This window comes from Haemorhous mexicanus, chromosome 1 (assembly GCF_027477595.1).
Source record: "Haemorhous mexicanus isolate bHaeMex1 chromosome 1, bHaeMex1.pri, whole genome shotgun sequence".
In the NCBI taxonomy this organism is placed as follows: Eukaryota; Metazoa; Chordata; class Aves; order Passeriformes; family Fringillidae; genus Haemorhous; species Haemorhous mexicanus.
Window position 1 is genome coordinate 41,392,918 of NC_082341.1, and position 250,778 is coordinate 41,643,695.

The 250,778-nt window shown below is 38.8% G+C and overlaps 3 protein-coding genes across 4 annotated transcripts; 2 read left to right on the forward strand and 1 right to left on the reverse strand.

Moving 5' to 3' along the window:
* Nucleotides 1-21,175: 21,175 nt before the first annotated feature.
* STT3B (STT3 oligosaccharyltransferase complex catalytic subunit B) lies at nt 21,176-72,063 on the forward strand. The gene is made up of 16 exons (XM_059846810.1): nt 21,176-21,493; nt 43,373-43,481; nt 45,186-45,473; nt 47,152-47,217; nt 50,749-50,848; nt 55,340-55,438; nt 57,043-57,189; nt 59,087-59,135; nt 60,730-60,884; nt 62,497-62,708; nt 62,799-62,986; nt 63,495-63,666; nt 65,988-66,161; nt 67,130-67,243; nt 68,230-68,442; nt 70,407-72,063. Exons 1-16 carry the CDS (start codon nt 21,261-21,263, stop codon nt 70,485-70,487), a joined length of 2,400 nt encoding a protein of 799 aa, XP_059702793.1. The 5' UTR covers nt 21,176-21,260; the 3' UTR covers nt 70,488-72,063.
* A 2,115-nt stretch (nt 72,064-74,178) lies between these two features.
* Nucleotides 74,179-186,637, reverse strand: OSBPL10 (oxysterol binding protein like 10). Of its 2 annotated transcripts, XM_059846822.1 has the most exons (13): nt 186,257-186,637; nt 155,477-155,658; nt 153,697-153,776; nt 143,254-143,445; nt 132,119-132,229; nt 123,742-123,952; nt 115,103-115,263; nt 96,933-97,079; nt 89,913-90,396; nt 81,215-81,401; nt 79,613-79,795; nt 77,661-77,814; nt 74,179-76,938 (listed from the first exon to the last, which is right to left on the reverse strand). In XM_059846822.1, exons 1-13 carry the CDS (start codon nt 186,547-186,549, stop codon nt 76,894-76,896), a joined length of 2,430 nt encoding a protein of 809 aa, XP_059702805.1. In that variant the 5' UTR covers nt 186,550-186,637; the 3' UTR covers nt 74,179-76,893. The 2 variants fall into 2 exon arrangements, with proteins under 2 accessions (XP_059702805.1, XP_059702813.1); XM_059846830.1 differs by lacking the exon at nt 132,119-132,229 and having other exon boundaries at nt 186,257-186,621.
* Nucleotides 186,638-210,337: 23,700 nt separating this feature from the next.
* Nucleotides 210,338-235,537, forward strand: GPD1L (glycerol-3-phosphate dehydrogenase 1 like). Its single transcript, XM_059846842.1, has 8 exons — nt 210,338-210,479; nt 215,123-215,300; nt 216,045-216,185; nt 219,852-219,990; nt 221,172-221,284; nt 228,953-229,186; nt 229,592-229,698; nt 232,578-235,537. The coding sequence occupies exons 1-8, from the start codon at nt 210,427-210,429 to the stop codon at nt 232,672-232,674; spliced, it is 1,062 nt and encodes a 353-aa protein (XP_059702825.1). The 5' UTR covers nt 210,338-210,426; the 3' UTR covers nt 232,675-235,537.
* The last annotated feature ends 15,241 nt before the right edge of the window (nt 235,538-250,778 follow it).

Below are 250,778 nucleotides of genomic sequence, written 5' to 3' on the forward strand. Positions count from 1 at the left end.
AGCAGTGCCATCACTGTCCATATTTTTACCATCTCTGTGTCTTACTTCAAAGGTCCACTGTAAAGTAAACAAAGGAAAAGCATAGCAGCTCAGATTTGGTTTAAAAACATAGCTCAAATGGTCTAATTTCCTACCAGCATTAAGTCCTTTTGGAGCAACATATAAAGCCATAATCTACGCAAAGCACCTTAAATTACCTAAATGCCTGAGCTGCCTGCTGAAAAGGTAGTGATCCTATACATTCTCTATGCAGCCCTTGCTGACTGACATCTATGAAATCCAGTATGGAATTTAAATTGCCCCCTACACAGACTTCTCCATCTCTGTTCAACAGTTGCACCTCGGCATTGCAGCAAGGTTCAAGCATCCTCTCAAGCATGACATTTAACTGAAAATGTTCACCCCTCAGGGAAAGTCTGGATGAAGATGCTAAAGATATCCCCTGCAGATCAGCTTAAAAGCTTTTTAGCTTGGCTAATAGATGGAAGTCTCATTGTATTAGTATCAGCTAATTGATTTTGGGGAACAAAACCCTCTTGCTGTAGGTGTAGCCTGCCTTACAACTGCCCTATAGTTTGCTGGTAAAGCTGAATAGTCAGAGAAGAGTCTTACCAGATGCAGCAGAGACTGGAAATTGGATGTTTTCCAACAGAGCAATTGGTATAGACACTATCTGGATTATGCAGTCCCTTATTAAGTAGTGTCAAGGATTAGCCAGAACTAAAAACACTTGTGGGATTAGGGATTTTTTTATATTAGGACAATCAGGAAAGTGAATTAACTAAAAATGTTACTTTAAAGAGAAGCTGTAAAACTACATTAATTCCTAATGTGGATGTTCTCCTTTAGAAACTGCATTTGAATGATCTAACTTCACTGATGAAGTAAATTAAATTAAATTAGGACCTCTTGAATTCTGGATAAGAAGGTCCTTAGGGGTTTTAATGACGTTTAACTGATCTATTTCTAAGTCACATCTTTAGTTGACTCACATTAATTTTCACAAATTGCTCCATGTAGATAAGTCTCAAGTTCTGAAATGAGGAAAGCCCATAAAAAGAAAAGTGACTGCTAATTTAATGGCAACAAAACATTCTTAAAAACAGTTGCAACACAGCTTGTTCATCTGCAAAAGCAATAGCAATCACAATGACTCAGGATCTGCATACCAAAGGACAAGATTTAGTAACAGGCTTTCAAATAAGTCTTCTTGTGACAATGCCCAACTGAGGCTTCTTCTATACTTCGCAGATTGAAAACTGCTTGCTCTGCAAGTCCTAAAACAAGACTTTAGATTTTAGGAAACTCTAAACATTTTGGAAGGCATTTAGGCCAAAGTTAAGATTTATAATTAAAGAGCTGAAAACTACTGGTGTGTCAAGGGAGTATCCTTTTTTAATTTTTCATTCCAAGTTCAACTGCTGGAGGCAAAATGAACGAAAAATTCCTCATAACTCCATTCTTTTTTTTTTTTTTTTCTGTTTCTGTAATCTATGCAATCCATGGTTGACAACTCATAACCAATCTATTTCTTATATTGTATCAGAAAGCCAATGGGACAAATTGTATTACTGACCTTTCTGCTTTTTGTTCAATATCCTATTTCCAGAGTAGAAGGAACTACGTAGCTCCATTACTGATATTTGAGTCAAATTGTGCAACAATTCTTTTGTTGTAAATTCAGCTAATTAATCATTGTCATCCTTCTATTGTGCATCTAGAATTCCTTCTGTGATTTTTCTGCCTATAGAACAATTGCTATTACAGATGCTCATATTCCGGGTGTACATAAAACTTCATTCCCTGATATAAGGTTTCTTTGTCCTCAAGAGGGCTGTTATAAGAATATGCACTTTAATTTTAATACCATGCATCATAAATAGTTTTTCCTTACACAGAGATAGTTTTTCAAATCCCTCTTGTGACATGTGCAGTAATGAGCACCTTAACACCTGTAGGTGGGTTGTAGTTATTGCAGTTCAGAGAGTATATCTATACTCAGAGGGAGAAAAAAAGGCTGGAACCAGGCTAATATATGCTGAACCATTGGTCCAATTTCTCTTCTCTTCACCACTGTTGGTTAGTAAAGATAAAAGCACCCATATTATGCCTCAAAAAAAAAAAAAAAATTCACTGATTTTCCTTGTGCAGAGGACAATCTGTGAAGGCCTAACCTTTGAGGCTGATAGCAAACACATGTTTAGATTAAAATGCAGGTCTTAAAATACCCTGCTCTTGAACACATGCACTTACAAGGATGTAATGTCTAATTTTGGCCTTTTGGAAGGGTATCTATTTTCAGAGCCCATTTTATTGAAGTCTTAGGATACTTGTAGAAATAAAGTACTACATGTTGATTCAGTAGAAACCAAGTTTCAAAAATCAAGATTCATCTGGTGCTTTCTCCTCACTTAAAAGAATAAAAGAAAAATAGAATTTGCACCAAAAGCCAAAGACATTATATTATTTTCATTAATTATGGTCTAAAAACATTCAGAGCTGTTCAAGGAGCAGAAAACCTAAAAAGCTTATTGAAGAGCTTAGTTTGCCACCTTTAATTTTTTCTCTTATGGAATGAAGACTTTAGAATTTTCATTACAAATTCCTGATGTTTTGCCCATTACACCATCATTTTCAATAGAAAGAAAACATGACCTGCTTATTTCAAAGCATTGAACAAACCAACAAAAGTGGAGAAAGGGGTTGCATTTACAAACAAGGTAAAGAATGGAATTTGTCTCTGAACTTTCTGGAAAACACAAGAGGGTAAAACCAGAGCAGTTAAGAGGAGGAAAGTTTGCCAGTTTTAAAACTGAAGAGGAAGCCAGTTTAACCTTGACTTAGTATGTGTGAAATCCTAGCATCCATGCAAACCTTTAAATGAAAAAAACAACCTTGTTTCTCAGTTACTCTGGGGTTATAGCAACTGCAGAAATTCTTTGGTTCTGGTATAAAATATCCTGATTTTATTTTCCATCAGAAAAGATAAATTGTTTCATTCTCGGGTTTTGAACTCGTAATGACTTAAGCACACAAGTAATCCTTCTGGTTTCTGAAACACTGTATGTTTTTCAGGACTGTGATTGTTTGTTTGTTATGTGTTTGTACTCACTTTTTCATGACAAATATAACAAGTAAAATTGCAAAAGCCTGCTTAGTTCAGCAAAAACACCCTGTTTTCTGCTTACTTAACGAGCTGAATCCACTCATGAGTGGTTGAACAAGTAATAGTGGCTGTAAAAAAAAAGTTGGACCTTGGGGCAGAAGTAAGGAAAAGTGAAAGAGGAAGCAGGGATAACAGAACCTGAAATCCTCCTTTCAGCAGTGTCAAACTATTGGATGTGCTCAGAGATCTCATCTCTCTGCTGGTTTAAAGACCTGAGTCTGACATACAAAAACAAGCAAGCCTCTCTGCCCTTTTCCCTTCCTAGGGGTACAGTTCTGCTAAAAAGAGCTGTTTGGTCGGGTAAGATTTAAGAAACATTTCTTTTTAATTTATGTTCAAGTGTCTCCACTGCATCGAACACAATCTAATAGGGAAAGACCTGCCTACTTATTAACTGTAATTCTTTCTCACTCTAGTCAAGAATATAGAGTCTCCTGACAAGAAATTTTTCAATGGTTTATCAAAAGCAAAGGGTTTTTGCTGTAAAAATTAGAACAAATTCTTTTCAGTTTCCATCCTCCCAAAAAACAGCTTGTGCAGTTAAACTTGAGTCCTTTCCAAGTACCTTTTTTGCCTACATGTCACACTTCAAAATTTGAAAGAGAAAAGTTTTCCTTTATGAAAGTCAGCATTAAATGCTCTTAATAAAAAATTGGTTTACAACTTTAACCATAAAATTGTTACTGGAAGACTATATTCTCAAGATGGAAAATATTTTGAGGGAGAGAAACAGAAACTTATTTGTAAATAATCATCAAGATGTACTGGCAGACTTTGCTGGCATGCACAAAATGCAGTAAAGGAAAAAATGTTGCCCTTTTCTATCTATATTTAAATTAGACCTTTGTTCAAAAGCCCATTTCAGATCGGAATTTTTTTGCTTAAACCAACACTGGAAGAGGTGAACTATTTGAAAAAAGAAATCCCCCCAAATGAAAAAAGAGGATTATCCAATTTTATTTTCTGTCCAGTTTTGATGAAACCTCAGTGATAAAAAACCCTCATATGCTATCCTACATAATACATTGACACATAAGCAGCATGTGCAAAAATCCTAAAAATACAATAAACTTTTAATGCATATTATATATAACATATCAAAGCCAACAGCCTTACACTGTAAAATAATACAAGTACAGAGCCCAAAAAGTCCCCATGAAAGGACAGCCTTTCATGCTGTCTTCTGCTCTTTTCCTGGACTAGAAATACTCTCATGGCAGGTCCTTTTACAAAATTTACCGAGGACAGATAAAATACATGATATTTTCATTCTGAATGATCCATCTACAGACCTCAAATATACCAATAGTTTTATTTAAGCAGCTAAATTTTACTATTGATTGGAGAATGGAAAACAGATGTTTATGTGCGTGTGTGTGCACATATAGGAAATGTAAGTGTAGGAGGGAAGGAAAGCAGAACCAAATGTGAACTCCTGCATACAAAAGATGGTGGTAGCAAGTGTGGGGTGTAACATATGTTGGAACACTGTTCTTAATTTTAACATTCCTTTGGATGGGTAAATCCATGGCAATTATACCACTAAGACTCTTGAGCCACTTGCAAGCAAGCATAGGAATGTAAGAACAGAATGGTAGGAAGGGACTACAATTAGAGGGAAGTCATGGATAAATCAGCAGATAATATGCAGGAGTACTGAGATGACTGATGGACAGAGAGTGAGAAGGAAATATAGTGTAACTAGAGACTCTCTAGAGTCTCCAGAGCCTGAGGTTTGCCTGCTGAGCTCTGCAGCAGTGGATCTGTGGCTACAAGAGGGGTGGAGCATACGCTGGGTATGGTATGGAACCCATGGAGACTGAAGGAAAGAGTGCACATAAGAGGAAACAGCATCTTATTCAATTTCTGACACACTGTCAATTATCCTCCTGGGTTCCTCTCCCTAGAGTAATAGTTTATTCCCCTGTTGAAGGTAACAGAAGAGGCCAGGCACCTCTGGAAACTAGAGTTATACCTACAAGAACTCAGTGAGAGACAATTAGGAATACTTTTCAAAGGTTGTTTAAGACCTCCTGTCTCAGATTATTTCTAAAATGGAGACACAATATCTAACTAGTCTACACAAGATACCAAGTTGATGGCAGCAAAGGTCTTTTCGATACATGAGATACTAGAAGTGTTAAGTATTATCATTACTACTAAGAAGAAGAAAAGAGTAAAATATGGTATTGAACAAAGGGCAACACACTGCAATATTGCTACATCCTGTTTTAAAATAAATATATTTCTATCACTGGTAATAAAAATATACTATAAAATGGAAACTTGCAAAAATAAATCTCAGACAAGTAATCGAAGGAGGGGGGGAGTGATACAAGAAATTGGTACTGGTTTGCTTGATAGCTTTTATGCTAAATGACATGGGGATTGGGCTGAATACTCTAGACTGTAATATTTTCTGTTAAGGCTGATTTGTTCAAATCCATTCCTCTTGTCAGAGTTTGGTCTTTTATACACCTACTGGGGAGAGAAATCAAATATTATAAACACTCAAGGCAATGATGTAACTCCTGCATTGTATTTTTTTCACTTTGAAGCTACTGCAGGCCACTTAGATGTTGCAAATCCCTTTATTCCCTCCACAGGAGTTTGAACACACTGACCTTTCTTTACCCTACACAACTTCCAGTGGAATGAAGAATATGCTGGTATGACACTAGGCAGGGTAGCTTGGATGTACATATCCAAGCTGACTTATCTAACCAATTTAGTGACTGACAAAAGTCCATCCCGAGGCAGGATGAGTCTCAGTACAGACTGTTAAAGCCTAAATCAAACAGCCTAAATGAAACTCCAAGCCCCTGTCTGACTACACTGTGCTGGGTACCCACAAGAGCACTTTTAAAGCCAGCTCAGGTGTATCCTGAGGAGCTATAGCTACACGGTTAGACTGGAGTGTAGATGTATGATATGAGAGATGACTGCAGATATTCATCAGCTTTGAAAATTAAAAACTGCTCAGGATAAGAGCAGAAAGAGATAAAGACAAATTTGTAAAGGAAATAAGATTTCACTTTCTGGAAATTGCATCTGGACATAAAGTCTGATTAATGAAAATTTAGTAATTTTTTAGCATTTAATCACATTTACTCATGGTGGTTAGAGGTCTCACCACTACTGGTTATCCAGTAAATTCCTAATCAATTAAAGACATTATGTTTCCTCAGTTCCATCTGAAACTTTGGTGGGAAGATTTGTCACAAGAAACTGATCCAAAACACTTCTCACAGGAATGCACAAATTCTGAAGATTTCTATCTTTAATTTTCTGGGCAGCAAGCTTGCTCATTTGCATACTTTGCTCAGCAATTTTGACAACCAAAGGTAGCAAATGACAACTCAGATGGGAGCACACTACTTCCTTATGGATTCATTTCTACCTCATTTTTGGTTTTATTTTGAGCAAAATATCTCTATAGATATTCTATGGATAAAGCTAAAATCCTTGGAAAAGAAAGTATACAAAAGTCAGAAACAACTTATTTAAAATTCATTAAGTACTTCAAACATTTTGGCATTTGGGACGTAAGTCCCAATAATATTTTTGGGAAGGGAGGGCAGCAGATCAGTTTTTGAAGAACTTTATCATTTCTGAGGGGAAACACCAGAAGTTTGTGGTATGAAATTAAGGGATAAAGGCAATAGCAGTTTCAAATCCTGTTTTTGGTCATGAACTGATCTACAGCTATATAGTCAATCACGTGATTTCATTAAAATACCATTTATTAAGGAACTTAAGCCTGCCAAATTTTAACCATGAATGATTCTATTACCAAGAATAAAATTATTGGAAGACCTTTATCTTTTCAGATTCTAGCTATTCAGGCAATCAATAAAAATATTATTTTAAAACTTTAAATATTAAAGATTGTATATAAATTTTAAAATAGAGGATGCTATCTTTATTTTGATATGAACTGTTTTAGCAGGCTATATTTTTAGGCTTATTTTCTTAAACTAACCTGTTTTCTGTTCTGAAATTCCTTTTAATCACTCCCTCGTTGTACAGTCTTACACACTAAGTCATTGTTATCACATAAGTTGTCCCAAAGAGGTGACAAATCATTACATTTCTGGACAAATAGATGTGCTACAAAAACACTTCTAGCAGGAGCAGTTACAGTTTGATTAAAGGTGAAACAAAATGAAATTGAATGCTAGATTTTTGTGCCTCTATAATGTTTTTCTTTACTTGATCTTTAATCTTTTAGAGAGATTAAAAGAAGACCAGTGCAATTTGTTTCAACAATAACAGTGTTAGTTCAGAAGGAATGCCTACAAAGATCTGCAGTGCCTGAGAGCAAAAATTACTAAGGACAGTAGCAAAGATGTAGTCATTAATTTAAAATACAGAGATATAATTTACAAATCTCATTTTACTTACCTGTCATTGCAATTAGCAGTATGCAAAATAGCTGTGATAAGTTGTCATGGTAATAGGAGACCCTTTTTTTTTCAGTCAGGATTTATTTGAAAGAATTTTTTTCAATAGTATATCCTCTCTCATTCTTCATGGGATCCTTACTGCAACAAAATAGATATGAAAACATAATTGCAAAACCTCAACATTTGCTGAGGCATTGGGTATCTACAGCATTGGACTGGAAAGAACTTTTTTTTTCTCTCTATCTAACCCAGAAATCTCAGATAACAAATTTCTGTCTTTTAAAAGATATCTCTATCCATCTAGCTATCTATATATGTATACTAAATATAAAGTAAAACATAATCAAATCGCTTGGGGAAAAAAAAAAAAAGGTGTTCAATAACTTACCTAGAGAAGCAGTGAAAATGCTGTTTATTTGCAGAGATATTTAAAACTAAATTGCCAAAAGTACTGGAAAAGTTTATGGCAGAAAACCATTTTGCTGGGGAAGGCAATGGACTACATAAAGTAATAAATATTTCCCATCTCTAGATCCCATGATTCATATAGTAAATGAAGATGACCGATAATTTTTATTAACCAATAAAAACAGCATCTTTTGAAAACTCTGTCCTTCCTTATTCCAGGAGACACTAAGGTTGAAAAGTCTGATGAGTCCACTAATGATTCTAAAATTGCAACAAAATAAAACTAATTATTTATAATTAAGCACCATTTCACAAGTACTGTATCATAATTATGCTTCTAAAACATGACTCTGACACATTCACATTTGATCGTGGTCCAGCACAGCTTGCTGTGAATGCCCAGAGCAAAGACACACAGGTAAACAAAGGGTGCACAACAGGTATTTAAGCCAAATTGGAGCTGTAAATCTACTGGTCAATTTACAGCAATCACTTCAGTGATTGATCACATCAGTGAGAATTCCTGAAATGACACAATGGCCTGGAGTCTTTCCAGGCTCACTTGGAATATTGACCAAAATACCTAAATTTAACATTGTCACCTGGAGCTCCACCTACAACCATTCACAAGAGAGCTGCTCTGCCATGCAGTTCTGGCTACTTACAACCCTAAGGAAAACAGTCCGAACAGGGAGTCTCAGTTATTGATCCCTGTCTCAAAAGGACTCCTGGGATCCCAGTTTCAAATCCTCCCATGGAAATATTTGCAGAAACTGCTCTGCATGACCCCAGCTACTCGACTCTTACAGCAGAGAGCTGTGATATGCAGACCCAGCTCTGGCTTTCTCCTCTCCACAGGGAATAAAAGGGTCATATCCTGGAACCATACAGAGCTTCCTACTGGACAGAAAGAGTGATAACTGGGCTGTGCGCTGCCTATGCCTATCAGCTACTCTTTATTACAACTTGGTGAGCCTTGAGCAACATCAGATTCCTCATAAACTCCTCCCTCAGGATATTACCTCCCTCAGGATATATCCCATGCACTTTCTTGAGAGCTTAAACACCCCAGAGACCAGAACTAAAAATTTGAGGTCCACTCCTGTGGGCTGATTCTTCCTAAACGAATTATGAATAACTCTTACAGACAAGGGTGGTTTAATCCTGTTTCCAGAGTGATAATAGAGTTTTTTGGGCATAATGATCAATATTATATTGGATTGGAGTAGGAGAGTAAGTGGTCTTGCACTTTCTCTGTGTTTATGAAACAATGCAATAAAGTATGCTATTACTGTCCAAAATTTTATAAATTCTTCATAAAATAGTAACATCAGTATATAGCATGATACACTTGCCAAATGCAACTCTGGGGGAGGGAGAGAAGGGCAAGATATTTATGGCAATGTTTCTTGCATCTGGATTGCTGAACAGCAAAATTATATTCAAACTGCATTCAAGAGAAACTTATTATAAGAAGTACATATAGAAAGTAGAAATATTTCTACCAAATCTGGGAACAATGCTCATATATTTAGATGTTTTTCTTTGCGTGTATCAAATTTTCTCGGGACACAATTCAGCAAAAATACTTCAGCATAAGATTACCTCTGCGCACTTTATTGGGGTTATTCCCGTGCTCAAAGAGAAATACAAGCGTAAGTGCTGAACTTAAGAATGACACATTTTAATTACTCTAAAATTACTGTCTTCAAATAAAACATAAAAAAATGATTTTTATAAAATAGATCTCATAAAAGTATTCCCAACTCATCAGTGACTTCTCCCTGTCACCCAAAATCTGCAGGTATTCTCACCCCCTCCATTTCTAGAGAGAAACTGCATCCTGATAAATAACCAAAACACAAATGTCCAAGACATCCTGATCTCTAGAGAAAGCACAGCAGTTTTTTTTCAGAGCTCGTCTATTAACTATCTTAGATATACCTAGAAAACTGCCAAGAACACTGCCAAGAAAGATGGTTTTTTGATCCAGTAACTAAGCCCGAGTGCTTCTGCAGGAGGCTATCACTCTGATCCTGACTAACAGTCAGTAGCAGTAGCATCTTCCTGGCTTCTAGGAAGGACATGACATAAAAAACACAAGTCCAACAGATGCATCACCATAAGTGTGCTCTGGCAACAATTCACAGCACCTAGACAGAAATCCTTGTAGGAAAATCTACCAGTTTTTCCCATCTCATAGTCCCAGTTCTTTTGTCACGGATTCAGTCTGATCAGAATCCAAGCAACAATATCTTCAAAAGAATTTGAAAACTCACTGCAAGAAACATTTAACTCTGTTACAGTAGGCAAGTTCTTAGATTAACTAAGTAGCTAAGCACCAAGAATACTCTTGCTGATAATTTCATATGTGCTCCTTAAGGCTCAGGCATTTTCTTTTCACCCCACCACAAGCATAGGACAAAAGTTTTGGTTTAAAAGCATCTCTTACATTTCTCTAAAACTGAAGTAAAATCTTCAACAACTACCATCATAGTTTTTTTTCCTTTCTATCTCAAATATCACAATCAATTCTCTTGCAACATAGCTCAAGTGCAGGAAATTTAGGTCTATTTAGTATTAATGGTTTAAGAATAGAATTTCAGTTCCCATTAGATCGAAACATCTGCCAATCTGCACTACTGTTCTTTAGAGCCCTACAAAACACAGATGTTATTAGGTTTCAGGACAGACATTTAAAACAGAGTCTAAAAGGCAAAATACACTACCACATCTTTACAGTTCTTTTACTCTATGTGTAAATTCTGTCCATCAGCAGACATGACTTGGGCAGCTCCTTGCTCACAGTAGGATACCCTGCACTAGACCAAGAGCATAATCATTGCAACAAAATAACAGTCTTCAGCTCTTTTCACTTTTCATTTTCCAATGAAGAGCAGTTCCTCCAGTCAATCAAAGGTCTTTGGGAGGGGGTGTTTGGCAAACTCATAGGCAGCCGTTATGAGGGTCCACTGACCAGTCTAAAAATTGCTAACAGAATTGTTACCAAAAGAATTGGCCTCTATTCCTGCAGTGGGAAAAGGCTCTGCCACAGGTAAGTTAGGCCTCAGAAACTGTATCTTCCGAAAATTCAAAGTTGACTAGAAACGTGGGTAGAAACACAGCGTTTGTTTGCTCATGACACACATACACTGATGAGCTTGTTTTGAACACATAGCATCCCAACTCTTCTACCAGTGTATTATTCATAACTCCAGAGCATTTCCCAATCCTTGCAGATGCCTGAAAATAAGGACAACATAAGCATAGGCAACGAGGCAATGCCAGTAACTATGTACTAAGGGGCTCAGAAGAGCCATAATACCATTCTGGCCAATTTAAATATCCATCCTTTCCTTGTTAACATAAAGCCTCTCCATGTTCAGTTTCTCAGTTAAACAGAAGGTGAAGTGGTTTACACAGCAGTGCTTTAGTGAGATGGAATCTGATTACACTTAATCTCCCAATACACAAAAGTGTGGCTTCCCAAGAGTTAATAAGAAGTGATGGTTAGAAATTACAAGAGTACTACTTCCAAAATGAATCTAAGATCAAGCACACGAATGTCTAATTACCAAATTAAAAACCTGCATTGAGAGGTATTAATTTCTTAAGCGTGGATGGATGGAACAAGTCATGATTATATCTCTCATCCTTTAGCATAGGCATTTCTTACAGACCTACCTCACACTAGTGCTTAGGAAGCTGATTGCTTCTGCTTCCTTTTCAAGAAACTAGCTACCATAATATTGGGTGTATGAGTAAAAGGATAATAACACCATATGGAGGCAGAGGAACTAAAATATTGATATTTCATTTTTTCATCCTACTGGAGAGCTGTCATTCTTTATATTGTTCTAATATGTAACAGAGAGAAAAAACTTTTTATGATCACAAATTTATGTGAGTGAGGTTTGTACACCTAAAAGCACTCAGGGTTTGGCCTTGCATTTCTGGATTTTTAGGATCCTCTATAGGACACCAAAACAAAAATGTATTATATATGTATACTGTATTATAATTGTATTATATATAAGCTGACAGACAGGGCTTATAATACCCTGGAGGACCTGGCTGATCTTCAGAGGCATATCTCATTCTCAGCTAAAATAGAGAATTAAGTAAAAGATGGTCAATCTTTGTATTGAATATTCACAGTTTTTCCAGAGTCTAGCTGCGAGAAGCTGTGCTGCCTGTATTAATAACAATGTTCTCCTATCACATTAGAAGAAACCATATACAACTTATACTTGACTGTCCAGGTTAGGACAGTGTACATTAAGCTACAGGTCACATTAGGCTGGTGTGACCCTAGTGAAATGACACTGCATTTTTTTCTAAGCCCGGCAGAATTACTCTACTGCTTTTGAAAGAGCATCTGAACAGTCTTCTCTTTGTTGTTACCCACCACAACAAGATAATGAAGAAAACAAGAAAGTCACAAGTCACATTTCTCTCCAGAAGAGTAACTGTTGTAGAAAAAAACAAAATATTAGCATAATTCTATACTAATAATTCAAATGCTAGTAATTAACAGTCCAATAAAAATTGTCTAGGATCACCACACAAATCTTACCATCTGCCTGCAATAAAAATCATGAAGTGTATCTCTGCTTCAGGAAGTCGCACGAAGGAGATTTAGAACTAATTCAGCAAATTAAAGAACCTTGTAAGATAACGGGGGTATTTTCTCTAAAAAAGAGGCCCATTACCTTAGAAACTCCTGAATTTATTCTCAATATTAAGAAATAGGATCTTCTCAAAAGTTGTATGACTCCATAAATACATACAGTCTCCAAACACAATATTCAATATATGGCATTGTATAAACAGATCATGTGTAACAAAAGTACATTTGGGTAAAGTAAAAAAATCCTGGTAACCAGCAAAAAGATATCATGATGCAGATGGCTTGGTCACATTCCCTATCCAGCTTGCCTGTATGGACGTGGAAACCTGTGGGAAGAGGTCAGGGACTGTCCTGTGCCAGACATTATGGTTCCAGAAAGCTTTACAGTGGATCCATGAAAGATCAAGGCTGAGCCCAACAGCCAAGTCAAAACACATCCAAGAAATACAACAAGGCATCAGCTAGAGAGAGGAGGAGAAAGAGTTAGAAAAGAGTTAGAAACAACAGAAAGAACACCAAGTTCCAAGGAGAAGGAGAAGAAAGGGGAAGAAGTGCTCCACGACAGACATCCCTGCAGCAGTTTATGGGACTGGAAAGGATCTCACGTTGAATCTTGAATACTGTACATAAAGGTCCACACTTGAGGCATATGTACAGGGAACAGTTGGAAGATTTTTCCAATCTCTCACCCTTATAATTTTGAAGGTCAATAATTTGGCACAAAATCCATGGCATAAAGAAGCCAAAGCAATACTGAGTACAGTTCTTCGTACAAAACCAAAGTGCATTTGCTCTAGCTCAGAAAGGAGAAATATTGAAATTAGGGTTATTACACCTGTCTTGGTAATTTTGGATGATCTCAAGCAACACCGGTTCCATGTAAAAATAAATGGCACAGTATAAAACAAGATGGGAGAAGGAAGAGAGACTGCATGCATGTGTCAGGGCAGCAGAGTTACTAAATCAGCATTTGTAAGGCAATTTTGTATCTTTGTGTTTAAGACAACTTCATGCAACCCCTCCTCCCCACCAAGTGTCTCTAAATGCAGAAGTACAGAGAGCACACCAGCAAAAACTAGCAAAAAATTTAGAGGACAGAATTCATAGCAGAAGACAGCAAAGAGGCTTTTAAAAGGTATGACATGGCTTGTTACATTAATGCTGTATTACTTGCTGATTGCCATGTCAAAGAAGGAGAATAAAAGGGTTATACCTGCCCGGTGCACCCTGCCTTGAACAGTGGCTTGGCTGCTCTGGCAGAAGAGTCTGTCCTCTGGTCCTGTTTTTGCACCAGTACTTCTGCTACAGTCAAATAAGAAAAAGATCTTTGTTTTTGCATCAAATGTATGTGGCTGCTTTCCTATAGTGACTAGAAATCCCTTTTAAAGAAATTAATTGGAAATACTAGGATTTTTTTATGTCTGGGAGCAAGTCTCAGTAATAAACTGGGAGGATGAATAAGGAAATGGCATAGAGTATCAATAGGGATTACAGTGTTCTAAGATGTATAAAATGGAACAAATATTTAAGAAAGGAAGGCATAAGAAGAGAGTTTAGCAGTAAGGATTAGATTAATTACTGTGGGGTCAGTTTCCCCAGGATAGGATTTTAAACATTAAGATTCATTGTTTCAGAACACATATGATAAGGGGGGAAAAAAACAACAAAAAACCAGAAATTCAACTGGATAACAATAAATCTAGGATTCGGGCACTAGAGTCATTTGCAAAAAGAGATTGCTGGGGACCTGAAGACCTGAACTGAAGCCTGCAGATTATATATCACAGAATGTGGTGTCTCAGTTCATATGCGGACAGAAGGCAGTAAAAACCTCATAGTAACTTCACCTCAATACATCAGTTTTTAACTTCTGAATCCTCTAATCATTTGATGCCACTGCAGAAGCCAAAGAAATTCAAGTAATATAAAGTCAAAGTGGTCATTGCTGAGTTCTCTTCTTGACAAGGATGGAGTCCTCACTTCTGATCTAGATGCAAGGATGGCTTGAAGTTACACTATCCCAAAGCACCCATAAACTCCTATTTTGTATTGCATAGTGTGTTTTAGCACATTTTACTCCACAACAATGTGACTTAAATTCTTTTACAATTTTAATGCAGTTATTAATGCAGCTGTTGACCAGAAAAATACCTACAAGTGGTCTAGAAAACAGCAAGAAGACAATTAGTCTGAATTCCTACCAAGAAAAAAGCGCTAGAAACAATCTTTTGTAAAATTCTCTTTCCTCAAGGCTCTGCACATTTAGACTATAAACCCAATTATGGAAAAATACTGCACAATACTTACAGTGAAACTTCCAGCCATGGGGAATTCTTTGCTGAAATTTTACTATACGATTTTCTTTTTTACCACCTACTGCAGTATTCTTTGATACTGCAGAAGAATTTCCCAATTTAAACAACTTGCTCAAATTTATCAGCTAAACTAAAATCAGAAGATCTAAGCTTTAATGAATTATGGCAACAGTTTACAGACAATGTGCAAAAAAATCTTTTTCGCCTTCCCCTACATTCAATTTCTACCAGAAACTATGTGGAATGTTCTGGTGAGGGAGGCAATGAAGAAAAATTCAACTCAAGGATGATCAAAATGCTACCAAGAAAAATCTCCAACTGATTTCAAGAGGCTTTAAATGACTTTAAAATATTTTTTTTCCTCCTGCCCCTCTGTTCTTTGCTGTTTCCACACATCTTACCTTGATGCTGTAACAGCAGCTGGTGTTACAGCAAACAGCTGAATGCCTTTCCTGTACTCTGTTCTCCCCTCTCACTTCAACAAAACTCACCTTAATTGTGACTAAGCAGTGAGAGATCTCATATGCTTAAACTGAATATAACTTTTACTCCACTTCCCAGAGGTTGGCTTTACCCTCCAGCTGGTTCCCTGAGCAGCTTTGCTGTTCCAACAAAACATTTGAATAAGACCCACTATCTACAACACCTAGGTACCTAGAATTTACATGTTAAACATCACTCTTCAGATGAGCCATTTAGTGATGTCCCTGAAGAAAACAGTCTTTTTAAAAACTCTTTTTTGATCATCCCCAAGGCTGTACTTTCCTTCTTACCAGAAGGAATAAAATGAAAGTTTTGCAAAAACACTCGAGTGCAGCATTTGCCAAGAACAACCAAATTCTGGTTAAGGTGCTTGCAAACACTGCAGATGACAAAACATGTTTCAAGATAGGTACTTCAGAGGTTTTGAATGTTGCACAGCATTAGTGTATGTGGGTTAGAAAATACACATGTAGAACGTTGAGTATGGCATTTTTTATTTATTTAAAGAAAGGCCCAGTGTGTGTCTCTCCCTCAGTTTTTTAACAAGGGATGAAGATTCAGCAGGGCTGGCATCAGCCCAAAAGATGGAAAAGCCCCAATTTTTTCACGAGAAGTAAAGGCATGTTGATGCAAAAGGTTATGGTGGCAGATGATAATGTCAGGGCTTGGCTAGGGAGAGCAAAAAGCAGATCTGTGCATGCAAACTGGAGTGATTTTTTTACCACTGTACAGGTCATGGGAAAGGCAAATTAAGCAGGATAATTAAGAGAGAAGAAGCAGAGAAGCAACATCAACACATTTAAACTATTGGAAAAGAAGAGAAGGAATCAGCAATAAAACACTGTAAGGTTTGAGATTCTCCTGTTATTGAATTACATGCCAGATGAAGGCCTTGTCTAAACACACCAGTTGTGCAATTTCTACTCAAATCAATTACAAACCTCATTATAGTCACACAGGTGCAAAACTCTTTACAGACCATCTTGTATCACTGCTTAAGTGATTTACACATACCCCCAAAGGGTCGCAGCTGCTGAATTAAACCCATTTTACAATTAAACTCATGTCATTTTTGTCTATATGGAGACTAATAAATGGTGATTTTTTAAAGTGTATTAAAATTCAGGTTCCCAAAGACAATTTCAGGCAATAGGATTATGTTTTCTCTCATTTGAACATTTTTAAACAATGACCATCTGAGCACATAGCTGAAATCAAGTATCCTCCACCACATCAAATTATGCTTAACTGTACTATTTTAATATTTTTCATTTCAGGAGGTATTGTGTCATTAATTTCTAAAGCCATCCTCCAAATATCTCAGTATCAAGTTTAAAAACTTGATACAGTGTCAGGAGCACAAAGCTGAAAAGACTGTTTAAGAGCCTTGTTTACTCACTTCAAACCCAAACTCCTCTTCAAATGGCTTCCTAAACTAAGGTGTCTACTCCTGTTACCAAACACTGCTGAATGGTTGCTAATGAAGTTTGGTGAGAAATGTGAACCATGAGTCTGTACTTCTGATTAATAACTGATTTCCTGGATGTGTCCATGTGCAGTTTTTCCTGCAGGAATTTTGCTGCCATTCTTCCAGCAGTACTGACGCATGGTAGCTCTTGTTGAGGAATGAAAAGCTCTCATTTGACATTTTCCTATATGCAGATCCACAGCTTTCAAGATTTTCTAGTTTGTACAACCATAATATGAATTCTGCATTTGGCATTATCCCTGAATAATTCCACTATTAAGGAAGCTTGGAAATTAAAGACTTTTTTCTTTCCTTAAGGCATTTGGCCATTATTTTACCCGCTCAGAACAGGAAACTGATTTTCTATACACAAAATGGTTCATAATCACTATGCAAAGTCAACTTCTCAGTCACTAATGTGGACATTTTTGCAAGGTTTTGTGTTCACAGAATGCACCACCACACACAGTGGAACAAATCAAACCAAATTACGTTGAAACAAGTCAAAGAACACAAGAGGATGGGGGGGTGGGGGGAGATGGAGGAAGTAAAAATAAAATAAGATAAGATAAAATAAAAAGAGAGAAACAGAAAATGTCCTTGCCTATCCAGCTATTAGTGTGGGTTGAATGCAGTTTCCAGTAGGCACCTTTTGCATCTCCTCTACAGAAATGTACTTTCCATTGCTGTCATGGCAGTGTAGTACCAAACCCACTGAATCCTTCTACCTATAGAAGTCTCTTAATTTCCATCTGTCTGCATTTGTTTGATTGATTTTATCATAAGACTATTAAGCCTTATTTCATTTCAAACAACAAATTTACAAAAACATTAATAAAAGCTTTTACTAGAACTGTGCTTTTGCTGCCACTAAATTTCATTGCCCGAGCTCTGAGATATTCAAGAGTACAGCCTTTTGAACAGTTTGAAAATAAATAGGCAACAATATAATTTGTTACCAATGACAAAGAAACACTTTACCATTAGTCAGCATTCAAATAAATCACACTGTCTGGGCTTGTCTATGCTCAAAAAATTGTCTGATCTAACTCTGACAGTACACTCAGAATGATATAACCTCTCTGTTGCAAGTAAAAGTTATAGCACTGAAATTTAAAGTAAACATCACATAACCTTATCCACACCATGATCTGCAATAATTTTTAAATAAATCAGATTCCAAATCAAGGAAAGTTAACATTGGTAGTAAATTATACATAAAAAAAAGCTCTGATATACACATTTTTTTCCCAGCTAATATGAATCATTGGTCCTTTTTGGCTCCTTAACATCTAGGAAAACGGTCAGGAAGGAAAGAAAACACAAAGGTATTCTCTCAGCATCCAACACTGCCATTTGAAACAGCTCCTCTGCTGCATCGTTAAGCCTGAACTGCTGTTACCAAAAACAGGATGCCAACTGACAGAATAGAAATTCAGAAAAGTAGATCAGGACTGAGCCTGTTGTAAAATCAGCCAGTACGTTTTAGAAAACACTTGATAGTTGCAAATTTCTGCTCCCGTTTGCTCTGCCTTCATGAGCCAATTAAAAAAAAAAATCCTTCACTTGAAATGCCAGTTGGTCAGCTCATTAAAAAAGCCTCACTGACAACACTAGAAAAGGGACAAATGTCTATTTTAACATTTTATTGGCCTATTTAAGCAAGAAAGAATACGGTGTGTAAAAAAGCAATGACAAACAAACCACAACCAACACAAATAAAAAAATCCCTACCTAACAAAAAGTTAGCCTTTTAAAATCCAGATTCAGCAAAACTGAACCTCAAAATCTTCCAGAAGTTTTCCTAAGCCTCATTCTGTGGCTGTGTGAAATGGAGCCCTTTAGGAGCAACAGCATATCAAAGTTCCCAGATCAAAACACACACACACACACACACCTGACAATACAGTTCTTCTGCTTTCAAACAGTGACCAAGTCACACCCTTTGGCTAATGCAGGCATTGAGGAAAAATAGCCACATTCTCTAAGGAATGTTGAACAGAGCTTTCCACTAAAGGAACAACTTCAGTGGAGGGCTGCACCCAGCTCTGGGGTCTCCAGCACAGCAGTGCCATGGACCTGCTGGAATGAGTCCAGAGGAGGCCCACGGAAATAATCAGAGGGCTGGAACACTTCTCCTATGGAGACAGGCTGAGAGAGTTGGGGCCTTTCAGCCTGGAGGAGAGGAGTCTCCAGGGAGACCTCAGAGCATCTTCCTGTACCTAAAGGGGCCCTAGAAGAGAGCTGGAGAGGGACTTTTTTACAAGGGCAGGTAGTGAGAGGACAAGTGGGAAGTGCTTTAAACTGAGAGGAAGTAGCTCTAGATTGGATGTTAGAAAGAAATTCTTCACTGTGAGGTTGGTGAGCCACTGGAACAGATTGCCTAGAGAAGCTGAAGGATGCTCCATCCCTGGGAGTGTTCAAGGCCAGGATGGATGAGGCTTCAGGTAACTTGATCTAGTAGAAGATGCTTGTATTCATAGAAGGGAGATTGGAAGAAGACAATCTTTAAGGCCCCTTCCAACCCAAACCATTCTAGGATTCTGTAATAGAAAGGTTTCCACTGTGCACAGAAAGAAGCAGACTGTTTTCTTCCTCTGCCAAACAAAACGAAGCTAGAGACAACAGCAAGGACTAATTAGAATTACATTAGTCAACTAAGACCCAGGATGGTCCCCATCCATACTGGTGAAATTGAACTGCAAGTCTTCAGGACCTTTGAAAAGCCACATTTGTGACTCAAAGAGAATGCACAGACCTCAGACAATAAACACCAAGCTATTTAACTTCAAAACTGAAGCCCTGCATAAAAGCCACAAAACGTATGTTGTTCATGTGATCAGTGCAAAGAGCCATGTAGTTTTTTATTCCGCCTGTGTTTAATATCATACTTTTTCCAGAAGCAGGCTATCCCCTGCCATCTCAGGGTAGAAAAAAGGTCAGGAAGGCCACCATTGACTGTGCAACTCTGGAAGCCTTTTCTTCACCTTCTCCTCATAGCCACAGGTTTTGCAAAATATTTGAGGAAGTTACAAAGGCTCCCAAATAGAACTTCAATGGGAAAAATCCTAAAAGACAATTTAAAAAACCCAAACAATCCCACCCTCCCAAAAAAGCCAAGATGTCCATTTGCTGGTCACAGCGCCTGACCGAGGTGGTAGAGTTATCATCCGTGGAATGAAAAGTGCTTAAGGAAAGACTGGATCTGGCTCTCAGTGCCATGGTCGAGTTGACATGGTGGTGTTCGGCCATAGGCTGGACTCGATGACCTCCATGGTCTCTTCCAACCTAATGCAATGATGGACTCCATAAAAATGCTCCCAGCTGAGGCAAGGGGCACACGCAGGGCTCTCCCTGACCTTGCCCTAAGCTACTCCTCTCAACTGCATGAGGGAGAAGCTCTCCGACATCCGTCAGCACCAGCCATCGCAGTTTCCACCGGGACAAATTAACATTCCTAACAAACGGAGTTACCTGGGCTCGCCGCGCCCCCGCACGCCGGACTACAACTCCCGGCATGCTCCGCGCCACGTCGCGCCGCTCTAGAGCACGCCGGGAGCCGCACCACCCGCCGGCCCACATGCACCGCAGCGCCCTGGCACGTCGCCGGGGGGCGCCCACGTGACTCGCACGCCGCACTCCGATTGGGCCGAGCGACTGCCAGTCAATTACTCCAACGGCTGGCTCCTGGCGCGACGTCCCCCAGCGCGCGGGGCCGTGCCACTCTGATTGGCTACTCGGGGATGACCCGCCCCTTTTAAATACCTGTCGCTCCGTGACAGGCCGTCACCGGAGTTCCTGTTAGGAGGGCGCTACCCGAGGGGATCAGTCCCGCCCCCTCGCCTTCTCCTGGGAGCCCCGCCCTCTCCCGGTAGCTCCTCCTTCTCCGGAGGGGCGGCAATGTCAAACGGCCCGCTCGGGAGGGAGGGAGGACGGGAGCCGCGATCCGCCCCTTTCCCTCCCGCCTGGATCCTGTCCGCAGCCCCCTGCCGGCAGAGCCCCCTCCCCACCCCGGCGCTGCCCCTCGGAGCCGCGCGCGAGCCCCGGGCCGTCTCCAGCCCCGCCCCTCCTGCTCCTTGACCCCGCCCCCGTCCTGTCGATGGCGCCGCCCCCCGGGCTCGCGCGCGCCGCGCCGTGCCCCTCCCCGCGCCGGGGGACGGTGACGGCGGCGGCGGGAGGAGGAGGCAGCGGCAGAGCCCGGGTGCGCCAGGAGGCGGCGGGGAGTCAGCGAGGAGAGCCGAGCAAGAGCGGGCGGGCTCCGCCCCGCCCCTTGCCGAGCCCCCCGCCCCCTGCCCTTCCTCCCTCCTCTCCTCTCCTCCTCCGCCTCCTCCTCCCCGCACGCGCCGGGCGGAGGGAGAGGCTGCGAGGGAGCCCCGGGTACAACATGGCGGAGCACTCGGCCCCCGACCACAAGCACAGACCCGCCGCCAACTCCGCGGCGCCGCTCCACAGCCGCGCCGGGGCGGGCGGCGGCCTGTCGGGGGGCCTGTCGCAGCCGGCGGGCTGGCAGTCCCTGCTCTCCTTCACCATCCTCTTCCTGGCCTGGCTGGCTGGATTCAGCTCCCGGCTCTTCGCCGTCATCCGCTTCGAGAGCATCATCCACGAGTTCGACCCCTGGTCAGTCGCCGCCGCCGCCGGGCGGGACGGGGAGGCGGGAAAGCACCGCGCCATGAGCCGCGGCGGGGGAGACCCGCGGGTTCCCTCCGCCGTGGCCGCGGGAACGGCGGGAGGGCCCCGCCGCCTGCTCCGCCACTCCGCGAAGTTGCGCCCCTGGCTGTTCCCCGGAGGGAGCGGGCAGCCGCGGCCGCCCCGGGAGCCGAGGAGGGAGGCGAGGAGAGAGAGAGGGAGGCAGTGCGGACGGGACACGCTGTGGCAGGTCGGAGGGAGCGTGAGGGGTCGCCACCACGGCGCGGGAGAAGGGAAGCGCCGGGAGCGAGCGGCGGTGCCGGCGCTGGGGTGTCCCCTGCGGCGGAGACCTCGGCAACGGGGCGGCGGCAGTTCCCCCGCATCCTTTGGAGTTGCGGCAGGACTCTCCGAGGGGCACGGGGAAAGAAAGTTGTGGCGCTGGCTGGGAATCGGGAGTGGGGCCGAAGTCGGGGGCTGGTAGCGTAACAGTTGTGCCAGGGGTGACCCGCGCCCCGGTCCCGCTGTCGCGGCGCTGGTCCCGTGTGTGCGGTGCGGCTTCCCGGAGTGGTCTTTACTGAAGTCCTCGTCGGCCGGGGAGGGAGCAGGGTGAGGAATGCACTGCAGGAAGTAATCTTCATAAAAGTGACTTGAGGGATTACAGCGAAATGGGTGACATTGATTTACTGCCAGGTGTTTCGAAGCTGCGTTTCTCAGCCCAAGGACTTTTGCTGTTTCCCACACATCTTGATTTTTCCAAAGATTGCTTTCCCTCCTGTAGAAGCCGTCTGTTCTCTTTTCCCTCTTGGAGGGGACCGAAACCATTTTATGGATGAGATGAAGAAATGCTGCACTCGTTTCTTGCAGCGAAGTGAAAGATGACAAGACTTGTGGGGCAGGGTTGCTGTAATGCAAAAACGTGACAATGAATTTTTATATTACTGGTTACTTCATCCTGGGAATCCGTGGGGTTTTTAGAACTTTAAGTAGGGTAAGTGGCAGATGACTTTAGAATAGTGGATTGTCAGATTTTAATATAAAATTTTATGTTTTGGGTCTCACTGTTAATTGCACGAAGGAAGGAGATGCTTCATTTTGAAATGCATGCTAGGTATTCTGTGTTAAATTTCACCTAAAGTCGTTGCTGAAATTGTACTTCTCTGCAAGCATGCACTCCACTTTGATACTTTCAAAAGCACAACTTCCTCTTTTCTAGTTGGCTTTTCCCCCCTCACTTCTCTTCTCCCCCACCCGCAAATGTAATCCATTCACAAATCGTGGCTCAGAATAGTGGATAGAGAACAAGGAATGGCTTTGTTTTTAAATGCTATGTGAAGTAATAAACCTTTGTGATGTGAAAGCCAAGTATCTCAAAATATCTTCAAAATGTCAAGTAATTGCCCATGATTTAAGTGTTTTTCTGCAAACACAAATGAATGGAAGAAGTGCAGACTTCCAATTAATAAAGTTAGGAATGAGGGGGGCATAGTCTAAACATTTAATCTACAATGAGACTATGAACCTGTGTTTGTATCCTGTGAAGTAGTTACTTTCTAATCTAAATTTAAGCATAAAGGCTCTCTGTTCTATTATGGAGGAAACTTTTAAGCATGCAACCTACATTTTTGTGCCAGTTTTTTCTGATCTTTATAATCAAGACTCATCCTTGTTGGATAAACGAAAATTTTACAGTGCTGAGTTGCGTAACTTCTAACTAAGCCCTGAAGGACACTAAAATGGTGCTATGGGAGTTAGGTTCATAGTAATGAACTAGCTGTAAAGATAAACTCCTGTTTAAAGCAATGTGTAAATTGATGCAAAGTCATCTTCCTGAGTACACAAACAGAAGGCATTGCTGCCTGTGCTGCTGGATGTACCCTTGTTAATTAGGGAATAGATGAAGTTGACAAAACTCATTGATTTTAATGCAGGTCTGTGAGAAGCAGTTGAAATGTCAAGAATCACGCCAGTGTCGTGTTGCTGCATGCCAGAAATGGTAGAGGCAAATGCACTTAAGTTAATTAGTAGGAAAGAGAACCTAAAATGGTAGAAACTGAGTGAAAACAAAGGTCTTTCTCTATTGCAGCAGCAAAATTGTTGGAAAGAGTAAAAAATTATGTTGCTCTCTTAAACAGTGTGGAGTAACTAGGTGGAAATGGTTTTTCATGTTGCAAGGGTCTTAAAAGTCTGAATGTAATATGGGAAAGGAGCTTATGAAAAGACTAGTAGCAGTGCTTTGTTTCTAATTTTTTTCAACCACTTCTTTAGGAGCTTCTCCAGGTAAACTGGATTTTTTTTTCAGGACAGTGGTTGTAGACTTTACTGTGAAAGAGTTTGATATTTTCTCAATTATTTTGGCTTTTCCTGTCAAGCTTGCATAGGATATCTTGCAGTGTGTTGTTAAGTCAGTCACCTATTCTCTAATATTTGTTTTGTGCTCCAGAGAGGAAACTGAGGTATATCTGAAAAAATGAGGAGCATTAGGCAAATTGTTTATTCTTTAGAATTGAAAAATATCATTGCCTCTAAGGTGTAGAAAGCTTTCCTATTTACTTAGGAATCCATTTTCCTGGTATAGATATATGGAACCATCAAGGGCAGGAAGAAAGGCAGAATTGCCTTGGGTTTTCTACATATTAATTGAATCAAATACCACTTTTTTTTCCCTAACATCCCTTTCAACCTGCCTTCCTGACAGTAAAATTAGGTTTTGATTTGACATAGAAAGGAGATTTGCTGCTTTTGTAAAGTCAGCCACTGAGACTCACTTGTGTTGGCATTTCTTCCAGAAATGACCCAAATGTAGTACGATAGGCCAAGGCAGTAGAGGGAGGACGGTGTTTGATTTTTGATCTCCATTGAAATACAATGCCAGTGCAAGGTAAAACCAAACTGGTATTTTGAGGTCACCATGCTGTCACTTAAGAACTTGTGACCTGTACATTATGACTAGGTTTACTGGGCTTTTTTTTTTTTTTTTTTTAACTGACTACCTATTTTGTGCAGTATTTTCACTTTTTGATTTATTTCTCATGTCATGTTTACTTTCCATACTTGAGCTGGTCCAGAGACTTTGAGAAGTGTGTGTACTTCTTGGCAGCTTCTAGGTCAGGTGAGCTGATACGTGAAGTCAGGCAGCACATTAAGACGTGCCATTAACAGGCTTCCAGCATTTAATTCCAGGATTTCATTCTAAGGCCAAGAACTTGAAACATGGATAGTGATGGTACATTAGAATGGACAGATTTCATGTCTGAAATCTGGTTCATCTATTGGCTGGTTTGGCAGCTGGGTGGACCAAGAGCTTAATTTTGGTCCTGTGTACACACAAGTGCAGAGTGAAAGCTGCACATGAAAGTACAACAGCAGATTTAACTCAGTTGTCAAGTGAGGGCATTCTTGCTGTCAGATTTTGCCTTAAACGTCAACCTGGCTGCAGAACCAAGGCAATCAAAATCATGGAGCCCTTGAACAGAGACTACTGGTTTTCTAAAGTACAGCTCTAGCATGTCCATATGCTATTTCTTTTGGCTACTTGCATCATATATATATATGTGTGTGTGTGTGTTTGTGTGTACGTATAAAAAATAAGCTGTATGTGTGCATATGTATACATATAAGATAGATAGATATAGCAAGACTGTTGCATTCTGATACTGCTACCAAGTAAAATGATAACAACTTTTGGTACATCAGTAGTCTTCAGGGAGTACTGTCAAAATAGTACATTCATTCTGTTTGTACAGTTCTTACCATTAAGTCGCACGTGTGAGAACTGTATCTGAATCATTAATCATATTCCATGACATGAGATCAAACTTCTCTTTCCCCTGAGAATTTTAACATCATGCAAAAAGCCAGATTAATACCAGTTACCTTAGTGAAAGCTTTCTTAGGCTGGAATACCAAAGCTCATGCGTGTGAGCATGAGACCCTCTCCCTACCCATCTGCACGTGCAGGATGATGCACCAGTGCAGGCTTTGTCAGTTCCATTTGCCTACCTTCTCCTACTGGGAATGTTGTCTTCTACATCCCTGCTAGCTCTCAGTAATGAAGAGCACTACCACAATCTCATACACATTTTTGGGCTCTTCCAGACCAGCAGCATTGATTTCTCCAACTACCATCTTTTTACCTGCCATTAGGGGTGACCCTTGTTTATTGTACCTCACTCTGAGGTAACATAATTTTCCCGGTAGCAAATATGGCTTATAGATGTAATAGCAGTCCACTTTCTCATCACTGATACCATAATCTAGTGTTAGTGGGGCTTGGTGAATGGGGATTAACTGGTGAAAATAAACCTAAGGTCAGTGTCATTGCTTGGGTTTCAGAGACAGGCAGGTTAAAGGAAGTTGAGAGTTTTACCTCAGGCACAGTTAAATATACAGGTTTTGCTACATTCAAATCAATCATGTTTGCCAGATGGATCCTTGAGCTGTTGTAAACTTGTTTCATTAATGAAAACATAATTTAGCATCTATAAATATGACATGAAACCTTCCTTAAAATTCAAAGTGTGACTGAAGTGAACATAAGAAGTGGTGTATGGAATTGATCAGTCATTGGTGGTCGTGGGTTTGTGTTGTAGTTTCTTGATCTGAGTTGACTTCTGGAGTAGTTCTTCTCTGTTGCCCACTGTGCAGTCTGTTTTTTTTCTTCTTGCTTACTATAAAGCAGTCATAGTAAATTCAGTAAGGTAAATTGTTGAAATACTAAGACATTTTAGTTTTCCACCAGTTTTTATATTACAGTTTAATCTCTTATTTTTGAGGAAGAATATGAACATTGGGAGGGAATGTAAATAGTGACTGATGTTAGGGGATAAACTGGGATTGAGTGACAGAGGGAAGGTGTATACAAATAAAACCAGAGCAGATTGAGACACTGGAGCAACAGGTGATGAAATAAGAGGTGAATAAATGCATGTTAAGTTGGTGTTCCTAAGGAGAGGGGAAAAAATTGCGTAGAGAGGATGGTGTCGATAATACCCATTGCCACTGTCCACCCAGGTAATTCATCTGGCCACTGCTTCCTTGCTAGTGCCTCTTGCTGGGAAAATAGCAGATTGTGTACTAAAGGAATTCTTGAGAGTTGACAGCCACTTTCGTCTCCAAACCGAATCTGTCTTTCTGGAACCTTTCAACCCGTCACACAGTCCTGTTCAAGTGAAGTACATAAATGTGTATCTGTTTAGGAAACATTTCTCACAGACTTTTAGGTTTTTCCCCAAAACAATTCCTTTGGTTTATAATCTTAGACAACTTCCAGACCTCAGGAAAGAATTTGATGCCAATTCAGTTTAAATATAATCACTTTGAATTAATTTTGAGATGTTGCAAATTTCATGAGATCCATATTAAAAACTTACTACATGTTCTTCGTTCACAAGTGTTTTGATTCTGTGAAGTGAGAAGTACTCTGTTTCTATTTTATTGAAAAATTGATTTTAATATTATATTTACTGTTAACATTTGAATGTGTTTTTATACTCTAGTAATACTAATAATTTTAACAGAATTTCAGGTTACTCAAACTTGTTTCTACCATTTTATTATAGTAGGAAAAATATTCTAGCATAGAGTCCAGATCTGATTCGATGCGGACTGTGTGCTCATGAAGGGAAAGGTTAGAGATTTTTGTGGTAATGGTCTTCCAGGCTTTACCACTGCTCCACCACGTACCCTTTAATGAGGAGGATCCAAATCAGGCATCTTTTTGATCACTTCTATTGCAGTATGACATGGGCTGAGAAACTGTTAGCACAGGTTAGCCTGGCTTTTGGGGTTTGTCCATTATAAGGTATTGTTGACCTACTTGGACGGAGCTGTTTTGAAAAGTAAATTTTTCTGTAAGGTTGATATGGTGGTAAAGTCAAGATGATGTGCACTTGACTGTACTGGACTTCTCTACTGCTTGTGAAATTGCAAAAATAGGTAAATATTAGAAGTGTAATGGAAGGAGAATAATTTGGTAAAAGAACATTGGACAAAGTTGAAGGCATAGCAGAAACTGCTTTGTGAGTGGGGAGACCTCAGGCTAGATTTGTTCAGTTGGAGTGATGCAGCTGAAGAGCAATTCACTGTGTGGCCTCATAAAATAGCAGTCATGCAAGAATCAAATCCCTGCTCTGTATCTACTATTGTCTACTACCATCTTTTCTTAGCATGTAGTGCTTCTCTCCTCACTTGCACTACTTGTAATTGGGGTGAACACCTCATCAGATTTCATGTGGGTGCAGTAATGGGCTTATGCATGATAGGTAGGAGGGGCAGCGTTCATAAAACATGTGCAGAGACTCCCTACAGACTTCTTGTGGAAGACATATGAGGTGAGATAGAATGCTTGCAAAGTGTTGACCCATTTATTGATTTATGGATAGCAGAATGAAACATGAAAAAGAAAACATATCCAAATGTTTTATGTAGGCTGGGTCAACTGAACCATCAAGTTTAGCTTTTAACGCCATGATTTTTTTTTTTTAATGGTCTTCAGCAAACACTCACAAACACTTGACTAACTAGAGCAAATGCTACAATTAAAATCCTTGAATGGACTTTTTTTGGCAGATATCCCATTATTTGAACAGTTTAATATGTTCAGCTTTTAAAACAGAAATTTGATTTGATTACGTAGGGTTAGAGTGGTTTATAAAGGTTAGCTTTTCTTCCTGTCATAACTCTCTCTAATAGTCTCTAGTTCTGGCAGCCTGTAATCCTAATGCTCATGTTTTTGAACCTGTCTCATGTTGAACTGGTGGGGGAAGGGGAGAATAAAAATTTTGGCTAGTATAGTTTGCAAGAAAATTCAAAATCCTGTAGGAACTAATAGGTTTTAAGTGGATTGCGGGGACATTAAGTTTAGAGAGGTGTCTTTGCTGCTCCACAAGATTCTCCTCTAATTTAGTCAGGTTATTTTCCATTTAATGTCTAACTGTGTATGTGTTGCAGTTTGCTCCTGAAGTTTTGAAAATTCCATTCTTGAAAGCCCTTTGAGGTACATTTGTACTGACGTTTAGGGCTATTCCTGTGGGCTTCTTTCTACTTAAGAAAGCTATTAAAGCTACTACTTTTGGGGCCTGTGAAGCCTGCACCCTGTAGCAGGATGTGTGACAATGTTATTATTATTAACTCATTTAGCAAAACTTCTTGGAGCCATCAGTCTTACTACTTGCTTGGAGAGCAAAGTGAACTTAGGACATGTATTGCTCTAGCCTTTTTATAGTATGTCCAGCACATAGACTGCATTTCTGGCCCCATAGCTGAGCAGAGTTTGTGGTCTTCATCTGAGCTGTGTTTGGGAATCAAACTGAGATGTTTATAATGTGGGTAGCTGCTAGATCTGGGCTGGAGGGGTACCGTGAAATTGACCCTAATGCTGCACTGCACCTTACATAAGTTGAAGCAGCCTGGGGAATGAATTTAAGGATATAGATACAAATAAAATAGATCAGCTTCTGTATTTCCCAACTTACTGCTACTTTCCCAGCGTAAAAGCTCCTTTGGCATTTTAGGGAATTAAATATTTGCTATACTTCAAAAGTGCTGGCTATTATGTGAGGCAATAGTCCTGCGCTTTAGAAAAAGAAATAGTCTGTTTTAAACAAGGAATAACTGAGTATTTGTACATGAGTGCTTTAAGAGCAGGAAATGGTATTTAAAATGTCTGCCTGCTGTGGGTGACCCGAATCCAGTATCAAATGTTACTTTTTCAGAGCCCATCTAACATAAATAACTGTAAATGATAATATTTCCAGGTGTTACAGTGCTTATCATATAATTTTCTGTGGCAGTCAAATTATGGGTTGTGTTAGTTTGTTAGGTAAAAGAGCATGTTCAAGTTCTCTTTAGCTGATAATCCATGAGGAATTGCAAAACACCTTTTCAAAACTTCCCTCACTTCAACAAACAAATTCCTTGGGAAGCTACATTGCAATGGAGGATGTGAGTTTGGCTTGATTATTATTTTTGATGGTTTTCTTAGTGGGATACCTATTTTCCTCCAGAGTATTTTACAAAGTATTATTTACATTTATTTAAAATAGTGGCTCACTGTATGGATGGGCACTCTATATCCTGTTGGTTTAATATGGATTTTGCAGAAGGGAGGAATAACATGTAATTGTGTAATTTTAAACTGTTCTAGCCCATGTGACTGCATTTTTTCAGTTCTTTATTTTTTCAGTCTCTGTATTCTCTTTTTTTGCAATTACTATGCTATAAATTATAGCCAACTTCTTTAAATTCAAGAAATGTGATTTTATTTATTTTTATTCCTGTTTTCACAATAGATTGGTATGATAGATTAAGAAAATCTAGGCATGGAAAGTTCCTCTTAGAGGATGCAGCTGATTGAGAGGAAGACATTTAGTAGAATATGTGTGTGCTATAGCTAGAGGATTCAAAAAAAGTGATACAGAAGCAAAACTTAACAAAACAAGCTTTCCTGTCCTGAGTACTTACCCAACTTTACATATATCTATATCTATATACATATACATATATATATATATATATATATATATATATAAAATGCAGTCTATTGCACACGTTGAATGTGCTAACTCCTTGTCCTAAACTTAGCCCTAACAGCATTTGGAAGTTCAGTTAAATAACTTAGAATTTCATAAATATTTTTGAAATATTTATCTTGGAAAAAGATGCTTTCCTCTTCATGGTTGAAATATTTGATTATTTGGGTATTAAAGGTCTTTAAAACGTCTTTAATTTTTTTCTCTGGTAGATAAAAATAGATAAAATAGATAAAGTGCCCTAAAAATAGATAAAATTCTCTAAAGTTGCAATTCTTCTAATTTAGAAAGTCAGCAAAACAAAATTGGAGCTTTGGCATTGTATCAATGGTAACAATGACAGTAAATGGATGTCTCTCCAACTCTCTGTTGTAGAATGAAAGTCATGAAAGCCAGTGCAGTGTTTGAGATTTCCAAGAAGCTGTGTAATGCTACTGTGTTTTGACTTTTATCTTACTCAGGTGACTAGAATGATTCATCTATTGTCAGATGTCTGAAGTAACAGTTGAAAAGCTATTGCATGTGTCTCACAATTAATTTTACTCTGTAACAGTTTTAATCTTTCATTCGCCAGACAGAAAATGGATCTTGACACTGGAGACACTAACTTAAACATTAGCAACAGTATCTTAATTTGTGATGTCTCAGGTCAGCTAGTAATGACAACTGTAATTATTCTCCTATGGCTAAATGGGAGCCAAGGAATTTTTAGTGTTTTAATTTTGTATTCCACCTTTACTTCACCAACATTAGCCCCTCTCTCCCAAAATGAAGCCCAGTTTTTACTAGGCACAAGCTTGGATGGTGTGTTTTGTGTGAAATGTGTCGTGCTTGTAATTGTTCCATCACTGAATTTTATTTTCTGCCTTTTGCTTTTGTAAGTCAGCTTCAGGGTTTTTTTTTCTTTATGCTTCCATTGCACTCTGGTTTCAACAAAACATTCTTAGCTATGCACATCATGGTTTTGCTTTGTGTGAGTGTGTTCCACACGGTGCCATCTGCTGTCTTCTTTCAGGGCTACCTTCAAGAAGAAAAAGCCACAGAACAGCGCATTTGTGGAGAGAGAGTTGAGAGGGCATATGGTCTGGTGGGGATTGCAGCATGAAAGGTCCTGGAACAGACCAGCTTAATTCATGTTTGGAGAGCAAGAAGAGAGAAGATTTAGGATTATGTGACCTTAGAACTGTCCCTTGAGAACTTATACCGGGTCCTTCCCAACAACTCTTACATACCCCTACAGTACACAGCTTTTCAACCCCACCTGAATTAAAACTGAACCTCTTGCTTTAGTCTTCTCCTTTCCCCATTTTCATGGGCAGCCACAAATGCATTTTATGTCATGGTGGGGCAGCAGTGAAAGGATGCGCTTTGATTTAATAAAATGGCTTTAGAAATGAGACTCATCCTTTTAATGTTCTAAGACAGAGGGGCTGTAGCTACCAAACTGTGTATACCAATGTAGCTGGCTGGTCAAAGAGGTGGTTTGCTTTTGAAAGGGCATGTTCCTGGACTTAGGATAGAAGAGGCAATGGTGGGTGTAGTCTCTGAATGTTTCTGTACTAACATTTGTGACAGCTTCAAAGCATATGTGTGTAATAGCAAGCCTAGCTCATGGTTAAAGTGTTCCCCCTACCTTCACATTTTAAGGTCATTTCTAAGCATTCATGGGATTTTACTGAAATGACAGAGGAGCACAGTGAAATAGCTCAATGTCTACAGTAGAGCAAGACTGAGCAATACTAGAAGTTTTATCACGTAATGAGAAAATGAACATGTAACTTCAATTTCACATTGTACATGGCAGGAATTTAATATTAATTATAAATACTGTCTTAAATGCTGAGCACTACAGTCATCACAGTACACTTAATCTTTGGTATTTCTGTGAGAATACCTAAAAAGCAAATAACATTTTGTTATTACACTTTTGTTTCCTGTACATAGTCTTTAAAGAAACACTGGTAGCTATAAAGTACAATTCTTAACAGGTTACATTAAATTCAGCGAACACTTTGGGTTTCTTTGTAGTTTAGACTTACTTGGACCAGTATGAAAGATATAAAGTAGAAGTAGTTCATAACTCATTTTAAATTCTGCTTGCCATACTTATTTGAGACAAAATCAGGCACTGAAAGTATCTGAATGCAAAATACGGTTAGAAAGATAAACTCCACTCTGTGTACTATGAGGAAGGATGAAGGCCACTTTCAGTTTTCAGCTACTTTCCTGATCTTTGTTTATTTTATTGGTGACATCCTATTCCCACACTAATTTGCTCCAGTGTGAGAATATACAGTCGCTTTGCAAGCATCTGGAGCTCTTTTTGCCCTTAGCTAGGGGCCATGATCCCTTCTGTTTGACTGTATTAATAGATGTGGATACTTTTAATCTGCTTCAGAATAAATTCAGTTAAAATAGTTGAGATCATAGAATCATTTAGGTTGAAAAAGACCTCTTTGAGCAATGGGTCCAACCATTAACCCAGCACTAGCATGTCCCGCCTCTTTTAAACATTTCAAGGGTTGGTGAGTCAACCCCTTCCTGGGCAGCCTGTTCCAATGCTAAACAACCCTTTCAGTGAAGAAATTTTTCCAAATACCTAATCTAAATCTCTTCTGGTGCAACTTGATGTTTCTTCTTGTCATCTTACTTGTTACCTGGGAGAATAGGCTGACCTCCACCTGGCCACAACCTCTTTTCAGTGGTTGCAGAGAGTGATAAGATTCCCCATAAGCCTCTTTTTATCCAGGCTGAACAAGCCCAGCTCTTTCAGCTGATCATCATAGGACTTGTGCTCCAGGCCCTTCACCAGCTTCACTGCCCTTCTCTGGACTCACTTCAGCGCATCAATGTTCTTTTTTGTCCAAAAACTGAATGCAGGAACTGAAGTGTAGCCTCACCAGTGCTGAGCACAGGAGTACAATCACTGCCCTGGTCCTGCTGGCCACACTACTGCTGATACAGGCCAGGATGCCATTGGCCTTCTTGGCTACCTGGGCACAGACTGGCTCATGTTGAACCTGCCATTGAACCAGGTCCTTTTTCGCCGTTCAGCTTTCCAGCCACTCTTTTCCAAGCCTGCAGTGTTCAGTGGGGTTGTTGTGATCCAAGTTCAGGACCCAGCACGTCACCTTGTTGAACCTCATATAAGTGGCCTTGGCCCATCATTCCAGCCCATCCAGATCCCTCTGCAGAGCCTTCCTGCAATGCAGCAGATCAACACTCCCACCCACCATCTGCAAACTGACTGAGGGTACACTTGATCCCTCATCCAGATAATAGATAAAGAAATTAAACTGGCCTGGCCCCAACACTGATCCCTGGGGAACACCGTTTTTGACCAGCTGCCAACTGGATGCAACTCCATTCACCACCACTCTTTGGGCTTGGCCATCCAGCAAAGAGTGTACCTGTCCAAGCCATGAGCAGCCACTTTCTCCAGAATGCTATGGGAGTGCTGTCAAAGGCTGCAGTAAGGTCTAGATAAACAACATCCCTAATCTTTCCCTCATCCACTGTCACCTTGTCATAGGAGGAGATCAGGTTGGTCAAGAGGTATCTGCCCCTCATAAACTCATCTTGAATGGGCCTGGTACTGGTTGTCCTGTATGTGCTGCATGATTGTGCTCAAGACGACTGGCTCCATAACCTTCCCTGGCACCAAGGTGAGGTTGCCAGGCCCGGAGTTTCCTGGATCCTCCTTCACACCCTTCTTGTAGGGTGACATTTGCTGACTTTGGTCTGCCGGGATCTCTAGTTGGTCAGGACTGCTGTGAAATTATTGAAAATAGCTTAGTGAACTCTTCTGCCGGCTCCCTCAGTATCTTTGTGTGGACCCCATGCAGCTTTCTGTGTGTTTGAGTGGTGCAGTAGATTGCTGACCATTTCCCCTTAGAGTATAGGGGCTTCATTCTGCTGCTCATCCCAGTCTTCAGTTCAGGGAGCTGGTTTTACCCTAAAAGGCAGAGGCAAAGAAGTATTAGGTATTTCATCTTTTGTCACTGTTTTCTTCCATATCCAGCAAAGCCTGGAGGTTCTCCTTAGCCTTTCCTTTGTTGCTGATGTATTTATAGAACTATTTTTTGTTGTCTTTTATGGCGTCTTTAGAGTGTTAGAGTGCTTTTTAGCTGTGATTCAAGCTAATTTGTCCGATTTGCGGACAGAAGCGGATTAGGAGTGCTTCTGCACTGCAAAGGTTAGTTGAAGGATAACTGCCACAGCTAAATTTGCATGTATAATTTAGTACAAGGCATCTTAGAGTTGGGAATACTTTTTATTTTCCCTTATGCCTTTCCACTTTGGGCTTTATTCACGCGTTTTTCTTTTCAGCTTAATTTGTTTAGGGCGTAATTAGATCTGTCTCTAGGTTCCTGTAAACCCTGTGTGTATTGTTTGGTTTGTTCTGCAGGTAGTTCTATCTATATACACACATACCCAGAGGTGAAATTTGTCTGACTGGTTCTGCAGTCCTTGGGAATGCAATGTTTGTGTCTATTTATGCCTGGTTGTTGAAGGGTTAAGCAGAATTTGAGAAGACATACTCAAGTTAGATAAAATTAGATCTTTTAACCTGCTGCTAATCACAGGACAGAAATTCTTCAAGTTAGACTGTGTCTGTTCTGCTCTGATGATGCTTTGTATTACCCACTCTGAAAGAATTTTTATTTTCTCATCAGTTATTGTATTAAAAAGTCAGTAAGTCAATACAGCAACAGGTGGAGTTCAACAGGTGCAGTATGAGAGATCCAGATTCTTGCAGTAAACATGATCTACCTGCCAAGAGACCAATGGAAAGAAAGTACAGTCAGAGAATTCAGGCAGGGAAACTGACCTTAGATGCAGGAGGAAGAATAGCAGATGCATTAAGAAATGTACTAAAGAGCAAATATGTAAGGATTTTTGGATTAAAAGCTACCTTATTTTAACTTGCTAAACTGACTTACATGTGCAGCCACAACACTGTAGATACTTTTAATTCCTGTGAGCTAAAGAACCTTATGTTGATGTAATTTGTACAGAGTGATTTGATGTCTAATGTCTGAGTTTGGTTGGATTTACCCTTTGCCATGTTACAAAGTTCAAGTAAGTAACAGACTCTTGACAATTGAGGGTTGTACAAAATAATTTCTGCTAAAACTCTTCTATGGTGCTATAACTGTTTAAATGTTCTGCCAGAAATAAGATTGTCACTGCTTAAATATCATCTGTGATGTGAGGGATCTGGAGCCTTTCTAAGGGTCCTTTTTACTTTTTACCATGTCTTGTATTTTACAGGGTAGAAGCAGTCTGCCAGGCCATCTTGCATCCAGACTGATTTCTTAAATTTCACTTAATGGGAAGTGAACTTAGTTCAAATGCATTTTGGGTGTAGCTGGTACTTTCTCAATTGCCACAGCATTGTAGCATATAGGTGACTTTATTATGTAATAGAGATGAAGGCTGTGCCACATACTTCCAAGAAGTTAAAATGTAATTAAAGTACCTGCAATGAACAGTAAATTTCCTTTTTTGTACTCTGTATTTCAGACTATTACAAAGGTTATTATTTGCTTCTGCACACATACTAGATCTTGCTGCAAGATAGCAGGTATTTTTGGGATCAGTTTAATAGGAGTCCAGTGTAGTTATTTAGGTGTTACAGGTTGCTTTTCTATACTAGGAGATGGTGAAAAAAGTGGATTGGAGCTAGCTGCCTCTGTTCCCTGTTACTTCTCATGAAGCAGTCATGTTCACCTCGCTGATTTTTAGTACCAGGTTTTTCACAGAAAGGATATTTTGCTCTTAAAATACATTGTTCAGCTAATAGCCTTTTAATTCCTTCCTGCCGAGCAGATCCTCATGTATCAGCCTTTAACGTAGAAGAACTTGGAGTTAAGCTGTTTCCATCATTTTTAAAACAAGTGCAGCACAAATTTGATCTGGAAAAACACCCTCTTGAACATATTCTTGAATTTGGTGCAAAGCTTTCACAGTTGCAGCATACAAGGCTTATTGTGCCACAGAGTAGCCCAAGACCATTTAGAGAGAAACAAACAAAGCACTATAGGGTTTTTTGAGTTTATGGTAGTTAATACTGTATTGAGGAGAGAATTGATGCCTCTCAAGAAGCCAATGCTGTCAAAAGGTACAGAACCAACTGGATGCCAGTTGTTGTGTGGTATCTGGGGTAAAGTGTATGTCCATCCATAAAAAAGAAAACAAGCATTCCATTTTTGCCTGTAAAAATTTCAAATTATTCTGTTTCCATCTTGTCTTTGAAACCTCTTGGGAATTTTGACTGTCCCAAGAAAAATGTCATCATCACTTTCTTCTTAGCTCTAAAATGTTGTTACATGTTATGAATGGCAGAATTCACTGGCAAACTATGCCTTTTAATATTGATAAAACCAAAGCTTTTCATAATAATTTGCCTTGAGATATATGGAATAGTTCAAAAGCAAGACACAGAAAAAGTAATAAAAAACCTAATAGGCATCAGGGGAAGTGTCTGAAGTTGTAGACAGACATACGCCCACTACAGTGGTGATGGGAAGCATATCGTGGTTTCAGATGGTGGTATATTGTGTGAAAAAATACAAATTGTGATCATGGAGTGCTCTCAAAAGCTCACAGTTTGTTAGCAAAAATACTGGAGGTGCCCTGGGTTCTCTGAAGAAGCTGAGTGACTGTATGCTCCTTGTAGAATTTTTTATCATTAAGCTACTGGCAGCATGCAGTTCCTGATTTTAGCACTTGCTAAGCGTAACATCCTATTGCAGGCAGGGAAAATACCATGCCAAGTAGTGGCAGTAGGAAGGCTGTAATCCTTCTTAAACACATTGGGGACATTCTGATATTCTTAATGGTAATTCTTAATGGTTATTCTATAAACATTCTGGTAGTCTTTGGGATTTCCATTGAGCTTAGTTGAATGTTGGGCCTGAAAAAATGTTTGCCATGCTGATTGTGTCATCCACCTTTTTTTCTGACTTGGCTTTCTCCTGGTTTACCTTCAAGGATTATTCTAAAGATACTGCAAAGAGAAGGAGTTTTGTTTTTCAGCTGGATCCCAGGACAGAAATTTCTTCCTCCTTTGACTCAAAATTCCCATCGTTTTTGAAGTTAGGTGGCCACATCACTTCAAAACTTCCTGCCATTTTGTTACATCATCATTCTTACTAAGCTTAGTATATGACAAGGGAGCCTTTGGCACATTTTTTCGAGGGGGTGAAATCTGAAATCAGAAGGAGGTCCATGGCTAACTTTGAACCTGAGGAAACTCAGAATGGCAGCACAACTGCCAATTTTCTTTTCTAAGGTTTGTGATTGACAGTCAGCTTGAAGGACATGTATTTATCTTTTCAAATGGCCTTACTTGCATCAAAACCCCTACAGATCATTTGAGCCTCTAAGTGTAGGGCAGTCTCAGTAGCCATCACAAATATTTGATATTATCTCAGAATGCTAAGAGTAATTACATATCCAGATATTTTGATGTAAAAATGTAGAGACTAAACAATCAAAAATTGCATATTTAACCCCGTAAGACAATCAGAATTAGGATGATATTAAACTCTGCATTAGTCCAAGCTTTTATTTTTTTCTTTCTGATGGACTTGTCTTAACAATCATCTTTCAATCAAGTTTAGCAAGAACTGTGCAAACCTGTTCTGTGTCCCTTGTGAAAGATGGGGTAGAGTTGATGTGCTCATGACTCCCTGGGTGGTTGTTGTCTGGTGAGGTACAGAAGCTTGGGTGTGCAAAGTGATAACAGTTTCCCCATAAAACCATGGTAGATATCTATCCAGAGAAATTTCAGGAAAAAAAATTGGTGGTCACATAAGGACTTAAAAAATATATATGTATGTGTGTATATATATATGTATGTATGTATGTATGTAAAATGTGCTAATTAAGGATTAATTATATAGCGTATGTGTTAGACTTAGGACTTAATAAAACCATTCCACTGACATAAATGTAAGTTAAAAATAAAGGAATGTGAGATTTTTTTGAAATAAAATTGCCTGGTGGTTCTTCCATTTTGCAGAGTTGTCAGTTTTGGCTCGGGTAAACAGAAGACCACCCTCTATCTTATGGGTTCTTACACATGAGAGAGGTAGAGGATGGTGTATGTTTTCTTCAGTCGTATTGTGAGGTCTGACACCTTAGGTTTGGGTTGTGGGCACTAGGAAAGGCTCTTTATGTGTCATAAGTACTTTTTCCTGTAGGTATTGCTGCTCCAAAGTTCTAATCTTGATTATTGGAAAATGGCTTAAATGTCCACACATAATTACCAAGGTTATAAACACAACACAAATAAGAATTTTCCTGATGAGAAAGACTTCCTTAGTGCTTGAATTCATTATGTGATTGATTGGTTCTACACTTCCATTTTAAAAACCTTATGCAGAACTCAGTGTGTTAATTGTTCATTTGCAGATACAGAGCTCAGAATGAGACTTGAAGGATCTTGTGTTTGTAGTATAGTCTGTGGGCAAGCAGGTGTTTTAAAATTTAATTTGGAATACTGTATATATGTTTCTTTGTTTCAATGGAAGTTACTGAAGTTTCTCATTAGATTTTCCATAAAGTGCTGCTGAATGTATTCTTCCTTTGGATGCAAAGAATATGTCGGATATGGAGTCAATCTGCAACTATCTTTTTCAAGAATCTACACTTGCCATCTCTAATTAGATTCTGTATAACCAAATTGATTCTGTAATCTACATTTGCATTAAAAACTGACTCCTAGAATTACTCCTATAGCTTGTAATGTTCACAGTTTGTATCTTGTCATTTTTCTGAGTTTGCAGATGTGAAAATTTTGTGCATCTGCAGCTGAAGACTTTTAAAGCACAGAAGCCTTTATAATTGAAGGCTTAGAAAATTTTCAACAGATTCTGCTTGTAAGGAGATTACATATTCTCAGATGGCTGTAAAATGCTGGATAAAAAGTCTAGATGATGGGGCAATAATAGCATGAAATTGATTGGGGTTTAGACAGTCACCATTCCCACAAGAAGCAGCACACTGATCTTGCACTTTCTTGGAATCGAGGGGTCAAATAAATTTCATTGCTGTCAGTGTAATTTGCCTTAAGTGTTGTTAAGATGTGGATGAAGTAACTTCACTGCCATATATGTGCTATTCTTTTCTATATGTTCTTATTTCTCAGTAGGCTGAATACTCACCTTAAATAGTACTTTGTCAAGGAAATACTAAACCTGGGAACGTCAAAGATGTCTCTTTATAAATATAGCAGTAATTGTTGCTGTAAAGTGCTGGAGAATTCTGTAGCTCCTGGATAGAGAGTGATTGCTGTGACTAGCATTAAGTAATTATCCTACAGTATTGCCTTGTGTCATCAAAAAGGCAGTTCATAGCAAGGAATAAAAATCAAACCTAAGCATGAACAGATAGTGAAGATTATGTATTAACAGTGCATAATATATAAGTGAAAACTTCACAGGCTTTGCTTTGCAAGTTGCCTAGTTAAGCTTTCTAAATTAATGTTGCTACTAAAAAAAAGATTATGTCTCTGTTTCAGTTATTTTGCAGTTGCTGCTTATACTCTGTTCTATGTTAAAATATAAAAAATGAGAACTGTATTTTTATTAACTTACCTCCAGTTGTCTACTGAACCAGCTGTAATGTAGGTATCTCCAACAGCGCCACAAAATTAATGGTACCATACACAGAGAACTTAGGTGATCATTAAAGCATCCCCCTCAAGGTTCAGACTACAATACTACCCTGGTTTGGTGGTTGAGACTTTAAATTCTGAAATGTACAAAGACTTAAGATTGTTTATTCCTTTAAAGCTTATCTTGGAGGAGGAAATAATTCAAACTACAGACATGACAGAAAGAGGCAGGGAGAACAGCAGAACATCACTTTTCCCCCTAGAACATTAACTGAAATAAGTCAGTGCTTCCTGGTGTCAGGCCCTTAGCTGTATCTTAGCAGGTGTGTATCTTCTTTAGAGCATCGACTGAGAACTTGAATATTTCACTCAGGTTTTCTAGCTAAGTATTTAATTAAAATGTGCTTCACATAATTTTTTACTTTATTCTTCTCAGGTCTGTTTCAAATTTACTTGCCTCGAGGGGGTGAGGGAGGATGAGAGGGAGTCTTGGGAAATGGGTAATCTCTTTCCATACCTCAAAATCAGATGGATTTGAGGGTTGAGGGTGGCAGAGAAGGGATCCTGTCCTTTGCTCTGGTTCTGTCACATCATGGTGCATACTGTTTAGTCAATGCAATCAGCAGTGTACTTCAGTTCCAGTGTCTCCTTGGATAAGATGGAATAGGTCAGAAGGAGGGCTGATTAAAACCCTAAATACCACCCCTTCTTGCTGCTGCTGCAACTGGAAGAACTGGGGCAGGCAGTGACTCCCAAACCTGACGGACAACCTCCACCCAGCAGTGGCTGATCTTGCCTCCATTCTGATTCCTTCCTCAGCTGCAGCCCCTGAATCTCCCAGATGCAGGTGTAGGCAAAGATGGCAGTTTTTCTAATATTTTCCAGGGCTGTTTTACACCCCTGTGAGACCTATAGACAGTTGCAGGTACTGTGATAGCATTGCAGTAGAAATACAATACCACTGTGCTGCATTTTAAGCACAGTTTGAAAAGTACCAAGATAGTAAGGAGGTGTGACTGGTTGTGATGTTTGCCGTTTGTTAGCAGTGCTCTCTGTCCTAGCTTAAAGGAGAATAATTTCACAAGGTTTAGGCTTCCTGATGTGTACATAGGTTTATGTCAACATTTTAACTTATTTTTGTTTGCAGGTAACCTAGTGCGAGGTGAAGTGGGCACTTTTTTTTTTAAGTCAGAGTGAGATGTTAAATTAAGCTTCTAAATATTTTTAGTTTTAGTTTTTGTGTCTGGAAGGTTGTTTCTTGTTCTCACAGGTCTTCTCACAATATGCTATAGTATTGCCTGTAATTTCTGCTGCAAAGACATGTGCAGCTGTCACTGCATGCTTTCACTTGTGGCAAAAGAATACCTTTTTGAAAGAAGGGCTAATAGATTTGTGTCTGTCTAAAAGTATATTAGGAGGGAAGATTAAATTCTTACCTCTGAAGTGGTAGAAGTAAAATGCTGTTACATTGTGTTTCAATTTTGAGTGGTAATTCATTCTTATTAAAGACTTAATGGGATGCTGCCAAAGCTCAAGACAGTTGTTCGCATCCTTCTGAAGTCAGTTACGAAGCTCTGCTAATTGGAAACATGAGGAGAATGTCAATATGTATTCTTCCTGCCTATTTCGTTTGTTTAACTAATCTTTTGATGCTGTAAAAGTAAACATTAGTCATACTTTTGTAGCCTCTGTGAGTTTGGGTCATGACTGAAAAATTCAAAAGTAATTCGTGTTAGTAAATATCGTACTTGTTCCCTTTTTGAAGTTCTAGGATAGCAATATTTGGTGGGTTTTCAGCATTTTCAGTCCTGCCTGTAGCTGGATGGATTCTGTGTGTCCTGTGCAATATGAAACTCCTGATTTGTTACATACCATACTGCAGGCACTTGGCACTAAACAAATTAACAATAGACCTTGCTGTCCTAAGATAAGAGGCCAATTTTACAGGTACAGCATTTCAGAAATCACATTAGAGTTGACAGTTCAGAACTGGAGAATTAATTAATATTTAGAAATCTAGTCAAACGGGAATAGTTGTAGGCTTATTAGAAACCAATGTCACATTGCTGTTTGAATCAAAGATTTCTAGGTCAGAATGACTGATGTTCGTGTGAATTTTCTTATATAAACATGACTAATGACTTCTGAAAGCCCACAGTTTTATCAGTTAATGTATCCTATATAAATGCTTATTTAACAGATGTGAGAGAGTGTTCCTGAAAGTACTTCACTCTGTTATTTACTTATTTTTAATATAATTTGACTGATGCTGTGATAGTTCAGACACTTGAAACATGCAAATTTGCTGACATCTGAACCTGAGTTTCAGTCTTTTGTTCTTCTACTGAGTAGATGAAGAATCTGCTCATGACCTCAATGTGGTTGTATTTCAGATACTACTTGTACTGATTAAACAATTAGGAACTTGATGGGGTTTGCAGTCTTAAATGACCTTAGCTTTATTCTGTGGAAATGAATTGGTTCAAAGTAAACCTGTGATATTTTGGGAATCCTAGATATGCAAAAGAATTTGAATTAGTTTTAAAATTTTTGTCAGAAGGGATGCATATTTCTGATACAAGGGGATTCTTCCATAAAATAGATAAAAAGAAAAACACACACTGTCTTTTCTAGGCTTGAATTCTAGTAGTGTCCTAGGAAGTATTTCGTGGTGGTTTGCCCATCTAACCTTTTGTCTGTTGTAGTATTCCATTTAGTCACCTGAACTTCTACTTAACTAATGAATAAAATCTTTAATACTTCTTTAACTTATGAATTTCACATGGTTAACTGAAATTCAATTAGAATATCTGTTAGAGGGGTTGGCTTTATGAGTGTTGCTTGTTTTAGAAGCTGTGTTCACCCAGGCTTTTCTCTATCTAAACTTTCTCTACAAAGCTTCGCATTCTCAATATCTGTAGCCTTTTTAGTTTAGCCTTTGAATGAGTCATCATGAAAGAGTTGGTGTTTTAGGATGACATACACTGTAGTGCTTCTTGCAGCCTGATACTTAATTTCAAGAACTAATGGACATTTTAATGGCTCAAAAGTTTTGTTATCAAATGTTTGAGATCTTTTGTGCCAGGAAGCTGGAAAATGAATGCCTTAATAGCAATGTCTTGGTGTTTTTTAATGGTTTTTATACAGTGTGGAAGGCTGAACTGAAGGTGTGCACGAGAGACCATTTGTTGTACAAGAAATTCTCTGCAGCAGAGAATGTACAAATTTAGAAGACAAACCTTCATTTACAGAGCTTCTACATTGTTTAAATTCTTACTGATTGAAAAAAGGCCATTGGTTTGATTGTGTGAACAAACAGACTGATCTCTGTTGCCTGTTATTGAATGAGTCACCTGTCAGTTTTACATGAAAGTTCATAGGGCAGTCGCATGTGTAGCTAGCCTGTCTCAGAATGGGAGTCTTGCTTTGACTGCATGTGATAGACTGTGGTTGAAAGTGAGTAGTTTTAGAAAGGAATAGCAAAAATAACCAGAGTTTTGTATCAGAGTGAAAGAAACATTTTCATGTTTACGCACAAAAATGAACTCACCAAAAACTGTAAACTGTCATCTGTAGTATAAGTTCTGGCTGTAGAAGTGAAGAAAATATAGTACTTAGTAATTTACTTTAAAACGTAGAGAGAGGACCATTGTACTTACATAATGAATGAGATGCTAAAGCTCTTGATTTTTATCTTATCCTTCTGTTTCTTTCTAGGTTTAACTATAGATCAACACATCATCTTGCATCTCATGGCTTTTATGAATTTTTAAATTGGTTTGATGAAAGAGCATGGTATCCACTAGGAAGAATAGTAGGTGGAACTGTAAGTATTGTAATAATACATTTATTAAAATAAAATCAATTAAATGAGTAAAAAGTAATTAAAGGTGACTTCTCCGGAAGTTTTTGAACTTCCAATACAAATGTGATGTTGATAAAAGGAGAATCTTAATAAAAAAGGCTTTTAATTGTCAGATTGCTGCTGCTGAAGCTAAGTAAGTCAACATGCCTTAGTAGCACATGGTGACCAAGAAATACAGAACTTCCTTACATATGAAATTCTAATAAGTAATAATAAGGGTATTATGGCTCCTGCAATTCTGGTATATGAAATCAAAACAGGAAAAACATTAAAAAAAATTGTTACCTAAATCTCTTAAGGTACAAGTTTTAATCCAATTATGTATGCTGAGCAGACTTCGTGTATGTATGGGAAAAATTTAGGATTTCACTGGGAGAAGCCCTTGTGAAATTAGATCAGTGTGGCACCTGTACAAAGCATCAGGACTAATTAAGATTGGTATCAATGCAAGTCACAAGACAGGAAAGGTGTACAAAACAATGTTATCAAATCAGAATGCAAATATCATCCATTGGAATAGCTTTAGTAACACTAAGCAATGCAGCTGTGTGTTTCTTAATGTGTGAAAGTTCATTAAAGCTTTTTAATACTAGTATATACTACTTAAAGGCATTTACAAGTTTTTTGTAGCAGTTTTTGTAGCCTGTAGGAGTTAGAACAAATGTACCATTTGTTGTAGTATCTTAGAGATACTGGACACTCTTTATGCAACATGTAAGTGCAGGTTTTCCATACCTGTCTTATACAAAATAAAACCTCTTAAGAAAAAGAATTGAAATATACACAGGAGAATGTTCAGTCATCTGTTAATTTAATTTAATACCATGTCCTTCTTAGTTTTTGAAAGAAACTAAAGCAGGTGAAGTACATATTAACTTGGCTGGGATGTATTGATTTTTCTAATATTGATAAATGTGGGAGGGTAGAATTCCTATCAAGAATATTCTAAAGTTCTCTAATATTCTATGGTGGATTCAATACGTTTGTATAAGTATATGCTATCTTTCCTGGAGCACATCTTAATTCAATTTTTACAGGACTTTGTTTAATCCTTCGTATCCAAAGATGTCAACAGATACCTTGCAAAAATGTAATATTCAATTGACTGACCATCAACTTTTCATCTTTAAAAAATTAAATATTATTGAAGCACATTTTCTCTCCCTGTTGGTACCAAGAAGTGAAAGAATAGCTTGGTATATTTTAAAGGAATATGGATGTGACTGGGAAATTTTGGGTTTCTTTTTGATGTCTTAGGCTTTTGGGGCTTATTTTTTCATTTCCTTAAAACTGGTAGCTGGCTTGAAATTCTGTTGCGGATTTTGGTTTCTGCTTCCATACCTTAATGACAAATTGTTTTCATTATATGATAAATGTCAAGCGAGATGGGATATTATCTGTATGCTTCTCATTCATTTATGAAGTAGATTATATGTTATTGTTAGCATTTGGATAAAATTAAAAGAGCCTAGGGTATTCAGTGGTGTTGTCAAAACATGATTAAAGTAGTACTAAAATAATTCTGTTAGCTTATGCTAATACTCACTGCTTATATCAGCTTAAAAATTACTGTTTAATTGCAAATTCTATGTAAACATGCATACCATGACAGTTTTCTGTAATAACCTAGTGTTCTGGTTTGTTTTGGTTTTTATCTCCATGTAGGTATACCCAGGACTGATGGTGACAGCAGGCCTTATACATTGGATTTTAAATATGCTTAATGTTACAGTCCATATAAGAGATGTATGTGTGTTTCTTGCACCAGTTTTTAGCGGCCTTACAGCTATTTCTACTTTCCTGCTCACCAGAGAACTGTGGAACCAGGGAGCAGGGCTTTTAGCTGCCTGTTTTATCGCCATAGTTCCAGGTTACATATCCCGATCAGTAGCAGGATCTTTTGACAATGAAGGCATAGCTATTTTTGCACTGCAGTTCACATACTATTTATGGGTAAGTAATTGCTGAGTCTTTTGCTTTGGAAAGGTTTTTTGGTTCCTCCTCCAACCAAATGACTGATTTTTTCTTAGAATCCATTGAATTCTTATTTTCCTCCCTCTCATCCCTCTTCCCCTTGGCTCTTGATTAGGCAAGTACTGAGAAGTCACATGATCTGAACCACTCCATAATCATGCTCTTCAGTTTGCTGTGTAAAAGCACAGTTCTACTGAAGTATGTGTGTCCTGTAGTAGTAATAAAAATGATGATGAGTCTAGAAATTTAAAGCAAACAGAGGGGTTGTTTGTTTTTCGGTTTGGAGGTGTTAGTGTTGTGTGCATCAAATGTTAGCCTCCTTATAAAGCTGGTGAAAAGCAGAAGACTCTGAATATGAAATGTTTTGAATTGTGTTCTGGAAAGACTTTTGACTGTATGGAGTGTCTGGGTTCTGAGTTCTGTATCCAAATTAAATGGTCAAAGCTGTCTAGAGTCAGATATTAGCGTTTCTTGTGTGCTTAAAAAGAACAGTCTTATGTCTTTCAATCTGCCTGCTTGCTAAAGCAGCATGTCTGCCTCTCCTTAATCTGTGTAGAATTTCATCTGTAAGGTAGTTTTGCAGGAAGGAGTTAAGGGAAGCTGGAGTATTTCTGGACTGTTGAACCTACTTTTGAAATAACAAAACCAGCATAACTATATTGTTAATTCAGCACAGACACTGTAGGATACTGTCTCTTGTGTATTCTGGAATGCCTGCACTTTTCATTTAGAGGGCTCCGTGTAAGTACATGGTCACTACAACTTTCTCCATAATTTTGTCAAGAGTTCTGATTTCATAAGTAGATGCATATTCACAAATGTTTTAGCTTTAGAATATTTCAAACTTGGGATATAGTTGGTAGGAATATAATGGAAGAGAATTGAATTTTTCATGACTGAGTGACTGGTGTTGCTTAAATGGAGTTTTTTTTAATCTGGTTTTAGAATAAGCTGCAGCTGGAAAGGTGTGCTGTGTTTGATAACAATAATAGAATCAACCTATGTTGTTACTTTAGAGTAACTGAGATATGATAGCACTTATCTGTTCTCATGGAATTCATATTTAACTAAACTGCAGAGTGCAATAATGTTTGCATGAACTCTTGTAGAATCAAATACATTTTATAGACAACTTTGTAGCATTTTTTAATGTCTGTTCTTCATTCCTGTTCTCCCTCACCACAGTCATCCCCATCAGTTTCAGACAAATTCATATTCCTGGGGGAGTTTCTGGATCCTGCTAAACCTTTAGTAGTATCTGGATGCTCTTGTTAACCTTAAGTGAATTTTTTGGAATAGCTCTTCTGTCTGAAATGGGAGAGTTGGGTTGGATGCCAGACAAATTAAGGCATGGATGGTCTTCACTTAGAATTATAAAGTGCTCTAACATCTCAGAGAAAGTAGCACAGAGCCATTGCAACTACCTTTCTGCATCAGATCATAAGGCAGAGAGTTGAATTGTGTGCTTTTGCTAGAGAAAGACACCTAACCTCCTTTTGTGTGTGAAAGAATTGCTTTTGTCTTATGGACGTCAGTTCAAAAGCATCAAATATAATTTGATGCGGGCTAAAGAAGTTCTCTCAACAATTGTTTTGGGATGAAACTTTAGAGTATTGTCCAGGATTTGTTATTCATAAAGACTTGGTTATTTTTCCAGGTGAAGTCTGTGAAAACTGGGTCAGTCTTTTGGACAATCTGCTGCTGTCTATCCTACTTTTACATGGTAAGGCTTTTATATATATATAATAGCTAAACTGTTTGAGTAACTTACATAATCCATATATTGACAAAGAAGAGAAAAAGGATATTTTCATCTTTGTTCAAGCCATAATATAAAATTCTTGCTTTGTATTGTTAATAAACCTTAAATATATGACTAAACAATATAGTATGTAAAGGTGAAGTATTTAAATCAACATGATTAAAGCATTTTCTTTGGGAAAAAAAATAGAAATATAATAACTTTACTTAAAATTTTTCCCAAGCTGTGAATATGTGCTCTGATTCAGTTGGATTTTTATTTGGGTACAGGTAAACTAAGGTATAATTTTAATATTAATGTGTCTGTGTGTCATTACTATAATGCAATAATAATCAGAATATTTAGAATGTGAGGACAAAGTTACATTTTTATAATTTTGAAAGCTATTTCTATGGGTATAATTATAGCATAAAGTAAAGCTTACCACCAGAACTGATGAATGACTTAAATGTCATAATAAATGATCATAAGTGCCCTTTTCATTCTTAATATATGAAAATGAAGACTATTGCAAAGATTTTCCTAAGGGCTGACAAAGGGGGAAAACAGTAGTAAACATGAGGAGATAAAATAATAGAAAAATGGAGGGAACTGTTTTTCCCCCTCCTCCATCTGCTGAAACATTGCACTAAGAATTGTCTTGTTTGAGTCAAACATGGGGGTTTTTCCCCCTAACTGATAAACTTTTTGTGGCTGTATGAAAAATAAATTATCCTCAAACTAGCCAGTGCTTGGACAGCCAGGCTACTTGCTTGGTGACAATTAAGATTGAGGTTACTTTTCTACCATCAGGTAACTAAGTTTGCAAAAACAAGGAGGTTCTGGATTGGTTTGTGTACCTTTAAGGCAAGGTTAATTCAAAGGTTGTCTGGATGCTGTCTAGTTTTCCTCTGGCTTTAATGTCCATTTGGTTTCCTGGGAGACTTTTGCAGTTAATACAGGAGATAATAGCCTTGTGTTTGTGACCAAAGAAGCTAAGATAGCTATTTCTTGTTAAGAGTACATTTAATCATTCCATTTCTCCTCCTTTTTGCCACATTGCTTAATAGAGAGCCGCTTCTTTGTAGACAGCATTGCTGTTGATATAGCTTTGTAGTGAAAAGGTCCTGTAGCTTTGGTACATGTTTAAGTCCAGTACAAAAGCTGCAAGTAAGTTTTTGAATTTTTGTATTTATATAGCACAGGTTTTTTTTCTATTGTGCCAGTTTATTGGTAAGATTCTCTAAAGGTGCCTTCATAAACATACATATAATAAATATAATACTTTCACAATTTTATTGCTAAAAATCACACAATAACAGGCTCTTGGTGTGGGGGATTGTATGTGAGAGTGATTGATTGTGAGAGTATGTGATCGTGTGTGTACATGGTATCAGAACTTAAGAATCAATGTCATCATGACAGTCAATCCTTGAATGTAAATGGGGGGGTGTTGTTACTTTCCTTTCCAGTTCTATCAGCTCATGAAAGGTTCAGATTCGTCTGTAGCTTAGCTCCACTTCTCAGTGATTAGATAGAGTTTTATTGCTTGTATCTACTTCATCCCACATAGGTGATGTCCTACATTGTATTTCCCTTTTGGAAAGAATTTTGTGGAGTTGCCCTTCTAGATATTTTGCTTGAGTAAATTTTAAGGCAAAGCATAATTATACTGTTTGTTACATTTAATAATTTGTCTTTCTCTGATGGAATTAGTCATTTTCAGTCTAAGTTGGAAGTTAAATCACAATTTTGAGGTCCCAAGAGTCAGTCCTTGAATGGGAAGTTTGGATAACAGCTTGAAAGAAGAATGGATATTGCATGAACTGACAAATCTTTAACTCACTGTAGCAATTTGACTCATAGCCTTGCATTGAATTCAATATAGAGAAGGGTGTTTTCTCCTTGGATTTATATTTTTAGCCTTTGTTTTACTTCATCAGCTTCTGCTTCATATGACTTTTCATGTCAAGGAGGTAAAATAAAAGAAAGCTTTACATTGAAGCAATCCTGTAGGAGTAACAGCAAGTCTCCACTCTTTTTGCTAATCTGTGAGGATGCCTCAGTTTTGTTTGAAAAGTTCCAAAGTGCATCTTCAGTATAATTTTCAGTGCTTAGATTTGGGTTCATATTTTGATAATTAGGAATGCAGGTCTCTGGTCTGTGCAAACTGTGACCTCCTTCATCCAAACCTTTCCCTAAATTTGACAGTGTTCTGTGTGCATGTTTGAACTCTCTTCTATCTTACCTGTCTCCAGGTCAGTGTTTTCTCCCATTAAATGAACTTACCTGTGTAAAACATGATACTTCATACAAGTAATTAGGCAATAGGATTTTGATAATCTGAAATTGGTCACTAGAGAATTTAGATTATTTTATTCTACTTGTTTCACATTGTCTGAATTGCTTACCATAAATTTTGAAATGCTGGGGTTTGTAGTATTAGTGTCAAAAGACAGTAATCTTGGCCTCATGGTTTTTTTAGAATTTGTTCTATAGAACATAGTCATTTGGGTTTCTTTTTGGATTCTAGGGCTTTAAAAATAGCTACAGGAATCTAAACCCTAAAGTACAATTAAAGTGAAAACCACATTAGCTACTGCATGCTAAAAATGAAGATCTAGGTTAGGCGTGCTGCACATGGGAGAAGTCTAGACTGTAATATGACAAGAGGACATGTTAAAATACAGATTGTCTAGTCAATATGAGCCTTTCTAAATATATTAGAAACTTAGATAGCACATTGTAATGATAGCTCATTAAATCCTCACCTAAACCAGCAATCTGTTAATAACACTGTGGTGTTTCAGTTCTGAGTACAGCAGTCCTTCTCAACAGCTCTTGTTGCCACAGGTTTGCAATGTCTGTAATATTGTTGTATATCATTCCACAGTGCTCAGTCCTTCCTGCTTTCATGTATTCGTACTCTTCCTTTTGTTCGTTTCCCTACACTGCAACCTGCGCTGGCTGCTCTGGTCCCAGAGATTTGCACCTTGCTCCCCTTCCCCTCTCTAGCTGGAGATAATGTTCCCTGTCCTTGGCAGAAAGGGCATGGTGCTAAATTCGTCCAAAATTTTGGATCCTACATGAGATCATAGAATATCCGGAGTTGGAAGGGACCCCCAAAGATCATCAAAAGCCCACGTCATGGCCCTACAGATCCTTCCACTACCTTGTGTTGCAGCCTTCTCCACTGGGAAAAGCCTCCAGCATAACATTCTAGTTTGCCATTGTGGCCAGATTAGCTTGGAAGGGGGAGATCCAGGAATGGTAGCCAAGGAAATCCATCAGCCCATTTCAAACACCTCCAATATGTGGGCTTTGATGTGGTTTGTTTTTCTTTTATAATATTTATTGAGAAGGATTCTGGTGGTATTAGTAGTAGTTCTGACTGCTTGTGTAGATGGGCTATGTGTTTTCTTGTTAGTCCATCAAGATGTATAAATCCACCATGGGCTGCCCTAAGAATTTGCAGATATTTTCAGATCTAATTTCCTGTTCCATTTGTCTTAGGTCTCTGCATGGGGTGGTTATGTTTTCATCATCAACCTTATTCCACTGCATGTGTTTGTTCTGTTGCTGATGCAGAGATACAGCAGGAGAGTCTACATTGGTAAGTTCTGTTCATTGCAAAGTCGTTCTCAAATACTTAAAACATGAGATACAAAATTACTGTACTGGTGTGTTTTGTATCAAGTGGGTGTTAAGCAATTGCATATCAGATTCAGTTGTTTTAATTTGATTACTGATTATAGGCAGTTATTTTCTACAACATGCAAATAAGGAGTTGAAACATACTCACACTTCCAAAATTTCATATATATTGCTGCTAATGAATTTTTTCCTTTCTAGTGCATGGGAAAGAAAAATGGTTGGTTTGATGTAAAAGAACCCTATTAATGTCTTGTAAATATGCATTAGATGTGTGCCTTTAATAATGTTTTATATTTTTTTATTTTCCAAGTATATAAAACAATTGGTATTTTTAAAAGTTATACAGCAGAAATTATGCAAACATCTAGATAAAGACATAAGAAATTTTGAGCAGTCATGTAAGTTTTAGATCACTGACGAAAGGCATGCACAGTAAGGGTCTGTCCACTCCATGAGAATCCTTAAAGTTTTATTGGATTAATTGGTCAGCCTTCCTTCCAGTTTCAGGAATGTGTGAATAGGGATCCTGGGAGCCTAACTTTTTTATTGATTTGCCTGACATTTAAATACTGTGTAAACTGTTTTTACTGACAGTTTACCAATAAAATCAGTTGGCTATGATGTAGGTGTGTGAATGGAATAATTAGTAAGCAATTCAGATATTCAGAGATTTAGAAGTTAGCTGTAATACTTTTAGTGTGAAGCCTTTACCATAGGTAGGTGGAGAACATAATGTGAGCTGAAGCATAATCACAAAGCGTTTCATATTTGTAAATATATTTTTATTCCTCATTTTAAAACTGTTTTATCTTTGTATTTTCAATTATTTATAATGCTTCTTTTAGTCCCTGCTAGAGAAATTACTCATTGTACATATGTGTGACCCATTATATATCACAATTGCTTAATTTACTCAAGTTCAGTTTTGAATTTTGTTATCAAAACTATAAATATTGCTTCCATATTTCTTTGCTATTCTATGCAATTAAGAATTGGAAATTCATTAAAATTTTAAAAAGAGAGAAAGAGGAAGTTCTAACCCATCTTAGAAATGTTAGTATTAGTTAACTTCTTCATTAACTACTACTTCCTAACTTAAGGGGAAAGTAATTTATCTTGTTTTCTGTTTAAAATTGGTTTATTGAATATTTTCATTTTCTGATTTCTGTGAATTATGCAAGAGAAAATTAGATCAACTAATTATAAGATCCTGAAGCAATATGGTGGCTGGAAACAATAAAGAATAAGTGCTCTTGCTTTTTCAGCTTTAAATTAACTAGTCTTTGAACTCATGTGGGAAAAATAGTACTGCAAGTTCATAGGAATTACAGGGTTTGGCAGATGTTTGTTTTGCAAATAGCTGCAGTGTTTTGAGATGTTATTGCCCTTCAGCAGTGAGGGATATGTACTGCCATGGAGTTGTCAGAATGAAAATGTGATCAGTGCTCTGCTGTTTCATTGCAACTGCTGTCTTAATTTAAGCTTTCATGGGAAGCCCTGGTGAAGTCTGTACATCTTACATTACCCTGTCATTTCTAGGTTTGTTTAACAGGATGTTTTTGTAAAACAGGTAAGAATGTTCAAGCACTTCTGAGAGGAAATTTGAGTGTGCTTCGCCTCCAAAGTATTCAGATAGGGAGAAGAGTTTACAAAAGCTTCTTGAAGCAGGGAGAATAAAGATATTTGGGGAATTTCTGTTGCAATTGCTACTGTGCCTGCAACAGTCTTATAATTCTTTAAAAACTTACCATGTTCAGCTAAAACATTTGAAAAATATTGTCAGCTGAGAATAGCTAGTAAAAGCTACATATTTTTACTATTATGAAGAATTTTGGGGGTTTTAATCTCTAGATCAGTTGTTTAAATTTATTTCAAGCTAGCATGAGCCATTTTATAAAGGTTGTGTTAAGTTTAATCCAACATAAGATAAATGAAGAGAACAGTATTTGTCAGAATCAAATTTTTAAAAATTCCTGGTATATATGAGTGTTCATACATATTCCTGTATGAACACTCATATGAGTGTTCATACACCAAGGAAAAGGTTAGTGGGACTTGATTGATACCTCTGTGAATGTAACTCAGAATCATGTAATGAGTAAAAATTCCCAGAATGTGAAGGGTTTGCCAATTTTAAAATATTTTAGAGCTGGAAGGCAGATGACTTTATTAGGCAGATAGCTTCTGACCCATTTGGCATCAATAGTGATGATGCTACTTCCATTTGAAAGCTCAAGCTGTGCTTTTATTTTTTCATCTTGACAGTGGCCAGTGCCTTTCATTCAGATCCTCTAGTTTAATCCTCTAGTTTAAAGTGCTTACAATTCCAGTGTATTAACAGAGAGGTGAATAACCTCTTTATTCAGATACAGCAACCATTGATACTATTTTCTATTATTGTAGTCTCTCTTTAGTTTCTCATATGTTTAAAAAATAAATGGTTTTACACTTGGAAGGGTATAGATTTATGTTATGTTTGCACACTTCAATTTTATAGTTTTTCATACAATTTTTTTTTTTGGTTCTATATAATTATCAGAATATTTAATAAGACACATGAGGATCTTCCAGAATTTAAAACTTCATTTCAATAATTCCTTGTTATATATCTTGTATTTTATCATTAAAACAGTGACCAGGAATATATTTATATCAACTACTTCAGTGTTCTAAAATTTCAGATTGAGTGTTTTTTTCTGGTGATTGTAATCCATTAATTGAAAGTATGTGGCCAGTATATGATTATACTCTCCTGAGAGGCTTTTCAGTAGGTCTTTCCTGTGTTTGTGTAGTGTTCTGCAAATTAAATTCTTTGCAAATGACTTTATCCACAGTAGGTCAGAATGGTTTTATTCTGGAGTTGGTCAAAGTTATAACCATAAGAACAGCATGCAGGAATCAAAATTAACTTCTTGTTTTTGCAAAGACTGTGCAAACTGTAGAATATAAAGGAACATTAAAAGTTTGTGATGATATATTGTCCTGATGTTTCCAAGTTCCTAGAAAAATTGTCATGTTGTGTCAATTACCTTTTTTTAAGATTTTTTCAGTATCAGGAACTCTGTAACTTTTTGAAAGAAGTGGGAGTAAGGGATTGGGATGGGGATGGGCAGTGCACATAGCAAGTATAGCAGTTGCAGGACTGGGCTTAAAAATTATGATTTACATTGGTCTAACAAATGTGAAATGTAGTGATTTATGCCAACCATTGAACTTCCACAGGATGGCAGTGTTGTAACAGTTGCATGGTACAGTAAATGATTTATGTTGTAGCAAATTCTTCAAAAATTGAACTTCCTACAGAAAAATGCATTTCAGTGACTTAAGAGGGCATAGGTGAGTAGCTAGGCCAATCTGTGCAATACAGGTGCTTGAAAGAATAAACCATCTCTTCTGACTGGTTTGGAACTCTGTGCCCTGGGTGCACAATCCCTCAGCAAGGCCACATAGGTGCTACGGAAGTGACACCACTGCTCACTGATGCACTCCTCAGAACTGACCTCGTGGAGGTTAGTAAAGGGCTCCATGAGAACAGGGATCTCCTCATAAGATCCAGGTTATCTATAGCCAGATAGTGGTTTAGAATTTGTAGGATTATAAAAATATGACAGGTGGATTATTACTGTTTTCCACTGAAGGAACAGAACTTCATTTGGACTTTAGGTTGGCTGGTTACTTCAAATGTAATCAGCCTCATGGCTTTTCAGATTTGATATTTTTATCTTCCCCTTCCATCTCTTCTTCACCCTGTAATATTGAGGATCAAAGACCCTTTCAAAATAAAGTATATGAATGTTAATGCATAAACAATAAGGATTCATATTAATAATAGTAATTAATGATGCTCTTGGCCTCTGTTTTCTGGGGGTTATAAATCCCGAGGGTTGATACAGGTCTATCAGTTCATATGCTTAATATTAATTTTTAATTCTGTTGTTGTTCAATTTCTCGCCTTCCCTCTGCTCTTGTGTTACATAAAGAACAATGGTGCCTGTTTGCATTTTCTAAAGAAGTAGTGGACTCTTAAATGTTTTCCTTTTTTGAGGTTTGGTCCCTTCAATTTCTCCTCATATTGAAAGCTTCCTATGTCACTTGTTATTTGAGAGCTCTTTCTATATCCATGACTCTCAAAACCAAGATGGGAAGAGAAAACTTTTTACAAGCTGAAGAATCTTAGGTAAATGGTTTCTTTTCCTAGGAGGAGATAAAACAGTGCAATTTGAAAGAACAGCATGCTGCTACATCCACTAAAATGGGTTGCAATGGACAGCTTTATTCTAGTCAGTGAAGAAAAAAGTAATTAGGATGGCTGAAATATTTAGCATACTACAGTTGTGTTTTGCTGTCAGTGGAGTTAGGGGACAAGGTGAAGAAGGAGCCAATGCTTTTTCAAATGTGTATTAATTCTGTTCCCATCTTTCTCTTCCCCTCTCACATTTTTCTCTCCTAGCATATAGCACTTTCTACATTGTGGGGTTAATATTATCGATGCAGATACCTTTTGTGGGATTTCAGCCAATTAGAACAAGTGAACACATGGCAGCTGCAGGTAAGAAAATGAAGCTTCTGCATCCAACAGCCTCCTTAGCACAGGAAAACCTCAAACACTTGCAGCTTTGTTTCCTTGTACTAGAAAAAACACCGGCTAACAAAGCAAATTGTTAAAGAAAGAGGTACAATTTATTGTCTTTTGGGAAGTTTTCTTTCCAATTGACACAATATCCTCTTTTTGTGTGAGCTGATGGAGGTGAAATGCTTCCATAAGACTGGATCAGTTAGCATTCTGACAAGCACTTACTTTACACATTGATAATCTCTGCTGGTTTGCAATACAATGTTGTCTTCACACACTGAACAATTGAAACATTCCAATGTGCAATTGAAACATTGGTGACACAGTTTTTACTGAGCCATTTGGTTTTAGAGTTGACAATCTTCTGTAATTTTTCAACAATTTTTTTTCTGTAATTTTTCAACAATTCTTCTGTAATTCTTCTGTAATTTTTCAACTTTTTTTTTTTTTTGCAGGCTACATACAAATTACTTAAATTACTAATCAGGAGGGTAATTTTAAAATAACAGTTTTCAATCTTGTTTGGAGTTTTTTTGATTTAAGTTGATTTTTCCATACTTGTTGACAGTCAGACATTTTGATTTCTTGACAGCAATAACCTGTGCTAACATGGAGCTTAACTGCATGCACTGCTTGTGTGATCGAGTTCAGTTTGTTAGATTCCCCAGGGTTTTTTTTACATTTAGTCACTTACCAGAATGTATTTGGGACAGTGATGGGACCATCATTAAAATTTAATACAAAAATACTTTCAAAATGGAGACTTGCAACAATCTGAATATAAAGGAAAAAGAAAAAATTACCTAGCCATATTTGGATTCTGAAGATTTTTTTATATTTATTTAGTGAATAGAATTTTTGTCTTTCTCTACGAATTCAGACCTAGTGAATTCCATTGTGTACCTTGAATTCTTTGTTTATTTGAAGAAAGACAATACACTTTTGTTTTATTTTATTCCTCTGCCAGCCAGCATTGAACTTTCACTTTTGAAAGGATTCATCAGTGGATTGATCTGACAATATACTGTGAAATGAATAATAACTGAAATACCATGTCCAAGTTCTGGGTTCAGTGTTAAACTCCAAACAGCCTTTTGGAATGTGTCGGGTGCTTCACCATTGAATTCTGGTGTTTCAACACTAACTTTTTATAATTCGGTTGACTTAATACTTACTTGGTTTGGTTTTTTCTTTCATTAATTCCTCCTGTTTTATTCAGTAGCTTAGTTTGCATATATTTCTGTATTAGCATTGTGTGTTGCCTGAAGTCTGTCTCTTAATTTTTCACCACATCTAGCTAGGTATGTTAACCTGTATTCTTTTCATAACCAAAGCAATCTGCTTTTCAGGGGATTCTCTCCTTTAGAATATTGTATCTCATTGGAAGTTTCTGGTTTTGCAAGTGTCCTGCCTGTTAAGTATTAAAGTTTATTTGTCAGAAAGTGATGTTATACTAGTTTCTAGATGTTACAGTGTACCCTATGTTTAATTTTCCAATTCAAATACAGACAAACATGCTTGTTGCTTTAACAGGTGTACTGCTTCTGAGCATTTAAACAAGAACTTTCCTCTTTCCATAGGTGTTTTTGCACTGCTGCAGGCTTATGCATTTTTGCAGTATCTGAGAGACAGATTAACAAAGCAAGAATTTCAGACATTGTTCTTCTTGGGCGTCTCACTAGCTGCTGGTACTGTATTCCTGAGTGTCATCTATTTGACATACACAGGTAAATAAATGTGAACCTCATTTACCTTCACAGCCTGTAAGCCAGATGATCAACATTTGGTTTAGCCTGACGTAGTTGTTTCAACATTTTGGACTATTTAGAAGCAGTTTTATTTTTGTTACTTATGATACCATAATTCCAAAAGAATTCTCAGCATCTCTGTTTGTTTCAAAGTCTTCTAGAACATGGTGGTTTGATTTGCTTTTCCATGCATAAGTTAGCAAAGTTTTCAGACTGGCATATCAAAACAAAAATTGGCTTCTAATCTCAGCATGCAGCCAAATATGTATTCAGTTGCAGTTCTTGGGAAGTGTTGATTTCATCTTCTGAAATTCACTGATCAGTATCCCTGCTTCATCAGCTGGAACAGGCCTTGTTCTCTCAGCTTCTGACAGGCTGTGTGATCTGGGCTCCTGACTACCTCACAGCGCTCTGACCTTTCTAGATTTTCTTAATACTCCTCTAGCAGAAGAGGGTGTCCACATCTGGACCATTTATCCCAGTATCTGGAAGAATGAGCTTCAGGTTTTGGACTGAAGTCCTGCCTGCCACAACACATGTCAGCAACCTTTTTCAATTTAGCACAGTTCCTTTTGGCTTCTGGGATATTTTTACTTTCTATGAGCCACCAGCTGGACTCCAACCCACTGTGTACTACCTTGAGCTTGTCAGGACAGCCAGTTTTCAACCAGTCAAATGGTCTGCTTGTCCTGTCAATTCCTCTTCAGCTGTTCCTGAGCAATGAAGAAAACACTTCTCGATGTATTTCAGGAGGCTGTGTTCCATGGTTTTTCAGCAGCTGAGGTTGCTGCCCTGTAGGTTTCCACATAGAGCTTCCTGTCTTGCCTAGAGGTGCAACAGTAGCCAGGCACCAGGCACCCTCATGACCCAGGTGAAGATGGTGGGTAGCTCTCATGCTGGCCAACTCTTCCAGCACCCTCAGGTGAAGGCTGTCTGCATCCAGAGAAGATCATAACCAGTATTTTCCTGTCTGCTGACAGCTCCTTCTTCATGTGCATGTAGTGGATTGGCAGCAATCTTTTCATCTGAAGACTGAAGGGAAAAATGTCTTGTATTAGAACATTAACCACGATATTTAAATGTCTAAATTAGATACTAAACTAACCCTTCAGTCAGATTATACTAATTTTGAATATAAGAAAGAGGGAAGACTTACTGAGTCATGCACAAAAACTTGGGTAATAATGAAAGGATTTAACCTTCTCTTATTTCTCCTTTTCTGTATCTGTCTTCAGGAGGAGCTGAAAGAATTGCAAAGAAAGTGGAAATAAAAAGCTTTTAATAATAATTTTTATCTTTCATCAAATAATTGTACTGTTTCTTTTCATCTTATCATATTCAACTTATCTAAAAGCCTTGTTTTATCAAATAATACGTAAAGCTTATCAGCATGTCTAATAGCAGCTTTTATATTCCATACTACAAGTAGATTCACCAGGAGAGAAATAAAAGGAAACCAGCATTTCATCTAGTGTTCCCAGTTTCCTGCTCTGACATTTCAGAAAAATGAAATACTTTCTTATCAATTATGTTTTCTTTTTCTCATACTCCTTCACAGAGTATAGTTTGCTATCTGTCATGTTATTTGAGAAATATTTAGTATTGCATTGCTTTGACTTTTGGAAGTGTGCGTGTCTTGATACTCAGATTGTACTTAACAAGTACAATGTGATCCTGTAAGTGTGTTCTAAAACCAGCTTGGTTCATGGTTGGAAGATTTTATAGCCTGCCTAATGCAGTAGGTATGGTTCACATATATTACAAGTTCAATGAAAATTTCCTTGGGTTTGTGCTATAATTTGAGGGAGTAGAAAAATTATTTAATTTAAAAACCCTAGGCAGCAAAAAGGTTTTTCTTTCTCCTTCTCTTTTTCAGGTTATATTGCTCCTTGGAGTGGCAGATTTTATTCATTGTGGGACACTGGGTAAGTAAGGATATAAGATTTAGATATCGGTAGCATTTTACTGAAAACTAATAATAGTTTCCTTTCCTCATCCCCAAATCCATTTAGTGTTTCAGTCAAGGAGAATCAGTTATCTAAAAAGAGTATTTGTAGTAGCTGTTTCATGGTCTTACAACCACTTCACTAATTTGTCTGTGAAAACTCTTGCTTCTTTGCAAATCTTTGAATATGTAATATGTTTTTTCTATATGAAACTGTAGCATGTATGTCAGCATGAAATAACTGAAAGCTATGCCAACACTTGAGTACACATTTTAAAATTACTAAGAGCCTTAGACTATTTTAATTGTGCAATATTGCACAAAATCACCAAAATGTTGCAGATATGATCTTGCATGTTGCCTCTATATTACATTCATACATCTGTTTTTATATGGGGATGTCCACTCTGAACAATTGTTTTATTAATGTGGGTTTTCACAGGTAAAAATCTTGTTAATCTTTTGTTTTAGTTAACCTGTGAAAATACTGTGTTGGATTCTTAAGTCAGCCCAGAAAAAAGGAATAAAATGGAAAGTATTTTTCTCAGATGAATATTTTAAAGTGAAATTCAGTTGCTAGATTTTTTTTAAGATTTAAAGCAAAGATAGAACAGCTTCAAACTTTGGGCAGTTCAGACTTTTTTTCAGGCTCCAAAATCCAGCTCATACAGGATTCTGTCCCAGTTCTATAATAAGTGTGGTAGAACAAATGTTAGTAAAGAAGCCTCAGATTTACTTGAGGAATATATAAATTTTGTTCTTTGCTTGTCTATATATATGTATAAATGTGTATACACATATATACATATATGCATATACAAAGCATTAAACTTTTGAGGGCTTGTCTACATTAGAAAAACATATTGTGTTAAAAAACACAATACAGTTTTGAATGAGAACTAGATCTCAGTGAAGAAAAGGACATATGTTTGATACCTCACCATTCAATCATGGTAGCACCCTAGATTAGGTCCATATGTATAGTTGTCTGTAATATAGAGCACAGTTTTGTCCTTGTCTGCACTGAGTGTTTGACATGTTGTTTAGATGACATGTGTTTCCAAGTGTAGACAAGGCCTGTTTCCTTCAGTATCCGAAAGAATGTGGGTGCATCAGTAACTGATCTGGTATTTAATACTCTAACTTTCTTTACTAAGAAAATGAAGATATTCTGTGTAGAGGTTTTGAAACACAATGTTGAAAATTTAGGAGATTTACCGGCATTGATGATATAAAAATGTAGTAAAGGTGCTTCCATAGCTGTGTGTTTCCATTTTGGTGAATTTGGCTTCAGATTTAGCCATAAACAAATGAAACATCTATAATTTTAATAGTCTTAATTAGTATGGAAATAATTGTTGTTTTCAATAACTATACATTAAATGCTTCCTAGATACAGTAAGGCCTGGGGATTTCTTTGGTATGAGAGTTTCATCAGATTTCTGCTGATTAGGGCACTTGCCATTTAAAATTGAAATGTTTCCTTTGAGATGAATTTCAGAATTCCTAATGTTTACAGGTTTTAATAATTTTATCTTTTCAAAATAATTTGAACTGAATTTTTTTTAAAAAAGGTATGCGAAAATTCACATCCCGATCATTGCCTCTGTGTCTGAGCATCAGCCTACAACATGGGTTTCCTTCTTTTTTGATCTGCATATTCTCGTGTGTACTTTCCCAGCAGGGCTGTGGTTCTGTATCAAAAACATCAATGATGAAAGAGTCTTTGGTAAGAGAAAATATTTTTAAACTATTTTGAAAAAGTTTGCCTTCATCTTCATTTTACTTTGGTTTTGTTTGCTCAAAGCTGATATGTGGCTTGTTCTAAAATATGGTTTAAAAGTGATGTGTTTAAAGGATTATTAAGAGTTGCCTGCACCCAGCAGTTCTTTAAAACAGTTTATAAAAGTGCAGAGGTTGCTGAAATGGTGATGGAGTGTAGTCCCAGGAGGTGGGATGCAGTCATTTGTTGTGTTCAGTTCTGCTGCTGCAGTTGCACGTTCTGGTTCCACAGTACAGGTTAGCCAGGACAACAGCTCTGTGCAAAGGCAGGGTCCCTACTTTGGATGTCTGGCACTCATCCCATCGCAAATTATTCAAAATGCCTTTGCTTTTCAGGTTATCTGCTATTTTAGTGAGCAGAATCTCTTGCTTTGGAGCAAGTGCTAGATAAGGCACAAACCAAAATGGAAGTGTGGGGTCTCCCTATGTCAGTGACAACTTTTTTTGGGGGGGGGGGGGGGGCAAAACAGTGTTGTGAAAGCCAGCTTCTGATTTTGAATGAGGCTTGTTAGCAGTTGTAACCCATATGGAGGAGTGAAGATCAGTCAGGTTTTGGACTTTTGCAGGGACAAGAGGCTCCAGGCTAATATAGCTGCCTCTTAGGCAACCTAAGATGTGTGGGCAGTATGAATGTTTACAATGAACGTTTGTCAGCTTGCTTTCAGCCTCCTACTGAAGGCTGCACCTTCCATTTAACAAAACATAAAGAGAGCTAGGAGTGAGGATGGAGAGCTATGCTGCCTCATCACAATGTAGAAAATATTTACATGACATAATCTGATAAATCAGTGTCCCTTGATCTCTGTGGCAAATCTTTCACAAGAGAATATTGTTAAACTGTAGCAGACAAGTCTACCACAAGGAAACCACTATTGGATATTCCCAATCAGTGTATACAGGATTGTTTGGGGTTTTTTTTTTCCTTTCTAATGAATGTGTTCTTAGTGTTTTGTAGTATTCTGAAAATCTTGGTTTATATTTTGGGAAAGACGAAGTGGAGGTAATACTGCTCAGGAATACTTACTTCAGAATAGGCTCACAATACCATGTTATTCATCTGTATAGAATTATAATGTAGACAAGCCCCCAATTTGTCCACAGATATCTCTAACTTAAATCAAAATTTAAATTTACATGAAAATTGTAACACTTGCTTTTGCTTTTTCAGTTTAATAACTTGTTTGGTCTAGAGCTGTTTGATTTTTTTAATCAAACGAAGTTACCTATTATTCCAGTAGTATTGTTGGTGTATAACATTAAATTTCACTAATAATGTATCTTCTGACACATTACTAATGAATATTGAAAATGGGGTTATGTTATTGTTAAGAGTTGTTGAGATGAATCTCAGGAAGGGTTTGAGGCTTCAAAGGGATAAACGTTAATTCAGCCATATGTCTGTACATTAAAAAGCAATGAAATGCAAGATGCACACTCAAGCCTTTATACACACAGATGCTCAACCCACTTCCAGAAGTAGTTTTATGGAGAGCATGTACATGTGCAGCCAGAGTGAGTGTTATTTTCCACGTGTCACCATTAGATGTGTTTCCTTGCAGTTGCGCTGTATGCAATCAGCGCTGTTTACTTTGCTGGAGTGATGGTCCGCCTGATGCTCACTTTGACTCCAGTGGTCTGTATGCTGTCAGCAATTGCTTTCTCCAATGTCTTTGAGCGTTATTTGGGTGATGACATGAAGAGGGAAAATCCACCAATAGAAGACAGCAGTGATGAGGATGACAAAAGGAACCCTGGCAACCTGTATGATAAGGTGAGGGGAGGAAGCAAGAGTTAGAAAATTTGGGTTCCAATGTAAAGGATGATAGAAGTTGCCATAACAGATACATTTGTGCTTGTTTAGGCAGGCAAAGTGAGGAAACATGTGTCTGAGCAGGAAAAAACAGAAGAAGGGCTGGGTCCCAATATCAAAAACATTGTGACTATGCTGATGCTGATGTTGTTGATGATGTTTGCTGTTCACTGTACCTGGGTAACCAGCAATGCATACTCCAGCCCCAGCGTGGTTCTCGCCTCCTATAACCATGATGGGTAAGTAAGTTCTACAGTCTGAAGTGATGAAAGCCTTTTTTACTGCCATTGCATTATTACAATTTGCTTTGCCTTCTTTAAATCACTCCTTATTATATAAAGGAATCACGACCAGAATAAAAAAATTATTCATACTCTAATTTTCAAAAAGATACAACATTTTCTGAAATATTTAATGAAATACATAAAAATAATCCTACCCAAAGCCAGTAAAAATCATGGTTAAAAAAAAAAGCCTTGGCGTGAACTCGGAAAACTTGTTTGAGACTATATATTTGACTGGAAATGCATTTAGTCATGTCTTCAAAAGCAGTCGTGTCTTCAAAACAATTCGGCTTCTGGACATTCAGCTGTCAGAGAGTTCAAACTTATGACTGCTGGTGACAAAATCCCTCAAAGGGAGCTGAACTCATAAGAAAACCCTTATTTGTGAACCCAGACTTGCCATGGTGCAGTTAATTTGTTGGTGGTATTTGTACAGATGCAAATAAAATTATCTGTTTTGCAGCACTCGGAATATCCTGGATGACTTCAGAGAAGCCTATTACTGGCTCAGACAGAACACGGACGAGCACGCCAGAGTGATGTCATGGTGGGACTATGGGTATCAGATAGCAGGAATGGCCAACAGGACAACCCTGGTGGATAACAACACTTGGAACAACAGCCACATCGCCTTGGTAAGGGTGGCAGTTTTCTATGGAGCAGAAACACCAAAATGTTTACACTGCTGTCCAGTATGAAATTGCAGATACCTCTTAGGGTGATTGATATTAAGGAGAAATTGCATGGAGTGAGAAACACAAATGTGGAAGGGACATACCTCTTTCATTTGGTAAAACTCAAGTATAGGGATCAATTTTGCTTCAGAGTTTTTGTTTTGTTTACTTGGAGCTTCCAAAACCTCACTTCCACTTCAGTTTCTCTTCTTTTCTTTGGGGGAGGATAGACAATACCCAAGGTAACTATTCCTCTTGGGATTGATGCTGTAACAGCTGGTACCACTGCATTACTGGCCTGTCAAAGTTAGAATCCTTGCATTTCAGCAGTGTCACTGCCATTTCTGAATGGCATGTGAAAACTGACCACAGGATTTGACAAATTTTCAGACATCTGGGACATCACAGGAAGTGATTATTTATGACTAGCTGTGGAAGTGTAGCAGACTTAATGCAGTTCTGTCTTCTCCAATTTACAGATAGACAAAATGACTGCACCTTCAATTTCTTTCATTTCTGAGGAGTAAGTTTAACCTTTGTACATGTGCTTAAGGAAGGCTGTTAGTGTTGTCTGTGGTTACAGGGCACCACCTTGGGCAACTTGTGCTGTGCAATGACTCCTCATCAATCACATTTCTTCCCAGAATGTTTTTGCTACAAGGGTAGAATGGGGGAAGGGCTCAAGAAATTAGGATAATTAGGATAGTTTCCTGTATTCTTCCTGTCTTGGGTCAGTAGTGAGTACAGCTGTAGACCAGATCTGCCAAAAAGCAGTGTACAAAGCCAACAAATTAATGAAGCAGTGTTTTGAGCGGAGTCCAAAAAAAATTTTTGTTGGGGTAAGAGAGATCACACATCCACACTTTTTACAGGGCAGGAAACTCACATTCAGCTAGAAGCAAGCTTGAGAAATCGTACTGATGGTGTTAATGTCAGTCTAATGTCAGTCAGCCTACATTGCCATGTACTCTGAGGCACTTCTGATTTGGTTCTTGACCTGACAGCATTGGTGTGTTTTAATGGACACTCAGTTCTGATCCTGTGTGCCTCCCTGTGCTACTAGAGGTAGAAATGCAGATACTGCATCCAGGCTCACAGTTTCTTGCAGGACAAGGTGCATCATGTGAATAGAGACTTGTGGAAGTCATCTGTGTTGCCTAAGCACAGTAACCACACACATTGCAGCAACTGGCAGTAATGGCTTTCAGTAAAGAATTCTCTCGAGTATGACTGCTGCATTTCAAGTTCCATTTTGGAATGAAGACTCCATAAAGGGGGACCCAAGCAATAAATGTGTATTGTGGCCAATACCTGCACTTGTGCTGTAAATGAGGCATGCCCTGGAGATGTGGCAAGATGATTTTCTCCTGCACAGAGATGGAAATCTGGCAAATAGCCTCACATTAATTAGGATAATGGCCAAGAAGCTGAGGTTCTTGGTCTTTTGACAGCTTGCTGCCTAAACTTAGTGCTCTCTAATTACATTCTTAGCTGAATGTTACCAAGTCAGATGCAATATTATGTATATTGTAGTTACTCCCTTAGACTACAGCAATACCTTACTATGCCTTAAGTACAAGACCTTCAAGAGCAAACAAAACTGCTGAACTGCATGCCAGTTACTGACCACAAGAGGTGCTGGATACAGTTGTAAAAAGTTCTATTCTGACATTTTCTCTGTGTAGATTTACCTTGAATTCAGTGCTGAGGGTGCCTGTGTGCTATTTAGTGCAATGCACAATGGGTGCTTCATTAATGAAGGACAGAGCTCAAAGAAAAAAAAAAAGTTTCCACATTTCCAATAATTTGTACACTTTGAGCCGTGTCTAAAGCTTTGAAAATAATTTGTAATTAGGTATTTTCTGCAACACTTAAGCTTTTGGTAATACAACTATGACTTCAAGAATATGTAGGTACCACAAAAGGAAAACCCTTGTTGCTACATTTCATACCCAAAACACTCCTTTCAACAGGCAGCACTCCTATTATAGAGGAGAAAGTATTTCAGTTGAGGTTGGGCTTTTGCGGTTCTAAATATTCACAGTGGGTTTTCTTTATCTAGAATGAAAATGTTGGCTTTGATTGACAAGTAGGCATTAGAGAATCACAGAACCACAGGCTGGAAGGGAACACAGTGGGCCACTGATCCAACCTCTGCTCAAGCAGGGCCATCCTAGAGCACATGGCACAGGATTTCTGGGCTTTGGTCTGGCTGTATTGATCTGTGGAGCTGTTCCATTGGCAGCTGTGCAGAAATTTAAGATATTTTTGCAATGATACAGGTGGGAAAGGCAATGTCATCAAATGAGTCTGCAGCATATGAGATCATGAGAAGCCTGGATGTGGATTATGTTTTGATTATTTTTGGTGGTGTGATTGGCTACTCTGGTGATGATATTAATAAGTTCTTGTGGATGGTGAGAATAGCAGAGGGGGAACATCCCAAAGATATACGGGTAAGTGGAATCTCTACTTTCTGTTTTTTTAAAAAACCCTTTTATGTTATCACTTGTCTGGGAGTGGTCACTACAGTGGAGGGAAATCTCTACTACTTAATTGCCATTTTATTTGAAACATGTGCTGGGGTTGTTTTTCTAGAATAGTAGAAGTGCAGTGGCCTGTAGCCCAGTTTCTTTCAGTGTTTTTGATTCTGAAAGGTCAGTAGCCTCAAAAGCTTTTCACATTTTTGCCTGATACTAAAAGTAGGATTTTTTTTCTGTAATTCTTGTCTCTATGTCTCTCTGTGCATCATCACATGCTTGAAAAAAGTAGGAGCATTTAGACTGTTTAAACAGCATTACAAATTTCTTCAAACTCTGTAATAGTAGGAGACAAGTGAAAGTGTTAATATTGACTTATGTAGAGTTTAAGCTGTTCAAACACCTCTGAGATTGCAGAAGTCTGTAGTAATATTTTCTTAAGCCTAACAAAAACTCCTAGATATTGAGCACAGGCTTAAGGGAGTAGCCCATGTGCGTACTTTCATCTTGTACTTGAGATGAAAATGGCAGAAATTGTTTGTTTAAACATGGAGAATATATGAAGTTTATAGTGACCCTGCAGATCTCGTATATTAACAACACAGGGTTTGTCGCCTTTCTGAAGAATCGATGCCCAACTAAATTTTACAGTTTGAGGTAACTTTTCCAGAACCACTTACAGTGACATGACAAAACTTATAACAGCACAAAGTACAGATTTAGGAAAACTGATCCATTTGGGATCTGGCTTACAAGCAGGTAGTTTGCAACTATTTCACCTTTAATGAGCACCATTTCTTTCATTTTAAGGTTTCCTTAAATCAGCTTTTAAACTGTAATAGCCAGTTGAGATTCTTCAGTGTCTTTCTGTGGGGAAAGGAATGAGAAATTCCCTTAAGATTTTTGTTTGCATTGACTCTTTGTATCTTCTTTTCTCTTAAAAGGAAAGTGATTACTTTACCCCTCAGGGAGAATTCCGGGTAGACAAGGCAGGCTCTCCTACTTTGCTGAACTGCCTCATGTACAAAATGTCCTATTACAGATTTGGAGAGATGCAGGTTAGTGCTACAACTTCTTCTGAATCTTAACTGAAATGTGAGAAAACAAATATTATTTTGATGTATTTTCTATCTTAAATTAAGCATTGCTTGTAGTAGCAGAATCTGCAGTAAGAGTGAGCTTTACAAATTAAAACACATGCAGTCATGGTCTGCTGTTTATAACTTTTAGCAAAAAGCATTTCTGCTGTTAACCCACCCTTGTACTTCATTTTTTGGTGTCCTTCACATTGCCCCAGATGAGTATCTTGATTGCACTGTGCTGTGTGCTCTCTAAAGCATCAACTGTGACATTTTGGAGAGCTTTAGATTTGTTTGTTGTAATAGCAACATGCAAGAGAACTATTGACTGTTTAAAGTGTGTCAGAAACTACATGATTTCCATCCAAGTCACATCAGTGTATAAAACAGCACTACACTGTGGAGTAAGGGCAGCATTGTCACTCCCCTTTGGGAGCACCAAACACATGGATGGAGCTAAACCTGTTTGTTTTTTTCCTTTGCTTTTCTTCCCTTGTTGCCCCCACCAGGGGCACTTCCTTCTCATGTATTGGCACATGTGAATTTACTTGTAACACAGTGGGGCCAAATTTAACTGATAATTGTGAACTACTTCTGGATTATGTGGAAGTGCAAATAATTGCAGTCTAGGCAAGAGCACAAAGGCAGCAGCTCTGCTGGAAAAACACCGCAGGCTGCTGCGCCTCAGACTGTTCTTTGAGTTGTTTCATCTCTGAATGCAGACAGGGTAGTTTTGCTGAGACATTAAGTACTGTCTCCTGTGACAGCTGTAGGAGTAAGGATGAATTTGTCCCTTAGGATCTCAAAGACTTTTCTGTGTAGTAGAGTAACCAATGCAAGAGAAGTGTTGCCCTTTGACTCGGGCATTGCTGAAAGCATTGCCTTATAGTATGAAGTTTCACAGTTTGCAGTGATTGGTGTTCTGGTTTTTGTCTCAAACTAACATGCAACTTTAATTTTTATAGCTGGATTTTCGGACACCCCCAGGATTCGACCGTACACGCAATGCGGAGATAGGCAACAAAGACATTAAATTTAAACATCTGGAGGAAGCCTTTACCTCAGAGCACTGGCTTGTTAGAATATACAAGGTCAAACAACTAGACAACAGAGAGACACTGGATCATAAACCTAGAGTAACCAACATTGTACCGAAACAGAAGTATTTGTCAAAGAAGGTGGGTTCCCAGTGAAGTAACTGAAAGGGGTCAGGAGTTTATTTTTAACAGTGAATCACACAGCTGGTGAATTATATATTTCCACTAGCCAGAATGTTATGGATACTGTTCATGTTAGTGTCCAATATCAGACCTGCCTGCTGGTAATAATTGTTAATTTACTGTCTGCTTAACTTAAAAGCATGTGAAGACACAAGGCTAGATTTTTTTTAGGCAGAATGCTGACTCGACATAGAGTGTGTCACTGGCTGTTACAACTCTTAAGTCTTCATGTAACTGGAAGTATAATCTCTAAAGTACATCAATTCATGTTTCAGTAACTATGGCTCACTAAGTAAATGTGAAAGTTGCTTTCTGACTTTGTTTGAAAGTAGTGATGCCTAGAAGTTTACAAATGGCAATTTTGTATGAAATAAATTAAATATGAAACTTTTGTTGATGGAACTTTAGTGTCTGTCTGCTTACTGCTTGAAGTCATCTTCACCGTTCTAAAGTGTGTGTTGTGCTGCCCTCCTTCAGCCTATTAAGAAAGGCCTGTTCCCAGGGGAGTTGGGGAGACTGTTAGCAGCCCTCTCCTTCACAACATGTGTGTTCTATATATTCAAATAGATGTTGCAAAAGGAGCTCCAGAACCCTGTCTAACAAACTAGTATAGGCAGTAGACTTAAACTGTGTCATGGAAATGCAAGTGAAGAACATTCTCTGCAAGTGGAGAATGTTAAATGTAAAGATGCTTATCTCTGTGATTTGATGGGAAGTACATAAAATAAGGCATTTGGGAGTTGCCACTGCAGCTAGACATATCTTGAAATGAATAGCTTTATTGTGCCTGTCATACACTTAACATTGTAACTTTTGATTTTAAATGACAAGCAAGGCTGTATTTATCTATGATAGAAGCACTGGCCCCACTTGAGCCTTGGATGTGTAAGTTTTCTGTCTAGAAGTTGATGCAGTTTCTGAAGGCTGCAGGACAACCAGGCTGTACTTCCCCTTAAGAAATCAGAGAACCAGGGAGAGCACGGGGGAGGTGTCCAAACTAGGATTTCTTAAATACAGTCCGAGGGCTCCTTAGTAGCCACAGTTTTTCAGCAGTTGCTTCCTTACTGGAAATTCAGTCCATCTCCTGTCATGTTAGCAATGACATTGCTGAACCTCAAAGATTCAGTATGTCCCTGAATATTACATATTAGTTTGTATCTATCTCACTTTATTATAATCATGTTGTTAGTGTCATGTTGATTAAATGCAGTTTTTCTGAAATAATAATAGACCCTGCTGGTAAGCACAGCAAAGGGCAGCAGGGGTGGGAGCTGCCTCCTGCCAGGTGTGTTGAATGTTCAGTTGCACCTGCCACAAACTACGTGCACAAATTTGAAGTTAATTTTACCTATGACCAACATTAATGGGTCCCCCCCCATTACTACCAAAAAAAAAAAAAATCTAAAACAGGCTGATAAAAGAATGTGCAGGAAGTGCCAACTAAGCAACCTACAGACCACCAGCAGAGTTTAGAAGACTAAAATGGGATTATTCAGGCTTTTATCTTTTGAAAAATGCTGCTTTGAGCAAATACTTCTACCTAACTTTTACGAAAATAAACTAGTGCAAGAGAGGCAAGAAGGTATTTCCAAACAAAACTAAGACTTATATCAGTTTTGCTCTTTGGGCATATTAGAGTTTTATCAAGTTGGTTAATTATTAATTCTGCCTCAGCACATGCTTTGAAAAGAATTCTACAGATCTAGTAGACAGGGTTACAAAACCGTATCTTGTGCAAAAGCAACTGTTAGGCAGGAATTAACTATCCCAACATTAAAAATAATAACGATAATGCCTAGTTGAGGGTTTAGCATTTAAGCTCTTTAAAATCAATCTAAAGCTCAGGCATTGAATGCACATCATTAAACCGCGGTCAAGACTAAATCATTAACTAATACCTGTTGTTCTGTTTTTCTTTTTAGACCTCCAAAAGGAAGCGTGGCTACATTAAGAATAAACTAATTTTAAAGAAAGGCAAGAGACCCAACAGGAAGACAGTTTAAACACACTGTTCTGATTGCTAATACGAAGCAGTTGTCCTTGAGATAACCAGTCTTTGCCTTTAGCTCAAATCATGTTTCACAGCAACATGAGGGTACAGAACCATCATTGGTCCAGATTATTGTACAAAATTTTCAGGCAATGTCTGATTAAAAATATTGGCTTATTGAGAACAGCTGTTTTAGATTTGTAATGTGAAGCAAGACAGAGCTGCTATCCAAGTCTAGCAGCATTTTTTTTATTGGTACATATTATCCTTCAAATCTGTTGAAAATTTGGACTGACTTTACCAAAGAACCCTGTAATTTGGTCCTTGGCACATGCATTACTTGTCAATCTTTTCTGGAGAACACTGTTCAGCTGAATAGCAGCAGTATGAAAACTGGAATGGTGACATCTGAAAATGACTCTTTTTCAACAAGAAAGAGATGGCAGAGCTCTCTCAAATTCAACTTTCAAAACAAGTTACTCCCATGATTATTTTTCAATGGTTTCTTTCAATGTCCTTTTACTCTTGCTGCAGGCTGGTTTTGAGCTGGAGTGTAAGAAGCAAAGCTGCAGTTTTCACAAGAGGTGACAGGACAGAGTAATTGGACAAGCTGCTTTTGTTCAACACGGGATTGCAGTATTGCTGCCTTACACTGTCATTTCACAAGGTAGACAAGGCAAATCTTGCACACTGTAGATACAAGGGCTAAATTTGTAACCTCCTGAAAGATCTGAAACGACAGTAATGAATGCTATAACGACATACAACTGAGCACCATGGAGCTGCTGGTGCTTCAGAACAGAAATTAAACTATTTTAGGTGAATGTTTACATTGGTAAAACAAGTATAGCCTGGTTACTGGGGAAAAGAAGGTTGACAGGTATACAAACCCCTTTTCTGTGGCTATCAGAGGTAGAAGATTTGCAAACCTCTTCAGCCCTCACTGCCTTTCTGGCGAGGGTGGAAGTTTTTCTGGAAATCTGTTTCTCTGCATTTTATTTGGAGTGCTTAAATCAACTGAAGAAATTCCTGCTCTAGTGCTATTTGCTTTGTCTGTCTTTTATACTGGTTCAGTTTGGTTTTTCTTTTTAAGTGGTGAAAACTGTCAGATTAAATGCACTAAAATATAAATGGAGACTGGACGTGTTCACTTTCCAGATATAAGGAAACTTTATACAGACTTGAAATTTTTCTTTAATTAAAATGAAAGGGTTTTTTTGCAGTTTGTTTTCCTGCCACAGGTTATAACTTTTTATAGAAACAAATCTTGCATCAATAACTTGATGTAAAATGCAGAATAGTATGTACCTTTCATGAAGAAAATGTAAATTTACAGTGTTCTGTGAGAATGTTACTGCTGACTTCTTTCCCAAGGTGTAGAATATTTTTTTGATTTATGAACTCATTTTTGACTTCAGTGGTTTATACAGACCAATACTACAGCTGCAACATTTTCACAAAGGTAATTAAATCTGGATTTCTGGCCCCTGTCGTTTGGAGATTTCATTTTATTTTGTTGCTTTGAAGCTCAATGCAGACCAGTCGTCAACTGTAGGGGAAAAATAAAGTTAATTCAAGTTTTGTGTTAAGGCTGTTGTGTCAGTTTTGTTGTGATTCATTTGGTAAAATGTTGCTTGTAGTCCTAGTCATAAATTAAGACACTGGAATTCCATATTGCAAATCTCCTGACTTCACCAAGCTGCTGTAGTGAAGCCACAGCATATTCTTAACTCCCTCCAGCTTAAACTAAGCCAAATCCAGGGCCTCTGCTGTGATGAAATGAAGGTGGCTGTCATATTTCCAGGGAAGAGCAGCCTGCCTTCCCAACCATACATTGCAGCAACTCCTTCCAGCATCTGGAGCTCCCCAGGCTGCTACAGCTGCTCACCCACCAGCAGAAGGGCTGATTGATGATGTGATGCACGATTCCTAGTGTCGTGCTGCTTCCAAGCCAATCTGCATCCTGACCATGGGTGAGAAATAAGGGATCTAACATTTGAAGATCACCTGAAAGGCAGCAGGACAGAGGCTGCCAGTCAGTCTGTGGCTTGGCAGTAACTCAGCCTTGTTTTAAAAAAGGAAATACAAGTTGCCCTCCCCTCTTCAGGTACCTTTACATTTGGACAGACTGTCTTCAGCCTTAGGTAGCAGTGTTCTCTTTAACAGCAGAAACAAGTGAATCTAAGGCATGTGAAATAAGCCAACTGCAGGGATCCCAGCCAACCTGGGCCTAAAGCTGCCTACTACTTACCTGAGCTTTATTTTTTTCCTAAATCTAACATGACTTCAAGGATTCTGCCAATATTCTGCAGTTGAAATGAAATAAAAAGCTGGGAGTCATTGAGGCATCCACTTAGGAAAAGCAACATTACAAAGAAGAACTGGCACCATCTCACCTTCCTTGGTTCCTCAGAAATCTGCACACCGGGTCTGTTTACAGCTGGATCCTGGAATCAAACAGCTAAACTAACTCCTGCCTCTTTGGGAGACCTGCACAGCACTTCTGCCAGCAAAGACTATCAGCATCTTCCCTCCTCATCACACACACTTCCCAGATTAGTTTATTTCCTTAGCCCTAGCCACCCTTTTTCCTTTTGTTGTTCTCCTATGTCAAATTTTGAAGCATAATTGCCACAAAACAGTAAAAAACCCCAAAACCACCAAAACAATAAAATCAAACACAGCAAAAGACACGTGAGCCAGGCTCAGGTCAGCAGTTGCTAAGGAACTAAAGCTGCAAGTGTCTAGAACTCAGTATTACTGCACAGGTTCTGTACCTCTTAATCATTACTGGTGGGAGCAGTGAGGCAGACAGTGCCGTTGGTAATCCCAGAAGAAATATTTTGACTGGCAGAAGTAATTTCATAACAAGGAGAAAAGTTGTTAATTAAATATCTTGATAGATTTACTCTTGAAAAAGCAGCTGAATGCTTTGACAGAGCCCCTGGTACATACCAGTCTCATCAGGAGTAAAAACTGAAAAAAAGTAGTATTTGGCTGTGATTAATAAAACACCCTCAGATCTTTAACCCAAGTGGATAAACTGCTCCAAGATGGGACCTTGAAGCAGTGCCACGGAAGGCAAGGAACAGGGCTGGGTAGTGTTTCCTGCCCTCTTTACAGGCAGTGTTGTTTTCCATTTTGCATAAAAACAAAGTGTTCCAACAGGATTGTTTCCAGCACTGTGGATGAATGTTTAAAGAAAGCCAGAGTGCATTATCTAACACTTGAAAAATGCTGACCACAATCTGTGTGATTTCTCTAAGAACATTTTTTTTCTCCTCACACAAGTGCCCAGTGCAGTAATAATGTAGAGTTGTGTTTTAAGAGGTTCTAATCAAGAATCCCTGTTGGTGATAAAGATTATAAATGAAATGGGATTTTCAGAAGCAAGGGTACAGCTTTACCTATTTTCTTTTTACTTGCCAAAATGAAGCAGATGTTCCCCAGCCTTTTCCTAAAGCTGTTGTTGCTGCCCAGCCCCATTTTCCCTGGGTAGAGCTATCCAATTTAAACAAAAAAACTTACCTTCAGAGTGTCTGGGAGAATAGGCAGGGTGGAAAAGCCTCACACCGAACCTGGATTAATCTAGCAAATCACTTCCATGGGAACCGTGCTCGGGTGTCATACACAGCTCCTGGACAGTCAGGGACTGACACCACTGAACTAAGGCTTCCATGGAAAGAGAAAGGGCATCCCACTACTAAATGAAACAAATCTTTTATTCATGAGCATTCTCATTTTAAATTCACAAATTATGAAAGGAAGGCAAATCAGAAGAGACTGCCAGAGCATCTTTTAAATGATAAAGGTATAAATTTTCTTTCTGAACATTTCTAATTTAAGAAAGAAAAAGGTTGCATAGGCTTTCTACAGGTGTGCACAAAAAAAAAAAAAATTGAAGTACATGGAAGTTTTTACATTACAATTCAGTGTACATCAGCTACTTGAAAAGGAAAGTATTTACTTGCAATTCCAAGACAGCTATTGGAACGACCTACGGAATAAGGCTTATGAATATTTACTTTTCAGTTCTGCAAAATATACTGAACACATACTATCAGAAAAATAAAATTACACTTGTGAATCTTGTTCTGGAATCTCTCACTGATGGGATCTTTTCTGAAAGGACTCTTTCTGTTCATGTCTCCCAAGTTAATTTGGGAAAGAAGCAGTGATAATGGCATCAGGGGATTCTTCATAGCATCAGAACGGAACAAAAACATTGGCCAGAGCACAAGTGGAATGTCCTCGACATGCAGAAACAACCAACCATGCAGACAGAAAATCTTCAATAAATTACAAGCAGAAAATTATTCAAATTTCTCCTCAAAAGAACAGCTACAGCATCTCTGTAGCCTTGACAGTCACACCATCCCAGCTGAAAGAGGTCTACTCCTTCAGGGGCCCAGGCCTGCATGCCTGAGACAGAGAGGTTTGCAATGGCTATTTAGTGAGTATGTGTCTTGTTCTTTGGTGTGTCAGGGAGTTCTGGGAGGATGTTCCATGTTTAACTCTGCTTTTTCCATTGTTTGTGATGATAGTACAAACTGTAGGAATACTTCTGGGTACTTATCAGACTAATCTCTAGAACAAGAGTGGATCCATTACAAAGTGAATTCTTGCAGGCGATAAAGTACAAGTGTTCCTGATGATACTCAGTAGCAGTTCAGTGATTACTGCAACAGTATCATTTTGGTTTTGTTACAGAAAACTGTTACATCAACTATTCCTAAAAAATAAGAATTTTTTTCTTCTTAAAAAAAAGTGTCAGTTACAAAACCAAGCTCATACAATCCACGTTTTTTAAAAAATAGGATTTAAATCATTTAGAACACAAATCTTTCTAATGTGCAAAAAAAAGAAAAAAAGAGACAGAGGACTAAATAGATTTAGGAGGAAAAGTAGCCACACCTTCATCAAATAGAGATCTGAAGTTCAAATCCAAAGGAACAACTAATGGAATGTTTCCTTGTGCACACACCTGCTTGTGCACACACCTTCTCTGCTCAGCCTTCTGAGCTGCTCAAGAGATTTCAACATCTACCGAACAAACAAAATGCAGGACACACAAGGACAGACGTGAGCAGTGCTTTGACCTAGATATCTCTGCAGTATAAGCATAAGTCAGTGTATGGACAGAGCAGACAAAAGGCACAAAATTACTCAGCTCTACAGATGGGCATCCATGCTACTGTGTGGTAGAAATACAGTGGTTTTGTTATGGGGCACTGTGGAAAGAAGCACTGAGCACATTTTACATGTGCCTTTTGCTGCCACCTCTCTCAAAAACACCTTCATTTCCAACAAATACAAACTAAAAAGCAACAAAGCCTTAACACGCTTCTAGAATCCACTTTGTCAGTGTCACAGTGGGTACCTTACAAAGCAAGATCAAGCGATAGGATTTTTTAATTTTTCTTTTTAACATTACAAAACAAATTGTATCCCATTTCATTTGCTTCATTCATAAAGTTTTTGTCTCAATGGAATAGTTTACTAATTTGTTAGTTTTACATCAGGGAATCATTTATCTGGGAAGGCCAGTTATATCACCTCTACTCATCCAGATCTTTTATCAGAAGCAATCCCTTTTAGTGGAACATGTAAGCCAGAAGTGTTGGCATGCCAGCAGCCAGAGAACATTACACAGCAAGATCAAAGTTACCAGAACAGCTGGCTCAGGGGTGGTGACCAGAGATCGGCTGAACAGCTGGAGCACAAATAGGCAAAGCAGCGAGGACACGACAGGTTAGTGTGAAGAACAACGTTCTGGAGAAGGTATTGCTACTTCTTAGAGGGTGGCAGGAAATTCACACTCATCAGTGACAGGAAACACGCCCTGACCTCAGCAGCCCAGAGCGAGCACGGCCAGTGGATCATTCTTACGTCAAAGTGAGTTACTCGCTGACTGCTCAGACAGATCGACTGCCATTAAGAGACACGTCACGTTTTAAGTGCAAAACATTTTTGGCAAAAGTGAAAAATAGAAAAACCTTAACCAGTACTAATAAAAAAGTATTTTCTTAAATACTAGCACAGGGCCTGATCCTGCAAGCACACAACTCAGGGAACCCCGGCCGAGTGCAGCCAGGGTTCTGTGCCCTAACACTCGGAGGAAAAGGTCTTTGAGTCGCTATTGGTGTTGGTACTGTTTACATGTAGTGTAAATAACACACACAACACATGCACACCGTGGGTACTTGGGGACGTGTGCCTGTGTGCCTGTGGATCTGCACACACAAAATGGCTCCTGAATCGACTCGAGCTCATGGTTATTGTGAGATGTATCATTCACAGTACATAGCTTCCCATGGGGATCTTCTGGGAACAGGACCTATCCAAGGACTTCCTGAAGTTACATACTGTATCAATTTAATGCCTTTCAGGTAAAGTTACGAGGCAACTGCTCTCTCCTGTCAATGGGTCTTCCAGAGAGGATTCACGTACAGCCAACCGTCACCCTGTAAGAAAATTAAGCAGAGTTTACAAACAAGATTTATAAATACCAGATCCATGTATGTCCACACAAAAGCTAAAATAAGACCAAACAAGAAGCCATTCCTGTCACCTGAAAATTCTGCGTTTAAAGAATTGACAAGTAATGTGGGTGGGAGGAAAAAAATTACAAGAGGGAAGAGATGCAATAAGAAGAGATGCAAGAGATGCTGATTTAAATAGCAGCTAATGGAACAATTCCCTCAGTCAGTCTCATTTCCCCTCCACCTTTCCTCCAGGAAAGGGGAAAGATGAACTTGTTAAAATTCATTTCCTTTCACACAGATGAAACCCAAGACTGTGTTTAGGATGTCAATGATTACTTACACTGGATAAATCTCCCTAGATTGTGTTCATTTTAGTATGCTAAGATTATGGGGGAAGTGAGTATGCAGAATTTGAAAAGTCAGGGCTGGATTTTACAGGAAAACACATCACCTTATTTGCCTAACATTAGGAACCAAAAATCCAGATCAAAATCAATCTAACTGAAGTAAAGTGAACAAGTCCACAACATAAAGATGGAAAAGCCCACTGCTCTCATTCAAGAGCCAGACTCTGTCAAAAAGAAAATTTAATCAATCAGTGGTACATAACAACACCAGCCCATGACAAAATCCACAGACATTCACTTGTTCCCTGTGCAGGAACTTGCTAAAGGGTCTCTAAACAAGAGACTCTTGAGTACCTCTTTGGCAAAGTATTTGGGTTTCCAGGGAGTGGCGAGCGCCGCCCGCTGCCTCTCCTCTGCTCGCTGTCTCTCTTCCAGGCGGTGCTTGTGCTCCGTGGCGGCATCGATGTTCCCCTCCTTCAGAGAGTTGGTGACGTGCTGCCACAGGCGCCTGCCCAGGGACAAGGAGCACAAGGGAGGGTGAGAACAGCTCTGCCACAGCCCCCTGCTGCTGGACACCACACTGGTGGGCACCAGGCTGAGGCCATGCTATCCATGCCGGTTTTCCAAGTCCCACAGCATGGGAACCATCACTCTCCTAGGATATTCATCCCATTTGTGGACCTGATTTTCAGATTCACTCAGCTCCCAGTATTTTGCAGTACAATTTTCTCAGCAAACTCTGTTTCTGTTCTCTTTTCTCAAAGCAGGTGGATTTACTTCTACCATTTCCAGTTCACATTCCTTACTGATGTTCCTCCACCCTCCAAATAACAGCAGTTTAATTCTGCATTTTTTTGCAGGTAAATTATTGAATTATAAGGAAGTGTCAGCCAAAACCAGAGTCCATTGAATTGGGACACTGACTGGTCCAACAAGGTCACTAGCAGAGGAACTGATTCTAGGGAGCCCCTCCAGGTCTGTGCTCTGTATTCCCAGTTACAATATTTACTAGCACAGAGCTACAAATTTCTCACATAGCTGACCATGCTCAGATACAGCACCTTACATCAGCCCAGCAGAAGGTTTGCCCAGAAAAGCACTGAGAAAAAACCTCACAGAATGGCTTGGGTTGGAAGAGACCTTAAAGATCCTCTAGTTCCACCCTCCCTGCCATGGGCAGGGACACCTCCTGCTAGACCACTCTGCTCAGAGCACCATCCAACCTGGCCTTGAACATTCCCAAGGAAGGGGCATCCACAGCTTCTCTAAGCAAACTGTTCCAGTGCCTCACCACGCTCACAGTAAAGAATTTCTTCCTAATATCTAATCCAAACTGCTCTCTGTCTGAAACCAACCATAGCTTTCACATTTGTCCAGGGCTGTTCAAATGAGATTGTGTTCACAATGTGATAAACTGCAGATCCTGCAGAGCCACTGGATGGATGCAATTTGCTGACTAGTATCTAAAAAAACACAATAAATACACTGAAAAGCTACTGGTTTTCTTATTTACTACAATCTTTATGTTCCACACTACAGGGGAAAAATGAGTTTGTGGATAAGCAAGTGGTCTAGAAAGAGACAAATTGTATCTGACCCCACACAATGACTCGAGACACCTTTGTAAAATAAAAAGACATTTACAGATAATAAAATGTAGTTTAACTCATATTTTCAAATCCTTCGATAAAATGTTCCTAAATTCAATTAAAGTATTGATTTTTCTGAAGATAAACATGAGCAATTATTGACAGTGAATACAGAACAGTTTTTTTTCTAATGTACCTAGTCTGAGTTAGGCACATGATGTAGGTGCCAACAGCCTCAAAACCACCTGCATGTGTGTCTTTACATCTCATACTGCCTCACATTTTATATATGTTTATACAAATACATATATATGTTTATACAAATACAATACATATTCTAAAATATATAAAACATGAAGCACCAGTTTCAATGATATGCAACATATAATATATATACCAGTTTGAATTGCTTGCAGCAAACTGACTGATTTGCCTACCATGTTGCAATCATTCCAAGAAGCAGGTGAAAACACTGCATTACCATTTTCCAGATGCTCATTAAAATGAATACAGGCCTTTCCCCATCTACAAAATTGATGTACTCGTCACTACAGTGTAATTTATGCTCCAAGGAACCAATACCCAGCTTCAGCTCTCTGTGCCCAGATTTCTGGCTCTAGGAAGCAAGGAATTTTTGAACCACAGCACTCAGAGCTGCAGTTGGCTTCCCTGCTCTGTTCCCACCCAAAGTTCAGGACAGCACTGCAAAGCCCTTACCTTGATTCCAGTGGCCCTTGGTTTGCTATGGGCCTGATCTTTTTCCTGATAACAGGCAGTTTGGTGGTGTCAATCACTTTGGTGTCCCCGTTGCTGTAAGTGAATTCCAGGGTGCCGTTCCACTCTCCCTGTGCCTTGCACACAATGGTGTTTGTCGGGTTGTGCTTCACTTCGGCCGTAACCCTGATTCAAGGGGGAAGGAAAACACACCTCAGACATAACTGGTACCATTTATTATCAGCACATGAAAGCACACCCTTGCTAAGGGTGCAAGCAGCTTTCTACCTCCACAAACCAATTATTCAAGCAAAGTAGTGATGCTGCCTCCAAAAAAGAAAGACTCATCCAAAGAAAGCTCTTCTAAGCAACAGCTTTGGGATGACATTCTAGCTAAATACAGTAGTAATCCAACTTAAAATTGTGATACTTGGCTCAAGCCCAGACCAAATGGTTACCTCAGCAGCCTGAAAAACAATCCCTGACATTCATGTAGCATTTTCAATACATGATACTTTCATGCCTGAACATAATGTTGTCAGAGACCCACGTCAAAAACTTTGGTATCTTTGTTTTCTTCCTTAGCTCTGCAAGTTCACTTCTCAGCTGCTGAGAGGAAATGATTAAAGCCACCTCACCAGTCAAAGAACTGAGAGTGAGCAAAATAGACAGGTAGGACTGGAGAACTGAAATGCAGGGAGAAGTTTTGTGAATGTGTCCATAAGCATGCACACACATGCTTTAGAAAGCCATGTAAAGTAATGTGTAAACTCAATTTTTTAATTACTAAAGCAATACAGCACAACTTCCCCAAATTTTTACTCAGCCCGATGGCACCAATTATTAATCTAAAACTTGTAAAGAAAAGCCCTGTTAAAACAGCCCCACATGGACATTTACCTGAACACAACATTGAAATGCTTGACACACATATGGAAGAACAGTTACACCATCTGAAATAAAACAGAGGTCACCATGCAAAGCACAGTCTCCTCTGGACACAGCAGAACATGAAAGGGATCTGATGTTAATGACTGGGACATCACCCCGAGCACAGAAGCAAGACAAGAGGCTGTCTTGCACAGCACCTCTTTTCACCCTTAGTAAAGGGGAACTAAAGAAGGCAAATAACATTTTCACCATCTGGAATTTCAGTGCAGAGGTGGGAGTCCCCAGCAGGGAAGTACCACTACGGGCAGTGACACTTTTGCTTCTCTCCTCTTCTCAGGAGCGCCACCTGGAACTCCAGTTCATCTACAAGACTCACTCACACAGAAGAAGCAGCTGGGGTAGCAGAAATATTGCCTTTTCCATGTACATTTTTCTGATCCTACACTTACAGCAACTTTTACAAGCAACAAAGCCTGGAGAGATACATTCACTTTATTTTAATGAGAGAAATACATCCAATTGAGTTAAACAACATCATATGTATTGCTGCAACAAACTGCCCTAGAGCTTTAAGTCATCTCCAGCACTAACAGGAAAAGAACTTCAGCTATCTGTCTATAAAATACTGCAACAGAAGAACTGAACAGATGCCCCAGAGCCTTTCCCCTGAAATCCAGCAGCAGGTAAACAAGAGTAAGGCAGTACTTGCTGTACCTGTGGACCTTCCCTCCATAGAAGGGCTTGGTGTGGAACGTGACCGTGGCAGAATAGCCCGTCCTGGCACAACTGATGTTGACTTTCCCTCCAAGCTCCACCCAGGGGATGGTAAGGATTGAGCGAGCGTAGGCACTGGGCAGGGTGAAGACATACTCCTCTTCATGTTCCAGCAAGTGAAGAACACCTGTGCAGGAAGAGGGGAAAGCAAGGTGATAAAAGGTTCTCTGATAAGACCTGATGGTCACTGACCATGAAAATGCACATCCACGGAGAGCACATGCAGCCCTCCTTGAAGGAGAGCACTGTCTGCTAAGAAACTCTGCTCTCTGGAACAAATTTCTTCCAACAAGCATTTTCCAAAGCATCCCATTTGACTGTGCACCCTGCTGTATTGACTGCTACCAAGTGACTTTTCAGAAAATATGACTGGATTCCTTATTTTGTATTCCTGTTAAAAGCTGGATAAACATAGAATGTCCACCTAAAAAGCCATACTGAAAATTCAGATGCTGTCTCAGTGTTGTATCATAATCTCCCTCCAGAAAAAATATGGGCATGGCCAAAGGACTGTTCACTTCTCCATTCAGTTAGAAACAGCCACGTCCTCCACCAATTTCCTCTGGATGCTGTGAAAGGCTCTAAGTCTCTGTGGGTACAACAAGAAAACATGGCATCTACAAATTTCCTATTAACTTTGCTCTTTAGTTTCCAAATGGCTGGTTTCTCACACAGGCTTTGAAAAAATCTTGCATAATCAAAGAGGTGCTCAGCAGGGCCACTGCCCTACTAGCACCAAGTCCAAAGTCCCTACCAGGCAGAGAAAATTACTGGTAATTCCATTCTTTCTGTAAAGGTTCCTCCACCCTCAGCACCATGAGGCTGTAACTAAAAGCAACACACAACAGCAGCAGTTTTTCAACATTACTTGGAAGTTGCACAAAGAAAGTTGCTTTCCTGATCAGACCTTTGCAGCTTCCCCTGAGGCTAAGGATATAACTCTATCCCCATAAAAACTGTAGTTTGGTCTTCAGGATAACAGGACATAAGTCCAGGAAAAGAGTACCATAAACCTTGCACGCAGAATTAGATCATGCCAAATGTCTGCAGTGTATTTTTTACTAGAGTTTTACAGTCTTTTGTGTCCCATTTACTAACTGCCTAAAGGCAAAAATGACAGCTTTGAAAATATTTTTTCACAACAGGGACTGAAAATAACCTGCGAAAGAACTCACAACCCAGAAATATTTGGAAAAAAAAAAAAAAAAGAAAGGAAAGGAAAGTTATTTTGACACAGTAATAGTATCTGTTTAGTAGCAAGATCAGCTTAAGCCCATTTGCCTTCACCCTGGGGCAGGCAGGGGAAGAACACACTGTTAGTGGTATTGATTCATCTATCTGTTTAAGGGAATACTGACACTACTTTTAAAAGTGATCTCACATTTAATGAAGAAAAAAGCATTAAATAGGAACACAACACTACTGCTGCCAATATGAAAATATGCCTTTAACACTGCATGGAAACACAAATTTAAATTAAAGCACACTCAAAATTAAAAGCACAGAGCTCTGAGAGAGCCCTGATCTTGAATATAGGCTCCAGCTAACAAAACTAAATACAGGCACAGGAAACTCTGCAATTTGTCACTTCTGCCTTCTGAACTATTTCACAGGAAAACATTTGCAAACCAGAACAGCTTCACGCAGTTGTTCTCAGAACCTCTGCAACCTCAGCCTCCCAGCAGCAACACAGCCAGCACTCCAGCAGCTCTGACACAAGGAGCTGGGAGTGCAAAAGCACACAGAAAAGCCATGTCTTAAAAGGACTTTGAATCATTTAGTCTTGGCAAGCTACAAGTTCCTCGTGTCACGAGCTCAGCCCTCACCAGCAGGGAAAGGCCAGGAGGACACAGCCAGAACACAGAGACACTTCTTGCCTCAAGCTTCCTCGGCTTCCCACCTGCACAGACATCCCAGCTGAACACACTGCAGGAAGGCTGAACTACCCAACTCACCCTGGACATGCACCCAGGAATAACTTATACTCAAAACACTACCCTGGCTATCGAACTCATGAAATGGATGCTCTAACAGCATTAAGTTAATAAAAAACAATTCTAGAGTCAGAGAATGGCTTGGGTTGGAAAGGACCTTTAAGATCATTGAGTTTCAACCCCCCTGCCATGGGCAGTGACTCCTTCCACCAGACCAGGCTGCTAAGAGCCCCACCCAACCTGGCCTTGAACACTTCCAGGGATGGGGCATCCACAATTTCTTTGGGCAGCCTGTTTCAGCACCTCAATACCAGCACAGTAAAGATTTTTTTTTTCTCATATCTAACCTAAACCTACTCTCCTTTTAAAGCCATTGCCCCTTTTCCTGTAGCTACATGCCCTTGCAAAAAGTCTCCCTCCCTCTCCCATCCTCCTCTGATGGCCACTGTATGCGATGTTCCTCACGTGAGAGGAAACTGGTATGATAAAAACAATTTCCTTATGGGTCAGTACAGGTTTGCTTCTGTCCCCCTGATGGGATCAAGAGCTTTTTCTCCCCAGTCAGGTGGGAGGGGCTCAGAGCTGCAGTGCTGCCAAGCACATTTAAAGTGGAGAGCAAACAGCAGCAGTGACCTTCAATGTAAATATTTAACCACCACAGCAGGTTAGATATTAAAAACTGAACCCAGCTCTCTTGGCAGTATTTTTAGCACCCGGTAGCATATTTTCTGGATTCCTTGAACACCTGAATAAATACATTTTTTAATGAAGCACTATCTCACTTGAAATGTGACTCCAGCTCCATAATTAGAGTCTAAAAGAGATTAAAGGGCAGATCTGAAATACCCATGACTTGATAATACTTTTAGTATTAACAGGACTGTTTTGCATTCCATTGTTCGCAGAGCCCACATGCAAAACCTCGTTTAAATGAAGCACCACAAACACTGTGGCTGCTCCGCCACATCTGAACAGAGACCTGTGCTACCTTAGGGGAGAGGAAGCCAAAAATTATACTGAGATTCAACATTTGCAACAGATACCAGAATTTGAAGTGACCCCCCCACCCTGCCAAGTGTCAATCTTGAGAAATTAAAAGCCAATTAACTGAAAGCCAACAGTTACTTTACAATGTGTCATTTTAACATCTGCTTAAAATCATTACACTGCAACTGATCTTTAAAAACAACTGCTGGAAAATACACAAGCTATTTTTCTTCCTTTGCTTCCCTGCTGTAAGGGATGATTCAAGTTCAGTTTGAAAATGGCTGTAAGTAAATACACATGAAAATCTGCAGAATATTCCCCCATTTTTAGTTTTTTCCTCTCATATCAAAGAGTTCTTTCAAAAATTTCCAACTCCTTAAAAAAAAAACCTAAAGTATATAGAGGCAACAATTACACAAGGAAGAATACACCAGACCAGTACTCTGGGAGGAAGAGTGGATTTAGTAATCTGGTTTGGTAGGGAAAAAACACTACAGAGAAGGGTGAACTGCAGGATATTGAAATTCCCCCTTGAAATGTCCTCAACACCATTTACTCCTCCTTTTGACTACAGCAATGTATTCAGAGTCACAGCCCTACCCATGACCCCTCAGCCTGCATTAAAGGAAGCGATGGGCCTGGCATATCACTCTCCCAGTTTGACTCTTCCATGTCCCTCACTGACGCTGCAGCTTTGTGAATCGATTTCCCAGTAACACATATTGACAAAAAACCCCAGAGGAGCTCTGGATCAATAAGCTGCAGAAGAGACATGTGGGATTTAATGCTTCCCACTGCCTGCATGGAGATCAATCTGAACAACAAATGGCACGTGGGACACCAGGGGCCTGGGGCAGTTTCCCCATTTGAGCAGCTCTTCACCCTGTCTGTGTTCCTCACAACACACAAAGAGGAGCAAGTTACGTGTAGGATGAGCCCCGCACGGGTGTTGTGCATCACCAGCTGCCCAGATGCCCACAGGAAAACAGGAAATGCCAGGACTGGGCTCTTATTGTCTCAAACCTTCCAGGAAGCTGCGCTGAGCACTGCTCATTTTTCAAAGACTGGAACCATTTGCTAAATTAAGTAATGAGTGCCATGCTATATGAAAATGGTTCTAAAAACACTGGGCTAAAAATATTAACACAAAAACGAGTACTTAGGGAAATACTTAGATAGCTCTAATTGCATGGAGCAATCAAGCTTTGGGACTGATAAATTTTAAGCCACTCATTTCTCAGTACTAGAAATTATAGACCTATATATCTATTAATACATACACATACATGTATTTGAACAGAAGAAAAAAAAAATAGAGGAAAAAACATTACTTGCTTTTTTTAAAATTTACCCTGGAAAGAGCACTGAACCTTTTACCTGCCTATCAGATCTTTTCAAGTTGACTTCAATTTAGAAAAAATAATTTTTGGAAGCCTACACCTCACTACTTTTTAAAACATTTAAAATAGCAGAAGTGAAAACATCAGATGTAACTAGCCTCTTGACAATACAGAGCAATCCATTTAAATATACTTTATGCTCTCTGCAAAATTAACCCATAAATCAAAGATGACAATTTTTGTTAGATTTTGCTGCTCTGAACCAAAATCCAAAAGGAGAAAAGGAATGGGCACAGCTGACACTGAGGTGTGCTCACCACAGCACGCTTCCCCTACAACCAGTATCCTTTTAAAGATCCTATGGACCACGTAAAAACCATTAAATATTTATATTGATTTTCTCATCCTTTGCTAATTTAAATCTTAATGTGACCCTGTTCATTACAGCCTCCTCTCCTCCCTCACTCTTTCATTAGTACATAATTAACATTAACCAGAATTAGGGACTGCACATGCAACCTAAGGTCTTTTATGCAAAATACCCTCTTTTCCATTCTGGGTGGCTGTCTCATGAGGAAACTCAGTGCTGACTACTCTGAAGAATGGGGGTTTTGTCATCCAGCAAAGAAAAGTTGCAAGATTTCATTAGCAAGCCAGATTTAGACCACTCATAACCAGATATGAAGAAAGGCTAGCATATAAAACAGCTTCCCACATGGATTTCCAGCAGTGCTCTCCCAATTGTTCTGCATCTCTGCAACTGATACTTACTTTGAATCAACAAACAAAAACCACAGACAGAAAAAAAAAAATCTTAGTCACTTTGAGGTATGACACACACAAAAAATCACACCACTGAGACACTGAGCTGTAGTCATTGTGTGCCAAGACCATACCATCCTTAAATCCCCTAATTCTTTAAATTCCTTTATAAACCTTCGTACTTCCATGACATTCTATGTCAGCTCCTAATAAAAGCAATGTGCTCTATACCTCTAAGGACCTGCTATAAAAATATGATTTAAAGCCTCCACAGACACCTTACCATTACCATATTCCTTACACACTAGAGGTCCAAAAATTCAGTACAACTTTATTTCTGCAAATAGCCAACTGCAGTAGAAAAAGCTTCACTGAACTGTTGGAGGGACACACTGTGTTCAAAACACACCACAGTTGCTTGTATTCAGCATTAGGCTACAATGAAGTTTCTGGTCATCGTCACAGAATCATAGAACGGCCTGTGTTGGAAGGGACCTTAAAAATCATCTTGTTCGAAACCCTCTGCTGTGGGCAGGGACACCTTCCACTAGACCAGGTTGCTCACAGCCCCATCCAACCTGGCCTTGGAAACCTGCAAGAACAGAGCATCCACAACTTCTCTGGGCAGCCTGGTCAAATAGAATTGTTGTGATACACACCTGACTAGAACAAGATGGTCACTCACTACCAGTAAATTATCCAAAGCATTAATTACAGTTCTCTAACACTCTGTCTGGAAGGATGTTTTTCCCCTCTGACATACCAGTTAGTACTGATTTAATCTGTAGTATAATGAACCTAATATTGAACCAACAGCAGAATTATTTAACCCAAGTCTCAAAACGGGCACAGGTATATTAGAGGCATCAAGGAAACTGTCTTTCAAGTAACGTGATGCCACATCTACAGTCCTTTCTGGTCTTACAAAAAGTGAAAGGCCCCCATACGTATGCAATTTAACTTCAGCAACTGGTAAAAAAAAAGGGCTGAATGCTCATAATGAGAGGAAATTCAAAAAGAAAGGAGAAAGAGACAAGACAAAATCCCAACAATAGCACATGATTAGTTTGGTCATTCGATGCACAGTAGCAAAAACACCCCACAACAATCAAAACCCAGAGATTTTGATGATCCATGAGATGTTAATTTGTCTTTCATCAAAAGCAGGATCAGTGATACTTCATTCCCCAGAAACTCACCTTATCTGCTTTTAAAATATTAAAATAAGATTCTACAACCTTACTAGCCAACCTTGGTGTGTGAAAGTTTCTCCAAGGAGCTAACTTTACTTTCTACCCACCCTGAGTAGCTTCATATGCATTCTATCAGCACCTTTCCACAGCCTAACTCACTAACTTTGCTAGACTAATTCACCTCATATGAAATGTTGCAACTCTAACATGTCCCTAAACACAAGGAAAAAATATTCAAATTATATTTCACCTTACAAAAATTAGGCCCTGCATTACTAGGCACGTAAATACAGGCTTAGGTTTTCCACACTTTAAGTCCAACAGCTCTTTTTTGTTGGTTCAGCAATCTATTCCCTGGGACTCACACTGACCTCAATCTACTACAGAATTTATACTTATGCAGCACATAAGAAAGAAGCATCTGCAGTTGATTCTAATTTTTGCACAGCTTGACAAATCCACACACCAACTTAATCAGGAAGACTTCCCTGGACCTAAAATAAATAAACAAAGAAATTAAAGAAAGTGCAGTTTCAAGTGAAGGAACTGCACTGCAAAGCTGGCATTTTAAACTGAGGCTGTCAGGCTTAGGCTTGCTGTTTTCAGACAACAGAAAATCCTCAGTGGTACAACTTCTTGCTGCCTATTGCTGCCCTCAACTTGCAACAGAAATGCTTGGGCTGTACTGAAATGTCCCCATCACTTCCCAGAAATGCTGCCACTGTGAATGTCCCTGCTCCTGCACTGCTTACAGGAACAAAAAGATGAATGGTAACTATAAACTGGTGAACCCAGACTTCCTCCCAGCATGCACATCACAGAGACAGCGGCAAACCTTGGAATAAAAGACTTTGCTATTGCAGATGTTCCCCAAAGCCCGCCTCCACTCCTGGGATGTCTCCAGGATCACGAAAAAAAAGAAAGAGCATAGGGAAACTTATTCTCACAGGCACACATTCAACAATCTTTGGGGTGAGTAAGCGGTTAATTCTTAGACCTTTTCTCTCTCAAAACTGGGACACATCAGGACTTTGAAGTCTTAAATAATCCCCACAGCAGACACCCCCAATCCCAGGGAACTGTGTGCGCTAGCAGCAAGAGAAAGAAATTTCCCTACTCCTACATAATCATAAGTGACTTTGTGTTTAATTTTATTTCCATTAAATAGTTTCCTTCACCGAGCAAAAGAGTACTAGAAGTGAACGTGTACCAGAAAAATGCAGAATGTTAAGCCAATGACTCAGGCTGGCAGTAGTAGAGGCAGGGGACACACAGACCAAGTTCCATTCTGACACTCCCTTCCCAACTTCCTTAACTCCATATTCAAAGCCAAACACCTAAGTCACAGGAAGAAGGAAACACTTGTGCTAACATAGACTTTATCACAAGGGTATCAAAACCAGTAGTAAGGAGGTTTCATGCCTCTTCTGTTAAAAAAGGGAATATATTGCCATCAGGGAAGGAGCTACTGTTGTCCTTTCCACTGGTCTTTAGTTTTAGATAGTGGAAATAGCAGAATATATCTATTTTTTCACCATAGTTATTTTGTTGCTATTAATAAGCCAAACCAAACCACTGCATTTCCCACTTCACTTTTTTACTGCCTTTAATACCATAGTATTTAGCATAACACTGACAAAAAGAAGCAAGTTCTCTTCATACTTCTGAGACTACACTCCAAAAGCTATTTAAGACAAAACACTAAAATCCATACATAGCATCTTACCCTCAAACAGCCAAAGGGATTAAATTGCTTAGAAACACACTTATCTCAATGCATTAACAGTCAGTGTCAACACTGTATGTGCATCATTTCAGATCACCCATTAAGGAATTGTTATGACTCTCTGTATTTCTGAACTCAAGTTGGGCAGTGATTTATCACAATGTAGACTGCATGTGTATGATATAAAAAATCACGATTCCCATCTCTACTATGTGACTTTCTAGAAAGCTTATGAAAATAACTTTGCAAACACTACAGAAATCATGATTCTTTGCAGAAACTATGAAAAACAAATGTTAGGTTTATGGAAAAACGTGTTTCTTCTCATTGCTTTGTTCTAATAGTGAACACCAAATCCCATATTACTTTAAAAGTGAGCAAAAATATTCTCACAGAATATGCCATAATTTGTCATTTGCTATTATAACTCAATTATTTCTGAAGTCTGGCCATATAAATTAACAGAGTCTCATCAATATAAGCACACATTTATATATGTAATGTGCATTTCACATTCTGTCTGGACAGCAAAAGGCTATATGAACCATACAGTTTTAATTCCAAACTTCACAAAAGCAAACAGTCATAAGGTTCAAATTAAAGGTCAGAGGGAGAGCAAGTAGGATAACATTTGGATTTCTGCTGACACCCAGAGATATTAGCTCAAAAAAAGCAGAATAAAAGCACATTTCTTACCTTCACCTACCATAGAAACACCTATTGACATGCCCATGAACTTGCTTTTGGTCCATACGTGAGCGTTCACACACATTTTCTTCTCTTTGCACTCACAGTAAAAGCAAGATACTGGTGGATGATGAGACACTTGTTCAGCTACAAACCTCAGCTTGTAGCACGTGGACTGGTCCTGGCCAAGCTCCTTGGCTGAGTCCTTAGAAACCGTGGAGGCACCATTAGTTCTGAATGCTTTCACTTTATCTCTAGGCACATCCCATGAGCAGTGAAAGGTTTCACCAATTATAGGGTTATAGGGCTTCTTGGCAACTGCTCCCTTTCGGCCTTCGTGAAAAGCTGTTAGATAATACTCCACAAAGCAGATAATTCTTTCCTCGGGAGTGGCTCCAGCTGCAATTGACAAAAACAGGTCTGGATGGGCCATGAAATTTGCATACATCTCCAGCAGGGATCTTTTCTCCAAAATAAATGTTGGAAGCACTACCTGTATGCAAAGCAGACAAAGGCATATATGATTTCCCTGTGATCACACTACTGAGGGGAAAGGGGGAGAGGGAACAGTTAGGACAGCTGTAATTCTGACCCTGCCAAATTTTGGGATAGCATATTTCCCTCCCATGCCACAACAATTTAATTTTCTTCCCAGTGTAAATAATGAGTGAAGGAAAAAGCAGTGGCCTTGATACGAATGCAGGCTGCTTCCTATTTCATTATGACTTTCAGGAGCAGCTCACACAACAGGGATGGGCTGTTCCACGCACATGGAAATCCACCTTTTCCTCTCCTCTCAGTAAACAAACCAGCCATTGTTTTCTTTGTTTACAGGACACAAAAACATACTTTGATATAAACTAATGTACACCAAACGTCAACAAATCAAATTAATGATAACCCTCCAAAATGGGAGGGGCACACCCTCCCAAACCACCAGAAGATGAATATTTTATATGAACGCACCCATCACCAACCTCTAAGTGGTGGAGAATGTAAGGGGTACATCCATCCCTTCTGTCAAACATCTCTGTTCCATATTCCACTCCTGGGCCACTGACCATCCACTCTACATGGATTAGGTCCCTTCCAGCTACTAAGAAACAAACCCATGGAGATCCAACCACAATCAAATCATAACCAAATCTCAAGTCTATTTCCTAGTATAAAACCATCCCAAGGAGCCTTCCCAAGAGGCTGTAGGCAAAAAAGCACTCCCCATTTGCCCTAGAGTGTCATCATATGTCATGCACCCCCACAATTCCCATGCCAAATCCCTTGCCATCCCTAAGATCTCCTATCTCCCTCAAGCCCATGGCACACCCCCTCTGTTTCAGATGGTACCATGTCACTGTGGTGGGCCCCTGCATGGCTTCACTTTATTTCAGACAAGTTGAAACAAAAACTGCACAAACCATTACATTCATATCATGGGAAAAGAGAGGCTCCCATGGGCCCAGAAAAAAACCTGGGGCTGAGCACTAAGCAGTCTGCCCTGGAGGGAGCCAGCCCCAAGTGGCTTGGATACAGTCTCAAGGGCCTTCTCCAGCAACACAGATGTTGCCAAGGCCGCTCACTTCACAATAACACTTTGCTGGAAGTTTCCAGCGAAACACCCTGGAGGGCACTTCAAGGCAAACAAGGGCTAAGGGATATAATTTATTTCTCTCCCTTCTTTCCCCTCATGCTCCCCACTTTGTGGGGGTCTGTCACAGGGGAGCTCAAGGGTTGCTCTCACATGACCAAAGGGAACTTCTGGCACATACAAATTTATCTTATGTGAATCCAAGTGGCTCAATGATGCCAGATGCAAACCAGCTGTCCTCTATTACAGCAATTCTTCTGCTTTCCTCTTTAAATTTTCACTGCATTTTCACTTTAAATTTTTACTTTTTCCCTTTCCCAAAAGCAAGGGTTATTTACAGGAGGTAAGGAGCCACTGTTTGTCACAAACACATTTGCTTTCCCCCTGCTGGTCCAGCTTGCTATTCTAAGCGGGACCAAAGCACAGATCAGCCCTTCTGGATCCCATGGATAATGAAATAGAAGCTTTCAAACTTTTATTAATCATTCAGCCCTTCTCAAAGAGAACTTGTAAACAGGAACAAGAATTCCAGTCACAGCGGCTCGAACAGAGTCTTTACAGCTACACAGCAAGTCACAGCACCTCCCTGCAAAGAGAGAACTGCTGTGTCTGGTATCTTATCTGCTTATTGGCTCTCTCCTTCTGCATTTTATATTTACACACATACAGTCCTTTATAGGCTAATAATTTTAGGCTAATAATTTAATTACAAGTTTAGATATAAATCAAGCAAAGTTCCATCCGTAATATTCCTCTGACTCTATTCTCTAAGCCTTGAGGACTCCACATGATTTCTGTTACCAACCTATTGAGGTCCTGAATGATGGAGGACCTTAATTTTACACTATGTGTGATAGACTGAGTGCTAAAGACAGCCTACAGTCCTGGTGGTGTGACAGTGGCAGGCTGAGGAGATTGGTTTTCAAAACCAAACTCCAAAACTTTGAAGGCAAAGTGGAAAGCCAGAGTTTTTTTATTTTTTAGCTCTTTAGACAATTCCATCATATTTGCAGCATTCTCACTCTGACCAGATATTCATTATCCATTATAATCTTTAAGAAAATGCAATTCAGCAGTTGAGATCCTCAATTCAGGATCTCATTTTAATATAAATTATACACTAAAAGATCAGGTTACCAGAGGGGAAAGTGACAGCAAAACATACCAAAAATTCTCCTGTAACTTCTGTCTAGAAATACCAGTAGTGCCTTTGTGAGTTCACTGCAGAGACTTGAAAGGGCAAACTCATTTGAATAAACAGCACTCTGCATCTCACTATGTCCACGAGCCTCTCTCTAAAGACAGTGACCTTTATTAGCACAAACAGAGGAGAAGAAAACCATAGACCATCCTTCAGATGATGCAGATTTTATGGTAAAACACTAAGACTGCTGTGGCTTCATCCCATTGTCGTGGTCATAGTCTTGGTACCTCCTCCCTTAAGTCCTAGATGGGTGCTTTGCTTAACACAGCTACACCAGCACTGCCACCAAACATGATGAATCACTGGACTCCCAACTACTGAGTTTCAAGAATCAATTTAAAATCTGAGTAAGGCCTGAACTCCAGCTCAAATGATCTCACTTTAAAAGCCCAACTAAGCTGGAACCAACATCCTTAATTGTGGCAAGAAAGGATGCACTAAATAACTGAATTGTTTCCACACAAGGAGGCAGAACTATGAAATAAAAATACTTGAGTTTTAAAGCTTACACAACTGCAGTATTACAAAATATGCCTACAAAACATTGCCTTTTATTAAATAATCTCATAGCGTCAAAGTTTTAATATGCAACACCACCACACATTAATATGGCAAAAAAAAAAAAAACCAAACAATTTTTTAATTGGCCCTATCTTGATTTCTGCAGAAATAAGAAAAATAAAAATAAACAAATTTGCAAATGCACAGCATTCTCCTTGCCAGCACTGGGCTGTTGTGCACTTGTGCTAGCACTCCAGCTTTTAAAGGAATGAGGTTTTCAACTATTCCGCAGCCAGACAGAATGAAGTGTCCAGAAAAATACACTTAGCACCTATATTCTTTATACTGGCTTTGGACAGGACCATGAATTTTTTATTTTTTTTAATTGCATAAGAAGTCTGACTACTTTTTCCTCTGAGAAAATGTCAGCATGACAACCATTTGGACAAAAGAAACACTCTAGAATAAATACCAAGTTGCTGAAGTCTGAAGCAAAAAAAAAAAATCACCTCACTGCATTCCAAAATGTTAGAACAATCTATTCTTACTCTCGCTCAGGTTTTAGATGAAAAAAAAAGCAGTTTAAGAGGCATTCTTCCATTTTCATTGAGGTTAAAAAGACAATACTGGTTGAAAACTTGATTATAACCTCCTAGGTTTGAATTCACTTAATTAGATCTGAATGCAACTGAGAAAAATGAGCACAACGTCTTAAGAATAGAGGTATTTATCCCCACTATTATTTACTGTGAGGAAAAACATGGGTGTCAGCATCATTCCCTAATTTTTTCAGAAATCCAGCCAAGGTACCTCATGCTGAGATATCCTTCTCTTAGAGGTGTAAAAGGTTTCTTTTCACTGTCCTCTGTGTCATTGTGGGAATAAAACAAGCTATTTTCATGCCACTTAAAATTCAAAATTGCAAGGTAAAAGAATACTGGCAAGCAAAGTAAAGCCTTATGACATCATGAACACACCACAATGTTATTTTACAACAGCCTGATATTCTGAAGAATTACTGGCAGCTCTTTTACAAAGAATGGCAACCCTTTATTTTTAGCACATATTAATTGTGTAAAGGAAGGTAAGGGAATGCAGGGGAGTGATCACCCATCTGTACAAGCTGCTAGCATTAACTGCAATCCATTAGATGCCATTTGCCAACAGAGACTGTCAGCGGGTTTTGGCACTATTTTTCATTTTTTAAAAGTCTGAAGAACAACTTAGAAACTTGTTTTTTTCCCCAGCAATTCTAGTTTTAGATGAGGCTGAAAGTCCCATCCCAGTCTGAAGCATCAGTTGTGTACCACATTCTGCTGCTGTGAACTGCTCCCCACCCAACTCTCTCCAGCAGCTGTTGAAGTCTATTTGGCCACCATGAAGTTTAGCTCGTTTTAGCAAATCCCCACACAGATTTGATACTTCACTGCATGTGTTCTCCTTCACAGCAGTTTTCACTCCTTAACTCCTCTCTAAAAGGCAAAGCAGTATGACACATTCCAGAAGTGAAGCACCTCCACATCATTAAATGTGGCTGTCTTCACTGTGGGAAATTGCTGTCAGCACAGGCAAGGCCATGGCTAACATTAGGGTAAGATGCTGTTTCCTGTGATATGGAATGTGAAGGTAACGCTCATGCATCCAGAACCCCAAACCACCAAGGGCTCAGAAAAGCTGTTTGTTCATGTGAGTATCATGCAGCAATCAACAGCTCTCAGAATGAACCAAAGACACAGCCCTAGGGAAGATAGCACAGGAAAATGGAAAACATGTAAAAACATCCTCTAATATTAGCAACTACTGTGTCACAACCACTTCCACCAGAAGGTGATGAGCACCACGGTGCTCTGAAATCTGACCTTCAGAAGAATAATGAAAAATGGGAAGAAGTGCAGCCAACAAACCCAGCTTTACTGTCACATGTCAGCGGCCCTAAGGACCTCATGACAGTAAGCAAAGTTGATAAAAAAAGCAGCCAGCTGTCCTGTATTTTTTTTTTTAATCCTCAAAATGGGCAGAAAAGTGATGTGCACATGTGGCATGTCTCATTAATACTTATCATATGTGTATTCATGCATCACACAGACTACAAACAGATCTAACCTTGCCATATGCCTGTTCCTCTTCTCATTTCAACATTTATCATTATCTTTAAAAACTGTGCTCTAAGAACACTACGTAAGAAACAGGTTATCATATATGTATTTACCTTCATATTTCTTTTATAAGTGTCTACTCGTCTCTTATTTACAGGAACTTCTCTTACTTAAATTAACTGTGTGTCTTTGGGTTTTGCCTAGTCTGCCATGACAAGAAGATGACAGTGAAAATCAGGAAAGAAAAATCTTGTCTTTTGCCAAAGACAAAATGTTTTGAAGACAGAAGAACCACAGATAAGAAATCTTAGCCTAGTTTGAACACTACAGACTCCAGACAGCCTTAGAAAAACAACACAGAAAAGAGGAAGAGCTAAGAAAAAGTGAGAATGTAAGAAAAACAAAACCAAAAATGAACTGTATATAATCCCAGACATACTAAAAAGTGAAAGATATAAATTATTCAAAATGAAATTATGAAACTTTCATTTTATTTAGAATAAAACATTCATTTCTGCGCAGCTACTCAGCAACAGAACACAGGATTGCTCAGTCTTAATATTGTAATTATTTTAAAACATTAACAATTGTTCCAGAGGGAGCAGGAAAAACTATATTGAGAAAGTTTTATTTTGTATAAAATTTATAGTTTTTGATTAAAATGTTAAAAGAGGATGAACTCTTCAGAATATCAAAATTCCCATGAAAATAACTTCCTGCAAAACTTCTTCATGTGCCAGAGAAATTCTCTGGTCCTTCCAAACTTTGTATTACTTGTGAGGAGTGTCAGAATGAACTCTTATTTATGAAAAGTAGACAACAGGAGTTTTATTCGGGTGATTTTTAAGTAGAAAACCTTTGTGCAAGGAAAGGATATTCCATATATTTACAAACATCTCCTTGATTATGTATTAAGCCCCATGAGAATGTTTCATTGGAATACCAAACTATTCAAAAAGAAGCACTCCTTGCTTCCTTAACATCTACCTTATTTCCCAAACTCCAAGGACTGAAGGGAAAATTTCTCAGCCACTGTAATTTCTTTGCTCGTATCAGTATGGATAAGCTTGTGACAATACTGGTTCTACGGCCAGAAGAATGTACAGAAGGTTGAACTGGTGAGCTGCTCAACACTGACAAGAACTGAAGACTGAAGACTGTAATTTCTTTACCACGATGGGGTTTTTTTGAAGCTGACTTGCAGTTAAATGAAATCCAATCCACAAAGCAGTTATGTGAACACGTATATCCTTCATCCATACAATTGCCACTTTTGTTCCTCAAACCCCCAGTGCACCCTGACATACTTGTGGGTTACATACACAACATATGGTTACTCTGAAAGTAACTCTCTGAAAGACTTGCAAAAAAATAAGCAAGAGTTCTGAAGGATTTTTCTGAAGGATTTTTCTTCTTCTCTTTTTCCTTCTTTCCCCCTCCACCTCTAAAATATCTGATGTGGTCACTTCATGTGAAAGCCTGCCTAGCAAGAGACAGCACTCCACAGCTCTCTAGGGCCACATTTTTATAAAGAGGAAAACTTCACTGTCCACAGGAACAAATAGCACACTCACATTAACACACAGAAGGATGAGAAGAAAAAACAACAGTGAACAAATATAAAAGAGATACAGTGTTCATACCCTGGTAAGGTCCATGCCAAGTTTGAGCTGAGAGATGAGATGGAGAATTACACTGCGTTGATCATCCATGACTCCTAAATCCTCCTCTTCATTATCTTCAGTATCTGTCATTTCATCTTCAACTAGGATCAACTCAGAAGCTGAATGCTGAAATGAAAAGAAACGTCACCATCTGGACAAAAAGACAGAGAATGGGTATTTTCCCCCCTCAATACATGTTTGAAAATGGAGCTGTCTTGATGGAACTGAAAACAGTCTCTGTTAAAGCCAAGAAAAGACACAAAGTCAAAATAAATAAAAAAATCCAGTCATGGGTTCATAAAGCATTTTGACCCTTTCCTCAGAATGAGAGTACTAAGCACAAGATGCTAATTTACACACTCTCTTCTCATATTTATACTGCCGTCATATCAGATAAAACTCATAGCATATTTAAGTAACAAGTCTTCTTTTCATTAAATGGAAATATGCAGTTGAAAATGAGTCTTCAAGTTTGTTTCATAAATCTTCCCAGAAAATATTCATGTCATACATAGATGCTGCATGACCCAATTTCATAGGTTTTTTCCTTTCTCTATCCAATTTCAAAGTTAGATATTTAAGAAAGTCAAGATATTAACTAAAGAGGATAAAAAGACAACTATAATTAAAGAACACACCTCTGAAAAAAATCCAAAGACATTTAGATTTTGGGAAGCAGAGCAGTACCATAACTCTTTATAACTATTGCAACAACTAATCACCTTACAGCACAACACCCGTGCTGCTGAGTTTCCAAAAATACAAGCTGAATATCAATACACAGGCACCATGGCAGTCCCTTCAAGAGTAACTTTACAGCAAAAGGGATAATGACTTGTGATATTTTATTTTTCCTCAGGGTTTACAATGTATAACTAACAATAATCCAAACAGGTGGTAGTTACTTTGTTCAAGCCATTGAAACCACTCTGCAAGCCTTCCAGATATGTATTCAAGTAAGCTTTTTGTACTTCAAGGGGAAAAAAAAACTGGGTTATGTAGATGAAAAATTACAGCCCAGCATGTCATTATAGCCCAAAGATTCCATGCTGTAAATGAGACAACACTCCCTGTAAAAGTTAGCATTCTTTCATGCTAAATTGCATTTCTGCAGGAACAGCTAGCTCATTACATAAAACAAGAATCTCAGTGTGGAAGCCTACGCAACTGAAAAGTTTCGCTAAAACCAGCTAATATCCAGAATTAGGTTTCAAAGGAATATTTCTGAATGATCACATTAGAGACCCCTCAGGTGAACTGCAGCTTGTGCAAGGAGAGTTTCTTTGAAATTAAGTTACTATGGAGGTTTCCAAGATTTGAATAAAGTACTTCCTCTATTTTTTTTTTAAATTACTTAAATGTTTAGATAGCTATTCCTAAAATAATAGCTCTATGGTGAAGCCCAATGACATCTGTAATATACTTTACAGTTGCTTTATTTAGAAAGTAGAATATGTAGATTACATAAAACAGAATCTGGTGAGCTGTAACCTCAACAGCTTGGAGCTTTTCAAAAGGACAAAACCACACTTTCTTCTTCCCACTCCCTTGGAAAATAAAAGGAGAGAAGATAAGCCCTTTTCTCCCAAAATGCACAGCATTATTACCCAACTGATGCCTCACTGACAAGTTCAATTAACATAAAACCTGACAACCTCACACACAATTATCAGTCGGGGAGGGATAAAGCACTGAAGTCTCCCAGAGTTATACAGGCTATGATTTATTTGGAGGTAGCAGGGAAAAAGCAGTATCAGAACTTACAGGAGATGCTTCCACAGGAGGCTTCCCTTTGATCCAGCTTGACCTCATTGAGAGCACTGAGCTACCGAATAGGATCTGCTGCTTCTGTTACTGCCATGAACCGAGCTTGCGGCAAACAAGCTCCAGCAGGAATTAACAGCGCTACAAAAAAAGCAAGGGAACCTCCCCTCCTCACTCCCACCCCCTCTTTTTTTTTCCCTTTTTTTTTTTTTTTTCCTTTTTTTTTTTGCTATCTGAGGGGTTGGAGAGTGTGCACCGGATGGCAATCTGCTCCTTGCGTTTCCAGTCACATGGCATTGAGATCAGTGAGCTTAAATGCACGCAGCTCCAACTGGGAAATGGTGCTGCTGTTCCCAGAGGATATCCTGATCGGCGCTTCTCCAGGAGGGAGGGGAAGGGGCACAAATTTGTGTGAGTGTGTGCAAGTGGGAGACAGAAAGAGGACAGAAGAAGAACATGCTAGCAGGTAACATCCTTTTACATGAACATGTAACAGCTGCATAGCCTTAAGTTGCTAACAGCATCAGAAAACAAACAAATGACCCATTACCAGTCTGCAGACTAAATGACATACTAAGAATTTTCTTTTTCTCCTAAAGATTGCACATTTACCCAGGACCAGGAAATCCTTCTTTCCTTCTTTCTTGGTGAAATAGGTGTTAGGCTTTCCTTGCCTCTTAAATGTTACTAACAAAACAGCAAGCAACTCAGAATATTCTGTGAAATTACCCCTCTCTGCTACCCTGCAAAACATCCACGATCAGAGCAAGCCACCCTATGGACACTTGGGGTGCTCACTAAAGTAGCATTTGCACAGTTGTAAATGAAAGCCCTTCTGATCATCAGGGAGGATGAGCACAATGTAACATTAGGATCAATCATGTTTAATTAGTACACTGTAAAGACTAAAATCTTAATTACCTTAACTATCCCTATTCTAAGGACTTGTGCAAGGTCACCAAAAAAACCACAACTCTGCTATTACAGTCATCAACACACCGGTGACCTTCAGTGAATGACATGCAGACAACTGCGCTTTTCTCACTTTCCAAAGAAAAGAATTTAAGGAAGCAGTTTACAATTTATGCTACTGGAACTGAAGAGCAGTCATCTTCAGAAAGCAATATCCTTTCTATATTTCCCTCTCTCCTCATTAGCTGTTCTACATAACTATTAAATAGGTTTTTAGGAGCACACAAACTAACTTTAACTAACACATATTTCTTTAACTAACACATTTTCTTAAACCAATAGGTAAGCACGTAACAACCACACTGTGTTGAGTGGACACATGCAGTCACAAAATACAAAGCTAATGTATCTTTGAAGTGTCATAAAAGTTCAGCCATTCTTTAATTATTTTTCTATCCATGAAAATAGCGTGCAGTTTAGTAGTATCCAGGGCGTAAGCATTCAGCAGAATGCAAAGGATTATGTGGACTGATTATCCTTTCATGGCAGCTTTTCTGAATTATCAGACACAGACTTTTCTTTTACCTCATCCTGCAAAATGTAACTGCACAACTGACCTAGGAAAGCAGCGATCTGCTCCACCCCTGTGTGGTCAGAGCATAATGTAAAAGCTATTGAGCTGTGCACTGCCCAGCTGGGGAATGAACAGCACAGCTTGGCTTAGGTGCTGACCCTGAGAAATCCAATACTGAACCAGTTACAAATAACCACAAAAAAAGGGGCTTATATTTAAAATCATTTAAATCAAAATCGGTTTCCAATACCTGCTGAAGCACCATCACTTTTCAGAAAAATCTGAGGAGAAAATATAAGATAATTTCTAAAACTCCCAGGAAGAGATGCACTTCAAAGTTTGAATGCCAAAGACATGAAAATACACACCGGAAGAGAGCTATTTTAAACAGGTCACCGCATCAGAACTGAGATCGATTAATTTAGAGAGGTCATCTGCGAGGACACAAAATGGATGTTCTAGTCAGCAGTCTCCATTAGAAAACATGCTGATTCTTTTTTAACAGATGAAATCTGTAAGGGTAAGAAATTGTTTCTGAAGGAAACATTCTGCATTTTAAAAAATGCTTTTAGGAAAAACACAATGCTTTTAGAAAAAAAACACTGACAAGCCTGGGATAGAATCACAGAGTCGAAAGCTATACTTCTGTGAAAGGGCAAATGTGCCTCTGTCCTTCTACAGCTTCTTCCACAAGTTAATTTTTCAAATTAACTGCTCAAAACTTTACTTTCCAACATACTTCACAAACCATACAATGCAACAACACATTCAAGAATGACCTGGATCTCATCTTGGTTAGTTTTTTGAGGGGAAGAAAGGAACACACAGAATCAGAGTCTCATTTAGGTTAGAACAGACTTCTTGGTATCTTCTTGTTCCTTACCCTGCTCAAGCAGATGCAGGTAGAACCAGCTGCCCAACTAAGTTCTGACTATCTCCAAGGATGGAGACTCTACAACTTCTCTAGGCAACCCATGCCAGTGTTCAATACTCTCCACAGCAGAAGTACATTTGCTGGTGTTCAGATTCACTTCCAAGTGCCCACTGCCTCTTGCTTTGTCACTTGGCACTATTGAGAAAAGTCTGTCTCCCTGTTCTTCACTCCCATGAGGTATTTATGTACATTGATAAGATACCCCTGAGCCTCCTCTTCTCCACGCTGGACAGTCCCAGCTCTCCCAGATCCTCCTCATGGGAAGGATGCTCCAGAACCTTCCTCATCTTTGGTGCCTGTGCTGGATTTACCCCAATAAGTCCATGCCCCTCTTGCACTGGGGAGCCCAGAACTGCACACAACACTGCAGCTGTGGCCTCACCTCTGCCAAGAAGAGGGGAAGGATCTCAACCTGATGGCAACACTCTTCCTAATGCAGCCCAAGAAGCTGCTGGGCACAAAAACATTTTTGTTAGTTCATGGTCAGCTTGCTGTCCTCCAAGATCTCTGCAGAACTGCTTTCCAATCAGATGGCCTCCAGCCTGTACTGGTGCAAGAGTTTATTCTCAAATACCCTCCAGATAACAGGAATTGGCACTTCTCTGAGCTTATCTTTAAGAGATTACTCTGTGTCCAGACTGCCAAGACCTCTCTTCTCTATGGCAGCACACAACCCCCTGGCTCATCAGCCACTTCTCCTAGGTTTTTCACCACCTACAAACTTCTCAGAGTGTACTCTGCATCATCATCCAGGTCATTAACGAAGATGTGGAACAGTGCTGGTCCCAGTATGGACCCCTGAGGTACACCACCAGTGACCAGCCTCCAACTGGACCCTGTACCACTGATTATAACCTCTGGGCTAGATTGTTCTGTGAGGATGTTAGGGAAGACAGGGTCAAAAACCTTACCAATATTAAAGCAAACAACATCCACTGCTCTCCCCATAAAGCACCAAGCTAGTCATGATGGTTAAGCATGATTTTCCCTTTGGAAGTCCATTAAGACTACTTCTAATTGCCTCGTTGTCCTTTATGTGTTTGGAGATACCTTCCAGGGTTAATTGTTTCACCACCTTCTCAAGGTCTGAGGAAAGGCTGACAAACCTGCAGGACACCAGATGTTACCAGAACACTGAGAGTTCCTTCTTGCCCTTTTTAAAAAAATGAATGGCATTCACTTCCCTCTAGTCTATGCAAACCTCTCCCAAATTCCATAACCTGTTAGAGACCCTGGAGCTCCATAGGTGCAGTTAAAGTGCTGTCTAACCTGTTCCCCCTCCACCAAGGGTCAATCTACCTCCAGACTTTCCCTCTGATCAGACCATGTATATCCTGAGATGTCAGGGACACATTGAGGACCTCATATTCTTCATATAATTACAAAAAAAGCACTCTAAGAATCTTCATTTAGGCATGAAAACATTTTTATGTACTATAAAAAGGACTGTAGTCAGGAGCAAGCGGATGACTCTTAGGAACTTAAAACACCCAGATAAAAAACCATAGCATTTTGTAATATTCCAAGGGAATTATTCTTTAAGTCCTTCTATGTTCAAGAACATGCAAAAGGTTGCAAAAAAACCCCTATTTACAAAACATGTCTGCATCAAGAGAAAGATGGAATAAGTTGGCAAGAGACAGATGGAGTAAGTTGGAAGAAATATTAAACAGAACTAGCATTCTCAAACTAGACAAGGATTGTCATATTTTCCACCTAGTCCTCTAATTATCTTTGGTCCCTATTAGTGCATATAAAAGTCAAAGGCCTCATTTTGATTTTCAGATTGCCTTCACTAACAGCATAGGTTTGCAAGCATCATTTACACTTGCATTTGTGTAACTCAAGAGCTTGCAAGCAGGTTTTCTGTGGGTGTAAGATTAAATATAACTCCGTAAGGTCAGGGAGCTTTAGCACATTTACACTAATTTGAGAAATGGGCCCCGTAAGATTTCTACCAGTTTCATCACTAAAGTTAGAATTCTTTTTGTAAAGCACATACAGTAAGAACACCCCAAAGTAGTAGCATATAATGAGCTGATAGCTTCTTGCAGAGCTTGTCACAGATCAGAAGTGACATAACTGCACTAACTTGCATGTGCCACTTGTCTTCTTCCACTGGGCACCACACATTTAACTGCACTTACTGTAGCATGCACTTGGCAGAAAAGCATGCAAGCTTACTGTACCCATCCCTCATTAGCAGTGATCAAATGTAGCTTGTGCAGTAGGCTGAACTTATAAAAGTATTTTATATACAGACCAGCATATTGTCATGCTACTGGTTGATGTGGGCTGTCCCTGGCTAGGAGCCAGGTGCACACCAAAAGCACTCTTTCACTCCTTTTCTCAGCTGTGCAGGAGAGAGAAAATACAATGGAAGGCTCATGGGTTGAGTTAAGGACAAGAAGAAATCACTCACCCATTACCTCATGCTAACACAGACTTGACTTGGGGAAATTAGTTCAATTTATTACCAATCAAGTAAGAGCAGGGTAATGAGAAAATAAAAACAAATCTTGAACACCATCCTCCCACCACTTCTTCCTAGGTTTAACTTTACTACTTCCTACCAACTTCCCCACAGGGGTGCAGGGGGACAGGGAACGGGAGCTGCAGTCAGTACTTCACACCTTGCCTGAGGGGAACTGTGATCCAGACTCTTCCCTTGCTCCAGCACAGACTCCCTCCCAAAGGGGACAGTCAGCCACAAACTCCTCCAATGTGAGTCCTTCCCATGGGCTGCAGCTCTTCACAAACTGCACGTCCATGGGTCCCTCCCGTAGCCTGCTCCAGCATGGGTCACCAACAGGGCCACAAATCCTACCAGAAAACCTGTTCTGGTAGGATTTGGCTTCTCTCTGCACAGACCCATAGATCCAGATCCTACAAGGAATCTACTCCAGCATAAGCTTCCACGGGGTCCCTGCCCCAGCCAGCACAGGGTCCCCCAGGGGCTGTGGGCAGGTATCTGCTTCACTGTGGTGCTCCATGGGCTGCAGAGGGAGAGCCTGACCCACCATGGGCTGCACCACAGGCTGCAGAACAATGTCTGCTCTGGCAACTGGACCATTTCATGTCCTTCCCCTCCTTCTTCACTTGTGGTGTCTGCAGCTGCTTCTCTCACATTCTCTCTCCTCTCTCTGCTGCTGCTCTGCAGGGTTCCCTTTTTCCTCCCTTCATAAGTCAGTTATCCCAGAGGCACTACAGCCATCACTGACGGGCTCAGCCTCAGCTAGCAGCAGGTCATTCCTGGAGCCAGCTGGCATTGACTCTGTCAAACACAGAGGAAGTTTCCAGCAGCTTCTCACAGAAACCACCCCTTTGGCCTCCCCACTATGACAATCTTGCCACACAAACCCACTATTGAAAGGAGGAATCATTTCCATATAGAAAACTGAATTTAATAGAAACTAAACCTAAATCTTGAAACAAAACAAAGGCTGAAACACATTTACTGCCCACTGTGAGGACTGATTCCTGGAATCATTCTCATCCACTCACTTTTTCTCTAACTTCCAAATGCATTGTCATTTACAGATTATCAAGCCTAATCTTAACTATAAGGCAGTAAAACTTTTTAATATCCAACAAATTCCTGATTTCTTTATATAAAATTTTTTACTCTTCAAGAGCAGTTAAAATAAAAAAAAAATTTGAAAATACTATTCTCAATGTTTACCACCACACAATATAAGCAGAGGAAGGTGAAAAATGGAGCTGTAAAAGTGGTGGTGAAGTCAAGTCATTGCTTGAGCCCTGGCTTCCCTCCATCTTACTGTAGTCTTATTTATGCTTTGCTTTTGGTGGCATCTGTGACTGATCACTGCAAAGAAGGAGCAGATCAAAGATAAAACCTCAAATACTGACATCCCATATGCCCACTGTAATGCTGGCACCTGGATACCAAAGTTACAATGACGTTCAAAGAGACTTAAGGCTGTCCGATGTTCAGGTTTGATGTTTTCAAAGCCACATAATGAGCCCAGAAGCAAAGCAGATTTTAAATGGTGTTAGCACCATTTGAGAGCAAAACTTATTACCTGTGTACACCTTCATTTCATCCTGAAAAAGGTTTCTTAAAGGTAACAAAATAGGCAGGTTCAGTTCAGCTGCATTTTTTAAAATTTACTCTGAGTATTCACAGAAACTGTTTCCTCTAATGCAGAAAAAGTCTACCACCCCAAAGGGGAACCCACCCCCTTCAAACCCCAAATCACACACCCACAGGCACACTTCTAGCATTCTGTCATTAGAGCTTATCTCTAATAATGATGAACCAAAATTAAGTTAACTTTTAAAATATGGAAGCAAGCAATAGAGGATGAGAATCAAATGAGAAGGATTTTACAATGAAAGAGTGAACACACTATAACTTACACACAACACCATGGCAAGCAAAAATACCACTCTCTTTTTGTCATCTACATAGAGAACCAACCAGCAAGACAGTTACTTTCTCCTTCAAGTAACAAAGGAAAAACGGCAAAATAGGCAGATTTTCTACTTACCTTAAGCTATGTATGCCAAGAAAAATAATGCAGGCATATCTATCTGAATAGGTAAGTAACTGCTGTATCTGAGTCTGTGTTCTGACAGCGTGGGGCCAAAGCATTTATGCAACTGTAGATACATCATTCAGCACTAATAGGTCAAACCAGGTTTTATTTGGTAGAAAAAGCTTACATCAGGAAAGAATGTCAACAGAGTGCCCAGAAATTAATTCCTTGCCAAATTTGTTATTTGTGTTTGGTATTTCAGGTCTCCAGAGAAAATAAAATTCTTCAAACTAGGACCATCAATAATTAAAACATCTCTTTTTTGTGTGTATGGATAATTTGTATACATTTTATGGTTTGTTGCTTGGGGTTGTTTTTCATTGAATATGTTAAACACACTTGATGTTCAGAAAATCTCTCAGGTTGGGACAAGTGCAAGGATCAAAGTGTGGCAATCTGTCTATCACACAAGATTAATTGGATACAACATGTAATAGCAGAGACATCTATTGAATCAAGAAAAACCTATCCTTCTTCAGGAGATATCCCCTCACTGCAAAGCAAGCCAGCAAAGCAGAAATGAATCTTGACATTAACACTGCACAGACAGGCTGACACACAGACAATGCAAGCAAAGAAAACTATCACAAAACCTCCACCTTAGGTGACAAATAGATCTGCAATCTTTTTTTTCTTCTCAACAAAAACAATCTGCAAGGCATCTGGAGACAAGCACATTATCCAGATCCTACCCACTTAGAGAACTCACTAATGTCTTTTTGCTAATGTTTTGCAGGATTATCTCTGGGAACAGAAGTCTTTCCATCATTAAAGAACAAGCTCAGAGAGCTTCCTTTTCCCACACTGCTGATGTGTTTTACTATGACCTCTGACTATATTTAGGGCTGAACATAATGTAGCAGCGATGAGGACCAGACAATAAGAGATTTCAGAAGAAAAAGGACTGGTTTCTTGCTTAAAGAATAGGAGCAAGTGCATGTAACATGAAACAAAGAACATCTATGTTTATGTTGCAGTATAGCCTGTGCAATCATTCAGAAAAAATACTCAAAGCTAAAACTCTGAAAGTGATTATGCTTAAAAATAAAGATTATGTTTAAAAATAAAGAATTTATCAGCTCCTCATTTGGGTTACCTACATCACTGTAATCCTGTTATGCACCAAATAATGTTTATTGGACAACTTTTCCCCCACATGTTAATATATTCTTCATAAGACAATTCCTCTTGCAAAAATCGATTTTCATAAACCTAAAGTAGTCAGTTCTGAAAACAGGCTGAAAAGCAGCTAATTCCCAAGCATAGACTCCACAGGGAAAGATTAAGTTTCAGTACCAGTCCACACATGCTTGTGACATTGATGAAATGAGGGCTACTGAAGTACAGAACTGTTTAACCTGAATCCTAAAATACAAGAGGACTTTGCAGTATTGCATAAATTCAGTAAGAACTGGGAATAAATATATTTCATCACTGGTATCATCAGAAAGAAGTAACATGAGACTATGAAACAAAATGCATGAAGAGAAAAGCCCCGTGAACTTGTCCTAAATTAAAGCAAAAAAACCTTGAAGATTGGCATAAATCAGAACCATAAGATAGACAGTATCACATCATAAACAATTTTATCTAATCTAATATCTATAATCTAATATCTAAGGCAATGCAGATACTAGTAAAGAATAATTTCCTCAAACATATGCTGTTTTATTTTGCAAATTAAATTTCTTAGAAGCAAATGGCAAAAAATCGAGTATCTGACACTATCCAAAGTAGGTGTACAAGTTTACAAACCACAGAGTGCAGCAGGACAGATTCCAGCCACTGCCAGGCAGTACTTCAGACACTGCAAGGGGTCTGAAAGTTGCATGGTTATAACTTTTGGGGAGCTGAAGACAAAAGACTGCACTGAGCTGCAGGTCGGTGCAGGAGAGTAGCACGGGGGGAAAGGCTGGCAGAAAGCTACACTTCAGACACTTGCCTGTACTACAAGGCATCCTTTCTAGAATGAGATCCTTGGGGAGAAACCTGAAGTAGTAGGTTCTTCAGGCCTCCTATTCCTGTGAAGAAGGGGAGGACAAACACCTTCTGGTAAGGGCCCCAGCAGGTAGGTCCCTTTTAGCTGCTCACCAGACAGTACAGCACACTGAGTATGATGCCTTTCCTTATCAAACAACTCTTTGCTCCCATTGACAAAATCCTTAGAGAATTGCAAGATTTTCTGCAGAGAGGCTGTGGGACCCCCACTGTGGGAGGTGTTCAGGATTGGACAAGCTGACCTGGTTAGCACTGCTCTCACAGTGTTGAGCTGCAGGACCTCTGGAGGTCCCTTTCAAGCCAGAGTATTCTATGATTTCATTATGATTCTGCCTGCAAAGCCCAGTAACTGAAAAGTTAGGAAGTAACAGAGCTGAAGTCATTTAGCCAGCTGTAATTCTCTTTTATGTCGCTTTGTATGCTGGCTAAGCAAATTTACTGCAGAAAAATACTGCCACATTAGTCAATAATACACCACTCACATATGCAAAGAGGGCACAAAAAGATGGACAACTACAAATTTAACCTTTACAATCATCTGGTCCTGCAATACCAATCTATATGTAAATCCAGTTCTCACAGTGCTATTTCTTGGGAGCAGTATCACGTGTCAGCATATTTGTAAAAGGATAGAAATGGTAAAGACATGTTAATCCAAGCAGTATTAACAGTCTCGCCCCAAGACAACACATTTATTAAACCAGCCTGACTCTTCCTGCAATTTCATTGCTCATCCCCTATACATATTCACATTGTTGATAAACACACACAACTCAAAAAACCAAAACAAAAATCCTGAAGTCTTTCAAAAGAAAACTGAATCATTATAAATCATAGCAGGAGAACATGCAATGTGTATGTGAAAAAAATTAGGCCTAGAAGATTGTCTTCTTTTATATGTCTAATTTCTTGAGGCCAGTGGAACTCTCTGCTTGAAGAGTTTCTAAGAGCTGTTCTCAGTCTGATGAATCAATCGCTTGGTCCATCTCAAAATGAAAACTCGCTATAAACGTAGAAGAGTTCTGCCTTTTTCACCTGCTCCTTCCCACTCCTCCTCTGGGACAAATTTCAGAATTCAATTCTGTTATTGCTGCTGGGATTTATTTCTACATTCTGGGCTTTTCAAATAAAGAACCACTACAGTTCATCACCACAAGCTGAAAACCCCAGTTTTTTTTCTAGCAAGACCAGACAGAACAGCTGAAGCCAGTCTGGATGATTCACTCAGCAAGATACAGCAATGCCAACCTGAGACAAACTCTCCCTGTAAGAGAGTTGAGCTCAACTTAGTAAGGTCTAGTTAAGGAATTGACAATCTTAATGAGACGGGTAAGTATCACCAAGCCTACATATATACACATTCCAAGAAATAAAACTGATAGCACAAAGCAAATTAACTGGCACATAACAAATTGGCACACAATCCTGAAATAAAATTAACATTGACTTCGAAGTTCCTTTAGCAAGGGGCACAGGTTTATACTGAATAGAGTATGCAACTGATCCACTTAAAGGTAATTTTTAAGCCTTACTGCAAGGGAGCCCAAGTTCTTTATACTCCAATGATTAGATTTCACTGACTTTTCACTAGTAATTATGGAATGCCACATGAATCAGAACCTCATGTTTATTCAAATTAGAAGCAGATTTGGAATAAGGGGTTTTTTTACACAGAGTATTACTCTCAATTATATAGATAGCAGCTGGAACACATGCATTTTGGAGGTGGAAGTGATTCAATAATATGCAGTGGGTTTGGCTGGTGATAAAATTTGTATTAATTATTTGCATAAACAGTTTAACTGGAGGACTGCCTGCTGACACAGTAGCTATTCCAGAAAGCTAGCAAAAAAACAAACCAACCTCAAAATTGGCTAGATTATCTTGGTCATTGTCAGTGCTGCTGTAGCAGGCTTAGGGTCATTTAATTCTACTTTTAGTCTAATTGTACATTTAATCCTTAAATATATATTCCCTTGATTATCCTTAAATATACCTTCAATTGATTACCTCAGATTTCATTTTTTAGATGGTCTGCATAGTGAATGGATTAACTGGTACCATCTTTGCCTAGAGATTAATTTAGCTAAATCATTACAGGCCATTCACTGTGCTCTTCAGCCTGAAAAGTACTTAATCATGCAGAGGACAAAAAGCAGAGCACACTGAGAAGCCCTGTAATGTCTGTACTAAACAGTGAAAAGGAACCATCTGTAATATTGCAGACATTACTTTCCCCTCCCAAGCTGTTGTTCTTCCATTACTGCACTTGTGGCTAGCACTGTATGTTCATGGCTAAGCTCATCTCCCAACATCAATTATACACATTCCTGTCAAGTACAAAAAGGAATTAGGAAACACTAGAAACAAATTATACCAGGAAACAATCCCCAGACCTGGGCACATCTGCTGAGATACAGATCAATAAAGGTAATATCTGAATTAGAAATAATTTCTTTTATCCAGCTGAGTGTCTAAAATTTCATGAGCATTTTTAAAATTATTTCTTAGCATCTCTAATACATTCTGTAATAGCTCTAAAGTCATGTTAAGATATATACTTACATACAGATAAAAAACAAATTGCAACTTGAAAGAAACTACCACCTGAAGAAATGGGAAAAAAAATACATCAACTTATAACATTAAGCAATTCAGTCACTCTCCCAAATAGAACAGGTCCCTGTTACAGTTGAAAACACCAAGGTTCAAATCATCCAGGGGACCAAAATATCTTTAATAACCTGGACTTGACTGCCCTTGCAATCACTATCACAATTAAAACCTGCTTTAGCAGTTAGATAATCAGAGCTAAAGGCTCAATCCTACAGAGCTCAAACTTCAATCCCATTAAAAAGACACTTCCATTTGGAGCAGGCATCCAGCTGCTCATGCTCACAGGCAAGGGAAAGTTAGGGACAGAAAAGCAGAGAGACAGCACAGATACTAGATCCACAGGATGGGAAGAATCAGCTGTCATGGCATTTTAAGGCATAAAAATCACATGAAGAGGACTATATTGAAGATCTAGCTACAGAACAATTTTTTTTAATAATTCTTAACAGAACTACTAGATCCAAAGAAAATTATTCCTTCCCTTTCAGACCCCACAAAAAAAAAAAAAAAAAAAAAAAAAAAAAAAAAAAAAAAAAGCCTGTTTCTTATTTGTATTTAGCTGTCTGGGGAAGAATTTGGCAGTCACTCTTTGTCAGCTCAGAGGGGGAATTCTGACCCCAAAATGACAATTAGTTGGACTGGAATAGTAGTTCACCATGAAAGTGATTCACACCTTTATTCTGCTTTGGTACCAAGTTTACTACAACTGAACGTACTATGAGATTCAAACCAATTCATGTCAGTATTTCTTGAAAAGAATTTCAAAATTATTAAACCTTAAACGAAGAAAGCAGGGTCCCATTTATGGCAGCCTAGACAGAGACCAAGTTCACACCACAGGTCTGAAGAGTGTACCACGGGCACATTTCACACCAGACTGGTTCTGTTCTGCTTTAAGGAAAAACCCAGAAATTACCCTGAAATTATAACACAACTTATGCCAAAAAGACCTTCACAAGGGGTGCACAAGAGCATTTTACATCAACTATTATCAGATTGAGGATAGCTCTGTGCAGCTCAACCCTTATCCCTTCCATCTGATGTTTCAGGTGGACAGGAAAAAAACCCCTGCTAACTAAAAGTCAGAGACTTATAAAACATTAAAAACAATATGGCAAATAAGAGACAAAATTGCTTGATCTGGGAATTCACTCTCAGAAGTTACGTCTTTCAGTAAAGATAATAGGCTTTAACTTCATGCTGTTCTACATCACAACTCTAAAAGAATAATAGGCAAGGAAGACACAAAAAAATAATCTGTCACAAAATCTTTTCTTTTCCTAACTAGTTTAAGCAGTATCTCAAATGATACCCCTACATTTAGAAGCAGGAAACACCCTAAATAAACCAAAGCAAGTAAACACCAACCTATTATCTAAAGAGGATAATCTTTAGCTTCTACCTTATTTCACCAGAGAAGAAACTCTTCATTCCTGAAACCCTGAAAGTACAACAGACCAAAAAGAAAAATTTTACTTTAGTTACCTATGGTGTCAAAACTCAGCTCCAGAACTTTCTACATTCCTCTTAAGTACTCAAAGAAAATTGCATTAGATGAACCTTGTTGTTCCAGATAATTTTAAAGATCCACACACTTCTTCATAAACATATAAAAACCTGTCCCTGGTATTTTAATGATGCCCCTTGATGCACACCTGCAAAGTGTGTGAATGCTGTGCTGAGAATTAGCACAGTTATCACTAAACACACTCAGCCACTCGGTCATGCTGCCAGGAAACTGCTGCCACTGGCAGGCAGCTGCATGGGAGAGATTCCTCAGCAGTCACCCACAACCCCCTCGGCCCCAACACAACATCTCTGTTCTCTTCTTAAAATCACTGCTCATCCACATTCCTAAAATTACCTTTGCCTTAGAGATAACACTCCATAATACAAGCAGCTGAGTCTGCTGCTCCTCAAAGTTAGCCATTTAATGGCATTTTCTATTTCAGACTAGAGGTCAATTCACAATTTTTTGGTTGGTCCATCTACTATATTACACAGAGTTAGTCAAAAATCTCTCCCATTCCTTTGGGGTATAGCTTCTGACTAATAGATAGAGGTTATACCATGAAATTACAGATTTTTTTTTTAATCTAGACCAGTCAAAGAAGAAAGTGGAATTAATTTTGATAGCACTGATATAGGAACTAGCACTCTCATCTCATAACTTCTGTAAAAGCAAGGCTTATTTCTTCTGGCAGGTACATTTGGAAAGTTGAGCCCCATTAATACCCCAGCAGTTTCTTCAAGAAGACAAGATTAACCAATGCCTAGTTGGGTTTTCTTAAAAAGAAAATCATTAAAAGAAATAAGTTCCATTTGAATGACACTTGTGGATTCCTCTTTTCTTCTAAAAGAAGCTATCAGATAAATAAAAATTAAAAAAAAAGAAAGGGCATTCAGTGTCAACAAAATGTCAACTAATGGCATCTAGAAGCATTCTCTGCTAATGTCACCACTGTTACTAGCAACAAAGTATCTGGACTACAAACAAGTGATGATTTTCATTTGCTTTTATGTGTTATTATACATTCTAAGTAATTAGCACAGTCAGTGCTTTTATACCTTTGAAATTAAAGTGCCTACTCAGTGCCAGATCTAGGCTCTTGCCTTGGACACACAAGGCCACCATAAATTTAAAAATATGATTACATCCTGCACACAGAACTTTTAAACTGTGTCAAATCAAACATATTTGTAACTTTGGGCAGGTCAGACATCATCTCCTGGATGACTACCTGGCTCAGATAACACTCTTACCAGGGTAACTGCTAAGTTTCTCAGAAAAAAATTCATCAAAATGATCAAAACTTAAAAGTGTATCTGCTACATTTTTAAAAAACCTTCAAGTTCAGAGCCAACAGTATCAATCTCAGCATCGCACACACAGACTGTGTAGGAGAAGATGCAGGTTTCCAAAGAACTTCCAGGAATAAATCCTGGTTTAAGCCACTTCCTCGGAACAAAACCAAATTCCTGCTCATTAAACTATACTACTACATAACAAAAATTGCATGCCTGATTCCAGCTGTTTCTTGTTGCTCCACCAATCCACAAACTTCTATTTACTGTTTCTACCAAAAACAACATCTCGTGCTGACCTTTTTGTAACTTAAAAATCTTACTCTTTCTGCCCCCACCTCTTTTTCTTCTTTTTAAATGGCTAATGCCTCAGGGCCTCCAAATGCAGGTTGCTGACTTCAGGAACACTGCCCGCAAAGCACTGAGGATTCTGCACTAGAAATAGTGCTACATTTGTTTCTATTCCCCTCTTCAAGGGTGCTCCCTTCTCAATAAATCATGAGCTCCACAAGCAAAGCAGTACCTCAAGCCACGCACAAAACTCAGTGTCTCTCATCAGCAAATGAAGAGGAAGGGATTGGACTCATAAAAAAATATTGTCATTTAAAACAGGTCATAAATGTCTCAACTCAACTGCAAAATGATATCTCAATGTGAGTAAAATCAGCTGCTGCTCTTTATGTTCTTGCTGCAAAGCTCATGCTTCCACATCCCATTTGGCTTTAGTGGATGATGAAGAATAAAAAAGAATACCAACAAAACCTAAAAAAAATCCTAACGAAACAGATTTCAGTGGTTCGAGTAAGTAGTAACTCCCAAAACAATACTCTTAAATAGCCTCTTGTCTTAAAAACACATTGTACACTTGGCTTATCTGAAACAAGAATTTACACAACTTCCTAATAAAAAGCAATTACAGGTAATTTAAACATTTTGGTAAATGGACACTAGGTGCAACATAATTCAAAATTCCTTTCTAAGGACAGAGGACCAAAGGGACATGTTAAAAAAACCCCTGGATTATCTGTGAATTCTTTTTTGAACTACATTCAATTCAACATACTACAAAAGAACAGGAAAAACAGCTTTATTGATGTCTCCAGACATTACATATTTTGTTAAAAGCAATATCATTTAATTTAAGCCATTCCAATTGCCCAGAGCATTAACTAGTTTCTTCAGTTCTTTCAAAATCTTTGTTCCAGTTCTCCAAGTCTCACGTGCTCCAGGTGGAGTCTCACATGCTCCACGTGCTCCCTACAATCTCTAGGGTCTCAGAGTGAAGTGTTTTTTCCTTGAGGGCAGGACTTGTTACTGAAGCAGACAGCAGAAGCTGGAGAAGTTTGTCATGATGAGAGATTTTCAGTGCATGAGATGTCTGATACGCAGCTGTGAGTCTCCTCAAAGAGTGGATGCTTCAGAACTGCCCTTTACCAAGCAAATGCCACAAAAGCACAAATCAGCTGGTTGATGCAGGATCATGTGGACAAGTTCTGCCCATAATCACTTAACCGGAAAAGGGATCAGGAAATAACATCTTTTTTCAAATCAAAGAACAGTCAGCTATACTCAAGAGATGCCCAAGAGGAAACAGTAACACGGAAGAGCAAGTAGCAAGCAAGTAGTGTCTCCTGTCTACCTCAAACAAGAATGAGAAATAAATAAATAGCTTTTATTTGCATCAGAGGATAGAAATGTGTATGACAATCTGTTGACTGCTTTTAAGATTAGGAAAGAAACTGTACACTTGCCAAAGCTTACTGACCCAAGCACCTCAGAGAAGTAAAAGCACACAACAATATCATCAACATATTTTTCAAGTTTTTGGAGTGCACTGTTGCATGAAACTTATCATTTTCACAACTAACTTCAAACAAAGAGTACAGCATAAAGACAAAGTACAATAATTTATCAGTGAAAGTATCCACCATCATACACGGTCTGCGTCTAACCAACAGAGGTCTCTACAGAGACCAAGCACGCTTACCTCAGTGTTTGGCTGTAGTGCCTGTGCATCCTGGGCTGCAGATGGTACTATGGTACTTGCCCATGTAATGTTGGCACTAGCAGATGATAAGGAGCTGAGGGCACCGTTTTTCAGTTCCTCTGTGGAGTGTGACTTGGGCCCAGGCCATCCCAGGATACCATCTGAAGCAGAAAATGGGTATCAGCTTACGAGAGAAAGATTAAAGATTTCCTCCATTCACCTCACCATTCTACTGATCTAAATGAGTTGTATCTCTTCTCTGCTTCCATGTACAGCTTTACTTCAGTAAAAAATGACCTAGTACTTTCTGAACTAGCTTATGCAGTATCTCAAATGATATCTGTGCCTTTAGAAGCAAGAAACACCCTAAATAACCAAAGTAAGCATCTTATAGGCAAAATTATCTGTGATTTTTTTTTCAGTCAATGAATGTTAGCCCTACCACCTGACTGTACAATTCTATCCAGCATACCTTGGAAATTAAGCATGAATTCTCTACCCACAATTTTCATAGCTATGAAGTTATCCAAGCAAACCCTCCATTTCTTCTGCCTGAAATCAGTTTTAAGCCTAACAGCTGTATTTTCTTTCTGCCTGTACTACTAAAAGTTTCTTCTAAAATGCTTTACTGGTACCAAGATCACAGTTTAAAAGAGGTCTCATTAGAGAGATACACATTAAATATGAATCAAATGAAACTTGGCATCAGAACAGCCCTTATTTCTGGGGGCACTTGATTTCCTGGATGGGTCTGTATTTAAGGATGCCATGACAGAAAGTACAATCAGCTAAGGCAAGTGCACAGTTGCTCCTCCCTAAGTGCTCTAAAACATAGTCTCAACAGTCAAATTACTAGCCCTCAGTACAGGACTTTAAATTTCAGCTATTAATTACACACTGCCATAAAACATAGAGATGTGGATAAGAAAATCACAGCTCTTCACTCATTACCATAATTTATATATGAATATACAATTAGTGCCACAGGGAGGATTTCCTCTCAGCACTGACAAATTTTTAAGATGATGCAGAGCAACACAAAGTACATTAAAGAACATGCACTTTCTCCTCTCCATATGACCAGGGTTACAAGAGATTGCCTCCTAAGTGAAGTAAATGGTTAGATCTGGACAGGCTATGCTACATAGTGTTACAGTAGCACTTCCATTATTAAAAATGGGCCACAAATCCCATAGACGACTGAACTCTTCCCAAACGCTACAGACAAAACAGTTACAGAACATTCCTCTCATCTAAAACAGCACCAAGTTATGAAGACATGGCAGGAGTTCAGATCTACTCTGCTCGGGTGCTTTCGTGGCGCCATCTTTTGCTGAAGAAATCCTGAGGAAAGCATAAGCAAGTAGTTTAAAAAATCTATCTTCAAAGATCTGAGTAACCAACCCGGAGAAAAAAAATCCAGCTTTCTTTTAAAATGTGCATTTCATACAATTACACAAAATTTCTCTTGCCAAAGGAAGAACATTTCTGTGGCTCCGCGGTAAAATTATTTCTCAGTCATCATTATTTTGCAGTAACAGATCTCAATCTAGTTTTCTGTTTCTCTCTGTCAAAGAAGCTGAATAATGGATTACTGTTGTTTTTTTCCTATAACAGAGACACTTAAAAAAAAATTGAACTGACTTCTCTTTATGCCAATCTTTAAAAATATGTCATCCCATCATTTCCTTGGGCTATCCATTTTCTCTCTGCACAATCTATTTGGCCTCTACTGTAAACAGTAATTTTTGATTTTTTAAAATCTAGTTTATGTAAATAAGCACAATAAAAAAGTCCCACATGAAGAAGTACCTCACTTCAGGGGAAATTTTAAAGTGTGAACATTTACTTCATCATCACAAACATATTTTTAAAAGCACTATACTAGTTTTCCTCTTCAGTGCAAACACATTGTAAAAAGACCTTTGTATTTCTCTGCACATTTTAGCGTCTCTAAGAGAAATAGAAACTGTTAGAACTAGGCAAGCATGTTTTCTCTCCTGTATCAAGGGCAATGCTACCCTCACAAAAGAACAAATCTTGTCAGCCTAATCAAATTTTAAACAGATCTTAAAAATACATTATGACCAAGCCAACACCAACAGAATGCCAAGAGTTACAGTCCAAAAGATATTAAAGCACATTAATTTCCTCAACACTTCTGCATATAAGAAAAATTGTTTCGTTAAACTGTGCATCTGGAATTTGAGTACTTTGCCAAAGAGAAATATGCAGGGAAAGATATTAAGTCACACTGCATAGAAATCTAAACAAATAAAAAGTATCTCTCTGAGCAAATAGAAAAAATATTCCCACCTAGTTTCAAAGTGCCATCAGGGAACCTGTGATGATCTTTAATCTACAAATCTTACTCTGAGATGTCAGCATTCTCATATCATCCCAAGGGACTTGCCATATATCTAATACAGCAGCTCACATTCCAGGCAAAAGCCATCTCTGATAAAAGAACTCATTAGAAATTATCTTAAAATCAACTAAGACTAGAATACAATCTCAATGTAGAATGCGAAAGGCCAAAACAATATGGCTCCTACTTTACTCATATTATCAGTTTTCCAAAACTCTTCAGGACAGTTTTTCAGGGTTTTCTTCAGTTTTTCAGTACACCCAAAATGTTTTCATCTGCACTAGTACAAATTACTCTTATCACAAAAGCACAGGCATACCTGTTATCTGTGCCATATCTAATCCAGTTGTTTTACTGGAATTTACTCTCCACAGATTAAGCTGCCATCTCTAAATCATTTGATTCACTCTAATGGAGTTGCCATCTTTGCCACTTTATGGGACTCAAAAATTTCTATCATTAGTTCGACACCTGTTCTTATAAAGACTATATATATATATATTATATATACATATATATATGTGTGTGTGTGTGTGTGTGTGTGTGTATGTGTATATATAAAAAACATAAAATGATAAAGTTTATCTTCTGAGTTGGATAAGAATAGGAAAAAACTGCTGTCATTGGCTTGGGTTTTCTTAAGCCAGATTTTTTTCTCTGTTCTCAGTCATAGCCAAAGACAACTGAGAGAAAGGTAAATTCTAATCTATTTTGATACATTTCAGAGCTCTAAAGAAATTGTCCAGAAAGGAATTCACAAATTATATAAAAGTATTGACAGCTACATAACTACTTTACTACTTGCTTTAAGACTACACCAAGAGCTACACTAATTAAAACAAAACATCTGTTTCTGCAGTAAATGATGCAAAAAGTAGAAAGGACATACCAAATACACAACTAGTAAAATCTGCCAGATCTCATCTACTTGCACTGTGTCAGTTCTGTAGTTCCAGGAGTGAAAACCCAAGTCTGATTCCTCTGAAAGTTCAGACCATATGTATATACAAAACAGGATTTCTTCTAGAACATACCAAAAATTAGCTTCCTTCCCACTTCCCCTCAACAGCAGCTTCCACTGTGACGAACGTGCAGCAGACAAGTACAGCAAGGCACATGAGAAGACCTGTACCTAAGCAAAACACAGCATCTAGACACAACCTATTTATCCTTTCCCTACAGCAATGCTGCAGTTCACAAACATCTATTTTAGAGGGCACAATAGGTTGTATCACACAAATGCCCTCAGGAGAAACATCTTTCCCTTCTACAGGTGCACACTGCAGGAGTGGGGGGAGTTCTCGCCAAACAGAAGGTTTACAGGAGATTTTTTAGTTAAGCAACATTGATCATTTTCTTCTGTTGGTTTTGATTTTCTGGGTACCTGATGTACCTTCAAACTCACTTTTGCATGATAACTGATGCATGAAATATGCTTAACATCTATCTCAATTCCATAACAAAAACCTCTCTAATTTTAAGGTCTCTGGTCTTGCCTGGGAGACTACAAAAAAACCCCTGCCTCTTTTCCCTAGCACAATTGTAAACCAACATCTATTGATAACACTTTCAGGGGATATTTTAAATATCCCCTAATTTTAAATATATTAACAAATATTCCCTAACAGTGCAGTGGTAGGCCTTGAGGAGAAACCAATATTAGACCTGGATTCCTTCCCCTGCCAGGGATGGATGCGACAGCTTGGTCTCTCTGCTGAATCCCTACAGCACACTGAACCAGCAACAGCAAATGGCAGCTGCATCTCTGCTTCTCACATGAGATTGCATTTGCTAATGTTGTGCGGAGACTAGAAAATAATGTTATCTTCCAATGAAAGAAGAACACGTAAGGAATAATGATTAGCCTTTAGATAGAACAGCAAACTGTTCTGGTTATTCCTGACAGAAGCAAGGCTGGGGATGGTGCAATTAAGGGCAAACGGACTGACCAAGCCAACTTTAGTTAAGTACACCAGTAATAAAGAATTTGTACTCCTGTTTTCTTTCCTCACTCTTCTCTCTCCACATGCATTTAAGCACAAACAAGGACTTACTTGTCTACTCATTTTTCTCTCTTGTCATCAGCTGCAAGAGAATTTCTAGTGGTCATTTGTCAACAAATGGAAAGCATCTAGATTTTGTCCTTCCTATCCATTCATTTTCTCCAAAAAGGAGACAACAGAGAATAAAAAGCTCAAGTATATCCTGCCCCCAACTCCAGAATAATCTCTGATCCATTTGTTTCCATGGGACCCAAAATCAGCAGCACTTGCACATTAAAGTGAACTGCAGAAAATCCATAGTAAGGATGAGGAGTTTGGGTTTTGTTTTTTAAAAATCTTAAGAAAAATGAAACATTCTACAGTTTGGAAAAGCAGGCATGGAAGAGAAAGAAAAATATGGGAGGGAATTCCTATGGGGAAGATGCTTTATTCAGTAAACGAATGGCCAAAGTGAAATGCGGATTAAAAGAACGGATTGATTTGTGCAGGCTGCTACTACAGGAGAGGATTCTGCCTGCCAAAACACCAGAATAAAACAAAATAACAGATCTAAAACACAGCATACGCTGTTAGAGCTACATTAAAACAAACATTCAAGTTTGCTCCGTTCACAGTCTGGGAGGGAAGAATGTTAACAATTGCAGTCAACAGGCTCTAGAGACACTCCTCTGCCAAAGGCTGTATACGGAGCTGGAAAAAAATAGCACTAGAACTTCTAAAGTTAGAAATGAAGACAAAAGTTTCTTCTCCACATTTTTATTTTCAAAGGTACCTGCTCCTTGTCTGCATGCCAAATAAACTCAAGCCTGACAGAAGGCACTTTTGATGTACCCAAGTGGTGATATTCCCAGCCAAAAAGAAAGGCCTTGACATTTTCCACCATCCTACAGAAAAACTGTAATTCCCAAACACAAAGAAGCTTGTAAAGATGCAATCTCTCATCCTCAAGTCACATTATATGTAACCAACACTTTCAGCTAATAATACCCTTCTCTGGCATATTTTTCAACAAAAGAAAAAAAAAATTACAAAAATTTAGCCAGCGATCAATGCACATACCTTTAATAATGACAGCTAGAAATTATTTTGACATTAATTTTACTTAAAAGTAGAAACACAGACAGGATTTTGCTTCACTGACTATTCTTGTTGATTTACTTCCAAAATAGACAATCACAAAAACCCTTCCATAAAGCTTCAGAGTAGAAATAAAAAAAATCATTGACTAGCCCTCAAGACAAGATTGAAGACTTCAGTTTAATCTTCATGTCTGCTTGTAGGCTTGAGGTCTAAGACTGACAATTCGTGAGAAAAGTGAAATGGAAAAAATCATGTCATCCTTAAACTATTCCATTAGAAGGGATGCCATAAAAATATTTTAAGTCACGACCTTGATAATTGTAAGTTCTGGACAAGACTCCACTAAAGTGAATGCTGATTTCTTTCTACTTTAATTACTTTTGGAATTTAATTAATTTTGGAAAACAAAGCAACAAAAAATATTTACATAAAAGAAATAAAACACTTTTTTTTCTTGTCTAAAACAATAAATGTCAGTGTCTGTTTAAAATAGTAACTATTTCATTATAATCTTCATGAGAGCATTCCATAAGTACTAGGTCAGAAACTCTCAGCCACTTTTAAGTCTTTGCTTTAGAGGCAGCAAGACTGCAAGGCCTCCAGGGAAGTCACAAAACTTGCACAATCAGGTATAAAGACCCCAAGGACACAAGGAAAGGTACAGATTAAGTAGATATGTATCTACTTTTAAGGCAGTTCTCTCTCTTTATGGCACAACAGTAAAAGCTTTGGATGCTGAAGGAAAGCAAACTCAGGGGTAGGTTCAAGTTACCCATGCTAAGTAATGGAGTAATTCTCACACTCCACACAAGGAAGACTGCTGCCTGCCTGGACTGGATTGCTTTCATGAACTGTAAGCTAGAAGCAAGAAAATAAATTATCAAATTCCTATCTTGTCTCTATCTATGCATTCTGCCCCACAATGCCCACTAGCATCTTTACACCACACAGCAGGTAATGAGACAGCACTGGGATGGAAGCATTCAGCAATAAATTGCACAGGACAATGACACCTCAAAAGCAAGGTATTTGTGAATTCCTACCACAGGAGCACATGGTTTTTAAACTAAGAGTCACTTTCACCTGACAGTGACAGAAAAGGTGATCGTCTATTGTACCTGCTGGGTATAAAATTAAAAGATTTCACCTGGAAGACACAATCAAAATGAATAGATCATCTCTCAGAATGAGTTTGCAACGGGATTACTTAAAGGCTTTATTCCGAATAGGTATGAGCTTATGCAGCTTTGATGACTCTGAAACTCTACCGACTCAGCACAAACATTAAGTCTATCAAAGTTCGCCCGGAAAAGATTAAGTGTGTAGGAAAATCAGTAATCAAGATTTGTAGGCCAGGTTCTTTCAGGCAACTGTGTTGCATAATAAGGCCTAGGGAAAAAAAAATTCATTTCAGTCAGGGAGAAGAGGCTAAATATTTCAGCAGCTTTTAGTTCCCTTCTTGGTTCTTTTTTTTCTTTTTTTTTTTTTACTTCCATACCAAAGAATAAACCCACACACACACTGAAGAATTAACTCCTTGCATTCAAGTTCTCACAGTTACACCAAATATGCTGGTGTGAACCAGTGCTACAGAATTTTGATTCCTGAAAGGACTCTCATGCAAGTTTACAGTCTTAGGAAGAACAAATAAAAACAATTATTAAATTTTATAATTCAGTATTTCATAGTCATGACTTTTTTTTTTTTTAAAAAAAGGTGATTCCCTTTAAGCAATTTTTAATGCTTTGCTTGCTTTTCTCTCTTCCTGTCCATAGATCCTCAAAAACCATTATCAAATCAAAACAAAGAATGATTTAACAGAAGACTATGTGGACACAGAGTCAAGGACATGTACATCTTAAGGCATCTCTCTCTTGACAGTTCACTTAGATCACATCAAGATGAAAAACAACCTTCAGAGACCTTGAAACCAGAAAGTAACTTTTCTTCGAAGGATGCTTTTCATCTGTGTTTCAAACCATCATTTTTCTGAAATAAAGTTATATCAAATAATTTAATTTAATGCACTTTATCATTACCACTTAGGTAAGTGCAAGGGAGGTTTGCATCTTCTACAAGAAAATGGCAATTTTTTAAAAATCATGTTCCTTTATGAAACCAATGAGCATCTGGATATGGGAAAGTCAGCACATACCATAGGACAGGTGTCAGAAGGTTTAATATTGTTTCTTCCAAGAACAACTTTCATATCATTTTCCTGCTTCCCAAATAACCCTCTCCCATTTCTATTCTCCTCACAATGGGAATGCTTCAGAGGCTGTCCCACTGTGCCATCTCAGCAGCCTTGAGGGCATGTCCTGCCCTGCAGTGAACCTACTGCAAGTCAGGGCAGGTTGAGGGGGATTGTTTCAGAAGTGCCCAAAGAAAACACCAAAAGCCACCCCATATCCAGAGTTCTGCTGCTGCTCCTTCTTTTACATCAACACTTGCTCTTGTTCTTAAAACTTGGCAGTGCAGTTTATGCATGGGAAAATGCTAACCACCCTTCCAGAAAGCTCAAGGTCCAATATTATGGACAGATCCAGAACTGGGTGAATTGGAAAACCTGACGAACATGGGGACTGAGAGGCTCATGTCTGCAAAGCTCACTGTAATATCACACTGACATTTTAGGCTCATAAAACTTGCCACTTTTTTTCTTTTTTTTTTTTTAAGCATGAAGAACTCTTTCCAGACTCAAAGAAAACCACAGACCAAAATAAATCCACCTCAGCAGCATCCTTCCATGCAGAAAACTAGAAATATTATTTTCACTGCAGCACTGCATAGCATTATTTTTATCAAACAAATCTGTATTGAGATTGAAATCTATTAAAAAAAAAAAAAAAGGAGGGGGAGCAAACCAAAACAACCAAGCTGGTTCCACACTTCCATTAAGAATGTAGGTTTATATATACCTCATACCCATGCCCCATTTTTTTTGTGTAGCTGTCTTCAGGACCAATTTCCCTGAGAAAACTCAGGACCATCTCTTTTCCTCCTCTCTTCTGACTGCAATGCATTTTGCATCTTTTTTCAGGCAAAGAATTACAGTGTTTGAGGCTGCAGAAACTCACAAGCAGCTTATCCCAACTTGCCTCTCTGAGAATGGTTAATTTTGCCTGCTTCATATCATAATAAAACACCCCAAAGCACATGAAACAACATCCAAGGGAGCTTGTGCTCACCTGATGACAGTGTCCTGTTATGCTGTTGGCCCACTTGATGCATGCTTTGCTGTAGTAGACTCAGGCATTCTCCAAGGCAGCTCAGGGTGGCAGCAGAGGTAGCTTTTAAAAGTAGCAAGTCCTGATCCAAGGCAGTAAGAGGTCCAGAATTTGGGAGAGATTCAATGGCTTGTACAAGATTCTTCTGTTGTCCTTCAGCTTGGCTCATGATCTGTAAAGGTCCAAAAACATCTGCTGTCATAGGAAATATCACTATGTAGCCGTTAAATTCTTATGGATTGAAATAGTGACTAAATGTGAAGAACTACCACAAATGGATGTTAATGTTCTGATCCAAACATACCATATACTCACCTACAAAAACGAAGGGCTTGAGACTACCAAAGGCCTGTAAAAATGTCAAGACTATGTTAGAGAAAATAGTCTCTTAAAATAGTAGGTTCACAGTAGGTTTAATAGTGACTCATACTTTCTGAAAGTCTTTGTAAGGAAAAGTATGAAAATTCTACTTCCTTCTCCATTATTCATTTAGGCTTAGATTTTCTAGCCTTGGTATGTGATCTGAGACGCCCAAGGAAGTTACACTGTTCCTCCTCCTTTCCTACACAAAGTATCTCATCACAGTTTAAGAACAGGCATTACCCATTTCTCAAACTAAGGACCTGTTTTTACAAAATGCAGCAATTTTTAAGTTTACAGACATAACCATAGGAAGCAACTTAGAGTACTTATTTCACATCCAATATGAATACGAGCTGTCAGGCAGAAAGTTAACCTCTTTCTAGGTTTGGACCATCCAGATGAAGATGAAAGGGGTGCTTGTATTTGTAAAAACAGTATTTGAGCAGGCTGCTCTTTAAGCAAATTGGCAAGCTTTCAAAATCCTAAAGCCAAAAGAAAAAGAATATGTTCAAAATTTCTCTCTCCATTTTTGCAGCCCATTGGAAATCATATATGCATATGACAAGCCTCTTACACTTACCTTGCAAAAAACTTGCTGCAAAAATTTACAGGTCTACACTTGAGATATCCAAAGTTTTCAGAAAAATCTATCTGAAGACATCATAATAAACAAAGATTCGAGCTCCATTTGTTCACACTACTGTACTGTAAAAATGTATTATAAACTTCATTACTTTATTATCATTATTATATTTTCAAGTATTGTGTGTTTCCTGCAGCCCTCCTACATTACTGCAAATTGACTGATTAAAAAATATATGTTGAGTGCACTGAAAAGCTAGAAAGGAAACTGAACTCAGAGATGAAATAACCACTCTTGCAAAAAAAGACTAGAATTACACAAGACGATGATGATGCAGTTCGTAAATTTAGCCAAATGCCTTGCTGAAGGTTAACATGACATTTTAATAATCAACATTTAAAACAGAGGCCAAAACTTCAGTAAAAGCCACAGACAATTTTAATTCCCTTTGGCAGAAAACAAGACCTGTCAGAAGGTGACACAGAACTCTCCAAGATGCAGCTTTAGGGAAGCACAGAATCAATCCCAGGCAATGCAAGTTCCTCCTTCATGGAAAGAGCACAAGGAGGCAAACAGAAGGAACAGCCAGGAGAAAAAAGATGACCATCTCCCTGGAAGACTAAACAATATAATTGTATAGAAAACTGCTTCTCTCCTTTTCCCATCCTGCATAAGAGTGTGAAATTGAAAACCTGACATTCTCATACTTCACAGTGACAGAAATATTCTATTTTAATCTCCAAGTGACTAGTTTTCCTACCTTTATTTCTTTTCCTTTTTTTTGGGGGGGGGGGGGGGGGGGAGGGGGGCAGAGCTTACAAATCCAAGATTTGTTTCCACAAAAAAAATAAAATATGAAAGAAGATTAAATGCAAAATTTTGAAAACTTCAAACACTTTAATTTTCCCCTCCCCCTTAATAAAGAACTCCATTATTTCACAGATTAGACAGAGTATAAGAAAAACTGATCAGGGAGTTTAGAAAACATTTGGAAAATTAACTGAATGTTTGCAGCTATCACCCATCCCAAAGGTTTACAGACTTTTGTCAGCTGTATTCTTCCTAGATTAGGAGAAATTTGAATAAAATCAAAGCTTTATTCTACCTTTATCTAAAACAAGGTGGTGGTCCAAGTCTCACTGTTTTCTAGCTGACCTAAGACAGCCTTACAGCAGCCTTTTGATTCAGCTTTTTCTTGCTAACTAGTTTCATGTTATAGTTGTGATACCAGCAGCTGGTCTACAGACCTGACACAGAAGACGACATCTGGAACTGCAACTTTTGTGTAGGATTCAAAGTACTAGAACTTGTTGAACTTTTACTGCTCAAACACTGATCAAAACCACAATGTTTAAGGTGCTGAATGCCCAGAACAAAGATGAAGAACCTTCCCTAGTGTAAAGTGACAGATCAACTCAATGGCAAAAAGCATAAGGAAATTACATATATTATTGAAATAACTGAACTTTTTGTATATGCTTGCCAATTTTTTAAAAGACCTTGACAAAAGATTTTAGAAGAGCTGAAGTGTAGCTGTTCTACAGAGAGTAAATCAAGGAGGAGCTAACACAAAACCACCAAACTATACAAGATGAAACTCATTAAATACATTACCCTTAACAGGACAGCCACTAAGTCATGCAGTTATGGTATCATCCTCTGTCTTACTGGTGGGTCTGTTTTTTGCTTTTTCCCAGGAGAGGAGAGGTAAAATGGTTGACTTACTAGCACTCTAAGCTTGTTTCAAAATCAGAATGAAAAGCTTTAATTTTGAAAAAGGGAAGTTTCTAACTTTCCTTTTCCAAAGTGAAATAACTTGCCTAATTTTGAATGACTTTGCTCTTACATGGGGCAATTTTAGCACATTACAATTCTCCATCCTTCCCATTTGCAAATACAGACAACTCAAAGTAGCAGTTCACTACTTGTAACAACAACGAAGGGTATTTGCCCCTGTCTCCTCACCAAATATTAACCCATTTCTCTTTCCACTCTTGTTTTGGATTTGACAACTCCTCTTCACCTATATATTCTTCTCATAATATCACAAAAAAAACTGCACATTCTCAGAAAAGCACTGAAACTTCAAACATACAACTTTATGATGGATGTACAATAATAAAACTGAAAGAATCACCAGGACTATATGTACTAAAAGGAATTACATGTGTGCAAATATCTAGCATTATCAAGCCTGCATTTACTTAACTGCAAAATGTTCAGTAAGAGGAAACCTCATCCGAGGAAGACACCAGCTCAAATGCGTGGTTTGCTTCTTTCTCCATCTTCTGATTCAGGAGAACAAGTAGATGACATGTGTTCCCAATTAACAGCTGCTCCTGAAGCGTGAAGGAGATTCAGACCTTTTAGCCTGCCAGAAACTCTCAGGTATTGCCTGTGTTCTTGTAGTGGTTACCTAGGGGGCACTGCTTCCCCTCCTTGGCTGAACAACAAAAGGTTTGGGGGGGGTCAAGATAAGAACAGGGAGGTCACACAATTACCATCACAGGTAAAACAGACTGGACTCAGTGAAATCAGTGTAATTAGTATCAATCAGAGTAAGGAAACAATAAAATAAAACCAAATCTTACTTTTCCTCCACCCTCCCTTCTTCCCAGGCTTAACTTCATTCCCAGTTTCACTATCTCCTTCCCCAGAGCAGCACAGGGGCACAGTTAGGGGGAGTTACAGCCTGATCATGACACATTGTCTCTGCCACTCCATGCTCCTTGCTCTCTTCACCTGATCCAGCATGGCAAACAGTCCTGCACAAACTGCTCCAGTGCACGTCTTTCACAGGGTCACAAGTCCTGTCAGCAAATGCTGCAGCCTGAGCTTCCCCCAGGGTCACAGCCTCTTTCAGGCATCCATCTGGATCTGGCGGGATCCTACACAGGCTGCAGGTGGATCTCTGCTCACCATGGCCTTCATGGGGCTGTAGGACATCCTGCTCCACCATGGGCTGCACCACAGGCTCCAGAGAAATCCCTCCTCCAGTACCTGGAGCACCACCTTCACGTCCTTTGTCACTGGCCTTGGTGTCTGCAGTTGCTTCTCTCACATTTTCTCACTCCTGTCTTCTCTAGCAGCAGCAGTTCTTCCCCTTTTCTTATCTGTTATCCCGTGGCCGATGGGCTTGGCCAACTGTGGTTTCATCTTGGAGCCAGGTGGCCTTGGCTCTGTCAGACATGGAGAAGCTTCTGGCAGCTTCTCACAGAAGCCATGTCTGTGGCCCTTCTCATGCCAAAGCCTTGCCATGCAAAGCCAGCAAATTCTCCCGAGTAACACTACACTCCAAGAAGCCTGCCATCCAATGACCCTCTCATGAATGTCAGAACACAACAGGAGATGATGTGATGCTTTCCTCTCTAGGTCATGCCCTCCCTACCACTTGCTCCAAAACACACAATCCACAGCTTTTGTTGCTGCCTGCTTCCTCCTCTTCAGGGCTGATCTTAACATCCTGTGTGATCGCCTTCCCTACTTAACTCAGCCCCAGCAACTGCTACCTGCTCCTTCACAGCTAGAACTTCACCTCCTGCTCTGAACACACACCCAACCACAATGCAAGAGACCAAATACTTATGGGATGAGAATCCAAATAAATGATAAGTAGAAATTACTGAGTCTCACGGTTATTTCCACAGCATGTGGAAGGTAAGCAGAAAAAGCCATGAGATAAATTTCTTTGCAAACCTAGGTTATTTCAGACATAATAAGATGAAAGAACATTCTTTCATGTGGTAAATAACCTAAAATTAGTTATTAAAAATTAAATTAGGAAGTAAAAATGAAAAATTGAAGTGTTATTTTCCATGCTAAAAGAAAAAATACAGGAATTCAACATTTTGTTAAAATACTAGATGATACATTATTATTTCCCATGCAGAGAAATCATCTTAAAAAATCTGAAGGCCACTTTTTATTTAAGATTTCAATTTGTTTCTGAAACTAGAAAGAGAAAGGGAGAGATCCCAAATCACTAAGTACAATAATAAATAATCTCTATTCAAGATTTTTCCTCCCATCTGACAACAAAAATAAACAGAAACTTCAAGCAAAGAAAACTGAATAGCCCCACCTAAGAGCATATGATTGCTTTTGACATGATTTTATTTTAAATGCTTTTGTTATCCAGACTCCAAGACTAACAGGCAAAAGTCTGTTTGTCTAAGACAGATGTGTATTATCAGACATCTTTCTTTCTAGAATTATTGATCCTACATGTTTTTTCCAATTAACACAGTGCATCAAAACAACCTAAAGCAAGCACCAGCTCTATGCCATCTGTAAAACTTCTCAATCCACAGCTGCCACAGGGGCACCTCCCAAGACAGTGACTTCAGGTTCCTCAAAGGAAGAATGACATCAGCCACATGACCTCAGAGGGCAAGCAGACACTCTCCCTTTGTCACAGGGGTCACATGGAGTTGGCCACGAAAACAAGTAACATCACCAATCCTGTCTTTCTACAAAATGATTTAAATGCTTCAGATCATTCTATGCTCCTTCTAGAATATAAAACATGAGAGAGAGTCTTCAGACTGTGCCAACCACAATCTGATACACACATGAGCAATTTCAATTTTAGTTTAAATGTTGTTTAAATAGTGTTGATAACATAATTGAATCCTTTACAGTCAGTATTAAGATATGCCTAGCCATGCGTGAGGAAAAATCCAAAACACTCCAGAGAAAAAAGAAAACATTCTTGTAGCACTGAAAAAAACACAGAAATCCTGTATCATCAAGCTCGTCTGTGACATGCTAGAAATCATTCATGGAACAGACATTCTGCTCCATCAGTTAATAACTCTTTTTCTCTACTGTAGCAATCTCTGCGCACCATCGCCAGCAGCGTGCAGTCTGATGACTTATCTGTAGGCAATTCCTCTGAAAGATTTAATGCAGTCATTTTTATTTTTAAATCCTTTCCATTATTGACTGCATGCAAGTTGAAAACAGTTATTAAAAACATGGGAAAATAAACAACACAATAAAAAGTGTTTATACGGAAAACAGAGCATCTGTAAAAATAAACAGTTGTGTGGAAAAATCTTTAGACACTTTAATAGTAATAGAAATGCAATATGCATCACTTCTTTAAAACTCCAAGTCAGGCTGTCTTGGAGAAGTTTACTGCTTTTAAAGACTGGGAAGTAGCCAGCTTGCTGCTGCACTCTTTTTTTTGGCAAGATTTGATTAGTTGGTGCTTCATTTGGGGTGGGTTTTTCTAATATGAAAACACAATCTCTCTCTCTCTGACACACGCACACACACACCTTCTGGAAATACTAGTTTTTTGCTTTTTAGAAAATAGTACCAGAAAAATAACTTTTCAGAAAACACTGGGAAAGGAAAGGAGGTGAGACCAGCTTTTCAAACTACTCTAAAGTCACAAGTGATATATGAGTGAGGACATTTAACCATTGTTAAACAAGCAGATTTCACAGGAGTCGGGATTTTTTTCTTTTATTTCATAGAAAACACCTTTTTTTCTCAAAAGCAAATGAAGAACAGAAGAGTCCACGCACAAGAAACAAAAACCTTTAAAGCCACTATAAATGTGATATACTGTGTTGCCACATGAACCTAACACAGTCATCAATTCTGACCTTGAGCAAGGACTCCTCTTGCAATCTTGACCTGTATTTTATCAACACCACAAACTGTCATATGCAAAAATCAAAAGTTAAAACAGCCAGTATAAGTAGAATATATGTGTATACATATACACATACATCTATCAAGAATACATCAAAATGCAAGATACTGATACCTGGAACTCCTATGTCACTAAAGCAATCACACCAGTCACTAATTGGACAAACTAGCTACCAATTCAGCTCATATTCACTAATCCAACACTATTTCCATTCAACTTGCCTGCTTTCCACTATTTATTCTGAAAAGGGAAAGAGCATCAACACCCATGCAAGAAGACTGTTAATAAATACTGTTAAGCATCAGCTCAGAAAGTATACCTCACCAACTGAGATGCCTGGCAAATGAAGGTAACTTGTACAAATGCAGTAAAAGCGAATTTTTTTTTTTTTTTCCAAATGTAATGCTCTATTGCTTTGAGTTAAGCATAACCACAGCAGAGGATTTAAATTACTGAGACGAGTTCTCCGACTACTCAAGGTTACTTTTTATGTCCATCTTACTACTTGACAAAAGAAATTTTCTGACAAGGATTTACAGACTTCAGACTCTTTTCTTCAGTAAAGTCATATAAAAGATCTTGCAATGGGAATTCCACCTACAGCATGCAAGCCAGGAAGACAAAATCACAGCTTAATATATAACGAAGATGAAATAACTAAGAATAGATGTTGCTGCTGGAAGTACTCCAATAGCTAACAGAAATCTCTTATCAAGATAATTTTGCACTTCAGCTTTTAAAATGTCTAGTGTAGAAACAGGTACAAGACCAGATGGCCACCAGAAACGTATCTGTACACTTGGCTTGCAATAAAACCTGACCTTCAGACCAAAAAGAACCTCCTTCAACTGTAAACAGGAAAGAATTCTACTCACAAGTATTCAGTCTGGAGTAGGACCCACACTAGCCTCTGCAAACATTACTATGTTGATGGCAAATAATGTTTTAAGGAAGGATCCTAGAACACCAAGTGAGATACTTTGTAAGCGCCTTGGAAAGATGGAACCAGATAATGACATCCGTATCAGCTGTCCTTTCCTGATTACTGCTTCCCTCCCATTACCAGGAATAAGCACGAAATTCTCCATTATCACCTCAGGGTAGCAGCCAGCTTGACCTCAATTATTTTAACAATGCAAACAATGAACATTAAAATTGGAATGACTTGTTATATAACGGTTATTAAGACTCAGACACATCCTATCAACAAAGCTTCAAAGGAGCAAGTTAATTTTCATTTGGCATGTAATTTGCAGACAGAGACACAAAAAGTGACGGAACAAACAGAACTATACCTCTGACAATCAGGATGGAAGCTAATCACCAAGGCACATTTCTTCTTCTCTTCAGTCTCTGCCTCTGCTGTCACCATTCAGTTTTTTCCCTTGAAAACAAGGTCTATCCACCCCCATCTGTTATTTTGTTATCTTTCCCCTAACCAGGAACACACAATCTCTGTTACGGGAAAAACTGAAAAGTCAGTTGCTACATATCTTCATTGTCTCAGCTAACAAAACATTACTTCCTTTGGAGTTTTGTTTTGGCTTTTTGTGCTCAGCCCTCTCACAACATGCTCCACAGGGCGGTTCCTTGTGAGGAAAACCTTACAGAGCAAACATCAGATGTCATCAGGACTGAGTCTAAAAGCCAAGTCTACGACATCCAGAAAAACAGGGAGTGGATGAGGCAGGCTGGCTCAATGGTTTCCTTTTCTCAGCTACTCTTACCAATCTGCTGCTGTCCCACTGGTCGCCATCAGCACCTCCAGAGGCTAGAGGCTCTCCACAGACCTCAGCACAGGGTTTACTCTCCAGAGAGCAGCTCTTGTTTACCTGCATCTGTCAGGAAAATTTTGAATTGGCTAGTTAACCTTTTCATATACTAAACATGAAACTGTGCTCCTTCTTTTACACATTCAATTCCTATTTTGTATCTTCAAATTCTACAACCTGGACACTTACTGCATATCCTTACAATATAATATAACTCTATTTTGCACAGACAACATTCATTAATCATTTGATGAAGTACAGACATCTTCTCATTGGCCTACTACCCAGTAGCTTATTAATCACACCTGCAAGCTCCCTTGTTATTAGCTGCACAGCGACAAAAGCAAGACTTCAAATTTTGTAGGTCTGAATCCTATTGCTTTAGTTCATGAAATTACCTGATTTGAGGGAGAGAGGAAAAGGGGGACACAGACCGCTTTTGCTGAATGGTCTGGAAGCCTTAAATGTTCCATGCAGTGGCAGAGGAGGAAAATTAATCTACCCTCCCAAGAAATTCTCAGTTGGTTGCAGCTCAGGTATATGAGAGAAAGCTCCTCCCTTCCTCCCTCCAAAATAGGCAGAAGCTCAGCGAGACAGGGAGCTGACCTAACCTAACCACCTGTTTTACAAAGGCATCATTCTGTTCAGAAGAAAGAAAGATAGGATATATTTAACAGATCCATCTCCAAACACCAAAAAGTACATGATATCTGTAATTGTTAGTGTTCTCTGGGACTTCATGAAGACAATTTGGATGCAAGACACTTCCAAGGACAAGTTCTGAGTCTCTACGGAAGTCCGCTTCTTACACCTGGGAAGCAGAGAGACACCAGAGAGCTTCACAGCCCTTGCAACACAAATGGTTAGTAAAGAGGATCAGAGCAGTTCTGGCAGTATCCCTGAGAATGCCTCCAGAAATCTCAGCAAAAGAGCCCACCTATGTCAGGCCAAAACAAATTGACTACCTCCCTTTGCTACCTCCTTACCAGACATGACAACCTCAGACATAAGGTTAAATGCAGGCTTTCTGCATTCAATCTGTCCTCCACACCTGAGAAATTAACTACTGAATGACAGAAAGGCAACTGGGGCAGGGGTGAGGAAAAGACCTTGTGTCCATGCAGACAGACTAGGACAAAAAGTTCATTCAGATTTTGCCAGAGAATATTTAAGTAGACAGGCAATCTTGGATTTTCTAAACTAGAAGATGTTTTTTAATCTTAATCAATACTCTGATATATATTCAGCTTTCCATAAGTGGCTTCATTATACAGGAGGGAAAAAATGGGAGGGGAGGGAAGCTTTTCCTGTCATTCTCCCAAAATCTTTTTATGATTCTGGGAACACCTTCTTGCTACCTAAATCTGCAGGAGAACACTTCTTCCTCACAAAACAACATCAACTGCATGTGGTTTTCCCTGTGGAAGAGGAAGATTTACTAACAAACCAAAGTACTAAAACACTAGAGAAAAATAAAATTCCTCTGATTGTGCCAGCTGTCTAAGAATGTTTCATGGAATCACTCCACAAGTCTTAAGGTGAGAAGTGAAATCTTTTTAGAAAGAGCTGGCTGCCATAAAAAGTACATAAGTGAAAGCATGCAATTCAGACAAATTGTATCAGTGACCACTGCATTTTCCCCCACATCAGAGTAAGCTATTTTTCTGCAAAATGACTGATCAGTATCAACCTAGCACTGGTCACTTTGCCACAGGAGGGAGGTGTCAGGGCATCAGGGCCTGTTGCAGGAGACATGACAGTTTTCCTCTTTTGCCTGTTGTGTGAGAGCTTCCTGTGAATACTCCATGTATCTGGGTAACACATGACATTTTGTACAAAAACAACTAATAAGTGCTGTATTCCCTCACCATGATCCCTTTTCTTGAGTATTTTCTACTAACCATATCATTCTTAAATGGCAACTATTGAGACTTTGCTTTTACTGTCAAACACAACTCAATGGGACCAGAGAGTTGGGATCTCGAGGAAAAACCACAGAGAAGAGAAAAAGCAGTTCCCAAGGTTGTTTCCCCCACCTCAAGTTGCTTTCAGCAATCCAAAACCAAAAAATTAGAGAAGCAAAAGGAAGGAGTGCACAAATTCAAGTAAATCTTGGATGGCAGCTAGCTGAAATGTAGCCAAGCAGGAAGCACACTGTTTAATTTTAAACCACAGAATACAGCACTGAGAGCAGTTTATAAAAAGAACTTTGTGGGAATTTATTCTTATGCAATTTTACTATAGAAATTACCTCGCATAGTCATTATTTTTTGTCATTAAATGTTACTCATAGGCAGATGTTATTCCGTGGGCTCCCCTGAGTAGCAGTTTTCCTCATGCTTCAGAAGGATCATTTTGCTGAAGTTAACAGCTATAGCCCTGGTCTGGAAAGCATATTTTGGTTATCAGGAATTTAGGCTCATTTGTGAATTTCAAGCATTCCAAAGAGCTCCAAAAATGTTGCTGCTAGCCATTAGGTCAACATAAGCAATCACAGGAAAATTCTATCAGTTTACTGCAACGTAGGACACAATTGATAAAAGGTGGGCTTTGGACTTTGAGTGAAATTAATCTTCAGAAGAGAAAAGGCCACGCTGAACATAAATTACACATTTCAACATGAGTAGCTTCAAGGAGGCACAGGTTTCTGTCAGAACATCTGGTGCTGGGAAAAAGAACTCCAAATCTTTTAAAATTATTATTATTATAGTCTTAAATGCTACTTTAAAGCATATATCAGATTTGGGCAGATGTAGTTCAGGTTTGCTTGCTGGATGAGATGTTGCTAGCAACATCTCTCATCTTGTCTTACTGGCCATTTTTTAAAGCATACTGTCAGAAATCAGAATTGCAGCCAAGAAGCAGGTAAGCAGCTGCTGAAAAGCACCCTTGTAGCACAGTTTCCAAAGCATTCAACACCTGCAAGACAAGCATTACAGAAAGAAAATGCAGCAAAAGCTGTCAGAGATCAGGTCTTTGTTAAATACCTAAGAGTTACAGGGCTTACTATTCACATTTGTTGTAAACTTAAAATGTTTCCTGTGTTTCTGAGAGTAGCATTCAGTACTTTAGGTGCTGCACAAGGAGCTGAAGATTACAGTAAGCCCTCAATAAATGTGTACAATAATGTAAACTTAATGCTATGGTTAAAATATATGAGCCATTTCTATGCTCACTTTCTTCTTGAGGGCATTTATAGAAGTACATTCTGTACTTAGTACTTGAAACCTCGCTAGCCACCTAATATTACATTGTCATATATTACCACTGAGAACATTCAAAAATAACTTCTACTTAATTCAATAAAAATAGCATGCAAGTGTGGGTTAAAAAAATGGCCCATGTATCTTGGAAGCAGTAATTTGCATTACAGAGTTGGAGAAGGTGCCCCTTGTCACCCTTGTTCAGAGTTTGCCGGGAAAATCACTGCTGCATCAGCCAGCCACCCAGAAACCTGCACTGAAAACAAAACCGTGAGATATGATACCCTCATCCAAGAAAAGATTTACTGAATTATGTTATTTTTTCTTTACATTTTTATATTAATATTTTTATTTACAGCTTCATTTTCAAACTGAGAACTCTGATTTTAAACTGCAGTATTTGTCCTATAGTTGTGAAAGAAAACAACACTGTAATTTTCAAAAAATGCATGTGTGTGTATGATACACTATGCTGCTTTATATGTGCACATAAAACAGTTGAATTTTGTACATAAAGCAGAATTAAGTGGCAGTTTTGAAGATACACAGAAACTGGAGACTGAATTCCCTTCAAATGTAAGTTCTCTCAGGATCCCTTGGGAACCTACCATTTACTTGAAATGTAATTAAATGTTTTAACAACTGTAAAGAATAATCTTGGCTTCTCTGCAACTGCTTAAGAAAATGAATGCTGCAGCAATCTCTGAATGTAGTTATCATATGTATTGTATTATCCCTAATTTATTAATTGCCATTTATTAAATGACGGAAAATTATGATCTTTGCACATGCTCAATTACTGCTAAACTACAGGCTGAAAAAAAATTATGAAAAGAAGCCATGTTTGTATAATTCATATTTTTCAGCTTTGAAAGGGGGAGGACTGGTAGAAGGAAATATCAAAAATAATGAGCCCAGTTCATTCTTGACATAACCCATATGGACAAACAGTGTAATTTTAGTAGAACATTTGCTCTACGATTCCCATAGCAACCTTAATTCTCCCTGCCTGGGTATCTGGAACCCAGGATGACTCAACCTTCACATGAATACAAAATCAAATGCACAGAACAAAGTGTAGTTTAGGAAGATGCTACTTATATGCCCTCTTAGTGACCTCAAACATATTGCAAACACAAGGCAAAGGTTCAGAGATCAGAGAAGTATTCAGGTCATGTTTATGTAATGGTAACAGTTAGTTTATACTATTAGAATAATTTCCATCTCCTCATCCCCAAAGTGAGACAGCTAATGCTACTTACTGAATAATTTTTATAAGCACGTGTACATTCACTACTCTGGGAAGTACTAGACTGACACTGTCAGAGATTTAAGCATCCCATTTACTTCCCTAGGAGACATGTTTCTCTTGATCTTAGCAGGACTAACCTGAGATAGAATAAGCAAATACAGGAGAAGAGATGTTTATAGACAAGACAAACGGCTTCCAAAGAAAGTGCCACAGAAGGCACCAAATAACTGCATCTGTTCTACATGATCTCAATTCTGCTTCTCTCTCTGAGGAGATGAAGGGCAGGCAATCACACAAACATTGCTGTACAGCCAGAGGAACATTTCTGCATGCTCACACTGGTATATTCACACTGTTCAAATATAGGTTTCTAGAACAGGGGCCAACACCAATTCAGAAGAAAGTGCAGAGGTAACACCTGCAGCTGCCCCTTTTAGACCTCATGTAAGGTTTGAAACTGGTTTATACTGTTACAGATTTAATGCCTCTAAACAAATCATAATGGCTCCTGTAAAAACCCTGCTGGAAGCAACCCTTTTGGTATCAGTGAGCTCAGCTGCAACTGAGCTGTTAAATGTACCTGTAACACAAAATTGTATTACAACAGTCCTCCATTCAAAAAGTGTGTCTAAGCACAGTTAAACAGTAGCAGCTGTAGTATAACTTACACTACCATATTCTGTGCCAAATAAATGTGAATTTACTGAATTAAGTCTTAAAGCCTCATTCACTTTGTATTGACTTCAACAGACAAAACTGACACAAAGGTTTTCTGACGTTTTTTCTTCTGCTTCACTTTTCTTCATGCCAAGAAGTATCCATTGTTTTCTGAGAAACAGCTGGCTTTGGTTCGAGCTCTTTTCCAAGCACTTTTACATTACCTGTTTCAGCGTGGAGACATTCTTCTGGTTTTCCCACCCAGATAATTAAAGTGAAAATTTTCTGACAGTGAGTTTGCAGACAAATGGAAGTGTAATACATACAATCCATATAAAGTATAGATGCAGTGTTATGACAATGTAACCTCTTCAGTAACATATCTCATTCCTCTTCAGTAACATATCTCATTTTCTGATTAGCATCCATCTGTAGTTAAAGGCTACTTATCTTGTATATGTTATGATGTACTTGATAGAAGATGTATCTTGTAAATGTTATGATGTACTTGATAGAAGATGTATCTTGTATATGTTATGACGTACTTGATAGAAGATGATCAACAGGATGTGCCTTTACTAATTTCTTATGTATACTGGGGGGTCGGAGGAAGATATTTTAAATACAAGTTCAGGAAAAACTGAAGAGCTGTAACTAACAAAGGCTACTCCTCTGTGTACTCTCCCTTCCTTTTCCAAAATTGCCACTCATTGTATCACCATATTATTTCCTAAAATGAACAGAATACAGGGCACTTGGATTTCAAAACTGAAACAATATAAACACTTTCTACAGTATCTGTGAGAGATGAAATGCCCTTGGTCAGTCCAACTGAGAAATCTGTCTAGAGTGTATTTACTATACTGGTTTTGAAATGCAAGAAGACTAGTTAAAAGAATCAACCACAAACTGCCACAAAGAAAACATCACGAAGTACCTTTTTATACTAAAACGTATTTAGAAAGAAAAAAGGACATGATTTTAGATAACTAGTTTTATACCTGACTAGCAAATGCACAGCAACACAGACCTGAGCAGTGCTACTGTAGCTGCAGTCCACGGTTATCAGCTCTCCCCGAACAAAGCACCCACGTTACTAGGCCAGAAAGACTGAAGTTAGCACAGTTTAGCAGCCCATCCTACCTCCATACCTTAGGTGAATATGAGATCATTTTCATCTCCTAAAAGCAAATATTTGATTTATTACTCACGCAGACCTAAAGGTCATCTTTGTTAAAAAGCTAGCTCTCATCCTCCGGCACTCCAAAATCAAGGTGAGAACTGCCAGTGAAAGCAATGATCTAATATACAGCATTTCTCCCCACTTATACAAAACAATTTTACACAAAATTAGGCACATACTTTCAAAAACACTTAAATTGTTAAGAGGATTTTTAAATGGTCTTTGTGCATACTTCACACTGTCTAAGCATGATGTCCCATTCAAGGAGTTGAATCCATTTTTTTTCATGCACCCTTATTGCACAACCCCACTGAACCTCAACACTATGTCAAATATCTAGAGCTACAGCACTCTTTTTGCTAGGACTCACATTATTCCTTATTCACTGACCTTTCCAGATACATATTTTCAGAGAAAAAAAAAAAGAGGATAAAAAAATTGAAATAAAAAGCAAAGCCTGACTTTTTCAAAGCTGCAAAGTAAAATTTGTCATAGGTCAAAAACCATCAAGATTTCCCCCACTACCAGCTTTAAGCATTTGCTAGAAAGCTTTAACATCAACACACAGCTTAGTGTAGTCTTCACAAAAAGTTCACACCTGTGAAAGTCCTGCAAGTCTTAATGCTTTCCCAAGTGGTTAAAGTACCACATCTCCTTTGTCACCTACAATGCTGCCTGTGCAGCACCATAATTCTGTGACACAAGAAACATTTCTCCACACACAACAGCATCTTTTTTTGCCAACAGTAGCGAGTCATAGTTCCTAACTTTGCTATCCAAATATTACAGTGACCTGAAGACATTCATTTCTCACTTGAAAAATCCTCAAAAGTGTTTTAGAATAATCTCTTTTTCCAATAACTACATTAAATTGTAGTCTCACAAAATTTCTGTTAAACCTCACTCCATGAAGCCCTAGGTGCAAGTCCTAGATTTCCCCATATTGTAAGGAAGGAAGCAAAGAACTATCACTTAGCTACATAATTCCTGCAGGAATCAAATGGAAACTGTTTATATACGGAAAAGGACGTGCAAGAAGCAGTAGGACTGTCATCTTATCAAAAAGCAGTCCTTTCCAAGTTCTAGGACTGCCAACTGGCACACAAAAGAGATGTTACACTGGTAGAAGCCCTGTGAAATCTGGATCTCCCTGTACCAAATGTTCAGAAACCCATACTGATGACAAGTCAGGGTATCAAAAGTTGTATCAAACACATTTCAAAGTGATCAGAAAATCCTTAATTGGCTTTTTTAAATTGTGGGAAGAAATATTTATCTGGACTTCTTTTAGTTTAATTTCTCTATATGTCTGCAAATAATTAAAATCAATTACTACAAAATCTTCACACACTTGGTTCTTTAATAACAATTGTAACACTGGCAGAGGTTGTACAAGAGTCAGACTCTCTCAGCCAAAATAAACACCGTTCTGACCATTCTGTCACTATTACTTAGTTCAGTGACAGCTAAAATTTAATATGAAGTGTGATGTGGCTACTTGGCTTAACCTTCCAGTTGATTTTAACCACCTACAGTAAAGAAATCTGAAAGCGTAACTCTAATCATAAATTTCTAACAGGATAATAATATACACATTTTTAAAAACAGAATTAAATTTCAAGACCACAGAGAGTCAGTTTGCCATAAAATCATTTACTAAAAAATTAGCTCAAAGTAGGGCTTTAATGCTATGTTATGGTCCAAATAAAGAGGCAGGATCTCTAATAATTCTGCATGAAGTGCAACACGATGCAGACCATTTCTCACAAGTTAATGTACAGTTAATTTTAGTTTTGATGTAACATTCCATAAATCAGTGTGGACTGCACTATTAACACCAAGTTAATATAAGCAAAAATCTGATTTAAGCGATATTAAACAGAATAAAAAATTACATTATGATGAAAAGTAATGCGCTCCTGAGCTCCTTTTCCATTCAACACTATACAAAAGTAGGGCAAGTATTAAATCATAATTTTTTATAGCAGTCAAAAGCTTCATACTTATACTTAATATTAACTTAACAAAATTTGGAAAATAGGTGACATTCCAATTTCACAATGGAAACACTTATTACATGCGTCATTTTGCAGACCTAGACAGTTGTATCTACTACATTTATATGATTTTGCTTATCAGTTTGGTGCTAAATAGACCTCTTTGCTGCAATTAGTTTCATGCTAAAATTCTCTAGCCTATTAAAAATCAAACTAAATCAACCAGAACAAACCACAGAAGGAAACACTGTTGTTTATTTTTACTGTATTGTTTATTCTTATTATAAAGTGAAAAGTGGGGGAAAAGAACAATCAAGTTTACCAACTATCTTGCATTATATAAAATATAAGAGTATATTCTGCCCTATTTGCAACATGGAGATACACCTCACTTTTTTCCAGATAATATGGCCAGACCAAGAAAGTTCAGAATTGAGAAGCAATTTCAAGTTGCTTTCTCAGGAACATTGTCCCAGCTAGCAAATACCACCCGGGCCAAGTGAAGGATGCCCCTCTTTGCAGCATTCCTGTTTTTCAAAGATCTCACATACACCATGGTAGCACTACCATAGCATAACATTGTTGTGAAATTTAAAACACACATGCTTCCTCTCACTTTCCAGAAGCAGATCAACATTTCACATTGACTCAATTACTGTATTTATAAGGTGCAAAATTAGCTAATGCAGTCCTATTTACAGAACAATTTAAAAAAACTTATTTGCATGTCAAAGCTTCAATGGCATCATTCAATCAGGGGAACACTAACACTGATCTAAAATCCTTCTGCAGTCTCTTCCCTTCATCCAGATCGTACCAAACAAATTTCAAATAAAAAGTAAAAAAATTGGGCATTGAGGTAAGGATTAACTATCTCACTGTACTTTTAGCTCCTATTTTTCATTGTTTCAGATTAAAAAACAGGACTAGAACAGATTTAAGTTCACTTTTGTGAGGGGCTCTGGGCTTATCTCTTCATTGATAAATTTCATAAGGGAAGGTGGATCTAACAGTCACTGCTTGACTCATACATGGAACAAAGATATTTCCTGAAAACACAGGTATCACATACCCAAGTCTATTTCATTCACTCTGGAAAATGGAAGAGAAGGAAGTGCACAGAGCATATGGTTGAAATAAAATCTCCTTCCTTAATCTGGAAAAAACAGACTTATTCTTTCACAAGACAGAAACAACATCAGTTAAGCAGCCACTTTTTACACAAGACTGGGAAAGAGGGCAGAAGGTCTGATTTCTCCACTGTTATGCTGTTCTTTAGGAAGCAGCATACACACACAAAATATCCAACATGTAAAAAGGTAAACTTCACACATCGCCTTATGAAATTTGGTTATGCAGCATTCATCTTAGTACCATTTTCTCTCCCGGAAAAGCACTTCTTTCTTTCAGCCATTACTGTATCTTCAATGTCTGAGGAGGTTTTTTTCATTATTATTGCAGACCTCTAGAAGGTACCATGCACATCAAGCAAAACAAAATAATTACCTTCCACCATTACAGACTGAAGTTCTGCAATAGTTACCTTTTTTGGAACGACATCACATTGCAATGCACCACAAACAAGTGAGTCAGCAATTCACTGGCCTCTTCTGCATGGATGATACCTGACCTCTTACTCATTGTTTTACTATAGGTTAGTATTTATTTCTTCCAGGTGTATTCTTTGCAACTGATGGCTTTTTCTCTTCCCAACTTATTATGATCAGCACATACACTAATACTCTCTTTCAAATAGCTTTCAGCCTTACTCAGCTTCGTTTGACAAAATTGCAACCACTCCCATTGTTGATTTTATTAATAGGTTTAAGGTGCACTCTGGATTCAACCTATGAGAGCAAATACATTTAGCATGCTAGGAGCAACCTGGGGGAGATGATTGGTAGGAAAAGACAGGATATTTTTATAAAAATAGACAGATATATGTTTCCTCTAATGTAAAGAAAATGTGGGTGACATTCAGACAGCCAGTTCTTCATTTCTAATGTTTACTAGAAGAAAAACAAGCATTCCTCCTCAGGATGTACAATTTAAGCCTTCATTCAGAGCACATCCCAAGAATTTATTCAAATTCTTAACATGAAAGACAAAGAGAAAAAGAGTAAGAGATGAAAGATGAAAGTGTGTTCTGTGATCTGCCATACAATTTAAGCTTCAAACTCTGTACTATTTTTGTTGTCTGAAAGACAGAGTTAAATTGGTATAAGTTAAATTTCGTATACACTGGTACAAACAGTCTTTAAAAGAAACAAGCTCTCTTCTTTGGTTGTCATGCCTTCGATGCAGACAAACCATTTTTCCTCTGCAAGGTCAGCAATATGAACTTGACACAAAGTTAAGACTACAGCAGCATAGCAACAAACTGCTGAGTGTGGGGAGCTACGCCTTCATTCACGCTTTCATCAGACTTATTCAAGTAGCTTTTTCCAGCTATATTTAAATGCTTCAGGGCCCACTTTCCAATCTGAAAGGTATTGCTACACACAGCTTCAAAGAGATTTTCCCCCAGTCCTGCAACACCATTGCAAAGCCTGGGAGCTGTTGCCAATCCGCTTCACTTTCAAGCACATGCACGCACCAATTTTAACATCAGCATAAAAAAATCCGTATACACCTGACCTGAAGCTGAACCAGAACTAAAGCCCACCTCTTGCTCAGCAAGGGGATCAAAACAAAGCAGGAAGCAAAGAGAATCGTTAACTTGTCTGACTCAATTGCTTATTCTGAAGCAAAATAAGCACTTCCAAGCTATAGCAAAACAGCAGATGTTTCTCTCTTACCTCTCGGACTTCATGGAGTTGACCAGAGCGCTGGCTCTTCGCTCTTCGAGCAGCTGCAGGTGATTTGTGATGGGTGATGGTTACAACAGTTGGCCCACTTTGACTCATGTACTTCTGGCCACTGGGAGAAGCAGAATTAGTTGTCCCAGGCGGCAGCAGAGATGAGCTTCTACTTCGTGAGGATGAGATGCTCTAGAACAAGCAATAGGATAATGATATTAGCAACCTTTACGCAAGCAAAAAATTTACAATTCAGGCTATACATTTGTATTGTTCTACTCTTCTCACAAACCTAAATCTGGAGGTGTAACTGATTTATTCCTTCTGAACCATATGCATGGCTCGGGAGATGCTCTTAGAAACATTAGAGCTATTGCCTTTGTTTCTTGGCATGCCTGAAATTAGTCTTTGCAAATATCTTCACAAACTCTTACAAAATAATATGCTGCTTAGTTCTTACAATCCTAGTTTTTAGGAAAGCTTAGGAAAGATTTTGCAGACAGAACAACAACAATGCAAATACAAATATTTTTCATGAAACCATTGACCTACAATTCACCAAACTGGTGTGAACAGCTAGGAAGAAAAAAATCTTAACACTTTCATTTGATCAACAACTGAAACAGTGTAGTATTGTTCTCAACATCAGAGAAGGTTCAATTTTGGCAAGGCCAATCCACATACCAACTAAATATTAACATTTGAAACAAAATTTGTCTTAAAGAAAACAATGCATTTTGAAGTAAGCTTGGGATAAACCCAATACACCAAAAAAGGCCAGAAATAAATCTGCAATGGTATCTGCAGTATGAATACTTTTAACATACAACCTATAAAATCAGTTGGGACATTTGGTTTTTATCTAACCATCTGTCAGTGTTGCTATCTCAGTTTGCTCTCCAAAGACCTCAAACACAAGTTATCCTGGACATCTATAGTACACCAATTCTCAGTCAAGCTCAGATGGGCACCAGATCACCATGGCACATGATATATAAAAGTGCAATATAAAAAGTTGTTCCCTTCTACTTGAATCATTGATTACATCTATAAAAAAACTGAAACAGAGTAACTTTAACCACATGAAACACAACCCAATTCAGAGAGTAACATTAAGTAACACTTCAAGACAGTGAAGAAAATACACAGCCCCATGACTAAAACACCTTTCCACCTCTCCTTCAAAACCTGCACAGATAACAATGGCAACTTACAACATTGCTAGGACAGTCACCATCAACACGAGGTACTTCTCTTGAGCCTGCTACACAAAAGTATTCCTACACAAAAATATTCCTAGGGTATAATCTCTCTTTTTATACCTTCCATGTCACTTTTTGCAATTTTGTGATAATTTTCAAACCAACCAAGGTGAACATGTTCCAACTAGCACTGCAATTGAAGTCAGGCCTCATGTTACCACCACACTGACTGTAAAGGACAAGGCAGATTATTTGGCACTGCCAAGGAGGAGGAGTAAAACAAGTAACACAATCCCTTTGCCACTGCCACACAAAACTAGACTTTAGACTTTCTGAAGGTTTAAAAAATGGGTTATCGCATTGCCAGTGTGCAAAGTGCTGCTAATCTCATAGAAATAATTATTATTCCGTAGGTCTAGATTTAACATTTGCAAATGCTTCCAAGAATGATGGTCTGACTGTTTTTGAAATGAATATATTCTTTGCTACCATGGCCAATAAGATTACAATAAGAAGCATATTTTAAAAAAATATCCACCCTGCCTGATAAATCACAATTGCATTAAAACCGGATTTGACTCTAAGGCAAAAAAGCAGCACGAGGTGTAATTTGTCAGAAGGGCACAGAAGGTTGCCAGGTTTATAATTCATCTTCCATTTGAAAGAGCTTAGACCTAACTACAATTAAATAAAAGCCAGAGGAAAAGATATTTGGGAGAAAGAAGGGGATGAGGAAAACTGAATGTCCTTTTTCAAACATATATTCCACAGAAAAAGGGTGTTCTGAGTACATGAGTGGAATATACTTCACTAATGTTTGTTCTTCAAACTGACTAGTATCAGAATACCATCTAAACTAAATTTGGGGTGTAGAGGTAGAACAAGGTAAGTTTTTTTTCATTGAAAAATCAGCTTCTCTTTTAGGTTAATAAAAGTTGATTTTGTTTTAGAATGAAATCTTTCAAGATTCACCAACACTTTAGTACCATACTATCACAATAATAAAAATACATAGCTGCTACTTTCATATAGCTAAACAGATCCTAACAGATCAAACAAACAGTCTGTCTGCTGTTCAAACAACAGCCATGTAAAACAGAGTTTTCCCATTAGATTCACTTAAAAAAAAAATCTGTGAGAGGAAAAGTTTTGCTATGTTTTGATTTTCTTGAGAGAGAGCTACAGATCTGCATGTAAAAAAAGTTAACAAAACATATACGGAAAAATCCATGCATTGGTTCACACTGTGGGACCACAGTGCATTTAAGATGGCTTTTCCCAAGTTTTGTCAAGGTATGTAGCAGCTCACAGCAACTTCTGGTGAACAGTCATTTGGGGCATGGAGTTTGGGAATCAGTGGAGCAGGAGAGAAAAATAAGGAAAAACAGTCTATCTCTAGTTTCAATAGTGGGTGGTGCTCAAGGCTGTCCTGCTATAGGGACACTAGGTAAACCTAAGTCTCTACTTACACAAGCACACAGCCTGGCAAGGGCTGCCCATGGATCCACTGCCTGGGGTGCCTGACACTCAGATCTCTTGTAGGGCAAGGCATGGAACTTTGTGATCTCCAGGGAGAGACCACATCTGCCAGTGAGTCTCCTAGAGACCTCTGCTTCCCCTTGCAGCACAGAAGAGTCACCAGTCCTATAGAGCTCATCCAGTCAGAGAGACTGGCAATCTGGAATTCACACATACATGGTCTGTGCCAAGTATCAGAGCTAAATATATTGGTCCATGATCAGCTCCTAGAGGTCTATAAGCAAGCTCTCCTCACCTCTTTGTTTTCTGTCCCTTTACATCCTTCATCCATCTATAGTGACCCAACATTTCCAAACAACATGTTAGAAAATTCCACCAGCCCACAATACAAATACTGCCACACCTAAATTTGGTATTATTGTTTAGAGGGCATCTGTAACATACAAACTTTAATTGAGCTCAGCACCAGGACCTCCAGCTACCCATGAAACTAAATCTAAGCAAGGCTCCATGACAAACATAAAAATTTGCTACTTGAAACTTGCAAAATCAGTCACAGCCAGTATGCAAGTGAATGTCTGCAGGAGGCAGTTTTTGGAACCACTCAAAACCTTTTCAAGTGGGACTCCCCTCCTCCACTGTCACAGAGGACAGCAGCAGAGCACTGTGCCTGCTGCATTCAAGAAAATGGGGGAAGCATCCAATTCCTTCTGACAGCTTCTTCCTGTCAGTGCCAGAAGAAGACTCTCCAGGAACTGCACACTCAGCCCCTCAGGCACTTTTGAATTTTACAGTACATTGTCAACACCTATGTCCCAGCCAAATACTTTGACTCTTCTTTTGCAGAATTTCTTGAGATTCAACACTGGGAATGACAAGCATTCTTGTGCATTGACACACAGCTGCGCAAAAATCCAAATTTTCCATTTCTGTTAAAATGTGAAGTTTTCCACTGCTAAAAGCACTCTAATTATAAATCATACTACAACAGCCATTTAAGTCACTCTCACAAGAAATCAAAGCAATGACAGTAACTGATGGGCCTTTACGCCTAAGCCCCTGCTCTTCCCCCAGCACTGCTCGTGTGACTGATCTGCCCCTCTAATTATTATCATATCTCATTTTTTTTGGTCTCGCTGCTTTCTGGCTCACAACTAAATAAATAAAAAGAGAGTGAAAAGTCTGATGAAAGAAAAATGTAAGCTCTTCAACATTAGCAATGCACAGTGCTAATAATGAGTCAAGAAATCCACAGGCTGAAGAATCCCAAAAGGACTGCAAATTTCCTTTCCTGAGGCTACACTCTACCATTGCACCAACATTTCACCTGCTAATAAAATGAAACCAATAAAAGAATAATAAAGAAGCTAATAAAAGATTAATTTGTAACTTGCATTCATATGGGTTTTATGACCTAAACCTAGCTAAAGTATGCTTAGCTAAAACAGATTTGGGTTAAGATTTTTATTTTAATAGCCCGTCCATCCCCAAGATAAAAAAGCAGTATAATGAATGCTTCCATTTGGATATCAAAAATCCTAACAATTAAAATAATGGAATTGCAGAACAGTAAGTTCAAACTATACTAATGTTTTCATGACTTATTCTCCCAGGAGATTGCCCTTCCTGTTCACAAAGAAGCTGAAGTGTTTTTCACCATTTACCAGAAGCAAACAATTTTGTTTATTTTGGAAAGTAAATGCAATTTTCCAGAGATCAATAAAATAATTTCTGAAGTGAATTGTCATATCTGCTTATGGTTGATAATCATCATTTTCACAGGCACTGTGCCACAGATGTTTTTCTCTGAATAATAATTACCAAAATGACACTCCTTTACTCCTCTGCACATATACAGCACAGAAAACCAATCCCTGCATGCAGCTTGAGAGTTATGGGAAGTCACACACTATCAGAAAGTAATTACAATTTTGAGACGCCACCATTCAGTGTTTTAATTCCCATCTACTTCTTTTCCAATGCATCCTAAGTAAACAAACACCGATAAAAGATAAACCTAGACACAGTTCTGCTTCATTTACATTATAATCATTCACAAATATTAAAATGCAAATGACAGAATCTACATAACATCCAAACCTCAGCACTACACAGGGACCAGCTTATGATGTTCTGCACACTCCTGTCAAGCACCACTCTACAGTACTAACTTTTCTGATAGAATATCATAGTGCTTCATCATCTTCAGTAAGGCAATATATGTCTTTTTTTTAAGCAAGAGACTATGATAATCATTCTATCATAAAATCTTTTCTTCATCAAGAATCATTTGAGCACGTTCAATCGTAAATTGATTTTCTTCCATTTCTGCAGAAAGATTTTAGAAGCAATGAACAACTCTTATTTTCATGAAGCTTCCAAAGGGAGGAAAAAACATATCAAACAGACAACTACCAACAGCCAAGCACTGCTTTCCTATCAGCCTCACTACTGTAAGGATTTCACTGCATGTTTTAATTAGAAATGCCATTCTTTAGTTGACTTCCATAGGTCAGGGATGAGAAGAGGAAGCAGACAAGCATACCAACTTGAAGCTCAGAAGGCAAAGCAATTTGATGTGCACAGAAGAACCAAAACAACACTGAAAAGGACTTGAAAATTTCACCAATTTGGCTTTATGAAAAGTTACCATGCAGATGTTAAAAATACTCAGCCAATGATCCACTTAAAAATGTAAAGGTACCTCTGTGGCCATTCATTACTAAAGCAAAAAGAAACCTGATAAAACCAAAGATCCATGATAGTCATTCTTCCAGCTGTGGAGAATAATTACACCTCTGCCTCATAACAATTTGACAGAAGTGTTAAGTTTGAGGCATTACTGCAAGTGCTGTTTCACATTATAGCCAAACTGCTACTGCAGTTGATACTTGACAGGAGCAGGTCTGGACTTTTTTTTCCGCCACCATTACTCCAGGGAGGTAAGCCAGTAGAGAACCAGAGTCAGAGGCACACATTCCTCAGAGACCTGGTCAGAGAGCTAAGCTCTTTTTAATAAGATGCCATTTTTTCTACTTTTGATGCCCAGGTTAATACAGAACTGAAAACATGACAAAACCCACACAAAAGGTGGCAGCAGAAGGAAGGGAATTGGATTGCAATTTACAGCTGCAAGGAATCAGCAAATCAGTTCAGCTTAAAGATGAATCCACACCATCCAATTTTAAGCAGCTAGCTCACTGTGGAACTCAAAACCAAAAAGCTAAAACAACGGAGAGTCTGTCTCCTTATTCTAACACAGACCTAAGCTGAAAGTTACCATCTGAGCACAGAAGTGACTTCACAAGATAAAGGTTCTGTTCCCTGTCACATTCCTGATACAGACACACTGAGATATACAAGGGTTATATGCAAATAAAGCAAACAGTCCACACAGTGGCATTAAGAGCTGGTTTAAAAACCTGTGTTTGTTTTTAGTAGTGCTTTTACAGCCACCATCATTAAACCGTCAAGAAAAAAGGAGGATGAAACAGAAGAACTAAAAAGATTGTGACAATTTCTGGATACAAAATTATTCTTGGAAGTTACCACAAAAATTATGCATAAGCCTACCCCTTCTTGAAAGCATTTATACCACTGAATGCAAATTTGATTAATGTTTTAATTAAAGCCTGTACAAAATATTCACTTAGAATAGTCTAAAAGAGCCAGCAATCCTATCCAGACACAGAAGATTTCTTCCAATACAGATGATTTGGCACTTATGGAGGTTGAACAATCTGTAATTAAGTGAAATGAGACTTGTATGGGAATATCAAGAACATTAAGACTATGTGACAGCACGGGAATTATTTGCCTGTGAACACTTCTTTTACTGCTTGTTTTTATCATTGCCATGTAAAATTTAATTAAAACAAAGTCAGAGACTTAGCTTGTGTTACATCCACTCATTAACTGTACCATTGGACCATTCATTAGGACACAACTAAATTTAGTGTTTAGTATACAACCTTTTCTTTCTTTTTTCAATCACTTCTCTATTTAATTTCCTCCACCACTCCAATCCCCATCTGAAGCTTTAAAAACAGTCATGACAGTAGCATTCTGAAGCAGGCAGTAGCTGAGAAAAAGAAAGGAAACTAATGCTGATCTAGATCCAGGGCAGCCAGAAGGAATGCTCTTCTCTGAGTATTTCACAGAAACAGTGACACAGCTTCAGCTTTGAAAAACATCCTCCAAATTATCGTGTTTTTCTACGAATTCCCTTCCAATAATATCTATTCAAGATTTTTAAAATGTGTTCTCTCTCCAGTATGAATAACCTGTCGCTAAGTTACTTTGCTGATATCCTTGGGAACCCTCCCACTGCTTGCCTGGTTATCCCATTATTGGCTTTTTTTCCACATTTAAACTATATCCCACTTGCATAACATAAAATATACCACTCACTGCATATTTTTCACTTCTACCTCATTCAAATGTATGACTCCTAAAGAATAGCTAGAAATTTCTGCATCTCAGTATTCCTATGAAAAAGGTGAATTTGAGTGGCAGAAGAAGCTGGGAGCAAACACTCAGACTCCAACTTTCCAGATGCTGTTCCCACCAGAGACAGAGCTTAGATTCTGTTCAAACTCCAGAAGCTCAGAACACACGAGTATCTGCCTGTTCATAACAGCATAATGAGAGACAGATCATTGGCAGCTCCCACTTGCTACAGAGTATAAAGTATACAGAGAGGGAGGAATAAAGAGATCCAACCTTGCTAACAGCAGAATAACAAATCACATCATGACAGTCCTATCAATGGTAGAGCTATTTTAACAAAACCCAAAAATACAGATTTTTGTGAAATCCTCAATTATGCAAAAGTAAGTCAAATACAAACCCATCTCTGTGTCATTACAGACCTTTCCTTGTAAATCCAGACCCTGAGGTGAAACAGTAAGGTGGCTAAAAATAGCAGAATGCTATTTTATACAAATTTAAAACACCTTAAAGAGCATGTTTCCACTCTATGCTAATAATCATTTAGTATAAAGTAACATCATCTACAAGAGAAGAAAAAAACCAATACAATGAAACAAAGCAGTTCTTGCTTCTCTTATCTCCTAGCAGGCAGTGAATATGAAGTAAGAAACTTTGAGGAAAAGAAAAAAAAAAAAAAGAAAAATAATATAAATGCCTTTTTTTTTTCTAGTTTCTGGAATTTCTGTGAAGAATTGCTACCCTGTAAATGATATCTCATCTCCAAAGTCTAATTATTGTAGCATTTGATTTGTATTGTAGCTTTTGATCCCTTCCTTTATAAAGAACAACAGAGAGAAATTTAAAATCTTACTTGTATATGAAATTCAAGTTCACACTATTTGCAATGCTAAAGCCAGGTAAAATATTCTTCTTAGTTAATACTCTAATACTAAGAAGATGATGGAAAAGGAAAAAAAGCATATTAAAAACAAGAGCTAAATCTTGTCACAAGAAAAGTTTCTAGGAACAGGTAAGCACAAAATTGCTTCAAGTACAGTCCACTTCTTGAATAAGAAGCAGAGTCATCAGTGGTGTCATTTGAAGCACATAAATTCTGGACATTTTATTTTCTGGACTGTTAAGTTTAAAAATTCAGAAGATAGATATTCTCTATTTGCTCTGTGGCTTACAAAAGTAGAGAACTTAAAGTGCTTCAGTAACAAACATTTCAAGTGAAAAGTGACCTAGGCTGATTTGAAACTCTGAACTAAGAAGTACACTTTTCTTCAGCATTTCTGTTTTATACTCAACAGATTCAAGCTAATTAAAACTATCTATTCCAGAAGACATCTATACTCCAACTTCCTATGCCAAGTTTCTGTAATTCACCAGTCTTAAAGAAAAATGCAAGAACCCCCTTCCTACTATCTGAAATAGTCTTGCATTTAGTTCCTCTGCTACATATGTCCACCACCCCTCAGTTAAGGAAATACTTTTATTTTCTTGCACAATGAGCTTAGGAACAAGGAGCAAACCACAGCATCGTTGGTCACTATGCAAGATTACAAGTAGTCCAGTGAGATGCTCCTCATTCTAAAGCCTTCCTGTTTCCAAAAGTTGTGCCTTAGACCTTCTGTGGCAGAAACTGGCTTTGTATTTACTAGCCTCCCACTCATTTAGTCAAGACTTTCTAATAAAATTTTGCTTTTGAAATGCTTTTCAAATCCCTAAACGCTTCTGGCATCCAAAGCATCCCAACATATTCTCCACTTTCTATTCATGTCCTTTTGGTGCTTTTTTTTTTGTTTTTTTTTGCTTTGTCTGTTTTCAACTCCTTTTCTTTGAGGCTTCCCATACCAATATTATTATTAACAGCTAAGCAAATACTTCCTATTCAGCCACTGCAGAGCACTTACTATGCTGATTTGCCCTTTCCATTCTCATCACCAGAAAAAAAAGACTACAATGAAGTCAAGTTTCATCACACAGAGTTCATCCTGTACAGAAAAATAACAAATATGATGGAAAGTACTTCATTATTCCCATTCCAATTTTTCATTTCAGAAGTGGAAGGGGACTGATAAAAGTATTCATTACAAATATTTGACAGAGATAGAACAATCTAAGTATAAGCCCTTCTTTTTCCTGATAATTTCTAAAATTTGGTTTGCTTTCTTTGGACCTCTACTAATTGCTGTTTACTTTCACTGTTGTAACACCAAGATTTTTCTCTTGACAGACTAATTAATTCAGAACTAAATATGCAGATACTACTCCTGTTGAAGGAGCTCAACATGGAAAGATAGTCTGAACAGAAATTACTACTAAGTGTGACAGTTTTTGCCTAAAGAGGAAATATGATCCCAACTTCAGTTCCACAAAGATCAGCTTCAACTAAATTACTGCTATTCTAAATGAGATTTTGCCATTAAAATAGAATAATTTATCACAAGCAGGAAAAGCATAAAAATAAAACCAGGATTAAAAAAAATATAATGAAAATTAATAAGAGTGCAGAAGCATAAGAATCAGTGTGCCATTGCACAAGTCTCCAATATCATATATACTGAACAGCAGTTTTACCACCTCATCACAGTTAAATTATAGATGCTAAACATCTAAATGCATTTAAGAAGTGACCAGAAAACATACTGAGGAATAATTCCTTGCTGGCAATTGAGTATAAAAAGTTGGCATCATTATCTGGCACAGGAGCTGCAAATCAACAGCAACTGTAAGAGTACCCTGATCAAGCAGAGTTGCACCTTTCTGAGTAGTACTGGGCCACATCTATATAAAAACTATATTGAATTCCAATGTGTAAGAATTTTAAAAGTACTGAAATAACCCTGCTACTTAATTCTCCTTCAAAAAGGGTTTTATTTGTACCTCAATTCATACAATTTTTACTTGGAGGTTGGAGATAGCCTCAACTCATCATTTTGCTATCTTTCAAGTCTACACAGTTGGTCTTTTTACCTGCTCAAAATATTTAGCTGTTTGAGGACAAAAATTGTGGACAATTAGTTCCAAAGAGAAGTAAATAACCTAACTCTTCATATGATGAGCTCTTTCCAATTTAGTAAAGAAGATGAAGACTGACTGAACTATGCACTTCACTAATTTGTCATAAACAAGAAAATGTTTAATTATTAGGATCCCCCAAACTGACTTATCCTGCTCCATTAGTGACAAATGACAACTTGCTACTTTTACTCAAAACCTTCTGAACATCAATCCACTAATTACTGCAGCCAATCATCCAGGCTATGCTGTTCTTCACCTACTCCACTTAAAACAAAATAGTTACTTCTCACTCTTAATTATTTACCTTAGAATCACTTTCCTTGTGATGTTTGGCACAGGATCGAAGCTGAGTTATCCAGTACTGTTTCTCCTTGGCATCAGCAGCTAGAACAGAAACAAGAAAATGCAGGCAATCACACATAAATCAATACTCTTTTGCACAAGAGGCGACAGAGCAGGGCAGAGGGGGAAAGATTAATTATTGATTAGGATGCAGTATAAATCCCAATTTATGCTACATAGATACACTTAAGTTTTTCAGTGCCACACATCTAAACCTATAGTTAAGATGCCAGTTGGAAGAAATAAGCTTATGAGTCTTCATAGTTATCTCTTCCACATGTTAGCAAAGGCAGAACTACCTACCTCGAGAAGACTTTTTTGTTCAGAATTTTTCACCCACTTTTGTTTTATTTGTCTGTCTTTGTGAAGGACACGCAGCATTTAAATCCATAAAAGCTCTACACTCAGCTTGTCAATCAGCTACCAGACAAGTTACCAGTTCCCAAGATACTTAAGTGCTTCTCTTTTAATGGAGTTCAACTAAATCTCTCTCTAAGCCCATGTCATTCACATGCAAATGAAAGACACAGGAATTTCCCCCAAACATCTTTAAAGACCAGCTTTAAAAATTATTGAAGAGTTTGACTGCTCTCAAATGGCTCCTGTGTAATACAGTAAGTCTTTTTAGGAGAGAGGCTTTTCTTTTTTTCTTAAACTACTGCAGGAATTATCATTAAGAATGGCAATACAGAGTTGATAATTTCAGTAAATATTTTTTTCTTACTTCCTCAGCTATTGAGTACCTTAATGGTTATTGATTTAGCATAAAAATTGTTTACTGATTTTAACCAAATTCACAGACATCATTAAATTAAAAGCAGCATATAATAAGCTTTTGATAATTTCAAGTGATTGGAAAAGCACAACGAAACAACAAGTGCTCATGATTTCTAGCTGTGCAACTTTCAAAGCATTTTAACAGAAATTCTCCCTGGTTGTTTCTGAATTCAGTTCTGTGTATGAAAGAGCAACACACTGTACCACAGGGGACTTCTGCACGCCCAGTCCTCCTGGACAACTTGTAAACTGTGGTCAGAATTAAACTAAGAATACTTCTGTTACACTGCATTATGTATCTTTTTTTTTAATAACAGTTTATTTTTTATAAACTAGTTTGATTTGGAAGCATCATGATCAAGCAACCATACTGAAAATACCTTAAAATCAGAACACTGCCATTTTTTTTCCTTTTTTGTAAATATTCCAAAGTAATGCCTATATACCCTGTCCTGTTTGTCTTATACTTGGGAACAAGGGAAGGGAAAATTTTATGTCACAGGAGCAATCAATTACTCCAAGACTGATAAGAACATAATATCTCAGCAGCCTCTCACTGGCATTTTTCCCTTCTCTGACCCATCATCAGATTCATTACTGCACATTATTTGCAGGATGGTGGCAGGGAAGAACAGTACTAGAAAACAAATGTTATGCTGTGAACAGCAATGAAAGCACCTTTTTCTTCCTTTGGAAGCAAATAAGATACAGCATTCAATGAAAATGTCACAGTAACAGATTACAGGAGCCACCTTGAGGTACCTTCCAGCCCTGAAAGTCTATACATTTTAAAGTCACATGTACTTAACTCCAGATTACTCCTCCATCGTGTTTTAAAATACACTGTGTAATAAAAGAGCTGTATAGCCACTACTTCCTGACAGCACAGGGAAATGAGAGAAGATATGCAGGAGTAGGAGTGGAAGAGAAGAACAATTCAGCAGGCACTGTGAGCAGCACTGTACCTCTTAACTTGTACATCTCTCCATTAGCAGAGTAGACCACCATCATGTGTGGCACTTCATCACTGGGCGATATTATAGCTCCAGCTAAAGACAAGGCTCCTCGTGGCTTTGGGCTCTGGTTTTTAGTTTGTTCATTCATGAAATACTGCAGAATCCCCGTCTCAAAGTCCAGCACAAAGTACCTGTTGAAAGAAATTACAAGCATACAGTATTTCATGCATTTACCCAACAAAGGGCACACATTGATCTTAAATCAAGATCATAAATATACAAAGGAGATTAAAGTAATTTTTGTAATTACAGTTTTATAAGGTACTGTAATTAGGCTTGGTTTTTCAGGGTTAGATGATCTATTCCTTTATACATAACACAAGCCATTTCATGATAAACCAACAACTGGGACTGAAAGATCATACAAACAAAAATAAACTAACTGGGTTGCCCAAGTGCACTAAATGAAAGTGAAGGCATTTTCAAAGTCGGTGTGTCAGCCTCAAGAGTTGAAAACATTTCTTTTTTTTCCACAAATAAGCCCATCTTTTACAATAGCACAGATCCTAAATGTCATTTCCCTCTGGATATCTATGCTACCACACAGAACAATTATTTAACACTAACCCTTGACCAAGAGGGAACAGTCAGCAACCTCCCGGCCCACATGAAGGTCAGTCTACTACAACCCTCATTAGACTAGAGCAAAGATCACACAAATGCAGGTTACCTCCCTTAGCTGCTTCTAAAAAACCCCTAACAATCTGGCTAATCCCACTAACATGGGCATTTGTAATATGTAGTATTTGTTACTGTTCCGCTAAGATAAGCTAACCACAGGCCATAAGAATTCGTGTAAAACATTCCAGAAACTGTGGTTATTCAGACTTCTGTCGCTTTGTCTGTCCCAAATTTGCTCAAGTTACCACATTTTGTCTTAGTTCTTTCACAATATCCCCATATGCAGAACATCTCTAACCAACCTTCCCCATCACAGAACATTTCCAGGATTATCTTCACAGCCTGCAGGTATTGGTGGTGGTCTGCTCTTCTCTTTATTCATGCTAAATAAGCCTGGACATGATGCAAGCAGTTATTGCCTAAGACTTACAGAGTTTCAGACATTTTGCTTGGGACCCCTTCCTTTGCTGCAGTTATGCTTCACTCTCTACTGCCACTGCCTTCACATCTGAGCAAAAATCAAATTATCTTTCCATTGTTACAGATTAACAACCCTGTCCCAAAGAATTTTAAGCTAGTGCACCACCACACCCTTCTGCCCTGACTCCATCTCCCACAAGCTCTTCTGCATCCTTTTCCTCAAGTAACAAATGGAAAGCCTCCCTTTTGTAATCATGTAGCAGCACATCACTTCACCTTCCCTCTGCAGGTTATCTTCAACACAAAGAAGGACTAGAGGAATGGAAGCTGAATGACAACCACATTTTCAAAAGTAGTGTTAGAAATAAGGATGCCCTAAAAGGAAACTACCAAAATTTCATATTACCTTTCTGACTTGTATTGTACCAGTTCATAACCTTCCTGTTGTGCCTGACTTTTAAATTATTTTACAGTACTACTCTTCCCCTTAAGAAGCACTTTTTCTATCCAGGTTGCTTAGTAGGAGAAAACTATGCACTTAACTGCAGGGGAAAAGAGCAGAATTGGAAAAGATTTTTTTTAAAAGTCAGACTTGCATATTTCATAGTAAATTTTAATTTTGCTCATTCTCATTTTTCCAGATATTTTGGGAACACCTGTTACATACTCAAGAGAAAAAGCAGAGCAGTAGACAGAAGTGATGCCACGCCCCTGAGAAAATGACACAGTAGAAAATTACACCCTAGAGCTAATGCTTCTCCCCATCATCTCTGAGCTCCGCAAACAAGACTAGACTTTACATGAAGTGATGTTCATTCCAAGCCCATGCCATCCTCATTATAATTTCATTGTCCTTTTATTGTTCAGGTACAAATAATTTATTTCAGCCTTTGTTATTTGGCCATTTTTAATCGATTACTACCTTGGAAATCACCATTGTGGTTACTAAAGTACAGCTCTACAATTAACAAAAGGAAGAACAACAGCTAGAGAAGAAAAACAAAGGAAAGAAAAAGAGAGGCAAGAAAAAGTCTCTTCTTCTCCTATTAAGACCAAAGGATTTGGAGAAAAAGTTCCTCTGAGTCTATTAGAACAGAATCTATTAAGTTACATAAACACTAGGAGCACTTCAGCTCAGAAACTTCTGCATGCTAGACCAGCAAAGCACTCCCAGAATGACTGTAAGCTTCACAAAAATGGGCTTTGCATTGGCTTAAAGCTACCCCAGGGAAGGAAACCAGCCATTCGAGTAGAGTATACCTTTAACAGCATAATGACATCAGACAGCAGCAACTTCTGCAAATTCCCAAATGCAGAGACTGCATCCTTACGCATCCTTGTTATCACTGCTACAGCAGTAGTGTTAAATGGATTTCTAGCCAACCACAACCTATTTTATGTACAGTCTCGGAAAAACAGAACATCCTCACTGGCCTTGTACCTTAGGATTTTTGTGATGATGTCTTAGAAGCCTGTAAAAGCAAGCAATTTAGAAATCAAGCAGTAATTTTAAGAAAGAAGAAGGTAACCAGTTTTCACAAGCCCTCACATCACCTTCAAGTATCCTGCCTTCTTTCTTGTCCCAAAAGTATCAAGAACTTTTCACAAGCACTTTGGCCACGACACTGTTCACATCGCACAGAATCAAGCATTTCCTTTCAAAGATTATGGTTTGATGTGCAACTCCCCTCTTCACCTTTCACACAGTGGTATCACAGAAAAAGACAAGAATAAACTGCACAGACAACTATAGCCTCACAAAGAAGCAGGGAGATAACACACTTTGAAAACTGCTAAAAGGATAGAAAGAGCCAGGAGAAGGAATAAGGAATTAAATGTCAAATCAAGCAGTGCAAAGCTTCATACAAAGGAGGTGGAGGAGGGAGAAACACAAAGAGACAGCAAAAACAGGAGCAGCTTTCAAAAACATTTTCTCGCAACACAGACCAAATGATGACCCAGTTCAGACCATCACAAAAACACAGAAGAAATGAAGACCAGAGTCTTTCATTAACTGAGGATGGAAAAGCATTACACATATAAAGTAAAAGAGAAGGGTACGTGTCCCATTTTAGAAGCACTGTGCAGCTGAATCAAAAGGACTGAGATCTTTTTTAACTTCTAAAAGTCATTTGTTCTGCCTACCAGGGAAATAACAGCACTAACCTCTCTACAAGTGATTCATCGGGTCATCTCATCCTCACTGCTTTACTGGCCTTGCTCACATTTACCCATGACATCATATTTCTGTAATTAAATTTCGGATACCAGTGATGAAAACAAACGTACTCTTTAGAGAACAGTCAAGCAGAAGGTGGCAGAGCCCAGTTACATCACACCTCTCACACAAAAAATCAGTGCTACAGAGAAATTGTGAAACAACTGTTACTGAAAGACACTTCCAAAAGACAACTGCATTTTTCTGTTATTCCAAAACCAAAGTAATTTTTTTTTTTTATTAATAGTCTTTAAAAGAGGCCATCTAGAGGAAAGGTAGAAAATCACCACTTCAGCATATTTTAAGCAGTTTTAACTGCTTAAGCACAGTTCAAAATGGACATGCAAAATTACAGGCAAGAAAATGCAGGCTTCAGAAATGAAGAGCCAATGGATTTCTCACTTCAGATTCAAATCCATTCTGAAACTAAAAGCTTCCTGATCCTCTGGCCCAGCTTCCCTTAAGCTTCTGAGATCCATCAGGATACTCCCCCTATGCCATTCCAACCAAATGCAGAGCCATTACCAACTGACATGAATTACAAGAGAAAACATTCACCACTCTCTGCAGAGCTGAAGTCTGACACTACCAGAACTGCTATGTTTTAAGTCACCCAGGAGTTTGTCAATATGGCCTGATGACAGTTTCTTTCTCTTTTACTTCCCATATTTCAAAATTAATGCCCTCTCTGCATAAATCCTAAGTCTTATAAATTCTACAACTGTCTTAATTAAACACTTGTGTTTCATCATGCCCTTCATCCATTCACTCATTCATTTACAGCTATTTAAAAAATTTTTAAAATGTCAAGCAGAACAAGTATGATATGCTAGGAAGTGTAATGTTGCCTTCTGAATTCTTAGAAGGGAAGGGTCAAACACTGTACTAATAAAATATTTCAATTGGGTTTGCTTCCATTAATAAGAGCATTTAATAGACTAATAAATATAACATGTTCATAGAATTATAGAGTATTACAATAATTTATTATTAGTTCCCTATTCAAGAAGACTTTAAGAAAAAGCAGTGACTATGCTTTAAAGAGCGATAAAATGCTGGTAGTATAGCAGGAGATGAAAGTGCTCTACCACTAGAGCTTGTCAACAAAGAACAGCAGTTTAACAGGTCTTCCATGAGAAAAACTGACATTTCACCAGTATAACAGATTGGAGGCAATAAAGAATTTTTTAAAAAAAATTTTAAAAGCCACACAATTATCAGGAGCATATGATATGAACGTTTCCCACATAATTTACTCACCTCACAAGATAAAAGAATTTTAATTTTCCCATTTCAAGGCAAATTATTCATTTCCGTATTCTCCAGTGGAAATGAATATTTTAGTAAGCAAATAATAAAAAATAAATCACATTTCTATGTATTTCATCATTCAATTACACATCATAACATGGTGCACTGCTCCTTGAAGCTCTCACTTGGCTGCAAACCTGCAACACACCCAAAATAATGCTCCCAACAGAAAAAACACCTCAAAAGAAATTTCTCCTTTTCTTCCCTTATTCTGAACATATCTCACAAACCAACTATCTGAACCCATGTTTTCACTACTCTGTAATCCCAAGAAATTTCAATGTAGGATTGCTAAATCTTTCCAATGTGTAATGCATTCCTAGCAATTTGAATATTCTTACATCCTTCTTTCCCACGTAAGTCAGTTTTCTGGACCAGATTTTGTACAAGTTCCAGTTTGCATCCATAATGTGACAGAGGTGTTTTATAGACATTTACAGCTGGACAGCTACAGTCTCAGTCAAATCCTCAATTTCTGACGCAATCTTCTGGAAGAACCTCAACTCTTTGGAAAGCAGCTTTGTATTAAACATGTCCTTGGGTTCATAAAGGTAGCCTATGCTGGAGTCCATGCTTCATAGCTGGACTCTGTCTAATCCCAGGTTTTATGTTTAAAATTGTACAGAAGTCTGAACACTAGCACAGACAAATCCTTCTGACTGATGACAAAAATCTTCCAGTTTTCCACAATTTCCAAAATAAAATTGTTTTCATTATATTATGACCTAACACAGCAAGTACTTCTGGATGGAGAGGGATGCTGGGTTGTTTCTACAGCAGGCTAGCTTTGTTTCACCTTTCTGGAGATTTTTTCCCTCAGTTACTTAACTCACTGTTGCACAGAGGAACTTTTCTTTCTAAAACACCACTTTAGGTCTTCTGCAGACATCTTTTCTCCAAAACCAATCTCACAATACATACTTTACGATCTGCTTTTCATTTTGCTTTAGCCATAAAAATGCAAATTGTTTAAATAAAATGCATTTATTTGAAACAGGACAGTATTCACTCAGACTTAAAAGACCCTGACAGGCAGCATCACCATCCCTACCACACTGGAATAGTAACAATTCATGCATTTTCCCTTCTCAGACTGCTGAACTCATCATTCCAGACAATGTGACAAATACTATCCTCTACTCCATACTTCAGCACAAAATTAAATTGAGAACAGAAGCAGCTCATAATATTAAAATTTCACTACCTTCTTCTTCAACCATTGTTCTTAACATTTCTGAGTTTCCAAACATGTTTTCCTTTCACTCCATTCCAATCTCCCCCCAGTCACTGCCAGCACATATTCTTCACTGATTCCATAACCCTCTAAAGGAAGATTTTCAAGAATAAGTAATCAAACTATTCTGTATTTTTCTTCCTTTTTTTACAAGTAGTTTAAAAATATATAAGAACTGTAGGATAGAAAGTAAATTACTGTGTCAAACAAAAGCAAACTTTATGGCTCCAGTAACTGAATAAGATGTCACACAGAAATGTTTCATTTTTAGGAAACTGTATCTTATTAGGACATCCTGAACACCACATCCATACAACTGTTTTGTTTTTTCCCTTTTTACCTTGATCCATAAAATTAACGAAATTATTCAAGCCAATAAAGATAAAGCATAGCACGCGCACATTGCACAGCCAAGTACTTTATTATTAAAAATTATCTCCAAAGTTGTCATTAAAAGACTGATGATAAGGAGAACATGCTTACATTTCAGTAGTTCTACCACCCTATCTGCACTGAGGTTCCTCAATTTATCATTTTTTAACATAAGAAAGTGTAAGAAGCACAGTATTAATTAAAACTTTTACTGGCTTTGAGCATCTCTGTACGAAAACTGAATTTTTAGAACAGTAAGTTTTCAGCATTATTGGAATTCAGATGAACTACAAATTGCTGGATACTTTTAGAGGTGTTCCACATCTAAAATGCAGTTAAGAAACAGAGGAAGTATTATCCACAGCTAAAAGATGAACAGCTTGATTTTGCTGATCAGGCCCTTCATGATTTTAACATCTGCAGAATTCTCACACAAAATATTAAGAGCAATCTCCTTTCCTGTCTTGTCAAGTCCCAGCAAGCCCTCTTCATGAACGAGAATGTCACTTCTTTCTCAGTGAAGAAACAATTGCTACTGACCAGCTCATCAGGTCATCAACCTCTGGTTACAATGCCAATTATTTTCAACTGTCTCAACTTCTCTGCAGTGACAAACGGATATGTTGCCCAGATTTTACAGAAAAGGAGACTACAGCAAGGATAAACATTAAAAATTGCTCAGGGGTTGCTTTTTAGGAAAGAGGGAAGAAGAATAGGTCTAAAAATAACACATCCATTTGTACCCATCAGGCTTTGAATTCATAGAGAATTGTGGAGAAGTACATTCATCGTCCTAATCTATGCTTCAGTACAACATGGCCATGCTGAGGGGTTGCAATTGAAATTTTGGGATAAACAAAAGGTACACAGTTGAGTTTGATACCATTAACAGAACCTACTGCTCACAGCCCATCACACTGGCTGGCTACCAGCAATCCTTGCCACCTTCCCTTTCCTTGTTCTGAATTCACTACTACTTAACAATTAAGCAGGCTGAAATTTTCATATTGCAGGTCAAGAGAAAAGGGATATAACTGGGGGAATAAATGGGCTGCTGTAATTTTAATTCTGGAAATGTTATTACCCAGCTCGATTCAGGTCACAGATTAAAAACAGAGCTTCCAGGCAGGAAAATATGCTTTTCTTCATAAGAAAAACAATGAAGACCTAAAACTAAACAAGAACCGAGTACTTACATGTCACTTCTAATGATCTGCATGTAATGAAAGGATGGCAACCTTTAGAAAGACACAATTCTATGAGATTCTAAAAGAAGATCAAGGAAACACACACGAGAAAATTAGTTGTACACACACCAACTTCATTCCCCATCTGAGGAGAAGGCAGTGCTCTGCATGACACAAAGCTCAGTAGCTAATTTGGTTCTCACTGAAGCCAAGCCCACAGAAGCTGTTTGCAATCATCCGGACACCAAAAGGAAGGAAGCTGTCTGGTCCATCTTCTCCCAGTCCCACCTTTCCACTTTATCCAGGAGCAAGGCTTTGCTCCTTTGAGAAAGTAAAATTACAGAAACCTACTTTGCAGCCTGTATGGACAACTGCTTCTCTGCTCCAAGACTAAGTGCAGTATTGTTCTGTCCCAACTAGCAATAAAAATGCTACCAATAAACAAGGCAGCTATCAGAAATCAAGTGCTTCACTTTCTTCTGTCATCCCTAAATCTAGCTAAATTGGGCTTTACATTCAGATGTTTAGCTTTCACCTAGTCATCCTCAAGAGGATGCAAAGAAGTAGAATGCTGTAGTTAGTCAAGGAATATTCTAGCTGCAAAGTACCTTAACAATACCCAGAGAAACAACTGTTAGAAGACCTTATTAGCAAACTTGGTGAGAGTCAATAAGTAAATGACAAAAAGTAATTTGCTTTCATTTTTGTAACAAATCACTAAGAAAATCCAAAAGCAAAAACAAACAAAAAGCCCCCTAAACCTAAATACTGGGGGGAAGGGGGACACACACACTAAAAATAATGGGAAAAAAATCGGAGTTTCTTCCCCAAAATAAACAAAAAATACGTATATGTAATGAGACAATCAATTATACCTAGCTTGTGAAAGAAGCTTTTATATACTAATATTTGTAAATCCCTCTAGTCACATTAGCAGTTACCAAAACTGCTGCTGAGCAAACAGCTGCATTACCACACAGCTCCAAACAACCTCCCAAAATTACACCGCTATGGAAGGAATCTTATTGCCTTTTCTTTTCTGTAACACAAAGCCCCACCAAAATTTGCAGGCAATACAGAAATATTCGACCTTCTGAAAAAACAAGTCACTTTTTTGATTGACACTTTCTGTAATAACATTTCAAAAGATCTGACAGGTTTGGCAAGCACATTTCACATCAAAAATCGCCTAGTGCCTAGCATCCATTCATCTTTCACTAAATACTTATAAAAAAATACAGAATTAAATAAACAGCTTAGAAGTTGGCCTGACATACCAAAAAATACAATTCTCCAACAAACTAAATACCAAATCTGAAGGAAAGTAATCAAAAAGAAGGCAGCACTGAAGAAGGCCGCTGGGAAGGCAGCTGCTTAGAGCACTAATAAGTCCAACAGTGACTGACACTACTATGTATTATTCTTTCAACATTCTCTCCTTTAAGTAGGGATACGCACACACACAGAGAACACATTTCCAAGATGGCAATATATGAAGACAAATCAATAATGAAGTGATATTTGACCAAGGGACCATTTTATATTTGACCATTTTATGGAGATTTCTGTCTGCTACCTGTCACATCCTGGAGGAGACTTCACAGATTGACCAGAGAAGATGTGACCTTTGCTTGGTCTTTCTGCTACTTGCTTTTACAACATCCACAAATGAATCAAATATATTCACTTGACAGCCTGGTTTTCATGAAATATAATGAGAGATTTGCAGCAAATTCAGTCACCTAACATAATGTCCCCATAACACACAGTCTCAGAGCCTGGAATTTCTGGTTTTATATCAGCATTACCATGCAACAAGAATTTAAAGAAAACCACATCACACTGAATTGGCGTGAGTCAGCCAGGTCTAAACCACAGTTCTATCTCAAAATACCATCATCTGTAATTCAATTTCTCTACAATTTGCAGCTACTGAATTTTAGTAATCCCAAACACAAACACCCCTCAAAAAGGCTGTTGAACAAAAAAACTTATATTCAATTGAAATATCCCACAACCCTCTCCTTCACCTCAGCAACTAGAGCTTGCCCTCTGAACTACTTTATTAGCAGGTCATAAAATGTATGAAGGAAGCAGTAAACCCTCATAGAGTCTCAGACCCTGTGTCTAACACACACTATCTTCCTCTGATCCTAAGCTTTACTAGCTTCCCTCTTAGGACGTACCAGTGATGAACTGAACCGCTATTTGCAGAGGTGAAGTTGGTTTATGTTCCCCTAACTTGCACCTCTTTCCCTCTTTTCTCCAACAAGGAGTGTTATTGAATATTATGCCCCATCTAGGAGAAGCACCTCCATACATCTGTAGATTTTTGGAGCTCTCTTCTGCTGCCAAGAATTACAGACCGTATACAGAAAAGCACTCAGCTGTGAGAAAACCAGCATGACCCCGAGTTTTTATGTCAGACCCAATGTTAGTTACGATTTCACCTGGAGATAAAATACTTTCAGAGACTGAAATATTTATGAAACAGACAACAAAGGCACAGGGAGTGACCCTGGACAACAGCACAAATGCTGACACTGAGAAGGAGACAAGGACTGGATGACAAACCAGGAGATGGCCTAATATCTCCAGGCATGACTATCAAGGAAACTATTCAGGTAATCAGACCACAAAACAGGCAACAAAGACTGCAAATAAAAGTAGCTCAAATTACAAGACTACTCTAGCTTCAATTCGAGTAGCTGTAGAGTTGTTCAGCTACTTTCAAGTACTGCTTTTTGCTCAATTTAACAATGAGAGTACAGAAATTAGGAGTATGATTCAAGCCGTGTCTTAAGCCAATTACAGAGACAAAAGGAATCTGTTATCTCAGCCCAAACTATTTGGCCTCAGCATTAAAAGCCAGGGAAGTTATCTATGTAGGTAAACTCTAATGTTCCTCACAGGTGAATATAGTCCCATATTCAACAATAACAGCCTGTAGTGTTAAGTCAGGAATCTTCAGGGAGTTGACCTGCACATAAATAAAAAGGAGTAAATGTCAATGCAAGCAAAATGGCCATTGGTGTTCTTTCAAATTCATTTTTACTGCTTACTGGAAACCAAGGTTGCTTTAACACACAATGCAAAAACCTCAGAGGAAAAACATGCAATCCTTCTAAAAATTCTATTCTAACAATTGCACTATTTCATGAATTGTAATTATTGAACTAAATAGCTAAATCACTGAACTATCTTCACCATTACTTCTGTCTTCCCTCATTTTTTTATTTTTGAACATGAAATATAAGGTTTATATAGGATTCATAAACATCTTAACAAAAAGATGTCACCAATCTACAAGTTCTCAATAGAAACATGTTGCTGAGAATTAATTAGAACAGTCACATGTCATGATTTCTTGAGACAGAACATCAGTTTTACTACAACCACGTTGCCACCAACAAGAAACAATCTAAAGAGGAAATGAAGTGGAGGGATGAAGGAGGAGACAAGCGGAACAGTTTGGCAATGGCATGTGCCAAAAGGTTTTCATTAAATCTACCTAAAACTAAATAAACAGAAGTCTGAAGAATCATTTGACACTGCAGTCGTAAAAAGCACTTTAGCAGCTAGACTTCCAACCACCATTCAGAGCAAAACACTCTTCTACACCAGATTATATGTACATTTGGCTAATTATTAGGTTAGTGAAAATTGAGGGGTTTAGCTACTTTCCACCAATTTCAGAGATATTTAATTCTGTTCAAGTTACTGACATGAAATTCTAAAGAACCTGACACTCCCCTGGAAACTAAAACCCTTTCAAAAGCTATATTTAATCTTATTTACATTTTCTATAATCTGCATGGATGAAGACTTAGGAAATCAGCACAGACATCCTCTTATCATTGCTTCCATTCTATGTGAACAATTCCATTCCAAAACTACTTTACTGAAGAAAATACACGAAGTAGATTTGGTATTTCTCAATATATGATCAGTTAACTAAAATGAAGGAGGGAAAAGAAAGTTAAACTTACGTTATGAGCCCAACTTATATCTCCAAACTCCAATCACTTAATTTAGGCTGAAACATGTTTACACCACAGTCCACACCAATGGTGCAAAATAAACAGCAACCATTCCCCCAAATCTCAATGAAGTATTACATAATTGGGCAAGGTGAAAAAGGCAGCCCTTAAAAAGCACAAGTGAAATCAGTTGTAAATTCTCTCTCTCCCTCCTCAAGGAAAAATTACTGGCTTGCTCTTTAAAAACCTAGTTCAGCTGAAGCTATTTGAGGTCAGGCAGAGCTCCTGCTCTGTCACCTTCCCTGCTCTGTCCCCATCACTGCCCAGCAGCATCACACAGCAACACATACCAGTACAGCACCAATCCAGGAATGAGAGCTGGATTCAGAATAACACAACCAGGTCAGTCTTTGAGTAGAAGGGAAACTTTGCAGAGTCATGCATACAGCAAAAAAAAAAAAAAAAAAAACCACAGCAACAACAATATTCCTCTGCAGCTATAAGCATTCCATGGAAACCACTGGACTGTTGGTATTTTCAGCTGTAGGTCTGTGTGGATACTTGACCCCAGGCCATAGTTTGGTACAGGCTAAGAAGCAACAGGTCTCATACCCTGTGGTGAACCTGTGAGCTGGAAAGCTCCTGGCTCAGGTATAAGTGAGTGAAGGTGCCTAAGGAAAAATATTTCTAAAGGTGGTTTCAAAGCCCAAAAATGCAATGAATCAAAGCACAAAACAAGATAACAGCTAAAATGAAGACACCCATCTGGTTTACACTATTGCCAAGCAGCCAACGACTTCACTGCATAAATACTCCTATCAGGATGGATCCAACTGGAGCTCTCCCTGAACTGCAGCTGAAGTGCCAGGTGCCTCTACCCTTGAGCAGAGATGCCTCTCAAAGTTTAAGATTCCTTACCTGACCAAGAGATCCTTCCCTACACAAAGCAGAGAGATCCCTTAAGTGTGACAGATTCTTGGAGACAGAATGACAGCATGCTGAGTTAACTCTAATGAAACACTGCCAATTCACATAGCTGCTTAATATTACTATAGATATTGTACACATAATTCCATTACAGATCAATTTTTGTCCAAGTCTGAGACTAAGATTGGATCCAGCTCCACACATTCTAGAAAGAAAGCAAGGGGGTTCCCTCTGAATGTTGTGACATAACATGAGGGTCCTCCTTTCTCTTCGCATCTCTGGTCTACATGTGAATCATTCTAACTTGATTCTATTTCAACTTTCATGTGTATATTTCTTCTATTCTGTAATTAATAAGATGAACCTTGCCATAAAGCTTATTGAACCTTATCAAACCATTGCCAAACCTTTTTTAATTCCATTGAATTCATTTAACTCTGTCAATTTATTATTTTGCCTCAGTTAAACATATTGCTGCCTCTCTCTTTTGAATGAGGTGCATATTCTACTCATCCAAAACAAGGTCACATGCATTTGTGATTGTACATAGCAGTCCTGACTTGACAACACAGAGAAACTCACTTGTTGCCCTATTACCAACTTTCAACTACCCAAAACTCCTGGCAATAAAGCTTTTACTCAGTTACATGCATCTACTTTCTCCCAGGCTGAAAACACAGCCTGCCCCACAATAACGACTGCTTTACCTATAAGAATCTTAAATCGTCAAGAAAAACTGTTTGTAAAAACAATTTGCACCACTCAGCACTAGCAGTCCTGCCAAAATAATTTCTGCTGTGCTCACATTTCCAAACTACAAAACTCCTTTTTTCAGGAGCCTCCTACATTACACTACATATGTTTCTGTCAAATCTCTTATTGCATCTTACTGAATATCTGAGAAGAGTCATAGTGGCTGATCAGCTGGCAGGTACTTTCAAATAGAATCTGACGCCATTCTTAATACAAAACAAACCAGTCTGTTCCACAAAGGTCAAACTCACTAATAACTGTTTTAAAGCTTAACAATTTCTGCTGTCATTCCTATGGTTACAATCACGATACTATTAAAAACAGTTTGGGAATTTCTGATCTAATCCACCCTCCCACACAAAAATAACTCCTTTGTCACAACTGAGACTATGAACTTTTGAGCTATGAACAGCTACGAACCAAGAGCTTCAAAAAGAAAGTTTAAATTCTTCCCTTCTGAAATAAAATAGTACATGGGTATTGAAGAAATTAGGCCACTAATGACAATATTATAGCAAAATCAAATTATTTTAAACATGCTGACAATGTCTCTGCTTATCAATGGCATAAAGCAGAATGAACTGCCTGGAAAAGATAAAACTATGGAACGATGAACTAACTTAATGAGACAAATAAAACATCTCTTAGAGTCTTCTAGGTCAACTTCAGGTTCTTATAGTCTCTCAAGGTCAGGCTTGTGCTCTCCCCTTTAGCTGAAGGTAAAAACCTTGCTTAAATATAGCAAAACAGCAGGCTTTTTTCCACATGACAGGAAGTAACATCAAGTTGTGAGACATCTATTAGACTTGAAATTTAATGATTCTAGTAACAGCTGAAACATCAAATCTTACTTTTAGTGCCTGAACATTTAGGTTACATTTCAAACTTTTTCATGAAACTCCACAATTACAATAATGAAATGCTACAGGGAGATTTGGAAGAAGGAGAGTTATTATAGCATAACCATTTCCTCAGCTAGCAGACATAAGCAGTATGTTTTCCTTCAGTTACCAGAAGTCCATAGCTTTAAAAAACAGAAGCAAGTAAAATTACTCAACCACAGTAGGTTCTCTTCAGTAATGACCTAGAATTTATTTCAATGTCTTTCCTGCAAGTGTAGTTTAAAGACTTCTTCTATCTAGCTTTTTTCCTTGTCCCTAATTATGATTTAAAAAATCAATGGTGTGTTAAGTACTTCTCTACTTCTCCACTTGTCTGTAGCCTTTTTTTAGTTTATCAAATTTTATCAACTGTTTGCAAACAGTCTTAATAGATATTGCTCCTTAGCTGATAGTTTATCTTACCTGACACCACAAGTAGACAATATACTATTTGTTTCCACTTCTTCCTTCCCCAAAAAATAACTCCTCTTGCTCACTGTATCTGAGATATCCAGATTACAATCAGAAATGCTCAAGCAAAAAAAGGGTAGGGTAAAAAAAAGAGGGTAGGGGAAAGCCCAAAAAGAACATCCCAACTCAAAATTTGTACAGAGAGACGCATTTTTTTTAACAGCCATTTCAAAAAACTTACTATTTTTCAAAATAAAACATTGTAAAGCAGTATTATTCATTCACTTTACAGAGCATAAATTGTTAAGTCTCTTTCCTAGCAGAGATTTGACATTTGAAGGTCACCCCTGCTCTGCAGTGCACTTTGGCACCCTACTACCTGCCTTCACCACACTCCTCAGTACCCACACTGGTCCTGCACTGCAGCACTTGACAAGGTACCCTTCTCTGCTTTTCATTTCATTTTGAGCACTGAGAAGCAGACAGCATGATAAAAGAACAGTAAAAAGAAAAACTGAAAAGAAAAATGTCCCAAAAAAATAAACCCACAAACAAACACCAAAACACCCACAAATTAGTTGGTGGACAAAATTCTTAACAGCAGACTAAAACACCAGCAACAATTTTAGGCATATTCTTAAACTCCTCTAAGAGTAAACCCCATGCCTGCTCTTAGAACTGCAGTAGCTAGCTTGCCTACTAGGCAGTCTCTGAAAGAATGAAAACACAGATAACAATGCACAAAAAGAATTTCAGGAAAAAATTCTATAGCGGGGATTTCAAGAAGCTGAACATTTTCCTGTGAAAGAAAAGACAAAAGGCAGTTTGATTTTTTCCGTCAGCAGTATAAACATGACACAATTTAAGCGAACCTTTGAACCCACTGTTGCCACATCTGTAGAGAAAGGAGGTGTGAGGGGAGTGCATTAACCAACTCACAAGTGTAAAATACTCCTTTACACAGAAGAGATCCATCCAAGAATCCAAGTACCTAACAGAAGATAACACCACTAACAAACCAAAATGTAAGCACAAAACAAACTGAGGTAATAAATAAATAAACAAACAGCCAGAGCAGAAATAGTTTTCACATTTCCAGAACCAATTTCATAATTCTATTAATTTTCTGCTAAAATGCAAGCAATTCAGCATTCTAATAATTAAATCCAGTTGAGGGAATTATTCAATGAAAGATAAAACTCAACATGAGAGTTAAGAGTAGGTATTTTCAGTCTCTCAGACATCTGTTCCTGATGTCCTGACACCATCACAAGTAAAAAAATATCTGTGAGAAACTGCACTATATTTTTGCCTATACCAGCTGCTTTCTCTATTACTAGAGACAGTTCCACTAAGCTTTACAGCTCCCTCAGTTGAGACACCTATTTCTGCCTCTTGTGCTCAATCTGTTCAAGTGCCGCTTTTTAAAAATCAATTTTTAGGCTCAAGGGGAATAAAACCTACAAAAAGCATCATGTCATTAGCCTCCTCTCTGAAACCTAAGGTCACAGCTCATCTACCTCTAATTTTTAGCACCTGCAATATTTTCATATCTGATCTCCTTATTTCAAATGCTTTCTTCTCCTCAGTCCATCTCCTGTAGCACTACTACCCACTACGCTTGCTGTCACAGTATCAAAAAGCAAGATCAAATAAATGATAAAAGAACAGTAGAGAGATCCTTAGAACATGGAGAGGAGGACAGGTGGACTCGTATCATTTATCTGATCCTGCAGAAAAGCTTAATATTGCACTGCCAACCTGTTTGTTCAGTTCAAGGAGCAAGACTGCAGCTGGCAGCTGCTCAGCTCTCCTCCTCAAGGCTTTAATTCCTCCATTTAAAAACTAGCATAGAGAAAAGATAAGAACCTAAGTGATGAGCAGTTGTAAGCGGCTCCAGTCTGCTTAGACAGCCCAGCTATTTTCTGCAGCTTGTCTCTCAACTTGGGGATTCCCACTAGAAACCCCATGCCCAAGGAGCAGCCACCTAAGCCTCCCACCAGTTTTCACAGTCATCTGACTCCTCTAAAAAAGGTCAAAGCTCAGGGAGACACTCCCAATACTTCTCCCTCACAGACAGGAGCACAGTGTGCTACAGGAAACCCTGAGATACATTTGAATAATCTGCCAGCCTTTTGGTTCACAGCACAGCAAAATTACAGGATCTGTCACAGGATTTCCTTTGGCCAACAGCCTTTAGAGCACTGAATGAAGCAAGCCATGCCATGCCTGCCATCTATCCTTTGGGCCCAGGGGCTGTGGATCAGCTCAGTACAGCTGAAAGCTCTCAGCAGTGGACCCCAGGCCATGCACTGCTGAGCGCACAGAGCAGCGCCGAGAGCAACCAGCACAAACCACCACGGCAAAACACTCCTGAGCGTGGGGAATGTGGGCATCACCTGCCCACACCCCCTAAGCAGCATGGGGCATGCCAGGACATAAAGGCTGGGAAAGCACTGGATTGCCAGAAAGCTGCAGAAGCAAACAAGCAGTTTGAACCCCTGATCCCCAGGCAAGGCCAGAGCAGCTGAACATGGCTGTCACTACCCCCAGGTTATCAACTGCCCACTGCAACCCATTCCCACATTTGTGAACTCTACTTTAAGATACTGGCTGTTCTCACAGCTTCTTATGACTATCAAGTCTAAATTAGTATCTTAATTAGAAAAGAAGGATAAGTGTACCTAAGTGCTTTTCCCAGCATAATTACATTTTCACTAGGGTTTTTACTATCAACGTGTAACAACGGGGGGAAAATTAGCAGTCCTGTTATCAGGATATTTAATGACAGAAGAAAAACAAGGAATTAGAAGTTCCTGGTGTTCCAGTCTCTGGCTGTTTTTCTCATCCAGAAGCAAAGAGACCTAGCTAGACAGAACTACTCCCAGATCAGGTGCCCCAGCTTTCACTTCTAGGGAAAATTATCAATTTTCCCCTAACCAGTGCAATTTGGGACTTGGGAGGAGAAGAGATAATTCTGAAATAAGCCTCAATAGCACGTTTGGATTAAAGTGGCCTCCCAGAGAGAAAGAGAGAGAAAAGAAGGAACAGAAAAGAAAAATATGAACTACACATTTTATCAGCAGCCTCCAGATCCCTTGTACAATCTCCCTGATGATGACTTCACTTGGCATAGTAAACTGCATTCCATACAGGGTGTGGAACAATTGCAGATATACTGCACAATGCCTGGTAAGTATTAAATGTATAGACAGACTTAACTGCACAGGACTTGCATCAGCATCCATTATAAACGTAGTTTTTACAAACAGAATATGGAATCACAAACATGCCTTAGGATGTTCAAAATAGCTTGAAAAAAACAAAAGAGAACAGAGGTACTGGCATCAGAAGGGTGGACAGGGAAGTATAGCATGATTACACAGCTAATTTTTTTTTTAAATTGAATTTTACATAGTGATCTACAAAAGGAAGTAACTGTATTAGTAAAGATTGCCATACTATGTAAGATTTTTCTTTTTTTTCTCAGTACATGTTAGGTTAAGAACTGGTAAGCATTTCATTTATGTTTTTTAAATGACAGAAAAAGTTTCAAATATATTCAAGACTACTACTAGTTTGTTTTTAGATCTATTAGATTTCAAGTTGACATCTTTTCAATATTCAGAAGCTACTTTGTTGAAGTCAACTTTTTAAGAACAAGATCCTGTCAAAGAAAGATACTGACCGTACTGTATTACAATAATGCAATGCAACAAGGTTCAAAGCATAACCACATCCTATCCATGGGTATTATTGCATAAATTTTCAATTAGCTGCCCTGAGTCAGCAGAGTTCTACTGAGGTTGTATCACAGTTCACCGACTTCTTTGCCAGACCTTCAGAGTTCATCCTTGTTTTGCAATGCCATCTCCTCAGCAAGAATCATTGCCAGGAGACAGAAACTCCTCACTGTTACTTTCTAGACTGCAGCTAAAAACATCAAGGAATAAAAGACCTCAAGAAATAATAACCTTCTTGTAAACGGAAAAATTAATGTTTAGATTTGAAAACCATCTTGTAATCAATAAGAGTCATTTTTAGGCCTCACCATTACACTAAAAAAAGAACAACAATATACATTTATAATCTAGCAATCGTTTAAAGAGGAAAGATGTGGTCAGTTAGAGATCCAGCCTCTCTAACTTCAGGAATGTTAAGCATCACATCTAATGTTTCAAATTTTGTGAAGTACCTGTGGTGTTTTCAGATGAAAGATAAAAACTTAAAAAAAAAAAACCTTTTAGTTTTTTAAAAAAACACTATCACCCCAAATAATGGTGTTAAAAGTTTACACAATAGAATAGTTGTGCTACAAACCAGTTTTAGTTAGTATTTTATTGAGTAATGCATTGCAATACAGACAAAGACATAAACTCATGGGTGCGAGTTTTTTTTTTTCCTTTAGCATTTCTAACAAAACAGAAAGTGAAATAGTTTGAAACACCTTTTATCAGAAGAATGCTTATCTTCATCAATCTAGGTCACCAGAGTTATAATACCTATACAAACCTCCTGTATTCAAGAATCTGGCTTTCTGATACCTGCCTCACATTCATTTAGCTATTTTTGGCTTGTGGACATATCTACATTACTCATGTAATTTATGTGGAAGATACTCACAGTAATAAAATCTGATTACCACCAGCAAAAGGGAAACAAAAATTTTAGAGGTCATTTCCAGAAGAAAAAGATACATGATGCCAGGAGACACAGTCCTCAAGCCAATTCTTTATTCTTCCATTCCACTCTGTACTTCTTTTATTATTAATTGAGGGTATATTCTCTATAGCTATTCTAGATACAAAGTATTACGATATATTCTAAGTGAATACATGAAATACCAGATACTTTCTAGCAGGCAAACCTCTTCTGAATACATCTATTTCAACAATAATTTTTGTGCAAGTTGATGGAATAAAACATCTGGTTTTAAATTTGTTCTGTGGGGTTTTTTACTGCACTGGTTGTAGGAGCTATTATTTTCACTTTCAAAATGCAGATAATTTATCATCTAGATTCTCAAACTTGAACCACGTGAATGTTGGCATTTCTCCCAACTGTAAGTTTCATGTAAAATATTATTTCACTTGCAAAACCTGTTAAACAAGAAATATTCATTTCACTACCATATACAAGGGGCTGAGAACTCAGCTATGTTATATTAATGCCATTTTTGTGAACTGCATATACTTCTTATATATAGGGAGAGAAACACACAGAAGAAAAAAAGAAGCAAAGGCAAGTTAAGGTCATACTTTGGCAATGTCTGAAGTCCTCAATTTTATGTCTTCCCTTCTGTTCATTCTTCCTAGCATTTGAAATTTTTCTTTTTATCCACAATCTAAAAAGTACTCAGTTGGGAAGAATGAACATATTTGATGCGCTGTTTTCTTTACAGATCATATGGGAGAGAAAATACGATATACAAAGTAAGAATCTTGATAACAAGATCAGCATGCTAGTTTCCTTCCAGCTCTTCTCTACCCAGCTTGTTCAAACAGAGCTTTGCAGAAACCAGACCTTTCTCAGATCATCTCAGAAAAGTTGGAACTTGTCAACTTTTTCTGCCAATACTTCACAATCCAATAGTGTTTCCAAAAGTGTTTCTCTTGCCTTTATTCATTGGCTGAAATGAGAAGTTTAAGTTTCCATGTTTGGTCTTTATCCTGCCAGGTGATATGCAGCAATCTTTAACAAGTATCTTGTCAACACTTCCTCTTAGAAACATATGTATAGAGTCCACAGAACCTGTAAGAGGGTGGTTTCATCAACATGTTACAAGATATGCAGAGCATCAGCCTTGATCCTTCTGAAGAAAGAGTGTTTAGATTGGTGAGCAAACATAACTTCTGAAGACCTTTATACATTAGGCTGCTGCTTTCTACACATATATACATATTTCTAGAAATACTGTTCTTCAAAAATCCAGATCATCAGTGTTCTAATCAAGAATGAAAAAACAATACTTATAACCTTTAGCAAGAAAATAGTTTAATCATCACAGTTGCCTGAACTCCCATATAATCAATACTGTGTTTGAAAGGGCAAAGGTAAGTCTGGCACGTTAATATATATCCAAGTGGATACTGTCAGTAGCTTCCTCTGACTGCTATTCACATCAGTCCTCTACTTACCTGAAATCAGCTCTGGAAGTGGCAAAGGGAAGAAAGCAAAACCAGAAAAATCCTCACTACACATTCTGCAATTTAAAAAACACTACTTTCCTCACTACTCCTTGTGTGCCATTCTTAATGGCAGTATTAAAATGTATAAATAAGAGCAAATTCTCTCATTTGGGTTTTCAAGACTTCATTCTGAATTCATGTTATACAACTTCCAGACTTTCTTTTTAAAGAAGTAAAGGTCAAGCCTCAGTTGAGCATCTACTTCTGTCTCACCCCCATTTCTTCCCTTACACAGAATCACAGAATGGTTTTGGTTGGAAGAGACCTTGCAGATCATCCAGTTCCACCCTCCCTGTCATTGTGGGGGACACCTTTCACTAGAGCAGGTTGTTCAAAGCCCCACCCAGCCTGGCCTTGAACACTTCCAGAGATGGGGCATCCACAACTTCTCTGGGTAACCTGTGCCAGTGCCTTGTCACTCTCACAGTAAGGAATTTCTTCCCAACATCTCACCTAAACCTACTCTCTTTCAGTGTGAAACTATTTCCTCTCGTCCTGTCACTACAGTGTGCTTTGCCATCATCAGTCCATCCTCCAGATGCTTTAACCCCTTTTCTAAAACTCTCCAGCCATTCTACTCTTTTCTTTCCTCCCTTGTTCTACTGCCAGTCTATCACTTCCTTCTACTTGCATAATAAAAATAGGTTGAATTTTGATACACTAACACAATGTAAAACAAAGCTCACTAAGCTGGTAAGATAAAAGAGAAAAGCAGAGAAAGGAAGAAAGTAGAGAAAGTAGAGACAAAACCCACACCACACTTTATGATGTGGAAGGCAAACCTTTCAGCTAAAAAACAACCAAAATAAAAACACCAAAACCAAACCAACCAACCAACCAACCAACCAACCAAAAATACCAAACACTTGATGCTTGCAGCCGTGAATAACCTGTTTTGCCCCTCCACTGTGCTGGTTTGGGCTGGGATAAAGTTAATTAGTCTACACCTTGGTACCTTCTTCATGATTAAGTTCATTATTTTCCTTCTATCACCATGATAAAAGCACTACACAGAAACTTGACACAACTCCAAATAATGGCAACAGACAAAAAATCTGCCTTTCCCTCTCTTCTTTCCTCCTCTTTTTTTTCATTCCATACATTCAAGCACACAAATAGCAGAATGCCTGGTCTTGCCTGAATTTGCTTAAACAAGTCTCCTTTTACTAGGAAGATTTTCTCCATATTCCAAGGCTGGAAAAGCACGCACACCTTTCTCCAGCTGAGGTTAAACACACTATTCTGACTGCAGCGTGCAGATTTTCTCACAGTGTGTGTGCCCTACCTCAATGAAAGATGAATATATATGAACCTGAGCTGTAAGTGGAGTGCGGTTCACAATTCTGTATATAAGGTAAACACTGAAGCTTTATCAACATGCAGCCCCACCTTACATTTATGTACTTCCTGTCTCACCACTATTCTTGACTGTGCTCCAAGTCCATTCTCAAGCAAATCAAATAAACATCAACTTATTTTATAAAAAATCTTGTAAATCTGACTAAAGGCACACTATATAAGGCAAAGCTCTTAATCCTGGAACAGATAGCCCCTGAAAAGCTGCGCAGTGGAAAAAAGCCGTTTCCTCAGTCACTGAGAAATATGCACTTGATACATGAACTTGTAGTAGTAACTAACTCAAAACCATAATAAAAATAGTAATTTAGGGATTTCAACTTAGAAACACCCAACTGGCAGCCTAAGATCTTTTCAGTCAAAGTATCTCTTCAGGCACCTACAAATGCTCATACCCAACAACAACCACAATTAGCCTGCAGGAAGGTCCTAAACAAGAACCAAGCATTTAGTAAGTAGTACTACACATCAGTGTATCCCTGTCTTTTATTTTGAAGACTCATACTCAATGTATCACTGCAATTTTAACCAAAAAAACCACCAACAAAATTGTTAGGTTACACCACACATATAGTGAATGACAAAAAAAGGTTAAAGTTCATCAATACTTGGTGCATTCAGCTCCTCTTCATCAAAAACAATGGGCAAGCACTCAAACCACAGAGAATTACGCATTAAATGCACTGAAAAACAGTTTAAAGATTGAGTTAGCCTCAAAATATAACTAAAGGAGGTTATTTGAGTGAATGTATTTCTAATAGGGTATTCTGGCAATCAGTACTTGGCTTTGGAGTGCTTAGCAATGACCTACATGGGAGGAAAAATTTCCATAAAGATTGCTGATGATATGAAAATAGGCTATCATCAGCCAACATCATGCTTTCCAATACTGTCAAAATAAAATTATATATCTAGTGACAAAAAAGTCATAATTACAAGATACAGGATTCACCTGGAAAAGAAATTACTCATAAAAATTAGGGGTAAAGAAAGCCTACTGATTATTTTGGTCAAATAATTCTTCCAACTAATAATAACTTTCCTCAACTATATTTTAAAATTATTGTCATCCTAAACAAATAATTAACTGCTATTTTTTCCCCCCTCAAAAACCAGGGTCTGCATGCACCATGAGAAAGCCCAAGAAAGATCACTGGGGATATGCAAAAACACGCTAACTGTGGAGAGAGCAGTCTGCAGGTTGACAGCTCCCACAGCAATCCTTCCCAACACCTTCCCAGACAAACAAAAAAAGGGTAGTGAAGTGCTACCCTTCATTTTGACACTTCTGGCACTCACTTGTGTAGTACTACACCATATGTTTCTGGATCAAGTAGTATCCTGGATACCAGGAGAAAATGGCATAACAAGCACCAGGATGCTGCAGCTTAAGTAAATAGAAAATAACAAGAGTGTGGGTATGGAGATACCTGTCTGGAGAACCCAAGCAGCACCAGGGAACATGAGGTCTCAGTGTTGCCTGTAATCAGACTAACAATCAAACTTAAGGGGCAAAACTAACAACCTAATTTTTAAAAAACAGCCAACAAAGACCAAAAAAGCTAATGGTCCTTGAACTTTTAAAGCAGGGAATAAATATTGAGTTGGAGCAAACAGAATGCACTATCCTTGTATTTGATCCCAAGTGCAACTACAACTAAATGCGTTCACAGTTCTGGCGTCCCATATAAATAAAAACTTTGAAACACTGGGTAACCATCAGGACTATCATAAATTTACTGGAAGAGCTGACTTGCAGCAAGAAAACTCCATTGGTCTACATACTCCAAACACAGACAAAAGATAACCACTTAGCCTGCCCAAAAATAATGAACACAGAGCCCAAATGTGATACGAGGTCCTGCATCATGAGGTTGAGTGAAGAGTTAAAGGCTGATACACACTAAGTACAACAGGCAGTTTTTTAAGTAGTGATTAACTCTGGGCAAACTGTTCCCATGGCTATGATGAAGAATCCTCTATCACCAGAAGATAAATCCTCAGATCAATATCCAAAGAGAAACACAAGTCTAGATACAACAGAAACCATGGCAAACACTATGGCTTGTGCTATACAACTGAGTAGTTAAGAATCTCCACCCTTCAGCTTTAAATTACCAACAAATTAAATGCTATCTTGGAAAGTGAAGTGCAGCAGCATTTCGACAGCATTTACAACAACGTTTTTATATGCAACAGTTAAGTACTAAGCAAACTTTTTCTCTCTGGATTGCGTTCCAAAAAGTAATCAAACATCTCAGGAAGATATCCACAAAAGCTTTCAAGATCTAAAGCACAATGCTGAGATACTTGAAAAAACAGTTGCATTCGTTTATTATATGGAAACAAACTGCATTTTTCAATGAACCAAGCTCACTACTTTTTTTTCATCATTCATTATAGTACATATTTAACAAATACAGTTGTACATTAAATAGCCATTGTCATGACAATTTTTAGCAACCTTTTCACTTAGAAAGTTCAATCTTATAAATATATCATAAAGAATAAAGAGTATTAGGTGAAGCTAAAGGCCAAACAGATTCTTACTGAACAACCGGTTTCAAACATAAAATGACTGGGGAAAACTTTTGAATACTTACATACTCATAAAATTATTCCAGGCACATTACTTAGTCTAACAACCTACTGTTACTTCTCCTACATTAACAAAATCCATATTCATAAATTGGTGGGGCTTTTTAAATGAGCCAGGAAGTCCATGTGTGCTCCCTCTAACCACACTTATCATTGCCTTGCCAAGCACAGAAATCACCGCTGAAAAAAGCTAGCAGCAAAATGAGCCAGTAATAACAAAACCCAGAGAAGGGCAAGTGCCTGTTTCAGTGCTAGTGCCAACTGCCACTTCTCTGCACTGCCTGAGAGCTAAGTGTGACATCTGGGTGAAAGGAAGACCACACTCTATTTTGACTGTCACTTCATTCCCTCTGGTAGAAGACTGCTGCTCAGCTCTGAAGAGCACTCACAAATCCCAAATATACTGCCTGAGTGAAAGTGCCCGAGTCTCATCTGTTTCAAACATTTTTTCCTACATTATCGTCAAGCATCTTCTGCATTAGGTTATTATCCATTATATGAATTTATCCTCTGCATAGGGATAAGCATCCCCAACACCATGTGATACAAGCAGCTGAGGAACCAAGAGCTTGGGTTACTTGCCTGGGGACAAGTGAAATGTCCATGGCAGTTCTCCAACCAGAATCCACACCCCCACAATGCAAACCAATTCCTTAACCACAGGACCTTCCTTTTCAATTTTAGCCTGAGGTTCAAAGTTGTCTTCTTCCAAATGCTCCTTGCAAGCACTACTGAAGCGCAGAGAATGATGGATTTCTCAGCCTCTCTCTTACCTTGTTAAAATTCTTTCTCTGACTTTGCTGTTGGAAATGCCTTCTCCATTCTCCCAACAGAGATGGGTTAGAGGCAACAGCAAAAGCTATTCAAACTAATCAACCAGCCTGTCATTAAACCAGTTAGGTTTAATCAGCCACTAACTAAACAAAGAGAAGGTACACCTTAACTTAAATCTTCCGACAAAGAAACTAGGGATATACATTCAAAAAGATTAATTTATTTATTTTTAATTTCATTTGTTTCTTAAGTGAGCATTAATGATACTTAAGGGGGAAAAGTTTCAACAGCAAAAAGTGAAAGAAAGAGAGGAAGAAAAAAGAAAGCTTACATTTCAATGTGATTATTTTTGCTACATAGATTTTAGGATTAAGAAAACAGATTAGTGCCTTAATCCAAAACAGAATTTACTAATAACTGACTTTGTGGCCTTTTAAATTCCAAGTTTAGTTAAGACTAAAGACATACATCTTGATTTAAATAACATAAAATATGCAGCTACTGAGTGTTTAGCACAGGAAACATCATTTGCCCCAGAGAACTAAAATAAATTTGGTTTAAGTAGATTTCTTTCTTTTCACATTGCCTCTTACTAAAAAGAAAGCCTACAAGTGAAGGGACAACACAGTTTCCAGTAAAATCTATTTTGCAAGTAAAATCTTTAATAGAATGTTAGCACTATAGTATAAAAACACCTTGAAATTTTAAGGTTTACAAAATTCCTAACAAATTATAAGCAAGGCTCCAAAATTCAAGCAGGAGATGAAGAACAACAGAAGAAATAGAATATATTGCATCTCCAGTTCCTTAAAAGGGAGTCTCCCTGTTCACAGACTCTGCAAACATTTCCTGGAGGGTGTTACAACACTACACAAAGCCCTGGACAGACATGCCACAGAATCGCACTAAAATGAAAAAATACACAGTGGAGGAGCTGGTGTTAATCTAATTCCAGTAAGAACACAAAAAATTCCCATTTCAGCAAACTTCACATACATTAAATTAAGCATGTGGCTATTTTCTCCTCCTCAGATACAGTCTACTGTTAGGCTACTTAGTATGGCTGCTGTGGCTTATTACGAGGGTGGCTTATTTTTATACTAAAAAAACCCAGTTTAATTCTCTAGGACATATTTCCCCCTCAGCATCTATACAGGTACACCATAGTCATATAGTTTGTTCAGTAACCATATACTATTTTTTTATACTGGAAAAATGCCCCAATTCATTGCTCAAACAACTTGACTGGTACCATTGAAGAATATTATATATAGCATATACTATACTGAAGAATATTAAAAATACTAGAGGTGCTAACTACTCCAAAACTCCACAAGCAGATGTGTCAATCACAAAACTCTGTGAAAGACTAGTTAGCTGATTCAGGAAGAGGGAGAGGGAGGTTATTACTGTGTTTGAAGGTATCTTCATCAATTCTCCTAGGAGGTCACAATCTATTTCTCTGGAATATACATATAAATTTTTTAAAATAATAATAATAATAAAATGTTACACACAATTTTTCTGCTACAGCACAATACACAGTTGACACATTTTGTCAGCACACATAGAAAACTCTCCCATAAGAGTTGCAGTCAGAGCAGCACAAGCTCTGGGAGCCAGTGAAATCAGCTCCTGAAGTGGCACTAAAATCTGATGGCTACCTCCTGCTTGGGACACTGGTAATAAGAAAGGGTCTTTCTCTTGTGGCAGGAGTCAGACTGCAACTGCTCTGTGCAGCTTCACAAGAAAAGATATTACACAACAGCACTGGAGAGCCTGATAAAGATCCTGAGTGCAAAAAATCCCCAGACTGCCCCAAAGTACACTTTTTGTTGACCTACAGGGAATGCAGCTAATCCCCAAAAGAAGTCTGGTAGTGCCCAAGCACAAGAAGTCAGGCATGATTCATGCAGGCTGGTAACACAATACATTTCCCAACTGAGAGAGGAAACAGGAGTAGGCCAAACTAATGTTTAAAAAAACATCTGGGCTACAGAACAACTTACACAGAGCAGTTCAGCTCAGAAAAGCGACAACATCCATCAGCCAGGGCTCCATTTATTGTTGTTACAAACCCAGATTTAAGTCCCAGCTCAAATGCAGATGATCCAGGACTTTACACACGCTTGCAGGATAAAACCCTACAAGTGCAAGTACTAAGTATTTTCAGGGAAAAAGCAGAGAGGGGGATGCAGACACCATGAATTTCCCATTACCTTGGCAAATGGGGGCTTCAAGATTTTTTGCAACATTTTGCCAGTTTACTCAAAAGAAAGGATAGTAATGTCACAGGCAATAAGTATTTCAGTAATTTCAAATTAATTACTGAAAAATAGGTCTTGCATGACATGAGATGACACTAGAGAGACATATTTGTCCATCAAATCCACTTAACTCCTGCTTAAAACACAAGCTCTACCCTCCCATACACATGTAACAAGTAAATCCCAATAGAAATTATTTGTAACAGTATCTCAATTGAGAACACAATTATTGTAATTTCATAGTAAAGACAGCCAGATGCCCTGCCGTCTCAGACCAGACACAAGTGTTCTTATGTCAAAGAGTCTGTTTCAGATTAAGCTCCACTCTCTGTATCCATACCTGAATAAATCCACAGAAAGTTACAGACCCAAGTGGAGACACTGCAAATGCCCAGGCCCCTTGACATCTTTCTTACACAACAAACTGCCTCAAAACAACGAAACAAAAAACCACTGTTTCCTTCTGCCTGTCATAAAGGTGAGGAAACCCCTCACTCATTTCCAGATCAGGTTGTTCCTGATCTGCTAGAGCAGAACAAATGGATTTTTTTAGCAACAAACACTTGGAAATTCTCAAAATAAGAAGCAATGCAGCTATCCAGATTGACTGATTTTGAGGCCTTCAATTACTTCAGTTAACACTTATAAATGAAGTGTTATGCTTCAGTAATCATATTCAGTTCCCTCATCCAAAATCAGACTATCATGCATATGCCTGCTAAAGGAACACTTATTCAGAAGTGACACTACTTTATAATAATTCAAATTACAGTCATTTCTTCAGACTTGTAAAGGCTACACTGCACACTAAGCGTTGGATAACCTAGGAAAGCCTTTCAACTTCAAGACCACACAGCAAGAGCTAACATTAAGTACATTTAAATTATTCAGGCTAATGGATAAGGAGCTTTAAAGAAGAACATTCCAAATCCACAATAAGTGAACTCTGTCAGTTTTTGGTTTATTTTTCCATGTTATTTATATTCATGCCATCTGGTTGTATTGATCATGCAGTTGAACAATCTTGTGTTTTTTCAAATGAAGTAAATGCAAAACTAATTTGTCTGCTAACAAACACGCGGCAAGTGCCAGCTACGAAGTCACTTACAGACTGTTACAGAATGAGCTCCAATATACAGTAAACACATTCCCTAACAAATGGAGTAACAGAAAGCCAAACTGACGCCATGCTCAAACCCATGGATCACTACTTATTTATTGAACATTATATAGTAAGATCAACTTCTGTGAGCCTCAAGTTTCAACTGATCTGTTTAGAACTTGTATCAGATTCCAAATCCCAAACCACAGCTACATGTATTAACAGAACAGACTAAGTGAGCAAACTAAAAAAGTTACTTATCCTAAAAGCTGTCTCATGATAAACCACTTGCACAAAAAGTGAGACTTACAGAAAATAAAGCTGGCGATTGACACAGCACAATAAAGCAGTATTAAAAAAGACTGCTGGAAGTAAACAAACATTAATTTCCAAGTGCTATGATATAACTGTTTAAGTGATATTTGTCGATTTTCCATCATATTCTCAGATAAAATTTCTTGGACATGCACAGATTATGCACACTATTTCCAGCTGTTAGCCTTATCAAAGTTTTAGTTTCCAAATACAAAAAACAGGCAGCTTTAGATCCAAAGATGTATAAGCAATTGCCTTTCTTTTGCAATTTCAGATTACAACCCTTAAAATCACACACAGTAAAAGAAGCCACTGTCTCTATAAAAAGAGATGGAGGCGTCAGGGGAAAAAAAAGGGGGTAAGGGGACTTTTAATTTTCAGTCATGGATTTCAGTCCTACACCTGAGGTATCAAAATGTGTTTGTTTCTTAAACAAAACTACAGGAGGACTATATAAACCAACAAATAGATAATAGTCTAATGTGCATCTAGAACAGAACTACAGTAACCAAAAGACAGCAAAAAGGCCTTCTCTATGTCTCTGCTGAAGCAGTCAAGCTTAATGGAGATGTGTGTCTCCAGTTCATACTTTTTAATTTATAGCTGGTACACCTACGCATGGCCTCCAGTGTATGGAATTAGACCTCCTGAAATTCTCCAGGAAGTACTGCTACAGTAGTCCTAGCACTGATTTAGCCACACACGATTCAGCACCAGAGCATCACTGGCATTTATGCAGCTCTGTCACTTATAAATGCTTTAAATTTACTGTCAGAGCATCAAGATCCCAGCCATTCCCACATTCTTACTGCTTGTGATCACCTAATATAAGTAACAGCAGGTTTTAGTCTTTTTGTTTGTTTTCTTAAAGGTCTGTACAGAGCTTTATAACTAGTCCTATAATTGTTCTCTCTACAGCATCTTCTTCTCTTTTTAAAATCACCACAGATTTATATTGAGAAGTTGCTTTATATTGAGAAGTTGCGTTTTGGACACATATCTTTGTCCATCCACTAAGACGACAAAGTTAAACAACTAAAAGTGAAGCATCACAGGAAATCTCTTTTGCTTTCAACAGATCCCAACACAGCACTATTAATTCCACAGCCTGGCTCCAACTCTGTAAAAATTTTACACTACAACTACACCAAAACCAGACTTTCCTCGGGACTTCCACAGATGCAAGTCAGCCTGTCCACACCCAACAAATTGCAGGACCTGGGCCTGTCACCGTATCAGCATAAATTAGGGCTTGTCAAACAGGTAGGACATAGCAACATAAGTTATTTTATTGAACGCAAAGGTAACCGTTTCCGCTGTCCCACCTCATTGCGAAAAAAAATAACAGTAAGAATAACAAGCATGACATTTCCCCCACTTTATTTTCGGAGGCTCTCAGTTTTTCATTCTTTAGTTATTGAGGCTAACTTCACAGGAGACGGATACTAACGTGACAGAAAAAAGAGCTTAAAAGCGGAGCCCTGTCATGCAGGGACAGCAATATGTGCAGCCTCAGCCCTCCCCTGCCCCCGCCCGCACCTGCGGCGGCCGCGCCGGGGGACACCGCTCCGACCCTGCGCCGGGCCACCTCCCGCCCGCCCTTATGCCAAACTCGGCTGGGAAAATAAACAAGTCCAACAAAAGGAAGGAGAGAGGGCGCAGAGGGGAACGGAGCCCGGCCTCGGGACGCGGAGGCCGGTGAGGGTTGGGGTCGGGTCGGGTGGCAGCGCCGGTTGCCCGGGCACCATCTTGGGGGCTGCCGGGGGCGAGGACGCGGCCCCGCAGCGCCGCCGGGGGCCGGCCAGGCGCTTTACCTGCTCTGCCAGCCCTGCAGGAGGTTGGTGTATTTGCTGAGCGTCCCTTCCAGCACCGACTCCCGCCGCCTGCCGCCGCCGGGCGCCTGCGCGCCCCCCGGGCTGGCCGCCGCCGAGCCGGGGCTGCTGCTGCCGCCGCCCCCGCCTCCATCCAGCCTGCCCGCGGCCGCCGCCCGGCCCGGGAGCCCGCGGCTGGCGGAGGAGGACGAGGGGGACGAGCCCGCCGACGTGGGGCGGCTGCTGCTGCGGCTGCTGCTGTTGCTACCGCCGCCTTCGCCCGCCGCTTTCTCCATGGAGCCCCGCGGCGGAGGCTGCCCGTCCGCTCCGGCCCCGGCTGCCGCCCGTGCCCGGCAAAGCCCTGACTCACAGGCGGCGCGGAGAGGGGCGGCGCCCGGGGGAGAAGGGGCTGGGCCGCGGCGGGCGAGTGAACCGCCGCGCCGCCTCCTCCTCGCCAGGCGTTGCGGGGAGCTGGGCGGCGGTCGGTGCCCCGAGACTCCGCGGGGTCCCGCCCGCCGCCCCCCCGGGCGCCCCGCCCGCCCGAGCCAGGGGCAGGGCGCCGCTGCGGCGGGGGCCGCGCAGGGGCGGGGGCCGCACACACACACGCGGAGGCACAGGGCGAACGGGGAGAGGCACAGCACGCACACGGACTGCATGGTGCCCGCGGCCGGCACACACACGCACACGCCGTGCGACACGGGGAGTGACCCCGAAGGACACGGTGGCCGGGTGCGGGGCGGGCGTGCAGACCCACGCGTGTGGCGGGGGCAGAGCGCACACCGAGACCGCCTCCGGCCCCGGCGGCCGCACCGCGCCCCCCGTGACGCGCCCGCCACATGACAGGCACTCATCCGAGCAGCGGCGGGATGTGCGGCGGACAGCGGCGGACAGCGGGCTGCCCAAGCCACAGAGCGTGTGGCTGGCGCTTGCACAAGCCGTGCCCCGTCACCACCGAGGAGGTGACTGTCCGTCGTACAGTACACCGGCAGCACAGTCGTGCCCGCACTCGTGAGCGGGATGGTGTGTCCAGCACTCAGGAACACAATATTCTTGCTCAACCCACAGCACGTAGTGTGTATCAACATACCACATGAATCATGTCATTCATCCAGACTTGACAAAAAAATACTACAAGTCCACACCTCCTGAAAGGAGAGGATGTAACTTCAACACCACCATAACAAGATAAGCAGATCCTGTACAGTCAGCCCAGACCCACGAATCACTTTTGTGGCCATCCTCGCTGTTTTAGAAAAGTGCCTCATTTATGCTACAATGTGTATCTTCCCAGTATATCAGAGATGTAACTATTCTTCTTGTCATTTTATAATTGTAGACCTGAAACGTAGAGGAGACTCAAGAGTCCTTGAAAAGTATAAACTGAGCCTTAGCTTTTGTGCTTTAACCCTGTGGAAACTTTTAACAATTCTTCGTAGTAGAGATATTTTGAGTGTAGAGTATCACAAGTGCCTTCTGCTCTGCACCTCAGAAGATACTCAAACTATCCAAATCCACATACAGTTAGATATGTACATTCACCATATAAATCAGCACAGAGAGGAGGGATCCTAACTTAGATTCTCCCAGTTTTCTCTCTGGAAAATCCTACCATATGTGTTGTGGTTGGGTAGCTGAAATGTTGGGCAACCTGATCTTGAATTTTGGGTGGTTAAACTTCTCATGTTGTAGTTAAATACTAAGGCACTGCAGTCTGGAAACTTGAATTTTAATACTTCATGGGTTGGACATATAACACAACTCTTGCAGAACAGACTAAGAATATGAACCTAATTATTTTAAAAGATAAAATATTTTAGAGCAACTATTTTTCCACACCTGTTAGTTGAGTTGTTAACGTAAAATTCCCAAATCATTGTTCACTATGAAAAGAAACTCCATTACCACAACGTGAAAATCCTCATTCTCAGGATCAACTCTACTTTTGATGACCACAGTTTTCAGGAAACATTTAAATGCACAAGGAATGCTCCTTTGGGAAGCTCAGATCCTGCTTGGTGGAGATTAGGATGAGACCCCTTCATTTGTCTTCATAGTGTTACAATGACAGGCCAAAGTTGTGGAACAATGTTTTTATAAACTGTGTCACCACATCAGCGACTTCAACACATTTCATGTGTATGTTCTACATTATAGGTAATGAATGTAATATTTTCTGCCTTCCGCAGAATTTATTGGAACATAATTCTTCAGAAATTCGTCAGGAAAAGAAAGTGACCTTACACAAGAACAGAGAAGCCTCTCTGTACATTTCTGTACAATAAAAGTCTAGTAGCAATGGTGCACTTATCAGGAAGTCTCTGAAATAAAAGGGGTAACAGGCTGTAAGAATATAATGCCCCCAGAGAGTTCTGCCAAATCATAAAATATGCTTCACTGGTGCTAGAAGGATTGCTGATATGTGGTAACAGAAGAAGTCCTCTTGTAGGTTATGAACCAGTTACTAGATGGGAAACGAAGCACAGGAATAAAGGGGCAATTCTCAAATAGAGGGAAACCACTGAGTTGGGTTCTGTGTTGTTCAGTATCTTAAATCAGAATCTCTTCATTTGCTTATAGTTAAAACTAGCATCAAATGTGAAAAAATAGCAGAAGGATGTCACAGTAGTAACTAAATCACTGATAAAATGGCACCTGAAATTTAATCTTGCCAAAAACCAAAGTAAAGCACATGGTGAGAAAATAACTTTTACTATACAGGCATAATGATCTATAAATTAGCTATAGCCTCTCAAGCAAGAGATGTTGGAGACATTTTAAATAGTCCTCTGAAAACTCCATCTCAGTCAGTGTTCAAGGGTAATCAAACAAACAGCTGTGATAAACTCATTAGGAAAAACAGAAATAACAGCTTGCTGCTATATAAATCCATAGTACAGCCAGTATCTATACAACCCTGCATTTATAATTTTCTTTCAAAAAGGACAGAGTAGAAAGAGAAAAGTGTAAATCCCAGCTTTTATATGAAGAGAGCTCACTGAGCAGGGTTTTCAGCTGAAAAATAAACAACCAATGTATAAAATAATATTCAGGTTAATAGGAGTTATTCTTCACTGTGTCTCATGAAACAATAACTATGGGGGCAACTGGTTTAAAACAAGCACAAGAAACTACTTTCTCACATGATTTACACTCATAAAACTCATGGAGATGGGTTTAGATGCTAAATATCTAGAAGGATTAAAAAAGCAATTGTTCTTGAAGAAGCTTTAAACAAGGTTGAGCAAAGTATTTTGGGTGTATTTCAAGTTCAGAAAGGCCCTAAACTTCTGACTCCTCAAAGACTGTTTTTACATCATTGATTAATTAATCCCTCCCCTGTTCTTAGTCTTTCTCTAAACACCTACTTGTGGAAGAAATTAAGTGCTGGACTAGAAAGACCTTTGGCTTAACCTTTTGTATAGCTTTTCATGTACTAAGGATTCCTCCTTCTTGGTCAACCAGTCTGGTTGAGTCAAACATTGACACAGTTTGCTACTTTTATATTGCATTGAAGCAAAAGAATGTGTCATTCTTCTCATCCCCTTTCCCTTCCTAATTTGTACATACTGCAGCCTAGCAGAGCTGGACAACCTTTCATAGCAATCTTGATATGAGTGAGCTCCTAACCTCATTTGCTTTAAGTTATTAATGGTCTTTAAAATGACTGAACCTGTATTTATTTTACTAGCTGGTTTGTCCCAGTAGAGCTAGAGTTCAGGTTAATAAACACTGACTTAGTCTGATGCAATACCACATGATGTATGCCTTGTTACAAGTATTCTTAATTACCTATTTATTAATGCAACCTGCATGATGAAGGTTCACACTGTTTCCAAGGTAACACAGCTGCTATGTTACAGTCCTCCTTCAGAATGTTACTTTCACTCTCTGACCAAACCAAAATTTTGCTTTTTTTATTAAGAATCAAAAAGAATCAAAAAAACTCATTATTTATCCCACCTTTTAGAAAGCAAAACATCCAGTAAGATAACAAATTCAGTACTCTTTGTTCTTATCAGGAAACAGAGACCTTTCTCTGTCCTTTGCTAAACTACAGTTTTAGCTTCTAGAACAAGGTCAGCTCATAATCCATTTGCTAACTTATGTTTCCTGGACACATTGGTTTGGGTTTCTCTACCATTTTAACACTCTCCTAGTAAACAGTTTTCTCAAATTACTTCCCATTTTCTTTTAATCTCCTTCCACCACCAGATTTCCACACAACTTCCCACCATCACAATTGTATGGAGGAATTTAGCTATATGGACAATTTCTGCCGAGCCTACATTCAAATATTGAACGCATTCCATGGAAATGCCCCAAGGCTTGCTCAGCTGTACCATCTCTTCTTTCTTGCCCTACAAAGTCCTTCTGAGACACTGCCTAATTTCACAGGAGCTTTGGAGCTAAGTCCATCTGTCACTAAACTGTAGGCAATATTTATGGCAAAAACATACCACTGTGCACTTCTTTCCCTGCTGTCTATAGGTGTCAGCACCAGAATTATCCCTGAAGAATAGGACATTATCCCTTAAGTTCATCTCATGCCATGGTAACACCTGCACCAAGCCTACTGTCACTAAGCCTTCCCAATTGTCCACAGCAACCAGAAGGGAGTGAATGTAGCAGGTGGAACAGTGTGCACCAGCCTGTCCTTCAGTCCTTCCTTAGATTCAGTGTCATAGGTTCCTGGGTTTTAAGGTTTAAAAGAAGCAGTGACTCTCTAAGCAGGCCTTTTAAATAACACAGTACAACAATTGTAATATTCTCACTTATATAATTGTTTTGTTTACAATTAACCAGCACATCATCCATGAGTAGCAGGCTTCTCACACGATGATTTTGAGAACACAGAGAAACAGCCACTAACTCTGCAGTCTGCCAACTTTAGCTTTAGCTTTGCTGAGCCAGTATCCATCTTATCCTCCCTCCGTGGTGCATGTAAGCCTGCAATGTATTCCAAACATTCTGCTTTGCCACACTTCATCCCGTTGTCAGCAGCTTCTTATCCACCAGCATAACCACCCATCTAAACCTCACTCAGCTCAAAGCTGGTGACAAGGGAAACAGCCAAGAGAGACAGCATATGGCAAGGAGCACCCAAACTACATTTACTGCCAGGGACATTGAGCCTAGAGGACAGGCTTGCCTGCAGGTTAATATACTCAACCACAAGGCATTGCATGTGGCCTGAGGTTTCTGCTGTCACAGCTAGACTCTCACAGCTTGTTTACTCAGCTACAGTGCACTGCTCTGTAATTTGCAGGTTAGACCAGTTGAAACAAAACTTGATCAAAATGGCTTTTCCTCTGGAATACAAACTTTGGGATGGTTAGCTGGAGAAAATGCTAGTTTATATTAGGCATGTTATGTATATATTTGCATTGGATGTCATTAAATGTGCATGAGGAAGTGATGTGTATGACAACCATGACGAAAGGCATTTTCTGCATGGTTAGAATCAACCCTTTGAACTGCAATGGGAAACAAATAGGAAGCCAGTACATAAAGATACTAAGTGAGCATAAAAATCTAAGTGAGCACAAATATCAGTTACACTATATATTGTGTATTTTAGCTAGTGAGAACAGCTTTATTCTGTGCCAGCTCATTTTTGAACAGTTTTTATAGGCAGTCACAAATACAGTTCTTCAAAATAAATTCATTCATACACTGAGGCCAGAAGAAAACACTGCGATTATCCAGCATAACCAGCTGGATAACAGAAACCCTTTTTGGTTTGATGTTGGATTACAGATAAATGTTGATATACCAAACCTTAACAGTCTGCAGGCATTTTTACTGCCCATTTTTCTAGCTCTGTGATTAAACATTTAGGGATTTGAAAATTATACTAGCCCACTAAAGGTCAAATTCAGATCCAAGACCAAACTGAGGGTACTCAGTGTTGCTCTCATATCTCAAACCAGTGCTAAAGCTCTCTTTTATCCCACTTTTTTTGAGAGCTGAGCGGTTCCAATGGAATCTGCCATATTTCAATTTTATTATTCGTAAGGCATGAGGCCATATATCAGTATAATAACACCCAGCTTTCTAAGTGAGATATCTATGCACCTGTAATCTTATGCCTAAGCTGCCAAACCATTTGCACATCCAAAAAGTATTGCTAAAGAGCATTTATGCTTCAGAGTGTGTATTTATTGCTAAATTAAAGCTAGTTTATGACACTTGGGTTCTGGTCTCACACTCCACCAACAGCACTTTTTGTAGTTGTTTGATATCAGCAAGCAGTATTTTACAGGTTAAAACCAAGTCTCATTCAAATTGGAGTGGTCTCTAAGCCCATTACTTACAGCAGAGCTCTATTTCACTCAAATCATCTTTAAAACTACTCTTTAAGTAATGCAAGAATCCAGCACACAATAGGATGACAGTTAAAAAGAAATAAAAGGAAAGAACTATGCACTAGAAATCAAAAGCAAAACGCAAACATTTAAGATTTTTTGGCACTGAGAAAAGGAGGAAAAGTTCAGTCAATAAAATTTTCCTACAACTACTTATGCAGAAACTACTTTTGATTACTAATTTCAGTCTCCATTCTGCAAGCAGATTCATCTACAGAAACCTAATTAAAACAAATACAAGTTTTTAATGCAACATAACTGCCTCCATTTTACTCACAAATCTGCATTTAGAACACTCATTTATTTCAATATGTGGGATTAAAATTTATATATAGACATGACAAATGACAGAGTCTGTTTGAAACACTTCCTGAAGGTGCAGAACCTCATAGTAAACCATGCATAATGTTCACTGCATTTTTCTGGCAATATTTTGGAAGCTGTGCAGACTTTTACAGATTTCTTAGTTCTTTATGAGTACTGTAAATACACAAAAAAAAAAAAAAAGACCTTTAGAGCAAGTCATGACACCTATATTTTAACTGCTTTTTACTATCAAAATAAATCTCATGTAAATTCAATAAACTACTGAAATGTATTTTACCATTCAGTTCTAAATTTTAGCTCCTACCAATAAAAACCAGTCAATAAGCAAGTAAAAGGGAGTTAAAGGCAGTAAAGCTTGGCGTTTTGTTACAGTTTGGGGGTTTATAGTTTTGGGGGTCATACTTTAATTAACTGTAAAATATGTGAGGTGTGTAATTATCTCAAGATGTGGATGACATCTTTTTTTTTGCCAGGGTTCACCGCAGAGTGATTTTAATTTTAGTTGATAACAGACACATTATAATAGCTTATGAAAAACACATGAACCAAAATTTTCTTACATATTACAATATCTAAGATCAGCTTTAAAAAACCCAAACAAAACAAAACAAAAAATGGATGTGCTGCCTATTACCCATCTCATGCAAATGTGGTCTGCAGGTTTAAAGTTGATATAACAGATAGGCAACATTATGTTCAACAGGATCCCACAGCACACACTGTTATCTTCCCTGATTCTGAAGAACAGTATAAACTGGGGTTTATAAAAGCCTGTCAAGATCATTTATCCAATCATTTTCTGATTGCTGGACAGAAAAAGGCATATTTTTTTCTCCCTCTTCTCTGGTGAATTTGTTTGTAATGCTTACTCTCTCATATCATACTCAGCCTTGACAGAAGTATCCAGTGGAGATAACTTCAAATATGCAAAGAGCTGAATTATGATTCTGTCCCTCTGGTTTCTAAAACTCAGCTGTCAGCTTTGATCTTTGACTTTTGAGAGCCTGTTCTGCAAAATAGAATGTGCATTCATACATGGCTTGATATGAGTATTTGCCGTTATTTCAAAGGTAGAACAACGCTAAATTTTTAGAATAAGCACAGCAAAAGTTAAGGAAGCAGCCATTTTTCAGTTTAACTTTTCCTGACCTTGGCCTTTTCCATAGAGGATGCCTGGAACAGGCACTCCTTAGCTGCAGTTCCACAAATCCAGACATTCTAAACTCTGAGGTCTGCCAGCTTCAATCAGTCATAAACTTCTCCCTACAATACTGTGTTACAGCCAAAAAATAGGGCTATACTTTCAGAAAATGAGGTAGCATTAAAGCTATGAAAGTTGATAAAACAGATCCCAGATGCTAGCAACCTGAAATGACAATGAGAGGAAGAATCTAAGAGTTTGCACATGCAGACAATTTTCTTCCTACTTTATAAGCTACACAGGAGGCTGGAGAAATTTGTTTTATTTTTCTGACATCCCATTTATATAAAATGAAGGAAAAATATTTTATCTTACTATGCTATTGGGGAAAAATAGGAACCAATTCTGGGGGACCTTGAAATCCTGACTGAGAAGACAGGCATTGGATCTCTAAAATCATCTCACAAATATTTGAAACTGTCATCAGAAATGAAAATTTTAGCAAACAATATAACAAAGCTTTGAATGGTCTCAGTAAAAACTTTCCCTGTCCAAATATGTACTCCATAGACTTTTCAATTCAAAACGCTTAATGAAAAACAAATAGAAAGGATCTGAGGTTTTAGTATAAATATCAAATGGAACAGAGAAGGTCTTCAAAAGATCATGTACTGCTTTTTTTTTTTTTTTTTTGTAAACTCCTTGAACAAAATCATCATCTAAAAGCTATAAATAAGCTCATACACAGCATGTGCTTTATAAACTAGAATAGGATCTTATTATGGGAAAACAGAGCCCATACTAATTTAATCCGTTCCCAGATTCCTTCATGTCAGAAATAAAATTCGTACTTCTTTTTGTAGAGAAGGGCCTAGAATTGTATTTCTGACTGGGAAAATGGGGTTTATGGGCAGAAACAAAGACAAGAATCAGTCAGTTGGAAAGAGGTTTAGAAATTCATGGATTTTTGCTAACAACACTGAGGCCTGCCACACCACATTCAGAGCACCAGCAATGTCTTTGGCAGTTGCTATGGCCTTATTTTTGCCAGCAAGTTCTGTTCTAACCAAGTTTAGACAACACTTCTGATAGCAACAAAAGCGGCTGGTCTGCTTTAGAAATCCCAGTGGAGATGGAGCTGCTCCAGTGTCAGCCTAAGAGTGTAATGGGGAGTTTGCCAAAAAAGGCTAGGTTAGATGAAGTCTTCAGAGGCTACACACAAACCTAAAGTGTCAAAATCCAGGCACTTAACTGCCAGGAAGTTTATAACCCAGGGAGAAAGAGAAGACAAGTCTCCTGACATAACCACGGCATTTTCTCACTTTCATAGAGTTTCAGAAGGAAAAATGAAGTTGTTTGATAATGCAGTCCACCAGAAATAAGTCAGAGGCCATCACCCAAAGGCAAGTGTTTCAGGGTAATTTGAATCTTAGGGAAATATTACAAAGGAAATCATATGTAAGCAAGCTAACCCAAGACATCACACAAGAAAGAGAAGGTTTTAAGAAAAAAAGCATATTCTCTGCATGAAATTAAACTGATGAGCTGATGGCACAGGTTTTAAGATTATTTTTCTTTAGTTTAGTAGTTTTGAAGAAAAATACTACTCCCATTTTTTTGCACAAACACAAATCTTATACATAACGATTCTGACACATTCCTTGTACTCAAGTAAATTTTCTTCACAGAGGATAGGAAGAGTGTTTGTGCATTCAGAGGTACTATGGCCTTATTAATTAATACATATAGGAAAAAAATCTATGAATTAACTTCTTTCCACTTTCTCTTTTCCTAACATATACCTAATATAAAACAAGCATAACTCCATGAAGTTGATTAAATGCAGTATGTGTCCTTCAGGCTTGAGTCTTGATAAAAGAAAAAAAATAAAAGTGAAGGAAAGGTAGGAAAATAGTCTTGTATCAGCCTCTTTCTCAGGAAAATTCTCCACTTTAGTTCAAGTCAAAGGTTACCAGTTTCTTATTTGGCCAAGAGCAGTTTGTTTCAGCCAAGACTGGGGCGATAGAAATAAACAGTGTAAGTTTACAGAAAAGGGATGAATCTCTGTTTTTAACACAGAACCAAGGCAGTACATTTTTCATTAACAATCTGTAACACAATACAATTAATGTTTCTCCCTAGAAATAAAATAGAATAAAGTTCTATTTTTCTCTGCCCTTAGCTAACCAGGAATACACTCGTGGAAGGACTGACCAGGAAACACAGAGCTTCTTGTTTCACTGGTTACTGAACTTCCTGTGCATTCCCTTTACTGTTAGTGGCACCCTTTGGGAAGAGCTGGGCCTCTGAAAAAATTGTGCTACATAATGTAGAAGATAAAGAAATTCAAACCCAACTAGAATCAAAGTACTTAATGTAGCTGATCTCTGCTATGCATCCTGATTGCCAGAGTCTACCTAATGTCATATAGCATCAGAAATAAAATCAAAATACATATTTTAAAGGTTTCATCACAGCTCTTACTCTTCAGAAATCCAGCAGACAATGGCAAACACTGTTATACAGTTTACACAAAAGCAATAGGTATCACTGAAAGTAAAAATGACATTGAGAAGGTCACCTTTTTACAGTGGCTGGTGATGAAATACACAGTACATTTAGGCACCTCTTGTAAATACAGATCAAAGGAGGCAGTGAAACTGCAGCACAGAAGTGTAAGAAGTAAAATTGTGGTTTTATCTATGTTACACGGTACATTAGATTATCTGTGGCTGAATGAAAATGGGAAAATCAAATTTGTTTTCCCATGAAGGAAAATAATATTGAAATGCAGGGCACAACTAAAAAGCTTCAGATAGGGCTTAAAAGACTGGCAGGTTTAGAATTAAATCTGGGCACATTATTTAGACCTAGCTCAAGATCTACTCAGTCCAGAGCAAGGCTTCTGGCAGATGGATGGCAATCTAGCTCAGCAGACATGACTGAAAATTCAAAATGTCAGTAAAAACGATGGCTCGGGTATGAAGTTCAATTCCGCAGGGTACTAAGGAATATGCTTACAAAGCTCAAAATCAAAGTCAAGCAAAATACCACATGAAGCCTTGCATTCTGTGATAGCCAGCACAATCTAGGAAAACATGTCATAAAATGCATGTAGGAAGAAGCAAAACATCTAATACATTTTGTCATTTTTGCAAGGGTGTACCAGCAGAGTGCACAGCATCAAAAAGGAGACAATGAGGGTCTCATTAAATCTAATCAATTCCTCACAGGAGTTCTACCAGGAGATGAATGGAGTGCCAGTAGAAAGCAAATGGGAAATGTATTGCTTTGTGCACCAGTGTCCAGCTTAAAACCAATGTATTGCCAGAACTGCAAAGATTCTAATAAAAAGCCACTAATCATAGAAGTTAAGCAATAGGACCTAGATTTTACAGTGGTTAACTCTCCCCACAGACATAATACATTAATTAGGTTATATTTCTATAAATTATAACAGCATCGAAGGAAAGAAAAGCCCCAACCAAAAAGCCTCTTTTGGATTTAAAGTAATTCATATCCTTGGTCTTACTAAGGTGGCCATGCTCCGATGCAAAAGGGAAAGCAAAATAATTCAGATTATTATGAAGACATCTTCCTGGATAAGTATAAAATTCTTCACAGAATATTGAAAAGAGCTGGAAAAGTTCAAGAACTTCAGATTTCATGCCTCCAGAAAAGTTTCCCTTGACCTACCGTAGCATGAGAAGAGAACCCGAATGCATTATTTTGGGAGCCACAGAGCAATCAGAAGAACCAAAAAAGCAAAAACATTTCAGCATCATTGAAAAAATATTCCACTTAGGCATGGATTCCAAAAAATTCAGCAAATATTTTAAAAAGAAACATGTTCCATTTCCTCAAAAGGGCAGAACACTCAGGGAATGTGGCTGATGCCAAGGATTTTTCTTCACTGCATGCATTCTCAAAATTGCCTGTATACATCTGCAATAGCCCATCCTACAAAGCTTATATATTTCACTCTTCCCTGTGATTAAAGGCTAAATAATATTTTTCTTTAATCCAATATTCTAATTAAATTTCCAAGGTTTAAAGGTGCAAGAAAGTGCCCAGTTAATGTGGTAATTAATGACTAGAAAGCCAACTTTCCATTACATTATTATTTGGACAGCTCACACACTTCAGAACACTTCTAATTGTGTTACTGTTGATAAATGTTGAATGGTCAAAGCTTGTGTGTGTTGTGCACATTTTACTGCCCTCAAGGCCAACACACTAAACAGTTTAAGACATTCAAATACTCTTGCAAACTTGAAAGTTAAGCCATAAACTACTACTTTCACTGTTATTACAGCAGATTAATTAGTCATACCATGGAGTTTATGGGTGCACAGACAAAAAACTGACAATGCATCATCTCTACTAGCAGCAAATATGAGGATCTGAATGTCCAAGAAAACTGATGACATTTCTTCTGAAAGATGCAGCAAGTTACGTAGCAGTTAAGAAAATAAATACAAATAACAAGAGGTTCCATTATCTCCTGAGTTAATCTATTTTTCAATACAAATGTTTTCTACACCATTTTGTTATCCATCCTTATGTATTAGGTATAAACTAGAATATCAAAGCAGATGAGACAAGTTTGCAGAGATGAGGATAACTATAGAGAGGATATTCACTTTGTGATAATAATTGAAAAGAATTTTCTTTTTTAAACTAATGGATACAAATTAGGCTATCAAACAGTGAGAAAGCCTGTCCTCTACATAAAATATCTATATTCTTTTGAGACATTACTTCGTGGCACACTATTGATTCACGAAGTGGATTTATGTAAATGAAAATGGATTTATCCCTTATCTTCTACTGAAGATATCCACTGGTATTTCTGATATCTGGTGTTATCTATTGATATCTGTCTACTGATATTTACTGGGTTTATTTCCTATCAGTGGTGCCAAAACTCAGCCCTTCCTCACCCTATTTATTAATCAACATGATTGCATATTATAAGCCCATCCTTTATGCCTGCACAACCCTATCTGCAACAAATAAGTTGCATGAGCTTTGGCGATGAATACTTTGAGTTCTAGAACATTATTTTAAGTCTGAAAATCACATTAATATACATAAACATTACAAAAAATTAAGTTTTTCTTCATAGAAAATAGATAGAAAATAGATTTCTATCCAAAATTAAAGAACAGACTGCCCAGGTGAGTGGCGGAGTCATCTTCCCTGGAGTTACATAAAAGGCATATAGATGTGGTGCTTAGGGACATGATTTAGTGATGATCTTAGCAGTACTGAGTTAATGGTTGCGCTCAATGATCTTAGAGACCTTTTCCGGCCTAAATGATTCTATGCTTCTATTAAAATAAAACTAGTGATGAAATTGTTAACATCACCATAGTTCATCATTATTTTTCCAAGCACTTGTGGGTATTTTTTTTCTGTTGCTTCTCCTGCACCCAAGTAGCCAACTAAGGCATCACTCAGGAATTTGGAGTTCAGAGCCCTTTTGGAAATATCTCTGTTGAGCAGGGGCCTAAGTTGGCTGCTAAAACTAGTGAAGCTATCCATAAACTACAGATTTTTAGATTTTACATTTTGTTAATGAAGGATGTCCCAGTCTTTCTTAAACATAAAAGTTGTAGACTCAAATTAAGTCCAAATTAAATCCAAAGTGGGATATTAATCCAACTCATTCATTAACTTTAAGAATCACAATAAAAGGTGACATATTCACTGGCTGTAAAATTCACTTTGTATCTCATCTTGTTCAGAAACAGATCTAATGCTTCTTTTGTCTCTATCTTGTCTTTTGCTCTGTCAGTTTGCATACAAACTCTGTAATCCAATAAAGCCCCCATATGTTTGAACTTCAGCTGCACAGGACAGGTTTATTGCCAGAAAACAGCAACTCCCTCTAGTGCCAAAGGCGCTTCCTCCCGTACAGCACACTAAATTAATCTCCTGTGAAAGTCATTCATTGCTAATTAATGTGGTGATCTTGTTATAAAGTAGCATTGAAAAGTCTTTTTCCTGTTAGTGTGTTTCACTGCATCTGCCAACACATGTTAACAGGAACTAAAATTTAATCGAAACAAAAATAACTTCTGCGTTTGCAAATTAGGACACACTTGGACATTGATGATTTTTTTCTTGAAACACTTGACGTTAAGCACACTGCAAAGCTTTGGTTTACATACTCAAGCCCTATCACATTGGCATGAAAAAGCTGGCTCTCTGCCATCTTTGAAAACTGTTTCAGAACCCTGTGGCTTTTACAATTTATGGCAAGTGTATGATATCCAAGCAAACAACCACAATGAAATCAGTCACAGTTAGTCTGGATGCTAAATTTGTCCTAGGTGTTGATACTCAGCAGGTTAATATGCATGGAATCTACCACAGAATAACAAAGCAGAAAGTTGCAAGCCTTATGGGAGTTTGTATCCTCTGAAGATAAGATAAATAAAACTCCTATGCCCTTGAGTTACAAACTAGCTGCTGCAGATCAGTTCCACTCGGGGCATTCCATGCTGGCTTGGTGTGCTGATAAGTGGGTTTGCACGCTGCTGGTACTGTTAGACTGCACATACTGGGTACAAGGCTTGCTGGAGTTGTCACACTCAATGCAGAGAAGCTTTGTGTACATTAGGATTGCACAGCTTGCTTTGTTTTCTGAGGCACAGCAATGGAACAGCACGAAACTAAGTGGTAAAGGAAAAAACCCAGCACAGTGCTGGGAAGAAATAAGGTTACACCTCATTAAAGGTGTCCTGCAGGGAAGCTGTCCTGCCTCCATCACAGAGGGAGGATTAGCCTGCAATGCTAGATCTGCCCTCCATCCTTTGCTAAGTGCCATGGGTGGAAAAGAATAGAAGATGGGGCTTATAGGAAAGATCTCACTAGAAACTCCCATTACAATAATCCAAAATTAGATCATGACCTGAGGTCCAAAATTATGTGGGTTTAGACCTTTACAGGGTCACTTACTGTGACCTACTATACGAAAAAAGATGAACACAGGAAACAAGCAGCTGCCCAGCTGTCTTTGGGTCAGAAGCTGAGGTACAAGCTGTCCCTCTTGTAGTGTACGTGGTGACCACTTACAAAACAGACAAGCACAGGGCAATATCCTGTACAGATCACGAATAGCAACATCTGTATCTGTATGCTGCAGTGTGGCAGAGTTCTGTACAGTGAATCAGCTAAAATAGCACTAAGTCAGCATTCAGAGCATTAGGATCTCTACAGAGCAAATAGAAGGGATGCAGACAGTGGGGCCATGAAATGACATGTCTATCCCAGTGCAAGTGCCAAGTGCAATTTGGCTTTCTTACTCCTGCAGCCTATATTTTTTTTTTACCCAGGGATCACTGACACCCTGTGAGTCCCACATAGTAGAACTACTGCAGACTCTGGCTTTACACAACTGATAGTCCACAACCTGGTGTTCATCAAGCAACCTTGCTTGATAGTCAGCTCAAAGGCTCACAAACATCTTTCCTGCCATAAAAAAATCCACCCATTATGAGAAGATTAACTGAGATTTAACCAAGTAACCAGCCTGACTGCCCAGGTGGAGCCATGGGATAAGGTGATCCTCTTAAGTCTCCCAAGAATCTCTTAAGGCTATTGAAAATAGATTTCAATATCTATTCAGTTTTTTGTGGCTAACAAAACACTGGCTGGTGTAATTGCTGGAGTTTTTACATCTTACATTAATAGCTAGCAAGCTGCTTTTTACTAAATACTATATAAAACAGTATAGATATATATTTGGTTTATCCTACCTGATTTATTTTCAATTTAATCTCACATAATCATAGTACAAGGGAATAGGAAGGTATTTTCACTTCCAGCCTTAAATATTATTTTGTAATCAGGAATAATTTGCGCTTTTTACATACCTTCCCTGCATGAATGAGTCATGTACTCATCGTAACTTCATATGGCCCTAATGCCTAATCCTGCATAATTTTACTCAAATAAACTGTCTCTGTGGTTGCTTAAACAAATAAAGTCAGTTAGAAATACAAATAAATTGCCTTTCTGTGCAGCTGATCATTGTCCTGTTGTTAGTCTCACTCCTCCTCTCAGTGATGCAGGATCAGCACTGGTGCATCCACATAAGAGCAAGGGCTGAGCTGAAATGCAGCTCCTGAGACAATGGGTGGCATGTGCATGGATGGAAATGTGCATCCTGGTCCCATATGAGGCTTCTCACAGCTGTCTCCTGATCTAGCTGTTTACAGAGCAGCCTGATCCAACATTTCACAGCTGTGCCACACCACAGTTACCTGCCAACAGAGGCAGCCAAAGCCTGGGAGATGGGGAAGATGTTCCAGAGAAGGCTCATGGAAAATTATGGTTACAGATTGGTCAAGATAACTAAAACCTGTGGGCCCACTGAGGGCCCTGCCAGCAGCTGAGTTAAAATGTTCTGTAAAGACTTTTCTAGCTACTCATTTCCATTTAAAAATGGAGTACACTTTTTATTTTTTTTTTCTCCTAGCTACATCAAGTATTCACCAGCCCATGCACACCAAGGCTGTAATTTCGCTTAAAATAAACCAAGTTACTTTCCAATTTTAGTACTTTACATTGACTGTTTCATAGCGAATTCCTATTTTTTATTGTTGCACAGTGTTTACATGATGAAAAACACATCCCATGGTTCGCAGGTCAGTCTCTCTTGATAGACATGACAGTTCACTAATTTGCTCCAAAAAAATGACAATAGTTTGTAACCAAATTTGAAAGCAACCAAAAAAAAAATCAATTTTGGAACTGCATACAATTTCACATAGTCTATGTCAATAAAAGCTATTAAGCAGTAACAAACTAACTTTCAGAGACAGTTATTGAGACCATCAGCTAAGCATATTATTGACTAGCAGGGACTGCTGGGCACAATTACTTCTAAAAAAATCAGTCAATACATCTTCCTACAATAACTTTATCTGAATGTTTTCTTCAGGAATATGTGCTATATGAAGAGAAATGAGGACATACACCTATAACTCAACATTCCCTACGTTAATGGAAATGCCTTTACTATCGCAATCCTCATTTTGGAAGTTCCAAACTTCACAGGTTGCTAAAAACTTGGGAAGAACTGGTACTGTCTTTTCAGAAACCTGGAAGTCTAGTTGCATACCAGTTAAAATTCATTCTAAATGTACTAATAGTCACTGGAGCGTAGTAGAGAGAGATTCTAAGTGATCTGTCCTGATTCCAGATCACTGGACAGCACATCAGATTCCATTATGGCTGAGAGAACCGTGTACTTAGCTGTGCTTCCCATCTTGCAAATGTCACTGACATCCATGAACTTCTGATTCCATGATTCAACTGACCAGTCTGACACTTTACATCTTGACCAGCTAGAAGCAGTTTTCACTTCAAGTCCAGATACCTCTTTACTCTCAGATCCTTCACTGTAATAATGTGCTGGTGCCAAGTGCCCCTCCGGAGCTGCCCAGAGTCAGAATGATGATAGGGCACAGCATTGTACTCAGCAATCCAAGAAACCAGTAGTAGTTAAACCTGACTATTGCTTGTTAGGAGCTTGCAAGCCCACTTAGAACTCTCTTATATTAAAAAGTGGAGGCAATGATACCAGTGAATGTGCAGCAGATCTGCAGCCATCTGTGGCGTCACAGTCATAAACAAAGAAGTACAAAACTTCCACTCAAGTTAAAGCAGAGTTTTCCTATTTGCAGCATTCTATGGTTAATGATACACAAAGACAGATGAGAACAATTATACTACATGGACATTAGCCAGTGCAGTTTACCTAAAGAACCAGATTGTAATTAATTTGGCTTTTTTCCTCCCTCAATAATCCCTTTGCAGACAATAGGGGAAAAAATGCCACAGGATTAAAACATTTTTGACTAATAAAAGTGATAAACAGTAAATAATTTCAATTTACTCATCTTAAACCTCATTTATGCACTACACATGCCTGATAATAGCTCTGTGCAGCTACAGGAACGCAGTTCCATGGATTGAGGCTGCACAGTAGTGGGAGGCTCATTTTAGAGTTTTGTGAGAAATCCTCTCATAGCACTATCTGGAAGGCAGAGAAACTACTGAGCAAGAGTTATCCATGAAGCAGAACCCAATGAGGAGAGAAAGACATAGCTGGAATAAGCACCAAAGTAGAGGCACTAGTTAATCTCTAGCAGCTGTAAGGGTCACATCAGAGATGCTGATCTATGCATTGCAAATTTAAGGCTTTATTAAAGCTGACTGTTAAACAGCAGGGAACTAGACCTACATTCCTACACCATTTTCCTAGCTTCCAAAGACAAAGCTTGTTATTGTGTGCTTTGCTGAGGAAAGGTTAGAAAGAAAGCATTCTCTGCATGCCATCGAGTGGTTCAGTGAGAAAGGTGAGATGGCTAGTACAATTTCAAGAGGAATGGAAGGCAGAAAAGAAAAGAAAGCAATGATTTGAGGTAATCTGCACTTCAAAGAACAAGGGAAAAATCCACACCTTCAGAGCAAAACTTGCCTTTATGTTTTGTTTTGTAAGGAATAGACTTTAATGCTGTTTATATATAGCACAGAGCAATGACAAGCAAATCTTCTAAAAATAGTTCTCCACTGCCTAATGATTGCAGGCAAGAAACACTTTCCTGGCAGACACCCGTATTTGCAGAGATCATTTTTGTGTATTGTCCTCAGCCCACATAATTCTGTCTCCATTTTATATTTAGACTCTGTATTTCAGAATACAAATCTAGTAGCACTAAATTGCTTAGTCAGATATTTGGCTCCTTACTATGGGCCAAGACAGTCACTCAACAGTTTAAGTTTGAAAAACAGACAAATGCAGCTGATTCTCCCTTCTGATTTTCTGCAGGGACAGCAGAAATTACAACTTTTGTATTAGCACAAGGTGGGGGAAGAAAGTGCAGAAAGGAAAACAGACAATTGAGGGAGGCTGACAATTGTCAGCCTTTTTATTGACACAAAATGTTTGTCATGCTATGACCTTAATTAATAGAGATGTTACACAGAAATTTAATGGAGTAATCTGCAACAAATTACCTGAAAGAAGTTGTGCAGGAAAAAACAGTACCAGTATAACATGTAAGATACAGACAGGTCTTTATGAAGCTGAAATCAGATATTTCTTTTCCAGATTTCTCCTTATTTTTTAAGCTTTATAATCTGTGCTTGACCTAGGTTCACAGCTAGAATAAAATTGTATTTATCTTGTAAGGTCTGCCAAAATGCAATATGATAGAGCTGAAAACATTCTTTCTTCTTTGAGCATAGAGGTGTAATCTGTTTAGAAGGTTGACTTATTTTGAAGGTGCTTGCATGAGGTGGGTAGTTCTCTAAACATAAGGCAATATAAGAAAACACAAAATGGCTTTTTAACCCACAAACCACCTTTCTTTTCTTGTTAACTTTTTATCCTCAAAAATGCAGATTTGGCAGTCAAAATAGAACAGGACTGGAAAGAAAAACCTTTTAATAAAGTTGAGGAGACCTGACAAAATAAGCACAGATAAGAAGTGGGAAAACAGGTTATGTGAAGAAAGGATGAATAGGGAGTGGATGTGAAGAGGAGGGAAGGTAAAATGTTTGTGCTTCTTAGCATTTCTTGGCCTTCATCTACACTTCTTTTTGCAGGACTTCAAAGTTACCCAGCAGTCACTGGGAATAAAATCCCAAAAGCTAAAAGTCAAATGTAACTCCTTCTCATCCTGTACACCTTCAAGAGTCAGAGACTGGGACTTTCCTAATTAAATTATTCAGTTACATCTATGTTTGTTTAATTTAGGCAGAACCTCATCCTCAGGTCTGTATTTGAGATGCTTTCGAAACTGAGGTGCCTTAAGAAAGTATTAATTATTATATCTTAATCTGCTTCCCCTTGAAATCACCTACTCAGAGAGACTAAGCTATGCTGCCTAATCCATATCCATAGACAGGAGTTCACAGTACTAAAGGACTCACAGAATTTTATAAGTCTCACACTCTCACAACAGCATGTACATGAAAGAAATTCCTAGAATATCACCAGAATTTAGAATGACTCAAAATGTGTTTCAAGATGTTAACATGTTGTGGTGAAGTAATTATCTAATTACATATAACTCAGATTCTTATATTTTGTGCCGAATACTAAGAATAAACTAAAAGAAAACTGCTATTTAATGCATTTAATTATATCCTAAGAAAACTTTTCTTTCTAAAACATTCAACAAGAAAATCAGCCTATTAAAGGGAACATTTCCAAGTATGTAATCAGGACTCTTTTTCAGAAACTTGCAATTGAAGCTAAATATTTTATATTATTGTAGCTCTTCTGTATTTTGCACTTTCCAGATGTTTCTGCTTTGTACAGGACTCTTTGCTGTTGTAGATTAGCACTGATGTATCTTATTATCTCTGGGTACTGAGTTTTGAAAGGAGCTTGTCAGGTTTGGATAAAGGCTTGGATCATCAGACAAATAGAGTACTCCCCAGAAAAAGAGGAACAGGCATCCCAGCAATATCTAGAATAATTAAAAAAGATCAATACATTAAACAGTAAGCCTGTAAGTGACTGCCTATAAGTAGTCTATAACATGCAACAAGAGACTATCAGAGCTTTATGCTGCCCTTTCAGGAGTTGCTTTTTTTTCTTCTTAATGATTTCTCAATCCATTCTTTTTCATCACCATGTGTGAAGTCAAATGAAGCACTGAAGAAAAGAAATAGATTTATGTCCATTGACACTGGAGCTTAAAACCACTTAGATGCAGAGGAAAACTGGAAAACAAGAACAGTGACACCATTGTATATTACTTCTTCCTCCCAAACAAAATGTATTTTTTATGTTAACAAACTTCCTTCTTTTTTTTTTTTTTTTTTCAGTAATGGTATTAGGGGCACCACACTAGCTGCTTTCTGATATGCACTAAATAAAGTTAATATTGACTTAGTATTTTGGGATGTTGACAGATCCAATGTGTCAAATCTTAGTGGTGGTTTAACAAATGCAGCTGCCTGCTTCACCTGTCAGAGGAGCTCATACTGTTGCCATAGCAAGGCTGGCATAAGGGAACATGTGCTCCTGCTGCAGCTGCTTCCATACAAAGCCCAGAATCTGAAGGCCTTAAAACCCATAACTCAGGCAAACAGTTGTTTGATTTATCTATTAGAAGCCAGCTGTCTGTCACTTCCCTCTGGCTGGTTTCTCTACAAGGCTTAGGAGAATGGAATATAGATGTGGGTATCCGTGACTTCAACTAATTGATTATATCTGGACTGTCACAGCTACACCATCAGGATGCAGTTTTTTATGAAAGATGCTGCAAGTCTAATTTCCCTGAGATTACCTTTCAGATTGCTTTTGCTCCTGACTCTTCTCATTACCAATTTACAGTGAGATGTCAGACTCTGAACTCAAATCACTGACATGTAATTTCTTCTGCCAGCCTTGAGAAGAAGATTAAAATCTCCATCTGGGGCCAGTTTGGCCCACTAGGATAGGAGGACAGTACCCTCTGTTAGTATAACTAGATTGACTGAACACAGCTGTCTGAGTCTGCAGATGAGGCATAAAAGAAAATCTTGTATTCTTGCTAACATTAATGATCTGGTAGCACTTGTTTAACAGTAATAAAGTTCTTTATTACCCTTTCTTCTTCTCCATTGTCTGCAATGTTTTTATTTAAATGACTGGTCATTTCTTACTTCAGAAGCAGTTTAAACTAATCAGCCCTAAATTCATCAGGCAGTTGGACTAGATGGTTGTTGTAGTTCCCTTCCAACTGAAATAGTCTATTTTACTTTATTCTATTCTGTAAAATTTAAAATGGCACAGCAGACCTGCACAATGTACTTGTGCAATGCATCTGAGGATTCTTCAAGATGAATATGTGTTTATATTCTGGCTTTTTTCTAAGCTCGTGTAAACTTGACCGGTCTAAGTAGAGTACAGTTTAGTTCATGGTGTAATTGTATGTTAAATTTCAGGTTGCAGGCTGCCAGTGAGACAATGGAAATTCTATGAAAAATACAGAAGTACACACACAGCCTCACAATATGCTGCAGACTGATGGACCATAGCCATCTAGACAGTTGAAGAACTGTCAGCTTTTTGAGAAAATTTACAGAAATTATAACTTATCTGTATTTTTTTATATTTCACATTAAACCTAATAAAGACTTCAACCTTTCTGTCCAGACTCTCAAAATTATCCTGAAGTGCTCATATTTAGGATGTACATTTTGCATAATATTCAGTTCCCTATTTCATTAAGCATTTAGATTCCAGTCACTCACTACTCAATTTATAGAACTATCCCCTCCTCAATCCCTCAAAACTTATGCCAGATATTATCAACCCTGGTCTCTGAATGCCTAAAGCAAGCATAAGCAAAACACTTTCTCACTGGGCTCGAACAATGAGATGAGGGCTTTCTCCACATTAGGAAGTGCTAGCAGTAGAAATAAAGATACTAGTGCAAGCAGATTGGATTTTAGGCATGTTGGTTTTGGTTGTTGTTTTGGGGTTTTTTTCTCTTCTGTTAAGATTTAATTTGATAACAAACTGGCAGTGGAGCAAATGGAGTAACTGAAAACCATGCTTTTAAACTAAAAGGAAAACAGCAGGTAGCAATTCACACTGCTTCAGCAATGATGGCTCAAAAGCCAACAGAGCTGATCCAACTTTTCTTCTTTTATAGCCTGTAATTGAAAGAGCATTACATTGACAGCTAGCCTCTAGCAAGCGATTTGGAAGAGGTACAAATAAAGAAATGTGCTGTAATGAAAAGCTCAAAAAGTCTGGATACATGGCAGATTTTAATAAAGACACTGTTCTAGTGCAGGGACAAGAGCATTGTCATAGAATCATAGAATATGCTGAGTTGGAAGGGACCCACTAAGTCCAGCTCCTGGCCCTGCACAGGATAGCCCCAAAAATCACACCATGTGCTTTGTCCAAACACTTCTTCAACTCTGGTAGGCTTGGTGCTGTGACAACTTCCCTAGGAAGCCTGTTCCAATGTCCAACTCTGGGTGTACTGGGTGTACACACTCTGGGTGAAGTACCTCGTCCTAATACCCAACCTAAACCCCCACCCCAGCTTCCCGCTGCTTCCTTGGGTCCTATCACTGGTCATCAAAGAAAAGAGATCAATACTTGCCCCTCTACTTGCCCTCCTCAGGAAGTTGCAGACCATGACAAGATCAGTCCTCAGTCTTTCCTTAATAATTTATTATTAAAAACAGCTAAATGAGTCAGTAGAAATACACATATGATGGAAAAGTTTATCATAGATGTCTCCCACCCATCTATCAGACCAACAAGTCATCCTTTTTTTTTCCCCCTGGAGAAGCATGTGGGACAGAGAACAATATGATTTTGGCTGAAAGCTGAAGGCAAAGGAGTATTTGAAAACACTCATATTTCTGTTTTTAAGATCCCTCCAATCCTAACATTCTTTATTACCTGATACATCGGCTCCTTAACAGCTGGGAGCCTTCACAGACTTATCCAATGCTACATAGCACTAGGAGAGAGCAGATGTTTTGCTGTTACACATATGGCTGAAATGTATATTAGTTCAGCAGATAATGGTGCCAATAAGGATTCTTCTGCTGCACTTGGCAGTGGTGAGGCCACACCTCGAGTGCTCTGTCCAGTTCTGGACCCCTCAATTCAGGAAGGACATTGAGGTGCTGGAGTGAGTCCAGAGATGGGCAGCTGAGCCGGTGAAGGGTCTGGGGCATGACTCCTGTGAGGAGCAGCTGAGGGAGCTGGGGTTGTTTAGCCTGGGAAAAGGAGGCTAAGAGGAGGCTTTATTGATGACTAGAATTACCTGAAAGGAGGTTGTAGCCTGGTGGGGATCAGCCTCTTCTCCCAGTTAACAAGTGACCCGACAAGAGGACACAGTCTTAAGCTATGCCAGGTTCAGGTTGGACATTAGGTGGAACTTGTTCATAGAAAGGATGATTAGATATTGCAATGGACTGTCCAGGGGGGTAGTGGAGTCACCGTCGCTGGAGGTTTTTAAGAAAAGACTCGACGGGGCCACTCAGTGCCGTGGTCTGGCTGTAGTGTTCGGCCATAGGTTGGATTCGATGCTCTCAGAAGTCTTTTCGAACCTAAATGATTCCGTGGCTCTGTGATATGCCACAGCGCCTGCAGCATTGCCTGCTTTGTTCGAGGGCCCCACTTACCCTCAGCCGTCGCGGACCCGGCGGCCGGGGGGCGGAACTACAGTTCCCGTCACGCCGCAGGGGCGGAGGGAGAGCGGGCGATGCCCTGACGGCGAAGGCGGGAGCGGGGGGCGGGCGCCTCACGGAGCTCTCGGCCGCGGCCGCTGTGGCGGGGCGCGGGCGGCGCTGCCATGGCGCTCTCCGCCGGCCCCCTCAAGGTCTGCATCGTGGGCTCGGGCAACTGGTGAGTGCGGCGGCCCCTGGCAAGGCGGGCACCTCTGCGGCCGCCGCGGCCCGGCTTTCCCGGAGGCGGTGCCCTCCCGGGCCTTGCTGTCGGTTCCCGCCCGGCGCCGCGGCCGCGCTCCCCTCGGGTGGCGGCCGTGAGGCCACCCGGTGCCGGCGGTGGAACGCGGTGTCGCCGGACCCTGACGGGCTCTGGGTCGCGCTTGTTCCATGCGAGAGGGCTCGTCCTGCCGTGCCCGGGGGCTCGTCGTGTCCCCGGCTCCCTCGGAGCGGAGGTGCTGCCGTGACGTACTCGGAGGAAGAAGCGGCAGAATCGAGCCCGCAGTTTTAGTGCTTGTAAACACCCTCGTGTCCTGCGAAGAAGTTGTTCTAGGATATTTTTAGCCTGGTATTTGTTGTGCGCTTTGTCCGATATCAGATGACGTAGACATTAAAGATGCTGTACATTTTAAATTTTTTTTTCCTACTGCGCCCTGCCTGTAGAGCTTCACTAACAACCTCGCTTGTTTACAAAAGTATTGTTCGGGGTTTTCTGTGTTCTTATGTGCCCATTGTCAAAGAGAGTTCAAAAAAGAATTGTGAGATACTGCGTTATTCGAAATGCCTTCTTTTTCTTTTCCCTCCAAATTAATTATGCTGAGGCACACTGAGCGCTTGAGACAAGATTTCATTGCTGTCTCTATCTCTAGTTTATAATTAGACTTAAATAAACTTGCTTCTTCATCCACTGAAAGCAATAGACTTACTTGACATCATTCTTCCAGAGGAGTATCATGTTAATAACCCTTTGTCTTTAGTCGTTTCTTTTTCTTACACCAGATCCCTCTTTACAGTGAATAAATTAATTACAATGTGTTATAGAAATAGGTCTTCACAGTTTGTCACTTCCAATTACTAATGTTAAGCACACATTATTCGGGTAGCATTGGCTTTTAAGACATTAAACTCAGAAGAATTCCATGTAGAGCAAGCCACTGTGTTTTATTAAACCAAATTTGCCAGTCTTTTGTCAGGATGATCTTAGACTTGTTGCTCACACCCTGCCCGCCCACTCCATGCAGTTGGCTTTTCCTGCTGTTAAAAGCACCAGCAGCTGCCAAGTTTTATTTTTCTTTGTGATCCCCTTTTTGAGGGAATGGCTGATGTTTCAGTGCAGCATCTCTTGCTTTCCTTGCACCAGCTTGTAAAATGCGTGCATTGCACTTTATATTACAAGGAAGTTATGCAGTTAGACCTTGTCTTTTAGGAGTGTGGTGGCTGTTGTTCTATAGTTGAAGTCTAGAAAACGTTTCACAGGAGATTTGACTCCATTTGGATTTGATTCACTGTGAATCACTTGCAGAAGCAAAAGGATTTGTAGATACTGCCTGTTAGCAATAACCCTATGCAAATGTATTTTGTTTTCATCTCACTGGATCAGTTTAATAAATAAGAAAAGTTCCTGCCCAATAGGATAAGTTAGTGGCAAAATGCCCACATTTCCTCTGCTGAGAGAAAGAAGAAAGAAAGCTGCTGCCTGGTAGTAGCATTCTCCATTCCTTTGGGGGATAAATGTATTTAAATAACTTATGGCTTCTTTCATATGTAATGGCAGGGGTTTTCATGTGAGTAAAGCAGAAACCAAGGTAATCAAAAATTGAAAATAGTAATTTTTGGAGAGGTAGGTGGTTTCTTCCTCAAAGTCCATGGGATGACAGACGCCAAACCCTGACTGCAAAGAGCACTGTGATTCTGTGTATGTGTAATCATTGAACTAAATTGGACTAAATTTGTATACCTTGTAAGTGCCTTTTGAACTGGGGCCTGCAGTCCTAAAATGTTTAATTAAAATATTAGTATTTAATGCATTAAGGCAGGTAACTAGAAAGAAATTGAAGCATTTGTAAATATCTGATCATTGATATTTGGGGATTATATACTTTTGAAGCCTGAGTTTTAAGAGTGTGTGATTGGTGGTGCCTAAATTGTAGCCATGTAAGTAGTTGATCTGAGTGGGGTTTGGCATCTTGAGCAGTTTGGAGTTTTGGAGTTCTGTGTGAGATGATTCCGTCAGACAAGTATTCTCATAGCCCTTTAACCTATATCTGGGATGAAAAAAAACCTAAGGGAGCTTGGGAGGACAGTAGCGTTAGAAGGGTTAAGCCAGTCACCTTGGTTGATTGACTACTTCCAGTCAGACTTGTTTGGTTGGTTTGCTATCGGAAGGTCACCTTAACAATGAAGTTGACTTGGCAGGGGTCACTTGACGCCTGATGGAAGATCATGGGACGGGACAGATGGCTCAGCATGGAAGAGCAGGAGCTCTGCTGGCTTTGCTCTTTTAGGGTTGCTCAGCTGGTGGATATGTGATTCTGTTAGGATCTTTTAAGACAGGGGGTTGTGTAAGGTGTCTGGAGCATTGAGAGAGTACACCTTGGATATGCCTTGGAGGCCTGGGATTCCAGGACAGTGCCCAGTGCCATTTAAAGCACTGCAAGCTTGATCATGTACTGTAACCTGTTCTGATAACTCTTCCAGGGCAAGTTAATGAAGTGTGCACAGCCACAATTTATCCCTCATCATTTTCTTGAAACCAGTCTTTAAGTAACTTGATTGCCAAACTTGAACAGAAACTGTAAAATTTGGGAAGAGATGGGAAGTTACTGGACAGAGGGGTTTATGCAGCTAGGAACTTGTAGAAAACTGGGAGGAACTGTGGCTTAACAGGTGATTTTACAGGGACAGTGGTAGAGCTAGATAATTATATCATTTGCACTTGCATGTTGTGACCTCCACTGCTGCTGTTATCAGGGCAAGTTAAGGAGCTCTTTGGCTTTGTGCTTTAGTTAAAAAGTGATGAAGGGACAGCAGGCCAACTGTGACATGGTCGTGAGTGATTGCAACATCATGGGAAATGATGAACTAGAAAAGCCAGTCAGGAGAATCTTCTTGTCTTTTTGAATTCAGAAACTAAGACTAGGCAAATTTCCACTTTTCCTAATACTGCACTCAAAGGGTGAAAAAAAAAAAAAGACAGTTCAGGCATTTAAGTGTTAAATAGTAATAGAATTAATGTCTCACATAAGTAGTACACACTGCCAGACTTTCTGCTGGCAGACTGAAAATCCCAGTCAGAGAGTTGCTGAATCAGTTATTTCTGTCTTGCTCTGTTGCTAGCAAGCACAGAGAATATGTAGGGAAGTTGAAAACAGAAGGCAGTGGGTTTGCCAGGATCCCAACTTTGTATATAAATCTGTAGGAGTAAATGTGCTTTTGTTCAAGGAACTCAAAGCACTGTCTGAGGAACACATACCTGAGCTATGTTGAATGTGAGGTCTGCTGTCTGTATGGATCTGACATTTGGAGGCTGAGCTGGTGAGCAGTATACCAGTGCAGCACAAACTATGCTGGTCAAGCTTGATAAGAGATGGCTTGCAATTGTCTTCTGTATCATCTTCTGAATCTAGGGACATTTTTAGTGTGTGAAGTGCTGTTAGAGAAGTAAATTCCAGTCTTTTAAGACACACAGTTTTATAATTTGGCTATAAAAGGTCTACTCAGGGTACTAAATTTTTTTTCTGCTGCTACTTAGAAAGTGACCTTAGTCATGTGCTAGCACACATCTTTAATACAGCCCAGTGAGTTGTGCCATATCATAAGCTCTTGAAGCAGAATGAACCCACTTTGTTCAGTTCCAGCTGTGGGTTTATTATAAGCAAGGTCCAGTGTACATTTAGGGGATTATGTGAGTATAACTAGATTGCAAAAGTTAGTGTTCTTACCTCCTAATAAAGTGTGCAGTTTACAGACACACACACACGTGTACACACACAGACACACATGTAAGCCTCAGATCATTACTCTGTATTTTTATCACATCTCTTAAAAATTTTTGTGTCTCCTTAGTAGGTTATCAGTAATTATGAAATTACCTCCTATCCCAGAAAAGGAACTTAGGTTAACAGGTTTAATAGAATGATGAAAGGGAAGATTGTGTTTGTTCCTCCTCTTGTAATTGTGATTAATTTTGTTATTGCTTAAAGATTTGAGAAGTAATATTGATCACTGTAATACAGATCTCACTGTATGCTGTTCTTGGGGAGAATATGAGGATAACAGCAATGGACTTGTCTCCATGCAGTTTCAGAGGATGCTGTTACAATAGTTAAGTTCTGTGAGGTTGGCTGCACAGCCATGAATCTCATAACTTCTGCAACATATAAATGATTCTTGGCTTTCAATGCCTATCGGTGTTGTACAACACCTTATGAGTCAGTCATCTTAGCAAAGAAGCTTCTCATCTCTTAAAGGTGAAAATGGCACATGTAATAAAATTTAGTATGTCACTTTCCCCTTGGCTTTGAAGATACAGTTAATTTGATTTGAGGAAATACAGTAACTTAAACTCTCAGTGGATAGCCAATAAGAAAACAAAATAAGTAAGGATGTTTCAGTAAATGCTTCAGTCCAACCTACTCTAGCTGTAGTTGAGAGAAAGCAGCAGGTGTGAATGACTAGTGTATTTTTCCACTTATTTTACTAGATCAGAATATTTTATGGTAGCTGGTCAAATAATCTGTGAATTTGTGATTGTTTTAAAAACAAAGTCTTTTTCCTACAGTGAAATCATAATTTTTAAGGCTGTTTTTGTTTTCTTTTGTGCAGGGGCTCTGCAGTTGCCAAAATAGTAGGTAATAATGTAAAAAAATTGCAGAAGTTTGCTCCCACAGTGAACATGTGGGTCTTCGAGGAGAATATTGATGGGAGAAAACTGACAGATATCATAAATACAGACCATGAAAACATAAAGTATCTCCCTGGATACAAGCTGCCAGACAATGTGGTAAGGCTCAAAAGCTAAATTATAGTTATGGAGCAGAGGGAATATTGCTTGTGCTGTAAATGGAGTTAGAAATTTGTTTTGTTAACACCTCTAGGGTCTATGATATTTCAGACTATGCTATTTTAATGATGACATCAAAAATTTGAACAAGTAAAATTATGTAATTATGCAGTTAAGTAAATCCAATGCACTCTTTCTTCCTATCACTATTGGTTTTTATGTTACTTCAATTTCTGTACAAGAAACCAAGTGTGGAAACAAGATTAACAGCTTTGACTATACCCATTTTAAAAAAAAAATTGGCCTCAACCTTGCATTGGAGCTGTTGGTCTGGGAAGTCTATGCTACTGCTTATTTTCAGTGACAAAATGCAATAGTTTGTAGCATTCAACATGAGACCAAACTGCTCAGGTTCAAGTTCAAGATCAAACTGGGGAGATTCAGTTTGGGCATTCGGAGGGATTTCTTCACATAAAGAGTGACTAAACATTAGAATGGGGTGCCCAGGGAAGTGGTAGAGTCGCCATCCCTCGAGGTGTTTGAGAAAGACTAGATGTGGCACTCAGTGCTGCGGTCCAGTGGTCTGGGTGGTGTTTGTTCTAACGTTGGACTCAATAATCTCAGAGGTCTTTTCCAAACTAATAGATTCTGTGATTCTACTAATAGATTCTGTGATTAAATACCACTTGTGTGTAGTGTTAATTTTGAGAAGTTATGCAGCCTTTCTCTCCCATAACTACACAGGTTGCTATCCCAAACCTTTGTGAAGCGGTACAGGATGCAGACTTGCTGGTTTTTGTCCTTCCTCATCAGTTCATCCGTAAAGTCTGCGATGAAATCACAGGACAAGTACCCAGTAAAGCCCTCGGCATAACTCTCATAAAGGTACAATAAATACCCTGCATTAATAACCGAGAATGTGTCATGGAATCTTCTAAGACAAGGTGACTTGATATTTTGATATGCAAAGTCTCGGTGCATTATTCACTTGATTGGTCCATTAAACCTTTCTAGGTGTAAGATTAGAATTTGTCTTGGTCATTAGTGGATTCCTCTTCCCGCAACGCTTGCGGGAAGAGGAAAATGAGGCTCTTCCCAAGACTTTTAGAAAGAAAGAGGTAGTTGATATATTTTGCACTGCTAAGCTTTCCAGTCTTTTATTTGTTGTTTCCAAAAGGATCATTAGATGAAGAGCAGAGCACAAGCATAATGCTTTGATTGTTAATGCACATCCCACATGCTGAGTTGATCATTTCAAGAACTGCTGAGAGAATTTCATGTGATTGAGAGGATAGTGCTCTTGTTCATGTCAAATATTATGTTGCAACAAGAGAGTCTGTTCAGCATCGCCCAAAGACAGTTTGAGCATAGGAAATAGGAAAGGGCAGATGTGTGGGAGGCATTTCACTGGCGTGTTTGTAGTTTTGCTGGCAGAAAAATTTAAAAATGTGAATTAGCTTATTTTTGGGATTGTTTTTGGGTGGGTGGGCTTTTTTCCTCTGTATGTTTAGCTGGAAATTATAAGCAATTCCCAAGAGGTTTGGAAGATTGTGGTTTGTTGTTGCTTTGTAGGCCATTTTCTTGGCACACATTCCCTTGTTTCCTGTCATCTCTGGAAAATCATACATTTATGGATCTGTGCTCAAAAAAAGAACAAAAAACCTCAATCACTGCATGCTGCAAGCTTGTCTCTTTAGTTTGGCTAACAAAGCCCACGAAATCTATTGTTTTTTCATTGCTGACTGGTGTATTGCTGTGAGGTGTGAAAAAGTAATGCTTCCGAAGTGTTCTTGCTCCAAATTGTAGAAAAACTCTTCATATCAAAGAAAGGTAAAATAAGGCACTGTTAAAAGTGCTCAAGATATTTATTCTCCTTTAATTTGCTAAATGTGATTTATATTCTCCTAGTGATAGGAGTAACTAATGAAATTGCTGGACTAAACGAGGTTTAAGTCAGCGTTTGTGAAGTCAGGGTCCTGGACCTGTATTCCCTTGGAATTACTGTTGATTAGTGGCAATATTTGGCAAAACAAAAAAGAAAAAAGGGAGGGGTGAGAAAGGGGAAGAAATACTTACATTAAAAAAAAAACTCCAAACAGACAGAAATCCTCAGCAAAACAAAACATCCGTGCTTAGTGTAGTGGTGGAAGTGAAATTGTGACACTTGCCATGCAGCGCAGAGTTGGTTACTGGGCAGCTTCCCACTGTCACATTGCAGCACTGCATCCATAGGCACCCTTTCCAAGAAAAAAGCTGTGAGGCCCCTTAATATTTTGCAGGAGAATGCAAAGTACGTGTCAGTATTTATGAAAAGGCATCACTGAAAAGGCATAACATAACATCATTAAAAGTATCATTTGAGAAGATAGGTTAGAGATTTAACACAACATTCTTTCCTCTACTTTTGCATATTCTTTAGGCATGCTATTTTCACCAGTGTCATAATTTCTGAGTCTCATGCTCAATGCTAATGCTGTTAAAGTGGCTTGTGTTAACTTTGATAAAGTGCAGTTCTGCTCTGAAAACTATTATTCGTGGGACATCTTGTTTCTGTGCTTTCTAAATGGCTGTCAAGTTAGCAGTGTGTCATCTTTTAGTCTTTTTGTTTTGTTTTTTTTTCTTTCTGACAGTCTAATCTTCATGCAGAGCCTAATGTCTGACAATAAAACTGAGTCTTTGGGAAATAAAGACATTTATCTGCTGGTTAACAGTCATTTCTATTGAAACATTTGCATCTGTGTTGTTTACATTAGCTCTTTGTCTATGAAAAGTGACTGTGTGGCAGTGGGGAGAGGAACCATATAAAACTTAGAGTGCAGTACAGCAGTGAGCATAAGTTGCAGGCTAGCTGAAAGTCATTCAAAATACTCTTCAGGCAACCACAACATCAGTCTCATTTTCATTTCCCTGTTACTGGCTCCAGGGATTGCTCTGACAGGCATGTTAGAATGAAAGCAGTAAGGTCGCTTGCTTTGCCTGCAGACCATTGCTGCCCAGTGAAAATGCCCATGGTGGAGCCTTGGTGTTGCAGGGAGGAGGGGTGTTTGGTTTTTATTCTGTCATCCAGTATTGGATTTAACTCTACAAGAAACAGGTAGAGCTCTCCTTGACTTTGTCAGGAGTTGCGTCTGTTTCACAATGGAGCAAAATCTGGCACCTAAGCCTTTCTGGTCTCCTTTCACTTGCATGAAAAATTGTTGTGTAGGTATTTACATTTTTGGAGTTGTTCCCAATGTGCACATGCTTTTCCGTTTATTATTTGCCTGCTTAGGAAGAGGGGCCTTACAGTTATTTTGTGGGGACATTTTTGGTACTCTGGGGGAAAAATGCAACATGTATTGTGTGCTTGCTTTCATGTTGTTTCTGTATGGTTCATTAAAGATGAGAAAGCAGAGCTATGCATTAAGCAATACAAATTGAAAAATAATGCAGAAATGCAAGCATTAGTTTAATTGGCAGGTTTTATACAGGCATTTCTGCATGTCTCTTCATTGCACCATGTTATTTAAGGAGCAGCACCTTTAACCTGTGGAAGTTACTGCCTGCCTGAAATATCACTACTGGCAGCATACAAGTGTGTATGTATATGTATATATGGAAGTAATACAGGATCACACTTTGTGCCTATAAATCATAACTCAAAATTACTAATTCCAAAAGTATCAAATCCTCAGCATTAAAAGAAAGTATTGTATAAAAGGTGGTATATTGTGGGAAAGAATGGCTAGTTCAATAGCTGGTCTGCATACCCCTGTAATAAAAGCTGAAAAGGATTCTGCATTTAGCAGGCTGGGAGAAAGGAGTTTTATGGGAAGAATGTGACTTCATTTGGAGTTCTAGTTCAGGCAGTTCAGGGTACCAGACTCTCTTCTCTGCAGCATTAATATGTGGGGTGATCTTTTCTAAGGCCCTATTTCTGCCCTTTTTTCACACTTTGTAAAGAGTGCATTATAAATACAGATTAAATATATCCTTATAAGTTAAATTATTCTCAGGTGTTCAGCTTTCTACATATCTGTGAATGGCTGTTCCTTTTGTATTTCTACTACTAAACTGTTGTTGGTTATACACTGGGGAACCTGCCTCTGATATTTCAGTTCAGATATCTCTTCACAAGACAAATTATTCAGATGCCATTTTGTGAGGTTCAGTGTAATTTCAAATCCAAGTTCAGGTCTGGTTCATAGCTAATGGATTGGTTATGCTTCACTGATGAAGGATATACTGATAATAAGCCCCTGATTTCTGAACTAAAAAAGCAGAATGTTCAGCACTTCTTAGAATCAGGTCTTTGCGGATGGAATAAAAACTGGTTTCATCATCTAGAGTTTAGTCCTAAGTCTTAAGGTGCTGCCTCCTACAATTCTAAGACATCTTGGAGAGATCAAAATAGCAGAAGTGCCTGTGGTAGTACACCTGTCATCTTTAGTCTCTGTCTGAATAGTCCTTGTTTCACTTCTCAGCTGTGGACAAGACTGATTGTGTTCTGCTTGCATCTCTACTGTGCCTAATGAATGACTTTTTAGTAATTCCGTTTAATGTTGGCTGCAGGGAATAGATCAAGGCCCGGAGGGACTCAAACTGATCTCTGACATTATTCGAGAGAAGATGGGAATAGACATCAGTGTGCTGATGGGAGCTAACATTGCCAATGAGGTGGCAGCAGACAAATTCTGTGAAACCACAATAGGTACTGTTCCAAGTTGTTAGAATATTTAAAACATGCGCCTGTCCTCACAGGCGCACACCAAATAGCTCAAATTTCACTGTTTTCGACATTAGCTGACTGTTACCAGAAGCTGTTGGTTGAATTTCCTAGAATGTTTATACTTCCAAAAGTACTAGGAGAATACTGGGAATAGAGGGAGAGAGAAGACCACACTTTTACCTATTCTTACTAGGGTTGTAACCTTAGCATGTGAAATACAAGCATGTTTTTCATCACCCTTCATATAACAAACTGCTTCATTTTGTTACTGTGTTTAAGATTTTTCTTGGATCTGAATGGCTTTACGTGGATAAGCAATTATAAATTCTGTACTCCAGCTCAGGTGCTATTGTCAAAGATACTACCTTCATGCATGTTTGTTTTGGTTTGACTTTTTTGTATGTTTTTTTTAAGGTATCTTGTTTTAATTTCTCAAAATACTTAGTTCCCACAAAAACTAGAAATTGTTTTAGTTCTGTGTTGATGTCTGCACACCTTTGCAGCATGAGGATGTGCCTAGTCTTGGGTTTTACAGTTTCTAGAAAGGCATGTGTGTGTATATATGCATACAGGTACTCATACATACTCACACTTTATAGCACAGAGTTCATATTATGGTTTTTTTCAGTGTTAATTTTTAGAGTTTTGTGCACTGCTAGCTTTGTAACATCTCAGTCACAGCTTTTGCACTGAACTTAATTTTGAGTGGTTGAACAGCATCTTACTGTTTAAAAACAATTGTCAGGGGCAGCATGCTTGATTAATAAAGCAGCTTTGACATACCTTTATCAGTAGGTATTTTTCTGGAGTGCTGACTTTGAAGTAATTGGTAGAATTGCTCCTTCTTAATTCATCTCTGTTTTGTTATTTGCTATTCTTTTTAAAGACAGTGATCAAAAAATGGACAGTGAATTAATGGAATTGTTATTTAGAACCTGTTGCTGAGCAGACAATAAATTGTGAAAAAGTCCTGAATAACTCAGTGCAGAGCTTTTAAGTGCAATTTCAACGTGATTGGTCCATTAGAACAAAGATTCTATTTAGGATTGAAATAAAACAACCTTATCTCTGCTTTTAGGCATTTTGGCTTGCACAGGAAAGGCTAAATAACATACAAATAAATGATTCCCTTTTTTTTAGCTTTCCTTTCTCTCTCTCAATAGGCTGCAAAAACTTGGAAAATGGCCTTCTCTTCAAAGAACTCCTGCAGACTCCAAACTTCCGAATAACTGTAGTAGACGATGCAGATGCAGTTGAGGTGTGTGGTGCTCTGAAGGTAAGATTAACAGGCTGCAGGTGATACACAGATGAAATAATGATCCTTGTAGGAAGTGAAAAGAGGGTATTTCCATTTTAAAAATAAAGTTTATTGTATTTTATATAATATACTGCAACACAACATTTCCAGAAGAACCAGAGGGGAAATGAGGGAGCAGCATTTTCTGAGAGCTGGCTTTTAGATCTGTGTCTCACCATCTGCCAGGTTCTCTTTCTACATCTTCCACTTAACTTACGCGCAGTCATGAAGCAAGTATTGATTTCATCTAACTGGCTGATATATTTCTAAATCTGTTTTCATTCCCTTTTTCTTTTGCAACAATGTGTTTACCAAAGGAAAGGGAGAAAGAAGTTGTTTGGCACCCTAGGAAACAGTACAGTAGCTCACATTATCTGATACCTATCCTGAATAATTTCTGATGGGTGTGGTGAATAAACATTTATTTTTTGTGTTTTGAATAATTATTTTGTCTGCCTTTGGTTTTGCTGTTGAAATTTTGTCTCAACTATATTAACTGGCTTGCAAAGCTACCACATCAAGCAATGATGTCTTAAGATAAGGAACTCTGATTCCTGCTCAGTGAAAGTAGCTGGATAGATATAATAGCATTTTTTTGGCATATTAATTTCCCTAATTTTGTCTTGACAGCTGTCATACTGGAAGGCCTGAGAAAGAGGAGATAATGGGTCTGTGCACTGATGGGATTAGGTGTTTTGAGGCAACATGCTTTGGAGTTACTGTATAGAGAGAAATTTCTTGAGATTACGGAGCTTGTAATTCAGCTCCACAGCCACTGCTTTATAATGATGTGGGTGATGTGGTAAGGTTACCAGAAAAGAAATCCCTGTGTATAGACACTTGAAAAAGTTTTGCAGATTTATTTTTCTTTGAAATCTGCTCAGCAGGATATTTTCTGACTAGCTTAAACTCTTGTCTGATAGAGGAGTTTCGTCCCAGGAAATGTTCATTCAGACCAATCTCATGAAAGGGCATTAGAGATGAGCACACCCATCAAACTGGGCAGGTAGTCAGCAAACACTCAAAACTCCACTCTAAAGGTCTAAGTCAGGCAAGATACCAATATTTCTTTGGAACTGCAGTAGAATTTAAATAGATTGTTATTCTTGATGTGGAAAGATACTATGGTGAGACTTTAGGGGATTTTTGTAACCTTGCTTTATTGCTCTCTTCTGCTTTATTATTCATCATGCATCCTGCAGACTAAACTGTCTAGTTGTATTTCTGAAAAGGTGCTTATATTCTGTGTGCTCTAGTAATTTCATATTGATTGCAGTATATTTTATTAATTAAGTTGAGATTTCCAAAAAATGCATGGTGTAAGGTCTAAACAAAAAGTGAATTAAGTATATATTAACTGATTTAAAAGTACTGTGGATTTCTTGCATAATTAAAAGGCAAAACTGGTATAAAGTGGCATAGACCCATCATTCTAGTATAGGTGATGTCTTTAAACATACAAGTCCATCTTAATCTAAAAGAAAATATTAATAAAATAGTATTTTAAAAGTAGTTTTTCATTTAAAACCCTTTCTAGTTTATCCTAAATCTTGTGGTGGCAGCATGTAAATAATGTCCTCAGGTGTTTTACTCTCAAATATTGAAAAATTTTATTAATGCATTGGGAACATGTCTGGCTCTGAAAGAAAATAAGGCTAAAATTAAACCTATGGATAAGTTTTTATTGCCGTAGTGCAAAGCAAAATGCAAAACTCAGATATGAATAGTGTTTTTTCTAGAAAGATGTGCATATTTTCTATTAGAAAAATTGTTTGCTAAGGGTATCAAACAGAGCTTTGCTTTTTTTATCATTCATCATATTCTTCATAATAAAAATCTGAAAAGTAGACTTTTTTTTTTTAAGAGTAAAATCTAATGTGTAGCCTCAGTCACCTGACAGTTTGTTAAAATTGGGACATAACTTCAGTCTTCAGTAAAAATTAGCTTTGTTTAACTTCCTGGAAGGAGGAAGTTCCAATTTCAGAAGGTGATAGTGTCATGTTGCATGGAGACATTGGCATGAAAAGAGAGGCTCTACTCTCTTTCTATAGCAGTGCCAATTTGAAATGTCAGTAGTGGTACTGTCAGCTAGAGCAAGGAGGACAGTAAAGAGGCAAACATGTCACTCCTGAATGTCTTTTTGGATGTGGAAATAGTAAAAACAATTCCTGTGTTGGTATTTAAAGGATGAGAAACAGTACACTATGGAAAACAGTATATTCTTCCAGCTTCTGCACTTTTCTGCAAATACTAGCTTAGGAAAAGGAGACTTTCCTGTTATTACTGGCATAATGGACTAGCTGTTAAAAGCCTGTACTCTACCTCACTTTTTATTTCTGCAAGCCTTTCTAAGCCAGGAAGATTTTCAGCGTGGGTGGTTGCCTAAAGCTTAGGAAAAAATACAGAAGGGTAACAAAGAATGCTCTGAGCACAGCTTTCCCTTACAATGATAATTACAGGTTTGAAATTTGGTTTTGGAAGCCTGTTTGAGTTCAGACTGTAATATTAGGTAGTGCAGCTGGGTGATCATAGGAAAACATGTGCTTGATTGCTATTTATATATGGATATGTATGTGGATATGTATAGAATATCCACTTCATTTACTGTATTTAGATTTGTGATAATGGGCTGGTGGAGATAAAGTGAAGCACAGAAATCAGTGCCATGAAAAAGCAGTCTTGTGCCAGCTTGGAGACTGGCTGAATAGACAGTGGCAGTGACTTTTCAAAATCTGATGGTACTGAGGAGGAACAGCTTTCTACTGTAACCTGGCTGTTAGAACAAAAGTGCTTGGCATGTTCTTTGTGAGGATTTTTTTTTTATTTTGAGGGCTGACATTTCACATTTTTCTGTTGACTTTTTCTAAGGGTTGAGGACAGAAATTTGGATAGCTGTTTCCAGGTGCCCAGTTGGCTTTACAGGCAGCATGACTCAAGGCCACCTACAAGTACACCTGCCGTTTACCGGACGATGAATGGGCCTTCCTAGAAAATGCTTAAAGGTTATGTCACCTAAAAATAGTATGTGCAGCTATGATCATATATGGAGGTGCTGTTGGATACTGATGGATGTGATTGTGTAGAGCAGCATGGACCCAAGGTTGTCACAGTAGAGGTATGCTTAGAGTCCTCACCACCTGTGCCAGTGTGGTTTTAGAAGCAGCACAGATGTGAAGCCAGGTTGAGCTGGGGTACGAACCTGGCCACATCTTTGAGAGGCCATGTAAACACTGGTAGCTGCAATCTCGGGGGTAAACCATACCCCAGTTTACCTCACTTACCCAGTGCAGCAGTGCAAGGGGTGGCTGAGAGGAGAATTGAGAATCTGACCTCTGGATATGGAAAAACAGCCACTCTCCAGCTGCCTGATGATCAGGGATCCAGAGAGTTAAAAACCCTCAAGTAGCAGTAACCAAGGACCAAGACAGATGTGAATTACTGTAGGAAGAAGCAGAAGCAAGCAGCAGTTGGGGTTGCCTTTCAAGTTGCTTCAGGCTCATCTAAACCTTCCAGCTTCAGCTAAGCCTTAAGTAAAGAAGTATAGTGAGGATTTATTGTTTACCAGGTTATGTAACTCAGCATTGTTACTTGCAAAGTGTGTTTAGGGCAGTCACTGTTGAACAGTCAGTGTAGGTACTCTAGAAGTTGATTGTGGGAGTTTTTTCCTTTTTCCTGAGATTAAGTGGAAATGAAATTCAAGTTCACCAGGAGCAAGCAAACAGTTTATGCTTAACCTCTCTGATAGTCCTGCTGATACTGTCTTAGATTTTTTGAGTCTTTTCATTTGACCTCTTCTCAGCCACGGGGGGAAGCAACGAGCTTCTTTCAGGTGTAAACAGAGGGAAAGCAGGCTATGCTGAGCTGTGACACTGCCTCAAGGAAGGTGAAATAATATTTCTTAGTTCTCTTATTGATCCATTTAATTGTGGAGAAGTAATGGTTGCCTCAGAAATGGCTGCTGAAGCTGTCTTCATGGGCACTCCACAAACATGCTGTACACTGGATATTAGATACTTATGAGGACTGACTCTGTAGGAGAGCAATCTGTCAGCAAAGTCTGCAGACATGTCCTTGTTTTCTTGGTCATCTGTTATCCTTGCATTTGTGACCTCTTGCATGTTTACAGCAGGTCGAGTGCAAGTAAAGGACACTTTCTCTCATTTGTTCTGACACATACTGTGAGCACTGCCTAGCATCAGCATTTCTTTTGTGGAGCATAGCTTCACTATCCCAGTGAAAAAAGAACTAAATCCATTCCTTGTTCATGTTCAAGAATAACAAGGACTAACACCAGCTCCAGGATACCAGAACTGCTCTTCTGTTAGGGAAAAGTATTTTAGTAGCTTAAAATCAAATGCAATATAAAACCACACTGTAAATCATAGTTACAGGATGTGTGCTCTCATGCAAAAAGCTGTTAATGCCAAGATAGGGGAAGTGTGTTTGCTTAAGCATGTAGTGATTATGAGAACTCTGAATGCCTTAGGCCAAGAGGAACATTGTGTTGCAGTCCTTTTGGGGTTATTGTGACAGTATCTTTGAACCTGTGGAATATGTTTGTCAGTAGGCACTTGCTTATTGGGCTCTCAGACTCCCATGTGTGCATGCAAATACAGTCAGTTTCTAATCTCACGGAAATGTGGACTCTCTCCTCTTACACAAATACATGCCCACTGCATTTGCAGGAATTCCTGTAACTTCATGCTGTGGTTTAATCCCAGCTGGCAACTGCATATTGCGCAGCTGCTCACTCACTAACCCCCCACCCCCTGTCAGGGATGGGTAGGAGAATAAATGGAAAAAAAATAAAACTCAAGGGTTGAAATATAAACAGATTAATAATTGAAATCAAGGAAAATACAGTAACAGATCAACAGTAGTAATAGTAATTGTAATGAAGGACAGAGTGAAAACCCAAAAAGAACAAGTGATGCACACTACAGTTGCTCAGTACCCACTGCCCAGTGCCCAGCCTGTCCCCAGGCAGCAACTGATGGCTTCCAGCCAACTGCCTCCAGTTTATATACTGGGCATAGCATTCTATGGTATGATCCCTTTGGCCGGTTCGGATCAGCTCTCCTGGCTGTGTTGCCCCCTCCCCAGACTCTTGTTTACCTCCTCACTGGCAAAGCATGAGACACTAGAAAGTTCCTTTCTTGAAGTAAGCACTACTTAGCAAACCACCAAAACAAGAGTGTGTTAACATTATTCTCACACTGAACTCAAACCACAGCAATATACCAGCTACTAAGAAGGAAGTTAACTGAAACCTGGACACTTCAGATGTAGTCTTTGTCAGTGGCACCATTCAAAATCAACCATATGAAATACAGAAAGATGTTTTTACCAGGTCAGTCACCCTTCCTGCCTCATGTACTTCTCAGAAGATCACAATAGTGATGGTGCCACTAGGCTCTTGTGTGTCAATTTGTGTTCTGCTTGTGCATCTTCCTGAAACAAGTTCAGCTTAGTGCCTACAGACAGAGATTTCAAGTAGCAAACTGTCTGCTTTGGGACCGCAAACAGTCCTCTTGTTTGGAACTGAAGGGTAACTGTGAATTTTGGGAGAATTTTTGTCATTGTTGTTGTTTTTAAAGGGGTGGCTCAATTATACCCTACTCACTTTGAGTAAGGTATAATTTTCAATGTGGTGTAATTAGTTCTCTACAGTATATTAGGCACAAGACAGTTGTCAGAGATCCTTCAAAGATTTAAATAAAACTAGATGGTAGACCTTGTAAATTAATAGTTGTGGCTTGAGGGGTATGTGTGCCAAGACATAACAGTCTCCTAGGCACGGGGGTGTGTTCTAGAGCATAATCCGATGTCTTGTTCCTCATTATTTGCAAACTGTGTAAGAACATACAATGAGAACATTGTACAAACAAGGAGCTCAGTGTTTTAGAGTTGGACTCACAACTTCCCTTGTTCCCTAACCCATTTCCTCAGATGTAACTAGTCTTGGTATGACTTAGTTAAAAGAGTATTTCTGTTGCTCCAAAGACAAACACTGCAAAAGGCACAAATAGACAACAAAATACCGTAGGCCAAATTGTATTGTAAATTATGATCAAGCAGACTGCTTCAAAGTGGAAAGTCAAGCAGACAAAGCTGGAGGGAAGGGGAAGCTTTAGTATGGGAGTGTTCAAGAAGTATATGGAAAAAGCCCAAAGGTTGCTCAGTTGTGTTTGTGTTTTTAGATGAATGATAAATACTTACAGATTTCACATACATGTAAAATCCATTTGAATGGGTTATCCCATCTGAAAACTTCTTAAATATCTGTTTGACTTCCTCTTGCTTTGGCATCAAATGAAAAAATATTAGAGGTTGCTCTGCAAGAGGTGCCTGATGGAAATGTACCTTGACTGAATCACCACAGCTAAGATCTAAGCCAAGATGATTTAAACAACCAAATTTTAAAGTTGTCTGGTTTGGGCTGCTTCACGTCTAATGTTGGGATATCTGTCTGCAATTTTTAGGATCACCTTTAGACCTCAGCTAGCTGCTCAAAAAGCAATGACTGATCCTCTAGCCTCATGTGATTCAGGGTCACCTAGCCATGACTGGCCACACAGCTCTGCAGCTGCCTGGCATTTGTAGTTCTTACAGTTCAAAACCAAACCAGCTGTTAATCAGTGGTTGTTTTCAGTAACATCTTCTGATTATAGTTCTTTCTTCATCAGCAGTTAAAGTTGATTTTTTAATTTTATTTTTTTCCCTGAATCGAGTGCTACATTAGGAGTCATAATGTTGGTTCTCCTGTGCATTCTGTTGAGATCACTGTTGCTATTGTTGCATGCAGGAAGATATTAACATTCATTACGTCCTTGCTTTCTTTATCTATACGTCAGAATGCCATCTTTTTGTGGGGTTTTTTGTGTTAGATGGATTGTTTTAGTGGGGATAGTGGAACCATGGCTAGTGTCTGCTCTGACTCCCAAGCCAGAAAATCATTTTTATAGTTGCTTCGTTCAGTTGTGTCTCATCAAATGTCCATGTTCTGTAACCAAAGCAGGGACCATATAACTGAATGTTAACAGCACATTCTTTGTAGAAGGTTGTCACCAGGTCTAAGGAAAAAGCAAACAATTTTTTTGCTAAGGGAGGTCTTCCTGTGTATTGAACATTTTGGGAATCCTTTATTAACTATTATGGTTATAGAAACTCTGCATACTTAAAAGGGCTGGGTACTATTGGCCTGGCTGAATTTGGTCCCGTAGCATGTCATCATAGAAGTCATTAAATGCTTTTTAGCTGTACTGTTGATTTAATCATTAAGAAAATCTGATAAAGGGACTGTAGGATGTCAGTCTAACTTCACCCCTACCTCAGGGCAGGCAGGAGTAGCTTAATCTAGGTAAAACCTTGTTTGGGTGTAGTGCAAACTATTTGTTCTTAAAGTTGGTCAATATTAATAGCTCCACAGCCTCAGGGGCAACTCAGAGCTTTAACTATGTTTTTATCCTTGGAAATGTTTTGCTTTTTATTTTTTCTTTTTTTTTTTAGGTTATCTCATAGACATCAGAATCACCAAACCAAAATAACCCAAACTAGCAACCTAGTCTTTCAGTAGTAAAGTGTTTGCTGTTCTTAAGAACATCTGTAAGCAGTAATTGAGTCGTTTCCCATTTCTCTTCCTATTAGAATGTAGTAGCAGTAGGAGCTGGTTTCTGTGATGGCCTTTGCTACGGTGACAATACCAAAGCTGCTGTTATTCGCCTTGGCCTAATGGAGATGATCGCCTTTGCCAAAATTTTTTGCAAAGGACAGGTTTCTACTGCCACTTTCCTGGAGAGCTGTGGCATTGCTGATCTCATCACAACATGTTATGCTGGCCGGAATCGACTTGTAGCAGAAGCATTCGTTAAAACTGGAAAGGTACCTAATTCACTGGGTGAAATCTGTTCCTATAAGTACTGCCACTCCTCGATTGCCAGAGTAACTGTAGAGTTATCTGAGTCATGGTAGCTCACTGAGTGGGCACCCTTCTCTTTCCTCTTGTTTCCTGAGTCTGTTGTCTAGAATGAGTGTAAAGGTATTAAAAGGTGGGCGAGTGGTGATTTAAAAAAAAAAGCTTGAGAGATAAGAGAATAATTGCAAACAAAAACATAGGAGAATATTCTATATGCTCACTCAAGATTACTTTTGAAAAAGAAAAAAAAACTCTCAGTAACTTTAATTTTTTTTCATCCAGATTATTATTTTTTTCATCCTGTTGTCAGGCTTCTGAAAAGTTTATCATACCTCTCCTTTGCTTTCTTTTTTTTTCCCTCTGCTGCTTAGTCTATTGAAGAATTAGAGCAAGAAATGTTGAATGGTCAGAAACTCCAAGGACCACAGACTTCTGCAGAAGTGCATCAGATCCTGAAGCAAAAAGAAATGCTGGACAAGTGAGTAAGAACAGATAAAACAATTTCCACATACCCCTTTTTTATCTCCATAATTCTTTCTGCATATTTGGTTTTGATATCTTCATAAAAGTAATAGCCAAAAAGAAAATCACTGTAATAACAGTAGATTAGAAGTTAAAATCAAAGAGAGAAGTGAATCGAATCTGGAAATAGTATTGGCGTAGACAGAGCTATTAGTGTGATGTTAAATTTGTGAATGTCCTGTTTGCAGAGTGTATTGTTGCCTTCTGCTACTACAGAAAAGCACAGCAAGTGTGTTTTGATGTGTGAAAAGAAAAAAATGCATGAAAGTAGAAGTAGACCTTCCTAAAGAGACAGTGAAAAGTTCCTACATCTCATTTCATTGTAGTAAATTCATTACTTACCTCCAAGGAGAGGAGCTTGATGATCATCTGTATAGTGTGACTGCCTCTACCACATGGATTCTAGCTTAGATACTGCAGTTCTCCTTCTTAATGTGACTTCCAGTTTGCTGTAGGTTAAAACCTCCCATCTGCCTCTGTTGGACAGGATGGTTTTTTGTGGTGTGATATTAAGCAGGTTGTCCTGGCTTGGTTCACTTGTATTAGAGTCAGAACATGAATGATTCTCATAGCCACACACACAATTGTCTCCTTACAAGATTAAAGGATACATTTATCTGTTCCTGTTTGTAAAAGAGGAAAAATCAGAGATTTAAAAACTGCCAGTTGAAAGACGAACCCTTGATATTATTTTTTTCCAAAAACATTTTTTAAAGTCTAGTTTTAATGCATTAGCTGCATTAAATGATTAATGGTTTAATATTATCTTTTTATGTAAGGTACCTAAGTCTATCTCCTTAGTGTACAGTAATTAAGCTAACTGCAGAAAAAATTAATTAAAATGTTGGCTTCATTCTTTACTGTTTATGATTCCCTAAATGAAACACGATGCTGTGTTTGAGGGTTGTTTTGTATCCTGTTCTATCTTACAGCAAATTAGGTGCATAAGAGATTTTTCGGTTGTGTTTTTAATAAAAGACATGAAAACAGTGTTGCTAATTTCCTTTTGGTATCCCAACATATATATATCAATTCTTCATAAAAGGTCTCATTCAACAAGACTTTTGAAGGCAACTTTCAAAGAGTTTTGAAGAAACTACTGCTTTAAAACATAAAACACAGTGGAGCAGCCATGGTTTCAAAGTGAGGAGGAAAGAGTCTCATAAGGGTTAAGTTTCATACTCTGGCCCTACAAAACTATTCCCAAGGCTATGTAGAAGTGTGCAAAAGTCAAAGTTCAGAAGAGCCTTGGTCGCAGGGTTGACGCCTGTTGATACTTGTGGTGCAATTACTTTTTTTCAACAGTTGTAGTCCTTGCTCTCTTGATGTGCTCAGGCCTGAGATGCATGTGGAGTTTGCTGGCCCTGAGCCTGCAGTCAGCCTTGGTACGGGTTTCTCCACGTGAAGTGTGGCAGACCTGTGCACAGTAATGTTCTCTGGGATAAGCAGTAGGACTTAGGTATCAGACTGTGGCTTGTAGTAGTGGTGCTTCTTCACTGAGAAGTACCTGCCAGTGTTGTATCTAAACCTGTGGGAAACCTGCTTTTGCTTCGGGAAGTTCACCTGTTTTGTGGCAGCCTCTCGCATAGTCATAGCAAATTTTGTTAGTGCCTACACGTGAGCTTTTATGGCAACAGCAAATGTAACTCCCCTTCAGCCCAGTACATCATACAAGGTGAGTGAGGTTTGTTAAGAAATGCAGAAGTCATAGTATAATTTTTTTCTGCAGACTTCTTAGTAAGGGTTTTGCAATCTGAGCAGTTTAGCACTGGATTTGAGAGAGCAGCTATGTGGCTGTGTGATAATTTTTTGTCCACCAATGAAATAGAAACAAAACTCAAGTCGGTCTAGTTCAGGGTGATGTGCTGATAGCAGTATTACTGCAATGTAATAGTGACAGCAGAATGTACAGGCCATCATCCATGGTGCTCAGTACTGCTCAACACTGAAATTGAGCTTTAGAGTTACTGGTGGGACACATTTCCTAAGGAGAAAGTCCTAATCCAGATGTGTTCTGAATCACTCAGAAATTAACTATTTCAGTGTCTCCAATGACCCTATTTTTTAATTTCCATTGGTTAAAATTCATCAGTATAAAAAGCCATGCTGAAATGGTACGTGTACTTGATGAACAAATCAAGTTCAAAATTTACTAGGCTTGGTATGAAAATTGAACTTGTCTGGCTATTACTGTCTGGTATGGACAGAAAGCAAATACAAATTTTGTAAAGTATCTTGGATGTAACAAACCACAAACCTTCAGATTATCAGAGAAGCCTGAATAATTTGAAGGTTGTTGGAGATGTGGCCAATCTAAAAAAAAAGAAAAAAAGTAGATGTGGAATTTTGTATTTCAAAATCCAGGTCTTAATTTTCAATTCTTATTTAAAAAATTTGACCTTCAATGTCTTCCTGGGTCTTTTTTTGTCATATTCTGTATTATCAAGTTATTGCTGAGAAGTACTGCATAAGAGATGTGCCAGTCATCCTTTTTAACCACAGATGGGTACTGCTGTGAGAACAGCCAGGAAAAATGTTTTAAATTTATTTTTTAGATCACTTTATGGTTGTGCCCTACATAATAAATGTCGCAGGCTCCATTATAGCTAGCTAGGCTTCTGAGAGTCACTCTGTTTCAGAGATGCGTGCAGGTTCTGTAGTTATGCCCTGCTTTTCAGCCTAGCATTTGCACCTGGCAAATAGAAAAAAGAAATAATTTTTTCCACCTCTCCCTTTTCCCCTTCCCTCTCCTCACCCCTTTATAATTCTTTCATTTAATAAAATGTTACAGAATAAATTTACACTGTGTTCACTTTCTCCACCCTCTTTCCTCAGGTTTCCACTCTTCACTGCTGTGTATGAAATCTGCTATGAAGGGAGACCTGTTACAGACATAATATCCTGCCTTCAAAATCATCCAGAGCACATGTAAAATCCATCAGGCTGTTGTACTAATGCAGCTTTCTGCCTTTCGAATTTGTGTCTTGGTTCAAGTGGATGTAGCTGTCATAAAGCTTTGTTCAGAGCTGCTCTTAGGCAACAGGAGCAACATGAATGTGTGTGAGCGGGTGTCGGTGTTTGTTCCCCAGCCTGGTTTGACACAGCACACGGCTTGGTGATTCTCCTTTTACTGGATGACATGCAACTCTTCTAAAATACGCAATACACAATACAAAAGTTGCACTATCTGCCTGGTATATATATACAAGTGTACTTTGAGTTTGCTCCTACACCATAAAACACAATGCTTTGTTGTCTCCTATTAAAGCCTGGTCCAAAATCTGCTGGCACTCTGGGAAGAATCCCAGTGGTTTTGATCAGAGGCTGAATCAAGCGTGTAACCTTGAATTATTAGGAATTTGTTAGACCTTTGTTTTATTCTGTATACACAATTAAATGTTAACATTTTGCATGCTTATGACCATATTAATTTAAGCAATGTTAATGCAAAACAAGTTGTAGCAGTTATTCAGGGGGCTACAGGGATATTTCAATGAACTCTAGTAAAGAATATTTTGATTTTTGAAAGTTGTTGAAATTGTCAAGCTACTTTGAAACCAATTTCTAAGTGAATTTAAAGTTTTTAATTACACTGTTTTAAAGGGAATATTCTAGAGGGGGATCATTGCCTCCCCTTCTGTTTTTTAATCCTTGCATTTTTGTATTTCTCCATTTCTCCCTTACTATTCCTCTGTGTTAGGCTCTTCTGGAATCCCATTCCCCAAAGCAAGCCACAGGTATTGACCTGGGGGTTCTGAACCCTTGAGCCTACAGTTCATTTTATTGTTTTACCTGTGGTTGTTCTTCACTGCTGTTGTTGGTTGGGTGATGAAGAATAGCCTTGGGTATCCACTGCTCCAAGTTGTTCTGCTGTGATTTTAGCTTAGCTGCAGCGTGCTGGGCTCCACACAACACTCCAAGGAATGTCAGGGGAATTCCCTGGTACAACACGCACTTGTGTCGTCAGAAGGGTTGTGTGCCAGTACGATGACTGCTTTCATTTCAGTGCCTGCCAGTCACTGGCATGTCCACTGGGCTATAGTCCTGATCCAGCCTTCCCAGTTCTGGAGTTACTCTTTCACTGGACAAAACTCTTATGGGTGCTGAATCAAATCCTTTACAACTCATCTCCCAGAAAGCTTCTCAAAGGCATCCATCTCTTTTATTCCCCAGGGTCTCAACTAGGTTTTTTTCAGGAACCTTTGTTTTATGAGGGAGGTTAATTTTATTTGTTATTGGAAAATTTGAGATTTTATGAAGTTTAAGGTGGGGGGGGAGGGGGTGGTTGGTTTGGTTGGTCTTTTTTCTAAGATTGATGCAAAAGAAGATAGATAAGTAAAATCTGTTTTGCTTTTCTTGTATACTTAAGTGTGGGGGGGGTTTTTTGTGAAATATATGCTAGGCACATTAAGAGTGGACTCCTTCTTAAAACTGGGAGACAAGGGTTGGCATTAGAATTTATAGACCAAGACTGCCTATCTGCTCTTAATATCCACACCTAACATCTGAGCAGTATCAGAACTGTTGTTCACTATTCTCAGTGGGGGTTTTAGACCAGGAATCATGAGCACACACCCATCCTGAAACTTCAGGTTATCATTCAAAATTTGCTAAAGAGGATGCCTGGGAGTGACTGTCATACTTACATAACCTGGATTACTCTGAAATAGGAAAGCTTTGGGGCAACTTTGTGTAGACAGGAAGACCCTTCCACTTAGGGGTACCTTTTTTTTGCGGTCCTGTATTATTTTGAATTAATATTTGGAAGATCTCATGAATGTCCTCAGATATTCAGGGATGTAAAAAGTTATTTTGCCTTACTTCTGATTTAGTGCTAAACATAAGAGATGGCCAGAAGTTAAGTGATATCAGACATTGGTGGCAGTTGGGAACATTACTGGTAGAGATGACTTAGAGCACTCTGCTTAGATGTTTAAGAGGATGTTTTAAGGTCGGAAGCACTGCTATGCTAACGCACACATGGAGCATACACTCCTCATTACTGCATAACTTTCAGTGTGTTTGCTTATGCTTTGTTTTGTTCTGTTTTTTTAATACCAAATTGGTGGCTTTTGCTTTGTATGTGTACATATACATTATATATATAAACTTTTTTTTACATGCAGTATGTAGGACAGTAGCGTTTTGTAAGATACATAAAGGGCTATATGAGCTAAATGTGGTAAATTAATATATATTTTTAAATTATTTCTTTATTATTCCAATACTACTTCTGCCACTGAAAGTCTCAAATCTTAATTGTTCTTGTTTTTTTAGAGAAGCTTATATTCTAAGACAAATCCAGAGAAGAGGTTTTTATGGAATCCCTTTTTCCAGTCTGCTACAATATTCTTTTTTTCAGACAAAAATTGAGGTTTCAGTAACTAAAATAACTAAAATAGTTAATTTAAATTCTATTGATAGTTCACAATTTACATTTGCTTTTCAGTGCTGGAGAACACTCAGCTTGGCACTATGTATTTTTTCCCCCGCTGATATTTACTGCTCATTAAAAGACTGTGACACGGTACTGGAACTGAATGAGCCTGCTCTGCAAACACTCTGTTTTGCCTAGTACTGGGATAGTCTTATTGAAATCATTAACCCCTGTGTAAGGGGGTCATAAATTTGTAACTAATTCTTGGGTTATGAACTTTAATTGCTAAGGAAGGCATTACATTCTAATGATACTTACTCAACTTGCCCTCATCATATGTACTGATTTTGTTTAGAGATGTTGAATGTATACCTGTTTGAAGAGTTAGTACAAATAAACATTTTTGTCTTGGGAATCACTTTGGTTTCTGTTGTCTCATTTTATAAGACTTGCAATTAATATTTTATTCACTTGATGGAATGTGGGTTTTTCTGGTTGTGGTATGTAATGATAGCAGATATGACGTTGCCCTGCAAGAACATAAATTTTAAAAAGAGCTATTTGGCTTCCAGATGTCAGCATTTTCTTTCTTTCCATTAGTGATACAACTGTGTTGTCTTTGACTTCTGAAAACAGGTTCTTGTCTTCAGTTCCTTTAGTTGCTGTGGGAGCCACTGGAGGGCACTGGTCAGTAAGTGGGTGATTCCACCCGTTCTGGAGTTACTCTTCTGCCCATTTCTCAATTTCCTGAGGTTCCTGTATGACTGCACCTGTCTTACAGTGTGTTCCTTGTATTTAGGAGATGGTGATAGTTGAGCACCAGATACATGTGTTGTAGACCACTGGAATTGAGGGAAGGAGCTTGGTATGAAATGCCCAACGTATTATTACCTCCGCCCAAGGCACTGCCTTGCCTGCCATCGGAGACCCTCCCAAGTACAGGGCAACAGCCACTGCCTCGGCTGCTGGACAACATGGTTAGTGAGACCTTCCAGTTTCACTGGGGTTCCTGTACTGTGTACCCAACAATGTTTGTTTCTGTTGGGTGCTGAAGTTGAAAGACTTTGGGAAGTAACAAGAGCGCATTGTCAGTTTGTATGTCAGCCAAAGGGGTGGGAGGGGTCACAAGTGTTTATCTAGAGAAAGAAAGGTCTGCTGCTTAGTGTGGGACATCATACTGTAAAACAAGTATGGTTTTCTTGGTGACCAGAATAATGCATTGTCTACTGAAAGCCTCAGAGCAGTTAATAAAATGAGAGCAATGTCTTAATCCATTGTTTACATGTAGGGATCCTGAGAGGAGTGAAGATGGTTGCTCAGCAAATCTGTACCTGGTTGCATTTTATTTCTAATTTTAAGACGGAATTTTAGCCATTAGGTCATTTCTTGTGGTACTTTTACCTCAAAATTATATTTATTTTAAGAGTGCAGGAAATCAACCAATAGAATAAATATGTATCTCAAACATACCATCCAAAAGGGCTTAAATTCTAATTAGCCTGAGTCAACAGCAAAGTAAAAAGCCATCACAAGAGAATTAGGATGGACACCCTTGTTTTATGTATCTTCTTAAGGGGGTTGTGCTTTCTCACTAAATCAGTGCAAACAGGCTGGGTGTCTTACATTGTCTGACTGCAAATAACAGCCAGGCTGTACAAGAAACACAGCAGACAAGAAGTCAGCCTGTGCTGATAGTTGTTCATAATGCTCCCAACCTGGACTTCACTGTAAGCCTGGAGTCATATGAATGAATTACATAGATTTCACAGCAGTAAAATTGGATAAAGCTGAAATAAAATGTCCTGGAACACATGGCACGTCATATTATTAGGAAGCGTAAAACTGTTTCATTTCTGCCTGTCTCCTGGCTGCATGGATTTTTCTCCTGTGATTTGCCATGAGCTGATAGAAATCTGAGCACTAAAAGGTAACACTTCCATTTTGAATAATGGATGAGAAGAGCATCTGCCTTCAATCCCAACATGTGCAAAGGAGAAGTGTTTGGCATTCAGGTTAAATGAAATATGGTTCTCTCTCCATCTGTTCTAACTTGATTTTAGATCCCGGCTCTGGGATCTAAAGGACTTTTAGATACTCTTGATCTGTCAGTCCAATCCTGCTCTTACTGAAAACAATTGCAGAACTTGATTTTAAGAGGAGTACAATAGGGTGGCACCCAGCATAATGGTATCTCTGCCAAGAATTCCCCATGTCTAAATTGAATTTACCTACTTGTTATATTTACCTGTTACTTAAAGTATCTGTTTTAGGTTTAGTGAAGGGTAATTGTGGGGACACTGGAAACCATTTGTTGATTATTTCTGTAAGTTACTCTGTGAATTTCTGATTTTCTGTGTGAATTACTGATTTTAAAAGTATGCTCTTCTTGTAAGTTATGCTGAAGAAATCAGTGAATGATAAATAAAGTCCTTCTATGACCCATGTGAGCAATCCTGATTGTTTAGATGGGTGTCACAGCCAGAGTCTGCTCAGTCTAATCCACATTGCCCTCTGATGTTAGCATTGCTGTTTGTTGCTACAGTGCACATTTCCTTTTCTCACCTGGATGAGCTTCATGTAGTGTCCTTCATCCTACAGCTTTTCTTCATGCCTGTTCCTTCTTGTCTTTGTGGAGCTGCACCTGTGTGTGCTGTTTTGTAGTGACCCTCAAGAAGAGTTCTTCATATCAGAAGGTGGATGTGTGTACATGCTCACACATGCTCATCTACACAGGTAAACCCCTACTTACCTTGCTTTTGAATGCTTGTGTGCACAAATAAGCTCTGTAAGGTGCTGGAAATTTTGCCCAGGATTTTAGCAAGGCTACCAAGAGGATTAATGTTCAGCTGCCTTTGCACTAGCTAATATCTGTCTATCCATTTAAAGCTGTCTGGCTGTGAAGATAGTGTGTAGATTTCTTCCAGCCTGTCCTCAGTGCCTGTGATGGCAATAAGTCAGGTTAGGGTAATTGAAAACATTGCTACTGTTTCAGGGGAGCAGTATCACATCCATGCCAGTTCCTGAAGCTCTGAAATGCCATGTTTGTAGAGAAAAGTGCATATTTCATGTTCAGGTGAAAATAATAGTGACATTAATTGAACTAGTTTGCCCTTTCTTTCTCCAAATCTAGGTTTATTATAAACCAAATTCTTGTCATAGGACCATACTTCAGCTCTCAGCGTGATAGATTTTTTCTGTATGATTTGTGTTTTTGAGGACTTGGTGAGTATCTTTCAGTTTGATGATTACTGAGCACAGGCATGTGGTAGGCTCAGAAAGTACAGCCTTGGGGATTTTCAGTTTGTTCTTTTGCTATTTAAAGGCTGGAGAGAGCTGGAAAGCAAGCCAAATCTGTTAGCAAGCACTGGCTGGGTTCCTGATCTACATCATTTTAAATACTAGCATTTGAAATGCAAAGTCAAACACAAGCACTTGCATCACAGCTGCTCAGGACTGTGAGGATTTTTTTTTTTTTTAACATGCTGTTCTTTTTTTATGGTACCCACTTCCTGTATTGTTGCATCAAAAAATAAACCTACGTGTATTGTGATCCATGCTTTAGGAAGCTCTAAATACTTGAAAGCAAAGTGATCACAAAGCAAGCTGCTCTGTACTGTGATTGCTGAGCAGAGCCAGCCTTGGCTGTGCTTGTGCTTTGGATTAAAGCCCAGGTTTTATAGAAGTATTTTTAGTGGTATTTTTAAACCAAATTTATATTTTTTTTCTAATTCTCACTTACCGTGCAGATTTGCAATGGAATGTGAAAGAGATGCTTTGGGTATTTTGTTGTTTCTGGGCTTTTATAAAATTTAAAGTAGGTGTCATCAACTTTATTTTCTTCAAGCTTCAAGCTAGGTGGTAATTGCAGCAGTGCTTGGTCGTGCCACTCTCCCCTTGTCTTTGTTTAGTCTTATCCTCCTGTTTTCTTTATCTGCATTTTTTCAGGCTGTAGGCTACTATAGATAAGGAATACCTTTCATTACTCCCAGAGCTTTAGCCAGCATGGAAAAAAAGGATCAGCATGCTGCCATGTGCATTTAGCCTTGTCTTATGTTTGATGCCCAGCAGGGAGGTTAAATGGAATAAGGTCTTCCAAGCTTTCATACTCTTGGGTTTAACCCTTATGCCACTCCCATCCTTATTCATATATTGACTGTTTTAAAATAGCAGAGGGTGAAGTTGTTTCTTAGTGGTGTTTCCTGCTGCAGTTGTTCAGTCTGCTTTAAGTCTCTAGAGTAGGTGATCCCACTAAGGTCTTGGTAGCTAGCAATGATCTTTAACCCATCACCGCTTAAGCTTTGTAACAAAAGCTGCTTATGTTGATTTTAATATATTCCTGCTCTGGAGCCAGAGTATCCTACACTTAGGTGTAGTCTACCTAGTTACTATACTCACATAATTTTCCCCCTCAGAAATTTTATCTCCATTATGAATGACTATACATTATTCACAGATGCATTAAAAAACTGGTAATTCAGCTCCTTGAAACCATTTGACAGAGGAATGTGCAGTTTCCAGGTATGACAGTTTCCAGATGTGGCTTTTCTTCCAAAATACAATGTGGTTGCCTTGACAAGGCTGGGCAAGGCTAGAGCAGCAGAGGTGTTTGCTAGCAGGCACAATTAGCTTTCTGAAAGCAATCAGATTAGAGTGGAATGGGATTGCACTACAAACCCTACAGGTAAATTGTTTTAAGTGTTAACTTGTATGTACTATGTGTGGAGAAGGAACAGAATGCAAAGTATTGCATTTGTTGGAACATAAGGAATGAGCCTAAGTCAGTTTTAACCAGTGCAAGAGATGGTAATACAAGAACATGCCCTCAATACATAAAGAGTGAAGACAAAGCTGTTGAGAGTTGATTGAAGCCCTTTTTGGCCTGTCAGTCTGTACCAGGCATGGCTTCATGGTAACAGCTTAGTGCAGCAGCATTCCTTTAAAAACTACAACCTGGAAAATGTCTCCTCAGAGGACTTAGCAGTCGCTGAAGTAAAGAGAGATTTCACAAGCACACTTGGTGTTATCAAAATGCATAGAGATAAAACCATTGCTGTTGAAGTTCACTTTCCATTCCATGTATTGTTTCTACAAGCAAGAAATGGAAAACTAAGATGAGAAAAATATGCTGTTCATGAGTTATAGACAACTTATACAGAGGAAATATGCACTTCACTCACTTTGCTGTGTGATCATGAGAGTTCATGAAAATGTGGTGATGGTCATGAGAAAGACTGGCAAGAGAAAAAGCTGCAACTTCCTCAGGGTTGCACATACTGTATTTAACAAGTGAGGAGTAATCAGAAGTGTTGGTTACCTCCTCATCAGTTTGTGATTTTTCTCAGAGCTAAGCTAAGCAGGATTAGGTCTGACTAAGTAGTTAGAGATAAGCCCTCAAAGCAAAGCTCCTCAAAATGCTCTTCCTGAATTTCTGAGGGAATTATCTTCCTTCTCTTTTGCAATTGCAGATTCAGAGCTGGAAGCGGGAGCCCTAGGTAATAGGCAAGGTAGCCATAACCCTGGCTATTAACGTTTTTCTGTAATCTTAAAACCAAATAAGTATAATGCTTCCAGCAGCTCTGCTCTGTTGTCCCCAGAGGCTGAGGTTAAATGAAAATAATTGAGCAAGAACACTTCAGGGACACTCCTGACTCCAGATGTGATTTTATTCATCTAATATAGGTGGGCTAGAAATCTTCCTGGCTGCTTCCATCTGAGAACTTGCATGTTGTACCCAAGCTCTCTTCCCTATCACAAAGCCAGCATCACTGTTTTGGGCTTTTTTCTTCTTTTTAATTGCTAGTGTAATCAATCCTAAAGTGAAGAGTAGTGGATGTGGTTACATGACTTTTGAAGAGGCATTAGTGTGACATGAACATTTTTAGCTAGAACCTGTCATGTCAGCATGTGGGCTGGATCAGGAGAGCATCCAAGGAGCAGTGAGCAAATATTGGGAGGTTTGAACATCTCTGGTTTTGTAATGTTGGGACAGTAATTAGGCCCAGAGTGCATGGACAGGCAGATTTTAGGAAACAGAATAGGAATGCTTGAGAAGCTCAGCTCAAGTACCTTGTGTTAATTACTGAGTTAGACTAGACTAACTCAGTAATTTAAAACTCATTATGTTATAATGACTGGGAACTCTGCACCAGGTAACCAGGCTTCACACGAGTCCTCCTTGAATGCATCACTAAAGATGAGAATGTGTTTTATTGTTACAGAAGTTACATGGTGAATATAACTAGTTTGGGAATCTAAACTATTCAAGGCAGCCTGCTTGAGTCAGGATAAAAGCATTTCAACTGGACTGTTAGAAGGCAGTTCCTCAGATTGCTGACCTTGCTGGACATTCCTTAAGGAACCAGTGACATCATTCCCTGGGACTGCTTGCTGTTTACCTGCTTCTGTGTGTTAAATTCACATTTTTAAGAAGGAAATGCATGCACAGACAGCACTTGAACAGGAAAAATGTTTAATTTTCAAGTCTGCTTTCAGGTCTGAAGTATTAGTCTTATCATACGATTTATCTCTGTTCCATGCAGTTTTCTTGAGCATACCTGTTCCCAAGTATTTGTGTAGCTAGACAGAGCTTTGGAAAGATTATTTTGCTTTCAAAGGAATTATCTGTTTTGAGATGATTAGTAAAATATCTTGAAATCCAGTAGGCAAATCTCAAGAAATAGCTGATCTTCAATTTAATACAGATTCAGAGTGTTTGGGGTTGGTGGTGATTTGGGTTGGCAATTTTTTTCTTTGCTGCCTTTGAATAAACAAAACTTCCTGCTTCTGCTTTAGTCCAGTGTTCTTGACTGATTATAATGAATTGGTGGCTTTTTTTGGAACAACTTAAGTCAGGGGATTCACTACCACCAACACACATGATAAAGGTAGTTTCTCTGTGTAGTGATGATGGAGAATCTATGCCTCTCTTTGTCACTCATCTTAAAAAATTATTTTCAATCACATCAATGAAGACCTGGGAAGTAATGGCTTTTTTTTTCAACACAGGGATCCACAGAGAGCAAGTATGGAGCAGGGTGTCATCCTTCAACTCCTGCTTCTTCTTCACTTCCCCAGATTCAGAGGTGGACTTGAGCTATATCACTCACACTCAGATGAGGGAGACTGAGGATCTGCAAACCCTCCGTTCCCCTCTCCTAGAGAGGCCCCCTTTCATGGCTCCCTTTCTGTGCTCTTATACAAACACTATGGAATACTTGTCCTTGTAGTACAGGTGTCTTCACCAGCATGGTTTTTTCCTTTTCTATGTGTATGTTTTTCTTATCACTGGTTGTCTTACACTGGGTTGCTTTATATATTGGAGTATTTTTGCAGGCTGGAGGATGTCACCTATAAATCAGCTGCTGGTTAGATAGATACCTTGAAATAAGGTATCCCAGTGTTGTTCATTGCTGTTGATGAAGATAATTTGTTAAATCCTGCATTTCAGCACTAATGAACTGATGCAAACCACTTACTCATATTTCTCTTACTTGTGAATTACATGAAGAAAACCTTCACTAGTAATTTCAGCCAGCCCATAAAAAAGTATTCTAGCACAAGAATACTACTACATGCAAGAAATCGTAGAATAATTTAGTTTTGACAAGACCTCTAAGATCATTGAGTCCACCTGTTAACCCCGCACTGCTGTTTTCATGATGAAACTGTGCTCCCAAGTGCCATAACCACGTGTTTTTTGGAACATTTCCAAGGATGGTGATTCCACCATTTCCCTGGGCAGCTTGTTCCAATGCCTGACCACTCTTTCAGTGAAGAAATGTTTTCTAATATCAGATCTAAACTTCCCTTGGAGCAAATGAGATTTCATCAAAGTAATACCTGGTTTAAATATATCACTGCTAACTTCAATATTTTTCATTGTACTGCCTGCTGGAACAATGAATCATGAAATTATGACCTCCCTGATTACTCCTTCACTGAAATAGTAATCATAGCATCACTTAAAAAGAAAGCCTAGCAGTTTGATGCATGACCTTCATTTGCACACACTGCAACAGCTTGTTTCCTGGGCTTCTGATTGAATCCTTGTGAGGATAGCAAGTGAGTAATTATTTGATTGGTATATTCAGAGAATCACACTGCTTTTGTAACATCATAGATTTTATATATTTAGTGACCACTGTTGTTTTTTTTAAATAATTGTCTGGATCTATGAGACATGTTTTTGTATGCCTCTGTGTGTATACATATATTTTTCTAAAAAATAATCAGATTTCTGATGTTCTGAGGAGATGAAGCTGTCAGAGCCTCATCTTCATAGTCTCAACTGATCAGTCAATTCCAGGTGAACAGAGGAAGGTTACCAGAAAATATCAAATTCTTGTAAATGCCAAGAAAGTGCTGACTGAGGATATGCTCTCTGTAAAAAATCTGCATGGAATAGATTCCTCTTACAAATATCCCCACTGCAGCCAGCACAACCAATGGAGTCTGTACTTTTCTTGATCATTAAGGTGAGCCAACCTCAATGTTTATAGGAAAAGAAGTTTTTTCATTATTGGGATGTATGAGGACATCTGTATAATTAAAAATCTCACATCATAATTGTCTCATAGTTAGCATTAAGCCAGACATTTGCAAATGGATTTCATTCACCTCAATATCTGTAATTAGAGCAACATCCATCACAGAGCATCCTCTACTTACTCCAAATCTCATACTGCAAGCCACAGGGTTGTGCCAGTTCACATAGTTTAAATACCAGGGATGCCCTCAGCAGAAAGACTATTTTAGCTGAACTATGAGCTGTTAGAAAAATCCTTCCTGGTATGTTTTTCTCATCGTTCAAAGAGCTTAGATATCCTAACTCCTATCGGCTCTTCTCCCAATCTCCTAAAATCCCCAAATGAAAACTTTCCTTTCTTCTAAAATTCTCTTTTCCCTCACTGATCTAGGGAAGAAGCATTATCCATGCTCAGTAGCTAGTTAGCAGGGTGATAAATGACTTGACAGGATAAGCTTTCTCAAGACATGGCATAAATGGAATAAGCCTTTGTTCTGAGGAAATCCCAATGCCTCCAAAACACAGCCCATCATCCACCCCGAGTCCTATAGTTTCACACCATGCACTGTTCTCACACAGCCCAAAGCCTGCAATTTTCATGGAAAACTAAGTGAATTGAGAAATTTAACTAAATTTGTCTTTCTGATTCATTTAAAAATCCCAGCAGGCTTTATTAGGCCAGCAGCAGAAAACACACTCTGTTCCCCATAAATACATGCAGTCATAACAGAAACATTTTTCTCTCTCCCCTGTTTCTTCACACTCCCGCTTCTCTTGCAAAGGATGTTTTTGGGAAGCTAGAACTAGAGGATTCATTAAGGGCCTTGCATCACTGCAGGTGTTTTTTCATGCACTGACACAAGACCTACCAGGTATCAGGAGCTTTGCATGCTGGTTCTTTGCATATCTGTAACACTAATGCTCTGAAAGCGTCCGATGATTTACAGTGATGAGCAGTATCCTGTACACCCTAAAACACTGGTGCCTGCACCTCTGTGTCCTGCTTTGAATTTAACTTGACTGTGTTTTGTACTAGGGAGAATTGTTTATTTGCTTTTGTTCTGTTTCAGGGCTAAGAGCTGCACTGTAAATTCAAACATTTGGGTCATTTTGTTCTTTGTTGCACAGAAGTCTTTTGGCACTTGTCTAAATGCAGAGATAAAGTGCTGATTTGAAAATACCAATGCTATATTACTCAGCTGCTTGCAGATTTCAGGCCACTATGTGGTGTACTGTGTCCTCTGTTAATATTTTCCTCTCCTGTTAATGGATAGATGTCAAATGTCTGTACTCCATACTAAGAGAAAGGCTGTGTCACCCAGGATGAGGAGCAATAAAACATCTGCCTGCACTTCTCTGCCTTCTCCTTCCACTGTTGTGTTTCCCAAGATTTAGGTCAGTGCCCTGCCAGGCTCAGTTCTCTTCTCCTGCACTTCAGCCCACTATGACAGAGCATGTACACTCTGGCACCTCGCCCCAGTCAGCTGGCCCCTTTCTCTGCAGGTCCTGCAGTCAGCCCACTGGCTTTTTAACTTTCTCTGGATGAGAATTTTTCCATCCTTAAACCTTACAGTCCATCAGCATAAAATTGATTCTCCCTGTTCAGCAGTTTCATCGCCAGTTTTCATCGTCCAGACAGAGTGAGATTCATGAGATCCTTTATTCTGCTGCCACTCCAGGAGATGTGTCAGGCATTGGTACTGCATGTGTACTGTACAGCTGGGTGACTAGAGTGTTAACAAGACTGACACTTTATGGAAATAATTGGAATTAATTTCTGTGGTTTCTCAAATCATTTGGGTCATCTCTTGTTGTGTACTGTATAATAAAGACTGTGAAATTTGTCAATGTAAATCTTGTAAAGGGTACATTTCAAATAAACCTGTAGCTTGGAATGATAGATATAAAATGATGGACAGTTTAATGTTTTATTTAATAATGTTTTATTAATTTAATTAATAATGTTTTATTTAATCCTTCAAATAGGTAATCATGCTATGTGAAAAAAAATACATTCGAAAAGACCCAACAACAAAACCAATTTCTTTTCAGTCTGAATTTGTCTAGTTGCAGCTTTTCGCCATAGTATTTGGTTAGGTTTTTACCTGCCATCCATGTCTTCTCTCAGTGTATATACACACACAGAGCAAGCTCAAGTGGCCTCCTCATAATTTGAGATAGGGGACACTTTAAGTCTCAGGCCTGTGTCATGGTGTTCTACCAACCACAGCAGAGCAACATAGCTGACTGTTTATGATTTTATTTAAGCCTGCAAGCAAACTGAGTTGGCTGTGAACTCTCTCTTTAAACTTGGATGGTGCTGTGATGAAACCACAGTAGAATTATACAGTCTTTCATTAGTTATCTAAAAACAAATACGGCATTGACAATTGTTGAAGGTGGTATTTTCCTCCAGCTGTTTTGCACTGGGCTTGGGTTCTGTATAAACATTACCTGCTGCAATTTACATAAACACTTAGGCAAGCACCACCCTTAGCAAGTAGAAAATGCACATGTCTTCAGTGGAAGTGTTTATATTCTCAATGATGTAATCACCAGTATGTGTTTGCTCCATAATAATATTTAAAGGTCTGTGACGGACTGCTGACCCTAATGAAAGTATTTATGAGTTTGCCTCAGGGACAGCCTGCCTGGACATGCTCAGGAGCAGAATCAGCTCCTTCCTCACACAACATGACACCAGACACTTTTGAGTATTGGGGTGGCCTCTGATTTGCAGGTGTGAGAAGGCACAGCCAGCAGCTGTGCTTGGAGCTGTGCTTGCAGGCTCACTGGAGAGCAAGGTGGCTGAGAGCAGCTGGAGAGTAGTCTGGGAAATAAAATGCAGACATCTCTTGCAGGTGCACAACAGAACTGAGGCCCCTAAGCATGAAAACCACAACTCCCGTTCTGAGAAGATTTGTATGTGGACTTCACACTACTCACTACAAACTGTTTTTAATTGGAGTGGATGTGCTCTTTGCCCTGAAGTTAAGCACATATATTCAGAGTGCAGGGACAGTGTGTTCTAAGTACAAGTCAGCTCTGAAAGAAGTAAGCAATTTTTCCTCAGTACAGTATCTGTGACATAGTTGTGTTGCAGGGCTGGGAGAGATCTTTAGATTCCCAGAGCAGATAAAACAGCTGGTGAGAGCCTAATGCAAAGAAAATATACAGCTTATGTACTCTGTGCTTTCTTTTCTTAGCACAGTCTGTATCAGCATACAGTTTACTTAGTATCATGGGTTTCAAAACTGAGAAATAAAATCTAAAAGTCAGTATGTTACTGTTCCCAGCACAGAGTTCATTATCTGTATGGCAAAATATGTTGTAAGACGGCTTTCTGGTAGGTAAAATGACTGTGTGTGTACAGTCAGGACTTTGTGCCTATAATTCAAGTAAACTTCATGTAAAGAAAGAAATATTTGTGATAAGAGGAGTACAGAACATATACAGGTAAATCCTGCCTTTTCCAGCATTAGGGTAGTAACAAACACCTGCTGATAAAATGCCATGCACTGTCATTACTTTGATTGCTGTTTCAATTGGTAGTGATTTTATGTTCATTAATTTTAGGTGCCCAAGCTGCAAAACAAATCATGCCTAGTGTTCAGTAACCCCATGTACAAACAAAGATTCTCTATGGATTTGCCAAATAATGGCCATTTTGAAAATATGGGCAACTCATCTATTCTCTCTCTGTTGCAGCAACATTGGAAAATCCAAGTATCTCAGTCTTGAAAACCATCTTTTCTTTCTGGAATATGGATTCCTACACAGAGACATTTGCTTTGATTGATCATGTGCCTGTGGCAAATGTTACTACCAAAGTACAAATCAAGTCTTTCTGGTTTGGGTTAGTATAAATCAGCTTTTCCATACAGTTGTAAGCTGCCGAAGGGTAAAACATGTTATAAATTATTTACTTGAATACTTTTGTAGCTCGAAGCCTACACTTAGCTAATTCTGAAAAACCATTAGGAAATTTCCAATCATTTCTTGATTTAATGCTAACTAAAAATATCTCATCCTCAGATTATTTGCACAGTAGGATGTCAAGGGTGAGAATATTTGTCCTGGACATCCGACATAAATCCCCATTCCTTGTGTGAGGCCTGGGCTTCATGGAAAGTACAGTTCCTTTCTTGCTCTCTTCATATTAAGTTTCCTTAGCTTTCTTAGCTCACTCAGGTGGTTTAAATACAGTATTTTTTTTTGTTTGGACTGAAACCTGCTGATAACCACTGAAAAATCTCACTCATCTTTTATATGTTAATGTGTTTTACTTACCTAAAAAATAGCCTGAATGAGTTTGACATTTGAAAATCCTAGGATTTGGGAAGGGGGAAGGGAAGCTCTATTTCAAAGCCAGAAAAACAGTTCAGGAAATTCCAGTCAGCTCCACTCCTTGGGCCTGTGAGTCTACTTTAATTAGCACTTCCAGCTGGCCAGATTGTTGCTAAGAAAGTAGGTCTAGAGAGCTTGATCAGTAATGTTAAAAATGTTGATACCTCAGGATTTGAGAACAAAACCAGCTTAAATGGAAGACTCTGTTAATTAGATAATGAGACATTCAGGAATTATCCCTTTACTGAGAAACCAAATAATACCTTTATCCACTATTCTGCTTTTACTAAAACATTTGCATTCACCAAATTGCATATTTTTTCCCAATCAGAGTCTACTTCCTTATAGCAGTTGACAAATGAGAGGTTACAAGGTTGACTGGTGTTTAAAAGTCTTGCCGATCCTTCCCTTGAAAGGTTAATTTAAAATACAGAAAATGGGCCACCTTATTCTCTCTTGGTAGTTCTGTAATAAAAGGTTGATTGTTCAAGAAGCAGCATTCAATTATTCTGTTTCTGATGCTATCTACATGTAAAAAAATCTAGCTAGGCTTAGCTGGTCCCTGAAGGCTTTCCAGTTCTAGCCCTCAGTGCAAGGATGCAAAACAAAAAAATTAGAGCCTCACAATTAACAATCAAAATGTCAAGTATTATGTTGTCAAGTTAAAGAATGAAATTTGCTTCCAGGAATATCAGGTACAGAAAAGCTTCTGGAGTGTTTACTCATGTTTTAGGGAAACTCATTCTTTGAATATGTTTGCTGGAGAAAAATAAGCTAACCAGGGAAGTCAGAGTGGCAGCCAGTGTTCAGAGAAATTGCCCACAAGTGTAGCCCTCCAGTTCTTGTTGAATTAGTCATGATAGTAGACCTCTACAACAGACATTGAAAGTGTACAGTATATTAATATAGCTGAAGCAGAAAACAATTGGTTCCCTATCTGTGTTTTTATTTTACTTCTTTTTCTCCCCTACAGCAGCTGGGATGCTCAAACAACAGATGTGCAGACCAAAAGCAATGAAATGTATTGCTCTGATTCTAATGGCTGAAAGAAAACCAACACTGACCCTCAAGAGTTTAGGGTATAAAGAAAAAGTTTTAGAATTATGCATGAACACTGAGACCAGTGAATAACATCCTGGAAACATGGTGAGAATATACATCCAGTATAAAATAAACCAGCTCTCAAAGGGAAAGTGATGTGAATGGCTCAAACAACTTTGAAATTAGTGTTAATTTTGATAGCAGCATGAATTTTAGCCCCACATTTCCTCACTTTTACTTACTGATCTTCTAGGTGGAAAACTGAAAAGATAGGAATCTCTCAGAGAGGAAAATCAATGCTGTTATAATGGATCCTCACAAACAGCAACAGGGGCATGGCAAAGCAGCTCTGGCTTTGGAAGGAACCTTGGCAGTGCTGAACAATCAGATAAAGCATTTTTTACTTGCAAGCCAGTTGAAGCAGGCCTCCAGACAGACCAGTGCCCAGGTGTGTTCTGTTCCTTTAAAATATCAACTCTTACATAAAAGAAAGAGATAGAATAGGAACACAAAAAAACCCCATAATCCTGTTAATGTCACCAAAAAAAAAAAAGTTTTGCCCAAAAGTATAAAATTCCTTGTTTCATGATTAGGGAGTTGTGTTCAGTGGTTTGAGTGTGTATTAATGGTCTCTTTTTTCCCTAAAAAAAAAAAAATTAAATAAAAAAAAGATGCTATCTGTATATCTTATCATGTTCTAATGACCTGCAGTTCATGTGTGCAAAACTCTGCCACATTTCTTCTGCCACCTTAAATAAAAAAGTCACCAGTGTCTAAAACATTTACATTGAAAGGCTTCACCAAATTGCATATTTTGACCTAATCAGAGTTTACTTCTTTTCCTAGTCAGAGTGTGGAGGGCACAAAGGCTCCACAGAACACGTTCCAAGAAGCCCATGGAGCCTGTACTGTGACACACACACACTGTGAGCAGAGGCACAATAATGCACGAGAACAGTTCCTTTGGGTAATTCATGTTTCCTGTATTTCTGGGAGAAACTCTCCGGTACTCCTCCTCCTCCCTCCCCAGCTGCTTCAATCCCTTGCTGAAAGGTAATACCACAAAATCCAGCCTTTGTTATCCAGTAGGAGAGCAGCAGTAAACAATTCAAGGACAATAGCCACCAGACATGTGGAAAACACTTCATTTTTACTGAATGGCCACAAAATCCTTTGCTAATTAGAGTTCCTGAACGTTGAAAATAACTATAACCTGCTTGCTTATTGTTGAAACCCCATGGTTTTTGTGGAATGGAAGATCTCTTTAGAAGCTTTTAAAGATCCAGAAGTGTTTGGATTTGGTTTTTATTTTAATGATGCTTCGGATTGGAGTACTGAAAAATACAGGTTAAGGAGCAGCTCAACACTGCCAGGTAGTATAGGTCAAAAACGACTTCATACTTTACATTTCCAGTGACTTTTATGGCTTTAAAAGTCTTTTGCATTGTTCAGTCTCTTGGTGATTTGGCAGACCCCAGCAAAATCCCCATTTCCAGCTCTGGGAGGGCTGTGTTAGCTCCTAGACTCTTGTTCCCAGCCCGCGGCACTCCGTGGCTGTTCCTCTCCCAGGCGATGGCAGCCAGCGGGGACAGCCACCTGCGGCACCAGCACGGCCCCTGCCAGCCTTGGCTGCCCGCCGAGCCAGGGGTGACAGCCTGGAGCGACGATGACGGCCGGCTCATGAGGCTGGACCCTACAAGCCGGGCTCGCCCATGGGGCTGTGGCACAGACAGCAGTGGCTCAGCCT

What these genes read in the sequence shown, in the direction of transcription:
- STT3B (XM_059846810.1), top strand. Translation starts at nt 21,261, where the DNA reads ATGGCGGAGCACTCGGCCCCCGACCACAAGCACAGACCCGCCGCCAAC. An exon ending in GTCTATCCTACTTTTACATG is followed by an intron (nt 47,218 to 50,748) that starts GTAAGGCTTTTA and finishes CATTTGTCTTAG; the next exon opens with GTCTCTGCATGGGGTGGTTA. An exon ending in CATCTATTTGACATACACAG is followed by an intron (nt 57,190 to 59,086) that starts GTAAATAAATGT and finishes TCTCTTTTTCAG; the next exon opens with GTTATATTGCTCCTTGGAGT.
- GPD1L (XM_059846842.1), top strand. Translation starts at nt 210,427, where the DNA reads ATGGCGCTCTCCGCCGGCCCCCTCAAGGTCTGCATCGTGGGCTCGGGC. An exon ending in ATCGTGGGCTCGGGCAACTG is followed by an intron (nt 210,480 to 215,122) that starts GTGAGTGCGGCG and finishes TCTTTTGTGCAG; the next exon opens with GGGCTCTGCAGTTGCCAAAA. An exon ending in ATTCTGTGAAACCACAATAG is followed by an intron (nt 219,991 to 221,171) that starts GTACTGTTCCAA and finishes CTCTCTCAATAG; the next exon opens with GCTGCAAAAACTTGGAAAAT.
- OSBPL10 (XM_059846822.1), bottom strand. Translation starts at nt 186,549, where the DNA reads ATGGAGAAAGCGGCGGGCGAAGGCGGCGGTAGCAACAGCAGCAGCCGC. An exon ending in ACAAGGAAAGTGATTCTAAG is followed by an intron (nt 143,446 to 153,696) that starts GTAAATAATTAA and finishes TGCTTGTTCTAG; the next exon opens with AGCATCTCATCCTCACGAAG. An exon ending in TAACAGGACACTGTCATCAG is followed by an intron (nt 115,264 to 123,741) that starts GTGAGCACAAGC and finishes TTTCTGCTTCAG; the next exon opens with ATGGTATCCTGGGATGGCCT.